The sequence below is a fragment of the Heloderma suspectum genome, chromosome 15 (genome assembly GCF_057233095.1).
Source record: "Heloderma suspectum isolate Gila_16-S chromosome 15, 16-S_ref, whole genome shotgun sequence".
NCBI classification, from domain to species: Eukaryota; Metazoa; Chordata; class Lepidosauria; order Squamata; family Helodermatidae; genus Heloderma; species Heloderma suspectum.
Window position 1 is genome coordinate 7369300 of NC_139472.1, and position 254940 is coordinate 7624239.

General features: G+C 48.0%; 5 protein-coding genes across 16 annotated transcripts; 4 read left to right on the plus strand and 1 right to left on the minus strand.

Annotated features, from left to right (window-relative positions):
- The first annotated feature begins 472 nt into the window (after nucleotides 1–472).
- Nucleotides 473–31397, plus strand: SLC25A33 (solute carrier family 25 member 33). Of its 3 annotated transcripts, XM_084821800.1 has the most exons (8): nucleotides 473–621; nucleotides 16807–16857; nucleotides 17469–17648; nucleotides 21143–21220; nucleotides 22736–22836; nucleotides 27367–27433; nucleotides 28143–28426; nucleotides 30893–31397. In XM_084821800.1, the coding sequence occupies exons 1-8, from the start codon at nucleotides 569–571 to the stop codon at nucleotides 31093–31095; spliced, it is 1017 nt and encodes a 338-aa protein (XP_084677926.1). In that variant the 5' UTR covers nucleotides 473–568; the 3' UTR covers nucleotides 31096–31397. The 3 variants fall into 3 exon arrangements, with proteins under 3 accessions (XP_084677926.1, XP_084677925.1, XP_084677927.1); XM_084821799.1 differs by lacking the exon at nucleotides 16807–16857 and having other exon boundaries at nucleotides 28143–28552; XM_084821801.1 differs by lacking the exon at nucleotides 16807–16857.
- Nucleotides 31398–34498: 3101 nt separating this feature from the next.
- TMEM201 (transmembrane protein 201) lies at nucleotides 34499–80429 on the plus strand. Of its 3 annotated transcripts, none has more exons than XR_014786034.1 (11): nucleotides 34499–34883; nucleotides 47242–47362; nucleotides 49402–49596; nucleotides 52696–52872; nucleotides 54227–54612; nucleotides 56365–56568; nucleotides 68689–68912; nucleotides 69845–69916; nucleotides 71700–71978; nucleotides 72983–73190; nucleotides 75139–80429. XR_014786034.1 is itself a non-coding variant. In XM_084822082.1 (11 exons), exons 1-11 carry the CDS (start codon nucleotides 34768–34770, stop codon nucleotides 75234–75236), a joined length of 2004 nt encoding a protein of 667 aa, XP_084678208.1. In that variant the 5' UTR covers nucleotides 34499–34767; the 3' UTR covers nucleotides 75237–80429. The 3 variants fall into 3 exon arrangements, 2 of the variants coding, with proteins under 2 accessions (XP_084678208.1, XP_084678209.1); XM_084822082.1 differs by having other exon boundaries at nucleotides 73059–73190; XM_084822083.1 differs by lacking the exon at nucleotides 71700–71978 and having other exon boundaries at nucleotides 34500–34883; nucleotides 73059–73190.
- A 2448-nt stretch (nucleotides 80430–82877) lies between these two features.
- Nucleotides 82878–84795, plus strand: LOC146335265 (uncharacterized). The gene has a single exon (XM_084822263.1). The coding sequence runs from the start codon at nucleotides 82958–82960 to the stop codon at nucleotides 83759–83761; it is 804 nt and encodes a 267-aa protein (XP_084678389.1). The 5' UTR covers nucleotides 82878–82957; the 3' UTR covers nucleotides 83762–84795.
- Nucleotides 84796–112119: 27324 nt separating this feature from the next.
- PIK3CD (phosphatidylinositol-4,5-bisphosphate 3-kinase catalytic subunit delta) lies at nucleotides 112120–156524 on the plus strand. 4 transcript variants are annotated; one of them, XM_084821773.1, is made up of 24 exons: nucleotides 112134–112272; nucleotides 118762–118822; nucleotides 119300–119463; nucleotides 122390–122618; nucleotides 124065–124297; nucleotides 125844–126023; nucleotides 127210–127359; nucleotides 128427–128516; nucleotides 130139–130360; nucleotides 133002–133098; nucleotides 135919–136049; nucleotides 138738–138797; nucleotides 140035–140202; nucleotides 142327–142448; nucleotides 143659–143802; nucleotides 145201–145300; nucleotides 145738–145916; nucleotides 147147–147256; nucleotides 148686–148764; nucleotides 150199–150366; nucleotides 150776–150899; nucleotides 151991–152136; nucleotides 153253–153385; nucleotides 155017–156524. In XM_084821773.1, the coding sequence occupies exons 3-24, from the start codon at nucleotides 119323–119325 to the stop codon at nucleotides 155149–155151; spliced, it is 3141 nt and encodes a 1046-aa protein (XP_084677899.1). In that variant the 5' UTR covers nucleotides 112134–112272; nucleotides 118762–118822; nucleotides 119300–119322; the 3' UTR covers nucleotides 155152–156524. The 4 variants fall into 4 exon arrangements, with proteins under 4 accessions (XP_084677902.1, XP_084677899.1, XP_084677901.1 ...); XM_084821775.1 differs by lacking the exon at nucleotides 112134–112272 and adding an exon at nucleotides 117010–117037; XM_084821774.1 differs by lacking the exon at nucleotides 112134–112272 and adding an exon at nucleotides 118551–118612.
- Nucleotides 156525–158677: 2153 nt separating this feature from the next.
- On the minus strand, nucleotides 158678–230045 carry CLSTN1 (calsyntenin 1). 5 transcript variants are annotated; one of them, XR_014786013.1, is made up of 18 exons: nucleotides 229621–230042; nucleotides 210831–210953; nucleotides 194462–194657; nucleotides 189225–189433; nucleotides 188696–188845; nucleotides 187590–187775; nucleotides 186094–186342; nucleotides 184149–184270; nucleotides 179941–180103; nucleotides 173315–173472; nucleotides 172012–172160; nucleotides 170735–170961; nucleotides 166542–166712; nucleotides 165724–165869; nucleotides 164862–165003; nucleotides 162550–162734; nucleotides 161206–161572; nucleotides 158678–159190 (listed from the first exon to the last, which is right to left on the minus strand). XR_014786013.1 is itself a non-coding variant. In XM_084821778.1 (18 exons), exons 1-18 carry the CDS (start codon nucleotides 229691–229693, stop codon nucleotides 161378–161380), a joined length of 2874 nt encoding a protein of 957 aa, XP_084677904.1. In that variant the 5' UTR covers nucleotides 229694–229977; the 3' UTR covers nucleotides 159888–161377. The 5 variants fall into 5 exon arrangements, 4 of the variants coding, with proteins under 4 accessions (XP_084677904.1, XP_084677906.1, XP_084677903.1 ...); XM_084821778.1 differs by lacking the exon at nucleotides 158678–159190 and adding an exon at nucleotides 196314–196343 and having other exon boundaries at nucleotides 159888–161572; nucleotides 229621–229977; XM_084821780.1 differs by lacking the exon at nucleotides 158678–159190 and having other exon boundaries at nucleotides 159888–161572; nucleotides 229621–230045.
- Between the last annotated feature and the right edge of the window lie 24895 nt (nucleotides 230046–254940).

Genomic DNA, 254940 nt, shown 5'->3' on the forward strand with positions numbered 1-254940 from the left:
CATGACTAACTTTAGCCCCAAGCAAAACGTGGCTAGGATCGTTGCCTTCCCCGCCTATTGCAAGAAGACCCATCATCCCCCCGCCCACCGCTCTCTCAGTGAGCCAATCCCCTTGCGAGCCCGCCCCCTCCAATACCCCATTCATAAAAACGCGCGCGCGCGCGCGCACACCCACACCCCCCCGGCACAAAGGGGAGGCCCCGCCCACTCCGGGAGAGGCCCCGCCCACTCCGGGAGAGGCCCCGCCCGCTCCTTCCCGCCGTCACAGCGGCGCCCGCCGCCCCCGCCACGCCCCCCGCCTATCGCGCCCTTCGGAAGGCCGCGACGTCAGCGTGCTGACGCGGGCCGCGCCCTCTCCCCGCCGGCCGGGCGGCCTCGTGGTTGGCCGCCTCCGCGCGTGGAGCCCGTTGCCGGCGTCGCGTGACCGCGAGGGCCGGGTCGGCGCAGGCGCAGCTCAGTCTGGCCAGTCTCCGCTCTTCTGGCGGCGGCGGCGGCTGCGGCTGCGGGTCCGTCGCCTGCGCTCGCCCGCTCCGAGGCAGCCGGCCGCCGGCGCGGGAGGGGCGCAGCCATGGCCGGCGCCGCGCAGGAGAAGAGCACGCTGCTCCACCTCTTCGCGGGCGGGTGAGTCTCCGCCGCCGCCCAGCGCCCCTCCGCCCGCCCCCCCTCGGCCCTGCCTCCGCCTCCCCCAGCGATGCTCTCCTTCCCGCGCCGCTCTCCGCCCCGCGTCCCCTCGCCCTCCTGTCGCCCTGCCCGAACGCTTCCTCTTCTCCTCATCGTGTCTCTCCCGCCGCCCCCTTCCCCCGCTGGCCGCCCCCTTCGTGTCCTCCCCCTCCATTCATCTTGCCTCTGCGCCTTTTTCTCCATTCATCTTTTCCCTCCCCCTTCCCTCCCCCTTCTTTCCGTCTGTCACTCCATTCATCCTTATTTATTTACATTTATATCCCATCTTTCCTCTAAAGAGCCCAAGGCGGCTTATAGGAGGAGGAGGCTGAAGGACCCACCTTAGGTGGAAGTTGAGCCGGGGGGGGGGGGGGGGAGGTAGAAGGGAAACAGTTCTTCCCAGGACGGGAGGGGAAAGAGACGCAGTATGGCTGCCTCATCGTTGCGTTGCAATATGTTGTTATTTATTTACGTTGTTACTTTTATATCCCACTTTGCTTTCCTTTTGCAAGGAGCCTCAAGCGCTTCTCCTCTTCATTTTATCCTCACAACAACCCTGTGGGGTAAGTGAGGCTGAGAGTCGGTGGCTGCCCCCGCCCCCCGTGAGCTTCATGGCTGACTGGGGAGTAGCACCCGGATCTCCCAAGTCCCAGTCCAATGCTCTAACCACTATGCCACTTTCCCCTTCTGTTATTCCATTCAGCCTTCCTCACTTCTCTGTTCCTCTCTTTTTCCCTTCCTCCTTTCATCTCCCATATGCTTTCTTTTCTCCTTCTTCCACCTACCCTCTCTTCTTGAGTCTTCTTTCCTCCTCCTCATCTCATACCCCTGTTTATTAATTGATTTCCCACATGCACACACTCTTTCCCTCATTTTTCCATTCTCATTTCCTCCCTTCTTCCATTCCACCTTTTTCAATCAGAGTTTGAAGGGATCTTAAAGAGTTCCCTGGCCCCAAGGCCGGCCCTGCCATAAGGCAGAGTGGAGGAGAGACCTGTGTGTGCCATGCAGCCTGCTCTATGCCCCCTAAGTTTGCCTGCTGCCTTCAAGTGCAATGGAGGATGTTACCCCACTGCCAGCATTGAAGACAGATTCAACTACAAGTCCAGTCAGCTTTTGTATATGGAATGGGAGGAGGCGCCATCTTGTTCTTCACCTCAAGCAACAAAATGTCTTGGGCCGGCCCTCCTTTGTCCAGCCCCTGCTTCCAACCTTAGTCCAACCTCCATCCGGGGCTATTTGTTGTAATAGCTAAGAGTACACCAGCCTTCCCCAACCTGGGGCCCTCCAGATATGTTGGACTTCAATTCCCATCAGCCCTAGGCAGCATAGCCAATGACCAGGAATGCTGGGAGTCACCATCCAAAATATATAGAGTAGAGTGCCGTTGATGGCCAGATGATGGAAACCGCTGTAGTCCCCTTTTTGGTTAGCCTCCGTCAAGTGTCCCACGAGGCTGGTAAGTGCTGGACTAGATAGGCTTTTCATTGAACCATGAATTTGGAAGGAGACTCTAGGTCATCTAGGCCAACCCTTTGCCAATTCAGGAAATCAACTGCTACAGCATCCTTGAACATCCGCCTCTGCTTAAAAACCTCTAACAAAAGAGAGCTTCGCTGCTTTCCTGGGCAGCCTGTCCCACCAGCGAACTGGCAACTTCTTCCTAACGTGTCCTCAAAATCCCTTTTCTTGTAATATAAATGGAATCTGTTGATTTGGGTCCTACCCTTTGGATCAAAAGAAAGCAACCTTTTCTCCATCTATGTCAGGGGTGGGCAAGTTGTGGCCATCCAGATGTTTAGGCCTATGACTCCTGTCATACCTCACCATTGGCTATGCTGGCTAGGGCTGATGGGAGTTGTAGGCCAAAACGTAAGGAGAACCCCAATTTGCCCACCCACCCCTGGAGGAAAGATGGGATATAAATGTAACAAATAAAAAATGAAAATATCCTCTTGCCTCTTAACTATCTCTTGTTCAGGATAAACATGCCCAGCTCTTTCCATCTTTCTGTATGAGACTTAGTCTTCATGCCCTTCAGCATCCTTTTAGCTCTTCTTTGGACACTTTCTCCTCCTCTCGCCATTCATCCATTTCTCTTATTCCCCGCTTCCCTTCCTTCCCCCCCTCCTCTTCTTCCCTCTTTTCTCTATTCCTCCTAGCCTTTCCTCCTTTTGTTCTCATTCATTTACTTCTCTTGTCCCTTTTCTTTCTCCTTTAAGAACGGCTGTGCTGGATCAGACCAAGGCCCATCTGGTCCAGCGCTCTGTTTACACAGTGGCCTATGGGAAACCCTCAAGCGGGACATGAGTGCAACAGCACCCTCCCACTCCTGTTCCCCAGTATACTGCCTCTGAAACTGCAGGTAGTATATTGCTCTCTTGACTAGCAGCCATTGATGGCCTTATCCTGCATGAAGTTGTCTAATCCCCTTTTAAAGCCATCCAAATTGGTGGCCATCACTACCATCTTCTGGTAGCGAATTTTATAGTTTAACTATGTGCTGTGTGAAGAAGTCCTTTTACCTGTCCTGAATCTCCCACCAGTAGCTTCAGGGGATGAACCCAGATTCTAGTATGATAAAGAGAGGGAGAAAAATGTCTCCCCACCCACTTTCTTTACACCATGCATCATTTTGTACACCTCTGTTATGTCTCCCCTCACTTGCCTTTCCTCTAAATTAAACACTCTTCCTTCATCCATTCACTCCCTTCTGCCTTCCCCCATTCACACATGTCCTTCTCTCCCTCCTTTCATCCTTCCCTCTTACTCCATTCAGCCGTCTACCCTTCTTTCTTTCAACCCTTCTCTTTTCTCCATTCCTTTTCTTCCCTTTCATTGGACATACTTCTCTCCTCCGTTTTACACTGCTCCCACGAATGCCAAATTGAACCTCCACGTATACTCACAGTATACCTCCGAATGTCAGATGCTGGGAACAAACGGAGGAAGCCCAGCTGTACTTGTGAGCACCCAGACACACGAGTTGGAAGCAAAATGCTGAAGGAGATGAACCGTAGATCCAGCCTGGAAGGTGGCCTGTATCCATTTCCAAGGGAGGTGCATGCACAGTTGCATGTGCGTTCTGTACACAACTCTTGACTGAGTTCTGGAATTTCCTGCCAATAAGAATATGCAGCATTTGTATTGTGCTTTAGAATGTCAAATGCATTTCACATGCTGATCTGGCATAGTGGTCAGATCAGAGGTAGGCAGCTGGGGTGCCCAGTTTGGACTCCAGCTCCCACAATCCCCGACCATTGGCCACGCTGGCTGGCGCTGATGGAAGCTGTAGTCCAAAACATCTGCCAGGGCACCTACCCCTGACTTAGAGAGTTGGATTAGGACCATGAAGCCCCATGTTCAAATCCCTACCTGGCCCGGAAGTGGCCATGCTGGTTGGAGATGATGGGAGTCGTAGTCTGACAACATCTGACAGGTCACACGTTCCCCATCCCTGTTTAGAATGCATGTGCGATTTTTTAAAGTCCTCCTAGGGCCACTTCCCAAAGCTGGTCAACAGCATCCTATCAGCTCTGTCCAGCGTGGCTAATGGGTAGGGATTATGGGAATTGTAGTCCCAAAACAACTGGAGAGCACCAGCTTGGGAAAGGCTGTCCTAGACCGTAAGTTTCTTATGCCTGCATTTATTGTCTGCTTGGTATAATATGAAAGTGAAACTAAAGGTTTTTATTGTGTTTTTAAACCACTGGTTCCGTTCACAGAGCTGATATACCCATCGAGGGATGTCAACTTCCCTTTTTGCATTTATAAATAGATGTTTGGGAATGCAAGAACAGTAAAACTGCGTCACAGGGTGCATTTCTCTCCCTCCAAGTCTCCGGGTCCTGTGTGTTGCTTTTTGCGATGAGCAAAATAGAGGAAACGTGTTTTCATTCTCCCTTTGCTGCCTCATCCCATCCCTGCAGATCGTCTTTGGCTTTTTGTCTCCCTCTGCTGCATACTTGTTATATTTTAGAACGGCTGCGTTCGCAACTGTTTCTTCCTGGCTCTGTGTCCCAGGCTGCCTTCTCTGCTCTGAGCCAGCGCTTGAGCACAGCGATGTTAAGGACACATCTTCCAAGTGTTGCATCATTACTGGCTCAAGCAGAGCAGGAAAGGAGGGGAAGCATGCTTTGTGTGTCGCCGAGCGAGGGTGGGTATGTTTGTGTACAGCATCTGGTGTGGGTGTGTTCTGCATCCTTGGTGACGTAGGGTCTCCGATCTAGGTCCCTTTAACTTGGGGCATGAGCTCAACTTAAAACAAAAAATAGAACGTGCTTCCAAGGACGCTTGCTTGCAGTCCCGTGTGTGTGTGTTTACTCAGAAGGAAGTCTCGTGCGGTGCTCACTGAGGCTTACTCCCTGGCAAGTTCTCATCGGCAGCACAGGAAGTGCCCATCTTTTTGTGTTACGTTTTTGCAGAGGACTGTGCTTTCCCAGTGGTTCCAAAAAAGTGAGCACCCTCTAGGCAGGAGAAGGTGGAAGGAACAGAAAAAAAATGGCAGACAGAATTGTAACCCTGCAAACTCTGTGGCCGGGTTCACACAGATCGGTAACCCATGGTTTGGGTTGTTGAATTCCAGCTTGTTGTGAACTGCAAACCCAGCCGCACTAACAAACCATGGTTTGTTAACCTCGAATGATCCAGAAAGAGAAGCCACGGTTTGTTGGGTTCTGAACTCTGGGTTGTTCACACCATGGTTTGTCATTACATGTGAATCCAGAACTGTGGGTTGTTCGGGGGCGGTTTTGCCAGGCTACAGAGGCAGTGGGCAAGAGCAGTCAAAAAACGCAGCTTCTCTATATACTGTTACTACAGCACCACAGAGGCATTTGGGATACAGGGAAGGAGTGAAGGAGGAAGGAAGCAGACACTCTAGGGACTGAGAAAGCTAACAGTGGTTTGTTCAGTTGTCTGTCAGACAAATCCTGGGTAGGGCAACAACCCATGGGTTAAATAAACCATGGTTTACCGTTTCGTGCAAACCAGGTCTCCGTGTTTAAAAAAAATGCAGTGTTTTTCTTCACCTGGATTGTGTCCAGTGACACTGACCATCTTATTTTATACAGCGTGAAATGTGCACACAGTGCTTTATGAAGTACGGGGGGAGAGGTCTCCCCCAAGGGCTTACAATGTGTAGATCAACCTGGGGGAAATGATAACGGAAAGGGAGGGGTGTAGCGAGCCAATAGGGGCAGAATATGAAATTATATCAGTTAATACCTATTTCAACTTGGTCACAGTGTGGTGCGTGGTGCCAAAAAGTGTTTGTAGTGCAGTCCTAAATGTTATTCCTTGCAGAGAAGTCCAGTTGAGTTCAGTGGACCTCAGACTACAGCTCTGATCAGCTCCAGCCAGTGTGGTTGGGAATGATGGGAGTTGTAGTCTGACATGTCTGGAGGCTGTCCTAGGGAATGTGCCTAAGACTGAGCTTTTAAAATGCAACATGTCATTCTCTGAAGGGTTTTCTTCTGGCGCCCTTCCGACACCCCCAGCTAGCTGCATAATTACAGATAGCTGGGTTTCTCTCTCCTGCCTGCTGCAATCCAGGATGAACAAACCTCATAGAATCATAGAATAGTAGGGTTGGAAGGGCCTACAAGGCCATCGAGTCCAACCCCCTGCTCATTGCAGGAATCGAAGTCAGAGCATCCCTGACAGATGGCTGTCCAGCCTCATCTTGAATGTCTCCAGTGTGGGAGAGCCCCCCACCTCCCTAAGTAATTGGTTCCATTGTCATATTGCTCTAACAGTCAGGACATTTTTCCTGATGTTCAGCCGGAATCTGGCTTCCTGTAACTTGAGCCCATGATTCCGTGTCCTGCACTCTGGGATGATCAAGAAGAGACCCTGGCCTTCCTCTCTGTGACAACCTTTCAAGGACTTGAAGAGCGCCCACCTATCTCCCCTCAGTCTTCTCTTCTCAAGGCTAAACATGCCCAGTTCTTTCAGTCTCTCTTCATAGGGCTTTGTTTCCAGTCCTCTGATCATCTTTGTTGCCCTCCTCTGAACCCTCTCCAGCTTGTCTGCATCCTTCTTAAAGTGTGGTGCCCAGAACTGGACACAGTACTCCAGATGAGGCCTAACCAGTGCTGAGTAGAGGGGAACTAGTAGTTCCTGCGATTTGGAAGCTCTGCTTCTATTAATGCAGCCCAAAAGAGCATTTGCCTTTTTTGCAGCCACATCACATTGTTGGCTCATCTTCAGCTTGTGATCGACAACAACTTCAAGATCCTTCTCGCTTGTAGTGTGGTTGAGCCACGTATCCCCCATCTTGTAATTGTGCATTTGGTTTCTTTTTCCTAGGTGCAGAACTTGGCATTTGTCCCTGTTAAATGTCATTCTGTTGTTTTCTGCCCAGCACTCCAGTCTATCCAGATCACTTTGAATTTTGTTTCTGTCTTCCAGGGTATTAGCTATCCCGCCCAATTTGGTGTCATCTGCAAATTTGATCAGCATTCCCTGCACCACCTCCTCCAAGTCATTAATAAAAATGTTGAAGAGCACAGGACCCAGGACACGTACCCCGCTCGTTACCTCTCCCCAGTTTGAGAAGGTCCCATTGAGAAGCACTCTTTGAGTCCGATTCTGTAGCCAACTGTGGATCCACTGGATCGTTGTTTCATCTAGCCCACTTTGAGCTAGTTTGCTCATCAGGATATCATGGTGCACTTTGTTGAAAGCTTTGCTGAAGTCGAGGTATATGATGTCTACAGCATTCCCATGGTCTACAAGGGAGGTTACTTGATTAAAAAACGAGATCAGATTCGTCAGGCAGGACTTGTTCTTGACAAATCCATGTTGGCTTCGAGTCATCACTGCACTGTTTCATCCCACCAAGTCTCAGTTATACCTATCAAGTCATAATTTCTCTCCTGTATTAAGAGTTCAAGTTCATTCTGTTTGTTTCCCATACTCTGGGCATTAGTATATAAACCTCAAAGACCATGTGCTTCACAGTCTGGCTTTCTTCCTACATGTATCTGAAGACTATTATTGGGTGCTATCAGAGCTGTTCTCTCCGTTGCAGTGCATGCGCCTACGTCCATTGTTACCCCCAACATTCCATCTCCCTTCCCCGTAGGATTCAGTTTAAAGCCCTCCTGATGAAGTTCCTTATTCGCTTCTGGGCCTCTAGTTGTTTTGTTAGGTAAGACAGTCCCTGTAAGAAAGAAATCCGCAGATCGCCCTTCCTCTTTGCCGCTGTCTTTAGACTGGATGTCGGCGTTGAAGTTCTTACCTGAGGAGGCTGCAGCTTTGAATGCGTCAGTCCCCAAACAAATGGCCACCCTGCTGCAAATCCACAGGCTCCTGCTGGCGTCCCTCACGGCCAGCCTTGGAAGGAGGAGTCTGGGGGCTGGCCCCCTACCCCCCCAATGAAAGGCTAACTGCTGACCAGGGATGTAGTGGTAGATGTTTAAATGTAAGTGTTCATCATGATGGCCCCTGGAGCCATCATGGCTCAAGAAGAATCCAAAAATGCAGGTAGCTGTGTTGACCTATATGTCTACATATATATATGTGCACATATACATATATATGTATATGTGTGTGTATATAGTCATACAAATACCCAGTTTATGAGGATCGTCTGACAGCTGGCTGGCAAAGGGCAGACTTTGGCTGGAGAGACGTGAGATTGCATGTGAAACAAAAAGAGAAGCACACAACATCAACATCTTCATCATTAATATTATTACTACATTTATATCCTGCCTTTTTCCCGCTTGCAGGGAGCCCGAGGCAGGAGGAGGATCAGGCTTACATGATCCTCCTCCTCCTCTCCATTTCATCCTCACAACAACCCTGTGAGGTAGGTGAGGCTGAGAGTCAGTGGCTGGCCCAAAGCCACCCAGGGAGCTTCATGGCTGAGTGGGGACTAGAGAACCCAGGTCTCCCAAGTCCCAGTCCGACGCTCTAACCACTGTGCCACACTGGCTTTCAAACACTGTAAGGCCACCAGCTCAAGAGGGGTTTTTTTCCCCCCCAGGGGAAAAAAGGGGAAAATTGGTGGAAGGTGGAAAAAGGTGGAAAAATCCTCCACGAAGGGGAGAATCCATTTCCCCACCATCTACTGTGTGGATTGCAGCTAAGCTCAGAGGGAACAGAAGTCAGAGCGGGGAGGTGGGTGATGTCATAGTCCCTTGCTAATGAGAAGCTCCGGGCGCTTCACCCGTGCGAGTCCTAGCTGCGCTACATCTCTGCTCCTGCCATGCAGCTTGGCTCACTAGCACAATTCGCCAGGAGTTTGGGGTGGGTTTTTTGGAAGCTGCTTTTCCAAAGTGGAAGTGCTCTGGTCTTGTGGCACACAGTCTTCTTTGTCATGGGGGCTGTGTGTGTGGGGGGGGGGCAAGGGGGAGGGAGGGATCATGCTACCTCAAAGTGATGGGACAAGGTTCATCTCCTTAAGGTCAGTTCTGTGGCTTGGCATATTCAACTTTATGTATTTCAGAGAAGTTGTATACTGCTTTCATTTAAAAAAAACCAAACCAAAAACCAATGCTGTTGGCAAGATCAAATCACAGTAAAACAATAAAAGAGTAGTAAAACAATAAAATAGCTTCTTAAAACAACCAGCTGTAGCTTGTAGGCAAATGCCCAAGCAAACAAATGTGTCTTAAGTTGTCGGCAGAAGCACTCCATGCTAGGAGCCTGCTGGACCTCAATGGGGAGATCATTCCACGTGGTGTGAGTTACCACAGAGAAGGCCCTGCTCCGCACCACGTCCCAACAAACAGCACTGGGCCACGGTATGGGAAGCAAGGCTTCCCCCTCAGAGTTTGGAGACTGGGGCGGTGTATATGGGGGATGTCAGTCTCACTTTGAAACTCTAGGCAGGGGTGTATTTCAGACTCCAGTTTCCATCTACCCATGCCAGCATGGATAGGGATTATGGGAGTTGTAGTCCAAAATATTTGGAGGGCACCAGATTGCCCATCCCAGAGCTCTATCATGAACCATCCAATGGTATTGTTGGTAATATTATTTGGCCTTATCCACCTTGATGGTCTCCTTTGCACACCCCTCCATCCTTGAAATAAAGATGAGCTGAACAAGACTTTTGGGTTGGAGCTGATTGTGCTATGCTTCGGTTTTTCTGTCTGTAAAGTGGATGCAGTATAATACAAGGCTCACATGAAGCTGAAGGAAATGAGGGTTGAAGTGCCAGTTGTCTATACCGAATGCTCTAGGTATTATAAACACATTTGAAGCTTTCTTCATTAAGCATTGGTTTAGGAAATGAAATCTCTGGCATGGCTTGGGTTGGGTACCAAATCCGCAGCCCACCCTGTCAAGCCAGATGGAGTTACACTCCTAGATCGATGGTATCCCATGCGTCTCCCCAAGAGACAAGTCATCGCTCACTGTTTTCAAATTAAACATACTGTAACACGCCACATGGGGCTGCCCTTGAAGACAGTTTGGATATGACTGCTGGGTATAGGGTAAAGGGTGGTTTCCCATACCCTGTGCACTTTTTCCCCATTCTGAAAGGTTGGAATGCTTCTCCTAAGGCTGAGTTACTGGCATTAAAAGCTTTAAGCGAACATATTTTGGCCACACCCCTTTTGCCGTTGTCCCCGCCTACAAGTGGAAACGGGGGGCCAGATTTGGCCCACGGGTTTGAGGTTGAACACCCCTGGCTGATATCAACACACCTTGCAACAGCGAATTCCATGAGCTGCTTATGTGATCTTCACCCAAAACAAATTGCTTTGTTCTTTCATTTTCGGCACCTAGTTTCACGGAGCTGATCAGGGTGCTTGAGATGCCTGTAATTTTTCTTTAGCTTGGACGTTTCTGGCAGCTGACAAGGCAGCATGAAAAAGGCAGAGGTTTTGCAACTTTAGCAGGCCAGAGGGAGAAAGAAACGAAGGTTAAATGCCAGGCCTCGCTTCGCACAGCTTAAACATTAATTGGCCCTGGTGGTCAGTGCTTTTGTTTTATTGTTTTATTTCTTGTTTTATGGAATGTATCAAAGGTATCCAGCATTTGAAGCGCCTGAGTCCAACACGCATCCCATCTTCTAGCAAAATTAAAGAAAAGAAACCCAGTAATTCTTTGCAGGCTGGGAGTTTTCATTAAGAACACCCCCTGTGCAGGATCAGGTCAAACATCTGTCTCGTCCAGTGTCTTCTTTCTGAAAGTGACCAAGCATATGCCTTTGCAAAGTCCACACGACAGCTAGTACCTTTTAATCATCTGTGAATTTATTTAATCCTCCCTTTTTTTGGTCCTTTTCCCACACCTTGAGGCTGTGAGCTCCATATTTGTCATGGTGAACATGTACTTTTCTTTTGTCTGTCTTGAGCCTATTAGGGGTGACCCTATTATGGTCAGGTTTTTTAGCTTATTTATGTGGGTCCCCATGATTGTACTGTTTTATCACAGCTGCGTGTGTATTTAACAACTTGCATAGTCCCCTATGGTGACTGGGAATTCTCTGCAGGCAAGTGAGGGGGCAGGTGGCTTGCTGTGTCCCTCCTCAGACAGCCTATTTGGCTTCTGTGCGATCTGTGCAGGTAGGGAAACCCCTTTTGTCATTAGCCTGGAAATTCAGAGGAAGAGTAGATAATTTCATCTCTCCGTCATTGGTCCGCTTGGTAGAAAACCAGGTGGGTTTTTATTACTGGCTTGCCAAGAGGCTAGAAGTTTGTGTTTCTATGCAGACTGTGGAAGGTACTAACCTTGTAATGGACTAGTAAAGTTGTCTGCATGCTAGTAACTTTTGCAGGCTTATTTACCTTGTTCTCCTGTCTGTCCCAGCCTTGCTCATGCCTGCCTGCTTAGAGATGTGAAAGCTTAAAAAATATCAGGTGGGAGACAAATTCAGGAGGGGGGGGATTTCCTCCTCCAATTTCTCAAAAACCCCTGGGAAAAAACTTCAGTTTTTCAGTTTTTCCATTCCTCCCCATTCCCTGCCCCCAGCCTTCAGATCCCTGTTCTTGCTGTAGCCAGTCTGCCATGCTGCCTTTTTCCTAAGCTAGTAAAAAGAACTTCATTGTGTGATGATGGGTGGAAGCCCTGGTTTGTGGATAAAACAGGAGCTGGTTGCAGTTTTAATCCATGCCCCGCCCAAGCACACTCTTTCACTACTGCCCCCCGGCCCTGCTTATCCTCTTTGATTCCTCGTGCCAAACACTGAGATCTTGGCTCTGTGGGAATGCTGCAAAATGTCTCTTCTGGGCACAGCATGTTACTCTGCAGTGGCTGTCCCGGGGGAATGCAGCAAAGGAACACAACCGGGGGCTGCCCCCAGGGGGTGTGCGGAAAAGCGGCCGAATCAAAAGCAATCCGCAGGACGGTTTCTGTTGCCAAGCTGGTTTGCGCCAGCTGTTCCAGGGCAGCTCGATAACTGCTTTGTTGAAATCCATGCGCACAGCTGCGAAGCCGTTAATGCTGACGGTGCGGCTATTAATGCTGCGGTGCACGTTTGCATGCATGCATAGCGGGAGGGGCTGCCTGCTCATTCTGGAAAGCTCTTTGTTTAAAGTGTCGCCTGCTCCAAGATCACATTTTGGTCGAGAGCGCCCTTAGGATGGCTCTTGGGTGAGCCGCTGTTCTCTCTGCACCCTTCCCTGAAATATGAGGGTAATACCGGCCTACCTTGCAGGGAGGGTTTTTAAGGGTGACTGAGATGAGGTCTGTGAAGCAGGGCTGCTGCCCAATTCAAGATATGTTAGTTGACCAATCAGGTTAGTTTCATTGATTGACTAAGGGTGTAATCCTGTGCATGTTTAGGCAGAAAAGTCCTGCAACTCTCAGCAGCCCTATGCCTGTTTAGGCAGAAAAAAGTCCTTTTCTGCCTTTTTCTTGCATCTTAAATCTGTGTAATCTTTCCACAGGACTAAAACCATAGTTTTGCAGCAAGATGGAAAGCAGTATACGTCTGGTAGATGTATATTGTTGTAGCATACGCCATCTTAGCGTATTAAAAATTTCTTTCTTTCATTCATTCATGTAAAGGTTGCCAATTGGAGATTCCATTTTGAGTTCATTTAAAAGGCTTTTAATCTCACCCTGGAGCGGGCCACTTGTAGCCTACAAGTCCCATCAGCCCTGCCCAGCATAGCCATTGGTGAGAGATCATGGGGGTTGTAAGCCAAAACAGCTGGAGGACTTCAGGTTTCCCACCCCTGATTAAACCAGTCGATCAACCTATGTTAAGGCTGCATCCCTCCTAAAACCAAGGGTGGGGAAACCTGTGACCTTCCAGGTGTTGCTGGACTCCCAACTCCCATCAGCCATATCCAGCATGGTCAATGATGCTGGGAGTTGCAGTCCAACTCTGGTGGGCCGCAGCCCTGCCTTGGATGGTCGCTGTGTGGACACTCCTAATATGTCTGGAGCATGGAACTTTTGAAGCTGACGAATGATTCATCTAATTTTTGGCCTAGTGCCATCTTCTCCAACTGGAACTTTCCCAAGTCTTGGGGCCAGGTCTCCTCAAGCCCCGTTAGGTCCTGGGAGAAGACCGGGATTGAACCCAGGGCCCTCTGCGTGCAAGGGACGTGATCTTCCATCCAGCTGCGGGACTGTCCCTTTAACGATGCTCGTACACGTACAAACCAGGGCGCGAGGGGCATGGGAGCAGTCTCGGAAGGGAAGGGTGAGAGGAGTTCAAGCACGGCAGAAGGGAAAACGGGCAGCAATCCGAGGCCGCTTGCCAAGCGTCAGAGAGAAACTGGAGCATTGGCAAAACGCTCACGGGGGTGTGTGAGGGGCATGTGAGTGCTCATGCCATCAAAACATTCATTGCACTTACAGCAGATACAGGAGCACAGGGTCCTCCTGGCACACTTGTGCCTTGTTTTTAGAAGGGAGGCTGTAGAGGGGCCACAGAGTTTGTTCACAAATGTGTATTTTTTGCCTGAAGTATCCCGTACGAGTGAGTCCTTAAAATCTGATTAGACGCTCCGGTTAATTGACAGCTTTGTATACTCTAAATAGGAGCAACCAGGGGACCTACCGTGGCAAAGGACGATCGCTGGCCTGCAGGCCAACAGCTCAAAGGGCTCCCACCCCCCCACCCCGACTCCTTCCTTCCCTCCCTCTTTGCTCAGCTTTTCCGTATAATTTTCACATGACCCCCAGTGGCCTCCTTTGGTGACACACTTAGCTGCTAAGAAGCTCTATAAAAAGCTGGCGGAGGAAGAGCTTAACCACAGAAGCGTCTCTGTGCCTTTTTTTGAATGTGTGTAACTGGGACAATGACGGAGCCCTGTGGGCTGGAGCCAGGTTTATGGACAGTGTGATTTGGGGGATGCTCCTGGCCTGCCCATGTGTCAGGGAAGTGGCCGTCATGCTAAACGGGGGACCTGTAGCCCGGTGGTGGAGCACGTGCTTGGGATGAAGAAGACCCTAGGTTCGATCCCGAGGTTAAGACTGGGAAAGACTCCTGCCTGAAACAGGTTCTCCTGCTTGGAGAACCACTGCCAGTCAGTGTTGACAATACTGGGCTAGATAGACCAGTGGTCTGAGTCAGTATAAGTCAGCTTCCTATGTTCCTGTATCTTAAGGCAGGGTAGGGAACCTCTGGCCGCAGGCCAAATGTGGCCTGCAAAGGCTCTCCATCCAACCTGTGAGGCCTCCCTGGATTTTTCCAGGGAGCAGGGCTTAGCCTCCAAGCACCACCACAATCCCCGCCGTTATCTCCAACCTGCGCAGGGGCAATCCCCGCCGTTATCTCCGACCTGCGCAGGGGCAATCCCCGCCGTTATCTCCGACCTGCGCAGGGGGAATCCCCGCCGTTATCTCCGACCTGCGCGGGGGGAATCCCCGCCGTTATTCCCGATTGTAGCAGGGAAATACAGGCAAGGGACTTGCCCGCGCATCACTTTCCCCATCTCCTCTCTGCTTCTGCTTGCTAGTTCCTTTTTGCATGGGAACATGTACATCAGGATTGAACGTGTTGGCCTCCCCTGCCCAGCCAACCTTGTACTTCCACCAGCCCCTGAATCGTTGTTTTGGCTCCCCCTGTCCCCTGAAAGACATGTCTTCCATCTTAGAGTATTGTAACACAGGGGTATTGAACCTCAGGCCGGGGGCCAAACCCAGCCTACAGAACTCCCTGTCTGGCCCACCAGGGTTCTGCAGAAGACAACGCCCTTTCACTGTGACCACCAGTCCTTCGGTGGTTTCCCGGCTTTTGCACTCTCTTTCCCCCCATTCTAAAAGATTGAAATGCCTCTCCTAAGGCAGTAGGAGCTTTAAGCGAAAATATGCTGATAGCTTTGGTATTTTGGCCCTGCCCTCTTTGCCTTTGGCCCCGCCCACAACCGAAATGCATCCTCTGAGCCTGAAATGTAACATGTCACCCGGTCCTGCCCATGTTCTCCTGGGCGGCCAAACAACCGGCTGCTTCAAGTTGCCATTTTGCAGAGTTTAGGTGCTGTGATTGTGCATCATAGAGATTCGTGGTCAAATGCGGAGAGAAATTTCACGCCCAAAGCATTTTTAAATCAGAGAGTCCCGGAACGAATCTGCTTGGTTGCAAAGGCCTCTTCCCCACACTGATCCCCTCTCGCTTCTGTGGACACGTGAACAACGCAGGATCTGTGTACTGCTGGCAAGGAGGCGGGGAGGGGGGGAGAAAAATGCATTCTGGTTGTTGTCTGCTGCCGCCGTATTTGCAGAGCTTAAAAGCCAAAGTCAAACTTCAGCTCAGTACACAGCGCAGATAACAGCTGGTCTCCAAAGGTCCCTCCGTGTCTGTCATTCTGCAGACCCTGCTCGGCCTCCCTTCCCATCAGCCATCGAGTCGACCGCCAAATGGACTAAAAATGGCCTGGAAGACGAAAGCCGCTTCTCTTAATAAACCTGTTCCTAACAAATTACGTCTTTCTCGCCCTCCTCTTGCTGGGAAAGCGTTTCTAAGCAGGAAGGGTGACAAATTAAAAGGTGACGCTTCCTTCTGGGAGCGGGGTTCCTGTTCTGGTCATGGCCCGTCCCCCCAACAAAAATCTTTTGAGGCACCGGTGGATAGATTAGCCCTGTGAGGGGAGACCTGTCGGCCGGTGGCTGAATAGGTCCACGGTCCAAAGGGTGCTTCCAAATTAGGCTTTTACTGTGCCATTGGCATGCCTTGTACACAGAATTTTATCAGGGGGTCCAGATGACGTTTGTTTATTGATTCATTTTAATTTTTTACCCCATCTTTCCGCCAAGAACACAGCACTCAAGGCTGGCACTCAACGGTAATAAGAACCAAAATGTTAAACTGAAAATGTGGTTAAAACAATCATGAAGCAAATGCATTTAAAACCCAGTACCCCCCTCCAACCGTTAAATCATAAAACCAGCACCCCACCCAACACACCAGGTTACGCACCGAAGGCCTGCTTGAATAAAAAGATGTTTGCCGGCCGGCGGAAGGGCAGCAGAGGGGGAGCCAACCTAGCCTCCCTCAGCAGGGAGTTCCACATTCTGGGAGCCACCACTGGGAAGGCCCTCTCTTACGTTGCCACCAAGCATGACTTATGGTGGCGGTACTGAGCGGAAGGCCTCCCTCAAAGTTCTTAAAACCCAAGCAGGCTCGTGTGGGAGAAGGCAGACTTTCAGGTAGCCTGGTCCCAAGCCATATAGATGTTGACTTCCATTTGTAACCCTCCAGAATTTTCCCACCACTACTTCGGTCTTTTTTCAAATCCAGCTGGACAGATTTAGTCCCCTGGGCGGGTGTAGAGGCCAGAATCAGCCTTCCAGGTGGGCTGGCAAGCCAAATTTGGTCCCCTGGGCAGGCGGGCTGATGGGCTAGCCAGCTGGATTTTGTCCCGTGGGTGGGCCAGCCAGCCAGCTGGCTTTGGCCTCCCAGACTTTAGGTTCAACACCCCTGATGTATACAGTACCGAGCTCAATGGACCAGTGCTCTAACTCTATGTAAGACAGCGGCCTATGCAGGATGCCCCAACTCCTGTGTCCGTAATCTCAACGAATCCTTGAGTGTAACTAACTATATCCTTCTGTTGCCTTTGTTTAAGGCTTTAAGGTTTTAAGGTTAGAAGCTACAGTGACTCCTTTTTTGTGTGTCAAGGCTGCGAGGAAGCCACTCTTGTTTGAAAAGCCTGAGAAAGAAAGGCTTCGTATGTGTTTATATGGCTTTGTAAACTTTCTGCCTTCAAGGGACCTTTTTTTTACCCCTAGAATCTGCTGCATCACCTTTGCATTACAGAGGATTCTGGAACACGTTGTAAGGTGCGTTCTCAGATTCTTCCAAACCCGCCTTTCTCAACACAGGGTCTCCAGGCGTCGTTGGGTTGCTCCTCCCATCATCTCCAACCAGCAGGGCCAGTGGTCAAGGATGATGGTCACCATCATGCTTTTCTCTTCCTCCTCCCCAATCCCTTTCCTTGTGTCTTGTGTCTTTTCGGAGTGTAAGCCGGGGGCAGGGCCTGTCTTAATTATTGATTCTTGTAAGCCGCTCTGGGAGCCTTTTGACCGAAGAGCGGGGTAAAAATATCTTACATAAATATATAACAGTCGACCACTGGGGGGGAACAGACTGTGGGACTAGATAGGGCTTTGGTCTGATCCAGCATGGCTCTCCTTATGTTCTTAGGTCCTTGGGCAGCCATCCAGATTATTACTTCCTGTGTTTTACCGTCAACCCCCTGGCGTTTGAGGTTGCTTCTGGGCCTCATTCTTTGGCTTCTGTTTATATGGCCTCATCCATTCATCACATAGATGGCGAGCCAACCTGGTATTCCAGAACTTTTAACTGGAGTGTCAAAACAGGTTTACCGTTAACAAATGGGGTGTTGACCTCCGTTTCCTTTTCCGACTTTTTTGCACATTGTTTTTCTCAGGTGTGGCGGGACGGTTGGTGCCATCTTCACGTGTCCGTTGGAAGTCATTAAGACGAGGCTCCAGTCTTCGAAATTGGCCTTCCGGGCCGTCTACTACCCTCAAGTCCAGCTGGGGACCATCAGTGGCGAAGGAATGGTCCGGCCGGCATCCGTCTCTCCGGGCCTCATTCGGATTCTTAAGTGAGTATGGCAGCTTGACTCTGGCTTCGATTGGTCGGCGGCTCCCATTCTGGTCTGTAATATTCCAGCTCTCCTGGGGTCACCAGTGTGTCCGCAAAGACCTTTCTTGGTGCCCACCAAGCTCGTTGCCCCTCCTGATCTTTGCTTTATTGAAATTCCATGTATTTATTTTTAAATGGGAGCCTGTCCTGTTGCAAAGTGAAGTGCTGCCTTCCAGCACCTTCTTTATTTGGCTTCCAAAGAGTGATTTTGTGTTTTGGAGCTTGGATCCCCCCTCTTGGAGTTTGGTACTCAGGCAAGTGATTTTTCTTTTAGTCTCATCAGCTTGCTTTCTGGGAAAGGAGTCTTTGGTGAGCTGTTTTATCTGCCCCATGGCAGCTAGTTTATGAGGATGTCCAAAGCACTTTCTCAAAATTCCAAAAAATTCCACTGACCCAAAAAGCTGGGGGACTCTATAAAACTGCCCAGGTTTTAAGATGGGGAAGAGATGTAGCTCAGTGGTAGAGCACCTGCTTTGCATTCAGATGGTCCCAGGTTCAATCCCCAGCATCTCCAGGAAGGATGCTAGGGAAAAAAAGGACTCCTGTCTAAAAACCCTGGAAAGATCCTGCCTATCAGTACAGACCAGGTCTAGGCAACCTGGCACCTCACAGATATTTTGGACCACTGCTCCCATAATCCCTTACCCATGCTGGCTGGGGCTGATGGGAGTTGAAGCCCAACCCTCTGGAAGGTACCAGGTTGCCTACCTGTGGACTGTAGAAAATACTGATGGGCAAATGGTCTGATAAGACAGTATTTTATCTCTCTGCTTGCTGTGTCTTTACCCTGAGCCATGAGTCAAGTGGACACAAGGGAGAAGACGAGGCCTTCTCAGTGGTGGTGCCGCAGCCTCCAGAGGAGGTTGTTTCTGGTTCCTTAGGCAGAAATGTTAGAAATACTTTTATTTGAACAGTTGTTTAATGTGTAATCCTGATGCTTTTAAGACACAACCCTATGCATATTTAGACAGGAAAAAAAGTCCTACGACTCCCAGCATTTCCCAGCCAGTCTGGAACCAACCTCATGGTTCTTCACTTGTAATATATTGTACAAGCTGTTGCACTCCTGTCCTGCTTGTGGGTCTCCCGTGGGCAGCTGGTTGGCCACTGTGTGAACAGAATGCTGGACTAGATGGACCCTGGGTCTGATCCAGCAGGGCTGTTCTTACGTTCGACTTATTATTATTAACATTTCTAAGGGTGCAATCCTATGTGCGTCTAGATAGGGGGGGGGGAAAGTCCTATAATTCCCAGCATGCCCCAGAAAGACATTCCCTGTATGGGTTAAAAAAGAGAGCTTGCAAAATATATAAAGCAAGACAAAGAGACTCAAACCCTGCTTGTAGGAATGAAACAGTGTAAATGATATTCTATTTAGTTGTAAACTAAAATGATTTAAGGTGCAATCCTATGCATGTTTAGATGCCCCAGCCAGAATGTCTTAACATGCATAGGATTGTACCCCTAATCTGTTTTTTTATATTGACTGCTCTTTTAGATTGTGGTGTTCAAAAATCTTTTATCGTTTAGTTTTTTCCTTTTTTTACTGATGCCTGCGCTTTTACCTGTTCTCTGTAAGCAGAAGAGCAGGGATATGAATGGAAATAAAAAGCATAATTCAAGGAAAGAAATGGTGGACAGTATAGAACAGTCACCTTTCTCTGCTTGCCTAATGTATGCACCGTTTTTAGATAGCTCCTGATGAGTGTTCAAAGTGTTTTACATTTCCTCGGAAATTCTTAATGATCCATATTACCCTCGTATCTTTAAGGCTTAAGACGGGTGAGGGCCTTCTCTGCTGTGGCACCCTGGTTGTGGAATGCCCTCCCCTTGGAGACCCGATGGATGCATACATTGGCCTCATTTTGGCGCCAAGTAAAAACATAGCTTTTTTTTTACCAAAGCATTTGAGGGCTAAATGCATTCCTTAAAGTAGCACACTGTTTTAACTGTTTTATTGTTTTAGATTATAATCGGTATTAGCTTGTTTAATGGTTTAATATGTTTTTAGCTGTTTAAATTATTTATTGTTTTATACTGCTTAAAGTGGTTTTATCTGTACACTGCCCTGAGATCTTAATGATATAGGGTGTGATATAAATGTTTTAAATAAATAAAATAGATAAACTTCAGACCCCGGGGCCAAATTCAGCCCTCAGAGGTTCCCCAGATTGCCACTCACCCTTACCAATAGTTCGTTGGCTTATTGGCTTTTTTGCCGTTCCCCCCGCCCTTCTTAAAGGTTGAATTGCCTCCCCTAAGTCTTCATTACTGGCTCTAAGAGCTTTAAGCTAAAATATGCTGGTATTTTCCCCCCCACACCCCTTTTTGGCCTTTGGTCCTGCCCACTGCTGGACCTTGAGACTTTCTCTGAAATTTAATGTGACCTTTGGGCTGAAAGGGCTTCCCCAACCCTGTCTTCAGGCGATTTAAGAAGCCAGGAGTGAGTTTGCGGTGAGTTTGTACCAGGGAGACTCGATCACTGCAAAGGCAGGCATCCTGCTCGAGTCTGTAGAAATCGTGAAAGGGTGGAATTGGCTACGTGGCCCTGTGGCACTGCTAGAATCTTAGAATCCTAGAATAGTAGGGCTGGAAGGGGCCTACAAGGCCATCGAGTCCAACCCCCTGCTCAATGCAGGAATCCAGGTCAGAGCATCCCTGACAGATGTCTGTCCAGCCTCGTCTTGAACGCCTCCAGCGTGGGAGAGCCCACCGCCTCCCTAGGTCATTGGTTCCATTGTCGTATTGCTCTAACAGTCGGGACGTTTTTCCTGATGTTCAGCCGGAATCTGGCTTCCTGCCACTGGAGCCCGTTATTCCGTGTCCTGCACTCTGGGATGATGGAGAAGAGATCCTGGCCTTCCTCTTTGTGACAACCTTTCAAGTACTTGAAGAGTACGTGGGGTCCCTGAGTTAAAGGGCAGCAGTGACTTGGCCCACTTGAACTGGCTCCTCCAAAAATGTAGTTGCCGACTGTGACCTTACTGTACGGGGGGGGGGGGGGGTTGCTAGTTTTTTTAGAAAGCCCCCTTCTCTGCGGCCAGCACAGAAATGCAGGATACTAGCTTCTTGCCAGGCTAGTAAAAACAACCAACCGACCTTTGGATATCAGAGGAGAGCTGAGGGTTGAGCTTCTCTTCCTCAGCCAGCCAGCTCACTCACCTGCATGGGATTCCTGATCGCCCATGCCGAGCAGGTAAGTTGTTAAATACAAGGCTGACCTAGTGACTATTTACAGTCTTTTTTAATTGCCCCTTAACTCGTGAATGCTCAAGACAGTTTACAATAAGACCATTTTTTAAAAAAGGCAAATATTGCAGAAAGCCCAAATGAGGTAGATGAAGTAAAGACATTGCAAGAACAGGAGAACCCTCTAAAAACCAGATGTCGAAAGGCCAACAGCAAGAGATCTATTGTTTAACCTTCTCTTTCTCCCCCTGCTTTTTCTTACAGATCCATTTTGGAAAAGGAGGGTCCAAGGTCGCTTTTTCGTGGGCTGGGGCCAAATCTGGTTGGAGTAGCACCATCGAGGTACAAATCTTGTGGGGCAGCAGCGAAGCCTATTTAATTTTTCAAAGCACTTAAGGTACTTGGCAGGCAGCCATTTAAAATTCCCACAGTGCCCTGGGGCAGCATGGCATCGGGACAATGTAAGGAAATGATTGCTCGCTGCTGCCACCCCCAGGTAAGGCTGTGGTCCGTGATCCAGGGTGGTGCGCCCTACTTGGGTTTAGTCCAGTGAAGGCTGATGGCTCCAAAGTCAATGGGGCAGTGATTCCACTCCGGGTTTCAATCAGAACTCTAAAGGAGCTTTAGGAACTCTAAAGAACCCTTTAGAGTTCTGACTGAAACCTGGAGTGGAATCACAGCCCCACTGACATCGGAGCCACCATCCTTCACTGGTTTGGGCAGCTGCCTGGTAGTATTAGATATTAAAACCACACCAATGAAAGATTTCCGTTGCTTGGTATAGATTTCTTTCCCTTCCCCATCTGTAGGGCTTTGGATGTGTTAGAATTTGGAACAGTACGTGGCAAACTGTGTGACTGCACAGCACAAAAAATCATGCTAAACCAGGGGTGTTTTGGCCTACAGTCTTAGCCCATATAGCGGGGAGTGTGTGTGATGGGAGTTGTAGACCAAAACATTTGGGGGCCCACCCCTGTGCTAAATCTTTGTGCATTTTGAGAGCATAGATCTAGAAAAATTGGGTTCATGCCTGTTCCCGGGGCTGTATGTTTTCCATTTTCACACTGGGTGGGAGTGGAAGTTGGTACTGGGCACGAAATTCCATATCCTGAGAATCTTGGCTTTTTTTGTTCCTTAAAAAAAATAAGGCGTCTAGACCTCAAGGTTGCCAAGATCGTCTTGAAAGTGTATCTGTAGTATTTGGCGACAATCTCAGCCGGGGGGAAGGTGCTGAACAAGATGGTCATTCATCAAAAAGGGGGATGTTCTAGCATCTTCCAATTGTTGCTCCAGAAATTCTGCACGATAGGGGCAATTTGCGCAACATTTATCTGTGTATGTGTCCTCGCCCCCGGCCCCAGCTTTCCTAGATGTGGCATTTTCCTCTTTCAGTGCAATGTGTACACCACCCCAAGAGTGCCTCGCTATCTCCTGATATTTTGGACAAGCTTGCAAAACTATGCAGCACTCCCCCCCACCGCAGTTGAACAACCCCAGAACACCTCTGGCTGTTTCTCAGCCTACCCCAACATCCTCTGCTTCCCCCCCGCCCAAAGCAGCCCCCCCTTGCAGAAAAGCCCCGTTGCATCCCATCAGCCTCCAGCAATGGGAAGAGTTTCCTTTATACAAGAGAAAAAATGAGCATTCAAATGTCTCTCTCCTTTTGGTGTTTCCCCTCTTTGTCCATTTGTATGAAACGGAGAAACGATGCAGAAGGCTTTCTGTGTGTTTTGATGCCCCCAGAGGTATGGGCTCATATCGCTTGGTTGGGAAGCCTGTTCCGTCAGCCTGAACTTGCCCTTCTCCCCTTCTAGTTCCGGAGTCTAACTCGGAGCTTTTCTCTTCTGTCTCACACAGGGCGGTCTACTTTGCATGCTACTCCAAAGCCAAGGAGCGCTTTAACAACGTGTTCGTCCCCAACAGCAACATTGTACACATCTGTTCAGCAGGCTCTGCAGGTGTGTAACCATCAGCGATCTGATTCGCCCCTCTCCGTAGGGGGGTGTGGAACCTCAGGCCTGCGGGCCAAATGAGGTGGGTTTAAAGATGGCCACGCCCCCTTTCCCTGGCCACACCCCAACCGCCCAGTGTTGGCTGGTTTCCTGGCCTTTGCGCAGTTTTCCCCCCATTCTGAAAGTGTGAAATTCCTCTCCTAAGGCTTAGAGGACGGACAGTAAGAGTTTTAAGCTAAAAGGAGCTGGTGTTTTGGGTATTTTGGCCCTGCCCTCTTTTTCCTTTGGACCCACCTGTCAGAGGAATGTCCACCATCCCTGGGAGAGTTTCTCCAAAATGGGATTCAGCCCTTCAGCTGAAAGGGGTTCAGCGTCCCTGTCTTAAGAGAAGGGTTGTTGCTCAGTGGTACACCATCTGAATGGTGATTAGTCCTGATGGCTCTGTGCTGCCTCCAGGATCAGAGGCAGGATGCCTATGGACACCAGTTGCTGGGGAACACGGGTGGGAGGGTGCTGTTGCAATCGTGTCCTGCTCATGGGTCTCCTGTGGGCAGCTGGTTGGCCCCTGGGTGAACAGAGTGCTGGACTAGATGGACCCTTGGTCTGATCCAGCAGGGCCCTTCTGATGTTCTTATGGAGATAAATGCTGTGCTGGTATTTTGGGCGCATTTGGCCCTGGGGCTGAAAGAGGTTCGGCCCCCCCTCCTTTAAGGGGCGGTCCGTAGCTCAGTGGTGGAACCAGCTGCAATACGTGCTGAAGGCTGCAGGTTCAATTCCTGGCAGTTAATAGGAACAGGTAGCAGGTGATGCAGAAGTGAATTGATGGGTGAAACCAAAGCAGCTGGGTTGTCGGCCCATGTTAATAGCTCGTTGCTGAGCTAGTTTTGTGGTGTGAAAAAAATTAAGGAGTTGGGTATAAGCCTTTGAGTCACACATGACTCTTCTCTGGGCTGTGCCTAGCTGTGCTTTGCCTGCAGGCCCAAAGCGAAAGCAGGTGGTTACGGCAGTTGGTTCAATCAGCCTACTGGCAGGTCATATAATTTCGGCTGCAAACTGGTTCTGTTTCCAGCATCTTAAAAAAAGAGACCCAAAAAGCAAAGGTAGTCAAGTTGTCCGCAAGTACAGTTCCAAAACCCATATGAGTGTAATACCTTGATCAAGCCAACCCCAAAATGTGCAAGTTTTCAAGATCCTCAGATCGCTTCATCAGACAATATGCTAGAAAAAGTAGAGGGTGGGTGGGGGGATTAGAATGTCTGGAGACCTCCCCCATTCTATCTTGAGCCTTTGAACTTGCAGACACCGCGACCGCGGTCATGCAAGAGACGTTTTCCTTCCCCTATCCTGCGCCCCCCCCCCCGCAGCACACACACCTGCTTTTTATTTATTTATTTACTTAACAACGTTTTTATACTGCTCCATGTCTAGAGAGATTCAGGAGTGGTGAACAGTAAAAGATAAAAGAATAAAACTCCATATTGAAAATTATTATTAAAAAAACAAAGCCAATAAAATCTGAGGCTGGTCAGTCAAGGAAGGCTTCCTGAAATACAGATGTTTTCAGGAGATGCCAGAAACAACACAGTGTTGGCACCTGCCTGACCTCCAGAGTCAGGGGGTTCCATGGAAAGGGGGCCACCACACTTAAGGCTTTTTTCCGGGTAGACTCCAATCAGGCCGTAGGTCCATGTGGAACTACCAGAAGAATGCCGTTTTATAACATCGTCCCTCATGAAGAGACCTGGAGATCTCGAAAGCTTGCACTTTTTTGAGGGGGTGACCTTTTGGTTGGCTCAATAAAGATATTACATTAAAAGATGCAGTTTTTTAAATGAGGCTTCGCTTTGCCTAATCAAAGGCATGTTTCCTTAGAAATATTTACGTGGCGTACAAGTGACTTAAAATAGCTGCCATTGGGGGTGGGGGGGGAACAACCAAAAGAATCTTGTGGCACCATTTAAAGACATAGGACTAAAACTGGATACTACCCTATGTAGACCCACTGAAATGAGTGGGGCTTAAGCTAGTCACAACTAACTTAAGTCCCATTCATTTCAATGGGTCTACTCTACAAAGGACTAACATTGGATACTGCCCTAACCAATTTATGATGGCATCAGCTTTCAAGAACTGGAACCCACAAAGCTTCCTGCCATAAGGAATTCCACAGTCTTTCAGACTCTTTGTTGTTTTTGTGGCAACAGACACACACGCCCCACGCACAAGGCTGCTCTCCCCCCAGCAGCATTTTGGGATTTTGGCACAGGATCAGAAGTGGTGTCCTTAGCCACGGAGCGACGGCTTTCTTGGCAGCTCTCTGGTTACACAACCTGCTATCCGGTTCAGGCCAGAGAGCTGCTTGTAATAAACAAGTGTTACACCAGCAGCTTATATAACTTGGCTGTGGGCGTCATCAGAAAGCTACTGGGCAAAGTGGGCATGGGGTTTGGGGGACGTTGGCCTGGGCCGGAGAATCAAGAAAACTTCACTGACATGCAAAGGCAGCTAACGAAACATGGGGAGCTTAAGCTGGATTGGAGGGGGCGTAGCATAATGGCAGAACACTTCCTTTGCATGCAAAAGCGCCTCGTTTTAATCTCCAACATCTCCAGGTAGAGCTGGAAAATCCTGGCGGGCCATTGCCAGTCGGTGTGATGCATTTCTTCAGTTTATGAGCCGCCCTATAGCCAAAGCTTTCAGGGCAACTTACATACTAAAAGTGAAAATATAACCAATGATGAAACCTCATAATAATTGTTAAAAAACACACACTAAAGAGTATTATTTTAAAAAGCAGCATGAACAATTCAGCATTTACGAGATAAATAACTGAGCAGCTAAACACATGAAGATAATTTGCGAATGCTTTGATGCTAGTTCTTCCTCTACTCAGAGCTGCTGCTATTCATTACTTAGGCAAACGTGCAATGTTTGAGCCCATTGAAGTTCTTCAAATTCTTCTTCGAAGCTCATTTTGCCTTGCTTTTTGCGTCATTCCCAAACGTTAGTATCTTTTTAGGTGTGCAGTTTTTCCTGATGGAATACGCATTTTTTAAAATGTGCATGTTTGGGAAATTGTAAGGAATTCCTGAGAATTGCGTTCCTGCTCGTGTTCAGAGTTGCAAATGGGACGTGTTCACATGGCTTGCAAACAAGAATGAAATTTTCAACAATGTAGAATTCCCTGGGAATTCCGTTCCGTTTAAGCCCGACAGGATTTTGCAGTGTTTCCATTCCGCTAAGGGGTGGAGGACTGGAGTGAGTGGAAAGCTGCTGTAACTACTCCCCCTCCACTTCATTCTTCCCTCCATCTCATCCTTTCAAATGGTGTATCTTACAGATTCAACACTGTTCTGTATATCTGATAGCTAGTATGTTCTCCGACTCAGACCTTCAAATCCCTTCGCGATCTGATGCCGGAGGGTGGGGGGCAGCTTTGCTTGGGAAGTGGAGGATGAAATTGACACCTTCTTTGACAAGTAGGGACATCCCTCCCCCCGCCCTGCCAAACATAGTGTGTGGCAAGGATGAACCTGACAAGGATATTCACACGTGGGAATATGTCTCTGCTGGGCTTCATGGGGAATTTGCGCAAGTGCGCAGTTGTGCAAGACTGATTTTAAATAAATAAATAAATGATGTCCCCATTTGCGCAAACTTAAAGGCTTGGAAAAAAGATCCCATTTGCACAAATTGCCACTTTCAAAAATCCAGAATCCGCATATTGGATCAACTCGCCACAGATCGAGTAATCGAAATGCACCAAGATTTCACTCTAGTGCGGAATTCCCATCCATCCCTATTCATCATTTCCTGCTGTCAGTGGATGACTCCACAGTGCCATCTAGAGACTTTCATGGGTGGTACGTGCATGTTTAGCCGCAGATGTTTTTAAGGGCAGCCTTCTGTAGGCTCCATCTGAAATGGATGGATCGAGTCTTGCAGAAAAGGAGAATGGGCTTTGAAAATGGAAGGATGCATGCTTGGATACAGGTGCGCGCGCGCATGCACTCGCTGACTCTATAGTGGCGGCGATGTTTAGTTGAACAACTGCTTAAACCAACACCAAAACCCAACTAACCATTCTATCCTTAACCAGTTGCAAACCACAAGGTTGAAGGGAAAATATATATGTCCAAGTTCATATATATATGTCCAGTTCAGCCTTTCCCAACTTTGGGTCTCCAGACATTGCAATTCCCATTGTTATCCAACCAGCGTGGCAATTGGTCAGGGATGATGGAGGGGACCCAGATGGACAGAAGTTGACTAGTTCAAGATGATCTGCCCTGTCTCAAAGTGGTTCTGCAGGGCCATAGGTTGAGGTTTTCCCATGACTTGCTGCCTCTTCTTTTTAACAGGAGAGGCCGGGGATTGAACCTGGGACCTTTGGCATGCAAAGCAGGGACTCTACCACTCAGCTCCAGTCCTCTCCCCTAGCTTCTGTTTCTGTTCTCACTTAACAATTCTTTGAGAGACTGACCAATTTCCTTTCCCCCCCTCTTCATTTCCTTCCCTCTCTTCTTTATTTTGCAGCTTTTATCACAAATTCACTGATGAATCCCATCTGGATGGTAAAAACCAGAATGCAGCTAGACAGGAGGTAAGAAAGGGGGCTGACCTGGTGAAACAGCAGCATGGTGAACTAAGACACTTCCACCCAGCTTATATTCAGGACTAGCGACATGGGCAATATTTCAGCCCCAGCAGTAATTTTGCTTCTATTTGGCCTGCTATGCCCCAGTAGTTACTTTTCTGGGAACACACCGTTAATAGTTAAAACATGCATGAGAGTGAGAGAGAACGGAAGAGAAATGTTGGGCTACAACTCCTGTCTCTGGCCATTGGCCATGCTGGCTGGGGATGATGGGGAGTTGTAGTATGGGAGGCTGTGCTGCAGTAACCCTTGCTACTTGAGTCCGGGGGGTCCTATTTGAACATTCCCCCAAATGAAGAATGTAGAAAATTAGTGAGTGGGGAAAGCTAGGTTAGAACATGCTGACTTTTAAAATTCTCGCAAATTATTTTAAAAATATGTGTGTATATACAGAGAAGCATTTAGACAAGTTTCACTCGTACTTCCGTCTTCCAGGTGGGTGTTAATTAGTGTCAAGTGGGCGTTGTTTGGATTTTCTGCCTGATGACCATAAAACATTTGAGCCAAATTGAACATTTTTGTGAACTGCCCGCATAAAAATAAAAAAAATATATATTCCTGTTTTGAGTGGGCTGGGGAAGAAAAGGCACTGGCCTTCTGAAGCTGTATTTTGCCTCTGATTGTCTCTTTCATCCCCGTTCCCCTCCTCCTCTAGAGTCAGAGGGTCGAAGCAAATGAACGCGCTGCAGTGTGCCCGGTACGTTTATCGGACGGAAGGCATCCGCGGCTTCTACCGAGGCCTCACGGCCTCCTACGCTGGCATCTCCGAGACCATTATCTGCTTTGCTATTTATGAGAGCCTGAAGAAGCACGTCAGCAATGTCCGGTTGGCCCCTTCTCCCGCTGGCGGGCCGGAGAGGAACTCCACCAACTTCTTCGGGCTGATGGTGGCTGCGGCCGTTTCCAAGGGCTGTGCGTCATGCATCGCTTACCCACATGGTATGTGGAGCCCTTTGCCAGCCTTCCATCCAGAGCCAGGTTTAGCTTCAGTGAACTTGCTGCATTGCATGCCCTTTAAGAGCATGCCCTGGGTCTGTTACTGGGTGACAGTGCTTTTTGCCAGAGGTATGTTGCAGAGTGGGGTATACTCTTGGGATGTTGAGTTGAGAATCTCTGCTCTTTTTTTTTTTTTTTTAAGTTTCTAGCTCAGGGTTGTTGACGTCTGGCAGCCTGAGGGATGAATCCCATTTTGGAGAAGTTCTCGGGGGCCACATTCCAGTGGTGGGTGAAGCCAAAGGCAAAAGGGACACGGCCAAAACACCAGAATATTTTAGCTTAAAGCTCTTACTGCCAGCAACTAACCTTTCAGAGAGGCATTTCAACTTTTGAGAGGCACGGGAGGAGAATATGCCAAAGCTGGGACTTGAAAAAGCATCCTAGTTTTGACCTATAAAGCCTTACACGGTTCGGGACCACAATACCTGATGGAGCACCTCTCCCGGCATGAACCTACTTGTACGCTACACTCATTGCCTAAGGGCCTCCTCCAGGTGCCTCCTCTGAGGGAGACTCAGAAAGTGGCAACAAGGGAGAGGGTCTTCTTGGTGGTGGCCCCCGGTTACGGAATGATCTCTCAGGCATTTAGCAGTATATGATAGGTTTTTAATCCGCTCATGGGATGTTGTTTGGATATGTGTATCTGCTGTGTTTATATATTTGTAGCTAAACTGTTATTAGGCATAATACTGTGTTTTTAAAACATCTTTGTAAACCACATAGAGTGTCTTGGCTATGGGGGGGGAGGTATAGAAATACAAGAAATGAAATGGGAAACCTCCAAAGGATTGACCATTGGGGCAAAGGGAGTGGGGCCATCTGGAAAGCCCAGAGGGCTGGATTTGGCCCACGGTCATGATGCTCAACACCCCTGGTTCATGCCCATGCTCTAGGTCTATTTCTGGGGGGCAATAGTTTTCACCAGAGCTTTGCAGGGGGAAACCTACAGTGTGGACTCTTGGGATGTTGATCTTGTTTTCCTCAGAATGTCTCTGCTCTTTTGTTTTTTTCAATCACATCTCTAGCCCGTATTGTGGTGGAGATAAGCTTGAAAAATTGAGTGGCTAACATTTTCTGCAATCACAGCAACAAGAGAGGTGATTGCATAGGTTTCCACTATTGGGGGGGAGGGCTGGAAGGAGGGAGGAACAAGAGTTTTATAACTTCTCCATGCCATAAATACCAAAACCAAAGTAAATTAGCAAAATAAGAACATATGTAAATACTGTGGATTTGCATTATTAACCCAAGACACAGAGTTCTGCTTTCCTTGGTTCAGAACTCGGATTACCTTAAGGTAGAATTGCGATGTGTGTCTTTTTAAAATTGCAGAGTCCACCCAACTCTGGCTAAGCATCTCCCATCAAAGGGAATGGCTCCTGAAAAGTGCAGCCCTGTCTCCCCTTACCACTGATTTGTTCGAACAAGGAAACTTTCAAGATGAAGTGTTTTTCAGAGTGCAGAAAAGCCCTTGTCAGTGCACCCAAGAGGAAAATGTGGCAGAGTGAATTGCCTCTCTCTGCATCAAAAAAGGAGAAAAAATAGGTGCAAAACAAGCCAGAACTTCTATTTATGTGTTTTTCATATGCTCAAGCAGCTGTGCCTGATTAATAAATGGGGTGCAGTGGATCTGGAAAACAAATTTCTGGGAAGGAAAAAATATAGATTGCTGTTACTTTTCCGGTAACTCACTTAAGTATTTACCTGGGAATCCATTGTCCCACTCATTTGGAAGGGTGTTAGGCTTTTTTTCATCCTTACCAGCTGATTTCCTGACTCCGAAGAGGTTTCCCCTCTCCCAAACTGATGTTGCAGAAGCTGCACTGTTGGCCGACATTCTAAGGCTGATGCCTTTGCCCTGAGCAGCAAAGACTATTGACAAAGCTGGTGTCTGTTCATGACATCAGAGCAGGTATTTGGGTGGCTGGAGGGAGCTGGAAAATTTCCACCAGTCTTTAGCTCTGGGGTCTCCAGTGTGATACCTAAAATTCCCTGGCCTTCTCGGTTTTTATTTTATTTCTTAAGGTGTTTTAAAATGAAAACTGGGAGGCTGGTGTGCTGCAAAGCAAAGTGCTGCCTTCCAGTGCCATCTTTATTTGGGTTCCAAAGAGCGCTGTTTTGGAGCTCAAATCCCACCTCTGCTTCAGACTTAGGTTCTTGGGCACGTGACTTTTCTTTTAGTCTCACCCATTTGCCTCCTGGGAAACGAGCAATTTGTGACCAGCCATGCCTACCATGGCAGCCATTTTCTGAACGGGCCAGCAAACCCCCATGGCAGCCATTTTGTGAGAGCAGCCACAACGCTCTCACAAAACACCAAATGTGCCCACCAACCCAGACAAGGTCGAGGGACCCCTGTATGCTTGGACACACTGACACTTTGTCTCTTTCTCTTCCTTCCTGCCACAGAGGTTATACGGACAAGATTACGGGAGGAAGGCACCAAATATAAGACGTTTGTTCAGACGGCGCGGCTGGTGTTCCGGGAGGAAGGATACCTTGCTTTCTACAGAGGACTCTTTGCCCAACTCATGAGACAGATCCCGAACACGGCCATCGTCTTGTCTACCTATGAGTTAATAGTGTACCTGTTAGAAGACCGAGTTAAGTAGCAGACCAAGACTTAAATTAAAAACACACACACACAGACAAACCTCCAAAGGCCAGTTTCTTCATGAAGAGCCATTTCAAACAGTTACACAGGACTGAAAAATGACGGATTGCTTGTTTTGACATGCGCTCCCCTTTTTTTAAGTGTCTCCCCCCTACCCTTTTTGTGTGTTCTTTCTTCTGGATTCATGCTTTCTGAAAGGTGTTAATGTTAATAGATGAAATAATTATTTCTTTTTTAACTTAAAGAGACAAGGCGCAGAAATTAAAACGACGATTAAATTAAATCGCACTATTTAACTTACATACCTATCTTGGGTCATCCATGAAGTCTGAATCAGCCTCCCATCAGTAGCCACAGATGTAGACAAAACACACTGGAGCGGTGGGTTAGGAACAGACTTGGGTAAGTTGGCTGAGGTCAGCCCCATGGTCAGCATCCCTTGCAGGAGGAGGAAGAAAGAAGATAGGAAAGTACAGGGAGGGGACAAGGAAAAGGCAGAACAACCTCCTACCTCGCTCAGGTACATGTTTAACCCTTCAAGCTTAGGTTAAGTGACTCATGGCCCAAGTCTCTCCAACAATCCATAATTCTCCCACTCTGCAGCCCATTTTATTGCTCCTGTGCTAGCTGGAGCAAAAACCTACAGTCAGGTGTACATTCATAAGACACTGACTGGGTGTGTGCTGGACCTAACCTATGGTATGGATTATTGAATTTGGGGGTGGTCGTGATGTGCGAATGCGGCCGTGCTAACAGACCATAGCTGTTAACTACAAATAACCCAGAAAAAGAACTCATGGTTTGTTGTTAGTTTGTGAACCCTGGGTTGTTTAAACTGTGGGTTGTTGTTACATGTGAACCCGGAACTGTGGGTTGCTCAGGGGTTGTTTCTCCAGGCTACAAAGGCAGTGAGCAAAAGTGGTCCCAAAAACCCAGCTACTCTACATGCCAGACCTACAGCGTTGCAAAGGGATACAGGGAGGGGTGGGTGAAGGAGAGAGAAAAACTGCTGTTGGTTCAGTCATCTACCAGACAAACCATAGGCAACAATCCATGGGTTCACCAAGGGTTAGCATTCTCACAGCATCATGGAATATTGGGGTTGGAAGGGGCCTACAAGGCCATCGAGTCCAACTCCCTGCTCAGTGCAGGAATCCAAGTCAGCATCTGTGCAAACCAGATTAGTATTTTGCAATCTTTGAAATAGTTGCTTACCAGGAGGGCTTTCATGGACTGTGGGATTGCATCACACAAGTATAGAAATGGGCACCTAGCATGACTTGGTACAGGGGGAGTCTCAGGTTGGCTTCATTTAAAAAACAAAATCAAATTCCTAGCCCTGACGACTCCTGCAGGCTTTAAAGTAAGTGGGAAACACCTCATGGGATGTTGGGAGTTTGGAATTTCTTTGTATGCCACACACAGGGCGTATATGGGTTTTCTTTACACAAGATACAGTGAGTGCCTGCTAGCTTAAATGGATTTTTTAAAGGGAGCTGGCAAAATTCATAGCGGAGAGGGGACTTTATATTCACTGTGATGTCTAAATCGGGTGGGGGCCCTCAGCTCTGCTACATCCCATCACCAGCCAGTTGCCTCTTCTGAGATGCCTGAGCATTGGGTCCTGCCCAAAACTGCCAAAGGCCAATTACAAACTTCATGGCTGTTTCATTGTACAAGCTGGAGTCTCCTGGGTGTGTTGGACTACAACTCCCAGTTTTCCTGACCACTGGAGATGCAGCCTGGAGCTGATGGGATTTGTAGTGCAGAACATATGTAGGGCACCAGGTTGGGGAAGTTTTTAAAACTTCAGACGAAGAAACAGCTTACCTCATGGTGGAAGAATTGGAGGGAGGGGAGTAGGTTCCTTTTTTTAATCTGTTCACACACAGTCACATCAAACCAAAGCGGATTGTCCTGTCTGCATCATTAAGGGTGGGATAGAAGAAGTCGCCCCACTCCCAGCAATGTCCCAGAACCTGGCCATTGCATCTGGTTATTACGCTCCATCACTATGTAACAGTACAGACGTTTTAGTACCCAGATTTGCTTGTTTTCCTCTCCTTTTTTTTTTCTTTTAAAAAAACCCATGGGGTTGGTTCCAGACTTTGTCATACTTGAGAGGAGACCCACTGAAATCATTGGGACTTGAATTACTCACAGCTAACTCAAGTCTCATTTTATTTAAGGTGCAATCCTATGCATGCTTAGGCAGGAAAAAAAGCCCTACAAATCCCAGCATGCCCCAGCCAGCTATGCTGGAGTCTGTAGGATTTTTTTCTGTCGAAAGATGCACAGGGTTGCGCCCTTTATTTATACCCTGCCTATCTACTCAAAATAGCCTCGTGTGGCGCAGAGTGGCAGAGTGGTAGGCGGCAGTATTGCGACCGAAACTCTCCCCACGACCCGAGTTCGATCCCAGAGGAAGCCGGGTCTCGGGTAGCCGGCTCAGGCTGACTCAGCCCTCCATCCTTCCGAGGTCGGTAAAATGAGGACCCAGCTTGCAGGGGCAAAGGTGGTCACGACTGGGGAAGGCACTGGCAAGCCACCCCGCTACAGTCTGCCAGGAAAACGCCAGCGCGAGCGGCCCCCCTCTAGGAGTCAGCAATGACTCGGTGCTTGCACAGGAGGAGCCTTTCCTTTCCTATCCACCCAAAAAATCTGCCAAGGCAGCTTACCCCGGCAATGAAAATGGACTAAAACAAAACTTCCATCAAAATACAACAAAAACAATTGCAGAATGATATAAATAATGCCTAGAGGAGACCGCTGGCTTCCCCCTAAGTATCACTGAAGTCTGGAACCAACCCCCGTGTCACTTCAGTCGCAAGATAAAAAATCCATTTTTAAGCTTCGTTCTCACGTTTCCACTCTGCCCAATAACTCACGTCCGCCGGGCACTTCGCAGCCAGTTAAAGCTAACATGGCATTTTAGGTATCATTTCTACGCTTGCTTTTTTATTGGCACACCACATGATCAACCACATTTCTAAGGGTGCGATCCTATGCATGTTCAGACGGGAGGTGGTGGTGAGGGGGGGGGAATCCTACACGTCCCACTGCGCGTCGCAGGGCGCTTTCCTCCTCTCCCACCCCCCGTCCGAACACGCATGGGGTCGAGTCCTAAAAAAGGGGGGGGAAGGGGGAGAATTCGACGCCCGGCGGCCCGGGCTCGAATCGCGCCCCCGCCCCGCGGGCAGGCTGATTCACACGGCCCGCCCGGCACGACGCTGGCCTTTCACGAGCGCCCCGCCGCCCCCGCAGCCCTGCCTATAAGTAGCCCGGGCGGCCGCCGCAGAGCGCAGGCGACGGCGGAGGAGCGGCGCGGTGCGGCGAAGCGAGCGCTCGTGGGGGGGCGCGCGGGAGCCCGGCCGCCTCGCGCGCGCGCGCGCGCCCGCCCGCCCGCCGGCCCGGGGGAGGAGAGCGCGCGCGGCGGCGCCGCCCGCGGGAGCGCGCCGCCATGCGCGGGCGCCGCGGGGCCGCTCGGGGGCGCCCTCCGCCCGCCCGCAGGCCGCGCTGAGCGCGGGGAGGCGGAGCGGCGCCGCGCCGCGAGCGGGAGGCCCGCGCCCGCGCCGCCCTTTCCCGCGCGGCGGCCCGAGCGTGCGGGGCGCGGCGCTGCGCAGGCCGACGCGGCGGGCCGGGCCGCGCGATCCGACGGGCCGGGGCGGCCATGGAGGGCGTCGGCGCCCCGCTGGCCGGGCCCCCCGCCGCCGGCCTGGCCGCGGGGCTGGGGGCGGCCGCGTGCGCCGCCGCCGGCGGGCTGCTGCTCTACAGGGTCGCCCGCAGGTGAGCCCCTCGCCCCGCGCGCCTTCCCCGGGGGGCGCCGCGCCGGCCAAGGCCCCGCGGGCCCCGGCCGCGCCGCCCGGGACGGCAGCCCCCGCCTGGAGGCGCCGGCGGGGCTGCCGCGCTCGCTTCTTCGGCTGCGGGGCAGGGCGCGGGGATCTTCGGGGCTGCGCGCGGTGCGTATGGGGCGGGGGGGGGCGGTAGCCAGCCAGGACTTAAAAGCAGGGAGCGGCAGCCGTGGTATGTATGTCCTGCCTCCCCACCGCCGCCGCCAATCCCCCTTCCCAGATCGGAGGGCCCCCCCAGCACCAGCCCCCTTCCCAGATCAGAGCCCCCCCCCCAATCCCCCTTCCCAGAGGTCCCCCCTCCACCACCAATCCCCCTTCCCAGAGCAGAGGTCCCCCCTCCACCACCAATCCCCCTTCCCAGAGCAGAGGTCCCCCCTCCACCACCAATCCCCCTTCCCAGAGCAGAGGTCCCCCCTCCACCACCAATCCCCCTTCCCAGAGCAGAGGTCCCCCCTCCACCACCAATCCCCCTTCCCAGAGCAGAGGTCCCCCCTCCACCACCAATCCCCCTTCCCAGAGCAGAGGTCCCCCCTCCACCACCAATCCCCCTTCCCAGATCAGAGGTCCCCCTCCACCACCAATCCCCCTTCCCAGATCAGAGGTGATTTTGTGATTGTGAGGTTACTTGTTCCTTTAAAAAGGACGAAAAGTCTTGCAGCAGTGGCAGGAAAAAAACCCGCTCTGTTCTGAGTCAGACCCAGCATGGTTGAGGCAAGCTGTCCTCAACCCGATTCCCTGTCGATGTGTAGGGCTACCGCCCCATCATCCCCCGTCAGTATGGGATGATGGACGTTACAGTCCCGCACATCTGGAGAACACTAAGGTGGGTAACATGGAGATGCTGAGAATTAAACCTGGGACCTTTGGCATGCAAAGAACATGCTCTACTGCTGAGCGGTGTGGCCCTTCCCCTAAAAGCAAAGGTAAGACTCCAGTCCTCATGGTTCTGAATAAAGTGCTGATTTAAGCTGCTATACTAGGTTGGACTACTGGTCCATTTAGTTCAGTGTTGTTGACACTGACTGGCTGCAGCTCTCCAGGGGTTTCTGGCAGGAGTTTTTCCAGCCCTACCTGGAGATGCCGGGGATCAAACCTGGGACCCCCTACAGGCAAAGCAAGTGCTCTGCCACTGAACTATGGCCCTTCCTCATATCAATAGCATTATTAGTACTTACATTAATATTATTTTTATTATTAATAATAATATGAGTACAATATGTAATTTATATTAAATTGTATTATATTTAATATATTAATATAATAGATTCTCTTCACAAAGTTTTTCCTGGCCAGATTATTTTTTTATATATATATTTTGTTGTTGTTGTTGTTGTTCAGTCATTCAGTCGTGTCCGACTCTTCATGACCCCGTGGACCATAGCACGCCAGGCCTTCCTGTCCTGCGCTCTCTCCCGGAGCGTGCTGAAGTTCATATTCACTGCATCGGTGATGCTATCTAGCCATCTCATCCTCTGCCGTCCCCTTCTCCTTGTGCCTTCAATCTTTCCCAGCATCAGGGTCTTTTCCAGAGAGTTTTCTCTTTGTATTAGGTGGCCAAAATATTTGAGCTTCAGCTTCAGTATCTGTCCTTCCAATGAGCACTCAGGGTTGATTTCCTTTAGGATGGACTGATTTGACCTCCTTGCAGTCCAGGGGACTCGTAAGAGTCTTCTCCAGCACCACAGTTCGAAAGCATCAATTCTTATATATATATATACACACACACACACACACACACATACACACACACACACACACACACACATATATATGAGATAGATAGACTAACAACAGAGTATTTTCAAAATATATTTAGTTGTAAACATTTCGGCTTCCGCCCTCATCAGTAGCTGTGATGTTAAGTAGATACCAAGAGTGGCAGTTTGGAATGCTGGGAGATGAAAATTTCTGAGGAGGAAAAAAAAGAGGCTTCAAGAGCAGATTGTAAATCTTCTAGCAGAGCAGTTTGGACTTTTTTTTCAACGAAACCAATTTAATGTTGAATTATACAGGGTCAATCCTCCATCACAGGCAGGTAGCTGGCATTTCTGCTGGCTGGTGAGGGGAAATGACGGGATAAAGCAGGCAGAAAAGCAACCCTCCCCAAAATAAACGGTGTATTTTTCCTTGCAGGCAAAGGATTAAGTCTGGCTGGTTCCATCGGATAGCATGTCTGTGGTGGAATGTAAAGAATGAGTTGGGGAGGGGGCAGTTTTCCTGCCTACAGCAGAGTTTTCTGTCTCCCCCACGGCTCACGACCTGCTGTTGGGTAACTAGAACCTCTGGGAGAGGGTTTGAAAATGCTCCCCGCCAATTTCGAGTTTGTGTATGTTTGGTGGGTGAGGCCTTGCACTCCCGACAGTGTCCCCCAAAGTTCTGACAGCTGAAACGCACACTTTTTTTCCTGAATTAAAACCAGAAGCATATTCTCTTCTTGCTTCTTGCATTTTCCTTTTTAGAATGTGTCAGGGTGAGCCTTACGAAGCCTGGAAGGCGCTCTCCCTGACCCCTGCGTTTCTCCATGATTTATCATTCTAGGCATGCAGAGATGTGACAGGCAGACTCCTCTGGGGGCAGTGGGGAGCAGCTAATTCTAACCCTGTGGGTTATTCCAATGCAGTCACCTCCGCTCATGCAGAGACCTAGAAGAATTCCCATTCTGGCAGAAGTCGACTATAAGGAAGGGAGTGTGTGTGGAACGGCGACTCATGCTGGGGGGCTGTCTCCTTTGTGAATGGTCTCATTATTTATTTGGCAGATTAGCTGTTCTTTCACAGTACACTTGGGAACCACAGTGCAGTCTGGGGAAGAATGCACTGCAAAGAGTAAATGGCACCTGTTTTCTGCCCCTCCTTGAGGCACTCAAAGGTAGTGCTGAAGGGTTATCCTCACAACAGCCTTTTGAGGTAGGGTAGGTGAAAGGCTGGCTTGTCCAAAGCTCCCCATTGAGTTTATGGCTTGAATGGGGATTTGAACAGGAGACTCCCCAGCACCCTTCCTACATACTACCCTGGCTCTGTGCCATATGATACATTCCCTTATTGGGGATGCATTTTGCCTTCCCTTTATCTCTCATCTTTGTTGTTATAGGACGTTCACTGACCTTCTGCAGGCGAGAGTTCGTTTTTGCTCCCTGCTTGTGTTTTGAAGTCAAGACATTGGGCACAAACTCTGTAGAGTGAAGACATTTGGGGTGGAACCGAACGTGGCTCCTAAATAGCACTCCGCCTTGAGTACCGTGTTCTTGGTAGAAAGGCAGGAAAAAATCAAATAAATAGAATTTGCATGTCCGGCTCAGGCCTTTGAGACGCTTCCTTTATTTTATGCTTAAATGTGTAGATGTTGCTTTTCCAATCCTTTTCCCGACAGAGAGGAGGAAAAAAGGAAAATGGCAGTAGTTTTTACCTTCTCTCATTGATTTTACACTCCCTTGTGTAAGGGCAGATGAAATGGGAAGATTTTCCAGCCTTTGTGGAAACGCAAACAATAAGGAACGATCTCTCCATTCCAGGTGGAGGTCTTTCCACGGTGTCAAGAGCTATGAGAGAGTTGTGCATTACCCAATGACATGTTGCCCCCATTGTCTCTCAGAGAGACAGTGCTGGGGTAGGCAGAGCTCATAGCGCTGATCCAGCAAAGCAGTTCTTAACTGATCCACTGATCTGTCTGATAATTCTGTCTGTCGCCCCACATTGGGGTTATTTTTGTTGGTTTGATGTAAGCCGAACAAACATCAAACCAACAAAAATAACCCCAAAGTGGGCTTTCCAGATGTTTGGGACTTCAACTCCCATCAGCCTGGCCAGTGGACATAAATGATGGGAGTTGTAGTCCCAAACATCTGGGAGGCCGATGTAAACAATATTGTTTATGCTGTCATTGTGTCTGTAAATTGAGGGGATCAAGGATTCTTTGGGCTTTCTAAAGCTGCTTTTCATAGCCCCAGATGCAATAGGGTCACGAACGTAGTGGTGTGGGGGAGATTAGAGCTTCTTAGTCTGAGAAAGGGAAGAGCAGAGGCAATCTCCCCCACCCCACCCTACCCTAATTTGTCTGAAGGGGAGACTTGATCCTTTCCCAGTCTTTTGACCTTAATTTAAGGCAGCAGGAGTGGCTGGGCTTGATTTGGGTTGAAATTCCCACTTGGATCTGGGTTGTCATCGGCTGTTTGGTGAGGTGGTAAATCTGTCTCTTGGGGCAACTTTCATGTACAACAGGGGTGTCAAACCTCAGGCCTGGGGGCCAAATGTGGCCCTCCAAGATTCTCAAGAGAGCCACGTCCCTTTCCCCCTGCCACCAGTCGTTTGGTGGTTTCCCAGCTTTTGCACCGTTTTTTCTCCCATTCTAAAAGGTTGAAGCGCCTCTTCCAAGGCTGAGTTACCGTCAGTAAGAGCTCTAAGCTAAAACATGCTGCCATTTTTGGCCCCAGCCCTTTTGGCCTTTGACCCCACCCACCACTGGAATGCCACTGTCCCCAGAGAGATTCTCTGAAATGGCATTCAGCCCCTGGGCTAAAAGAGGTTCTGCCGATGATGTACAATCCAGGAAGATTAGCGACATCTTGAGAAGAACTTCTCAAACAGTGGTCCACAAATAAATGGGGGCGGGCTGTGAGCTCCTTTCGGGTGGTCCGTGGAAACTTTGTCAAGAAAATCTGTTCTTGGCTCCTGGACTTGATTTATTTTTCTGGCAACCGAGATTTGAGGCCTTTTTGACCAGGGCCGGATTATCGAACAGGCTAGCAAGGCGTTGACTTAGGATCCATGCTGCTATTCTATGATTCTATTCCATGATTTTCATAATACAGTTTACTAGTTTCTCCCTTAAAACTAACAAGTTAAAGGAGTCCTTTCAGAAGCCTGTGATTTCCTTAATACTTCGTTCTGTAACAATTTAAGTTACTTACATGCTTGATTTATAGAACCAAAAACAAACATGTGGTCTGCTGAGACTGCCAGCATTTTTCACGTGGCCTATGAGGGGGGAAAGTTTGAGAGACACCGATCTAGTGAGTTCTGGGTTTTAAAAATGCAAGTGGAGTCGTCCTGGATCAGACCAAAAGTCGAGCTTCCGCATTTTATTCATTTATTTAAATGATGAAATAATTTCATCATTATTGAATATCACCCTGCATTTCCTGCATATAGTTCAAGGGGGATTATAAACGCAGTTAACATGCACTATAATAAGAACGACGATGTATGAAGGGAACAGGTAATAATTAAAGCCAGCGATAAAAGCGTTTAAAAGCAACTGCTGTTTAAAAAAAAAAAAAAGCCTCATAAAAATCAGCGTGAAAAAAACAGAAAAAAAGTAGAAAGATGACATATAATGATGGTAGGCAGCAATTAAAACAAAATCAGCAAAGGCTAAAGGTGTCTCTAGGAAGTTCTTAGTGCTTGCAGCAGAAAGCCAAGGAAGGAGGCAGGATGTGTCGACTTTGGTAGGTACATCTGGGTGGGTCAACAAAGAAGGCTGTTGTTGTTGTTTTTTGTCCCAACCCAACGTGGGTTTAGAACTGACGAGGGCTTCTGTATGTCATATTTCCTGCAGTGGCCAACCAAATTTATTATTTATTTTCAGTATTTTTACCTCGCTTCAGCCAAATTAGGCTCCCCTGAGCAATTTACAGAGATTTATAACAAGACAATCCTTGCCTCGTTATTAAAAGAAACGACACAAAAGGGAAAAGGATTGGGAGAGAGGAGGAAAAAAGCAAAATTGAAGCACCAGTTTTTAGTTTCAACGTTCTTATAGGTGTTCTTTCTGGCAAAACAAGCTCCCTGCAGGTTTTCCTTCTCTGGCTGTTGTACCGGGCTATGTTGGTCTCTCCCTTGCCGTGATGTTCTTTCTGGAAGGCAGCCTCCCAATGGCCCTTTGTTCTCTGTGGAATAGATAAGGCTGGAGTCTGCAGTCCCAGGAAACGGACTCTGGAAATTCTGTATGACCATCATGACTAGTAATCATTGATAAACCTATCCTCCATGCCTGCAGGTGAGGGCTTACCTGGTTGGATGCTCTTCAGTTCAGAAACGGCCCGTGCACTGAAACTAGCACATTGGGAAGAAGGCTAGCATAAACCCATCTCCTTGACATGCTAGCTTTCTGCATTCAGGGAATCGTGCATAGAAGCATTCAGCCATGTTAACACTCCCGCCTGCAGTCGAAAGTGGTGCGGTCCAGGTGCAAGTTCACCTAGTCACTTGCTATTCATGAGAATTAGGTTGATGCTGGGGTGCTCATGACTTCATGACCGATGGCAGAAAGATGTTCGCACAAGTGACGTAGTGGAAATCCTTATGGACTAGAAGCTTTGTGTTTCTTGGCAAGACTGGGCCAAGAGAACTAGTCTGTGTTAAGTGATCTTGAATTGGTACCAGGGCTGTAACAGTTAGCACTTTTTGAAAAATTGGTTAATCAATTTTAAAACATTTTAATGGATAGTACAGGTGCTGCTGTGGAATCTATTAGCAGTTGTTTAGAATCATAGAAGAGTAGGGTTGGGAGGGGCCTACAAGGCCATTGAGTCCAACCCCCTGCTCAGTGCAGGAATCCCAGGTCAGAGCATCCCTGACAGATGGCTGTCCAGCCTCGTTTTTAGTGAAGTTGATCTTATTTTTAATGCGTGATTAAAGGCAGCCCCTCCTGTACCTGACCGGGGGGTGGGGGGGTGTTTAAAAAATGATGCAAGTGCATGTGTTGTCCTACGGGGGGAAAAAACGTGCTATTTTTTCTTATATGTAAACTTACAAAGATTTAATTCATTGATTTATGATTTTCTTCAAGCTGGTGACAGTCTGAGTTTGTTCCCAGAATGTGTGTTTGCAGGAAAACAAAAACACTCTCCTGTTGGCTTCCTTCTATTGCCATCTTTAATGCCCCTGCTGAATGGGGTGAGGCGGGCGCTACTAAAGAGAGCGCCATTTCAGTGGTGGCACTTACTCCAGCTTTTGAGTTCCTTCAGTTTTCAAGATTGCATGAATGCTTGTTTAGATCTCTGCATTGCTGCCGATTTTTACTTTGGTTTTATTCTCTTCTAAACGTACTCTGTTTTACATTAAGTTTTATTATGTTGTTCTATTTCCTGGTTTTAAGTTACGTTTTGCGAACCACCCAGAGCACTCTGGTGAGTGGTTGGGTAGAAGTGTGATTAAATAGATAAAATAATGTTTTGGTTGGCATCTGTCCATTCATTCAAAGAAAATCGCTACGCAGGGTCTAAGCTAGCTGGCGACGTGAACCTGGGCGCTTGGCTGGCATGCCTACATATGGGAGTTCCAGACGTCCTTTTCACCCCCAGTTGGCATTAGCTGGTCCTGCCAACAGCTGTACTTCAAAAGAGCCCTTGTGATGAAACCATGTGGAAACGGGCAGCGAGGTGTTGGGGAGGGAGAGCAGAACTTGCATACTTGAGGCAGCAGCTGCGCTCAAGGCAGGATGGGATCTAAAGGCTGCTTTTGTCTTGGCCAAATCCAGGCATTGTAAAGATGGCGGAGTTGCACATGGAGAACCATCTGGTACCTGGCTTTGTCCATCAAGGGTTTTGTGTGGCATAGTTCCCCATGCATGTGCGCGCGCAAGGGGTCTTGTTGGCTTTTCTAATCTCCCAGCCTTTTCATAGGCAGATCATCAACAGATAAGAACCGAAGAAGAGCCCTGCTGGATCAGACCAAGGGTCCATCTAGTCCAGCATTCTGTTCACACAGCGGCCAACCAGCTGTCAACCAGGGACCCACAAGCAGAGCATGAGTGCAACAGCACCCTCCCACCCATGTTCCCCAGCAACTGGTGCACATAGGCTGACTGCCTCTGGTACTGGAGGTAGCACAGAGCCATCAAGACCAATAGCCTTTTCCTAGATAGAGCTTCCGCCATGCCGGTTAATTTGGGACGGCTTGCCCACACCTCACAAGTCGCCTGTTTTGCACCTTCCAGGGATTTATTATGATTTGTTATGAACATTTCTACACCGCCTTATTTGCTAAGAAGCCATGGAAGCAGTATGCGACAGTTTAAAACAAGAAAACATTAAAGCGTTTTTTAAAAGAAAACAAGAACATTACAAACAGTAAAATGTTAAAATGATGTTGGCTAAATTTAAAAGATGTGTCTTCACACCCTTCCTAAAAGGCAAGCGAGTGGAGACCAATCATCAAGGCTGGCATCAAGGGCAGGCCTGGTCGGGCACCTGCCGAGGGCCCGCGCCCCAGCAGGGGCCCACTGACAAGAGCCCACTGGACGTGCTCCTCCTCTTCATCATTGCAACATCCTTGTTCCCCTGCCTCTCGCTCTGCCCCAGACAACAGTGGTGGCGAGAAGGCGAAGCAGGAGATGCTGCGGCCTCCTTCCTCCCTGGCTCTCCGCCAGTCCGGCAAGCAAGTGGCAGCAATGATGGGAAAGACTCATGGAGGGACAGGGACCCATTGAGGGTGTCTTGGCCAAGGGCCCTAAAAATCCCTGGATCCGGCACTGCCAGTTCTAGTTCTTGGGGGCGAACATTCGACAGTTTGGGACACACAGTTTGGGAGCGACACATGAGAAAGCTCTTCCATGCGTGCCGACAAACGGCCCTCTGCTGTAATGGTGTTGCCAGCTCTTGACGCCCAGGCAGGTTCATACAAGAGAGGCAGTCCCTCGGATCGCCCCGTCCTAGCGGACTAGTAATGCATGTGCATGTTCTTAGAGGGTTCTCTTTTTTTTATTAGCCCCCTGGCCAAAAGGGTTAACACAGAAGCGGCTCAGCTGCTGCACAAGTGTTCATTCCGGAGCATGGTGGAGGGCCCTTCTCAGCTGAAGCCTTCTTTTCTTCGTTCTTGCGCCCCAGATAATGCTGCCTGGCATAACTTGAGACAACTGCTGGGCAGCATCTGTCCTCATCGCTGTGCATGAACTGTTTGCAGTGTTCCTCTTTGCTCTCACTTGGGACAGTTGCTCTTTCGTGTTCGGAAGATCTTGAAAATCCTCCCTAGATAAATGTCTCTGACTTCTCAGCCTCCTGGACCTCTGCATCTTTATTTTTATTTATTATTACATTTCTGTCCTCCCTTTTTTCCTCTTCTGAGGAACCCAAGGCAGCTTATTTGGTCCTCCTCCTCTCCATTTTATCCTGACAACAACCCAGTGAACCGCCCAGAGAGCTTCGGCTATTGGGCGGTATAGAAATGAAATAAAATAAAATAAAATAATTAAATAAACAACCCTGTGTGATAAGCGAGGCTGAGAGTCAGTCAGTGGCCTGCAGTCCCCCAGTGAGCTTCATGGCCGAGTGGGGACCTGAACCCAAATCTCCTGAGTCCCAGTCCAACACGCTGGTTCTTCCTCTTTTACTGCTTCCCATGTTGCTTTTTTGGCAGGGAGGGAAAGTCATTTTCCCTCTTGTCTGTGTTGAAGAAAGGGGAGAGGGTAGCATCTTGTGGTTGCCTGGCAATCGTGGGACTGTTCCCTCGAACTTGCCAACTTTTCAGGGAGCAGGCCCTCTAGTTGCTAAGTGACCAGAAGAGGCTTCTTTCCCCTCAGGCCTAGCCACCACACTAGCAGGCCACTCCATCGTAACCACTGCCTGCAGGCGTTCAGAGAGCACCTCCTGTGGTTGCTAGGTAACCACAAGATGCTTCCACTGCTCAGGGAGATGTGCTCCCTGGGTGCTTGAAGGAAGTGATTAGGAGGGAGTGGCCTGCTGTTGCTAGACAACCTCAAGATGCTCCCATCCTTCTCCCCATCTGGGCCTATCCGTTCAGGTGGTTTCTTTGTATAGCAATGGCTATGAGTAATGATGGCTATCCTCCAGTTCAGTGGCCATCTGCCCCTGGATTACTAGTTGCTGGTAAGCTGGGCTAGATAGGCCTTTGGTCTGAACTCACAGGGCTCTTCTCATATCCTTATGACTGCTTCTTGCAGATTTGCCACTCAGGAGGCTGGCCAAGTAGCTCTTCGCCCAGAACTAGGGATGTTGGAGAAATGTGCAAGGGATTCAGCTGGCTTTGGATTTCTATGACTCTGACCTCCAGATTCCACAGCGGACCTGCTTTTCCTGATAAACTTTGCTGGCTGAGGCATGCTGGGAATTGTAGGACTTTTTTCTGTCTAAATATGCATAGGATTGCACCCTTAGAAATTGCACCCTTAGAGATCACAGTTGTGTAATATCCTGCAACTGAAGAGACATGGGGTTGGTTCCAGACTGGCTGGGGCATGCTGGGAGTCGTAGGACTTCCTCCTGTCTGAACATGCATATGAATGTGCTCTTAGTCATGCCTAGAGGAGACCAATGGGACTTGAGTTAGCCGTGAGTAACTTGGCTCCCACTGATTTCAGTGGGTCTCTTCTCAAGTGTGCCTAGGTCTGGTTCCAATCTATGGTTTGTTCGTTTGTTTTAAAGGGGGAGGGATGAAGAGGGCAGAGGAAAACAAACAAATCCAGTTACCAAAACATCTGTACTGTCTTTTTATTTATTTATTTATTGCATTTCTATCCCGCCTTTTTTCCTCCTGCAAGGAACCCAAGGCGGGTTACATTATCCTCCTCCTCTCCGTTTTATCCTCACAACAACAACCCTGTGAGGTGGGTTGGGCTGAGAGTGTGTGACTGGCCCAAAGTCACCCAGTGAGCTTCCTTGGCCGAGTGGGGACTAGAACCCGGATCTCCCGGCTCCCAGTCCAACACTCTCGCCACTACACCACGCTGGCTCTCTGTTCCATCATGATGGTGGATAATGACCCATGGAACGGCTGCTGCAGGAGATGGTTCTGGGAAGGAAGGAAGGAGCCGAATGGTGTTTGGTTCTAACCAAGCTCATGATGGGGGCATCATTGGCTCGCTTTTCTAACCCAGAGATGTGCCTGTTTGCGTAACGGCTTTTTGCCTGGGGCAGGGGAAGGAAGACAGCCTTGACACACAGCACAGAATTAAACGATGGAATTCGCTACTATGAGACATGGCGATGGCCACCAATTTGGATGGCTTTAAATGGGGGTAAGCCTCCTCCTCCAGGAATTTGTCTGTCAGTGGTTACTGGTCCTGATGCCTCTATGCTACCTCCAGGATCAGAGGTAGTTTGCCTATGTGCACCAGTTGCTGGGGAACATGGGCAGGAGGGTGCTGTTGCACTCACGTCCTGCTTGTGGGTTTCCCACTGGGGCATCTGGTTGGCTGCTGTGGGAACCGAATGCTGGACTAGATGGACCCTTGGCCTGATCCAGCAGAGCTCTTCTCATGTTCTTATGACCTTAGTGTTCTTGACGTTTATTGAGTTAGGAGTAAAACCTGCATAGTGGAAAAAGCCCCTTGCAGCAGGCTACATAACTAGGAACTGAGCTGGTGGGCGGGGGGATCCCTTTGAGTGAATCAGGGTCCGGAGCATGGCAGTAATGGTGCCAGTTTGCAGCTCCTCCAGCATTCCACAGTTGCTGCTTTGGGTCCTCGGCAGGCCCTCCTTGAGGGGAAGTGGTGGCCACGCCGCACAAGATCCATAGGTCAGCAGTAGAGCATGATGCTTTGCATGTTCGGTCACCTCCAGTTACTTTGGCCTGCAGCCGTGGAGAGCTGCCACCGCTGGTTGAAGCAGCCAGTGTTACGTGGCGGCTTGCATGCATGAAATGGCTCTTGCCAATCAAAGGAGGTCTAAGCCAGGTAGGTGCACTGGTGCCCTTTGGCTGCTTTGGGCTACCATCATCCCTGACCATTGGCCCTGCTGGCTGAGGCTGGTGGGAGTTGTAGCCACAAAACATCAGGAGGGCACCAGTTTACCCACCCAAAAAGTTACAACCAGGGAGCAGAAATGAAGAAGAAAAGGGCAAGGAAGCAGAGAACACGGAGCATTTCTTCCCACCCTGTACTCCAGCAGCGTTGAAACTCTTTCAGCCCTGGGGCCAACGTCCATCTTGGAGAAGTTCTCGGGGGCCGCATACCAGCAGTGGGTGGGGCTGAAGTCAGAAGGGGTGAAGCCAAAAACACCAGTATATTGTATCTCCAAGCTCTGCCAGTAACTAAGTCTTTTAGAATGGAGGGGGAAACTGCAGAAAATCTGAGGAACGACCAAATCATCAGTGGTTGGAGAAAAGGGTATATGGCATGGGGGGGGCCACTGGGGAACCCCGATGAGGCCAGATTTGGCCCCTGTGCGCCCAAAACCTACCCCCATCTTCAAGATCACATCACTGTACCCATTTCTTTCTTAACCCATCAGGACCCATCCTTATGTGTAAATTTTGACACTGTACCTCTTTCTTTCTTTCTTTCTTTCTTTCTTTCTTTCTTTCTTTCCTCTCTCTCTCTCCCCCTTCCCCCTGCCTCAGGAAGAAACCCACGCACGTGACTGTGAACTGCTGGTTCTGCAACCAAGACACTGTAGTGCCGTACGGAAACCGCAACTGCTGGGATTGCCCCAACTGTGAGCAGTACAATGGCTTCCAAGAGGTATGTCTCGGGGCCGCTTCTCCCCTAATCCTCTAGGGAGACAGTTAAATTGTGCTGTTAACCACCCTGCCCTTTTCCCCCAAGGTGGGTCAGTGTCTGTTAATAGGCAACTAATTCACGTCTGTCTCCTCTTCCCTCCGCAGCCTTTTTCCTTCTGTGTTGTGCTTTTTTAGATTGTAAGCCTATGGGGTGGGGGCTATCTTGTTTTTATTAATCCCAATCCCACGTGAGCTGGCCTGGGAGACTTTATGGCTGAGGAACAGGATAAAAATGCTTTAAATTATTATTATTTTTAATGTGTGTGCTTTGAGTCCTAGATATCTAAATGTGAAAGTGCACTTCTGACAAGTGTTTGTTCTTAGTGATCCCGTTTTTCTTTAAAATGATCCAAAACGGATTACGTGGGCCCACAAGTGTCCTCTGTGGTTCTGGATCCTGACCTTTGGTGCCTCCTAGTGGGGTTTATGCGGTATTATAGGGCTACTCCAATACCTGTGAGCCAAGTTGGTTTCTTTCGTAATTGGTGGCCACTTTGTAAGAGACAAAAAGGGACAGGTGCTTGCAGTGCGCAGTTCGTGCAAGAGGGAAATGGCCCTCTTTGTCTTTGAACCCCATGCATAATGTGCATTTACACGTTGCGAGGCACTCAGCCCGTTGTTGTTGTTGTTGTTGTTATTCTATGCTGCCCCATAGCCAAAGCTCTCTGTGCAGTTTACAAAAGTTAAAACATTAAAATACAATATAGAAAGTTTAAAAAACCATTTACATAAAACATATGGACAATATATACAAATATATAACTACAACCAACTTTGAACTAAAAATGTTTTAAAAATCCAACAATAAAACACAGCTTAAATCAGCACTGCTTACAAACAGTGTACAAGAGTCAACGGAAGGAACAAGAGTCCTCAAAAGGGAAGGCCTGCCGGAATAACGGCGTCTTTAATGCCTGCTTACAAACCTTCAAAGCGGTTTCAACCGGGGGGTCATCCCACACCTGAGGGGCAGCAAAGGAGAAGGTCCCCTTCGTGTGGCTGCCAGTCTCACATTAGGCAGCTGCAGCAGAGAGCCCTCCATGGACGTTAGGTGGCGGACTGGGGCGTAGGGGAGAAGGCGCTCCCTAAGATACCTCGGACCTAGTCCATGTAAGGCTTTAAAGACACTTTATGTTTTGCTCGGAAACAAACTGGCAGCCAGTGTAGAGATTTTAAAACCGGTGTAATATGGTCTCCATGGGGTGTCCCAGAGACCAGCCTGGCTGCCGTGTTTTGTACCGGTTGAAGTTTCCGAACGAAATATACCGGCAGCCCCAAGGACAGTGCATTGCAGAAATCAAGCCTAGAGGTGACCAGCGTGTGCCCCGCCGTTGCCAGGTCCACATGGTCCAGGAACGGGCGTAGCTGGTGCGCCAGCCAAAGCTGATAACAAGCACTTCTCACCGTTGCTTCCCCCTGGGGTGCCGGGAGCAGGGTTGGGTCCAGAAGCGCCCCCAAGCTACGAACGGGCTCCTTCAGGGGAAGCGCAGCCCCATCCAGAACTGGTTGACATACCAGCATTCCTGACCACTGGCCCTGCTGGGAGTCGAAGTCAAAACACATCTGGAGGGCCAGCACAGGTCGCCCACTACTGATTTAGAGCAAGAGTGGTCAGCTGGAGAGCCAGTGTGGAGTCCTTTGCCCCTGCTTTTCAGCCTAAAGGTCTCCTGGAGCAGCTTACGCACGATCCATTTTTTTAAAACCAGCTTTTGCCCTAAAAGACACAACACCAGAGGAAAATAAGGAGGAGGAGGGAAGAGGAAAATGAGCAAACTCACACACCAGTTCTTGAAGTCAAAGAATCGCTCTCACGCTGAGCAGCTGGAAGAGGGGAAAAGGTTCAGGGAGAGGAGCTGGTTTCAGCAGCAGACAGAGCTGCCCTGTGTCCCATCTCTCTTTCACTCCACTCCCCTTGCGTGGGGCAGGGTGCTGCAGACTGGAGGGCAGTGCGTGGGACCTTTTTGAGTAACGGACAGCTTCCCTCTTTGATCCGCTTGGCAGAACGGGGATTACAACAAGCCCATCCCAGCTCAGTACATGGAACACCTCAACCACGTTGTCTCCGGGGCCAGTGCCTTCTACGACCCGAACAAGCCACAGCAGTGGGTCAGCAGCCAAGTCCTTCTCTGCAGGAAGTGCAACAACCACCAGACCGTGAAGATCAAGCAGCTGGCATCCTTCACGCCCAGGGAGGAGGTAGGATCCCCCTTTGAGTAAGGCGACCAAGAGCCCAAGCAGTGAGAACTGGGGCGGGGGACCTCTTTCGGGCTGCAGGTCAAATTCCGTTTCGGAGAAGTTCTCGGGGGCCGCATTCCAGTGGTGGGTGGGGCCAAAGGCAAAGTGGGGAGAAGTAAAAATAGCTGCCTTTTTAAGCTGAAAGCTCTTAATGCCAGAAGCGAAGCCCTTAGGAGAGGCATTTCAGCTTTTAGAATGGGGGAGCAAACTGCACAAAAGTTGGGAAATTTCCAAACAGTCGGGAAAGGTGGGCCCCGCCCCTTTTGCCTTGGGCGCCACCCACCACTGGAATGCGACCCCCGAGAGCTTCTCTGAAATGGAATCCGGTGAAAGAGGTTCAACACCCCTGTTTTAACAGGGGGTGCCCAGGTTTGAACCTGGAACCCTTCACCTGAAGCAGGTGCTTTACCGCTCAGCTACAAGCCATCTTCATTTTTTGGGTTCCCTCTACCACTCCGTCTCTGGAGGGCCCCCGTTTTCTTTATGCAGATTCCACTACAGCAAAGGGGTAAGCCAGTTGTGGCCCTCTGGATTTTTTTTTTGGCCTACAACTCCCATGAACAGAGGAAGCTGCCTTATACTGAGGCAGACCATTGGCCCATCTAGCCCAGTATTGTCAATGCTGACTGGCAGCAGCAGCTCTCCGGGGTTTCAGGCAGGATTCTTTCATAGCCCTACCTGGAGAAGCCGGAGATCAAACCTGGGACCTTCTGTCTGCCAACCATGTGCTCTATCACACTGAGCTATGGCTCCTCCCATAATCCCTCACCGTAGTTTATGCTGGCTCAGGCCTATGGGACTTGTAAGCCAAAACATCTGGAGGGCCGCAATTTGTCCACACCGGCTCAGAGGCATTTTAAACGGATGCCGCATAAGCAAGTGCAGTTGCGTGGCCTTGGACGTAACTTATGTGCGGTGCAGGTGAGCATGAGAGCAGCTTTTTCACTGGTGCTCTCAATCCAACGCACCCGTTTCTTTGCTTGCTAAGCGCCCTTTTTGATTACGAGATTCCTGTGCCAACCTCAACCTGTTTTCTAGCCTTATTTTGAGACGCTCCGCGGGCAACGTCCCCTTCTTTCCCCTGCAGTCCCTTTTGTCTGTGGTTTATTTATTGTTTTATCTAAGCACAATCGTATGTATGGATTGACAGACAGACAAGTCCTACACTTCCCCACAACATCCCTGAACCATTTCCCGCAGCGGCCATTCCATCTGGTTATTATGTGCCATCATTATAGAATGGTACAAATGCTTCAGTATCCAGATTTGCATGTTTTCCTCTCCCCTCTGTGTCCCTTTTTAGAAAACATGAGTTGGTTCCAGACTTAGCCATACTCGAGAGGAGACCCATTGAAATCAGTGCAACCTGAGTAACGGCTAGCTCAAGTTCCATTTTATTTTTATTTAAGATGCAATCCTATGCATGTTTAGACAGGAAAAAAAATCCTATAATTCCCAGCATGCCCTAGCCAGCCATGGTCTAAACATGCATAGAATTGCACCCTTAGAAATTTAAATAACGATGATAATTAATAATAAAGTCGTGTAATAGTTTGCAATTGAAGAGACATGGGTTTGGTTCCAGACTGGCTAGGGAATGCTGGGGGTTGTAGGACTTTTTCCTGTCAAACCATGCATAGGATGGCGCCCTTATTCATCTTCGAAGATTTATAAACCACTTCCCCTTCGAACAATCCTGAAGCGGTTTACAACAAATTACAAAGCACGACATTCAGACAGGTTTATTGGTTGCAGGAAAGCCAGGGTGAACGAGCGAGTTTTTAACAATTGTCAAAAGCCCGCAGTCGCCGCCGCCGCCTGTCATGTCGCAGAGGGGGGTTCATTCCGGGGAGAGGTTGCAGTGCTGAGGAGGCCCGTTGCTGTGTTGCCGCCGGACAAAACTCGGCAGGGCGCGGCACGGACGGCAGGGCCTCCCCTGAAGAGCTGAGTGGCCTAACAGGTCGAGATATCGGAGCTCCAAAGTTGTTCAGGGCTTTAGATGCCAATAATAAGGCCTTGAACCTCGCTGCAGAGCGCACTGGCAGCCGGCAGCTTCCAGCACAGGGCTAACCTGCGCCCGGCCTCTCTGCGGCATTCGCCATGAACCGCATCTCCCGAAGCCGCCTCGAGGCTCAGGCCTTTTTGTGTCTCTCTCTTCCTCTCCGGCTGGCAAACACCGCAGGCATCTCCCTGCTCGAAAAGGCTGCCCCAGTTATTTCAGGTGCCGTGGCAACCAGGCGGGGGGTGCGGGCCACCCTTATTCTGCCCCGTCTGTAACACAAGAAGCGTTTTGTCCAGGGGGCCTCCAGGGAAAGGGAGCCCGCACAGCCGGGCACACATGGCTCTCTTGACTGGGGGGGGGGGTGTTGGGGGGGGTGTTTCTCGGTCGAGTTTCCAGGGGAAGAATTACTGGGAAGGAAAGGGAACCGAAGGCAGGTAGTTCTTTGTCTGCACACACAGCTGAGTTTCTTTTGTTCCAGTTTTGTTTCAAGTATTTGTTGATTCGTTTGATTTATATCCCACTTTTCCTCACAGAGAGCCCAGCATGGCTGATAACCTTTATCAGGGGTGTTGAACTTCTTTCAGCTCAAGGGCCAAATTAAATTTCGGAGAAGCTCTCCGGGGCAGCATTCCAGTGGTGGGCAGGGCCAAAGATGCAAAAAAACCCAGCGTATTTTAGCTTAAAGCTCTTAGCTAAACCTTAGGAGTGGCATTTCAACCTTTTAGAAGGGGCGGGGGGGACTGCACAAAAGTCTGGAAACCACCAAACGAACTTTGGTGGTGGAAGGGGGTGGGGCCAGAGATTGGGGGCGTGGCCCCGTCGGAAACTCAGGAGGGCTGGATTGGGATCTCAGGAAGCTTAGTGACTGGCAGTAAGAGCTTTAAACTAAAATATATTGGTGGTTTTGGCCCCGCCCAGCATCCGAAAGCGTCTCCCGAGAGTTTATCCAAAATAAACCCTTGGGCTGAAAGAGGATCGACACCCCACCGCACCCCAGTACGGTAGGGGACTGAGCCTGGTGGCTAAGCAGCGGCTCTCCCGCTCCCTCTTCTGGCCAGGGCAAATACGACGAAGAGATTGAGGTGTACAAGCACCACCTGGAACAGACCTACAAGCTGTGCCGCCCGTGCCAAGCCGCGGTGGAATACTACATCAAGCACCAGAACCGCCAGCTCCGGGCTCTCCTGCTCCGTCACCACTTCAGCCACCGGAAGACGGACAGGACCTACATGCAGGTAGGGTCGGGGTGGTCCCTGTTCCAGCAGCCACCACTGCCTCCCGGGACAGGAAGTGACTGCCGTTGATTCCTCCCGGGACAGGAAATGACTGCCGTTAATTTGGGGCAGGGCATAATACTTGGCGGGAGGTGGGGAACGCTGCAGATAGTTATCCTGGAAAAGAGGGCGAAAGAATCTGGTGTATTTATTGATTTTTTTCCCCCTGCCCTTCCTCTAAAGCCCTTAATGATGCTTCTCCTTTTCATTCTCGGAACAACCCAGTGAGGTAGATTAGGTTTACAGACAATAACCGACCCAGTCGCCCATTGAGTTTTGTGGCCGAGTGGGGCGGATTTGAACCCAGCTGCCCCTGGTTCTAGTCCAGCTTTCCTCAGCCTCAGATAGGTTAGACTACAACTCCCATCACTCCCAGCCATTTGCCATGAAGTTAGTTATGCTCTAGCACTCTGGAGGAGTGGGGAAGGCTGCACTAGGTTAGTTATGCTCTAGCACCAAGTGGGGAAGGCTGCAGTAGGACTAGGGAGGCCTGGGTTCAAATCCCCACCCACCCACCAGTTGGCCACAAAGCTGCTGTAGTACAAAGCTTCTCCAGCCTGGTGCCCTCCAGATGTTTTGGATTTCCCGTCAGCCCTTGCCAGCATGGCCAATGGTCAGGAATGCTGGGAGTTGTATTGCAAAACATCTGGAGGGTACCAGGTTGGGAAAAGCTGTACCGTCTCTTGTCTTTTTGGATCTGTGTCCCGTGTTTTCAATTCCGAGCGTTCTTACTTTCACAGAGAGGCTTGCAAAGACACTAAAAGCCTAGGGGGGGGAAAGATTAAAATTAAAATTAGAAAAATCATTTGCGAAGGCAACATTTTAAAACTTCGAGTGCAAAGTAGTATGAATGCAGTAGCTCCTTGGGCCGTCCAGAAGCCTTCCTGGAGTGGAGTTTTTTTGCCTGTTCTCTCAGACATTCCCCAGAGAATGGCTGGGTTCACGCAACACAACAAGCCAGAGCAGGGGTTGTCGTTGAACTGTGGATCATGGGTTGTTGTGTTGTGTGAACCCAGCCACACTAACAAAGCATGGTTTGTTGACCACGAACAACCCACAGTCCACAACCCAACAACAAACCATGGGTTCTCTTCGTGGGCTGTTCATGGTTAACAACCCGTAGTTCGTTGGTATGGCTGGGTTCACACAACACAACAACCCACGATGCAACGACAACCCACGCTCAACCCCTCCTCCAGCTTGTCGTTTTGTGAACCAGCCGGATTCTGCCTGCAAAGGAGCTACGGACACTGCCCCCTCTGTCCTTGCAAGGGAGACACCCTGCTTGATGCGCTCCTGCCCTTCTCTTCCGCAGAGTTTCTATGCCGCAGCGTCGGCCTCCGCCACCACACCGATGCAAGTCATCGTGCTGCGCTTCTTCGCCTTCCTCAGCTGCGCCGTCCTTGTGGCAATGGCCTTGTACGGGTCGGGCAACCCGTTCTCCCCGGGTGCCACCACCCCTCCTGCTCCATCGAGCTCTGTGAAAAATGGGACCGGGGCACTGCCTCCGCCGGCGGCACCCCCCAGCAACGGCACCCTGCTGGACATCCTTGGCTGGCAGGAGGTGTTCCAGTTGTTGCCGGAGCAAGCCATGGAGATGCTGAGCACTGCCTGGTCCTACGGGAAGACCCACCAGACGGCGGTGGTGGTTCTCGGGCTTCTGACATGCTTCCTAGCCATGCTGCTGGCGGGACGGATCAGGTGCTTATGTCTTTGCACTTGTATACCGCCTTATTTTGTTTTATTTATTTATTCCGATGTTTATATACCACTTCATATCCAAAACAGATTTTGGAGCGGTGAACACAAAAGATACAGCAGTAAAAGAATAAAAAGGTTAAAACACCACCATTAAAATCATGCTTTTAAAAAAAGCAGAATGCCAATAAAAACATAAGTGGTGAATTAAGGAATGCCTCTTGGAACAGTGCTGTTTTCAAGAGGCGCCGGAAATAGCACAGTGTTGGTGCCTGCCTGGCCTCCAGGGGCAGGGAGTTCCAAAGAAAGGGGGCCACCACCCTGAAGGCTCTTCTCCTGGTGGACTCCAATCAGGCCATAGGTCCATGTGGAACCACCAAGAGCAAGCCCTCTGATGACCTCAGTGACCGGGCAGGTCGGTAAGGGAGAAGGCGCTCTCTCAGGTATCCCAGTCCCAAGTTGTTTAGGGCTTTGTACACTAGTACCAAAACCTTCAACCTGGCCCGGTAGCGAATAGGCAGCTACCAGGCCAGTAGTTGCCTCTTATCTGCTTAAGAAGCCATCAAGACAGTGTACAACAATTTCCAACCGTGACACCATAAATAAAACAGTACAAACAGGAATGTTTAAAATGGTAAGAATGTCAAAACATGTAGGGCGCGATCCCATGCGTGTTCAGACAGGAAAAACAAGTCCTACAACTAAGAACTGGGGCCTGAGCTTTTGCTTTTTTCCTCCTCCCTCCCAATCCCTTTTCCTTTTGTGTTGTGTCTTTTACATTGTAACGCTTGAGGGCAGGGATTGTCTTATTAATCTTTGTAAGCTGTTCTAGGAGCCTTTTTTGGCTGAAGAATGGAGTAGAGATGCTGTAAAGAAATATATATGGGGAACACTGGGAGTTGTAGGACTCATTTCCTATCAAAACATGCATAGCATTGTGCCCTAAGCGACACATTTTAAAAGGCTAAATTGAAAAGAGGCAGCTTCACAGCCTTTCTAAAGGCCAAGAGAGTGGAGCCTAGTCATTCTTGAGGGAGAGGGTTCCAAAGTTTGGGGGCCACACAGGAAAAGGCCCTTCTGCACATGCCCGAAAGCTGGGCCTCTGGGGGTAGTGGCACCTTCAAAAGGCCCCCTCCTGCAGATCTGAGTGCCTGTACAGGTTCGTACCAAGACCGGGGGGGGGCAGGGATGCTTGCTTGCTTGCTAACCTTTTAAACCAGGGATGTTGAACCTCTGCCAGCCAGGGGGGTGGGTTTCATTTCATAGAAGCTCTGGTGGGGGGGCACATGCCAGTGGTGGGCAGGGCCCAGATGGGGAAAGTGCAAGCATATTTTAGCAATCTCTTACTGCCTGTAGCTAAACTTAGGGGAGACACTTCAGGCTTTTAGAATGGAGGGGAAAGCTGTGCAAAAGCTGGGAAACGGCCAAACAATGGGGGGGAGCCAGGGGAGGGGTGTGTGTCCATCAACAGGCACCACACTGGAGACCCCAACGCTATAGATACCTCACAAAGGAATTGGAAATTACATCGTGTCCATATTTTCTCTTAATTTGTGGCATGTAGAAATCTGGGCCCAGTTGGGCTTCTATGAAAGGATGGTGGGGGGTCTTCTTTCTGTAGCGCAGGGGTCGGCAGCTGGCGGCCCTCAGGCCTGGCCTGCCTTCCCCATCAAACATTGTTTCTTACACGCGACACATCCAGCCGAGGCCAGCTCTCACACAAGTGTCACGCCCCACTCTTTCCCCCTCCCCCAGGCTCCGGCGGATCGACACCTTTGCCTCCGTCCTCTGGCTCGTGGTGATGGGCTTCCACCTGGCGGAGAACTACCTGCAGGCCGACCCTCCCAGCTGGCTGGACACTGCCAAGTTCGCCACCACCTCCCTCTGCTGCCTGGTGGGCTTTGCTGCGGCCGTGGCCACGCGGAAACCGACGGGCCAGCGGAGACCCCGGCCCCGAAGGTCAGAGCCTGAACACTGACTGTGGGGGGAGGACAAATGCCCTGGAACACAACCCACGCCTTCAGATTCACGGCCGTCGCTGGTGCTTCTCTTTCTTTCCCCACCACCACCTTTTTCCGTTTGTTTTGTTTCTCCCTCCCCCCCCCCCTTTTTCTATATCTTTAAGAAACTGTGAAGAATTTCCTTTCTCCTTCTGGGCTGCTGGCTGTAGCATACGCTGTGGATCCCTCTGTGGCTGCCTCAATTCTCCCTCATTCCCCATCCAACCCCAAACCGCATCTCTCCCCACTACCCCAAAATAGCTTTCTACGAACTGTTCTTTAACCCATTTCATCCGCCCCATTTTTGTTCCCCGCAGGCCAAGAGATTACTTTTGGGGGTCTCCTTCTCCTCGCTCTCTACTTCTGTGTGGCATATGTGTGTACATGTCTCACTAGCTAACCATCTGACAGGAATTACCTTAGGGTGCAGTCCTATGCATGTTTAGACGGAAAAAAGTCCTACAAGTCTGGCTGGGGAATGCTGGGAGTTGTGGTACTTTTTCTGTCTAAGCATACACAGGATTGCACCTGAACCACAACACCTCTTGTCAGCGCTAACCCCTGTGGTGGTGCAGATCCGAAGCCTCTTTGCAGGGCTTCCCTCAAAGAATCCCAAGTTGTGTGTATTTTATTTTATTTTTGCAAGCGCTCAGAATTTGGGGCCGGAGACCCTTAGTCGCTCAGTGGAACCACACTTCCCGGGGTTCCTTGGTCGGTTGAGAGCCGTAACCATTAAAACTGGATCGAGACTGGTATAAATGAATAGTGCAGTGCCCTGTGGGTTGCCGGGGGGGGGGGTTGAATTGGTGTGCAGTGGGTTTTTTGTTTATTTGGAGTGTCCACGTTTTTATACTGATGTGCATTTTTAGAGTCACACTTTATAACAACACTACAGAGCCATAGTGCAGTGGTGTTAGGAGAGGATGTAGCCGGGAGATGTTTTTTCCTACCAGTCTTTCTTGCTCTTAATTGCCTGTCCTCAATTAACAGCATGCTGCTGCCTGTCTTCCCTTTTAACATAACATCCGATAGCAGGGGTTGATGGGATACAAATGGTTTACTTAACCAATAACGCTTCATTTTGACCCAAGCTGCGCTGATGAAGCTGGGGCTATCTCGACACGTTGCAGCCATCTTTGTTACGTGTGCCCACTTTTGCCTTTCCCCCATTCCAAATCTTGGTAGTGGAATGAGAAACCCCAAGAAACACTTTGAATGTTCAGAAGACTCTTTGAGAAAAAATGTTCGGTGGGGCACAGGAGGGAGAGAAATCAGTGCCCAACCTGTGAGGTGTCTGGGTAGATCTCTCCAACTAACAGGAAGCCCCTCCTTCGCCTTTCCTGTCTGTCTTGGACGTATGTTTGCCTTATGAGCTAATTTGGTGTTTGATATTTGGTGTGTTTTTAAATAAATTATTATTAATATTATTTCTGTAGCACCCGTTTTAGTGCACAACCAATTTAAAATTAAACGATAAACCATAAAAACAAAAAATCATTAAGACAACAATCCTGTGCATGTTTAGACAGGAAAGAAGTCCTGCAGTGCCCCATACATGTTTGGCTTCACCAGTGTCCCCAGGCCTTTCTCTGGGGCTCCGTTAGAAATAATAGTCTTGGAAATGTGAACCTCGCAGAATCAGTGTGGGCTGATTCTAAAGGCGTTATTCAAGGTGCTGAATCCAATCCCCAAACTGGGTTCAGCACCTTGGATAGCTCTTTTAGAGTTCTGATTGAAACCCAGGGCAGATTCACAGCCCCACTGACATCGGAGCCACCAGCCTCCACCGCTCGTTATATAAAGCGGCATTACAGAACATGCCCAAAGTCGCGTCCACATGATGTGTCTTAGTCCATCAAACTGGGAGGCTTGGGTGCATGCAGAGGACGCACACGTCTTGTGAAGAGTTTCTGTGACCCATATGTCAGACTTTGTCCGGCATTTAAATACCCTTGCTTCTTTGGGCTGTTGGTCTGGCTCACGCAGGATGCCAACCTGTGGTTTGGGTTGTTGAATTTCGGGTTGTTGTGAGGTGTGAATGCAGCCATGCCGACAAACCCTGGTTTGTTAGCCAAAAACAACCCCGAAAGGGAACCCCTGATTTGTTGTTGGGTTGTAAACTCTGGGTGGTTTAAACCATGGCTTGTTGTTACATGTGAACCCAGAACTGCGGGTTGTTCAGGGGTTGTTTCGCCAGGCTACAGAGGCAGTGAACAAGTGTGAGCAAAAAATCCAGCTGCTCTACACACCAGTACTACAGCTGGAAGGGGATTTGTGAGAGGGAGGGAGCAGTTGAAGGGGGAGGGAAATAAACATCCCAGGGACTGGCTTGCTCATTTGTTCACTGGACAAACCCTGGGTAGGGCAACAAACCATGAGTTAAATAAACCATGAGTTAGCATTATGTGTGAACCAGGCCGTTGTCTTTCCTCTGCTGCGAGAAATGGAGGGCCCTGTCTTGTGTAGCATGGGAGCCAAGCAGTGCAATGTTTCTCCAGTAGTGTGAAGCCAAGGGAGGAAGTTTCGGCCTAGGATGCCCCTACACACCGCTGCCTCTGCCTCCCAGAACCCCAGGCAGCACTGAGGTAAGGGGAAAGAGTGGCAGCTTGCATTTCTCCAGTGTGGCCCAGGGCTTTTTGCATTGCGCCTGAGCCGCGTGGGAAAGAACCACACCGCCATGGCCTCCCATACCACGGGGGCGGGGGAGCATGGGAGGGGAAGGTGGCCGTTACATTGGCCGGTTTGCAGCATATTTAAAAGATGCAGAAAGAAGCTGATTTGGAGGGAGTCGTTCTCTTCTAGACCTTGATGCATTTTCGTCTTCTTTGCTGTTATGGAAGACATTGCTTGCTCCTTTTCTTCTTTTTTTATGTGTGTGTTTGCATTGCTATTACATTTTATCCTTGATTTAACACATTGACTTCTTCCATTTCCCTGCCTTTCTTATACACACCTTGCCAGCAATGTGTTTTTGATCCATTTCTTTTCGCATGTGTGTGTCCCAATGGACAAGAATTTATTGCTCGCCCCGTACCTCTAGGGTTTTTTAATGACACTTTAACTTTGATTTTTAATCACTTGTAAAAAAAAACAAAAAGGAACTTGCAATGAAATGAAGGCTGCAGATTTGATTTTAGTCTCATTAGTCAATGCACATGTATATAACGTAAGTGGGATTATTTATTCTCAGATACTACTACTTTCAACATGTATTTCACTGAAGCAGACAGCTCCATTTTTTTCAAAAGCTTTTTTGGAGGGGGAGTTATGAAAATGTGAAGGTGGGCAGGGGGAAAGGGGTGGTCGCACAACTAGTTATACTTGCTTGTGCATTCAATGTGCAGCAGGCAAACTGTAGCTTTATTCCCCCGACCCCAGGTGAGAAAACAATACACGTTTCTTGTGATCCCTCTGAAAACCTGACTTTGAAGGAACAGTGTCCAGTTCTGAGGCGTATGTGTGTGTGAATCAACCCTCTCCATCAAACTTAGAACTTGCCAGGCTCTGTAATGGACTTTGGACCTCTATGTGTGATTTCTCTTTCAGTAATTGCCTAGAAGGGGAAATTGTGGACGATGCAGCTGGTTCTGGCTGTTCCAATTTTATGGCTCCATGCAGGCATCATAATAAATCATCGTTTGTGAACTTGACCATGGTTTGCGAACTTGACCATGGTTCGTGCTTCCAAATATACAGGCAAAACAGTTTAGAGCTGCTTGTCTGCGTTGATTTTCTGTCCCCTTGGCGCTCTGCTTCATAAGTTCATGCGCTTTTTCTCTCTCGTCTCTGTGGCGTGGCAGCTTCTGAAGGCAGAGCAGTGGCTATAAAACTGAGACAAAAGTCCTTCATGGAGAACTTCTGGCTTGGAATAGCAGAAGTAAAAAGGGTCCCTGAAAGAGAGCAATTTGGGGGCAGGGGAGTGAACATTTTTTAAGGTGTCGAGGTGGGACAGATGCCAGCTGTTGGTGGTTTTCTCTCTTTCTGCCATGTGTAGCAGCAACAGCAATGATGGAGCTCATCTTGGCAGCCGCCATTTTCCCCCCAGAATGCTGTGGGGTAGGTGGCAGCAGTCAAGAAGAACTCTGTCCTTGCTGCCAGAGGCAGCAGCAGAAATTTAAAGCTTTTAAAATGAGAGAGAGAACCCATCGGTGACTCACCGCCAATGGTAAGTCCAGCCACCCACAATTCCTTACAAAAATGTGGCTTGCCCACCCCATATGGCCTCCTCAGATTGGCCAACTATGACGGAAGCTGCATTTTTGGAGGACTGTTTCACTCAGCCCTAAATGGCTGTAACCTATAGTTTGTCAACTCAAGACATCACACAAAACCAGGGTCATTTCAAACCATGATTTCAGATTCCGGTTTGCCAGCCATTCACAAACTGGTTTTTTGGTACAGACATTGCACTAAACCAAGAATGGGGAACCTCCAGCCCACAGGCCTAATCTGGCCCACAGAAGTCCCCCTCCTGGCCCACGGAGCCTTCATGGATTCCTTCTTCCCTGGAGAAATCCCCTCTGTTCTCTCCAGTCTGTGACTAAACCATAGTTAAGCTTCCTTGCCCAAGGTTTGGTGCAGCCTCCAACCTGAGCCTGTGGGGCTTTATCCCACAATCCTTTGCTCTGGTCAGCTGGCTGGGATGGGGAAGGGCATGCTAGCCACATACTCTATGATCAGGCAAATGCATTACCTTCTTGCTCTTGCAAACACTGCAAGGTAAGTCCAGCCTCCAGAGTAACCTCCACTGTGGGGATCCAGTTGTAGCTAAACTTCAGCTAAGATGCCTCCCACTGTTCCTTGGAGGCCCAACCTTTTAAATCACGAGTGTAGAGACCCCTTAAACAAAACCAACAGGATCACATGGATGGGTGTGGGGCAAACTGCATTGCACAGGAGATGCATGAATGCATCTCCGTCTGTCTTTAAATGTCTTTCCAATCATAGGGGTGGGTGGGGAGGGAGCTGATCTGGACAGGGACCATGGTGTAGGGGGCAGAAGATGCTCAACTGTCCCCCCCCCCCATTGCCAGTTCCCTAATCAAAATCACCCCCACCCAGTAGCAAAAACCAAGATGGTCCCATCAGCAAAACAACACAGCGGGGAAAGACTTAATTCCTGCTTCTCTTGTGCCACACAGCCCCTATCCAGATCAGGTCCCCTCACAGCTCTATTGGAAATAAATTTAAAGAGCCGGAGAAGTAGTCATGTGTCCATGTCATAACGTGTTGTTTGACCTTAAAACCTTTGTGTGTCTTTTGTTGCTGGATTTTTAAGACAGGACTGCTGCTGTGGGGGAACCGCGTGGATCAGGACCATCGTGCCGGGAGGTCCCATATTCCTGCCAGTTGCTGGGCAGGTCACAGACACCTGCAGCGCGATGGCCCCGATCAACACGGTCACCGTTCCTCTGTGTTACAGGTGTGTTGGGGATGACTTTCCGGGCGAGGGTAGCGGTGACTTTTCTGCAAGTCAGCCCGTAACGTGTGTTCTGGTGCTTAGCGGCAGCGGGGATAACTCGATAAGACCCACAAAGTTTCCAGACCTTGATCAGATGCTATGTGGAGGGAGTCTCCTTTTCTTCCCCCATCCCCTTTTTCCCAGTTTGGCCTGAATTCTCTTTACCCCTCCCGCAAAAGGGTTCTAAAATCTACTTTCCTGCTCGGTTTTGTGAACTGAGGTATCTTCCCCTTCAGTGCAAGCTTGATTCTCCCTCCAAGTTAAAATTTGTGAGTACTTAACAAATGCTTTCAGTGCTGTACACTGTCCCATATTCAAATTGATGTGTCTTTATTTATATTATTATTAATTATTATTATTAATTATTAATATTGTCCTCCATTATAAGCTTTTTAAAAAACAAAACAAAATCTCTCATACTTTATATAGCATAACTGTGCCTAATTGTCTAGTTAACACTCTCTCGTTATTGTAAACACTATTTTAGCTGCCAAGTTTTGAAAATAAAGGGCTCCTTAGCCGAACCTTTTTTTTGAAACGGTGTTTTTGACTCTCTGGCTTCCTTTTTGTGGTTTGTTCCATTGCTTACTTTCACTCTTCCAACCCCACCTCCCCCACCGGCATCTGTGCATAGCAAAGCCAAAGAGAAGCATGACTTAAAGAGAAGCATATTGAGCATCCATTTTGTAGCAAATAGATCTTGAGCCCCTCTTCCCCATGAGGGCTAGTAGCTTGTTCTAAAGTGTGAAACATCCTAAAGAAAAAATCCATGACCTAGGATCCTCCTCTGAGAGGCTGTGTGAAACCTCTTTTGTAGTTCTGGCAGGTGTTTCGCACAGCCTTGCAAATAAGCCCCCCACAAAACTTTTAGCTCGCCCTCCCCCAAATGTTGCTAGTCAGCTGCAGGTTAGCAGAGGAGGGACAGAGAGCTGCCTTTCTATGCTGGGTCCAGAAGACGGATTGAGCGTCCCGTCCTGTCCCTCCTCTGCCACCCACTCACTTGGCTGCATGGAATTCCATGTGCTCGCCTGCATCAAATTCCTGTTCGACTGCGGAGACCAGGAGAGCGCTTAAACGCAAAGCTAATTTAGAGGCTGGGAAAAGAATTATTTGATTTATCCATTGGGGTTTTCGCAGTATGTTTTAAATGCTGAGTTTTTAAAATGCTACTTAAAAGTGTATTTGCAATTTTCCTTGACAACTAATATAGATAAAGTCAGGGATGGGCACACTGTGGCCCTCCAGATGTTGGGCTGCAAGTCCCATCATCTCTGACCATCGCCATGCTTGCTGGGGCTGATGGGAGTTGTAGTCTGACAACATTTGGCGGACCGCAGGTTCCTTGCCCCTGCTCTACAGTTTAAAAAAAGAGCAAACGTGGTGTCCACGAACAACCTTTTTTTGCCACTGCAAAGCTGAGGGCCAGTCCAATGGGACAGGCGACCATAGTGATTGCAATATATTTAGAGGTGAGCCTGAGGTCTGTCCCAGCCCTGCTGTCCTGGGTCCTTTTAGCTGGGGATTGAACCTACGACTTTCTGGTTGCTTTGCCGTTGAGCGTTGGGTCTGTAAAAGCAGGCCCAGCTGAACATTACAAATCTGCCTTGTGTTGTCAGACAGTTAGTCTGCTTAACCGATTTTTGTCTATCCTGGCTGGCACCCCTGTTTCAGGGTCTCAGGCAGAGGTCTTTTTCCTTATCACTTGCAACCTGAGGTCTGTTTTTAGCTGGCAGTAGAATTTCGGATCTGTTCTGCCTGCAAAGCATGGGGGCTGTCCCTGAGCTGCGGTCTCTCACATCATGGCAAAATGCGCTTTGAGTATGTTTTGTCCTCCATCCTGCTCACCGACAGCCCCTCACGCGTCTCACACCGTGCTGCCTTTTCGGGGCCCATCTGCCCATATCTTAGCTGCTTTGACTGACATCTGGCTGGGGTATAGCTGATCCGCCGGCGATACTGAGATATCGAGGGCAGTCATTTTTGGCAGGATGGAAGACCGAAAGCATTCCTTGCAAAGGCTGTAAAGTCTGGATGGGACAAAGGGATGTGCCTGATTGATTGATTAATACTATTTGACGGTGTTTATGAATCTCACGTTAAAAGAAGTATCTAAGCAACGTGCAGAAATGCTGTATAAGATCATAACTAAATACATGTATGATTACTCATAGACAGAAGATGATACTACCTTCCTGGGAATGCTTGTTGATAAGTTTTCAGTGTAGGCGCCGCAAACCCCAGAAGGGTTGGTGCCTGTCTTAATTTGTAGTGGTAGGGAGTTCTAAAGAGTGAGCTCTATGACACTAAAACCCCTGTTCCCGAACCATTATGGACTGGACCTCAGAAATCTTGGGCACCACTGGGAGTTTATCTCCTGATGAGCACAGCATCCGGACAGGTCAGTAGGTGGGGCCAGGTGGTCCCTTAAGATTGGATCACGATCCATACAACTACTTCCTCCCTAGCCCGGTATTCACAGCTGGCTCCAGAGGTGGGGACCCATTCAAGTAGAGATGCCTTTTAATTCATAGCCCACCAAAAATTGGCTCTGCCCTGTTACTATTATTATTTTTTGCAATCCCACTTCAGAAAAGGCCGCGGCTTTGTTTTCCACATCTAGCAGCGACCCGAGCCTCAAGTCCGTCGGCACTGTGAGCGTCTGCGCTCCTCCGCTGTTAAGGGGAAGAAAAAATTACCTTGATTTTCGCCGTAAAGTTTTATCTTCCATGTGCAACTGCAAAAGACAGCTGGGGCCTCTTTCTGCATTCCGAGGCGGTACACCCCCCTCTGATGCTGTCAGCCAATAGCAAGGAGGCATGCAGATGAACCTGGGCCAACGGGCCTATCCGAGGTGCCAGAATCGGAAAGCAAAGCCCTCCGTCGGCGGCTGTGAGAGTCTCACAAGAAACGGCAGAGAGACGCTGCTCTTTCCCTTACATCTAGGCTTCTGGGCATTTTAGCATTGTGTCACCGTTACAGGAGACGGTGTTTCTCTCCCTTTAAAGGTCATAAATTCGGGCTGCCACCCGCATTGCATCCCAGGAGCCGATGTCAGAGGAGCACAGATAAGACGGACCAGTCCTAGGCAGGTTTACGTGGAAGCAAATCCTGCCACGTTCAATGGGTCTTACTCCCCAGAAAATCGCATATGATTGTAGCTTTAGTGCTTCATTAACTTACCCAGTATCTTTGCTTTATAGGCAGTGGTACATCCATTAAATGCTTTTCTTCCGCAAGGACATCCCTTGGCATTTTTTTTTTTAATTGCCTTTTACTTAATTGGAGAGAAATTACTAAGCTCCTTTTTGACACACAACAGCCCTATACATGGCTTTGTTTCTCAAGCCCTTCGGAGGAGATCCCTCGCCTGCTTTCCCGTTCCGCTGCAGCGTGTGCTTTTGTAATGGAGGAAACGAGGTAATCCCCAAATCTTTTGCAATCGGGGAACAAGCATAGAGCCTTCAACATCTACCCTGGACAGTCTAGCCAAGTATCTCTGTCTCCTGGAGGACCCAGAGGACTTCCAAGTCCTAGAACTTCTGCTCATTTCAATGCTGGTGCTTTCGGTGGATTTTAAGAAGTTTTAGCTGATGGCTCATTTTGCCTCACATTTAACTGCTGCGCTATATTTACCTTTGGCCAGGACGTCCATAATAGGTGCCCTTTTGAAATAATCCGAGAAGTGTGACAGAATTTACGGGCACAAGCTACAGATAATTTCTTTTTTTAGGCTGGACATTGTTTTAGGCCGGACATTGTTTTTAGGCCATGTTCCAAAACATTTTTGTTGTACTTTTCAATGTTATTGGATTGATTTTATTAGCTTAATGGACACCAGTGGAAAGGGAAGTTCTAGGGTTGAATCCAATTGTGGTGTTCCGTTGATGGAAGCAGTTCCGTCCACGGGACCAGGAAATGGGGGGGGGGGATTCCCTCAGCCTTCTGCACGCTCTCAAAGTCTCAGAGGGTTGGGAAACCCTCCAGAGCAGATTTTCTGGTGGCAAGGACTGCAGAAAGGACAGAGGGAGGGCCTCCTATCACGCTGGTGGATTTCTTCTAGTGTGACATTCGACGTCAGCCATAGCCATGAATGTAACCAAAATAGTTTCCAGTGTTCTACCTTTATTTTAAGCGTGCTCCTAATTTTTACCCTGTCTGTTTAGTTGTTCTTGCCCTTAAAGCTGCTGGCATTACTTCCCACAGGGTTCCTCAAGGGAAGCCTGAAATGACTTGCCTGTCTTTGCTGCGGTAACTAAATCTGGTTGGTTTGTTTTTAACATCAAACTGCCATGGAGGTCAAAAGGCGGATTTTGCAAACTGCCAGGGACATGCTGAGAAGGTAACTCCAGCAGTGCTTGTCTGAACACGGCGATTTTTGGCAGAAAGGCGAGATAAAATTTAATAGAATAATAGGCTCCGAATAGGGCTTTGGGGGCAGTCTCCAGTACTGTTGTTGCACCTCCACTGACCTGCTGACCCTGTTTCAGAAACGAGCTTTTCTGCTCTTTCCAGCTGCTGCTAGAACCGCTTACTTGGGTCCCCACTAGCGCACGGGGAGTGATTAGATACTGCCCTTAGCATTGCAGCGCCCGCTCTCTGGAACGCCCTCGTTTTTCTTACATCACTGAGAAATTCCTTTCATGGGCGCAGTCCATAAATAGCGTTAAATAAATAAGTACATTTGCCAACAGGCCTCCTCCCTTTGGCTTAATGCTGGGGGTTGTTGGGGGGCGGAGTTAAGATGAGGGGCAAGAATCAAAGATCTCAGGAGGCACTGCGGAGTAAGGGTGGAGGGATAGGACATGGGCGTGGTCTTATCTGGAGGATATTCCTGGCTTTAATTTGGCTGGATGGATATGATGCCCCAAGGCAAAAGGTAGGTGATGAAGGAGGAGTGTCAATATGTATGTCAAGTATTATTATTTTATTTATATCCCAGCTTTTTTCCTCTTGCACGGAACACAAGGTGGGTTACATGCAGCTCCTCTGTGTGTTATCCTCACAACAACCCTGTGAGGTAGGTTAGGCTGGGAGTCACCGGCTGGCCAACAGTCCCCGAGTGAGCTTTGTGGCCAAGTGGGGATGTGGACCGCATTCTCCCGAGTGCCAGTCCAACACTCTAACCGCTACCCCACACTGGCTGTCCTTTTGCAAGTTACATAGCATTCGTGCGCGCGCGTGTGCGTAGCAGGGGTGTTGAACCTCCTTCAGCCCGAGGTCTGGACTCCATTCTGGAGAAGCTCTCGGGGGCCGCATTCCAGGGGTGGGCAGGGCCTGTGGCAAAAATGCCAGCATATTTTCGCTTAACGCTCTTGCTTTCAGTAGTGAAGCCTTAGGAGAGGCATTGCAACCTTTTAGAAAGGGGGGGACCTGCTAGAAGCCTCCGTTTACTGCTGAATTTCAGCCAGCCTGCTGTAGCTCCCCCCTGTTCTCCATCCACTCTGCTTCAGCCAATTTGGATCGTTGCCTCAGCTGCTGTTGGTATTATGACCCCTCAAGGCCGGGGATGGTGTCATGAGGAAAACTAGAGAGGCAGTATGGGGTGAAGCCTTTCACAGATCCTGCCACTCTGTTTTCAAAAGTTCACAGCTGCCCTATGTATTGTGGCTATCAAAGAAAGGCAGGATATAAACATGCTTACATTTTTTCTAAAAACGTTTTTTTTTTAATAAAAGAAACCAACCAAAATACGCTGAGAACTAGGAGCTTGTCTTGGATGTGTGTTTACTCATTTAGCATGGAAATTCTTTGCTAGGGCATCCATAATAAATCCCATTTTGTATCAAGAGAAAATATGCGAAGTGACCCTTTCTTAAAAAAAATGCACGATTGCAAGTCTGAGGCTGCGGTCTTGTACCCGCTTACCTGAGAGTAACCCCCATTGAATTCAGTGGGACTTACTTCTGGGTAGACATAGCTCGCTGTGAGTCTTCCAAAGTACGATCTGGAAGCTTTTATAAACACTTCCAGTGGGCAGACAATGGGTTGTATCCATTGTTAGTCTAATTTTTAAGACCCATTCATTTCAATGAGTCTACTCTAAGCAGGACTAATATTGGATACAGCCCAATGCTGTTTTCTAGCTGTCATTTTCCTAATCCCCAGTTGGACCTAGATTGTATGGGGAATGGGGACATATGTGGCTATGAGCTCGACATGGAAATAGAGCATGCACAATACAACCTCCATTATCCAAATGTGGTTAAATACTCCTCCATTACTTGAAAAGTGTTTTGGTTGGGTGATTATTTCTTTAAAGACAAAAGTGGCAGAAGTCAGTGTTTTAGGGTCTCTCTCTTCTATCCCTTTACAAACCATTTACATTAATGTGATCTAGTGTAGCTAGACAGAGGAAATATGAACTAGAAAACTGCCTGTTAGAATTATCTAGGTGGCCTTGGCAAAGCACTTCATTGTCTCTGCCAAAAGTCCCCCCTTTTGTCAAATGGGGCTGATACTGTCCTACCACACAGGGTTGTTTGTAAGGATTCATGCGATGTCTCTGTGAACTAATTTCCACACTGACCTGCTCCTTGGAGGCGATTTTGGAGAGGCATGAACCTGCATCGGGGACTCCTGCCTCTGCTTGAATTCTTCTCTTGTGTGTCTCATTCACAGGTACCTCTCTGGGGACTCTGTCTCTGTGTTCCCCAATGGTGCAGAGATGGGTTTCCCTTCTCCTCCTCCTTCTCCATCTGTTTTCATCCCAACCCCTCCCAGCGTGCTCCAGTTGATGAACCAACAGTTCTTCCGCTCCCCACGTCGAACATCGTCCTCCTCTCTGCCTGGACGACTGAACCGGGCCCTCTCATTGGGCACAATTCCTTCTCTGGCCAGGACTGGTAAGGCATGAATGGTTTGCCGCACACATGCACTTCTGTTGCCTTCTCACGGTTCTAGTCCTTAGCGACTTTCACCTCGCTGAAGGTGGCAGAGCTGTTGCCTTCTCAAGGTTCTAGTCCTTAGCAGGTTTCACCTCACTGAAGGTGGCAGAGCTGTTGCCTTCTCAAGGTTCTAGTCCTTAGCGGGTTTTACCTCACTGAAGGTGGCAGAGCTGTTGCCTTGCAAGCTTCTAGTCCTTAGCGGGTTTCACCTTGCTAAAGATGGCAGAGCTGTTGCCTTCTCATGGTTCTAGTCCTTAGCAGGTTTCACCTTGCTGAAGATGACAGAGCTGTTGCCTTCTCAAGGTTCTAGTCCAGGGTTGTTGAACCTCTTTCGGCCCAAGGGTTGAAATCCATTTTGGAGAACCTCTTGGGGGGCACATTCCAGAGGCTGTGAGGGGCCAGCAGATGTGGGCATGGATGTCTGATGAACCCCGGAGGGACAGATCGGGTTTTGCACCCCTTTTCTAGTCCTTTGTGTGTTTGATCTCACTGGAGAAAAGCAGAGCGCAGTCTCCTTCCTCTCCAGAATGAACACACGTTATTTTGCTCTGATAGCACCTAAAAATACTGAGAGTGTACACCGTTACTGGTGTAAGCATGTGGGCTTAAGCATGTGGGCTGTGGGCCTGGTTCGGATCTCACCTGGGTGGTCTTAAGCAAGCCCTTCCTGTCTCACCCTCGCCAACTACTCCTTTTTCCCCCTTCTGGTCTGCAATAATGGGGAAATACTGGTCTGCCTTACTGAGCTGCACAAAAGCCAGGAAACCACCAAATGATCTGTAGTCCAGGGGGAGGGGGATTTGGCCACCCACCCGAGGCTCAACACCTGTAGCATTTTCCTATGGAGTCATTGTTGGAGCTACATCTAATTTTTATTTTTTATTTCCGAGATTCTGGCTACTTGTTCAGTGGGAGCCGGCCCCCATCCCAGACGTCTCATTCCAAGGAGTCACCTGCGTCGGGTGAGAGCAGAGCCACTGTTTGTGAGGACTCAAAATTGGCTGTGGGGATGGGGGTGTTGGGGGAGAGAGAGAAGGGACTCACGTCTGAACTCGCATCGCCAAGGAAAAGTTCTAACCTAACTTCCTCCTTGATCCGCTAGATTTCTAATGCAGGGACTGCTTGCTTGCCCCTATTTTTTATTGCATGCAAAAATGCAATTCGCACCCCCTACCTGCAGTCCAAAGTGGTACGATCCGGGGAAGACTGTACCATGTGACTTTGCCAAAAACGTGCAGTTCAGCTGTTCTTAAACAGCTGTTTCCCCCCCCAGGAACTACTGTTTCAATTATTTTATAATTCTATGTACATGTGTTTACTAGTGCTTACTGTCATGTCGTTGGTCTGTATTTATCATTTTGTTACCTGTTTTTTGTAATCTTACCTGCCTAGACCAGGAGTGAGCAGACTTCAAGCTTGTGGGATCTACTTTTTAAAAATATTTTAAAATAGGACCCCGCGATCCACCAACCAGAACCTGGTGCAAAAGACACACCCTGAGAATTAAAATATTCTGAGCCCAGGAACTTGGTTGAAGTACTAGAACTGAATTGACCTCACAGTCCTTCCACACACACAAATCCTTTCCCAATTACACTCCCTCCCCTAAGCTTTGTTCATTTCAACAGTAAAATTTAGGGCAGGGCATCATTTCAACTGTCAAACAATGTAGAGTTGGAAATCCGAGGGGGTTGGACTCAATGGTCTTATAGGCCCCTTCCAACCCTACTATGCTATGATTCTATGATCCTTGCTGATCTGCTGCAAATCACCCAGAGATCTACAGGTAACTCTGCCCACCCCTGCTTTAAAACACAGGTGTTCAGTTCAGTTCATTGTATTATGCGGTCACAGACCCATTAGAACAAACAAGCAGTGAATCGTAATCATTAAAAACATAACACCATAAAAACATGATCGTTAATTCATGACACAGCAAGCTAAAAATTAGTCATTGAGACATGCACATATTTCAAATATATGGGCATAAGTAAAGCAGAATGTGATACAAAAGATACAAACGTGGAATGCAAGTGACAATTAGGATGAAGAAATCATCTTATGGGACCTTCTGAGCAGAGAAGAGGAACTTAGCCATGAACTCTGTTGTTGACTTGTTTGTGCCACCAAGAAGTAACGCAATGGGTGAAAAACAATCCACGTTTCTCCTCCAAAAAACTGACCTCACGACAGGGGTCGGCAGTGTGGTGCTCACAGCCGCCAATGTACCCCCAGACACCTTTCTTGGCCCCCACAAAGGTACATCCTGATGTAGACATAACCTCAGTGGAATTTTGCTCTGAGAAATGCCAGCTACAGAAATTTTATTGATATTGTCAGCCACCCAGGGAACGTGGCTGCGGGTCAGCATATTAAGGAGGGGCTGTAGCTCAGGGGTAGAGCCCCTGCTTTGCATGCAGAAGTCCCAGGTTCAATCCCCGCTTCTCCAGGTAGGGCAAGGAAGGAATCCTACCTGAAACCCTGGAGAGCTGCTGCCAGCCAGTGTCGACAATACTGAGCTAGATGGACCCATGGCCCGGCTCGGTATAAGGCAGCTTTCTATGTTCGGTATACATGTGGTGGATAATAGCAATAGTGATAAGTGTTGATGATGAAACAAAACTGGGCTGGTGCTCCCCTTGGCAGGAGGAGGAGCAGCATAAAATGTCTTCACGAAAAATCCCCCTCCCTTGCAAGCACTCAGTTGCGTTCCCACCTCTTTTCTCCCCTGCCTCCGTTTTCCAGAATATTTCTCCCTCCTGTCTGGGAGCTGCGGCCCCTCACCCGTGCCATCGCCGGCGCCGTCTGTGGCCGGGTCAGTCGCCTCCAGCTCCGGGTCGCTGCGTTACCGCCGGCCTCTCATCAGTCCCGCGCGTCTCAATCTGAAAGGCCGACGGCTGACGCTCTTCCCGACGCAGAGTGAGGCCCAGCACGGTGAAGATTTTGCCCACTCGGAAAACACCGTTTTCGCCTCAGACCTGCCCGCCTTCCCAAAAAGAAACCTCAGCAACCCAGGGGCACCTGGTACGTACCTGTCGGGGGCTTGAACCAGTGACCCTGTGTGCTGGGATGTATCTTCCTCAGGTAGCGAAGACTGTGTGCGCTTGGACCTGACAGCTCCCTTCAAGCTCGGAAGGGTTAGGGTTGTGCAACCCCTGCGAGTGGCTGGCAGTAAGAAGCTTCTGGATTGGCAGGGGCTGATACAAATGTGAGGGAACCAGCCCTTCGACCTTTGTCTGGTCAGGAGAACACCGTCTTCGGTCTTTTGCAGTTTGGACTCTAGCTGAAGTCCTCAATTCCAACAACTAATTTGTAAAAAAAAAAAAAACAACAAAAAAACCCTCCCTGCGAGGTCTGGGTTCCGTTATAGCTTCCCACACAACCCTTTCTCTGTGATGGCTCCTGCTTGAGTGGAATTACGTGCTTTAGAGCAGGGGTGAACAGAAGGTAGATCTCCACATGTTTTGGACTTCAACGGCCAGCATGCCTGACCATTGGCCACGTTGGCAGGGGCATATGGGAACTGACATCCAAAATATCTGGAGAAGTACCGTCTGTCCATCCCTGCTGTAGAATGAGCCAACTCAAGCCCAATAGATACAAGTGAGACTTGGGATGGGGGGGATGTTCATTTAGAGCAGGGGTGTTGAACCTCTGACTCGTGGGCCAAATCCGGACCACCTAGGGTCCCAGTCCAGCCCTCCTGGGTACCCCAGATCGCCATGACCCCTGCCCCACATCACCAGGTAGTTCCCTCTTTTCCTCCATTTGGCAATTTCCTGGCCTCTGCGTGGATGGTTCTCTTCTCATTCTAAAAGGTTGAAGGCCCTCTCCTAAGGCTTAGTTGCTGGCAGTAAAGGGCTTTAAGCTAAAATATACTGGTATTTCTGGCCCCGCCCCTTTTACCTTCAGGCCCACCCACCACTGGAATGCAGCCCCGGAGAGCTTCTCTGACAGCATTTCGACACCCCTGATTTTAGAGTCAGGAATTTAGCGCTACGGCTGGAAAAGAATCTAATTTTTTTTAGGAAAGCGTAACAAAACGCACAGAGACTGGGAGAAGTGCCCGTCCAAACCCTTGTCTGTCCGCCTTCTGCCCTTAAGATATGCGATTCGTGGTCGAAGCGGGAAGCATCTGCAGCAACGCCTCCGTTGAGAAAGGGGACCGTTCGTCACACTCATCGAGCTGCGTGGTGGACACCACGACAAAAGGGGAGGAGCCGACCGGCTGGAGGGGTGAGTGACTGTGGGCGCACGTGCACAGCTTCGCCTACCTGCGGAGACTTTGCAGCATGAGCGTGCTCGCGAGCCCATTACGGGGAGCGGCTGGCTGTAGCTTGAAGGAAAGAGCCCTTGTCTTTTGCCTGCAGAGGGTCGCCGGGTTCTATCCTGGATCTGCAGGTTGCCAGTCAGAATCAACAGTACTGAGCTAAAGAATTTGACCTGAGAGTTGTGGGACTTTTTTTCAGTCTAAACATGCATAGGATTGCACCCTTAGGAACAAAGGACAGTTGATGGCCTGTTCCACCTCCCTCCCTCCCTCCCTCACACACACACACACACTTTCATGTAGGGATGTACGAAAGGCACTTACCTTTCACGGATTATGTTTATGGTTGGGGGGGAGGTGTTCCGTCCCTCCTCCCGGAATCCTCACCGGTGGGGGAGGCGCTCCGTTCCTCCCCCCCCCCCCCCCCGGAATCCTGGCCGGCCGGCTGTGCTCCACAGGGATTCTGCGGAGCCGGCTGCTGGCTACCAGGGACGCAAATGGCGGCGGCTGTAGTCAGCCGTGACAGGCTACGTATCATGGCTGACTTAAAAAAACCCAACAACAACGCGCGTCCTTATTTTGGCACGTCTTAGTCTACGTAAACATTTACGTAGACTAAGACGGCGAAAATAAGGGGAACGCAAATAGCGTAGCGGAGTGCTACGTTATTTGCGTTCCCCTTATTTTCGCCGTCTTAGTCTACATAAATGTTTACGTAGTCTAAGACGTGCCAAATTAAGTAACGCAAATGGCGGTGGCTGCGGCCGCCACCATTTGCGTACGCGCGTTGTTGTATTTTTAAAGTCAGACATGATAGGCTACGTAAACAATTACGTAGCCTATCACGTTTTTTTTTTTAAACCTAGCCGTGATAGGCTATGTAAATCTTTACATAGCCTATCATGTTTTGTTTTGTTTTTTAAACTGGAAATGGCGGCGGCGGCAGCTGGTCAGAAGACCGGCCGCTACCACGGAGCTGCCGCCGCTGCTGCCAGGAAGATCTGCCCAAGGTAAGTCTTGTGCGGGGGCGGGGGGGCAGGCTGTGGCGAAATATTCGTACATCCCTACTTTCATGCCATCCTGGCTGTTACAAAATCCTATCTGGAACCAAGAGAACCTTGCAACTTTGCTAACTCCAAAACCTCACCCCAGTGTTAAAAGGAAAGAGGCTAGGTTCTCAGATACAGTGTCGGGCTTGCAGACCAGAGAGATCTGGGTTCAGTCCCCATTTTTATTGTACCCCTTTATTTTTAGTTTTAATGTTTTGTTATCATAACATTTTATAATTTGTCTAACTTCATTATTGGCTCCCTTTGTTTGGAGATGATTATTTTTTGTTGGTACAACTGTGTATGTAGGATTAAAGGTTTAAGAAAGACGGTTACCAGTTTCTAAGAACGTTGCCTCTTTTGACATGCCGCTATTCTAGCACAGCCTTCCACAGCGTGGTGCCCTCCAGATGGGTTGGATTACAGTTCCCATCATCCCCAGCCAGTGTGGGCAGTGGCTGCCCTGCTAGATCAGACCAAAGATCCAACTTGTCGGGCCTCCTCCCAAAACTGATTTTCCCCTCCCCAGATGTGTTGGACAACACTCCCATGCTGGCTGTGGATGATGGGAGTTGTTGTCCAACACATCTGGTGGTCACCAGGTTGAGGAAGGCAGACGTTCAGTTCCAGGTCCTCACGTTTTAGAAATTGTAAGCCTGGGGTGCAAAACCTCGGGCTTGGGGACCAAATGCAGCCCTTTTGCCTTCAGCCTTGCCCACCACTGGAATGCGGCCCCTGAGAGCGTCTCTGAAACAGCATTTGGCCCTTGGGCTGAAAGCGGCTCTGAACCAGTGGTGGAATTGAATTTCTCATCTCTCCGCTGTTCTGTTTCCTCCTTTTTTTGCTGACCTGCCTCACCACACAGGCTGTTTCGGTCCCTCATCCCTCCGAGGTCTCCTTGCCGTGAGCCTGACGGTCAACGCCATCTTCACGTCGGCTTACCTCTACCAAAACCTGCGCTGAGCCACGTCGCCAGGGCGGTGGTGAATCCTTCCTCTTCCTTCTCGTCTTGGGCGCCACGCTCTTTCCTTTCAAAGACACCGAGAGGGAGATCCCAAGATGAGAAGGACTCCATGCCGTTGGGCAACAGGCCCGTGCTGGTTTCCTCCCACTATACCTGCTTGTCAGATGACTCCAACTGCTCTTTCCCACCCAGGACCCCAACTTCTCCCTCTTAACCTTGCTGCCATCTGTGAGCAGGACACTTTAAAAAATGGATCAATGAAGGGAGCTGGTGTGACGTTTTGTGAGGGACAAGAGGGGAAGTCCGGCCACACTGTCGGCCTTGGAAGCTTCTCCAGTTCCCTTGCACCTTTTTTCTGTTGTTGTACATAACTGGTTTGCGGGAGAGGTTTGATGGGGTCGTAGCGGAAGACCTGGGCCCTGGTTGGGTCCCGCCCTGGGCCGTGTTTCCTCACTTGCCGACGACAAACTCTTCTTGAATTCTTATCCGTGGGTTGAACTGGGACAATTATTTGACATTTCCCGATAATCGCGCACTGTTTGGCTTCCGGCCTTGCCAGTTAGCCCTGGTGAGACTTGTCCACTGCGTGTCTCTTGGGGGGGAAACCAAGAGAGATGTCGGCATCGACTTGGGTTGCTTTGTGGTGGCTGTTCTCTCACCCTGGACATCTTAACCGCTTGCCATCCCATTCATTTCCAGTGTCGAAGTAACCCCCATTGCAAGCCCCATTGCTGTAGGTCGGAACCTGTTTGCGATGTTCTGTTAATGAATTGTGTTTTGTTTTTTTTAAAATAACAATCCAGTATTGCAGCTCCATTTTGCCTTGCCAAGAGGCACCATTTCTACTGTAAACAAGGCATGATGTCACTGGGATACACGACAGCCGCCGCTTCTGCTCGATCCGGGCACTTTTCGGAGAACTTGTCTCTTCAACATGCTGTACTGGAAATGCTGCAACCAGGGCAGAGGAGGTGTCTGTGACTTCAGCGGCCAGAAACTAATTCCTGTATTGCTCCAGAGGCCTCATCACACCTGGAACATTTGCAGCAGGGAATCTCTTGGTGCAAAACTAAGACTTTGGTTTCTTTCCCTGCTTAAGTAGCCAAAAACTAAACTATAGGTCAGCGGAAGTAACCCTGCCTGTGTTTCAAAGCTCAAAAACCTGGTGCTTACTGAAAGGGGTCGACCCGTGTTTGGACTGTACCACTTCTGACTGTTAGGTGAACGGGCTTACCTGACTTGAACGCTTCTCCGTGCAGAAGATAATCCCTGCGTTCAGATAGATAGCAATTTGGGGAGAAGGTGAGACTAAAACGCTTCTTCCTGACTCTCTAGTTTTCTGTATGTGGAGATTTTTCTTTATCACGAAGGACCATTCAGTTGGTTAAGCTCTTCCACCTGCAGACTGAAATGGTGGAGTCCAGGTTGGCCACTTCCACCTGCTGTTCTCTGTGCTAAGGTCATGGGTGCTAGTTCCAAAGATTCCCCCCAAATTTCCTAAAACTGTAATTCTCGATATGGGCAGGTACCCAGTTCTACGTACTGTGTATTTCTCATCACTTGAGCATTGCTTGTGACCGCACGCTCTCTTACAGTTTTTGTAGTCATCTGACATCACCTGTTAACCTGGACAGAAACTTGACATTATCTCTCACAAGAGATTTCCTGTCTTTCTCTCTGTCTCAAGCTGTCCCCAAAGTTAAATTTCTGCTGGTGCTGAAAAATTAACTTAAAAAAACCCCACACAATCCATTCAAATATTTTGCAGTGTACATTTATAGAAACCATATCAGGCCCGGGATGTAAGGTCTGGCCTGGAATGAGCTGGTTACTGCGGGTGAAATTAGGCCTGTGATTAGACCTCACCTGGTGCTACCCTTTGTAAATCTTCCTCCTGCCTTACCAACAGTGACAGGAAAGTGGTGCAGCTTTCTGTGGATCAGGCCCAATTACTGCTCCCACAATTCCTAAACCAACGGTGTGGCAGGAGAGGGCAGGAAGCCAAGACAGTGGCCATCTTGAATGCATTTTCTATCCCTGCCATGTGCTCCCAATCTTCCGCACCAGAGCCATTTTGAGCCGCCATTTTGTTTGCCCAGGTAGATAGCTTGGCAATGCATTTCTAACATGTAATCACTGTCTCCTTCTCTGTGTATTGATAACCCATTTAGAGTTAAAAGACCCCAAGACCCTAGCCAGCCCCTCACTTCTATCCATTGTTCCCCACTAAGTATATGGCCTCAGTTTATAAGTCCTCCTTTGTTTTCACACCATAATGTTTCCCACTCCTCCAGACATACACTATTGACACCCTCAAAACATCTCTTGACACCTTCATATAAGCTTAATAACCACCTGCTAATGTATGTTTTGGGCTTGTGGGATACTTATGGCCTTCCAGAAGTTTTGGCCTACAACTCCCACCAGCCCTAGCCAACATAGCCAATGGTGATGGGAGCTGTAGGCCAAAACAACTGGAAAGTCCCAAGTTGCCCATTCCTGGCATAGACTAAAAACGGGTGATGTGTTTTGTTTTTGTTTGTTTTACACATGTTGAAAATGGTCTGAGAGACACTTTGCATCCTGTGGTGTGTCCATGCTGTTTGTTTGTTTTTTGTCCCACCATCACATCTGGGCAAACAGGTCCCGTAGGTTTTTGAAGCCATTCCAAAAACCTACCAAACCCTTTTAGCAGAGGCAAAAGCGGAACCAAGTGTGTACACCATGGTCAGCTTTCCCTCTTGCAAACCACCTTGGACTCTGCCGGCGGCGGGGGGGGGGGGGGACGGGACACACAACTGTTTAACATGCTTTATATAGAGGGAGATGAAAAACAGTCCTTTGGATATGGTGCTAGAACACAAGGAGCTCTTTTCACTCTGGTGCAAATTGTTCACTTAAATCACAGTGTACAGAGCATGAAATGGGGTAAAGGTGTCTTGAAAATGCCGTGCCCATGTCTTAATTTCTATCTGCATTAATGCAATTTCTGATGCCCTGCTTGTCTATTGCTAGTTTTTTCTCATTCTCTTAAAACACACACACACACACACATAGCGGTGTAGGAAAACTGTTTGATAATGCCAATTTTTAACATTATTTTCGGGAGGGGGCTCTCTCTTAAACAAAAGAAAGCTTCATTGTGTCTGCAGCGGAGGCTGATTTTTCTCACCACCTTCTTAAACTTGGATACAAGACACTCCTGAGTTTAAATGACCAGCGATTGTAAACAGAATAACCTGTCTTAAAATGGCCAAACTCCCATGGAAGCAAGTGGGATGGTGAATACTCCTTTGCCCGTCAGCCTTCTTTGTTTAAGAGGACATTTCAAACACATGTCGCTACTCTCAGTCTATGGCACTGTGTGTGTGTGGGGCGGGGGGGGCATTTAAACTCCCAACATTTTTCTGATGTGGTTACAGGCACATGGCAGTAGGATGAGTCCTGTTGTGCCGACCTTTCGTGAGCACCTGTCAGAGCCCCATGAGGACTAGAACCCTGCTGAATGTACAAGCAACTTCAGGGGTAACTCTTAATCAAATACACTGTGTCCTGTTCGGCTTGAATTTTAGGGTGGGTGGTGGGAGGGAAGGGAATCTATAAATTAGTTGGTTGAGGGGGGGAAATGGTTGAGTCTTGATTACTTTTCCTGTGGGAAAAGTTGTATACTTTGTAGGTATGACTGGGCTTTGGGGATGGGGAGAAACGGGGCAGGGGGGGCACAACCCTGTACAGTTCAGTTAACAATTTGTGGTTGGGAGCGGGGGAATTTGGGGGGAGTGTACAGATATCTTTCCCCCTCCCGCCCCGTTCTTCTGGGAGGTTTTTATGTTCTGTGTTTTGAGAGATTATTTTTCATTATAAAAATAAAAGAGAAGTTGAACCTTGGGTGCCTTATTCCATCATTTTATCTGGGAGAAGGAGTGGCAAAAATGCCATCAACCTTTACATCCAGTTTCAGACTAGACTCCCTCCTTCCAAACTGCTGAGCATTGGCATTACAATGGGTTTATCCCCTTTTTGTTCTCACAACAAACCTGCCAGGTAAGTTAGGGCTAAGAGCCGCCTGTGAGCTTTATAGCCAAGTGGGGGATTTGAACCCAGGTCTCCCTGGTCCCAGGCTAGAGTTGGATCCACTAACCTGCCAGGTTCAAGGTAAGCAAAAGCAGAGGTGGGAGAAGTTCAAAGAGCCAGCAGCCCCAGCTAGAAGTTGCTTCATAGAGTAAATGTAGATTCAAGATACTAAGAGACCTCTAATTTAAGCATTGAGGTGCTTAAACCTATGGGCTGTACCACTTGGAATAGTCAGGGTAGGGTCGCATGACTGAATGCATCCAAGTGGGGGAATTTTCTGCCTATGGAAAACTAGCCTGGCAGAACCCTTTCCCCTTCTGACAGGCTAGTTTTCTAAATGTGGGGAGATATATACACACACACACACGGGTGGGTGGATGGATATGTTCATCCAAGTGGGGGAATTCTCTGCCTGCAGAAAACTAGCATGTCAGAACCCTTTCCCCTTCTGAGGCTAGTTTTCTACATGCCAAGTCTCAGTTGGGGGCTTCAAACCTGTGTCTGGTATTTTTGGCCACACCCCTTTTGCCTTTGGCCCTGCCCACCACTGGAATGTGCCCCCCCCAAGCTTCTCCCAAATGGAATGTGGCCCTCAGGATGAAAGGTTCTGCACTCCTGTGCTACTGACTGCAGCTCGGGGCTCACTGGACTAGGTCTAGGGATTTAAAAAGGGAGGAGCGTTCAGTCATGTGACTCCTACCTCCAACGCCACCACCTGTAGGCCAAAGTGGTACAGTCCATGAGGGTTTCAGCCCGAACCAAAGGTCTTTGACGTAGTCCTCCTCTGTAGTGTTATAGAAAAATGTTCTTCTCTTATACCCCATTAAAGAGAAGAAAATTGTAGCTAATGGTGTTTCTTCCACAGTAGCTTGGCGTTACTTGGCATCCACCAGGCTGACATATGTCACAGAATCGAGATGCAACCTCTGTTTGCACTCGTGTACAAGTTCTTCTGCTTCCTGGGTGGTCCAGCTCCATGTGGGAAACCCACAAGCAGGACAGGAGTGCAACAGCACCACCCCACCCATGTTCCCCAGCAACTGGTGTACACAGTCTCACTGCCTCTGGTACTGGAGGTAGCATGTAGCCATCAGGACTAGTTGCCATTGATAGCCTTCTCCAGGAATTTGTCCAACTGCTTTTAAAGCCACCCAAGTTGGTGGCCATCACTACATCCTGGGATTGCGAATTCCACAGTTTAACTCTGCGATGTGTGAAGAAGTCCTTCCTTTTATCTGTCCTGAATCTCCCACCAATCGGCTTCGTGGGGTGACCCCGCTGGGTTCTAGTATTTTGAGAGCGGGAGAAAAATGTCTCCCTATCCACTTTCTCCACATCAGGCATCATTTTGGTGCAACCTGTTCACTGTCTTCCGCAAGGTGTGCTGGGCGACTTGATTGCCCAAGCTCTCTTGATTGCATTTGGCAGGTAAGCTTACGTTCCTTGCGTTCGACTCCTGCATTGCGTAGACTTTTTTTTTAATGATTGGATGAGTGCAAAAGAGATCCCTGAGGACTTGGAACTTGGGAAGCGGCCTTATATCAGGTATTACTTTTCTTTGTGACTGTTGTATGCTGGTTGGATTATGATTGTAATGAAAAAGTGGGGTATAATTAACTGTTAACCGATAAAGAAGCGAGTAGGCAGATCTGCTGGATTCTCTGCAACAGCTGACTTCTCAAAAATCCAGTTCTGTAGCGATCCACTAAACAGAAAACTGTTCAGTGCTCCTTACCCCACATTCTTAGGAGGAGCAAGCAGCATCCCCCCCCCCCCGGGAATATTCTAATCACCCATTTCCTAGCACCCTTTGGAAGTGGCCAAATAGGGCCAAAAGCTTGAAAAGAAGCTTTTGATTTTTCCAGCCCTCACCTACCTGCTCCCCACTAGGAGAGCTGGAGTACAACTCCCGTCATGAATTATGGGAGTTTTAGTCCAACACCTGGAGGGTGCCAGACTGCAGAAGGCTGATTATTCTGTGCTTTCAGTTTTTCAGTACTAAAGTTTTGCGTACGAGCACTCCAGATTCTGGCACTCTGCATATGCTCTGGTGCCCTCTGGCTTGCTCTTTTGCTTGCTTTCTTATACTTGCTTTCTTAACCTGAGTTTTCAAGACTAGTACAAAATAGAGGAGGGGAAGCGCTTTGCAGGTCCCCTAGGACCCTCTTGGTTGTGATTTCCTGTTCTTTTTAATCCTCCAAACAGCTGATGCTAAGAGAATGTGCAAAGTAGGAACCAAGAGGCCCTGAGAGCATGGGCAGAGTGCCTTTCCTTCTCTACTTAGTCAAAGTAACTTAAGTAGTATTAAAGCAGGGGTGAGGGCTGTGTGGCCTTCCAAATATTTTTGGATGTCAAGTCCCATCATCCCTCACCACTGACTGTGCTAACCAGGGCTGATGGGAGTTGCACTCCACCAACATCCTGAAGGGCCCATGTTCCTCTTTCTTGTATTAGAGGAAGGGCTGGGACTCTGCATATGTTCCAGGGTTCTTTTGCCTCCCCTTTTTGCATGTTTGATCAATGCCAGGTATGTGGAAACCAGGGGAAAGAAGAGGAAGGGGGAAAGGCGCTCTCTGAACATGCTCTGGGCAACCTCTCTTGGCTGTTATTAATTTGGCAAGCTTCCTAGCCCTGCAGCAGAGGCAGGTGCAGGGGTCAAATTAAGGCCTATTTATTTTATTTAAAATATTTCTTGGCTGTCTTTCAGGGCAGGAGCCCTCCCAAGGCGACGTACAACAGCCTACAAGGGGTGGGGAGGGGCGTTACGCGCCTCCTGAGGATTGTTTTGACTAACGGCCGTACTTGGGTGCTTTAAGATCGTTACATATTTTAGTGACCTGCCTGTGAACCTCGAGCCCGTTGGAGAGGTCAGCGAGGCGGTGGGAGGGCGTAAATAGGGCAGGCGGAAAGCGCTCGCCAGGGCGCACGTGGCCGCGGTTCCCGTTTGGCGAAGCGGAGCCGGAAAGATTTCCTGCGGAGCCGACAACTCTGGAAGCCAAAAGGGGAAGGGAAGGGAAGGGAAGGGAAGGGAAGGGGGGATCCTCCAGGATCTGATGAGAGACTGCGAAGAAGTGGGAACCTCGGCAAGGATCCTTCTAAATCGCACGATGGCGATCTGTCTTTGAAGCGTCAAACGTGTAGTCTTCTCTCCATCCTGGAGGAGTTCTATGTGGGGGAGGGTTTTTTACCCAGTGTCTTGGATCTTCGTGGATTTCATTTCCTCGCAGCGTTGGCCCTTCCTCGTTTTTGGCCCTTCCTCGCTACTGGAGAACAAACATTTTGCAACCCTGCTTTGTGCGCTCCCTCCCCGCGGACTGGAGAGCGCAAAAACGGGGGAAGGGAGAATTACGCACGGCGAGCCGAGCGCGCGAGCGCTTTGAAGAGGTAAGAAACGGGTGATGGTCAATGTTAATCCTGCTTAGAGGAGACCCATTGAAATGAGCGGGGCCTAACGAGCCCCATTCATTTCAGTGGGTCTACACTACAGAGGAACATAAGTGGATCCGCCAGTAGTGGACACAAATCCACAGAGCGCACGGAGGAGCTAACATGGTGCGGTGGGGACGCTCACAGGCTGGCGCTCGTGGACCACCGAGAACAGGTTCGGGGCCCGCGGGAGTGGCGGGAGGAGCGAGGTCTGCCGTTGATGAAGGGCACGATCCACCGATCCTTCCTTTTAGGGAGAAGCGGGGAGCAAAGCATGGAGGGACCAGCGAGCGCGGGAGACGTCGCGGCGGCCAAGGAGCGCGCAGAGGGAGACGGCGCCCCGGCGCTGCTCCAGAAGCCGCCTTATTCCTACGTCGCCCTGATCGCCATGGCCATCCAGGACAGCCCCGAGCAGCGCTTGCCCTTGGGCGCCATTTACCGGTACATCTCTCAGCGCTTCCCGTACTACCGGCCGAGCCAGAAGGGGTGGCAGAACAGTATCCGCCACAACCTGAGCCTCAACGAATGCTTCGTCAAGGTGCCCCGCGGCGGAGCCGAGCGGAAGGGCAACTTCTGGGCGCTGGATCCGGCCTTCCAGGACATGTTCGAGCGGGGCAACTACCGCCGTCGCAGGCGCGTCCGGAGACCCCCTCGGGACCTCCCCTGTGCGGCCCAGCTCCCCACGCCTCCCCCGCCGGCCTCGGCTTGCTTCGCCTACCCGGAGCCCCCGACGGGCCCTTGTTTCTTGCCCTGCCGCCACCAGAGCGCTCCCGCCGCCTACCTGTTCGCTGCGTCGGCTGTGGGGCAGCCCCCGCCCTACCCGATGGGCCCCAGCCCTCCAGCGATGGGCCCCCTCGGCGGCTATGGACCCTACCCCAGATTCTTGCTGCCCGGCGGGGCGGCCCACCAACAACTGGGTCCCGTTTCCGCGGGATCCGTCGCCCCTTTCCAGTCGCCCCCAGACGTGCCGCTTCTGCACTGCTGGAACTGGCAGGATAGAACCTATTCCTGCATGGACCTTTGATGCTCGCTTCAAAAAAAAAGCGGGAGAGAACCCATCAGGACCAACCTCGAATGGACAAACTTGGTTGCTGTGCCTCAAGGTTCCAGTCCTGTGTGAGAAAACATCCGCTGTCTCTAATTCTCCGTGTTTGGGGGTGGGGAAGTCCTATCTGAGCTTGGCCTTCAGACCCTCAAGTACAGAATTTGAAAGCCTTGGGTCAGATTCCCAAATTCGACTTTTCCTGAGATCAGAGTCGCCAACTTGTTTAGATCAACCCTGTTCCTGTGCCCTCTAAATCACAGCTTGGTCTGCAGGTGACCTAGCTTATGCCTAGGCAACTGGAAAACTTGGCAGCTGGCTTCTGCTGATGAAGTTGCTGTTAAAGGCAGAGGAACAGGCCAAGTCACCTCTTTTCTGGTCAGTTGGCAACTGTTTGTTTTAAGTCTGCAAAGGTATATGAAGAAGATGCACTGTTTTCATTTACAAGAAAGTCAAGGAGAGAGATCTCAAGAACTTTGACATTACACCTCCCCCACAACAGTAGTAGCCATTTTTGCTTTGCTTTTTGAGTGGGGTAGGAGGTGTTATGGGGGTAGTCCAGAACAGTGTCGCCAACTTTTCAACCACCCATTGCTGCCTCTAGTAGTGCCCTAATCGTCAGGAATTTAACCAGTGATTGAATCCACTCTCTGAATAGCTTGACCTGCCAAGTTCCTGAACATTGGGCAGAAGTGTGGGGACTGGTTGAAAAGCTGACAACCCTAATCCAGAGAAGGCTGAAATCACCCACATTACAGTGGCCATTAAAAAACAAACACAGGAAGACAAGCAACAGGTGCAGTTTCCCCATGGAGCAAATGCAATTAGAAGTTGCAGTTATGAGCTTTGTCTGTTGAACTTCAGCCTATTGTGTTGCTGCTAGAAGCATGGGGGTGGGGAACAAAAAAGAGAGGTGGCAACCAGGGGCCCTGATCCCAAGTATATATGCTTGGAAGTAAGGTCCATTTAGCAGTGGGAGTTACTTCCTCAGTAAATGGGGCATAGGATTGCCTAGCTCGGGTGGGCAGGAAGGAGCTCTCCAGATGTTTTGGACCAACTCCCAGAAGCCCCTGCCAGCATGGCCAATGGTCAGGAATGGTGGGAGCTGAAGGCCAAAATATGCGGAGACCTACTTTCTGCCCACCCCTGGTTTAGACCAGCCTCCCCCAAACTGGTGCCTTCCAGATGTGTTGGACTACAACCCCCATCATTCCCAGCCAGCATGGCCATTGGGAGTTGTGGTCCAACACTTCCGGAGGGCACCGGGTTGGGGGATGTGCTCCAAGGGAAAATCTGGGTTAGACCTCGGTGCAGGGAAGGCTGGTGGCCCCGCTTCCAGGCAGAACTCTAAACGAGCTAGCCAAGGTTGGTTCTGCCTGGAGCCCGGAGCGGAGTCGCTGCCCACTGACACCGCAGCCCCCAGCCGCCGCTGCCTTCATGCGCGCCACTGCAATCCATGAGAATCGTTTTCAGGTGGAACATGTGGAGACCTCCAGCTCCGAAACGGATGAGGGGGGGAGGCCCCCCCCCCGCCCGCCCCAGGTCTCTGCTCTCTCTGTTTTCTAACGGGGCTGTGAGGCGACTTTTTCGATGCGCGGCTGGTGCTGAAGAGGCAGCTTGCCGGGCAGGCGTTCAAGATTGTCTTTTAAGAAGGCTGGAGGAGCGAACTTCCATGACAGAATAACAAGCTTGTGGCCTACGTCTTTGAGTACCTGCTCAGTGACATCTCGGTGGCTCCCTTGTATGTCCACAAAGTCCGTTCACCAGTTTTTCTTTTTTTAAAAAAAAATTGAGATTTTGGAGGGCCTAAAATGGGATATTTTCCCCTTTGGAAAATAATTACTTCTTAGAAAGTTTAAAATCTTTCTATTATGGGCTGACTGTTGAACATTTCCTGTTAGAAGGCTTTTTTCACTGGTGTCTTGTCTTTTGGCCTGGGGGATTATTCAAGTGTTACTGAAAGTTTCTTTACCCCCCAGTTTTGGCTCGGTAAAATGAAAGTGTTTGTTATCTGTTGGTTTCACCTGGTGACGTTTATGGCATATTGTTGCCTTTGAGTTTTTTGCCTGTTGCAATGTGGAAAGTCAAGCATAGAGGCTGGAGAACTGATGTTTCAAGTTTGGACATGTCTGAGAATCCCAGGGAGTGTAGGACAATTGTTTTGAAACTGGGGTTGCCAACTTCTGACACTGGCCCCTGCTCCTCTGCCTTTAACGAAAGTGTAGTTCTCAGGCTTTAATGAGTTATTGTTAATGCCTGCTTTGCATTGCTTGCTGATTCTTACAGCTCAGGCTGCTAAAAGCGTGGGAGTAGGGTGCGGAGCAATCTTTTCCTCATAAGTTGGCAGCCCTGTTTTGAAAAGGAGTGTAGTTGAGGTATTCATTTAAAAACTAAAATATGGAGGTTGCCTTTTACATTTCTGTAGTTTGCACTTGAAGGTTGTAGCAGAACCTGGCTCTTGATGACTTCTAAATTACTTCTCGCACATTTACAGAAGCTTTACAATGAGATTGTTGAACTTGAAAGGAGACAAGAGTTAGATCTAGAAAATGATCCAATTATTTGTTTCAGGCGCAGGAGCTATGAAGCCCACATATGGAGTGTGAGGTTGCCAACTGATGGGGGAAACAGGCTGATGTGCTCCTGTGCCTTTAAGAGAATTTAAATTTAAGATACATTTAATTTCTGCTCTGCAGAAATCAATTGTGGAAGCTTATAACAAAATGGAGATAAACAACACTGCATACTAATCTCTGCGCACCAAATTGCTGTTAAATGCACAGGAGCACAGGCTGATAAAAAGTTGGCAACCCCCAAGAACCACTTCTCCTTTCATTCATTGAAAGGAATCAATTTGTGCACATCTGCTGCTTTATGCATGCATTGCTTTCCCCGCCACTGGCATGAATGGAGATCTCGGCATACGCAGAACATCCCTATTCAGGTCTGAACATGAACAGACCTCTGGACCAGGTGACTAACTTGCAAATAAGTCCTACTGAGATCATGAGACCTACTTCCAATTAGCATTTTTAGGACTGGGGTGTGCAGAAGCCTTTGGGGATAACCGTGGTCTTCATTTTTATTTTAAAATATATTGGGAAAATAATGTTTTAAATTTCATTTATAGTGCAGATGTGTTGTTTTTAATGCACCCCAGATGTGTTCTGTATGGGTGTTCTCTGCAGCTCCGTTGTGGAAGGTTGGAAATGGGGGTGAAATCTCAACAGGTTGTTTTATTTCACCCTTTGTGTTTAAAAATTTATTTCAAATGCAACAATGGTGTGCGTGTGTGTGTACACACACCCCATACATACACTAATGAAAAAAAAACCAGAGATCATTTTGGTGGGAAAAATGAAGTATTTGCAGCATGAAATGTGTGGATGCATCTTCTATTGCGTTGTTTAAGCTTGCTGGTTGATAACACCGAAATTGTTACTTCGTCTTTTTTATGGTTACTGGAAAATAAATGTATTTTGTGCCATGTAATGTCCTGTTAATGTAACACTCGCCATCAAAGGAGAGAAAGAGATTTTCCTGCCTGTCTTCTAAAGCTAGAATTTGGGGAATCATCCTATTAAATTGATAGTGACTTGGCAAATTTTCCTAGGGCTTCCTCTTCACTCAGAAAGTTTCCCTTGTTCATGTGGGTGGAGGGAATCATACATCTGCCCACACAGCCCCAAAGAAAGCCCTTTGGAGATTTTGTCTATGCACACCCGTTGCTGGGGAACATGGGTGGGAGGCTGCTGTTGCACTCTTGTCCTGCTTGTGGGTCTCCCGTGGGCAGCTGGTTGGCCCCTGGGTGAACAGAGTGCTGGACTTCATGGCCCCTTGGTTTGATCCAGCAGGGCTCTTCTAACGTTCTAATGTTCCCTGCGGTTTGTACTTGTGGAACAAGATGTGGTGATGGAGACAGGACTGATGGCTTTGAAAGAGGACTCGAAACGTGATGAAGGAGATTTGTCCAAGGTTTGGAGCTGTGCTTGTTCAATGGCGCCTCTGTGACCAGCAGCACTGCCCCTCTAGAGCAGGGGAGCAGAACCTCTTTCAGCCCGAGGGCCAAATCGAAATTCAGAGAAGCTCTCGGGGGCTGCATTCCAGTGGTGGGCGGGGCCAAAGGCAAAAAGGGGTGGGGCCAAAAGCAGCCGCATGTTGTAGGTTACTGCTCTTGCTGCCAGGATCAAAGCCCTCGGAGAGGCATTTTAGAATGCAGAAAAAAATTCAAAAGTCGGGAAACCACCGAAGGATCAGGGGGAAAGGGAGTGGGGCCAGGGGAGGAGGCGTGGCCATCTGGAGAACCCTGGAGGGCTGGTTTTGGCCCCTGGGCCTGAATTTTCCCATCTCTGCTGCAGTGCCAGGAGAAAAGCTTGGGGCAGCTGCCTCCATGAGACCCCTGTGTGTTTCCCAGAAGGGGCCTGGCTGGGTGGGTGAACAAAACCAGATGGTGAACTAAACGGAGCCTTGGTCAACCTGCGGTCTGATCCGGCAAGGAGATTGCATCCTCCGTGGCGCAGCCCTTTTCCCATTTACTCAGAAGAATACCTATATCAGCCTCCCCTGATCTGGCACTGTCCAGATGTGTGGGACTACAACGCCCATCATCCACAACCAGTGCTGGCTGGGGGTGATGGTATTTGCAGCCCAACATGACTGGAGAGTGTCAGGTTGGGGAAGGTTGGTCTAGATCCACTTACCCGGGAGTAAGTCCCATTGAACTCAGTAGGTCAGACTTCTGAGTGTTATTTTACACGTTCTTCAGCCACAAAGGCTCTCAGAGCGGCTGACAAGCGGTCAGTTAAAGGAGGTGGCCCTCTTGCTTGCCTGCAGGCTTGCAATCCTCACAGACACCACACACAAGGAAAGAGGGATGAGGAGGGCAGAGGTGGGGGAAGGAAGCCGTCCCACAGCAGGGATGGTGGAACGTGCTGGAATGGCTGCTGGTGGTGACAGTGGAGAGGGGTGGAGCCTTCCTGAGGGGGGTCTCTCTTGGGAACTGGCACTAAGCGGGGGAGAATTTACACTGAATTCTCGATTGACGTTTGTTACTTCTTGAGTAACGTTTTTAGGCATCTGATGCATTCCTCATTTTACTCTCAGAGGCCACTAGGTGGCACCATAGGACTAATTTTAACGTGCTACAACACATTTAAGGGCCCTGGTGGCAAAACATAACACTTGCAATTAAAGAATTCGGAGCCGGGGATTCGGTTTGAGTGCCAGAACGGAACAGAGCTCACTGTCCTTCTGCACATGCATCCACGCCTGGGTGCCCCAAGTCTGCTTCCTTTCAGCAGCATAATTCAGCGGGGAGGGGGAGTCATTTTGTTGCTGCTTTTCTTATACCATCCGGAGGCAGAAAGCCAGGCCGAGCGACTGCAAATCACAAGGAGATCAGCCAGTAAGTCCAGGTCTAAGCGCTGCCCATCCCGGCCTTTAAACAGCTGGGGACAGGTTCTTTGAAGGCCCCACGGCACTTGTATGGACCTGCCCAGGCCCTTACAATCAGTTGCAGACACTTCACTCCGTCTCACTGTTCAAGTCAATCCAGTTGGCAGGCACAGGTGATGTGGGGCCTTTTGGGTGGCGGGCACATCTTTCATTCATTCATTCATTCATTCCATATCTAGACTGCCCAGCTGCCGAAGTTCTCTGGGTGGTTCACAACAATGAAAACCGTAAAATATAATACAATAAAATGCAACATTAAAGTTTAAAACGACAGTATCAAACATTAAAAAAAACACACCAAATAGAGCCTAGCAGTTGTGCAAAGATTTAAAATACAGGAACAGATTTAAAACGACAGAAATGGAAAGACTAAAAGGCCTGGGAAAATAAAAAGGTCTTCACCTGGAACCAGAAAGAGTACAATGTAGGCGCCAGGCAAGTTGTCTGGGAAGCTCATTCCATAACTGGGGTGCCCCAGCAGAAAAGGCCCTCTTTTTAGTAGCCACCCACCTTAACAGGAGCTCCCTTTCATGGGATGTACACTTGGCCCCCTTTCTAGCTGTTCCTGCATGGCTCTTATATGTGTGTGCGTGTTCCCTGCTGCTAGTTAGCTGTACTGGTGACCTCTTGGACTTCGGCGCTACCTTTTCCAGCCTGCAATATGCCCTTGAGCTGAGCTTCTATGCTTGTGGTTTTGAGGAACCTCCAAGCGTTTTGGAGAGATTTAACCTTCTTGACTCTCTCTTTCAACTTCCTTTTTACCTGTTCCTCACTTTAGAGAACTTCCCTCTTTTGAAGTCCAATGTGGCTGTGTCAGACTTCCTTGGCAAGTTCCCGCTTAAATGAGAACTTAAATGGGATGGCGCTCCAGTTACAGTTGGTTCAACAACACTCACATCTTGCACGAGATCCTGGGTTGGCACCACTTAGGATTAAATCCTGTGTTGCCTCCCCTCTGGTGGGTTCCGTGACCAACTGTTCTAAGGCACAGTCATTCAGGGCATTGAGAAATTTAACCTCTTTGCTGTAACTGGAACATGCATTTACCCAGTCAATGTGCGGGGAGCTGAAGCCACCCATCAGTGCCAAGTCCAGGTTTTGGAGGCCCTTGGGCAAGACACCCTCCGTGGGCCCCCTCCCTCAGTGTGCCTACCTTCTCACCACCGCCCTTGTCACCAGCTGCTCTCGCTCCTCCTCCTCTTCCTCATCACTGCTCCCACTCGCTTGCTTGACAGGCAGAGAGCCAGGGAGCAGGCAGGCCGCGGCATCTCCTGCTCCTCCTCACCACCACCACCGTCTGGGCCAAAGCGAGAGGCAGGTGAGCAAGCTGGTTGCAAAGGGGAAGAGGAGAAGCGAGTCCAGGGGGCTCTTGTCAGTGGGCCCCTCCTGGGTGTGGGCCCTGGGCAGGTGCCTGACCAGGCCTACCCTTGGCGCCAGCCCTGTCACCCATTGCTACAATGCTTCCTCATTGGGATGCCTCCCTGATTTCATTCTCAAGATCACCTTGGGCATTCTGGTTCAGGGGGTGATAGCAATCAGTCAAAGGGCTGGATGCGCCTGATCTCGCCTGATCTCAGAAGCTAAGCAGGGCCAGCCCTGGTTAGCGCTTGGATGGGAGACTGCCTGGGAATCCGGCTTCCTGCATTGAGCAGGGGGTTGGACTCGATGGTCTTGTAGGCCCCTTCCCACCCTATGATTCCATGATCTCCCCAGTACTAAATTACCTTTGGAGCCTGGTAATTTCCACCCACAGCGCTTCTGTGGAGGAGGAGTCTGCCCCTTTTAAGGTATTTGGTGTGCTTCACATAATGCCCTCTTTGACGTACAGAGTGACACCACTTCCAGGATCTCCTCCCTGCCCTTCATATAGAGTTTATATCCAGAGATGGCCGTATCCCACTGGTAAACCGCCCAGAGAGCTTCGGCTATTGGGCGGTATAGAAATGAAGTAAATAAATAAATACTCTCCTTTCCACCAGGTTTTCCATTATGCCCACTAGATTTCTCCCTTAAAGCCAAGCACTGCAACTCTCCCATCTTGGCATCGGTGGCTTCTCGCCTTCACATAGAAACACCCCTACGTTTATCGATCCTCTGGATAAATTGGTGCTAGTCCACATGCTACTGCTTTCCAGAGCCTTTCTTCCTCACAGCAGTTTGCGGGGACGTCGTCATCCTCCAGGGCCTCTCCCATGCTTCGCAACCATTGTCGCTTTTTTTTTTTCCTAGCGAGGAACGTGCGGTCTTATTTCGAAACCCTGGAATGAGAGTCTTGTGTAATCGTGCAATTCTGCTGTACCACAGCGCCATGTAGTGGTTGTATAATGAAACATATAGAAAGACAGAGAAAGAAACGTCCCGGAAAAAGCACGCATAAAGGATCTGAATCTTGCAAAGAGTCCAGTAACAGAAGTGTTGGTAAAGGTGCGGGATAAAAGCCTCATGTAGAAATGCCCCCAGAGATGCTGCCTTCACCATTTGGGTGGAGCAGTTTTCTGTGAGGATTGAGGATTTAGCAGGGCTACGGGGAGAGCTTGTCATGTTCTCACAGGTGGAGAGTCAGAAGGGCTGGTTTGCTCCTACCCCTTGATTTATCCGCACTGGATAACTAGAAGCTGGATATGTGACCTCAGCTTGGGACCTCGATATTTGAGTGAGCACCTCTTCCTATATACACCTGCCCAAGAACTGAGATCTGTTGGAGGGGCCCTGCTCTGCATCCAACCACTGCGAGACATACACTATGGTGGGATGTGGGAGAGGGCCTTCTCTGCTGTGGCACCCCAGCTGTGAAATGCCCTCCCCTTGGAGGCCCAACTGGCTTGTAAGTTGGTCTCATTTCGGCACCAAGTAAAAACATGGCTTTTAACCAAAGCCTCTGCGGGCTAAAGGCGTTCCCTAAAGTAGCACACTCTTTTAACTGTTTTGTTGTTTTAGATTTTAATTTGTAATAGCTTGTTTAACGGTTTAATATATTTTTAGCTGTTTAAATTATTTATTGTTTTATACTGTTTACATTGATTTTATCTGTACGCCACCCTGAGATCGTAATGATATAGGGTTGGATAGAAATGTTTTAAATAAATAAAATATGTGAATTAACCGACCCTAGGCGATGGCTTATATTTGAGTTCTTGATCAGTGATAGCTTCTTCCTCAACGCAGGGCGCCATTCTTGCTGTAATCCAGAGATGCAGAACCTAAGACCAGTGGGCCAAATCCAGCCCTCCATGGTTCCCCAGGTGGCCATGCCTCGTCCCCCTGGCTCTACCCCCTATCATCCAACCACCAATCATTTGGTGGTTTCCCAGCCTTTGTACAATTTTTTCCCCCATTCTAAAAGGTAGAACTGCCTGTCTGAAGTCTACGTTACTGGCAGTAAAAGCTTTGAGCTACAATATGCTGGCATTTTTGCCCTGCCCCTTTTTCCTTTAGCCCCGCCTACCCCTGGAATGCAGCCCCCGAGAGCTTCTTTGAAATGGAATGTGGCCCTTGGGCTGAAAGAGGTTCCCCACCCCTGTGCAATGTGCGAATCAGCTCAAAGGGCCAACTTTGCAAATGCCTTTACATCACACTTTCCCCTCTTGAACCCGCCTACAATATGAGAGACCGGGGGCAGCCACCTCACTCCAGCCAAGATAAAATGCAACATAATCCAATTCTGTGTTCTTTTCCGCAGTCCAGACCACAGAGCAAAATTTAATGTGACACACCTGTACAAAGAAGTTATCCCCCAAGCCAGCAACAGTTATCAAAAGATGGCACGTGCCAGTGGAAACGTAATGGAGAGCCCCGCAGGATTAGACCAAAGGTTCATCTAGCCTATCAACTCCTTTCTTTTTAGTAGGCATCCAGATGCTCCGGATTGCCAACTGGGGATCCCATCTGTACGCCATCACCCCTCTAAACGCCGAGAAAGTGCTAGGCAAAATTGCCCCCTCTATATGACAGCTAAAGTGATGAGAACCCCACGCATCTGCTCTCTCCTCATTCCCCGTCTGATTTCACCCTTGAGGACTAGAGACCTTTTTTTCTTTCACATTTAAAAATGGCTGAGATTCTCAGGCTTCATGCAGCGTGATCTCAGGGGACCTCGAGGCATGAGGCCCCAGCCATGAAGGCCCTTTATCAGTTGCACCTACACTCAGAACAAAACTGAGTTTGTGCGGGTGGCGGAAAGTCATTTCCTTTCCGCTGGGTTTCTCCTCTCATTGGGGTTTCTCTGGCCAACAGTTTCCCAGCACTGCTGGTGAGTTTTCTCTCCCTGCGAGAGGCTTGTGGTAATATTGGGGGAGAGGGGGAAATGCTATTTCTCTCTCCTTTGTCTAACTTCCTTTTGGTTTTAGGGTTTTGTGTTTTTTTTTAATGCAACAGCTCTTGAAGTCAACAACCAGCCCACGAGTGAAGAAGAGGAGATAAGGTGGTTGCCTCTTTCCTCCTGCCCTCCTGTAGTTGCAAAGTTGCAAAGGAGAACTAAAGAACCTTCAGCAGATGTGCAGGAGAATTTGCACCTCTGGAAATTCCCCCTTCTGCCAAACAACAGAAGCCCATGTCCTCTTTTGCACTAGGGTAGCCACCAGGGCTTTTTATTTTCCTTGTTGGTTTTTAATTTCCCTCTTGGCATGTGTTAACAGCCTTGGGGCAGGCGGAAATTCACCTGATAGAGCTCCATAAGGAAAGCTGCACCTGTTGGATTGTTGTCCTTCCCATTGAACAACCAATGCGCCAAATGTCTCATTTCATTTATAATTTTAATAATTATGTATTAATTTCAAATACCAAATACAGAGATATTCGACTGACTAAATACGAAATAATTAATTCAGAAAGCGATAGAGCCGTTGCCGTTTTCAAAGAAAAGTTAGAGTGTGAAGTACAGTCATTTCTGTTACATGCCCAGTTTGCTGATTTATCCATTCCATTGATTTCCAGAGACTTCAGTTGCCATTCTCTAGCTGCAGGGGTTTGAATATTTTTCATTTTTATTTGTTAGTTGGTTTGTTTATTTGATGTGTTTTTATCCTGCTTGTCAGACAGTTATCGTCTCCCAAAGTGGTTCGCATCAGTACAATATCTAGCCAGTACAATTCTTGCGTGCTGTTAATAAGTTAATAAGGTTAATAAAAAGTTATTAACCTTTATGGTCATTTCTAAAAAGTCCAGCAAATAGTTTAATAGTACAGACCAAAGGTGGGGAAACTACAGCCCGGGGACCAAATCCGGCCTCCAGAGCTCCCCAAATAGCCACACCCTCTGCCTCCGGCCCCACCTCCTTCCCCCCAACTACCAATCATTTGAAGGTTTCCCAGCTTTTGTGTTTTTCCCCGCTTTAAACGTTTGAAATGTCTCTCTGAAGGCTTAGTTACTGGCAGTGACAGCTTTAAGGAAAAACATGCTGGTGTTTTAGCTCCACCCCTTTTGCCTTTGGCCCCACCCCTTGAATTTGGCCCCACCCATCACTGGAATGTCCCCCTCCCCCAGAGTTTCTCTGGAATTGAATGGAACCTTTTGCTGAAAGAGGTTCAACTGCCCTGGCCTGTGCACCAGCAGTCCCCCACCGGGCACCCTCCGGATGTGTTGGACTACAACACCCACTTTCCCCAGCCAGCAGGGTCGTCGGGCCTGCTTGCTGTGGATGATGGGAGGTGCCATCTGACACATCTGGAGGCTGGTGTGTGGGCAACGCTGAGCCAGATAGCCATGCTGGTTGTGGATAACGGGAGTTGCACACATCTGCGTTGCTCCGGATGGGAGGAGGCTGTTCTGTGCCGAATTGCAGCAGGGTTTGAGGCAGGGGTCTTTCTTAGCCCTGCCGGGAGATATCAGGCTCCCTTCCTCTACATCCCCTTGAACTCTTGTTGCAGGGAGGAAAGACAGGATGGAAATGCAATTAAGAAGAAGAAGAATGAGTCTGCTGAAGGAAAAATCAGCGGAGAGTCTTGTGACATCTTTAAGTCAGCCAGCTTCATTGCGTTCAGTGGCGCCGACACGGGAGCCTCCGTACATAATTTCTAAACCCCAAGCTCATATGCGAGAAGGCGGCCCGCCACATACCTCGCTCCAGAACTGTTGGCCTTTCAAGGTCACAGCCAGTGCTTTGGATTGGGCCCAGAAACTTAGACAAGCATGCAAAGATCTCTCCTGCCACTCCCAGCCTCAAAATAACAGCAGTAAAAAAGGTTATGATACCTTTAGGGCAAAGGCTGTGTTATTGCTTCATCTGCAAAAGGCCTGCGAATTTTCTTTGGCCTTCGCCGCATCCGAATCACATGGATAACAGCTGAACCTGGGTGAATTTAACTCTTTGCAAACTGACCATTCCAGCCCTTAGGGAAGGGTGCTTTGGTTCTGCTGACCGTCCTGCGATAACCTCAAGAGAACGGCAGACCGTTGCCGGCCTCCCTATTGGAGGTTCTGATTAATGAACCGACCGCGTGCACGGTGCGCTTTACAGACCACACCAGGATAGCTTCCTGCCCCAAGGAGCCTACAGTCTTTAAATTCAGCACGGAGGAAGTGACAGGAATTGGAAGCAGGCAAAGATGTGATTGTTTCCGTGAGGTCAGCCTTCCCCAACCTGGTCCACCCTCCAGCCATGTTGGAATACAGCTCCCACTGTTCCCAGCAGACTGGCTGGGGATTATGGGAGTTGTAGTCCTGCACACTTGGGAGGTGGTCAGGTCGAGGAAGGCTGAGTTGTACATTCGTAAGCTTAGTTGAGTTAGAACAGGAAGGCAAGGTTCCAGCTTGCGGGATCTACCTGTGTTGATTTTTTTACTATCCCACCCGTCCAAAGATCCGCTGACTAGAGCCAGGTGCAAGGGAGTTGAGTATGGGCAGAATGGGATATGTAATTGTAAATTGAGGGGCAAAGCTGTGCCATGAGCCATACGCTGGGATAATCTGTGCACGGAAGCACAAATTTACGTCTCCATAACCATAGATCGGTCAATCCTAAAGGAAATCAACCCTGACTGCTCATTGGAAGGACAGGTGCTGAAGTTCAAGTATTTTGGCCACCTAATGTGAAGAGAAAACTCCCTGGAAAAGACTCTGATGCTGGGAAAGACTGAAGGCAAAAGGAGAAGGGGACGGCAGAGGATGAGATGGCTAGATAGCATCACCGATGCAATGAATATGAACTTGAGCACACTCCGGGAGAGAGCGGAGGACAGGAAGGCCTGGCGTGCTGTGGTCCACGGGGTCACGAAGAGTCAGACACGACTGAACAACTGAACAACAACAACAACCATAGATCGGGGGTTCTAACATACAATTACACAACTGGACAACAAAGGCTGGGTCTACACCCACACCTTTTAAATTAAGCAGCTAGGGAAGCACTTCTGAACGTTGCGTGAAATGCCAGGGACCATGCAGAGAACTCCCCTAATGAGTAAAGGTGAATCTGCCAACAAACCCAACACATGCCCGCTTCAGAGCAACTGGCTAGCGGAAATGCACTGAACGTTCGAACACGGCCAAGGCGGGCGACGAAAGCGCACAGGTAGGACGCACAACTGCAAATACTCCGCAATTAAAGCGGGGAAAAGGCGCGCCACTGGAATGCGCCCCCGCCCAGAGTTTCTCTGAAATGGGATTCAGCCCTTGGGCCTCCCCTGGGCTAAGGGACGTGAGCTCAGCTCACTCTGCTTTTTAGCTGACGGTAGCAGATCCGGACATGGTTTAGCTGCAATGCCTTGACAGTTCTTTGGGGCTTCTGGTAACTTGCGAAGAAAGTGTGTACATGTTGCTTTCTCCATTCCTAGATGAGCCCAAAATGTTAACTAACCAGTGTGGTGTAGTGGTGAGAATGTTGGACTGGGAGCTGGGAGAACCGGGTTCTAATCCCCACTCTGCCATGGAAGCTCACTGGATGACTTTGGGCCAGTCATTAACTCTCAGCCCAACCTACCTCACAGGGTTGTTGATGTGAGGATGAAATGGAGAGTTTCAGGGAAATCAGTTGGACTTGCTTCTGAATAAACATGCAGGGGATCAGGCTATTTTTATTGGTTTTGGTGCCGCCTTTTCCTCTTAACTATTCTGTTGACTATTTCTGTTTTATACTGTTGGTGTAAACCACGCCAATATTTTTTTTAATTCAGCATTTAATAGAAGTTAGTAATAGAAACCTAGATGCATCTTTTTAACTTGGGATTTTAACCTCGCTGTTATGGTTTTTAATGTGGTTTTTAAAGTTTTATTATGCTTCTATTTGATTATGGTTTTTCTGTTTTGAACGTTTGCAAACCGCCTTGGGGTGGTATCGAAATCCAATAAATAGAAATAAATAATAAGTTAATGTTTTCTTAAAATAAATAACTATATTATATTTTTATCTATTTGTGGCACTTACATTTATTGTTTTGCTTGTAGCATTTTTGTCCCGCCCTTTAGCCAAAAAAAGTCACCCAAGGCGGCATACAAAATTAAGAAATAAATCAGTCCTTGCCCACCAGCTTACAATCTAAAAGACATGGCTCAAAAGCAAAGTGGATTGCGAGAGATGACTTACATGTTGTTTACCTTCAGACCAGCTCACATAAAAATAACAGAATAAAAAATAATAAACATCAAAATAGATAATAGCAATGATATAAAATCATAGTAAAGCATCTAAAGCATCTAAACGTTCTAAAGCAATCAACATGAGGACTATTTGATTAACTAATGATTAACTAATTATTAATTTTGATAAACTAATGCAATACAAGATAGTAGATTGAACTACACCTTAAAATAATGAATGCTTGTAGCCGTACCTGAAACCTGACGTTGCAGTCCTAAACACACTTACCTAGGAGAAAACCCAATAGGACTTACTTCTGAGTAGACCTTCATAGGCTCGCACTGCACAGAGGCTTTCTGAATTATAGCTTGGTTGTAGACAAACCCCGCTGGAATCTGTGTGGCTTTATCACAATATGAAAAAAGATGTTTTGAACAAGTAAAGTTAAAGGGGCCAAGAATGTAAAATGAGTCACTTAGAGCAATCCATTTGGAAGAAGCACCCTGAAGTTCTTTGTGAAGATAAAATGTGCTAGATTGCAGCAAAAAGCCCCAAGCTATGTATACTGCAGAGTAAAAAATTCCTCTTCTAAAGAAAGATTTTTTTCTAATGTGTCAACAAGTTAGTCAGTCTTAATATAAGTTAAAAAAAAACATCAGAGCAAAACTCCCAAGGTAGGGGTGCTATAATTCTCCCTAGAGGTTGTTCTAAGGGTTCGAAATCTTTCCCTTGCCATTCACTGAAAATTGTACTCTGGTAATGGAACGTCGTTCCTGCATGTCCAGTTGTTCAAACTCTGTGCAGAATTTTAAACTTCAAAAAAATGTTTAAATTCAGTCATGATTGCAGTTTTCCAAACAGGGCAACGTTCTTTTGTTGTGTTTCCCTTGGATTAAAATGGGATGCAGGCTGCACCCTTACACTAAAAAATGAAGAAGAAAATGCATTTTCTCAATCAGTTCCCAGGACAAGAAGCAGAACTAGTCCTTACAACAGCAGGATGATATAGTTAATATCACCTCCCACATCCCGTCTTCTGCGTCTGTCCAGTCCATCAGGGTTACCTGTTGTTCTTTTTCCAGCGGGCAGTGTGCCATGAACAATTAGTATAAGAAAAAGCTCTTATGGACTAGAAACTTGGCTAAGCGCTGCATGATGAGCTGTGGTGATGTTTCTGAGATTTCCTCACATCTTTTGGTTATTGTTGACAGAGGCACAGGAATCTCAGAAGTATCATCATTGATGCTTCTAAAAATCCTTCCTCCATCCTTCTCTCTTGGGATGAAGTTCCAGTGCACATCTTGACAAGGAAGAGGATCTATGCCTCTTCGCTCCAATGGGTACAGAGTGGGAGATATATCCAATGCAGCAGCGTAAGAATGTGTCAAATAATTCTGCTCTGTCAGCACACCAGGGAATCACTGTAGTTATTTCAAACAAAGAGTACATTTTTCTGGGCAGCCCAAATGATTCCCAGTCAGGGATATCAGATCTTATTATTTCTTCTCATAGGAGTATAGAAGCTCCTGTGACTGAACATATTTACCAAAAGCATTGCCAATAAGTCAACCCAGGTTACAAGTCCATAAGACCACGGTCTTATATTAATAATTTCTGGCATGTTGCCATCTGGAAAGAGGGTAAAGATCCAACTCCTTCCTTGATGTACTGAATCTTCCCTAGTTTGTTGTTGTTCAGTCGTTCAGTCGTGTCCGACTCTTCGTGACCCCATGGACCATAGCACGCCAGGCCTTCCTGTCCTGCGCTCTCTCCCGGAGCATGCTCAAGTTCATATTCACTGCATCGGTGATGCTATCTAGCCATCTCATCCTCTGCCGTCCCCTCCTCCTTTTGCCTTCAGTCTTTCCCAGCATCAGGGTCTTTTCCAGAGAGTTTTCTCTTCGCATTAGGTGGCCAAAATATTTCAGCTTCAGCTTCAGTCTCTGTCCTTCCAATGAGCAGTCAGGGTTGATTTCCTTTAGGATGGACTGATTTGACCTCCTTGCAGTCCAGGGCACTCGTAAGAGTCTTCTCCAGCACCACAGTTCGAAAGCATCAGTTCTTTGGTGCTCAGCCTTCCTTATCGTCCAGCTCTCACAGCCATACATTACTACTGGGAAAACCATAGCTTTGATTAGATGGACCTTTGTCGGCAAGGTGATGTCTCTGCTTCTTACTATGCTGTCTAGGTTGGCCATAGCTTTCCTCCCAAGGAGCAAGCACCTTTTAATTTCATGGCTACAGTCACTGTCTGCGGTGATCTTGGAGCCCAAGAAAGTAAAATCTGTCACTGCTTCCATTTCTTCCCCTTCTATATGCCAGGAAGTGATGGGGCCAGATGCCATGATCTTCGTTTTTTTAACGTTGAGTTTCAAACCAGCTTTTGCACTCTCCTCTTTCACCCTCAACAAGAGGCTCTTTAGATCCTCTTCGCTTTCTGCCATTAGGGTGATATCATCTGCATATCTGAGGTTGTTGATAATTCTCCCAGCAATCTTAATTCCAACCTGTGATTCATCCAACCCGGCGTTTCTCATGATGTACTCTGCATATAAGTTAAATAAGCAGGGTGACAATATGCAGCCTTGTCGTACTCCTTCCCCAATTTTGAACCACTCGGTTGTTCCATGTCTGGTTTTTACTGTTGCTTCTTGACCCTCGTACAGGTTTCTCTGGAGACAGGTAAGGTGGTCTCGTACTCCCATCTCTTTAAGAATTTGCCACAGTTTGTTGTGATCCACACAATCAAAGGCTTTAGCGTAGTCAATGAAGCAGAAATAGATGTTTTTCTGGAATTCTCTTGCTTTCTCCATGATCCAGCGAATGTTGGTGATTTGATCTCTAGTTCCTCTGCCTCTTTGAAACCCAGCTTGTACTTCCGGTAGTTCTCGGTCCGCATACTGCTGAAACCTAGCTTGTAGGATTTTGAGCATAACCTTGCTGGCATGTGAAATGAGCACAATAGTGTGGTAGTTTGAGCACTCTTTGGCGTTGCCCTTCTTTGGAATTGGAATGTAAACTGACCTTTTCCAGTCTTGCGGCCATTGTTGAGTGTTCCAAATTTGTTGGCATATTGAATGCTGCACTTTAACAGCATCATCTTTTAGGATTTTAAATAGCTCAGCTGGAATACTGTCATCTCCGCTAGCTTTCTTGTTAGTAATGCTTCCTAAGGCCCACTTGACTTCACTCTCGAGGATGTCCGGCTCAAGTTCAGTGACCGCACTATCGTGGCTATCAGGGACATTCACATCTTCCCTGTATAGTTCTTCTGTGTATTCTTGCCACCTCTTCTTAATCTCATCTGCTTCTGTTAGGTCCCTGCCTTCTTTGTCCTTGATCATGCCCGTCTTTGCACAAAACGTTCCCTTGAGATCTCCAATTTTCTTGAAGAGATCTCTAGACTTTCCCATTCTGTTGTTTTCCTCGATTTCTTTGCATTGTTCATTTAAGAAGGCCTTCTTGTCTCTTCTTGCTATTCTCTGGAACTCTGCATTCAGTTGGATATATCTTCCCCTTTCTCCTTTGCTTTTCGCTTCCCTTCTTTCCTCAGCTACTTGTAAAGCCTCATCAGACAGCCACTTTGCTTTCTTGCATTTCTTTTTCTTTGGGATGGATTTCGTTGCTGCCTCCTGAACAATGTTACGGACCTCCGTCCATAGTTCCTCAGGCACTCTGTCTATCAGGTCTAATCCCTTAAATCTATTCCTCACCTCCACTGTATATTCATAAGGGATATGATTTAGGTCATACCTGCATGGTTTAGTGGCTTTCCCTACGTTCTTCAATTTCAGCCGAAATTTTGCAACAAGAAGCTCATGATCTGAGCCACAGTCAGCTCCAGGTCTTGTTTTGACTGACTGTATAGAGCTTCTCCATCTTTGGCTGCAAAGGACATAATCAATCTGATTTCGATATTGACCATCTGGTGATGTCCATGTGTAGAGTCGTCTCTCGTGCTGTTGGAAAAGAGTGTTTGCTATGATCAGCATGTTCTCTTGGCGAAACTCTATTAGCTTTTGTCCTGCTTCATTTGGTACACCAAGGCCATGCCTGCCTGTTATCCCGGTGATTTCTTGACTTCCTACTTTGGCATTCCAATCCCCTATGATGAAGAGGACATCTTTTTTTGGTGTTAGTTCTAGAAGGTGTTGTAGGTCTTCATAGAACCGATCAGCCTCAGCTTCTTCGGCATCAGTGGTTGGGGCATAGACTCGGAGCCAATTCTTAACTCATCACAGGTAAGTAGGGTAAAACAAAGCTGGAGAACATCCACAATGATCCAATGGAATAAAGAGATGACATCTCAGGATGCTGAAAAAATATATGTGGCTTTATTCCAAGAAGCAGCCCTACCCATTTCAGTCCTACGCGTCTTCTTCGGGGGTTAGTCACAGTGATTAGTCTTTTTCAGAGATTTCTGCAGGCATTTATTAAAAGAAACTAACCCCTGAAGAAGCCCATACTCATGGCTGAAACGCACAGGGCTACTTCTTGGAATAAAACCATATGTATGTGGAGAGCTAGTGTGATATAATGGTTAGACTGGGACTCGGGCGATCCGGGTTCAAGTCCCTACTGGGCCATGAAGCTCACTGGGTGTCTTTGGGCCAGCCACTGACTTTCAGCCTAACCCATCTCACAGGGTTGTTGTGAGGATAAAACGGAGAGGAGGGGGAGGACCGTGCAAGCTGGCTGACTTCCTTGCGAGAGGAAAAAAGGCAGGATATAAATGTAGTAATAACTAAAATAAATACAAATAAATACTTATTTTTTTCAACGTCCTGAGCCTTCATCTCTTTGTTCCCCTTGATCTGGTGAGTAGCCACGTATAACAAGCTTTGGACCCAGATCTGACTTTAACCCCTGGTTTGGTGGGCTGCTGTGTGTGTGCCTGGGGTACACTGCGTTGTGCTTTGTTTACTGTTTGAATGGATGTTATAGATTTTATTGTCTCAGCTGGTTTGCGGCAAAAGCCTTAGGAGTGGGGTGTAAAATGTAAGAAGCAGGAAGATCCAGTCAGTGCTGGCTCCAGGTTTTGCAGGGCCCTTGGCCAAGACACCCTCCGTGGGCCCCCTCCCTCCATGGGTCTCCCTTCTCACGGCCTTTGACACCAGCTTTGATTGCTCCTCCTCCTCTTCCTCCTCCTTGCTCCCACTCGCTTGCTGGACAGGCAGACGGCCAGGGAGCAAGGAGGCCTCAGGCCAGAGCGAGAGGCAGGGGAACAAGCAGGTTGCAACGGGGAAGAGGAGGAGCGACTCCAGGGGGCTCTTGCCAGTGGGCCCCTGCTGGGGTGTGGGCCCTTGGCAGGTGCCCAACCATGCCTACCCTTGATGCCGCCCCTGGATCCAGTCCTGCCCTGCAACCTTCCCCCTCTCACAAGCATCTCTGTGCACCTGAATGGTTCTGCAGTTGTTGTTTTTTCGGCAGACCCCAAACGACGCAGCTGGTGCAGAAAAACAGCTGCCCAGCTGTCTCAGACGCCGCCGTCTCCAAAGACTGCGTCAGGTTTCCTGTTTGTCTTGCAGCTGCAATTCAGAGGTGGGCTTTCAGCACATTTACATTGTCGCTCATGCCCATTAGGGATTTGAAACGGCTCCGAAAATGGAGGTTCATTTTTGGACGTTGCCTAATTGGCTGTGATGGTTGCATTCTGATCCGCACTCTTCCCTCACCAGAGCCAGCCAGAGCCGTTCGTCCAGCTGCACCCTGAGAGCAGCGGAATCCAGCAGCTTCTTGCAAAAGATGTCAAATATACGAAATCCCTGAACGTGTGCGGTTTGTAGAAACGGAGCTCTTTGGCATTGTTTTGGACTCATTTATTCCACCACGGCTCCTCTTTGGCATAATTTCATTTTGGGTTTTCTAGCCGTGGGGATGAGAAATGCATTCATCTATCCAGTCTCTGTGAGGGTAATTTCTTGATTTGTTTGTACCCTGCCTTTCTACCAAAAATGGCACTCAAGGCAGCTTACAATCACTAATAAAACTTGATAAAAACAATAATAATAAGCAACTACATTAAAACAATGAGAAATATGACAATAACTACATAAATACAGGATCCAGCTGAAGTCATCCATCAGGGCCGTCTCCAGATTTTTGCGGGCCCTTGGGGAAGACACCCTCAGTGGGCACACTCCCTTGGTAAGTAACAGAATCCTAGAATCCTAAAATAGTAAGGTTGAAAGGGGCCTATAAGACCATCGAGCCCAACCCCTGCTCAGTGCAGGAATCCAAGTCAAAGCATCCCTGACAGATGGCTGTCCAGCCTCGCCGTGAACGCCTCCAGTGTGGGAGAGCCCACCGCCTCCCTAGGCAATTGGTTCCATTGTCGTATTGCTCTAACAGTCAGGATGTTTTTCCTGATGTTCAGCCGGAATCTGGCTTCCTGTCACTTGAGCCCATTATTCCGTGTCCTGCACTCTGGGATGATAGAGAAGAGATCCTGGCCTTTCTCTCTGTGACAAGCTTTCAAGGACTTGAAGAGCGCTATCCTATCTCCCCTCAGTCTTCTCTTCTCAAGGCTAAACATGCCCAGTTCTTTCAGTCTCTCCTCATAGGGCTTTGTTTCCAGTCCCCTGGTCATCTTTGTTGCCCTCCGAGGGCAACGAAAAAATCTACTTCCTCATTGTCATTGTCACCAGCTGCTCGCGCTGGTGACGATTTGGGATAAGGTGGCAGAGAAGGGGGAAGCGGCTGAATGTTGTTCAAAGGCAAAAGTTGCATTGGGCATGCCTGGCTCAAATAGTTTTAAAAACCTCAAACTGATCCGAGGTTTTCCAAAGGTGAGGTCCTGGAAAGTGTTGTAGGTGGGAAATGTCGACTTCTTGGTTGCAATGGAAAAAGAGAGATTTATTTTCAGTTTAAAGCAAAATGTATGGCACAGCAGTGGCGGCGGTGTTCCCCAACCCTGCCTATGGGATCCCAAAGTGGTTTGCACCAGCATTAATCCCAAATACAACGGATCAGTTTAATACACACACACGCACACAATTTGCGGCTTGTCTTCGTCCGTTTAGATCAGGCGTGGGCAACACATGACCTGCAGGCCACGTGTGGTCTCTCATGCAGCCCCCAGAGCCCCTGTGTTGCTGCAATTGCAGCAGCAGTGGCAAAAAGCCCAGAAAGGCATTGGCGGTTTGCCACTGAATATCAATGACAAACTGCCACAAGCTGCATTTGTCACTTCCAACCTCTGGAGCAATTTGCCCTCAAAATTTGGTGGCGAAGCACCAGTTTTCTCCCTGTTTTTTGGCTGCCACCCCATCGGCAAAATTCAGTGGCATGGTGGCGGCAGCAGGAGGGGAAGTGGCCCCCGGAATGCTCCCAAAGTTGTCTGCCCCTTGTTTAGATCCTGGTGTTTAAGGTACAGAACGTTTTGGGGCCAGCTGAGAGTATAAGTGTTTGAAGGATTATTAATTCAGTATTTTTGTATCCTGCCCTTCTGCCAAATCTGGAACAGAGGGTGGCTAACAACCCAAAACGATAAAATAACCCAAATAAAAATCATTTTATCATTTTGGATAACAATCCAAGATGATAAGACGACCGTAAAAAGTCAGGATCACAACACTCACATTAAAAACACACACACCCTAAAACAGCGGTGCTAAATCTCTGTAGGGCCACAGCTAATGCCCTATACCTCCAAATCCAATTGCCTGAAAGCACAAAAAAACCTTTGGTCTTTGTTTAAACAGAAAGATGTCCTTGCTTAAATGTCTTGTATCGTTTGAAGTGCTGCAGTGACCTTGATATGGGCTTCACATTTCCCTTGAGTTTCTTGGCCGTTGTTTTAAAAGTGACTACAGCCTTTGCAAGTTTGGGCCCATGTGAGTGTTCCTGTAAGATTAGACTGCCATTTATGACAGCTTGTTTATTATTTGGTTATAGAAAAGGGCCCAGATCTTACTTTGGCCATCCTGTGGTAATTAGCCAGTGTGTCATTACACCGTAAAAATGTGGGGTGGGAAGTACTGACTCCCCCCACCCTGCAAACTGCTAATGTGCAGGTCAGGAGCACAGAACCTTAGACTGGGGACCAAATCCGGCCACCACCAATCATTTGGTATTTTTCCATTGTTTTCCCCATTCTTAAAGGTTGAAATGCCTCTCTTAAATTAAAATATATAGTGTTGGGTTGTTTTGTTCCAAACTCCATATTCGGGTTATACCTTCCTTGTTAGGCTGACAAAGGTCACCAACAATGTGCAAGCTTCCAAGACCTCCAGGTCTCTTCACTGGGCAAGACAGTACAAAAAGCAGGAGAGAGGAGGGGGGAAAAGGGCTGAGTGTTGAAGTCACCTGTGGTTGGGGTCTTAAGATGAAAAATGGGAGGAGGCTGAAGGCATTCAAATTAGTTTCTCCCAGGTGATTTGCCGGGTTTCAGATCATACCTGGGTCTTCCCTTAGGACTGTGGGGATAAACAAACAATTATTGATCCTGTTTTTGAAAATATAAAATCCAGCTGTTACTCGGAACTGTCTCTGTCCTTTGGTGAAACAGACAGGTTCCATGGTAGGTGGAAAACAGAAGTAGAGAGAAACTAGAAGTGTTTTTATTATCAGGGTTGGAGATAATTTTAGAAGGTATACTAAGAAAAAGTCAACAGAAGGCAACATGGGTAGCTTTAGCTAGGAACATGTAGCCATATAACTGATAGGGTACCCTCATGAAATATAAGCTTCTAAATATTTCGGGTTTTTTGTATTCACCTTTTTACTGTTGTTAGATTAATAGTGACCCCTTGATCCAAGAAAATAATAACCTGTTCTGGATCCAACCTATCATCACCGGCTAATCAAAGTGCTTGTCCAGGCTCCAAAGCTACCACGAGCAGCTGAAAAGTTGGCAACCCGCCATTTAATAATAAGATACACAGTGGCTCCTGACATGCAAAAATAATGAATCAAAACATTACTGCAAAGAAGCAGAACAGAAAGCTGTCTGCCAGTAAACAGTGAGTTTCAGAAATATCCACACATCTATAGTGAGGGCTGGAGTTTTTAAAAACCACAGAGAAACTTCTGTTTGTCGTGCTATATATATCAAAATTATATCGCAAGTATTCTGATTCTTTTATTTCTTCATTTAAAGGGATACCTGGCTTTTCCACAAAAATATGTCTCAGATGCATTTTTGTCCCTAAATTCAAATTAGGGAATTTTACCCTAAATTCAAACAAAACAGAATATGGAGAGAAATGAAGCAGGTCAAAGACACAATATTTATTTATTCATTCATTCCATTTCTATACCGCCCAATAGCTGGAGCTCTCTGGGTGGTTCAGAAATATCAAAACTATCCAGTGAACAATATAAAAATGGGTCAGTGTGATGTAGTGGTGAGGATGTTGGACGGGGATTCAGGAGACCCAGGTTCTAGTCCCCGCTTGGCCATGAAGCTCACTGGGTGACTTTGGGTCCGTCTCAGCCTAGCCTACCTCACAGGGCTATTCTGAGGATAAAATGGAGAGGAGCATGTAAACCACCTTGGGTTCCTTGCAAGAGGGAAAAAAGGGGGGATATAAATATAATAAGAAAAATAGTGATACGAATGGCACATATATTTCTAAATAAAATAAAACCACAATGGAAACAATAAAACAGTAAGGAGGTAATGGCTGCGAAGTGTTCTGAATGCTGGGAAGAAGCATTGTATTAATTGCTAAAGTTAGGTGCTAACTTTGGCAGCGTATAATGAGTTTTTAATGAGATCCTGGATTGTCTTTGGCTGATTGTTTAAAAAGCATTTCAGATATATGTTGTCTGTGTGTGTGCTATCTGTTTATATGTTTTTATGTAAATGGTTTTTGTACTTTTTGTAACGTATTTTAATGGTTTTTAATTTTTGTGAACCATCCAGACAGCTTTGGCTATGGGTGGTATAGAAATATAATAAATGGGGGGGGGGAGAATAAAATAAATATCATGGTAATATTTACCATTCAGCATCTGCTTAATACAGTGGCATTGGTCCTTGGGTCTGAGGCCATATCCAGCTTACCTGGGATCCTCATTTGGCTTGCTGGGGGTTCCCCAGATGGACACCCCCTTCCCCATGTCACCAGGTGATTCTGGCTTCCCCACCCCAACTATTAATGGTTTGCTGGTTTCATGGCTTTTTCATGGCTTCCCCATTCTGAAAAGTTGAAATGCCTTTCCTAAGGCCTAGTTACTGGCACCAAGGTTAAATTAAAAATATGCTGGTCTTTTCTTTTTTTGCCCTGTCCCCTTTTGTGTTCAGCTCCACCCGCCACTGGAATGTGGCCCCAGAGAGCTTTTCGGGAATTGAATTTGGCCCCCGTGGTGAGAGAGGCTCAGCACTGAATGGACATGTATGCAGGGACTTGTTAAATATTGTAGTTTTGGAAGAATGTAGGGCTGTGCGTTTTATTGGTTTAACTGCTAGATTAATCAGCTGAAGTTTTAGCTGATTGACTGGTGCAGGCAAGAGCCTAAGGTAGTCTGGTTCATTTTTTTAAAGGCTATTGTGGTTCAGGCATGTTACTGTAAGCCAGACGGAAACAGAAAGTGCTGGAGATGGTCTTTCTTGCTAACCATGAGCCTCCTGCATTTATTCAACACTGTTTCACACTTCCTTCAGTCCTATCTTCTAATGGTGATCTTATTCTCTGAGTGCCAATCGTTTTGTGTAGCCAAAATGACACCATCTATGCACAAGAGGGAGATAACTGTAGGTTCTGGAAAACCTAAGGTTGCAGGTCCCGCTTATATCTCTAAAAGACCACTATTGTTGACATGTTGGTTATCAACTGCAATCGTATTTGAACTAAATGCACTGCTATGGGAATGTTTAAGGGCTCAGTAGCATAGAAACTTTAAAAATATATAATGGATTAAATTAGTAGCTTATACAGATAAAAGGCAGTAGCAGTTTAATGTACTTTAAAAAAATATTGATGGTCCTGAGAGAAATGCAATAATAGACTACTGCAACACATTCTACACACAGGGGTGGCCCTTCAAGGTTATTCAAAAGATATGAAAATGCAGCATCTGGAGCAGTGGTGCAGCCAGGCAATTTTGGACTCTGGACTTAATGGTCTTATAGGTTCTGCTTTACTTTAGTTGTGTATTACTTTAGTTGTGAAGCTCGCAACTAACATTTCTCCCTTGCTGCTTTATAACTGGTTGTAGGTTCCTGATATATTAGAGCAAAAAACCGAATAACTGTTTACCAAACCTGATAAAAAAAACCTCTGAGCATGTACAGTTAGTTTTGCATTTAAACTCACTGAAATCATAGCACTATTATTGTTATAGTTATTATTATTGTTAATAATAATAATTTGATTTGTATACCACCCAACTGGCATATGCCGTCAGGTTGGTTTACAATCATAAGACCAAACAACAACAACAAAATAACCAAAAACAAACCAGTATCAACATAATACAATTGTTGTTGTTGTTCAGTCGTTCAGTCGTGTCCGACTCTTCGTGACCCCATGGACCACAGCACGCCAGGCCTTCCTGTCCTGCGCTCTCTCCCGGAGCGTGCTCAAGTTCATATTCATTGCATCCGTGATGCTATCTAGCCATCTCATCCTCTGCCGTCCCCTTCTCCTTTTGCCTTCAGTCTTTCCCAGCATCACGGTCTTTTCCAGAGAGTTTTCTCTTCGCATTAGGTGGCCAAAATATTGGAGCTTCAGCTTCATTATCTGTCCTTCCAATGAGCACTCAGGGTTGATTTCCTTTAGGATGGACTGATTTGACCTCCTTGCAGTCCAGGGGACTCGTAAGAGTCTTCTCCAGCACCACAGTTCGAAAGCATCAATTCTTCGGCGCTCAGCCTTCCTTATAGTCCAGCTCTCACAGCCATACATTACTACTGGGAAAACCATAGCTTTGATTAGACGGACCTTTGTCGGCAAGGTGATGTCTCTGCTTCTTACTATGCTGTCTAGGTGTGCCATAGCTTTCCTCCCAAGGAGCAAGCGTAAGTGATGGGGCCAGATGCCATGATCTTCGTTTTTTTAACGTTGAGTTTCAAACCAGCTTTTGCACTCTCCTCTTTCACCCTCAACAAGAGGCTCTTTAGATCCCCTTCGCTTTCTGCCATTAGGGTGGTATCGTCTGTGTATCTGAGGTTGTTGATAATTCTCCCGGCAATCTTGATTCCGACCTGTGATTCATCCAACCCGGCGTTTCTCATGATGTACTCTGCATATAAGTTAAATAAGCAGGGTGACAATATGCAGCCTTGTCGTACTCCTTCCCCAATTTTGAACCAATCGGTTGTTCCATGTCTGGTTCTTACTGTTGCTTCTTGACCCTCGTACAGGTTTCTCAGGAGACAGGTAAGGTGGTCTGGTACTCCCATCTCTTTAAGAATTTGCCAGTTTGTTGTGATCCACACAATACAATATTAAACATTAAAAACATTAAGAATATATTCAAAAGATTGAGGTGGCAGCAGTAAAAATTTGTAAAGCAACCGCTTAAAAGTTAAATGCTTGTTTATAGAGGACTTTATCATGACTAGAGAAATAAAACGGAAGCTTTTTTCTGCTGCTCAGATGCTTATTTACTTTGAAATAAGCACCATTTCTTTGAAGAAAAGTATAATGTAGTTTAAAAGTTAAAACAATAAACTGAGCATCTGTAATCAGGTGTGCAGAGCCAGTGTGGTGCAGTGGTTAGAGTGCTGGACTGGGAGCCGGGAGATCCGGGTTCTAGTCCCCCCTCAGCCATGGAAGCTCACTGGGTGACTTTGGGCCAGTCGCTGACTCTCAGGCTAACCTACCTCGCAGGGTTGTTGTGAGGATAAAATGGAGAGGAGGAGGACCGTCTACACTGCAAGAGGAAAAAAGGTGGGATATAAATGTAATAATAAATACATGTGCACATAAATGTTTTTGAAAGTAAGAGGAGGAGGATGCTAAGCAGCACCCGCCCCAGCAGGCTCAGGTGCTAACTCTGGGTCTGTTTGCTGCTGCCCCCAATACCTTCTGCTCTCTGGGGACTCATTTGTAGGGACTGGCCTGGTCTGCAGGGACCACGGGTTCCATCCCTACTGATCCAGAGAGTGTTTTCTGACATTAACCGCAGGGGACACGTTGCGCAAATGTTGTAATGCGAGGACTGGGATATCTGAAGGAGAGTTCCCGTCTGAACACTGGAGTGGCCGTGTGTCCTGTTTCAGAGAGGACAGCCCTCTGTGGGAAGGTGCCCCTCATACAAAAGTCTGCTTGGTCCAAGTCTGGTTTAAAGATGAAAAAACCCTACGAAAGCAGAACAGGCAGGGGCCTTCACGTCACCCATCCACACCTGGACAGCGACTGAGCAGGGAGGCATGCAAATCACCAGGCCAAAATATTCCCCACTGTGGTGAGATGTATTGTATTTCTGCTTAAATTATATTTATTTATTGCATTTATATCCCGCCTTTTTTCCTCTTGCAAGGAACCCAAGGTGGCTTACCTTCTCCTCCTCCTCCTCTCCATTTTATCCTCACAACAACAACCCTGTGAGGTGGGTTGGGCTGAGAGTCTGTGACTGGCCCAAAGTCACCCAGTGAGCTTCCATGGCCGAGTGGGGACTAGAATCCGGATCTCCCAGCTCCCAGTCCAACACTCTCGCCACTACACCACGCTGGCTCTCATTTATATGATATAATTATATAGAATTATAGTCACAACTTCCAAATTTGCTTCTGTACCTACCATTTAGCCTATCTATCTATCTATCTATCTATCTATCTATCTAATATCCTGTCTTTTTCCTTCTTGCAAGTAACCCAAGGTGACATACACACCTGGAGGCCTTGCCCAGATTGGGGCAAGGCTGCCCCAAAACAAAATAAGCAAAACACTTTAAAAAAACCCCCACAGAAATAGAACCCGCATGGCTGTGGACGATGGGTGTTGCAGTCCAACGCCTCTGCACAGCCCCAAGTTGAGACAAGGCTGCCCCCAAAACAACACATAAGCAAGGGCGCTTTATATACACACAGAAATAGAACCCGCATGGCTGTGGACGATGGGTGTTGCAGTCCAACGCCTCTGCATAGCCCCAAGTTGAGACGAGGCTGCCCCCAAAACAACACATAAGCAAGGACGCTTTATATACACACGGACATAGAACCCGCATGGCTGTGGACGATGGGTGTTGCAGTCCAACGCCTCTGCAGAGCCCCAAGTTGAGACAAGGCTGCCCCCAAAACAACACATAAGCAAGGACGCTATACATATGGGGGGGGGGACAGAAACGGAACCCTTAGAAACGCACACGCGGGGGCGCGTGCACGGGGGCCCGCGGGCGGCTGCGAGGGCTTCTCCGCAAGCGCCCCGCGCCGCCGCGGGAATTTGCAGACGCTCCCTCCCGCCGCCGGCTCGCCTTCCCCCGCGGGGTGGTGCCGCCGCCTTCGCAGGCCGGCCCTCGGCGGCGGCGGCTCCGCGCTCCTTCCCCTCCACGCCCCGGCCGGGTCTCGCAGCGGGGCGCCGGGGAGAGGCGGCCGGGCTGTTTCCCGGGCCGGGGGAGCCATGGATGCTGTCCTCAGGTCAGTGGCGGGGCACTGGGGAGGCGAGGGGCGAGGGTCGCTTGCATCTCCTCCGGGACCGGGATTGATCGGGATTCTCGTTTCTTCGCCGCCGCCTCGCTTAGATTACCAGCCATCCCTGCTTAGAGAGACATGATGCTCCCCCCCCCTCACGCACACACGCTCCCCCTTTTTTATTGGGGTGCGGGGAGGGATCCCCCAATTTCAGCCGTTGGAACTTTTCTTTAGGGGGTGCGGGGAGAGGACCCCCCTCCCCATTTCAGCCTGTGGAACTGCTGTTTCGTGCGGGGGGGGATGTGTTCAGGAGTCTGCGCGAGCATGCTGATGGCTAACGGCCAGGCACCCCGAGCCGAGCGCGCCTCTGAGCGTGTTCAGAGCGCTCCTGGGGAGCACAGGCAGCTGCCTGGAACGGGATCAGACGGGGAGGGCTCTCCCCACCTGGTGCCCTCCAGGTGGTTTGGACGACAGCTCCCAGCATTCTTAGCCATTCGCCATGCTGGCTGGGAATTATGGGAGTTGCAGTCCAAGAGGGCGCCCAGGTTGGTGTAGGCAATGCTGAGCTTGATGGGCCAATGGACTAACTCTGTGTAAGGCAGCTTTTCCTGGGCTGCTCAAAGCAGCCCTTTCTTCAGAGCCATGAGGACTAGCGCCTTACTTTCTTTTTAGGTGCCTCTTGGCATCTTTTGGGTAAGTAGACAACCAGATTCTCTTGGGGCGGGGGGTGCCCATTTTACAACTTTGGCAGGGAGTGGGGGAGTATTATCTCCATCTTATGGGAAAGAATAGGGGTGCCGTTACCTATGGGGAGCATGCTGGACTTTTGGGGGGAGTAGTGCACCCAACCGCTGAAGAGTCATGGCTTTGCAATCTGGCCACCTGTTTGCTGTTTTCTCCTCTAGCTTTTCAAGGCATGCAGTGTCTTGCATCCAGTGTTTCTCTGCATTCGGAGAATCTCAGCGTTTATTTCATTTGTAAAAAGGACATGCACTTCTAAGATTCTAGTCCTCATTACTACAGAGTAATAATTTTAAGAAACACACGGGCAGCATTTAGTTAATGGAAAGGGTTCTTTTCTCTCCCCCTGCCCCTGAATTATGCATCAATGTATACAGGTATACATATTTCTTGCCCTCCTCCAAGCCTTGCTATCACTTGCTAGAGAAAGACATCCACTTCCTGTTGTCTGCCACTTAATGAATATATCTCTGGCAAAGGCTGTACATTGCAAAAGCAGCATGGCTTTTTCCCCATGTGCTCTAGAGAGTGTCCCCCACCCCCACCCCTTCTAAGTGGCTTTTGCAGGTTTGCTTCTGATCGTGAGTGCCTTGCAAGTGATATTATAATATTAAGCTCTTAATACAGAGCTTTTGTATTTGCTGCCCTTTATCCGACAGCATAATGATTTACTCTTTTAGCTAGTGGAGCGATATCCCTGTCTTCACGATTTGGAACTGGACAGGGCTGGCTTTGCTCTTGGAGCATAGCAGCCCCCACTGTTTTGGGTTCAGCGGACATGTGGAATTTTGAGGGCGTGTCGTGGGGGCTCTCACAACATGGCTGCCATGGCAGGGGCGGGGCTTGCCCATTCACAAAATGGCTACCATGGTGAGCATGGCCAGTCACAACAACACTAGTAGGCCAGCTGGTGAGGCTAAAAGAAAAAATGACTTGTGCAAGAAGCTAAGTAAGAGTCACAGGTTGGGGGGGGGGCGCGGGGGCTGAGCACCAAAACACAAAACGACTCTTTGAAAGCCAAATAAAGATGGCACTGGAGGGCAGCACTTTGCTTTGCAGGGGGACGGCTTCCCAGTTAAAACAAATATTTTTGTAATTTAACAAAGGCTTAAGAAATAAAATTGAATCAGGAGGGGCAAGGAACCTGGCAGGCAACAAGAGAGATGTCCATGGGCAATTTGGTGTGATCCCCATTCCCCCCCCCCCGAGCTCTGTGCACAAGCACTAGAGTGGTTGTGCGCACCATCTCTGGAGATGAATTAAACAAGGGCGGGGGAGGGGGAGATGCAGGAAAACAATATAGAGTTCCAAGGTGTCCCAGGTGGCCTTGCGGAGTCACAGCATCAGCATCACCCACATTGGCCTATAGCTCCACATATCGCAACGTCTAGGGTACCTGTGTGTTGCTTCCCGGGCTGAGTATCCCCCTTTCCCAGCATCTGTAGTTAGTGATTTTGAGTATCCCCCTTTCCCAGCGTCTGTAGTTAGTGATTTTGAGTGTCCCCCTTTCCCAGCATCTGTAGTTAGTGATTTTAGTGCTGGGAAACAGAGTCAGTGTGCTTCTCGGACCAACGGACCCATGTTGCCAGGATGGATTATTGATGGGGTGTGAACTCTGGGAAAAGAACAGAAGGCGGTTGCCTCTTTTGTATTTGAAGTTAAAAGTCCTCCTTGTAACTCTGTGTCAGCTTTTCCCAGCCCTTGAGATGCGTTGGACTACATTATGTATTTATTTAGTACGTTTCTATACCACCTGATGGCCAAAGCTCCCTGGGCAGTTCATGACAGCCAACAGGGTTGATGGGAGTTGTAGTCCCACACTAGAGGTTGGGGAGAAGGATTCATCACAAGTGCTACTGTCCACAGGAACACCTCTGGTGTTTTGTTTTTCTTTCATTACCAAAATCCATTGCAACGCTACACTCCAAAGTGGGACTGTTTTTTTAAAAAAAATATTTCTGAAATTTTGTCTTATTTTATATTTATATTTGCATTCCTCGGGTGTTCTTATAAAGAAACGAGAAGTTGGGTTGTATGCTTTTATTGAATTTTATCAGTTGTTTACCCCACTTTGGGATCATATTTTCTCATGAAAAGGAAAGGTTCCTCTTGTGCAAGCACCGAGTCATTACTGACCCCTAGAGGGACGCTGTTTTTCCTTGGTGTTTTCCTGGCAAACTGTTCTCATGAAAACTGGGTCATAAATGTCACAGATAGATAGATAGATAGATAGATCCTTTAAAAATAAATGCTATTATGCAATAGTGTTACTCAACCAATGGGTTGAATCCAGACTAAGTTAGGGGGCAATCCTATGCATGTTTCAACAGAAAAAAGGCCTACAACTCCCAGCATGCTGGGAGTTGTAGGCCTTTTTTCTGTTGAAACTTGCATAGGATTGTGACTTTAATTGCATTCATTTATTTATTATTAATATTTCTATCCCACCTTATCTGCTAAAATGCCATCTGGGTGGCGTGCAGCAATCGAAAATGATCAAACCCTGCAATAATAAAAGAAACCCCAAGAACATTAAAAACGGTAAAAGCATTATGAACATCACAATTTAAAAGGCTAAATGGAAAAGATCTGTCTTTGCACCCTTTCGAAAGGCCAATCCTGATTCCTGAGGAAGCGCATTGCTGACTCTCAGCCTAACCTACCTCGCAGGGTTGTTGTGAGGATAAAACGGAGAAGAGGAGGATAATGTAAGCCGCCTTGGGTTCCTTGCAAGAGTGGAAAAGGTGGGAAATAAATATAAATAATAATAAGAAGAATAAATCAGTTTCAATGGCAACTAAGAACAAAAAAAGTTTGTCTTGAGCTAACCCTTAAAAAAATCAAGCTTCTAGCCTTTAAGCCAGGGGTGGGCCACTTGTGGCCCTCCAGATGTTTTGCCCTACCTCTCCCATCATGCCAGCCTGCATAGCCAATGCTGAAGGGATGCTGAGAGGTGTAGGTGCCCAAACATCTGGGAGCCTGGAAGTTGCCCACCCCTGCCTCAAAGCCTGTACAGGTGAGGTTTTAAAGTGTGTGGGCAATAGCTGACTTCTACGCACGGCACATCGTTTGAGTTGTGGGATTCGCTTCCTCAGGCTGTGGGGGCAATTTAAGACAGCTTGAAAAGGGGGCATAGAGGATAAGGTGGTCCAGGGCTACAGGCCATCGTGGCTTATATATTGCCTCCAGCAGGAGTGCAGAACCTCTTTCAGACTGAGGGCCGCATTCCGTTTCAGAGAAGCACTCGGGGGCCACATTCCAGTGGTGAGCGTGGCCAAAGGCAAAAGGGGGCAGTGTCAAGATACCAGCCTATTGTAGCTTAAAGCACTTCTTGCCAGTAGAACTGAGGAACTGAGGGGAAAACTGCTCAAAAGCCAGGAAAGCCCCAAACAATCGGTGGTTGGTGGAAAGGGGGTGGGGCTGGATGCCGCCCCCAGACCTGAAGTTCTGCATTCCTGACCTCCAGGATCAGAGGCAGTATGCCTAGGTAGACTATTTTATTTATTATACCATTTGTATGCCGCCTTTTTTCCTCTTGCAAGGAACCCAAGGTGGCTTACATGATCCTCCTCCTCTCCGCTTTATCCCCACAACTACCCTGTGAGGTAGGTGAGGCTAAGAGTCAGTGGCTGGCCCAAAGTCACCTTGTGAGCTCCATGAGGACTAGAGCCTGGATCTCCCGAGTCCCAGTCCAACACGCTAATCACTGCACCACGTGGGTTCTCAGTTGCTGGGGAACATGAGTGGGAGGGTGCTGTTGGGCTCATTTCCTGCTTGTGGGCTTCCCGGAGGCATTTGGTGGCCACTGTGGGATATAGGGCCCTTGGGTAGCTGGATGTCTGCCGGTCTGATCCAGCACTGCTGTTCTTATATTCGGAAGTACCTGCTGAAATCCTAGAAGTCAGGCTGGTGTTGGAAAAAGTGAGCCAAAGTTCCTGTCATCAGGAGGTGGAGCAGTCATTTAAATTCCACATTCATGTGGCGTGTTTTCTGACAACCCAGAAAACGCACACCTCTCTAGACCTCCCAGGTGGGTAAATGTCAGTGGTTTCCTTGCTTCCCTGCCCCTCTTACTTGCAATAAGGGCTTTAAGGTAAAAGATGCTGGTATGTTTTATATTTTTGGCTATGCCCCTTTTGCCCTGCCCACCAAGGGCAATGTGGCCCCCGAGAGATTCTGTGCAATTGAATTTGGCTCTCGGGCTGAAAGAGGTTCCCCACCCCTGCTATATATGCTGTATCAGCCTTCCCCAACCTGGTGATCGTCAGATCCTTTGGACTACAACTCCCAGCATTCCTGGCCATTGGCTGTGGTGGCTAGGGATGAAGGGGGTTGAAGTCCAAAACATCTGGAGGGGACCAGGTTGGGGAAGGCTGCCTTGTATTTTATTGAGCATTCAATAAATACCTTAAACATCCTATATAGGTTATCCTACCCTACGAGAGAGAGGGAGAGAGAGAGAGATTCTGGACTAGATGGGTCAGTGGTTAGGCTACGTCTATGGCAGATGCTTTAAGAAACTGTAACCATTTCAGGTGATGCAAGCTGGTAAAGCATTGCTATTTTCTCCTCCCTTAGCAAAAAAATTAAAAAATGGAATTTTATTTCAAATGCAGCTAGAATCAAAGGGGGGATCAGATGTCCCCCTGTGTAGCAGCTCTGGCTCAAGGAAGGAAGAGTTCTCAATCGCTATGGCATGCCAAACTTGTCCCCCAGAGAAAAGCACCCATCTGCGTGTGTTTTCTATGGCCAGCTGGGCGGGTGCTGTGTGGCAGCCTCTTCGCTCGAGGACCTCCACCGTGTGTACCCCCCCCGGACCCCCGCCTCCCTACACTTCCTTTTCTTTCCTTCCTAGGAACTCAGGCATGTGGTTTTGCGGTGATCGCATCTGGAGCTGTAGCGATACTGCACAGGATTGACAGATAATAATTTTAAAAAAGAATAAAAGAATAAAACCCAGAAAAACAACACTAGCTCACTTTTCTAGGAATTGTTGCCCCTGCTTAGTAATGGATGAGGAAATGTCGCACGCTCCGAGGTGCTGCTGGAAGATAAAAGTTGCAGAGGCTGATGGACAGCACCCTCGAACGGCTCTTTTTCCCCCGTTCCCGAACGTTTCTGGCACCCAGCCCTTTGACAGGTGCATTGTGGGTAGAAAACCAGACACGTATTATTATTTATTAAGTATTTTTATGCCGTTCCTCGGGCGAAAAAGGCTGCCAGAGCAGCTGACAGTCACCAAAACAAGACAGTCCCTGCCTACAGGCTTACAAGACATGGCACACAAGGAAAACAGGATGGGGAGGGAAGAGGAAAAAAAATAAGTCAATTTTTGCCAGGGCTGGTGGAATGGCCCTGCTTCGCCTCCCATCTCCTGGGAGTGGGAGTTGGGAGCAGTTCAACTGCTGTCATCTGTTGAATTCCTGCCTCTCTTTAAGGCATGCCAGAGTGCTTTTGGGTGAAGAGGGGTGGAAGAGGGCCAACCTGGTTGAGACTTGACACCTGTTATTTTTTCAAATTAACCAGTGGAAATTTGCAAGCAGGACCAGGCTGCTGGTGGTTGAATCCTTCTCTCCATCCCACTGCCATCGTTATCAAAATGGAGGTTGGCGTTTTTCTTCTGGGGAGTGTTGCATGGGGAGGTGGACGTTTGCTAGGCCATCACCAATGGTCACCTCCTCCTTCTGGGCCCAGAAAGAATTAATTTTTATTTTATTTCATTTCTTACATTTATATCCTGCCTTTTCCTCCAAGGAGCCCAAGGCGATGTACATGAACCTCCTCCTCTCCATTTTATCCTCACTACAACCCTGAGGTAGGTGAGGCCGAGAGTCAGTGACTGGCCCAAAGCCACCCAGTGAGCTTCATGGCTGAGTGGGGATTTGAACCCAGTCTCCCCAGTCCTTCTCCAGTACTCTAACCACTACCCCACGCATGGCGGTTGTCTGACAAACGCCACAACCCCGGTGATGTTTTTAGCTCATTGGTTTTATAAATGTGTGTTGCAATCCTCAGGCTGAGAGTCTGGTCTCGTAAGCGTCTCAGTTTTAATATTTTTTCTAAGCTTCTACCTTTCCTCAGATTACAGAAAAGAGACTAAAGGCACAATCCTATGCATGTTTAGACAGAAAAAAGCCGTACAAGTCATGGCTGGCTGGGGAATGCTGGGAGTTGTAGGGATTTTTCTGTCTAAACATGCATAGGATTGCTCCCCAAATGTACTCTCACGCACCTCTCTAGACCTCCCAGGTGAGTAAAAGTCAGTTTCCTGTCTGCTTTTCTTTGCTTGCAGGTTGTAGCTGAGAAGCGAGCAGGATGCCCCCGGGTATTTATTGCCCAGTCGAATTTTGGTCCAAAGAAGCAAACCAGAGCATTCAGGTGGACTTCCTCTTACCCACGGGCATCTACTTGACCCTTTCCGTTTCCTGCAATGCCACCCTGGGCGCCATCAAACAGGTACTCTGCGCTTTCCCCAAACTCAGCGGCTGGGGCGAAGTGCGCATTGGTTTCTGTTCGCCAGAGGCCACGAGAAGTCTGTTGCTTCTCAGCCAGGACTGCACAAATATTTCAAGAGTGCCAGGAGCCGGGATTTTAATACTTCTAGGAATCCGCATAGATTTTTTTCTTGTTTAGGTTGTAGCCATTGTGAAGAACAAACGGTGTCTTTCCCGCTTCCTAAGGGCGGGCCGCAAACGTGGAGGTTTGCCTAGATCGGGAATGGGGAACGTTTTTCGGCCCAAGAGCTGCACCGATTCTGGGCAGACGTGTCGGGATGGTCACATGACCACAGTGGGTGGGGCCACATCCCAAGGCGGGCAGGCATGGGGGCTTTAAAAATTAATGTTAATGTAACAGGGGCCTGTGCCCCACTGCTGGCACACCCCTGCGCTGCCCTCCCGCATGCCAATCAGGCGGTTAAAAAGCCTCCATTGATCCCAGTGAAGTTTGTTCGAGACTTTGTGAAGGCCTAACTGCAGTGGGGGAGGGGCAATGTTTTGAGGGGGGGTTGAGAGAGTGTTGGGGAGGGGGGAACTTAGCCTTCTTCCCCCCAGCATCCATCCCCTCCAAAAAATGTCCCCTCTCCACACACTGCTATTACACTTGGGGAAAAAAGTATCTGTTGGCCCCTAAGAGTTTTTTTTTTAAAAGCCAGATTGCAGCAGGGGAGGGGCATTTTTCAAGGGGGGGGTCTCAGTGTTGGGGAGGGGACAGTTAGCCCTTCCCTCACCAGTACCCCCCCCAAAAAAAACCCTCCTTGCTGCAATCAGGCCTTTAAAAAGCCTCCATTAGCAGCAGTGGAGGCTTTTTATATATAAAAAAAAGTATTAATGCAGAGTGGGCGGGGAAATTGGGAAACTGTCTTAGGTCTGATCAAGGCAGGGACGCTGGTGGGCTGGACGGGGACTTCCCGCTGGCCGGACGTTCCGGATCCCTCCGCTAGATTCGCCATCTTTGCTCTTAACAAAAGGCCTCTATGTACAGCAGCTGAAACCTGGTCCAGACTAGCAAGAGGCACTGAGGGTTTGGCAAGCCAGATGGGTTGCACATCCCCTTTTCAAGATCAGGGGTTAAATCCAGATTTAAGTCACAGTCCTATGCTTGTTGAGACAGAAAAAAGTCCTACCACTCCCAGCATGCCCCTAGTAGGACATTTGTAGGTAGGACGTTTTTCCTATCTAAATTGGATAGCAGTGGTAGGACGTTTTTCCTGTCTAAACGTGGATAGGATTGCACTCCCAGTCACACTTAGAGCGGTCCCATTGAAATCAATGGGACGTAAGTAAGTCCCCAGTAACTTAAGTCCCCTCGATTTCCATGGGTCTCCTTTAATGACCAAGTTTGGATCCAACTCCAGGGTCACAGCTTGGTGAGTGTGTTTCAGTCCTGCCTTGCTGATGTTTAGCAAGTTCAGTTTCTGTTTTGAAAAATTATTTATATCCCGTTTTTCTGTGGAAAAACGATCGCAGCGGCTTGCCATGGGTGCTTTATTTTTTTAAAGGACATCAAACAAATTGAAAACGATACATCCGTTGCAGCAATAATAATAATGCAAAAACAGGAAGCACCGAAGATGCGCGCACACTGCAACATCGGCACCCCAGCCTTCCCTCTGTGCGACATCCCAAGGTTCAATCCTCAGCATCTCCAGTTGAAAGGGTCAGGTTGCAGGTTATGGGAAAGACTTCTGGCGGGGACACTTCCGCCCCCCTGGAGATCTACTGCCAATCAGAGCAGCAAGTACTGACCTATGTAGGCCAGTCACAGCTTCCAGTGTGGTTGATTGTCATACTCAAACGACACACACGTGCGCACACAGACACATGCCTTGGTGGAGTGGTCACCTTCGAGGTGCGGCTGTTCATCATGACAATCCCCATAGCCACTCCCCCAAGGAGAGCCCAAAAATGCAGGCAGCGGTGTCAGTCCACATCAACAAACCAGTTCTAGCAGTTTTCCTCTCCACCAGGAGCAGGACATCTGTAAAACTGATGGATCTTGCTTGCAGAAGCGTAAAAGCTTTCTGGTTAGAAGTGTAGAAGCGTTGAGCTGTAGAAGCTGGTGGGCCCAACTGTTCTGAGATCATGTTCTGTTCTGCGATCACTGTTCTGTGCTATGAGGGTCTGTAGTTCAGCATCAGAGCACATGCTTTGCATATAGAAGGTCCCAGGTTTAATCCCTGTCAGTTTCCTATGTTCCTATTTCAAGCAACCCTTTGTTCAGAATGCTGAGGACTGGAAACATAATCTATTTGAGGGAGTGGGAAAGGACCGTAGCTCAGTGGTAGAACACCTGTTTTGCATATAGAAAATCCCAGGTTCAATCCCCAGCAGTTTCCTATGTTCGTATTTCAAGCAACCCTTTATTTAGAATCATGAGAACTGGAAACTTTATTTATTGGGAGGTGAGCATGCGGAAGGACCAAAGCTCAGTAGCAGAGCACCTGTTTTGTGTGCAGAAGATCCCAAGTTTAATCCCTGGCAGCTTCCTGTATTCCTGTTTCAAACACCCTTTTGTTTGAAATCATGAGGACTGGAAACTTATTTTTGTTTGGTGTGGGGGAAGGACCATAGCTCATTGATAGAGCACCTGCTTTGCATACAGAAGATCCCAGGTTCAATCCCTGACGCCTTCCTACTTTCGGATTTCAAGCAGCCTTTAGTTTGAAATCATGAGGACGGGAAACTTACTTTTGTTTGGTGAGGAGGAAGGACCGTAAGAGCCCCTGCTTTGCACACAGAAGGGCCCAGGTTCAGGTAGCAAGTGATGGGGAAGATTCATCTCTTCCTGCAATCGCTGCTAGTCAGAACAGAAGGTTCCAGATGACAAAGACAAACCGCCTGACCTGGTTCACAAGGTGGCCTCCCTTCTCCCGATGTTTCAGGTGGTCTGGCACCATGCCCAGTACGAGCCCCTCTTCCAAATGCTCAGTGACCCGGAGTCCTACGTCTTCACTTGCATCAACCAGGCGGCCGAACAGCAAGAGCTGGAGGATGAGCAGCGCCGCCTCTGCGATATCCAGCCCTTCCTGCCGGTCCTGCGGCTCGTGGCCCGTGAAGGCGACCGGGCGAAGAAGCTGATCAACTCCCAGATCAGCCTCCTTATCGGCAAAGGTGAGGCTGCGTCATGGCGAGAGCTGGAGCGAGGGGCCAAATCCGCCCTCCCCGAGACGGCCGCCCCTTCCCCATGACCTCTGATCGTGTGGTTGCTCCCGGCTCTTGGGCAGTCCCCCTGCCCCTTCTGAAAGGTGGAAATGCCTCTCCTAAGGGCTTAGTTACTGGCCATAAGAACGCCAATCTGAAATACGTGGGTCTTTTGGGTCCTGCCCCTTTGATCTTCGGCCCTGCCCACCACTGGAATGCGGCCCCCGAGAGCTGCTCTGAAACGGTTCCACACCTCTGGGCAAGAGGCAAAACGGTGTTTGATTAAAACGAAGGGAGCAGGCCAGCTACCCGTGTTTCTGTATTGGGTACATGAGGAAGCGCAAACACAGAGCATGTGCTCATCTGGACCGTGGTTCCGGGTCAGTTGCGCCACGGATGCGCACGTTGCACAGCGGTTGCTGGCTGCAAAGCTTTACCGGGCGACTGCTGTTTGTCGACCTAGGCCGAACCTACCTCGCAGGGCTGTTCTGAGCATAAAAGTAGGGAAGCAGGCACCGTCGTGCTTGTTTTGGAGAAAAGGTGGAAGGACGGTGTAGTGATAAAACAATAATGAGAATTTATGCTAGGGGTGGGGGAGACTCGCACTCGCACCCCGTGCTTTTTTCAAGGGTTTTAATGCAGCATGTGTCGGCAGAGCGCTGTGCGCCCAATGCAAGCAAGCATTTTAGTGTGAGGATTTCATTACGCTTGCATTAAGGGGCAGTTGTTCATCCGAAATTTAGGGGAGGGGAAGTCAATCAACATGGCAAAAATCCCCTCTTAACTGCATAAGGAATATTTTGAGTTCAGATCAGTTGGCATTAACCACTCAGGTTTTCGTTCTTTAATTGTAGCTTAGGGGGGTTTCAGTTGAAAGAAAAAAGTGCCCGAGAAAGGCATTGGGGGGTCTTTGAGACCCCATAGAATTTAGGCTTTGGGTTATTCCAAATCTGAGATAACATCCTGGTATATTTAAAGCTCTGCATTCTGAACAATCATCCTTAGTGTGATTTCGTACTTCTGAAGTCTTTATCAAATATTAGATGTTAAATAAACCTATATATATGTATGTGAGTGTGTGTTTTGAGATGTCTTTGACACAGTGTGTCTTATGAGCATAGGATGGTGAAAGAGAGATCTTTGTCAGGTTTAACAATTACCTCTATTGACACCTAGAATTCCCATTCAAATCCCCTCGGGTTTATGACTCTTGGGCAGGCATGCCCCATGCATATTCAAGCTTTTCCTCAGCACCTACATGAGGACTAGGAACTTAACATTGTAAATTAGTAAAAAGATGCCCTTCTTCTTTTTTTGAGTGGTGTTGCTACCCAATTCTGCATCCTGGATGGGCATTTCACCCCAGCACAAAGCATACGGTACAATTTTAGACATGTGTGGCTCTCTCCTGTTCAGGTTTGCACGAGTTTGACTCCCTGAACGACCCGGAAGTGAACGACTTCCGTGCCAAGATGCACCAGTTCTGCGAGGAGAGAGCAAACAGGCGATGGCAGCTGAGCTGGAAGGCCTGGATGGAGTATAGCTTCCCGGTGCAACTCGAACCCTTGGCTGATGGCCTGGGAAGAAGCAGCCCCCTTCAAGTGCCCAACAAGAGCATTTTCGTCAACGTCAAATTCGAATCCGGAGGGGTAAATCCCAGAGTCTTTTGTATCCCAGCAACTTAAAATAACAGTATTCACTTAATTTATATATATAGTTATACAACCTCTCAGGTCCATCTGGGGCCACAATCTGGCCACGCCCCATTCCCCGACCTCCGATGAGTTGTTGATTTCCGGGCTTTTGCTGTTTTTTCCCCATTCGACAAAGCTGAAATGCCTGTCCTAAGGCTTAATTCGTGGCAGTAAGAGCTCTAAGCTAAAATAGGCTGCTATTTTGGGCTCCACCCCTTTTGCCTATGGCCATGCCCCCCCGGAACACCCCCCCTCCAGCTTCTGCAAAATGGAATTCAGGCCTTGTGCTGAAAGAAGTTCTTCACCCCGTTATAGCGCTGTCAGTGTGCATAGTTGCGCCTTACTGAATACAAGAGGATAGGTCACTGCCCCGAGGGTCTTACAATCTACAGTTTTGTTTTTATTCCTTTACTTAAAATACGAAGTGTACAAAACATTGCCTGGTGTGGAGAAAGCGGACAGGGATGCATTTTTCTCCCTCTCTCATAATACTAGAACTCAGTGGGGTCATCCCATGAAGCTGAATGTTGGGGGATTCAGGACAGACAAAAGGAAGGGCTTCTTCACACCACGCAGAGTTAAACTGTGGAATTCGCTACCCCAGGACATCGTGATGGCCACCAGTTTGGATGGCTTTAAAAGGGGGTTGGACAAATTCACAGAGGAGAAGGCTGTCGATGGCTACTAGGCCTGATGGCTCTGTGCCACCTCCAGTATCAGAGGCAGTATGCCTGTGTGCACCAGTTGCTGGGGAACATGGGCGGGAGGGTGCTGTTGCGCTCATGCCCTGCTCGTGGGTTCCTAGTCGACAGCTGGTTGGCCACTGTGTGAACAGAATGCTGGGCTAGATAAGCGTTCAGTCTGACCCAGCACAGCTCGTATGTTCTTAGCTTCCCGTGACATGCAAACCCAGACTGAATCAAGCAAATCCCATCTTGTTTGTGTGAACGTAGCTCCGTTTGCACATCACAGGAAATGATATTCAAGTGCCGAGTCCTGTTTGGCTGGCTCACTTGCTCACAGGGAGCAGCAAAGCTGGGTGCTCGTGTCCTGGCTTTCTGGCTTTGTGCAGGCTTCCCCAGCCTTGTGCCTTCAAGATGTTTTGGACTGCAATTCCCATCAGCCCCAGACAGTGTGGCCAGTGGTCAGGCATGCTGGGCATCGTGGTTCAAAACGTCTGGAATGTGCGAAGGCAGGCTGAAGTGTGATGTCTGAACAAGGTCAATGAAATAATGATAATGGGGAAAGAGGAAGGGAACGGAAGGGGAAAGAAGAGAAGAAAGGAATGGGGAAAGAAGGAAAGCAGTGGAAGGAAGAAGAGAAAGGAAAGGGGAAAAGAGAATGGAAATGGGAAAAGAGAAAGGAAAGGGGGAAAAGAAGAAAGGAAAGGGGAAAGAGAAAAGAAAGACAGGGAGAAAGGAAAGATTCCCTCCTGAGTCATGCTTTGCCAAACAAAATGGGCCCCAAATGAAATACTGTGTTCTTCCCCTTGGGCCTGCAGGAAAGTTTCACCTTCCAGATCTCTCCCAAGGATTTCCCTGCCACACTCATGAGCTACGCCATCAAGAAACAAGCCACCATTTTCCGCCACCAGCGAGTGAACAGCCCGGAGGATTACACGCTGCAGATTAACGGGAAATATGAATACCTCTATGGGAATCATCCCCTGTACCAGTTCCAGGTGCGCACGCCCCTCTCTGGGTTCTCTTGGTGCTGGGGCACTGTGGGCGGGCTGCTGGCTCTCCGGAGGGGCCGCCCTCGCCGTGCTGCAAGGCCCAGGCCTGCCACTTGAACAGAGAGCTGTTTTCTACTTGTGGCATCCACAGAGCTCTTTGTCTGTCTAGCTCAGTGCTGTCTACCAGCAGCTCTGGAGCAGAGAAAGGTATCCCACCGTTACCTGTTACCTGTCCCTTTAACTGGCGATGGCAGAGATCGAACCTGGGACCCCCCCCTCCCGTGTGCAGAGGGGGGTCTCTTCCCCTGAGCTCCGTGCATTATCTGTTGGGAGAAAGCATTCCAGGGTGGTAAAGGGTGGGGGGGAATCACTCTGCACATGTTCAGAACCAGTTCTGTCTATTGCTGTTTTGTGGATCCGCTCGCGTTCGGCGCAGGTTCATGGGCTGTTGCTTTGTTCACATGGAGCGTTGCTCCCTGGGTGAGAGAGGAGTAGCACAGGATCAGGACCTGAAATCGGGGGTGTGTGTGTGGATGACCCCTCCCCCCAGCCTTCTGCAGGCCACATTGGCCCTCTGGTTGGAAGTTCCCCATCCCTGGAGTTGAAGCTGCTCTTTCTAGAAGTCATCTGGGAGTCTGTATGGTCACAGATGCACTGTTCATCTGGACGTTCACGTCACTGCGTTATTTTTTAACAGCAAGGCCGACCTCTATTTATTTATCTTTGGCACCATTCCTCCGCTGTTTTCTGCTTCCTTCCCAGCAGCTTACTACAGTCAATACAACTGCATATGTAAGTGGACTTCTAGTCCTTATGATCTCAAGGAGAACCACTCGGCTCATGCCACCCAGCAACCAGAGTGTTAAGGTGTAGCTGGCGTCGGGAAGGAAACAGCAGAGGGACTTCCTGTGTTCTGGAAGCCATGCCCAAACCCCCTTCTGTTTTCTCAGTCGTTTCTTGGAAACAACCCACATGTTTTTTTCTCATGGGGGCTAGGAACTTGATCTAAAAAAAGAAACACCCAGGTTCTCAGAATTCTGATGCACTCGCTAGAACTCTTCTTTGAGATCATAATCTGAACTCCCTGCCCTGACTTCACCACCTTTCCCAATGGCCTTGCCTTTTCCCTTAAACTCATTTCGCTTTGGAAATTTTGTTACATCCATTAATTCTGTTTGGTCCATTCCCACAGTACATCCGGGACTGCCTACACCGTGGCCTCCTGCCCCACCTCACCATGGTGCACTCCTCCTCCATCCTGGCTTTGTGGGAAGAACAGACCAATGGGATTGCTCCCCCACCTAAAGGGGGCACCAAACCTCCTCCAGTCCCCAAGAAAAAGGTAAGGCAGGTTCCCACTGCTGCCCTACATCATCTCATCCCAAATAAACAAGGAAGGGCACATCCAGACGCTGTGTTTTTCCCCATCTCTGAAACTGAACATGTGAAGCTTCTAGTCCACATGATGTTTGGGCTTGTCCCTGCCCCTTTTCTGGAAATGATATTGTACTTGCACAGTTTCTAAGTTGCTAGCATGCCAGTATGGTTGGGAAGACTATAGTTTTGAATGGCAGCTAAGAAATCTATGTAATAATGATCATAATTAACATAACAATGCAGGTAGCATTGCGTATTCTGGATTGTCGCTGTTGGCACCAGCTCGTCTCCCCTTTGAAACTAGAAAAGTCCAATGCAGCCTGGGGGCTGGGATGGAGAATGATGGAACTTAAAACGTGGCTAGCAGGGGGTGGGGACCTGAGTTCAAATCCCGGCCTAGCCATCAATCTCAGTGGCTGAATTTGGTCAAGTCCCTTTCTCTCTCTCTCAATGTAACCTGCCCCCCAGGGTTGATGTTGGGATAACTTGTTGTAATTTGACTGAAGGGTGGGGTAGCAAACATAATAAACGCGTTTGCGTGGATGTAATGACGTGATTTAAATAAAATCCCTGTACTTGGCGTACATCTCTGTCATGTGCGTTGAGCTTCTTTCAGCCCAGGGGCCAAATCCCATTTCAGAGAAGCTCTCAGGGGCCGCATTCCAGTGGTGGGCGGAGCCAAATGCAAAAGGGGAGGGGCCAAATGCAAAAGAGGTGGGGCCAAAAAACAAACACACCACCGTATTTTAGCTTAAAGTTCTTGCTGCCCAGTAACTACGCCATTTCAACGTTGTAGAATTGGGGGGGGGGACTGCGCAAAATCTGGGAACCACTAGACGATTGGTGGTCGGGTGGGAGAGGGGGTGGGACCAGAGAAAGGGGCGTGCCCATCTGGGGAACTGTGGCGGGCCGGATTTGGCCCGCGGTCCTGGGGTTCCATGTCAGCCTTTAGCTTGGGAGATAAATGAGCCGCTTTTGTGCACAACTGCTAATCTTGAGCTGTGGCCTTTCCTTTCCCCGCCCTCGCGTTAGCCGACCTCCGTATCTCTGTGGTCGCTTGAGCAGCCGTACTACATCGACTTGGTGCAAGCCAGCAAGGTGAACGCGGATGAACGGATGAAGGTACTGCGTTGTTTGGCCGCCTCTCCCTTTGCTTTCGCTGTCTCGGCTAGACGCTCTGCGGCTTCTTTCCTTTTCCTGCGTCGGGGTTGTTTACTGCTTGCATTTAAATAACGTGGAGATCAAAGCCAGAAGTCAAGTGACGGTTCCTTCCCCTACCAGCCCACACGAAACCTTTTCATTCAGCCCTGGGCTGGACGCAGGAAACGTCTCGCCACAGGAAGAGGCGGGCGTGATGTTGATCGGCAGTATGCAGAAAACAAGTTCTTAGAAACTTCAGGCCCCATGTGTCTGGCCACATTTTTTGAATGCTTTCCTGCATTCATTTTTTCTTTTCAAACCCCAAACTTTGCACCTTCCTGCCGCCTTGGGTTCCTTAAGGAGGAAAAAAGGTGGGCTATAAATGTAATAAATAAAATAAAATAAATAAATGTAGAAAACTGGCACTGAAACGAGCAGATGGCACTAGAACTTTGCTCCGTCAAGGGCTCCTTTTCTGCCTGAGAGCTGGTGTGGTGTAGTGGTTTGAGTGTTGGACCAGGGAGACCCGGGTTCTAGTCCCACTTGGCCATGAAAGGTCACTGGGTGACTTTGGGTCAGGCACTGACTCTCAGCCTCACCTACCTCACACAGCTGTTGTGAGGGTAAATGGAGTAAAATGCACCATCTTGAGCTCCTTGGAGGAAAAGGCACAGAAACGTAACAAATAAATAAATAAAGTCCAGTTAAAGTTCAAATAAATAAAATTAAGTTCAGGCTTTCAGTCTGATGTGGTACAGTCCTCTCTGCCATCTCAGGGTTCTGTCCTCTTCTCCTGCTACAGGTGTAGAGCAGGCCTATGTATAAAGGATGTAAGAAGGGCAGTGCTAGATCAGGGCAAGGGTGGATCTTAACCCAGTCTCCTGTTTTTGGCAGTGGCTAGCTAGATGCCTCTGAGAAGTCCATAAGCAAGGCATGTGTGTATGAACTTTTTATCATTTTACCTTTTCTGTTCACTGCTCTGGAATCTGTTTTAGATGTGGAGTGGTATACAAATGTTGAAAATAAATAAATGAAGCCATTATGCTCAGGCCCTCTTTTGTCTAGCCCCCTGCCCCCAAATGGTAAAACATCAAATGCTATTTGTTTCCTTTGCTGGATTTACATGCATCATAAGTAGCGATACCGGAGAAATCTGCAGTGGAATTTTATGAATCTGGCCTGCGAGTTCTGCAGTGGGCTGGCTTTTCCCGAGCCACATGGATTCCGTGGACCTCTGGTCCAGTTTTTTGACTTTCTGGAATTTTATGCAAATTTAGTTGTAGAAAAATATGTAAAATTAAAAGACGCTGGCTGAAGATGTGCATTTTCCCCATAGGCTAAAGGATGAAAATGCACATTTTGGGGGGATTTGTGCATTTTCACAGGTGTGAATTTGAGCAAATTTGGGGAATTGGGGGAAAAAAATCTGATTCTGTCAACGAGCGGACGATGGAAGGAAAGGCAGCTGACAATCTGTGAAACCCAGATGGAATTTCATAAAATGCGTACACCCCCAATGAAAAGCCTCCATCTCTCTTTCAAAATGCATGAGGCTGTGAGGCTGCAGGACTTGCCTACCATTGACCTGTCTCCCTTTTTTTCAGCTGGTGGTCCAGGCGGGCCTGTACCACGGCCATGAGATGCTCTGCAAAATGGTGTCCAGCTCGGAAGTGGGCGTTTGCTCGGAACCTGTGTGGGGCCAGAGGCTGGAATTTGAGATCAGTGTCTGCGACCTTCCTCGCATGGCCCGTCTCTGCTTAGCCCTCTACTCTGTGGTTGAGAAAGCCAAGAAGGCCCGGTCCACCAAGAAGAAGTCCAAGAAAGCTGTAAGTCTCCTGCACTGACATAAGCAGTGGAATGGGGTGGTGCAGTCCTGTGGGAATAGAACGGGATATACCACCAGACTGCAGAGTGGTGGTTGGAGAGTACCATTTTGGAAAGTTTGCCCCCATTAAAAAACCAAAACCAAACCTCACTGCAAGCAGAAATCTAAAATAGCAGGGAGAGGACTAAACTGTAACTTATTTCTTTGATGTGCTAGCTTTATTCTTTATTATTATTAAATTCCGTCTTATCAGAACTTGTTTCTTTTTAAAAATGTTTTAATTGTTTTAACATGGTGTTTTATTCTTTTATCTTTGCTGTTCGCAGCTCTGAAATTTTTTGATGTGGAGCGGTATATAAATATTATAAATAAATAAATCTTGCAGGATTTAAAAACAAACAACAACATGGAGGAACCTTCAAATATTGTAGTCTTTGACAGCACCCAAGGCAAAGAGACCTGTGGCATCTGGAGGGCTGATGACTGGCCGAAACCAAAGCCTACTATTTCACATGCGTGGCTTAAACTCCCATAAAACATACCCTTTGTATCTGACGGACGATCGTCAGAAGTTCCAGCTAGAGTTAATTAGTCTTCCAGGTGTCACAGGTCTCTTTGTCACCTCGACAAAACTGCAGAAACCTAGCAAAATGTTTGATGTTTGAACTGGCTGCAGTAATCTTGCCTGGAAAATTCTCCCCGTCCCAGAAGCTCAGGGAGGGGCCGCCAAAGCATACGCTACCAAGAAAAAAGAAACGGAGCGAAGCATTGCGCTTACAGGAGCTGGGCAGACTGATAGCCTTTTGGCGGCGTTTTCTGTCCCCTGCCTGCTGTGTCATGCAGCAGTAATTCTCTCCGCTTCCTGTGAAGATGCTGAGTCATCTGCTTCTTGGACCTTCTCCACCAAATACCTCATAGTTTTGTGCTCGCTCGGCAGCCAAGTCCCTTGACCTGTTTTTTTGGTGTAGGTCATTTCTGATAACTTTCCAAAGAGGCTGAAACGTTGGAAGAGAGGTGGAACGATCCAATAATTTTATTATTATTTTCTTTGACGTATGTCGGAAACAAACATTGCAAAAGAAAAAATGTTTGTAGTCGGGTTGATCTCTCGGCCCTGTTTACACTGCAAACTGTTTTATACCAGTTTAACCAGTTTAACGGTCACCTCCGAGGGGTAGCCTAGCGGCTAAGGGACTGAGCTATAAATTGGGAAGAATATTCCTGCAGTCTGTAGCGCACCAGAAACAAAGCGACATTAAAAAAAGAACCAGAGGGTAGCTGTGATAGTCGTCTGCAGCAAAAACGACCACGAATCATGTGGCACTTTAAAGGCTTACTCATTTATTCCGGCAGAAGCTTTTGTGGATGCGAATTTTTTTGTTAAAAAAAGAAGTAATGAAAAACTCAAGACCGATTAACATTCTGAAAGGTTCAGGGTTAAAGGAATAAGCAGCACAGGCTGCAGTCATGTGCACGCTCATCCCATCTTCTGTGTCTGGGTGCTGTGACTTGCAGTCGACGTCTTACTTGTTCAACGGACAGATACTACATCGGGTACAATGGAATGTTGGGAAAGCGGATGACTAAGGCTGCAGTGCTTTCTGCATTGGGATTCAGTGTAAGCAAGTGTAAAGTGATGCACGTTGAGGCGGAAAATCCCAACTTCAAGCATAATTGATGGGATCTGAGCCAGCAGTGACTGACCAAAAAAGAGATCTTGGGGTTGTGGTGGGCAGCTCGATGAAGATGTCCAGCCAGAGTGTGGCCGCTGTAAAGAAGGCAACCTCCATGTTAGGCATACTTAGGAAGGGAATTGAGAATAAAACTGCCAATATCATACCGCCCTTATATAAACCTATGGTGTGACCACACTTCGAATACTGTGTACAGTTCTGGTCACCGCACATAAAAAAGGATATTGTAGAGCTGGAATTGTTTAGCTTGGAGAAAAGGAGAGTGAGGGGAGACATGACAGAGGTGTATAAAATGAAGCCTGGTGTGGAGAAAGTGGATAGGGAGACATTTCCTCCCTCTCTCGTAATACTAGAACCTGGGGGCGGGGGGGTCAGGGCATCCCATGAAGCTGCTTGGTGGGAGTTCCAGGACAGATTAAAGGAAGTTCTTCTCCACACAGCGCATAGTCAAACTATGGAATGGCTCTAAAAGAGCCATGGCTCTAAAAGAGCCATGATGGCTCTAAAAGAGGACTGGAAAAATTGATGGAGGATAAAGCTATCAATATGCAATGAATATGGACTTGAGCACGCTCCAGGAGAGAGCGCAGGACAGGAAGGCCTGGTGTGCTACGGTCCATGGGGTCACGAAGAGTCGGACACGACTGAACAACAACAAAGCTATCAATGGCTGCTAGACCTGATGGCTATGTGCTGCCTCCAGTATCAGAGGCCGTACGCCTATGTACACCACTTGCTGCAGAACATGGGCGGGAGGATGCTGTTGCACTCCTGTCCTGCCTGTGGGTTTCCCGTGGGCAGGTGGCTGGCCACCGTGTGAACAGAATGCTGGGCGAGATGGACCCTTGGCCTGATCCTGCAAGGCTCTTCTAGTGTTCTTATGATCGGCTGTAAAGGATGTCATGTCTGTTACATGGATCTCATCTTTATTGCCTCCCTGTATGACAGGACTGCCCAATTGCCTGGGTGAACATCATGCTGTTTGACTACCGAGACCAGCTGAAAAATGGGGAATGTTGCCTTCCGATGTGGTCGTCGTTTCCAGGTGGGGTAAAAATTCCCTCTTGCCTTTTGCCACCGGGGAAATTATTTATTTATTTATTTCATTTCTATACCGCCCAATAGCTGAAGCTCTCTGGGCGGTTCACAAAAATTAAAACCAAACAGCACACAATAAAACAATTTAAAATATATAGAACGTTAAAACCACAATATAACAATACAACCACAATAAAACCTAGCAGCAGTGCAGGAGTTTAAAATATAGATTTAAAACAGCAAAGCTAAAAGTTTAGAAAGCTAAAATGCTAAAATGCCTGGGAAAATAAAAAGGTCTTACCTGGTGCCGAAAGGAATACAATGTAGGTGCCAGGCGAACCTCACTAGGGAGCTCATTCCACAGCTGGGGTGCCACAGCAGAAAAAGCCCTCCTCCGAGTAGCCACCTGCCTCACTTCCTTTGGCAGGGGCTCACGGAGAAGGGCCACTGAGGATGATCTTCAGGTCCGGGCAGGCACATATGGGAGGAGGCGATCCTTCAGATAACCTGGCCCCAAGCCGTTAAGGGCTTTAAATGTTAATACCAGCACTTTGAATCGGGCCCGGAAATGGACTGGCAGCCAGTGCAGCTGAAAAAGTACTGGTGTAATATGAGCTCGCAGGCCAGTCCCTGTTAACAATCTTGCTGCCCTATTTTGGACCAGCTGAAGTTTCCGGACCGTTTTCAAAGGCAGCCCCACGTATAACGCATTGCAGTAATCCAGACGAGAAGTTATCAGAGCATGGATAACTGTAGCTAGGCTATCTCTGTCCAGATAAGGGCATAGTTGGTATACCAGCCTAAGCTGATAAAAAGTGCTCCATGCCACTGAGTTCACCTGTGCCTCAAATGACAGTTCTGGGTCCAAGAGCACCGCCAAACTACAAACGTGATCCTTTAGGGGGAGTGCAACCCCTCCAGAACAGGTTGAATATCACCTAGCCGGGCAGACGAACCACCCACTAACAGTACCTCCGTCTTGTCTGGATTGAGTTTCAGTTTATTGGCCCTCATCCAGTCCATTACCGTGCCCAGGCACTGATTCAGAACAGCCACTGCCTCACTTGGGTTTGATGAGAAAGAGCGGTAGAGCTGGGTGTCATCCGCATATTGTTGGCACCTCAGCCCACACCTCCAGATAACCTCTCCCAGCAGTTTCATGTAGATGTTAAACAGCATAGGGGATAAAATAGAGCCCTGTGGGGCCCCATGGCACAACTGCCATGGCACAGAGCAATAATCCCCCAGCACCACCTTCTGGAGTCGGCCATCCAAGTAGGAGCGGAACCACTGCAGTGCAGTGCCTCCAACTCCCAACCCAGACAACCTATCCAGAAGGATACCATTGTTGATGGTATCGAAAGCCACTGAGAGGTCCAGGAGAATCAACAGGGTCGCACTCCCCCTGTCCCTCTCCCGGCAGAGGTCATCCCACAGGGCGACCAAGGCAGTTTCCGTTCCAAAACCAGGCCTGAAGCCCGATTGAAATGGATCTAGATAACCCGTTTCATTCAAGAGTGCCTGGAGCTGTCCTACAACCACCCGCTCAAGCACCTTGCCCAGGAAGGGGATGTTGGCCACTGGCCTATAATTGTTAACATCCTCTGGGTCCAGGTTAGGCTTTTTCAGGGGTGGTCTAATTACCCCCTCTTTTAAAGCAGCAGGCACCACTCCCTCTCTCAAGGAGGAATTTACAACCTCCTGGACCCAGCCGGACATCCCCTCCTTGTTTGATTTAATAAGCCATGAAGGGCAAAGGTCAAGCACACAAGTGGTCGATCGGACTTGGCCAAGCACCTTGTCCACATCCTCAGGCCTCAATAACTGAAACTCATCCAATAAAACTGGACCAGACGGTGCTCTGAACGCCTCTACCAATGGAATTGCATTAATCATGGTGTCCAATTCATGACGAATCTGAGCGACTTTATCTTCAAAGTGCCTTGCAAACTTATCACAGCATGCCACCGAGGGTTCCACCGTCTCTCTCCCTGGCCCAGAATGTAACAGGCCGCGAACCACTCGGAAAATCTCCGCTGGATGACACTGAGAAAGGAGGGGGCACCAAATTTCCTGGGAGTTCCCAACGAAAATCCTGCTTCTGTTTGAGTTTTGTTTTTAAGAAAGAACGCATTTATCACGGGGTGGGGAGAATCGCTTTCAGCCCAAGAGCCAAAATTGCTTTTGACCGAATTTTAATCCAGAAGCCGCTGAAAGTGCAGCCATGGTTTCACTGGAAAGGCGATGAAAAACGTTTTCAGGTTGTAGGAAATTCAGAGATTCTACAGCAGGGATAGAGAACCTCTGGGCTGAGGGGCAAATCTGGCCCATGGAAGTTGCCCCTCTGGCCCGTGGAGACTCCTCGAGTTCCTCGAGAAAGCAGGGCTCCCTTCTTGGAGGAACGTGTGGTGTGATCAATGATCTGTGAGATAACAGCAGCAATTTCCTATGGGCTGCTGTCCCTCCCAGTTGTCATGCCAAGAAAACCTAGGATAAATTCCTGGAGAAGGCTAGCAATGGATACTAGTCCTGATGGCTATATGTTTTCAGTACCAGAGGCAGTATACTGGGGAACAGGAGAAGGGGGTGCTGTTGCACTCCTGTCCTGCTTGTGAGTTTCCCATGGGCAGCTGGTTGGCCACTGTGTGAACAGAATGCTGGGCTAGATGGACCCTTGGTCTGATCCCGCAGGGCTCTTCTGATGTTCTTAGGATGAATAGATACTTGATGTCTTTCTCTCTCTTGTTGTATGTATATATTCTATAACAATGCAGTTGTGTCCACTAGATGGTGCCAGCCTCATGCCTCTCCCCACTTTGCTTTCCAGATGAGAAAGGAGAGCTATTGAACCCGATGGGTACAGTCCAGACCAACCCCAATATGGAAAGTGCTGCAGCCTTAGTCATCCGCTTCCCGGACATTTCGTCACACCCGGTGTACTATCCGTCCTTTGAACAGGTAAGGAGCACTTTCTGGGCTGCAGGAGAAAGTGGAGGGGTCGTAGCTCAGCGGGAGAGTCCCTGCTTTGCATGCATAAAGTCCCAGGTTCAATCCCCGGTGTCTCCAGGTTGGAGTAGCAAAACTCTTGCCTGAAATTCTGGACAGCCGCTGCTGCCAGTCAGTGTTGACAATACTGCGCTAGATGGACCAAGATTCTGACTCCCATGCTTTGCACGTGGAAAGTCCCAGGTTCGATCCCCAGGTAGGACTAGGAAAACTCTTGCCTGAAATCCCAGAGAGCCGCTGCTGCCAGTCAGTGTTGACAATACTGGGCAAGATAGGTAAAGGTTCTTACTCAGTATAAGGCAATTTCTGATGTTCCCCTAGGGGATTTGAGACCCCCGAATAAAATTCTGTGTTTCCTTCACAAACACACACACACACCTCAGTGTTTTGTGGGAGTGTGTTTGAAACAGCTGATTGTGTGAGCGAGAAATGCATGTATGTATTTCTTTAAAGCATTCACACCCCACCCTTCAGCCAAAAAGCCTCTCTGAGCAGCTTACGCAGATAAGAAATAAGTCAGTCCTGTCCCACAGGCATACAGTCTAAAAGATGTGACACAAAAGGAAAGGGGATTGGGAGGGAGGAGGAAAAAAAGCAAATTCAGGCACTTAATTTTTAGTTGCACCCTAAACACAGTTGTAGGGCTGAAATGTGTGTTTCGTGATTCTGGTCAGAGTTAGGAATTTGTTTATTAATTATTGCGTTTCTATACTGCCCGATCGCCGAAGCTATTTGGGCGCTTCGCAAAACGAAACTTCGTAAAACCGTAAAATACGATCACATATTAAAACATAATATAAAAACAATGGCTTGTCTCCAATGTTAGTCCTACTGAGAGTAGACCCATTGAAATGAATGGGACGTAAGTCAGATTAACATTGGATGCAACTCCTTAAGTTTAAAACAGAATAAAACTAAAGTAAACAAGCTGGCTTGTTTAACACTGTGGTCAAATGCTTGACTGGTTTGGGAGCGGGGCGGGGGGGCATTGAAGTGCAACACGGTAATCACTTGCTTCACCTTCCTAACCCGGCTGGAACCCATGTTGGTTTTACGAAATGTAATTCAAAATCTAATTCACAAAGAAAGTGCTTTCCTTTCACAATGCGGTTTTTGCAGGCACTTCTTAAACACTGGAATGCTTCTATCTTTTCTATTTAAAATATTTCAAGGCCACCTTTCAGAGCAGGAGCCTGCCCCGGTCAGCTCACAACGATACAATCCCATATAATAAAAACCAATACAGCAATAAAATAGCAGAAATAGCAGCAAGAACCACCAGCAATAAAACAACTGACTTGGACATTTTTCCCCCCTTAGAACTGCAGCCTGGTTTCTTTCTGGCCATAAAATTTAAGGCGCGAGATGAGGCAAAAATGGAAAAACATAGGTTTCAAAAGAATTTCTCTAGACTCGGATTCCATTTTCTTCAGCTGGCACCATTCCAGAGCACTCGAATTATCAACTTGGGAACATGTATTAGGTCACTTACAAAGGCCTTTTTTGTTTTGCTTTGTTATTTGTGTAATGTATGTATTGTTCTTTATATTGTTATATCTTTTTTGTGTTCCCAGAACTGCTTTGATATTGCTTGTTGTTAAAAAAAAGGGTAGTACTTTGTTTCTGGAACAAAACAAAATAAAAACCCAGTTTAAAAACAAAACAAAACCATAAATAACACTCTCCCAAGAACGTATAAACGTAGGGAACGAAAGGTCCCAGGTTCAATCTCCAGCATCTCTTGGTGGGGCAGGAAAAACGTCTGCCTAAACTCCTGGAGAACTGTCACTGCCAGCCAGTGTTGACAGCACTGGGCTAGATGGACCAAGGATTTGACTGTCTAGAAGGCAGCTTCCGATGTTCCTATGTCTATTTCTAGATTGTAAGTTCCTTCAGGCAGAGACCTGTTGCCTTATGCCTTGTAAAGCAACGTGTACATCAGGGGTGTTGAACCCTAGGCCTACGGGCCAAAACTGCCCCTCCAGGGTTCTCCAGATGGCCACGCCCCTTCGCCTGGCCACGCCCTCTCTCCTCTGACCACCAATTGTTTGGTGGTTTCTCGGCTTTTGTACAGTTTCTCCCCCATTCTAAAAGGTTGAAATGCCTCTCCAAGGGCTCACTTACTGTCAGGAAGAGATTGATCTATCTATCTATCTATCTATCTATCTATCTATCTATCTATCTATCTATCTATCACATTTATATCCCGCCTTTTTTTTCCACCATAAGGAACCCTAGGCAGTGTACATAGGCCTCCTCCTCCTCCAGTTTATCCTCACAACAACAACCCTGTGAGGTGGGTTGGGCTGAGAGTCTGTGACTGGCCCAAAGTCACCCAGTGAGCATCCATGGCTGAGTGGGGACGAGAACCTGGGTCTCCCGCCTCCCAGTCCAACACTCTCGCCACTACACCACCCTGGCTCGCAGCTACAACAGGCGTATCTTTTTGATGTATTGACCCCGCCCCTTTTGCCTTTTGCCCCGCCCACCACTGAAATGCGGTCCCCGAAAGCATCTCCAAAATGGGACTTGGCCCTGGAATTCAGCCTGCATATATGGATGGCACTGTACATGTTCTAGAAAAAGGTAACAATGTTCAAACGCCTTCTTACGTGTCCCGCTGTTCTTTTTGCATTTCAGATCCTGGAGCAGGGAAGGAATGGGCTGTGTCCCGGCTACATGGTAGAGAATCCAGAGGAGGTGAGTGTGGAGGAGACCATGCAACTCTTTGGGGGTCACTTGTATCCTTTCTACCTATGGGTTGGATCCCAAATTTTCCAAAGCCGGAAGGCACCCTTCAGCCTGTAGAAGGCTCTGCTCATGGAAGGTGCTTCCGTCTGATCTTAGGGGATCCCCCCGTCTCCACGATAGCCTAACCCCATTCAGCAGTGCCCCCCACCCTTCTGTGTAGCATTTTTGGGGAGGGTGTGAGGGGGCAGAGAAGTCCACTTCTGCCAACCCAGGCCTGACTATGGATCCAACTCAATATCCATAGCCCTGTGCAGGCTTTCAGAGCCGGTGTGGTGCAATGGCGAGAGTGCTGGACTGGGAGCCGGGAGACCCAGTTCAAGTCTCCACTTGGCCATGAAGCTCATTGGCTGACTTTGGAGTCAGTCACTGACTCTCAGCCTGCCCTACCTCACAGGGCTGTTGTGAAGATTAAAAAAAAAAAGGAGATGAGGATCACGTAAGCCACCTTGGGTTCCTTGCAAGAGGAAAAAAGGCAGGATATAAATGTAATAATAACTTTTTAAAAAGTAACTGTGTTTGGTTGGGAACATGGGGGTTACACATGACCACCCTGCCCCCAATATCCCCCTGTGTGCCATTCATTTCTGCCTCCTCCTTTCTGTGCTGAGCGGGAAGGTGTGAAATGGAGGCTTCCGGTCTGCTTCTGGCTTCGCCTCCCTTGCCTTTTTTTCCAAAACTATACAACTGGCGATCCGGGTAAGGGACTTTTCCCCAGCCCCCTAATTGTTTTGGTTGCCCCTTTTCCTGTGTCTTTTTCACTTCTACCGCACCCTTTTTAATGTGGAGGCAGCCCGAAAAATGGTTGTGCCTGAGGTAAAAATGGCCTCAAAGGTTGCCTCCATCCACTGAAGTCAAGATGCATGGTATCCAAAACCAGCCACGTTATTTTGTCTCACAAGAGGCAGAAAAACCCTCAGTCACCTTCCCCTGTCCCTGACAGGAAAAATACCATCGTAATAATAAAATAAATAATAATTTGCTGTCCTTCCATGATACCCAGACTTTGCCTCCCAAGGCCACCGCCTCACTCTGCCTTATGGCAGGGACGGCCCTGGCAGAAACCATAGATAGAACATTGCTAGACTACCCCTCCTGACCACATTCTCTGAACAGGCACCCGGCTTGTGTGATCCATTTCCTTCTCTTGGTGTGTTTTCCCCCTGTTGTGTACAAAACCGCGGTGTAGAAGCAACAGCTGAGGGAGATCTTGGAACGCAGGTCTCACACGGAGCTGTACGAACACGAGAAGGACCTTGTGTGGAAGATGAGGTATCAGATCCGGGACCAGTACCCAGGAGCTTTGGCCAAGCTGCTGCTGGTGACCAAGTGGAACAAACATGAAGACGTCGCTCAGGTGAGGGAGTCTTTCTTGGCTGAGATCCAGGCAGCAAACTGGTTGGCATTGCCTTCAGGCCAGTGCATCATAAGGTCTAGAAACTTGACTTGAAACCAAAACATTCTGCATTCTGCAGACGTGTGGGATTGCGGAATATACACTGGCATGCTTGCTATATGCAGGAAGACTGTATATGTATTGTGGTGCAATAGAGCTAATGCTTCTTTTAAACGGATGTTTTAGCCATGTCCAGTAGTTGCTTCTTTTGGGGAGGAGCTTCTTACACAGATAAATTTTGTCCTGGGACAGTCTTTAATATTAATGGATGGACACGCTCTTTTAAATTACTTGCCTGCTTCATGGGAATTAACACACGGTCAGCGTAAATGGATTCTCTGCACCTTTTTGACAGCTAAAAGACTGGTGCTACGACTCTGGAAGGATGAGCGCTCACCTCCTGTAATGCAGTGGATCGAGGACCTTAGAGCACTTTCAATATTTGAACAGGTGGCACGCAGACACCACCTTCAAATGGATACTTATTTGGATATTTGGCCTACTTCTGTTGAAACCCATGTATTATTGCTAGAAAGTTGTATGCGTTTCATATGTATTTATTGCTATGGATATATACAAATCCATGTACGTATATTAAAAAAAAGGGGGGATAAATTTTTTTTAAAGTTTTGCAGGTGCCCATGGGCGCCACATTGGGGACCCCTTCACAGGTGCCATTGGAAGGTCTTCCAGGCCTGAAATGGTTTGGGCCCAAGGTTCCTGAAGGACCGTCTCCTACCAGCCTGCCCGCACTGTGAGGTCATCAGCAAAGGCCCTTTCCACTTGCCCACCACCAAGGGCAGTTAGTTCGGCTAGTACAAGGCAGAGGGCCTTCTTAGTGGTGGCTTCCATCATAACTGGCTTCCATCGAGAGTTCATCAGACCCCTTCTTTGCAGGTTTTCAGGAAAGCTCTGAAGGCCCTCTGGTTTTCGCTGGCCTTCGTATATAATGTGTGGGCTTTTATTGGTGCAATCTGTTTTAAAGCATTTATACTGAATATATATATTCTTTTTTCTGTTGTATTGATTTGGCATCATTTTGCATGGTTTTTCTCTTGCACACTGTCTTGGGAGGGTCATAAAGGCAGCCAAAAAAATTCCTGGGAATAAAATAAATATACAAAATAAATCGATGCTGTTAGCCGAGGTAGCTAAATAGATCCTCCACCTTCAGACACAGTATACCTTTCAAGTTCAGTTGCTGGGGCGGCTGGGGCATTACTGCTGCCTACTTTTCCTGGGGCTTCCCAGAGGTATCTGGTTGTTCACTGTGAAAAACAGGATGCTAGACAAGATGACGTTTTGGTCCAGTCCAGCATGGCAGTTATTTATTTATTACATTTCTAATCTGCCCAATAACTGATGTTCTTTGGGCAGATTACAACCGGTAAATGACAAAAAGGCCATAGATAAAACAGTTAAAATATAAAATACGATATCAACATTTAAAAGAATAAAATACAGTACAACATAAAACAACACAATCAGCACAGGGATCGATAAAAACAGTCCTAAACAATCTAGAATGAGCTCTCTAAAATGCCTGGGAGAAAAGAAAGGTCTTTGCCTGGTGCTGAAAAGATAACAACATCGGCGCCAGGCAAAGCCCTTTGGGGAGTTTATTCTATACATGGGGTGCCACCACGGAGAAGGCTCTGTCTCTTGTAGCCATCTGCCTAGCTTCCTTTGGCGGGGGCACCCAGAGGAGAGCCTGTGAAGATTTATTTATTATTATATTTATATCCCGCCTTTTTTCCTCTTGCAAGGAACCCAAGGCGGCCTGTGTAATCCTCCTACTCTTCATTTTATCCTCACAACAACCCTGTGGGGTAGGTTAGGCTGAGAGTCCATGACTGGCCCCAAATCATGACCAAGTAGGGATTAGAACCCGGATCTCCCAAGTCCCAGCCCAGCATTTGAACCACAACACCGCACTGGTTCTCAGGGTCCAAGCAGTACATGTGGGAGGAGACGTTCCTTTAGATATTCTGGTCCCAAGCCATTTAGGAATACACGTCTGATGTAAAAGGGGATTAGACCCATCCAGAGGTCCAATCCAGACCCTTTCTTGTCCCCTCCTCACAGATGATCCACTTGCTGCAGTTGTGGCCAGAGCTGCCGGTTCTCAGTGCCCTGGAGCTGCTGGATTTCAACTTTCCCGACCGCTATGTGGGCTCCTTTACGGTCAATTCACTGAAGAAGCTGACGTGAGTAAAACGCAAGGGGGAGCTGCGTGGGCGTGCTCAATTTTAAAAAATAAAATACAAAATTGGATAGGTCAGGGTGAGGGGGACGGGACTTTGAACTCCACCCTCAGCTCTGTGGAGAAAGGATAGGATTGAAAAAGAAAATACCTAATAAACATTTAAAAATGTTTATTAATTTTTTTTATCTGTTTCCCTTTTTTTAACTAAGGCATTAAGTTTTGTTGGTGTGTGGCTGGATGATGTCTCTTTTTTTGGGTGGGGATGTGGAATAAAGGGGGGTTAGTTCAGTTGCCCCCAGCCTGGCACCCTCTGGGTGTGTTGGACTACAAGGCCTATCATCCCCAGCAGTGTAAGGTCAATTCAGACATCATGCCAAACCACAGCTGCAGATGAAAGACAGGCCCCTGTTTGTAGCGGAACTGTAAACCAGGGTTTGCGGTCTGTCTGGTAGGGTTCCACAACTGTTTTGGACCCGTGGGCATATTTGGGAATTTGAGAAACTGCTGTGAGTGCCACCACAAAATGGCTCCCGTGGAGGATGTGGCTAGTCACATAATGGCTGCCATGGGGGCCTGCTAATGAAAAGTGAGCTAAAGAGATTGTGGGGTTGCGGGGGAGAGATAGTGAGGCTAGAGGCTGGAAGGGAGAGAAAGAGCAAGGTAAAGAGGTGGGGGAGGAAGAGAAAGAGCAAGGCGAGAGGCTGGGAGAGGGGAAACAGCAAGGCAAAGTGGTAGAGGGGAGAGAAAGAGCAAGGCGAGAGGCTGGGGGGGGAGAATCAGCGAGCTAAACAGAAATAATGGAGCTAGAGGCTGGGAGAGAGGGAAACAGCAAGGCAAAGTGGTACAGGGGAGAGAAAGAGCAAGGGAGAGGCTAGAAAGGGAGAGAAAGAGGCATCTACCAAGGTTATCCTTAAAGCAATTTCTTTTAGCGGTCAGGGAGGGGAGAGCTTTGTGGGCGCCATTGGAGGTCTTGGCGGGTGTCATGGCTCCCACGGGCGCCTCATTGGGGATCCGTGCCGTATGGCTTGTACGATAGCTACAGCCTGATGTGTTTGACGACAACTCCCAGCATCTCCAGCTGGGAGTTGCAGTCCGACGTGCCCGGAAAGTGCCAGGTTGGGCAAGTCTGCCAGCGCTGTTGGCTGAAATAGTCCTGGGCCGCTAACGGATACCTCTGGAGGCAAACAACGCCCTCGCCTGTTCTTCTCCAGAGACGCTGATTTGTTCCAGTACCTTCTGCAGCTGGTGCAAGTGCTCAAGTACGAGTCGTATTTAGACTGCGAGCTGACGAAGTTCCTGTTGGGCCGAGCGCTCTCCAATCGCAAAATCGGGCACTTCCTTTTCTGGCACCTCAGGTAAGGGAGACCGCCGGCGGGTGAAAGGAAACTTGGGGTCGTATCCAATGTTAGCCCTACATAGAGTAGACCCATTGGGACTTCACTTAGTCATGACTAACAAGTCTCATTCATTTCAATGGGTCTACTCTACGTAGGACTAACGTTGGATAGTGCCTTTAAAGTTCTCGCTACAGGTTATTTTTTCACAAAAACAGCACCAAGTGTTCTTTGGTTCCTCCTGGGGAACCTTGGGAAAATGGTAGCTCTGCGAAGGGGTGAAGGCAACAGCCCTCAAACTTCTCAGCAAGTGGGATCCCGAGATAGTAGTAGTAGTAGTAGTATTCATATTCCGCTTCTCATTGAACAAATCCCGATTATTATTTAGCCTATAATAGCCATTGACAGGATGATCCTTCTCTGTCAGGGCCGGCGCAAGACATTTTGCTGCCTGAGGCGAAGAACAAGATGGTGGCCTCTCCCATTCCAGGTCCAAAAGCCGACTGGCCTGTCAGATTTATTTAATCATGTATTTATTTAGTACATTGCTAATCTACCCAGTAACTCGTCTTCCCTGGGCAGATGGCAACCGGCTAAAAACCAAAATGCCATTTTCAAACACAGTTGAAAATACAAAATGGAATGCAATTAATGAAAAGAATAAAATACAGTATAATGCAAAACAATAAACAGCGCAGGAATCGATAAAACGGCCATAATGATCTAGAGCTGGGTCTCTGAAATGCCTGGGAGAAAAGAAGGGTCTTTGCCTCGCTCGAAAAGATAATGCAGGTGCCAGGAGAACCTCTTTGGGGAGTTTATCCCATCAGGTGACTCTGTCTTCAACACTGGTTAGGGGGCTTCACCCTCCATTGCACGTGAAGGCAGCAGGCTAACTTAGGGGTGTGGAGCAGGCTGTAGGGTCCATGGCTCTCTCCTCCAGCATCTCGCTGCCGCCTCCCAGCATCTGCTGCCCGAGGGGTCTGCTTTGCTCTGCCTCATGGCAGGGCCAGCCCTGTCCTCTGCAAATCTGTGTGATCCTGTTTGAAAGCCATCCAAGGGCCTAATCAGGCGCAGCACTGAACACGTCACTTCCTCCAGCATCTTTGAATGTAATTTTATTGTTAATAACGAGCGGAGTGGCGGGATGGGTTTTCATGGAACCACATTGCACGGGGAGACGGGGGGGGGGGTGTTAATCCTTTCCTTCCCTGCCACAGTCTTGATAACATATTGCCCTCTACACCTGCTATGGACCATTTCTAGAAAAATCCAACAGGAAGTGACATGTTTTAACTTCTATAAGCCACATCCAGTGGCAGTGAATTCTATAAAATAAGGACATGTTTAGCGCTCCTCATACTAGCTGCACTCTTCCTTTCTCTCCTTCCTTCCTTCCCCTCCCCGCCTCCCCCTTAGATCAGAAATGCACGTCCCCTCTGTCGCATTAAGGTTTGGCCTGATCCTGGAGGCCTATTGCCGAGGGAGCATCCATCATATGAAAGCCCTGATGAAGCAGGTAAGGATGGGACGCTGGCACCAAAACCTGGCATAGTCAGGCAGTTGGCAGTGCCCCAGTAAGTCCCACATCTTAAAATCTTTCTCTTGTCTGGCCTGATGTTCCTACTTGTGCTTATCTGAGGGAACACAGCTGAGCACAAGTAGGGATCCGACCCTATCTGCCAGTGTGGTGTAGTGGTTAGAGCGCTGGGCTGGGACTCAGGAGATCCGGGTTCTAGTCCCCACTCGGCCATGAAGCTCACTGGGGGACTTTGGGCCAGCCACTGACTTTCCGCCTCACTCACCTTGCAGGGTTGTTGTGAGGATAAAATGGAGAGCCGGAGGATCATGAAAGGAACACCTTGGGTTCCTTGCAGGAGGGAAAAAAGCAGGATATAAATGCAATAAAATAATAACAACAACAACAACACTTTTTCCTTCTGCCTCCGGATTCAGAGTGAAGCCCTCAACAAGATGAAGGCCTTGAACGACATAATCAAAGCCAGTGCGCAAAAGAACACGAAGCCCCAAACCAAGGAGTTCATGCACACCTGTATCCGACAAGAGACCTACCTTGAGGCGCTCTCCAACCTCCAGTCTCCCTTGAACCCCAGCATAATTCTGGCAAAAGTCAGGTGAGGACTGAGGGAACCGCCTTGGAGACTCCAGAGGAGTTTCCAGTTGCCCAGCGTGGGCCAGAGGGGATCCAGAGCGGCGTGAACTCGGGAAGCAGCCATAGCTCAGTGGTAGAGCGTGCGCTTTGCATGTAGAAGGTTGCAGGTTCAGTACCCGGCATCTCCAGTTAAAACAGGGGTGCTGAACCTCTTTCCGCCTGAGGGCTGGATTCCATTTCTGAGAAGCTCTCAGGGGCTGCATTCCAGCGGTGGGTGGGACCGGAGGCAAAAGAGGCGGGCCCCAAAATATTAGCATGTTTCTGCTTGAATCTCTTCAAGAGCTTTCAGTGCCTTAGGACAGGCATTTCAGTTTTTCAGAATGGGGCGAACTGCTCCAAAGATGGGAAACAATCAAATGATTGGCAGTTGGAGGATAGTGGGTGAGGCTAGGAAAAGAGGGAACCCATACTGGGACCCCAGGCGGATCGGAACAATGCCTGCTTTTCCCTGGAGAGCCACTGCTGGTCAGCAGAGACCATAGAGCACTATTTGGAAGTGCAATTGATTTGCGCCCCTAGTTACGTCCAAGCGGCAGCAGGTCTTTTTGATTTCATTTATTACATGTTTATTCTGCCCAGTAGCCAATGGTCTCTGGGCAATTTACAAAGATTAAAAACCTTTAAAAACTCAGTATTAATATAAAAACAGTTTAGCTACGAACAGACAGACAGCTGACGCACATACACGCGCATATCCAACCAATGACCTGATTAAAAAAGTATCATAGGCTGCCAAAGTAGAGGAAGGTCTTAACCTGGCATGGAAAAGCAAACTGCTGGTGCCAGGCGGGCCTCATCAGGGAGAGCATTCCATAATTGGGAGCCACCACTGAGAAGGCCTTCTCCCTTCTTGCCTCCTTCCGAGCCTCCCTTGGAGGAGGGCCTAAGATGCATAGTGTAGCGTACAGGTAGGCTTATGTTGGGAGAGGTGCTCCATCAGGTATTGTGGTCCCAATCCATGTAAAGCTTTATAGGTCAAAACCAGCACCTTGAATCGGGCTCGGAGACATACAGGCAGCCAGTGCAAGCGGGCCAGGATCGGTGTTATATGTTCGGACCTTCTCGTCCCTGTTATCAATCTGGCTGCTGCATTTTGCACGAGCTGCAGCATCTGAGCCCTTCTTCAGGGGCGCTTTCTGCAGCTGGGTTGAGGTTGAGTTTGTTTGCCTTTTGGGAATGTGTGCATTTCTAGTGTCGACCACTGCACTTTCATGGATTCGAAGATGAAACCGCTGTGGATTGTGTTTAGCAACGAAGACACGGGCGGCGGCAGCGTGGGAGTCATCTTCAAAAACGGAGACGGTAAGATGGCGCGCTCTGGCTTCCTGCCGGGTACGGCGTCAGCACCCCCTCTTGCTGTTGGTGCCTCTTACTTCTAAGGAGGTGCTTCTTCCAGTATTACTGGTCATGATCCGATCTCATCCAGAGTACTGTGTCCAGTTCTGGTTTCACTGTTGTTCCTTAACATGATTTTTGCAAGCTGCCCTGGAAACATTTTGTTTTGTTCTTGTTTTGGCATCGAAACATATCAATTCAGGAAAGAAAAAAAGAAAAGCAAGCACGCAGAAGCAATCTCTGCTCCCAAGGGGCCCTAAGCCTTAGGCTGCAATGCTGTATGCACTTACCCGGGAGTCAGCCCCATTGAACTTAATGGGCTTTAGTTCTGAGTAGACACGTATAGATTTGGAACAGTACGTTACAGTATTTACATTGCAGGTGTGTTGTGCATTAGGTTGGTAATCTTTAGCACAGCGTTGTCCAGCCTGGAACTCTCCAGATGTGGTGGGACTACAACTCCCACACTCCTCAGCCAGTATTGGCCCTGCTGGCTGAGGATTATGGGGGTTGTAGTCCAAGACATCTGGAGTGTGCCCGGTAGGACAAGGCTGCTTTAGGGCAAGTCTGTAAGGTAATAGTATTGTTCAGCCTTATTGCAGGCTGAAAGATCATTGGCTAGCCTGACCCTAAAGGAGTTTTTGGCAGGGGCAAACTTTAGACGGGGATGGGGGGTCTTCCTGGCTCACAGCTCAAGTCTTTTAGCTGCCCACTACATGGCACCAGGTTTTCTGCTGTGATCTTCAGAACCAGTAAGGGAGAGCTTTTGATATGTGTTCTAGGGATAGGTGAACATGCAATGTTCGAGTTCGTTGAAGTCTTCCTCAAAGCTCGGTTTGTCTTGTTTGTGTTCCCGAACGCGAGCATCTTTTTTCGATTAGGAAAAGTGCACATTTTTCTATCGGGGAAAAAATATGCGTTTTTTAAAGTGCAGGCTGTTTTCCAATAGAAAAATATGCATTTTTAAAAACACGCACTTTTCCCGACCAGAAACCCTGCATTTTTCATGCATAGGCCAAAGCGTGAAAATCCGCATTTTGGGAGGATATGCGCAAGTGTGCATTTTTGAATGTGAACACAAGTTTGGGAAATTGTGAAAATGTCCTGAAAATTGCATTCCTGCTACGTTTGCGTTCGAGGTTGCAAATGGGACATGTTCGCGTGATTTGCGAACAGGAACGAAATTCTCATACGTCCCTAAGCTGACACAGTGGAGCGGAGCACCCTGATCTGCGTGGTCTGTGTGTCCCCTTGTGGCCTGCTGAAGAACAGCCAAGGGCAAACGGCCTCATCTCCATCTTCTGATGAGACTGAGAAAGCGGAGTTGCGGGGAGAGGAGAAACAACGGGGTCAGTAAATGCACGGCAAAAGAAACCCGCCCTTCTCTGTTCCGTAGATCTTCGGCAGGATATGTTGACGCTGCAAATGATCCAGCTGATGGATATCTTGTGGAAGAAAGAGGGCCTGGACTTAAGGTGAGCTTATCCTGTTGTCACAGGGGTCGGCAACTAACGGCCGGGATGCTGAATATAACCCACCCACCCCGAGAAACTGCCTGGCCTTCTCCAGCTGTCAACCCAGAGGCAAAGGAGGGTAAATGGAGGATAAAAAGGGCCCTTCACTGCCTAGTCCCAGCTGCTTTTTTCAGAGGATGTCTCAGATCAGGGACAAGGGAAGGCCGTTTTCTCCTCCTCTCATAATATTAGAAGTGAAACTGGAAGCAGCGGTGTTAGCCCCCGGTTTTGGAGGGCCCCTGGGCAAGACAGCCCCAGCGAGCTCTCCCTCCGTGAGTTGGCCTTCTCACTGCTGTTGTCGCAAGCAGAGGCATGGTAGAGCCAGGGTGCCCAGGGGCGCAGCCCAAGACGTTTGAGGAGCACCCCACACGCGTCCCTGCCCCTCTGAGCTTCGCTGCAGGCCTCACGGTGGCTGGGCGGGGGAGCGGGTTTTCTAGCAACAAGATGTAGGTGCGAGCTCTCCCTGTCGTAATGCAAAGTACTTTGGGGTCGCTGGGTCTTGAACAGGCAGTTCAGATCCCTTAGCTTTACAAAGGACCTGCCCCGGGTAGAGATGAGAACTGCTAGAACTGGTTTGTTGAGGTAGGTCAGCACTGCCGCCTGTCATTTTTGGCCTCTCCTGAGGGCCGTAGCTGCGGGGACTGGCCCCCAAAGGGCCTGCGCTTCAGGACTTACTACTGCAGTACCGGGCACCAGCTGCTCTTGCTCATCCTTTTTCGCATCCTTGCTACCCCTTGCTGGCTGGACAGGCAGAGAGCCAGGGAGCAGGCAGGCTGCGGCCCTCCTCCTCCTCACCACTACCGTTGTCTGGCGGGTGAACAAGCCAGTTGCAGTGGGGAAGAGGAGGAGCGACTCCCGGGGGCCCTTGGCGGTGGGCCCCGGCTCGGCAGGCGGCCATCTTTCTCATTTCGCCTGGCTCGCAAAGGTTTCTAATATACAACTGCAGGTTTTCAATTCTGCCCCTTTTGATTTTACGGCTTTTGTTTTAGCTTTAGTTATTTGATGGTGTTTTTTGTTGTGTTCTCTTATGTCAACTGCCTTAGGGGCCCTTTGTTAGGGCTGAACAGCCGTATAAACATGCTTTTATCTATAATAACAAAAAACATGCCTGTCCCTCTGTCTGTCCGTGCCATAGCGTCAAGACTGACATTTAGACACCTGAAACTTGGCACGCATACTAAGGCCAGCTGAGGGGTGTGCACTGCAGGGTTGTTTTAAAAACCCATTCATTCATTTTAATTAATTTAAATGCGTCCATGTGGTTGAAACCTGCAATCACACCTTCTGCCACCATGGCCAGACGTCCCTTTCCTGTGCCCAGCTTTGCTGTTGAGTTTGAAGCGAGGGAGATTAGATGGGACCTAACCTCACCACCCCTCTCTTTTGTCTCCAAAGGATGACCCCTTATGGCTGCCTTTCCACAGGAGACAAGACGGGGCTGATCGAAGTGGTCCTGGACTCAGACACGATCGCCAACATCCAGCTCAACAAGAGCAATATGGCGGCCACCGCTGCCTTCAACAAAGATGCCCTGTTGAACTGGTTGAAATCCAAGAACCCTGGGTAGGTTTGCGGGTGTGTCGATAAGTTTAAATATGTTGGTATTTCACTCATTTAAGCCTTGCCCTTTTTGCCTTTGGCCCTGCCCACCACTGGTATGCGGCCCCTGAGAGCTTCTCTGAAATGGAATTCGGCCCTCCGGCTGAAAGAGGTTCTGCACCCCTGTGCTACATCACAGGAAGGGGAAACAGACGGCCCACTTGGAGGCAGTTAAGTTTGCTGAGGACTGGAAGAGCCATGTTCTTTTTGAGTAGGAGGTTGGTCTTGACCCTCACGCCGTCCCCCACTGTGGTAAAGCCTCCACAGGGTGACTTTGGCCACGTCGGTTTCAATGTGGTGAGGATTTGTTTTGCTACCCTGCCAGGGAGAGCTCTTCGTTTTGCTTCATTGGTGTCTCTCTCCTCTCGCGTAGTGATGCACTGGAGCGCGCCATAGAGGAGTTCACGCTTTCCTGTGCTGGATACTGTGTAGCCACCTACGTCCTGGGCATTGGTGACCGCCACAGTGACAACATCATGATCCGAGAAAATGGCCAGGTACGGTGGGGCTGTGGGTAGATTTGCATAATGTATCCATATTGCGGAATTCAGTATTTCCTGGTACAGAATTTACTGACTTTTAAAACAGGAATAGCACAAACAGCCCGGCTTGTGGGTAGACCGTCAAGGAGGTCTGGGTGGCATCCCTGGTTACTTCCAGCCCCTCCCTTTGATCCTTACAACCTTGTAAGGTGGGTTAGGCTGATAACGATTCACCCATGGTCATTCCGGTGAACTGCAGGCAAAGTGGGGATTTGAATCCAGGACTTTCCCATTTTAGGCCCAACACTCTAACTCAACCTGGTGCCCTCCAGATGTTTTAGACTTCAATTCCTATCAGCCCCAGCTGGCATAGCCAGTGGTCAAGAATGCTGGGGGTTGTCATCCAAAGCATCTGGAGGCCACCAGGTTGAGGAAGTCTGCTCTAACCACTATACCACACTGTCTCTTTAACTTTACTCTATGCCTGGAAACAAATGGGAAGTATAAAACTGGAAGGGGCCAGCTGCGTGGTTTTAGCGCTCCACCCACTCTTGGCCAGCCCAATGATCAGAAATCGAATACAAGAGATGGGATTGGACCCAGGATCTGCCTTCCAGAAGCTCTTGTTGCAGAAGGTTCCTTTGCCCGATTTTGGGCGGTCTCGCCTCCCCGACACACAGAAACACACCACAGCTGACCCCATTCAGCCAGGCAGCCCTGCTCAACCTGGTGCCCCCCAGATGTTGAACTACAACTTCCAGCATGTCCCAGAATGCTGGGAGTTGGAGTCCAACACATCTGGAGGGCACCAGGTTGAGAAAGGGCCTCTGTGTAGCGTTTTCAGGGGGCTGGAAGAGCTGTTGTGAGAGGGAGGGGTGGGGAGGCCTATCAGTGCAGTTGATCCAGTGTCAGTTTAGATCCAACCCATGAAATGGTAAGGAAAAGAACGCAGAATAAGTTATGCAGAAATGTGCAGATTTGCATAATGTATCCAGGTTGCAGAATTTAGTATTTCTTGGTGCAGAATTTACTGACTCAAAAGTTCTGCTGGACTTGCAAGGAGAAGCCTTACCTCTTCCTCCCCTCCCGCCCCCATGTTTTTCCAGCTGTTTCACATTGATTTTGGCCACTTCCTGGGAAACTTCAAGACCAAGTTTGGGATCAACCGCGAACGGGTCCCTTTCATCTTGACGTATGACTTCGTTCATGTGATCCAGCAAGGGAAAACAAACAACAGCGAGAAGTTTGAAAGGTTTATTTATTCAGTTTTTACACCCTGCCCTTTTTCCGTCTGGCAAGGAACCCAAGGTAACTTACACGGTCCTCCTTCTCTTCTCCATTTCATCCTCACAACAACCCTGTGAGGTAGGACAGGCGGAGTCAGTGATTGGCCCAAAGTCACCCAGCGACTTCATAGCCAAGTGGGGACTAGAACCTGGGCCTCCAAAGTCCCAATCCAAAACTCTAACCATTACCCCACACCGGCTGTATTCATTCTTTCATTTATTTGATTTGTACCCCACCTTTCTACCAACAAAATGGCGCTCAAGAAGGACATTTGAAAGGCTTAGTCTGAAAGGTGTTTTTTTGGCAAGTTCACGGAGGAGGTTTGGTCTGTTAGCGGCTACTAGTCATGATGGCTGTATGGAACTTTCAGGGCCGGTGGCAGTGTACCTGGCAAAATACTTTTGGGGCACGGGGGACTGGAATAGCAGGATAAAGCCCTTGCTCTCATGTCCCGTTTTATGGGCTTTCTAGAAACTAGATTTGGGCCAGATCAGCCGCCTTCAACCTATTGCCCTCCAGGTGTTTTGGGATCGCAATGGCCATGCCAGCTGGGGACGATGGGAGTTGCAGTAGACCCTCTGATCTAGAGGACACAAGCTTGGGGAAGGTGTCGACTAGATGGACCTTTGTTCTGAGCCACCAGGGCTCCTCTTGTGACCTTAAAACCTTGAATTGTCTAGGTCTAGGGGTTCAGAACCTCTTAGCCCGAGTTCTGTTTCAGAGAAGCTCTCGGGGGCTGCATTGCAGTGGCAGGCAGGGATAAAAATGGCAGCATATCTTTGCTTAAAGCTTTTACTGCCAGGAACTAAGCCCTTAAGAGAGGCATTTCAGCCTTTTTGAATGAGGGTGAAATTGCACGAAAGCCGGGAAACTCCCAAACGATTGGCGATGGAGGAGGAACGGCTGTGAGCCTTGCTCTAGGCCCTGCTCTGGTGCTCCTAGTTTCAACCGGACGCGGAAAGTGGGACAGCCTTCATGAACTGGACTCGACGTGAAAGCTGCCGCCAGAATCCCAACGCTGCTGATTTCCCAAGGATCCTAACTAACCATGGCGCTTCAATTGTGCCTCCTTTCCTCTCAGGTTCAGAGGGTACTGTGAAATGGCCTACATGATCCTCCGGTGTCATGGCCTCCTCTTCCTGCACCTCTTTGCGCTGATGAAGGCCGCCGGACTGCCGGAGCTGAGCTGCTCCAAAGACATCCAGTATCTCAAGGTGAGAGAGGCGATGGTGGGGGAAAGGCCGGGCTTGGCTTTGGAACAGGGGTGTGATGGTGACTTCCGGCCTGCGGGCACGCGTTGCGACCGTCCCTGAGGAGAGTCCCAGAAACGCAGCTAGCCGTGTGGATCTTTATTTATTTATTGCATTTCGATACTGCCCAATAGCCGAAGCTCTGTTTGTGTGTCCAGACATACACACGCTCCCCCGCCCGAACAGCAGCAGGACACGGAGCATCAAACCTATTTTATTAGGATTGGCTGAGAGCGATCGCATAGCGAGCTGGCAACAACCAAAGTAGTTTTAGCATGTTGGACTTTGGCTGGAAAGACCTGAGATTGCATGAGAAAGGGAAACAGAGGGAGGCACAGGCCGCGTTAGAACTTTCAGAGGGGGAAAAGAAGCCCGCGTGGCTTCTTTCCCTGCCCCGGGCATCCTGGTCGCTCGACCACGATTTCCCTAATTACCCACGATGCGGCGCAGGTTAGCATGTCGCCCGAACCTGGCGAGGCACGCAGTGAGGGTGGCTTCTGAACTACCCGACAACCTCCACAACAGGCCATAGGTTGTGGAGGATTTAGAAGCTGTTGCTGGGTTCAGATGACATGCTAGCTGCACAACGTCATGGTTAATTAGGGAAATCAGCACGCGTGGGGCGGGGAAAAGAAGCCAGGGTAGCTTCTCCCTTGTGATCGAACTGAGTCCCCATGTCCCCAAACAGCACAGACGCACCAGCTCGTTTCCAAGGTTTCTTTTCCCCACACCAGGGAGAAAACACTTGATCCTGAAGTCAACAAACCAGTTCTAGAGGTTTTCATCTCCACCTGGAGCAGGTCCTTTGTAAAGCTCATGGTCGATTGCCTGTTTAAGGCGAACCCAAACCAAAATACTTTGAACCATGACAGGGAGAGCAACAATGTATCGCCGCTGGGGAAATCCGCTTCCCCACCAGTGACTGCAAGGGCTGCAGCTAAGCTCTGAGGAAACAGGGAGGTCCGAGGGGGGTGGGAGAGGGTTTAACGCCCCCCTTTCACATGTTCTGGGACTGAATTCGATGAGGCCACCTTGAAAAGCACACAAATGCGCACACACGCACTGGAGCAGGCAGTTTGTAGCCCTCAAGCTATTTTGGCCTACAACTCCCACGATCCCTCACTGTTGGCTATACTGGCTAGGGCTGCTGGGAACTGCAGGCCAAAACATCTGGAGGCCTTGAAAGGAGAGAAGCGTCTCGGTCTGCTGGAACAAAGATTTTATTTGTGAAGAGCCCAATGCTTTTCGTCCTCTTTTTAGTTTAAGGCCTTCTTCAGGGGGTTGTAAAAACGTCTGCAGAAATTCTTACAACGGAATATCTCCTGCTGTAATTCACGGACGGGAGAGATTTTCTCGTAAGAATTTCTGCAGACGTTTTAAGAGCTCGAAACGAGGTGGGCTTTTCATGAATGAAATCTTTATTCCAGCATCCTCAGATGCTTCTCTCCCTTGGGGGTCTACTTTGGATGCTTACCCACTATCACGCCACCGAGACATCAGGAGGGCCACAAGTTGCCCACCCGGTATTATATACATACACACACACAGCCTTTCCCCCACCCGGTCACTTAGCGCTCTTCTCCTCTTTCCTTCAGGACTCGCTGGCATTAGGCAAGACGGACGAGGAGGCGCGGAAGCAGTTCCAACTCAAGTTCAATGAGGCCTTGCGGGAGAGCTGGAAAACCAAAGTGAACTGGCTGGCCCATAACGTGTCCAAAGACAACCGGTAGTAGGACCCCTGGTGCCTCTCGCCCTCCTCCCCCTGCTCCTGAAGTTGGAACAGCTTTCGCTCGTCCTTGGCTGTTTGTGTGAGGCAGGTTGGACTCTTTTTAAAACAACAACTTTACACTGCCAGAAAGCAACTAGAAGCGCACAACCTCCGATCGCAGCCGCTGAGAATTCTTCCACAGACCTTCTGATGGTTCTTCTTATAAGCTGGGAGCTCGTGTGAGGCTGGGCTTTCCCCTCCCTCCCTCCGAGCGCTCCTGGGGCAGTCAGCACAATCCTGCAGGCGCGTGGTCCGAAGGATGACTTTGAAAAAGTGTGTATGTGAGTAGCGTGTATTTTATACTGCTGAAGCAAATGTGCTATACTTTACTCGTTCACTGGCTGAACAGAGATATCTGTTGTGTTTAAAAGACCTCCTGTAACTAGGAAGAGCTGGGCTTTTCCATGGGCAAGAAAAGGGGGGGTCTGTTATGTTATGGTACCTTTTGCTGTTACTTGTCTTTTAATGCAGCCCCGATTCTAGCATAAGCCAAAGTGCTGTGACATTAAACCGCTCCTGCTAGAACTCCTTCATACATCAGTGGCGGACAAGTGCTTATAGTTCACTGGGTTGTCCCTTTGCCATGGAGGCCTAGAGCAAAGCTTTCTTTCCCAACTCGGTGCTCATTACATGCCGGGACTACAGTTGCCATCATCCACTGCCTGGGGGGTGATGGGAGTTCTTAGTACAACGCATCTGGAGGGTGCTAGGTTGGGGAAGCCAGATACCACATTGGAATCTGGAGACTGCAACCCTTTCTTTAAAAATAGCCCCTTTTGAGTTTTTAAAAATCACCATGGAAGTAAATCCAGTAGTTTGTATACTGTGCATTCAGCACCAGAATTCTCCAGAAGCTGGTTCTTGCCTATATAGGAGGCGAGTTTGAATTTTCTAGGTCAGGTTGTCCACGTGGTGCCGAGAGGTTTCTCTTTAGGTCTGACGAGTCAAACTGCCCAGAAAGGAAACTGGTTAACTGTGTTCATTTCCTGAGCCAGGAGATTTCTGTTTGTACACTTTGTCATGAGAAGGGCTTGCAAAGTAGCATCCTTGAACAGCAGATCAAGATCCTGACTGCCTCTTTGCAACACTGTATTGATGAAGATCAAAACAATCACTCTTGGGATATTGTACAGTCAGTATAATTTCTTTAAAAAAAAATCTTTAACAGAAAAGTAACTAGATAAAGGTACTACAAGCTGATTCTGTACTGTTTTGTTGCCATGTGGAGTTTAAGTCACAGAATTACATTTACGGAAGCAAGGGGGTGGGGGAGTTTACGTGCAATTTCAGGTGCTTGTTACAGATGAAAAATAGAGGTTTTTTTGTTAAAGCTGCATACGAGTCTTGTTTTAAATAGCAAAACATGCTGGTTATGGTCAAGACTCTACTGGCTGAGCTATTCTGCGGTAGGTCTGTGGCCAATGATCCACTATAAGATTTTGCACAAAGTAAGGGCGCAATCCTATGCATGTTAAACAGAAAAAAGTCCTATAGTTCCCAGCATTCCCCAGCCAGCATAGGTATTGTAGGACTTTTTTCTGTCTAAACATGCATAGGATTGCGCCCTAAGTCTGTGTGGCGGTTTGTCTGGGCCAGTTCCTGCGTACGCGCACACACTCTCTCTCTCATTCTTACAGACACAGACTTGCACAAGACACACATAACACACAGTGTGTGTGTCTTGCGCATCTTGTGTGTGTGGCCATCTGTTGTGGCACAACAGCAAAGCAACAAGGAGCTCTGGATCCACCATGGATGCTGTCAGGCTCAAGGTAAAATGTATAAGGAAGACAGAAAGACTAACAACAGGATATTAAAAATATATTTTAAGCTAAAATACAAAAATATAGCTTAACACATATTTTTAACACTCTGCTGTTAGTCTTTCTATCTTTCTTATGTTCTAAGAGCCAGTGTGGTTTAGTGGCTAAAGCGTTGGACTGGGACACGGGAGATCTTGGGCCAGTCACAGACTCTCAGCTTAACCTACCTCACAGGGTTGTTGTTGTGAGGATAAAATGTAGAGGAGGAGGATCATGTATGCTGCCTTGGGTTCCTTAAGGAGCAAAAAAAGGCAGGACATAAATGTAATAAATAAAACAAATATACACGCTTGTGCACGTGAGTGAGAGCGCAAACAAGCTTTATAGCTCTAAACCACACCCAATACTGCTGGCAATGGCTTCTTTTTGCAAAAACAGAGAGAGAGGAGAGCAGATCACTTATTTGTTGTTACCTCGTCTACTTTGGTCCTAAGGGTAAATTCACATGAACAGCTGCTGCAAACTGCCTTGCTGGTGTCCGTGTTTAGGGGTGGTGGTGGTGAAGGCATGTTCTACATGAATAAGGGCTAACCGGGCCCTCAGCAAGAACCAGCCTTCCCTGGGAACAGACACCTGAGCAAAGTGGACAGAGCGAGGCAAGTTTTACAATTCCACATGGGTGAGCACATTTATTCTACCGCTGCCTGGATGGCTGCTCCGGGGGCGGAGGAAGAGAAGAGGCCGGCTTTCTTCAGACTAAATCCCGCTGCTAGACTGGGTTTTCCAGACGAAAAGATTTATCTTGGGCTGAATTGTTTTTGGTTTTTAAGGCTTCTTGGCTCAGCAGCCAAGTCCCCCCCCCCACCTCTCATTGTTCTAGGGATTTGTTTATGCAGGGGTGGGGGGTTCAACACTTACAGTGGGAAAGGGAGATGAATATATGGTAGACAAATGAAGGCTGCAATCCTATGCACACTTACCTGGCAGAAAATCCCATTAAACCCAGTAAACGCCCAAGTAAATGCACAGGGTAAATGCACAGTAAATGCACAGGGTCATGGCAACTGCTCTAGCTTCTTGCCTAAAGAAAGCGGATTGAATTCTGCCAATCTATACGGTTTATTCTATCAGTAGGAGCCGACGCTTTCACCTTTAACAAGGCAAAAATAACACCGCAAAACAGCAACACTTATCCAGAGGATAACAGAGCCCTAGACTCTGACTTCCAAATTGGGGTACCAGACTCTGCATCGAGGTGCTGAGCCTCTTTCAGTCCAAGGGCTGAATTCAGTTTCGAAGGAAAACTTGGGGGCCATGGTCTGGGGTGGGCGGGGCCAGGCAAAAGAGGCAGGGTCCAAAATGCCAGCATATTGTAGCCTAAAGTTCTTGCTGACAGCAAGTTAAGACTTAGAAGAGGAATTTCTACACTTTAGAATTTGGCAGGGAGGCGGGGAGACACACAGTCAAAACCTGGGAAACCACCAAATGATGGGTGGGAAGGGGGTCAGGCCATGTGGTGAACACCGGAAAGCCAAAGAGATTCAACACCCCTGTGCTACACTTTGATGGGGCACCATCATGCTGTTTCTTTAAAAAGCTTATTCAGCTACATAATTCATTTACACACTGATATGCTGCCTTTTAGAATAACACTGAATTCTGTTGATGTGCAAGAAGTTTTATCCCAGGCTCTTACAAAGAGGATAAGATAGCAAGATCTTTTTTAGAACCAGAAATTTATTGTAGCTCAGACTTTCCAAACTTGACCTATTTACCAATATACACATCTGAAATGTTAGACCCATGATGGCTACAAACTGCATCAGAAAAAGTTTACAACCTTTCAGCATTATCATTTAAGAGAGAAAGAGAGAGAGAGAAAGAGACATGATCAGGTTTACAGTCTCTAAAATACAGCTGCTACAGTGACGGTATAATGGAAAAGGGAGTTAGAATTTTCTACACAGTGACACTGAAACACAGGACAACTTGGACATAAGTTAAAAGTCTTCCCAGGTTTTACTTAAAACTACCAGTTATGTTACCACGTAGCAGTAGTCAAAACCAGCTTCCCTTGCCTGTTTTAGAAATCTAAATTTTTACAGCTATAAAAAGGGGGGGGGGAATAAGCTGATTTATGTGGGTTAAAACTCCCTTGCTGTCAGATCCACCCCATTGGTAAAAAGGCACTCCAGAGACCAGCTGTCCTTAAAGTAAATCCTGTTGCTAGGCTGTTTGCTTGGGGGGGGGGGGAGAGAGAGAGAACCCCGCTTTGCACTTGGGAAAGGAATGCGTGGCTCCGGAATGGTTCAGAAGGAGCTTGCAGGAGGGTGCCTTATACCAAATCAGACTTTGGTCCATTAAACTCCGTATGGTTTACCCTGACTGGCAGCAGTGTAGGGTTTCAGATGGGTCTTCCCCAACCATGCCTCTGACCTGAGACCTTTGGCATGCAAACCATACTCTATCACTGAGCCATGGACGGACCCTACCCAGCCCTTAGTTCCATTTTCTGACCTTCTCTCCGCCTGCCTGTATCCTGGTTCTCCCCCACCCCCAAAGAAAAGAAAAGTAATAGTCCAGCAGTCAATGCGTTTCCCCTTTGTGCTTTTGGATCTCAGCCTCAAAAGCCTGTTCCGGTGGAGAGCAGTCGGGAAGCGCCTTGCAACGTTGGCCAAAAACGTGGCACACCCGAGTCAGCAAAGCAGCGGGGCAAGCAGTCGTTTAGCCCCCGCCTCCCCCACCCCAAGGAATAATCAACTGTAAGAAAAACCAAAATGACACACTCAAGGCTCCCTTAGGAAAAAGTCAAAACCACCCCGCTAGCGAAAAGCCCAGCACCTCTGCCACGGGGGTCATCACTCACTTTTTGCAGCTTTCATAAAATTCCCTCGGCCCCTTCAAGCCTTGGGCGGGTTTTTTTTCGATGCGCCCCGCCCACCTGTGTCTCAGAACGTTATTAAGTGTTGCCAGGAATAGTTCATGTCGCCATTTAGAACAGAGGAAGGAATCACGCACATTCAGTGTAAACAACGGCATCCCCCCCCTCAAAATAAAAGCTTAAGAGACCCATGTCCCAAGTTACTGTACAAGGAGATACAGGGAATGAATTGGAGTGCTTTAAAAAACAGGAATGATACCACCCACCCTCCTTCACAGAATGCACTGTCAAGTTCACCTGTCTTAGATCAGCCGGTGAGTCTAAACTCGAGCCTCGTCCTGCATCATTGCCGTTAAAATCAACCAAGCCACCCGCCTGACGAGTTGTGCGAAACCAGAAAGCACCGAGCCCCTCCATTTGTGCAAGACACTTTAAGTGCGATCTTTTGCATCTTTAGACAGAAAAACATCCTACAGCTCCCAGCATTCCCCAGCCAGCATGGCTGGCTGGGGAATGCTGGGAGTTGTAGGACTTTTTCTGTCTAAACATGTATAGATTGCGCCCTTTTACATTTTAAATCATGTGCCCCAGCCATCCTTCCCCTCGCACGGAAATGCAAAAGGACTCGAACTCCGAGGGACAGGGGCCGTCGGCCCAGAGATGCTTTAATGAGGAAGCATTTCTCTACACTAATTAAACTTGCCCCATGCTTCTGCAGCAGGAATTTTGAAGGGGAAAAAAACCCTTAGCACTACGTCATGCTGCATGATTTGTTTTTAAAACCTTAGCATGGGTTGTTCCCTCCCTCCCAAGCCCCTTCCCGTTTTCACTACCACAAGTGATGTAATTACATAATTCCAATATATTTACAAAATATTAAAAAGTCTGTTAATCTTCTACATATTAACCTCATTCTGCCACTTTACACATGCACTAGTGTTTGGGAGGAGAAAAAAAACAGTATTTTATAAAGATTCACAGGGGATGAAATGAGCCACAAGCCCTCCTCGCCCCCTGCCCAAGCCCCCCAAATAATAAAAAAAAGTTAACCCTTTGTCACTTGAATGATCTTGGCATTATTTTTTCCCAGGAAAGCACGAGAAGAGGAATGAAGTCGAAAGCATAGCACCGGGCCAAAAATAAAATTATAAACAAAAACAACCCAACCGTCTAGCGTGTGTGCGATGGCTGTCATGTCCCTTAAGTGAGATGACACCAAGAGAAAGCACAAGGCAGTTCCTTGCAAAGTGAAAAATAAAAATAATCATCGTCATCCAGTCACTGTGGGATATGTGAGGGAGAAGAGGTGCTAGCTACATTTCTAGAGGCCAGGGTTTTTTAGGGGACAAGCCAGAAAAAGAGAGACCGACACATAAGGATGGGGGGGGGGGCGGTCAGGTGGTGTTGGTTGGCTCTACGGGCCCAAGCGATTTGCTCACGCCATGGATCCTTGGGAGCGGTGGAGTGGTTTGCAGTGGAGTCTTCTAGAACAGAAGAACAAACAAACAGAAAATGAAGAGAGACGACAGCGGGAAGACCTGGAATCAATAGGTGAGGGTGGAGTCATCCCATTCTAGCTGCTGCTGTCTGTTAACGTTCTGTCGGTCCTCCTCCTGTTCTCCCTCCTCCTCCTCGCTGCTTTCTGACTCGGCACTCGTGATGTCGTCTTCCTCCTCTCCGTCCTCGCTCTCCTCCTCCTCCTCTTCCTCCTCCTCGCTGCTGTGCTGGTCTTCATATGTCTGTCGAAACAGATGCCAAGTTACCATTCACTTCCCAGTTCTCTCGGACCTCCGCCCTTCCTTGAAAGGAACATGGGGGCAACGTGCCTTGAAGGAGGCTGGCAGTGTGTAGCCCATGGGGAGAGGGAGCTGAGCCTCTGGAGTCTGGTCAGCCTAAGTGGCCCCCTGCCCTCCTCTTGGCCTTGTTATAAACAGGCATTTCAGAGCAGTGAGTGGACAGAGACACTGACAGACAGGGACAGAGTGGGACTTTCTCGGAAAAGCTTTTGGAAACTCCAACAGGTACAGAACTCGGCTGTCAAATGGAGTCCTCCATTCTGAACATTATCAATCACCAAGACTGACTGGTTTCCGCTGGGTTCCAATTCGCTTCCCCGTGCAACTTGCTTCCGTGGTGTTGGCTTATAAAGCCTTCAAGACAGGATGGGGAAGACCTCCTCCTCCTATGCCATGCAAACTTCCTCGTAAGTGGAGATCTACGTTTGAAGCTTTCCCCTGGATGCCCCTACCTCTGGAAGCAAAACGGGCGGCTTCTAGGCATGGAGCCTTTTCTGTGGTGGCATCTCAACTGCAGGTTGCATCCTCCCCAGCAGGAGTTGCAAGGTGCCTACACTCTTTTTACATATTTAGCGTGATAACTGAATGATTTATTGCCACATGTCATTGGCGAGAAAAAAGTCGATTTGCCCAACTGCTAACTGCATAGCTGATACTTTTTCTTTCTTTTTTTTTTTAGCATTTTATATGTTTAAATTTAAGTGTTTTTAATTAAAACATACAGTGTCACCAGAGGCAGCAGAGAAAGAGCAACAGCAAAGAGGTATGGGGTAGGAGACAATCACCAGGCATGATGCAAACAGCAGGTCACCTACTGAAGGACATGACCTGAGGAAGTCCCACCCTGTCCACTGGACTTTGGCCTTGTCACCGTAAGCAGAAGAAAACACACAACACCCTAAGAGCCATGCAAGCCTTACCTCCATGGGGTTAACAGTAATGGTCAAAGCCGAGTCATCCCAATCCATCTCGTTCTCCTTCCCAGAATCCTGGTCCCGCATCGTCCTCTGGTGGGCCGCTCTGATCCGGAACACGCCCAGAATGATCATGAACACCAGGAAGCTGACACAGACCACAATCACCACGGTGGCGGTACTCGGAACCACTAGGAGGGGGGGTTGAAAAGAACAGACACACACAAGATGGCGCAATCAGCTGTGCCCCGAGGAGGAAGTGCCCCCTAGACCTGCTCCTCCTCTTCCTCAACACTGCAGCCTGCTGGTTCCCCCGCCTCTCGCTCTGCCCCAGACAACGGTGGCGGAGAGGAGGAGGAGCAGGAGATGCTGCGGCCCCCTTGCTCCCGGGCTCTCTGCCTGTCCAGCAAGCGAGTGGCAGCCATGAGGAGGAAGAGGAGGAGGAGCGAGAGCAGCTGGTGACAAGGGCAGTGAGAAGGCAGGGAGGGAGGGAGGGAGGGGGTGCAAGGAGGGTGTCCCCTCAAAACCTGGAGCCGGCGCATCTTCCAAACGCTCCCTCATCGGGATGGCGGGGAGTTCAGAGCAATTCTTCTGGGACCGGCCAGTCCTTTTTGAAGCACTGGACACTTTGCCACCACGTTACCAATATATTAAGCTGACTGGGTATTACAGGGGGGCGCAATAACAAGCACACTGGTTTAAGAACATGAGCAGATCCCTGCTGGATCAGACCAAGGGTCCCTCTAGTCCAGCATCCTGTTCACACAGGGGCCAACCAGCTGCCTGCAGGAAACCCACTTGTAGGACATGAGTGCAACAGTACCCTCCTGCCCATGTGCCCCAGCAACTGCGTACAGAGGCATACTGCCTCTGATCCTGGAGGCGATAGAGAACCTTCTGACTAGTAATCACTGATAGCCTTATCCCACTTAAATGTGCGTAATGCAATTTTAAAGTCACCCAAGTTGGTGGCCATCACTCCATCCTGTGGTATGAAGTCCCATAGTTTAACTGTGCGCTGTGTGAAGAGATCTTCCACCGTTCAGCTTCTTGGGATGCCCCCGTTGGGTTCTAGGATGATGGGAGAGGGAAAAATACTCTTCCCTCCTCACTTTCTCCACACCAGGCATCGTTCTGTTTCCCCTCGCTCGCCTTTTCCCTACGCTAAACAGTTGCCACCTTTCCTCACGGGGAGCTGCTCCAGCACAGCCGCAGTGCCGTCAGCTCCTCAAAATTTCCCAAGTACTCCCAGAGCAAAAGCGGCTCCAAACCACTTCGCTCCAAAACACCTGCCAACACTGGCCTAGAAGGCTGGCAGGGGCCTCTGCCAGGCACTTGGGACACAGACAAAAGAGTTAACTTCAGGGGTGGGCAACGTGCAGGCCAGAACATCTGGAGGGCAACTCCCATCAGCCCAGCCAGCACAGCCCACAGTGAGGCATGCTGGGAGCTGCAGGCCAAAACATCTGGAGGGCCAGACGTTGCCCAACCCTGAGTTACTTAAGCAACCCACTGCCCATGTAGCAATCCAGAAGTGCTGGACTACAACTCCCATAAATGGATTATGGGAGCCGAGGTCCAACAGATTGGGATAGCCCCAGTTTGGGGAAGACTCCCATAGGGTTCAAGCTTCCATTGCTCTCATCCCCCAATGGATTTCACCAAGCTCCCTCCAGTAGGATTCAGACTCGGCCCAAAGGGGGGAAAAGGGCGAGGCTCCATCTTATGACAGGGTCACTAGCCGGCAGCGGTCAAAAGGCCACTGCCGTCCTGTTGCTGGCGGCGAATGGTCATTCCAGGCAGCCTTCTACTTGTGAAGAATCTCACCCGCCTCTTCCCACTCTCCCTCTTCCAGGAACTGCAGCACAACTCATGCTCCGACACTAGAAAAGGGAGGCAGTGGAGAAAGCTTGGCATGCTGGCACCAAGGGTTTCCCCAATTCCACGGCAAATCCCGCTGGAGTGGCAACCCACTTCCTCCCCAGATTTGGGAATCACTTAAAAGGGGGGGGGGGAGAGAGAGAGAAATAACTCTTTCCTCGAGCCTGTGGAGAAATGGGACGCGTTTCTTTTAGAATAGCCACGTTTTAGAAATCAAGCACGCCGTTTGTGCCTCATGGAGGGCTTGAACTTCACATCCCCCAAGACGATGCAATTAGCTTAATGCCTCGGCCTCCTCTGGGAAGGGAGCCAGAGACATGCCGATGCTCAGCAGCAGAGAAAGCCTCTCCAGAGGATCTGAATGGGTTCAGGGGAGGGGGAGCAAGGAGAGGGAAGGGAGAAATCTAGCGAGGCTCAAGGAAGGGACGCATCCTTACCTGAAAACCCAGGGTGAGGGTTAGCGAGATTGTGGCCAGAGAGGTCGACAAAGGAGTGGTGGACGGGCTGGACAAACTGAGGCTGCTGGGCAGCAATGTGGTTGGCGTGGTCCATGGGGTTGGCTGTGTGGATCACGTTCACCTGGCAAGCAGAAAGTTGGGTGGGGGAGAGAGAGAAGAGGCAAAATTAAAAACCCTGTCCTTGGCGTTACCAAATTTATGAACAAGCTGCCACAATTCTCCGATATGCCACCCAATCCAACCTTTAATAACGAGTGGGTTCAGACAACACAATATCCCACACTCAAGGGTTGAGGGTGAGTTGTTTTTGAACCGTGGATTGTAAGAGAACCCATAGTTTGTTGTTGGGTTATGAACTGCGGGTTGCTCATAGCTAGCAAACCATGCTTCGTTAGTGCGGCTGAATTTGGACAACATGGTAACTGCTGTTTCAACAACAGCCTACCCTCAACCCTTGAGTGTGGGTTATCGTGTTGTCTGAACCCTGCAAGGAAGGGTCCGTTTTATTTCTGAACGGTGCTTAGTAACTTTAGATGCTTTATCAATAATCCTCAAGGCTGTGACATTTAGGTGATCAATGGGTTTGATCAACCCATACTTCCCATATCTGGTGCCCTCCAAATGTTGAGGACATCAATTCCCAATGGCCCCAGGCAGAATGGCCAATGGACAGAAATGCTCGGAGTTGTAGTCCAAAATATGTAGAGGACAGGCAATACTGGGCCAAATGGTTGGTCTCTATACCAGGCGACTTGAATGTGTTCACTCTCTGGCAGCCCAAACACCCGTTAATGGACCCAATACCTTGAAGCGCCCCAGATCACGCAACCCCCTCGCATACCTCCACTTTAAACTCGTTGCTGACGTAACGGCCGTTGAGCTCTGAACAGATCAGTTTGAACTTTCGGTCAAAGAGAGAGATGGCGTGCCGATGGCGATAGTGTATCAAGTGCAAAACCTCCTCGTAGCTGGCCATGGTATCGACCCCTGGAGGGAGAGGAACACAGATGCTAGTCAGGGCACTTCTGGGCAGCTACGGTATGCAGAAAGACAGACAAAAGAAAGCAGACACATATGTTTATCTTAACACCTTTGTGGTTTCAACAGGAGCTTGAGCATTCTAAATCGATCTTTGTGAGCCCCAATTTATGAAGTCTGGATGAAGTCAAGTGCAACTTAGGGCACAACCGTATGCATGTTTAGACAGAAAAAAGTCCTGCAACTCCCAGCAGGCTGGGGAATGCTGGGAGTTGTAGGCCTTTCTTTCCTTCTAAACATGCATAAGATTGCGCCCTCAGTTGTTTTATCTGGTCTTGGCATGGCTGGCTGGGGAATGCTGGGAGTTGTAGGACTTTCTTCTGTCTAAATATGCCTAGGGTTGCGCCCTCAAAGGTTATTTTTGAAAAGCGATCCCCTCTTGCTGAATGTTCACGTTGCATCCTTAGCTTTTGAGACTGAAGGAGAAATGTGACTCGCAAGAAGCGAGATGCGGTCGTCTGCGCGAGTGTCTGACCCAGGGCTGGTCTTTGCAGTTTTGAAAATATAGGCCTCTCTGGCAAAACTCTACTCTGCAAGTTCTGAAGTCTCCCCGGGATGGCACTTGATCGCATCTACAGTTCAGTTCAGACACATAAGACCTGGGGGGAGCAAGTGCAGTACCAGTAACGATCATTCCAAGGTTGGAATTGCTCATCTCCATCCCTTTCTGCTGCAGCCGAACCATATCAACCTCCAAGCTCTCTTGTTCCTGGTTGAGCTCGTCCCCCACCACGGTGACCTCACAGGTATCCAGATTGTGCATGATCTCCTCAGACACCAAGGATTCTTGGACTGCAAAAAGGGAGGAGAGGGGGAAAATCCAGATCAGAAGGGCAGGGAATGAGGAGATGCAAAGAAAGAACCCACGTGGCTTCTAAGCTTTTGCCAGACACGTCCCACCTGTTCAGTAGATTGCTTCCTTGAGCGCTAGAACCTTTAGATGATACAACTGCCTCCAACATTTCCATTTGATGTTTCCCCACACTGTCTACTTCCCGCCTCCCAGCTGAGCAGAGCAGAGGGAGCTGCTCCAGCTGGTCTAGGGACTACAGAAGCAAGCAAGCTCCCAGAGAGCGAGTGATCACAGCAAGCAAGCAGGGAGAGCAAACAGGAATAGGCCAGGGGAGTTCAGCAGGGGAGGTCAAGGGGGAGGCCCTTAACATTAAAAAAAAAATTAAAAAAATTCCCCCCCATTTTTAAACAAAATATTTGTCTTGTAACACACACTTCCATACCAGTGGGACTCTGTTTTTACCTCCAGTGAGTAGAGGACCAGGCACAGACTACTCTAGAACAATCAGAAAGCTAGACACAAAAAGGGGAAAGAGACTATGGAAGGACAAGACTCTCTAGTGTTGGTGACCTGCAAGGTTTGTTTTCTTGCCTGAGAACAACATGGCTTACACCTGCAACAGGTGCAAGTTGATCACGCTGCTGGAAGAAAAAGAGGACTGGAGCAGCGACTGTCGACCCTCCGGGGAATAAGAGAACAGGAAGAGTTCTTGGACAGAATGGGGGAACTACAGCAGCAAAGGGAAGACCAGAAGCTTGAAGAGCAACAGCAAGATGAGGCAGTGGGAAATGCTGAGGTGAGGAAAAATGCAGTACAGCATACTCCTTGGAAAAGGGTGACAGTTAGGAGAAGAAGAACTAGACGCCACTCTGCACTAGTGGAAGCAGTGGAGCTATGGAACCGTTTCCAGGTACTTGAGGATGAGACTGGAGGACAGTCTGCAGAGGAAGAATCACAGGGGAACCTACATGAGAGTGAGCAAGAGGCTGAAGGTCACTCAAGCAGAGGTGATGAAACCCAGGCCTACAACAAGAAGAAGAGAAGAGCGGTAGTAGTGGGAGACTCCTTGCTGCGTGGGATCGAGACCCAAGTATGTCGCGAAGACCCGTGGACTCGCCAGGTATGTTGTCTCCCAGGAGGACGGATTAGAGACGTGACTGAAGGGTTGCCTGCACTCATAAAGCCCACTGACAGGTATCCCTTTCTTCTCATCCATGTGGGAACAAATGATACCGCCAAGTGGAGCTACAAAGAAATCACGTCAGCCTTTGAAGTTTTGGGAAAGACACTCAAGAACTTTGGGGCCCAGAAAGTTTTCTCATCCATCCTTCCAGTAGTTAGAAGAGATAGAAGGGGAACGAAAAATACTCCGGGTGAATGACTGGCTACGAAGGTGGTGCTGACAAGAAAGATTTGGATTCTGGGACCACGGGCTATACTTCCTGGAAGATGGGCTGTTGCACCTCACAAGGGCTGGGAAGAATGTGTTTGGCCACAGCATGAAGAACTTCATCAGGAGGGCTTTAAACTGAATCCTAGGGGGAAGGGAGATGTAAATTTGGGGGTAACAATGGACCAAGGCTCATGCACCACAATGGAGAGAACAGCTCTAATAGCGCCCAATAATAGTCTTCACAAACATGTAGGAAGAAAGCCAGACTATGAAGCAATGGTCTTCGATGTCTATATACTAATGCCCAGAGTATGGGAAACAAACAGAACGAACTTGAACTCTTAATACAGGAGGGAAATTATGACTTGATAGGTATAACTGAGACTTGGTGGGATGACTCTCATGACTGGAATACCGCAATTGAAGGATATAACTTGTTCAAAAAGAACAGGAGGAAAAGACAGAGGAAAGAAATGGTGGTTCAGCTATTAAACAAGGATGGCAAAATAACAACAGATGACAAAGAAAAGGCAGAAGTGCTCAATTCCTACTTTGGCTCAGTCTTCTCCAGAAAGAGGGTCTATGACCCCCCTGGCAAAGGCGAAGTACAGGCTGAAGGGGCAGGATTGTAGCTTGAGATCGATAGGCATATGGGCAAGGAACACCTAATTACTTTGAATGAGTTCAAATCTCCAGGGCCAGATGAACTGCATCCTAGAGTCATAAAGGAACTGGCAGAAGAACTCAGAACCACTGTCTATTCTCTTTGAGAAATCATAGCGGACGGGTGAAGTGCCAGATGACTGGAGGAGGGCTAATGTTGTCCCTATCTTCAAAAAGGGTAAAAAGCAGGAACCTGGGAACTACAGACCAGTCAGTCTGACATCAATCCCTGGGAGAATTCTGGAGCAGATCATAAAGCAATCTATCTGGAAGCACCTCAAAAACAATGCAGTGATGACTCGAAGCCAACATGGATTTGTCAAGAACAAATCCTGCCAGACGAATCTGATCTCGTTTTTTGATCAAGTAACCTCCCTTGTGGACTATGGGAATGCTGTAGACATCGTATACCTCGACTTCAGCAAAGCTTTCGACAAAGTGCCCCACGGTATCCTGATGAGCAAATTAGCTCAAAGTGGGCTAGATGAAACAACGATCCGGTGGATCCACAGTTGGCTACAGAATTGGACTCAAAGAGTGCTTATCCATGGGACCTTCTCAAACTAGGGAGAGGTAATGAGCGGGGTACTGCAGGGCTCAGCCCTGGGCCCAGTGCTCTTCAACATTTTTATTAACGACTTGGAGGAGGAGGTGCAGGGAATGCTGATCAAATTTGCAGATGACACAAAATTGGGCAGGATAGCTAATACCCTGGAAGACAGAAACAAAATTCAAAGTGATCTTGATAGACTGGAGCGATGGGCAGAAAACAACAGAATGAAATTTAATAGGGATAAATGCCAAGTTCTGCACCTAGGAAAAAGAAACCAAATGCACAATTACAAGATGGGGGATACATGGCTCAACATCACTATAAGCGAGAAGGATCTTGGAATTGTTGTCGATCACAAGCTGAATATGAGCCAACAATGTGGTGTGGCTGCAAAAAAGGCAAATGCTCCTTTGGGCTGCATTAATAGAAGCATAGCTTCCAAATCCCGGGAAGTACTAGTTCCCCTCTACTCGGCACTGGTTAGGCCTCATCCGGAGTACTGTGTCCAGTTCTAGGCACCACACTTTAAGAAGGATGCAGACAAGCTGGAGAGGGTTCAGAGGAGGGCAACAAAGATGTTCAGGGGACTGGAAACAAAGCCCTATGAGGAGAGAGAGACTGAAAGAACTGGGCATGTTTAGCCTTGAGAAGAGAAGACTGGGAGGAGATAGGATAGCACTCTTCAAGGACTTGAAAGGCTGTCACAGAGAGGAAGGCCAGCATCTCTTCTCGATCATCCCAGAATGCAGGACATGGAATAATGCCAGATTCCGGCTGAACATCAGGAAAAACTTCCTGACGGTTAGAGCAATACGACAATGGAACCAATGACCTAGGGAGGTGGTGGGCTGTCCCACACTGGAGATATTCAAGACGAGGCTGGACAGCCATTTGTCAGGGATGCTCTGACTTGGATTCCTGCATTGAGCAGGGGGTTGGACTCGATGGTCTTGCTTCCAACCCTACTGTTCTATGATTCTATGATCTCAAATTTGGCCATCCCATCCCAAATTCTGGGTTTGTGTGGTAAGCCCTCTAGGCATAAGAACGTAAGAGCCACGCTGGATCAGACCGAGGGTCCATCTAGTCCAGCATTCTGTTCACATAGTGGCCAACCAGCTGTACACGGGAAACCCACAAGCAGGACTAGGAGAGGGAAAAAAATGTCTCCCTGTGCATTTTCTCCACACCAGACATCATTTTGTAGACCACTACCATGTTTTCCTTTACTTGCATCTTTTCCAAGCTAAGCAGTCCCAGATGTTGTAACCTTTCCTCATCTGGAGTTGCTCCAGCCCCTTGATCGTTTCAGTTCGCCCCTTTTCTGGCAGGGGCGGCGTCACTCGCTGCAGCTATTCCCCTATTGGCACGCAATGCTTATTAGCTGCCTAACCCAGGTTCACAGGCTTTACCTGTGGGATCCTCATCTCCATCCCCCTCTGGCTCAACCTCCCGCGTGATGGTGCTGATGATGCGAAGTTCGGGGAAGAGGGAAACCCCCTCGGGGCTCTCGAACTCTGACGCCGAGCGGGCGAAGTGGTTGATGCCACTCAGGCTGATCTTGGGCTCTTCGGGCTGCAAGACCATGATGTAGCCGTCAATGAAGGGGATGGCAATGCAGGCTTCATCGTTGGAACATCTGCCAGAGAAAAGTGACAGGTGTCAGCTGCCAGCAAAGACAGAGAGGCGCATGTCCCAGGAAGACAAATACGCAGCACACACAGACCAAACTTTGTCGTAATGCACGGTGAGGAATCTCAGCCCTGGGGGCCAAATCCAGCCTTCCAGGGTTCCCCAGAAAGCTCCACTCCCTTCCCCTGGCCCCACCCCGTTCCTCCCAACCACCAATTGTTTGGTGGTTTCATGCCTTTGGGGCACTTTCCTCCCCTTCTGAAAGACTGAAATGCCTCTGCTAAGGCCTAGTTCCTGGCTGTGAGAACTTTAAGCAAAAATATGCTGGCATTTTGTGTATGTTTGCCCCGCCCCTTTTGCCTTCAGCCCCGCCCCCACCAGACTGCGGCCCCCGAGAGCGTCGCCGAAATGCAATTCAGCCCTTGGGCTAAAAGAGGTTCCCCACCCCTGTCACGAGGGATGACTGTTTTAAACCCGGTCAGCATCACCCAAGCGGACGTGGGCTCGGCCTCTGCTGCGTGGGCACGCTCTCAGGGCTCTCCTCGATCAGCCCCCTTAACCACACCCGTCCATGCGCCAAGCTCAAGCAAGGACAGATCCTCAATTCTGGGGCTCCTTTCATCCCTGGCGCATGTTTCAACCGATGTGCAGAAGCACCTTCAGATTGCTTTGTGTGATCCTTTGGCAAGGTGTTGCATTTGCACCTACTCACTGCACACTCTCAATGAGTCTCTCGCCCACTAGTGTGAAAGAGCCACTGGTCTGTGGTGGCAGGGCAGAAGGTGGTCCTTCAAGTCACCCGGGCCCGAAGCACCGCAGGCTCTAAATGGCGAACACCAGCCATTTGAATCGGAGTCAGAAACGCTCCCGCACAAGATCTGTGCTACACAAGATCTTTGAAGTGGAGATGCCAGGGATGGAACCTGCTTGCCAAGCATGCGGGTCCACCCTCAGGGACCCTACATCCCCACAGGAATGAGCCCTCCATCCAAAGAGCCTTCTGGGCTCCCCGCAGAATCTTTATGGAAGCCGTTTGCCGCCAGCCAACAGGACTCACTTGATGGTGCTTGTGACTTTGATCCTCCGGATGCCAGGCGTGGGGAACTGGCGCGAGTTGACGTAGGCGACGTGCTGCATGGCTTTGTCAAACCTGTCGATGTCGTCTCCTTCCAAGCTCAAGGCCGACTGGCTGGGGTTCATGTGGATCTGAAAGCGCGTCAAGAGAAGCTGTGAGATGGCAGCAAGAAAGGCTCGGGGAGCAGGGCGAGAGATCAGGGCTGGGAACTCTGCAGGCGTAATCAGCTCTGTGCCCTAAGCTCCTCAGTGCAGAGATAAGGAGCCTTCTCTAGTTAAGGCGAAAAAGGTAATTTATTAACACAGGCTTCATGAAGTAATTGCCAAACTGCCTTTAATAAGCCAGCAACACACATTGTAGCATATTTTACTTTCCAGGAAAAACCCTAAGAACTTTGCAGGTCACTAAGACCATGGTAATTCTATTTATTTATTTGTTTGTTTGTTTGTTAGTTACATTTATATCCCACCTTTCCTCCAAGGAGCCCAATGCAGGGTATGTGATTTTATCCTCACAACAGCCCTGCGAGGTCGGTTAGGTTGAGAGTCAGTGACTGGCCCAAAGTCCCCCAGTGTGCTTCACGGCCAAGTGGGGACTGGAGCCTGGGTCTCCCGAGTCCCAGCCTGACACTCTAACTGCTGCGCCACACTGGCTTTTCATTCATTCTTTCATTTATTTGATTTGTACCCTGCCTTTCTACCAGCAAAATAGTGCTCAAGATGAACGTTTGAAAAGTGATGCATTCGGCTCTAACCACTACACCACGCTATCTCTTACTGACTGGGAATCTTGGGTGGAATCCAATGGGACGCTTATGCCTCTGCCGAGTCTCTTGAGCCCTGCAGGTTCTGTTATGCAAGCGGGACCCACTGCTAGTGCAAGAGGGATTTAGCGCTTCCCTGAAACAAGTGGAGATGCTCGTCAGCCTGCCCTGTTCCCAAAATGAGCATTTTCACTCTTTCCCTTCGTTATTGTGCCCTTCGTTAATAATGTCAGCTGTCTATAAATCACTGTGGGGAGGTTGACGGGAGAAGGTAGAGATGTGTTTGCAGCTGGGTAAGGATTTTATTTCTCCACCTCTCCTTTATGAAAATTGTACGGTAGTCAAAAGTTACAGCAACTAAGAAGACAGTCAAATCTTAAAGGAGGCCGGGTGGTATGGGGGGAGCGACTTCGTTCCCCCTTTCATTAAAGTGACAGAAGAGGCACAGAAGGCAGCTCTAATCAATCTTTGCTTCCTAGTGGATTCAGAGACCCGTGCCATTCCGTCACAGGACAAACTTACCTTCAGGCCTTTGCCGACACCATCTGCTGTCTGTAAATCCAGCCCCTCTTTGCAGGTGTAGAGGCAGTCAATCACTTTCTTGTTCTCCAGTTTGCCAGAGCGGATCATTAAGCCAGCAAGGCTGCCTCGGAAGAATTGGGCCATGCGGAGTTCGCCACCTTTATGAAGCAAGGGAAGGCGGACATCTTGAGCATCATCAAGCGGTGTGTGTGCATAGTTTTGAATCTGTGGTTTGCTTGTTTTCACAAGAAACAACGGTGCTTGATTTTGCTCTTAAACTGGCATGCAGGTTAGTTAGTTCTCATTCTTGAGTTAACCTTGCAATTATGATCAAGCACAAGGGTGGGGGGGAGAACTTAAATAAGCTCACTCATGCAATATGGCTATTGAGAGATGGAAGGGGGGGGATGGAATGACCCAGCTCAATCCTGAAGCCAAGGCTGCACTTTGCCATCACAAAAATGACTTTCACCCTTAGAAGGGTGCCCTATAAAGTCTGAGATGTCAAAGCTACCTTCACAAGTGCCATACTGAAAATGTATCTCCCACTAGATAAAGTGCAGAAAAGATAAAGTACAGAACAACAATTGTCCAAGCTAGACAAGTCTGAAATTCAAACCCTACAAGAATTGTACTAAAAAAAAAAGAGGGAGTGAGAAACCTAACGTAGCAAAGTGACTAAGACCGAGGTGGACTTTACTTCATCTAGACCGGCCGTCCCCAACCCGGCTCCCTCCAAATGTTGGACTGCAGCTCCCATTATCCCCAGCCAGTATGATCGTGGCCCTGCTGGCTGGAGATGATAGGAGTTGCAATCCAACAACATCTGGAGGGTGTCGGGATGGGGAAGGCTCTTCCATGCCAATATTTGTCTTCTAATATGACGTCCTTCTGTGGCACACTTTTGAATAACCTAAGAAAAGAAAAGCACCCTTTTATCCCTTCCAGAACTATTGGTTTCATATGCTTCTATATGTGCGCGCATGTGTGTATGCAGATTTAATCTATGAAGACATTAATCTACCAAGATTTCTTTCACTGCATGACAGCTGCCATAGAATTCCTAAGTATTATTACTGTGATTTAACAGTTCTTTGAGCTAGTTTTTAACCTCACTGTTCAAGGTGTGAATTATCAGAAGGTACTTTTCTACCCCGTGCTGCACTTTATACAAGGTGCCATTTAAAATTAAATGAAAGCCTCTGTTTGATTGTCTCACACTGAGATGTTAAATCCACCGAGCCATTACTACAAAACTAGAAGTAGCAGCAGTTAAGTCAGGAGAGCGTTCAGCCGGATGTGGAACAGACCTTTGGCCGTATCAGCTAACACAGCCTTCCCCCAACCTCGTGCCCTCCAGATGTGTTGCACTACAAGTCCCAGCATCCCCCAGTCTTCCATCCAGGCAGCCTAAAGGGCCAGGCCTGCTTAGCTTCAGCAGTTGTGCTGCATCATGGGATAGTTCTCTTAAGCCGGGGCTTGGGTTCTAAGGAGTTGCTTCAAGTTGACCTAGAAGCAGTCAGATTTTCCAGACCTATCAGCCATATCCTCAGCTGGTGTAGTGGCTAAGAAACTGAGCTGCAAATCAGGAAGTTCCCCGATTTGAATCTCGTCTCTCTGTGGCCTTAGGCATGCCACTCACTCGGTGCCTCACTCTTTCAATCTGCAATACTGGGGGGTAATAGTGATGTGACTTATCTTAACAGCAACCTTCCACAGCCTGCCGTTCTCCAGATGTGTCGGACTACAACTCCCATCATCCCAGCCCACAGGCCACCTGAGCTGGGGGATGCTGGGACTTGTCGTCCAACACACCTGGAGGGTGCCAGGTTGGGAAAGGCGGAGTTAACAAGTTATCCCCAACACTTCCTCCCCACATCACCTCTTCATCACTTCAACAGGAAGTTGATCCAAGTAAGTGGTTCCTCCAGCTGGCCATTTGGCTTTGAGGAAGTGAGCCCTTGACCAGTGAGCATTGCTGCAACATGTCCCACCCACCTCCGCTGCAACCAAGGAAGTAATGGATCTTTCTGCAATAAACACCCAATCCTTCAATGCAGCCGCAACTGCTTTCTACACTCAAATAGGAATGTACATTTGGGTGTTATATTCAAGGGGGCGGTGGGTAAAAAGAAAGAGGTGAACATACAAGAAATAAAGGGGGAAAGAAAAGAAGCGAAATGGAATAAAACCAGTCCCGCAACGCGATTATGCAGTTTCAATGGCCATAACACAACGCTGGCATGTCATGCTATGTGTGAGATGAAGCAATGTCTCGGCTTAGAAGTGGAAGAATTAAAAAAAAACCATTGGAAAAAAAACCACCAGCAACCTGCAGGAGTCTCGGTCGCTTTTTCTGTGTCATTCTCATTTCCTGTATATTCTGCAGAGAAGCAAGAAGAAGAAGAAAAGAATAGGGACAAGAAGAGAGGAAGGAACCAAGTGGTTAGGACCTGGTACATTTTATCTGTCGCAGTACTCATGCCTTGGTGGAGGTGCTCGGTTTACCAGACGCCTGGGGTTCTCCACATTCAGTAGGAAATTGAGACCTCCCCACTCCAAATGGGAGACGGCTGGGTTTCAGAACAAGAGCACATGATTTTCCTAAGTTCTCTACTTGCCAGCAAGCCCTTGTTTTCCTTCTCGGGTCATCGACTGAGAGAGCCCTGCACCTCTGCCATGGAATCGCTAGCATGTTGCAGAAGTATACACCCGAGGGCATATTTCTGGAGAACACGGAGCTGGATTCTGACGTGCAGAGCAAGGCGGGAATGATATGGAAGAGCCCCAAGAGGATGGAACGGAATGGGGCACTTCCTATGGGGGGCAGGTTCGTGAGGGTTTTTTTGCTCCCTTCAGTGAAAAACTCCCCGCAAGAAGAAAGCAAGAGCAGCAGGGAGAGGTCTATGCCAGGGTCCCCAATCTTTTTGGGTCGGTGGGCACATCTGCGACTTTTAGCGTGTCATGGGCACTCTCAGAAAATGGCTGCCATGCGGGGGGGGGGGTCACAAAGCAGGCATTTCCCATGAAGCATAACCGGAGAGACTAAAACAAAAGTCACTTGCCCAAGAACTTACTTACAAGGCAGAGGTGGGGGTCTAAGCTTCAAAACCCAAAACCACTCTTTGGAACCAAAATAAAGATGGTGCTGGAGGGCAGCCCTTTGCTTTGCAGTATGCCATGAGAACATAAGAAGAGCCCTGCTGGATCAGACCAAGGGTCCATCTAGTCTAGCATTCTGTTCACAAAATGGCCAACCAGCTGTTGACCAGGAACCCACAAGCTGGGCATGAGCGCAACAGCACCCTCCTGCCCATGTTCCCCAGCAACTGGTGTACACACAGGCCCACTGCCTCTGTTACTGGAGGCAGCACAGAGCCATCACTACTAGTAGCCATTGATAGCCTTCTCCTCCAGGAATTTGTCCAACCCCCTTTTAAAGCCATCCAAACTGATGGCCATCACCACTTCCTGTGGTGGCGAATTCCATAGCTTAACTCTGCGCTGTGTGAAGAAGCCCTTCCTTTTAGCTGTCCTGAATCCTGCTGAGACAGGATTCCTGTTTGGATGGAATTTTCCTGGGGAAGCATCCAAGTGTCTGTTTCCCACTTGCACCACAAGGTGACAGAGCCCAGCCGACCACTCCCCTGGGCCTCCGTTCATTGGGTCACTGGCCCGGCCTGTTCAGCCTCGCTGCTTGAGCTGGGGGCCCAACCCAGGACACCCCCCGTACCTTCCCCGTGGCAAGGTTAAGAGCACTACAGGAGAACCAGCGGCCACCTCACTGGAGGAATCCCAGGGAAGGACCACCAGGATGCGCCAACAGCCCACGCCCAAGTATACATTGCAGTGCTGGCAATTCCACCAAGTTAAACAGGGAAGAGCCACAGGGGACCAATTCCACACACGCAACTTGCAGAGTGCGCTCCGCTCCGAGCATACGCCTGCACCGACGTAATCAGCCACCAGCGCTTAAGGCCGCGTATACGCTGGAGGGAGTCATCACTCTAATGCCGGGGGGCGGGGAGCATGGTCCTCCAGATGTTGATGAACAATGACTCCCATCATCTCTCACTATTGGCCAGGCTGGCTGAGGCTGATGGGAACTAGATCCGTCTGGAGGGTGACAGGTTCCCCAGAACTGTTCTAATACACTGCAGTGGTTAATTCCCCGTTTTAACAGGTCGCATTAGAGACCAGGCTATCTGTAGAGGTGCCTCCTCCTTTACGCTCCCCCTAATCCATGAAGAATGGTAGAAGAGGGCCTACTTGCTTGCTCATGGGAGGTACAGACAAGAGAGCTGGGCAGCAGGGTCTTCTCTGCAATGGCGCCCCCTTTATAAAGCGCCTTTTCCGGGGAGGTGTGCCTGGCCTATTCTCTTGAAAGATGTTGAAACTAGGCAAGACCTTCCTTTATCTAGGAAGGGGTTTGCACTGCTGGAGCAGAGGTTTGTTTGTTTTTAATGTGGCTCTTGAGCACCCACTGACATATAATGGCTGGAGTTACCTTAAACAGAATCTGCACCATCTTCTCTGACTAGCAGGAGCTCCAAGGACTGAGCTCTCTTTTTCCAAGCCCTGCTGCCAAGATCCCTTTTGAACTGGAGATACTGGGGTGGAAGCTAGAAGCTCCTGCATGCAAAGGATGCACTCCATCCACTTGCTTCCTTCCCTCCTCCTCCTAATATCTGTTGATGCTGTGTTCTTTAGAGTGGGAGGGTTCGCGCATAAAACTAAAACATCGTTTAGCATGATGTGCAGAAGCAGAAAGGAGGCCAAGCAAAACTGCTGGCTCCCGTGCTCTCCTTTCCCTTCTCCTCCTCCCACACAGCTGGGGAGGAGGAATAAACCAAGGGTTCAGTTTCACTTTAGCAGATTCCAGGCCTCGTTACATGAGAAGCAGGAATTATAGTTCAAAACAAGCTCTTGTTAAACAAGCTACTAAACAATCTTAGGTTTGTAGCTGGCTTGTTTAGCAATGGACTAAGAGCTGATTTTAAACCACAATTCCTGGTCCATATTTAGCAAGCCAGGAACCTGCTAAAGCAGGGGTGCTGAATCCCTTTCAGCGTGAGAGCTGAATTCTATTTTGGAGACGCTCTCAGGGGCTGCACTCCAGTCAGGGGCGGGGCCAAAGGCAAAAGGGGTGGGGCCAAAGTATCTAAAATACCAGCATACGCTTCTTTAAAGCTCTTATTGCCCAGTAACTAAGCTTTAGGAGAGGAATTTCAACTATTTAGAATGGAGAAACAACTACATAAAAGCCAGGAAACCAGTAAACAATTGGTGGCTGGGGGAAAGGGGGTGGAGCCAGGGAAAGGGGTCATCTGGGGAACTCTGGAGGGCTAGATTTGGACCCCAGGAGGACCAGACTTGGTTTGACACCTTCATGCTAAAGTGAAATTGAGCCCTCATTTACTCCTCCCCAGCCATGCAGGAGGATAGCGTGATGCTTCGCTCGGCTCCCTTCCACTCATCCTACGTGCGAACGGAGCCACTGCTTTAAGTTCAAATGGTATTTTAATGTTTATAATATTCTGTGACCTGCTGGCAGAGCTTTGCAGGATATAAATAGACATAAAAGTATGGAGACACACTGAGAAGAAAGCTACCTTCCCACCCACCCCCTTTTAACCTAGGTAGCAGGTAATTCTGAATAAGCAATAGACCTTAAAAAGGTGTGTTGAAACTTGGAAATGGAAACAAGTCACGCACACTGCAGAGTATGTTAGCGATCTATGTTCCCTTCCTGCCCTCTCAGATGTATCCCAAGACCAATTTTCCTCAGGATGCTGACAAAAAAAAGCTTCAGCGGCCTTGGAGGCTGTGACTCAGCGTTATGCAGCCTCCAGGGAATGGCTGTTGAAACTTGCTTTGCATGTTAAACCCCTTCTGCTGCTGCTACTGCATTTCTTTTTATAGCCATTAGCAGCAAAATCCTCCAAAACACAGAAAATGCTGGATGAATGAATTACTCTAGCAAAACCCTTAAAAACAAATACACACTTACACAAAATGTGTTCAGAGAGGCGGACACAAAAACCACAGGAGCTTTAGCCTTCTTAGGGCGCAATCCTATGCATGTTTAGAGGGAAAAAAGTCCTGCATTTCCCAGCATGCCCCAGCCAGCCATGATGGAGCATGCTGGGAATTATAGAACATTTTTCTGTCTAAACATGCATAGGATTGTGCTGTTATAAATTCTGGCTTCTAACTCAGTGCAAGAGAGCATGTTCTTCTTCCCGGGATGGGATTTAAGCTCTTCCTTCATCAGCGTTCTCAACACTGCAACAAAAGTTTATTTCTGAAGGCAATTCAGCCAACAGACTGTGAGAATGCCAGCCTACTGGCCTTCCCAAACATTCTAATATCATTAGGAAAGAGGGGAGGCCGCTCAATTTGCTCCTGGGCATCTCGTCTTCAAACACCATTTGTATTTTCAGCCTCCATCTGTTCTCTTGCACAGCCTCACTGAAGAGAGGGTGAGATACACGCACACGGCCAGGTAATCATGTCCATAAGCTTGACTAGAATGAAAGAGTTACGGACAAATAGAACGCACTTGACAATTTCAAAAATGTTCTTCCATTGTCAACATGCCAAAACCGGCCCTGGAAGTGTGTTACCTTGCCAACAGGCGCCAACCACCAGCTGAGATTCAATTTTGGAAGGGTGAAGGGGATAGTCCTCAGTCACTGGGAAAGGATCGACGGAAAGCCCATCGACGTAGAGTGTCACCGTGGGAAATTCCACGTTGAGGACGTAGTGATGCCACTCCTTGTCGCACACCTGGAAAGGTACAGAGTGTTTAACATGGCGGGAAGGGGTTAAAGCTCACCTGCGCGTCACACTGAGCAGCTCCTTTTCAGGTCCAGTTCTTTATGGTAATGCAGCCAAAGCTTAACTTAGTCCCTGAAACTCTTAGCCAGAGAGAGCTGCAGAGTACGAGCATCACTGCATCGCTGTCATCCTTATGGTGGGGAAAGGCCGTAGCTCAGCGGGAGAGCCCCTGCTTTGTGTGCTGGAAGCCCCAGGTTCAGTTCCCAGCATCTCCAGGCACGGCTGCGGAAGACCTTCGCCAGAAACCCCTGGGGTGCCGTTGCTCATCGGTCTACAGCAGCCTTCCCCAACCTGGTGTCCTCCATGTTGGGACTGGACTTCCCAGAGACGAGGCCCAATTCACAGTAAAGCCTTTTATTGCCATAATTCCAGTAAATAGATTTATGCCTTTACAGCCCCAACAGAGATCCACAGATAAGTTGACAACGTAAGACTTTGACCAGGTTCAGGTCATGAGCACCAGAACAAAACCCCAAGCAGCCCTGGATCCAGCTGGCAGAATAAACCCCAATAAGCTCACAGAGTCCAAGAGAAAATGGGGAAACTTTGCAGGTTCTGCAAGCGTTGCTTCTTGAGAAGTCTCCTGCTAAAGGCTCTGGCTTCAATACAGGGGAGTGGCTGCTAAAGATCAGTATCGGACTTTCAGTCCTGGCTAGGAAACCTGCCTCTTAGGCGATGGGTGCGTCTCATGGGACACCTCTGCTGTGCCCTGTTTAACTGACAGTGCAGTAAAAGAGACAGCCCTGAAACACCGTCTCCTGCCGAGACTTCCTTCCGCTGCCTTGTCCCCTGGTTGAGAAGCAGGGGCCTCCATCAAGGTCAGGCCTCGCAGCTGAGTAGGCTGTATCAGCATCCTGCATCTCCTCCCTCCCGGCTGGCAAGCCAGTGGGAGGCCTGGTAGAACGGAGTACTCCTGGCTTCCCATGGCTGGGCCCTATTGTACAGCGTCCACTTCTGACTCAGAATCGGTGTCGGAGGCTACAGCTCCACTTGAACCAGGGCAAGGCCTCACACTCCAGATGTCCTGGACTACTACACCCATCACCCTCGACCACTGGCCACCCTGGCTGGGGATGATGGGAACTGAGGTCCAAAAGATGTGGGGGGCACCAGTTTGGAGAAGGCTGGTCTAAACTGATCTAGGGTCTAAATATGATATAAGGTACACACACACCCCTGCCCCGTGCTCCCAAATGTAAGAGAGCAGACTGCTCTGCAAAATTAACAAACAAGAGTGCTTTATACAGAGCCAGATCATCAAGTCCATCTAGCCCGGTATTGCGTACCTTGGCAGCAATTCTCCAAATTCTCAGGCAATTTATTTACTTATTGCATTTTTTAAATACCACCTTTCTGGAACCAATCAATTCAGTAAAACAAGGGTTGGTCCAATGCAGATAAACAAGGGTCTTTCCCCCTGCCAGAGGAATCCTCCGAGGAGCTAGAGTTCTCAGAGACAGAGGACGCCATGGAACCACCCGTACCAGGAGACCTGGGAGAGTCTGGGCCCTTGGGCAAGAGGACCACAGGTTCATCCCTGCAGGAAGGCGCAAATTCTGCTTTGGAGTCAAGAGGCTGAACGACCACCCAGTCTCGGAGAGTGCCGTCGCCTGAAGAGGCAAATCAATCGGGCTCCTGTAAGAAGAGGCACCCATCTCCAAAGAAGGACTCCTCACAAGCAGGGAAATCCTTGGGAGCAAGGTTGGAATGTACTACAGCTGAACCTTGGATGGGGTTCAGATGGCTCTGGTAATGCAACCCTGCATGCTTAGTGTAGCCTTTGCTGGAAACAACGCTGTTGCTGCAGCTCCTGCATCTTGTACCATGACTCGTGTCTGGACCTCAGTGTCATCGACCTTTGGACTTCTTCCAGACACTGCCTTTTGGAACTCCAATTATACTTGACTGATATCCCGTGCATTTGACCTTGGCTCCATCTCTTTCTCCCTCGAAAATCTGTATTTCCCTGGTAAACTGTGCTTGACTTTTGGCTTGCTTTGACTTCTCAATTGCAATTAGCTTTGTGTTTGCATAACAAAGAGATGAATTTAGTTGAAGCAGGACATCACCTGCTACCCAAGGGCCTTTCAACTAGAGATGCCAGGAACTGAACCACAGACCTACTGCACATGGGCTACTATTGGGTGATTGGCCCATCCAGACTAGCTCCATCTTTACTGACCCTGGCTCAGCAGTGTATCAGGCAGGGGTCTTTCCCAGCACACCTACCCAAGATCCTTTTAACTGGAAATGTTAGGAATGGAAGCTGCAGCCTTCTGCACGTGTGTGCTATGACTCTTAGGAGGCAGGACACAATTGCTTTTCCCATTTTCCAAATCAGGGAAGCAAGGCTGAGGAATAGCAATTTGCTCAAAGCTTTTCTGCGTGAACATGGCCAGGCAGCAGAAGCAGGGGGAGAGGGGGGAATGAATATGCTAATCGTGAGAAATGAATAGAAATGGGCACATTTCCAGTTGCAAAAGGATGTTCTCCCTGGTAAATGAGGAAGAGGTAATTTTCACACCTTTGGAACTCACTCCCCCAGGGAGATATGTATGGCTTCATCACTGCTGGCTTTTAAAAAGCTCTGAAGATACATTTATTCCGGTTTCAATTTGGTACTTAAAAAAAATTTAACTGCTGCTGTGCGATTTTTAATTGTAGTGCTATTTCCGTGTGTTTTATAATCTTGGAAAGCCTCCTCCTGAGGGCAGTACATCCTGAAAAGCAGGTTAAAATCTATAAAATAAATATTATCTTTCTAGGGCATGCCAGAAAAAACATCTGGATGCTTTGCAAACATTACGGACTTGAGAGAGTCGAGATGCACATGTCCTTGGAAGCTTGTGGGTCCAGAGAATCATAGAGTTGGAAGGGTCTCAGAGATCATCTAGTCCAACCCACTGCTAAGTGGAGGCTCTGCCCTACAGGGTGCAGCTACAGCATCCTTGACAGAGGCCCATCCAGCCTCCACTTAAATACCTCCAGTGGAGGAGAACCCACCGCCTCCGGAGGCAGTCTGCTCTGTTGCTGTACAGCTGTTACTGTTAGGAAGCTTCTCCTAATGTTAAGTCGAAATCTGCTTCCTTGCAATTTCCACCCGCTGTCTGTAGTCCTGGCCTCTGGAGCAACAGAGAACAAGTCTGTTCCATCTTCGGCATGGCAGCTTTTCAGATAGTTGAATATCGCCATCATGTCTCCCCTTAATCTTCTCTTCTTCATGCTCACCTAAAAGCTCACCTAAATTCCTGACAATAGGTACAATTTAACGCAGGAATATGCACAACAACAGAGCATAGCCTTGAACTTGGGTGGCAACTAAGAACAGTGGTACAGGCGCTACTAACCTCAAGACTGGATTACGGCTATGTGCTCTATGTGGGGCTGCCCTTAAGGCTGCTTCGGAAGCTGCAGCTCGTGCAGAACGCAGCAGCTCGGCTGTTGCCAGGAGCTGCCCCTTTCCAGCATGCAGCTCCTTTGCTGAGGGAGCTGCACTGGCTGCCTGTTCTCTACCAGGCCAAGCTTAAGGTTTTGGTACTAGTGTATAACGCCCTAAACAACTTGGGACCGGGATACCTGAGAGAGCGCCTTCTCTCTTACAACTGCCTGGTCACTGAGGACATCAGAGGGCATGTTCCTGGTGGTTCGGCATGGACCTATGGCCTGATTGGGGTCCACCCAGAGAAGAGCCTTCAGTGTGCTGGCCCCCTTTCTATGGAACTCCCTGCCTCTGGAGGTCAGGCAGGTGCCAACACTGTGTTTCTGGCGCCTCCTGAAAACATCTTTATTTCAGAAGCCTTCCTTGACTGACCAGCCACGGTTTTTATTGGTATTCTGTTTTTTAAAACTAATGATTTGTAAGATGGAGTTTTATTCCTTTATCGTTTATTGTTCACTGCTCCAGAATCTGTTAGATGTGGAGCGGTATATAAGTGCTGTAAATAAATAAATAAAATAAATAAGAACATTGGGATAAGCCTCCTTTTACACCAACCTGGTTCAGTTTCCAGTGGAATTCTGCTGGTCCGTAACTCTGTCCCTCGGAGGGATCTTGGCGGAAGAGGAGCACAAGCCGACAGCTGTGCACATAAAGGGAGCAATGGTGCCGGTTCATATCTGCACAAGAAAGTTCAGATGCATTACCACCCTATTTTCAGCACAGCTGTGAGCTAGCTACTATTTGGATCATGTTAGACTTTTACAGGTCAACCTTGTTACAGCAGCCTTCTTCCCTCCAAATGTTTAGGACTACAGCCCCCATCATCCCTGACCATGGCTAGGGCTGATGGGGACTGTAGTTCAAAATATTTGGAGGGACCCAGCTTGGGGAAGGACAGTGTCACAAGGAAGCTCCCCTTCCTTAACAAAAGAAAAGCGCAGGAGGAAGAGGAAAATGAAGTCCGTTTTTCTGAGAGAGAAATGCCTCCCATTAGAGCAGTCTGACAGAAACTGTTCCTTGACAACCCAAGACTGGTATGGCAGAGCTTCATAAAAATTTCCCCTTGCCACATAATTGCTCATCCAAATTTTACACAGGGGCACAGTAAGAGGAAAGAGGCCAGCACTGAAGCAAAAAGAATAAATAAATCAAGGGCAGTTTCCTAGCTTGCTAGTCCCATGGCAGCCTGCAAGATGAACTTTTTCAGACAAACACCCTCCTGTTCCATGTGGAACCAGCACGTGGCCTTACAACTGCCACATACCAAGAAATTAGAACTAGCATTTAGGAAAAGGTCCAAATCATAATGGACTCCGCAGCCAGTGTTTGTTCAACTAGCTGCAAAAATCCCCAGCTTGTTCCAACAAGCATCAGCTACGGGGACCAGGGTGCGCTGAAAGCCTGCAGACAAGGTTTTAACACCCAGAAGTCAACACACACTGTGGGAAAGAACCATTCACACGAGTCCATCCTGAAGCTACTACCACCAAGATAGACAAATCCGCCATGTAAATCTGGTCTCAGACATTACGTTCTGTGGCAAGACCTTCTGTAAAACCACATCCAAGAAAGCATGGTTTGAATAATGGTTCACTTTCGGTTTAAAAGCTCCCTTTTCCAACTCAATTACTTTTCAGGATCCCAGTTGCACTCTCTTTTTAATGAAGGGACACATCTTTAAATTGGCCTTAAGCCAATTCTCAAAAGGAAAGCACATGATTTTCTGTTTGAAGCAAGCAATCTTTCCTACTAAGGCATTTTTCAAAAAGATCCAGCTTCTTACTGATGTTGCTTGATCTCTCCCTTACTAAATTAAGCTAGAACTCATCAACAGTAGAAAGAGATCCTTCTGCTGAGCTTTGGGAAACAAGAGTTTTCCCCGCTCAAAATGGCTGTTTCAGCCTCCAACTGATGAGACATAGAATACATCTGCTCCGTTGAGGTACAAATCATGAAACCTGAGTTATTGCGTTTTCTTTGTATTAATACCATCTTCCAAATTACTGTTTGTAGTGTTCAAAGACTGGTGTTATTCACAGAGAAAGCTATTCATGGGCTGGGGAGGCGGGGAGAGAAGGAGGGAAATATGTTCTCCCGGAAAAATCAATCAAGTCTTTTGTGCACTCAGTTCTTCTTACGCATATACCAAGGAATTATATTGCAACACCTGCTACAGGGAACTCAGAAGCAGAAACGCCCACACTTCCAACTGCCACTAAATGTGATGTATTAGATCTTTTCCCCAAAAGCACATCAGAACAGACTGCACAGCATCAGACTCATTGCCATGTTTCAATGGAAAATCAACAACGAAGGCCGTGATTTTTATTCTAATGCAGTCAAAACCAGTGTTTGTGGATTCTCACGCCCACATCCCACTGCACTGAGAATATCTGCAAACATTCCATGACATCACAGTAGTTCAACCAATGGCCGGGTACATGTTTCATCATAAAAGCAGATAACAGCCCTTGCTTAGCCTGAGTTTCTTTTCCCCAACCTGTCTTGTCTGAGTTGCAGAGGATAGTCTCCTTCTCCTTGGACCCAGGCCCATGCCTCATCCACACCGAAATGACAAATGGCTCTTTCATGTTGATGGTGACAACATTGTCCGGAACCTTCACTGCCTGAGTGCCGTTGAACTCAAAGACCTGGTCGCTGTCATGGCCATTGTCTGTAGGAAGGCCTATTGTCCAGTTGGCAGTGTTGCTTGGTGGCGGAAGAAGCTCAGCAGTGCCGGAGGAAGCACCTGCAATTAAATCATTAAGAACAATGTATCAGCAAATCCCCTACAGAGGAAAAAAAACATGATTACTTGGCTGTGTGTCTGTGTAGTTGTTACAAATGCTAGCCTTTCAGCATTAGCAGTGAGAATCCAGCACCAGCGTTGCTGTCTACTTCTTGTATTGTTGCTTTTAATTGTGTTTTGTAATTTGTTTACGTTGTAATTTGTTTTAAGTAAGATTTTCTTTCTCAATCCATCTTTTATTACTGTTAGCTGCCGTGAGCACCGTTTTTGACCGGAAAGGCAAGATGCAAATGTAATAAATGAAATAAATGAAAGGGAGAGCAATCCTATGCCACCTAGACAGAGCCTGGGGGGGCTATAGGATACTTCAGATTTTTGGATCTGAGGATGGAGCCAGCGCTCCGACCTTGGAACCAGGAACCCAAGCTCTCAGCCCCCTCCCCCTCGCAGCCAGTACAGAGAGAACCACACCAACTCACTCTCTGAGCTCGCGAAAGCAACGTCGGAGAGGAGGGAAAGGGGGCGTGCCAGTGGGCATGCAGGGGAGGGGACTGGGGAGGCCAGTGTATCACATACCCCCAGGCCTCCCAAGCCTCCTTCCTCCCACTCCACCGAGCCCCAGCTAGATGGGCAAAAAAGGCTGTCTAGCCAAAATGTAGAGCGGGAGAAGCATGGAGGGGAAGATTGCCTCCGCCGCTCCTCCCTCTCTTCATTGGATGGCTGCAAGCTTCCAAGTTCGGAGGCTCAGCTATCCCCATAAGATTGCACCATGAATCGTGAGCTGGACGGTTACTGGAGCAGAGCTGCACAACACTGCAACTGTAGCCTCCCCCATCATTTTACCCACCAGCAAATATCCAGCTTCCAGCAGCCTTTCCCCAACTTGGTGCCCTCCAGATGTGTTGGTCTTCAACTCCCACCAGCCCCAGCCAGCATGGCCAATGGTCAGGAATCCTGGGAGTTGTAGTCCAACACATCTGGAGGGTGCCAGCTTGGGGAAGGCCGAGTTGAGCTGGAGGAGAGCTAGAGTCAGCAGAGCTCCATGTCCTTCCTGAGGAGTTATTGTAAGAAACGTGGTTTGTGTGTCAATGCTTTATAACCACACGGTGAGAAAACTCTTTTTGCGTTTCTCCCTCGTCTCATTCTTTTTGCCTGGCCGGGAAAGAGAAGTCAGGATTCAAAATGGAGGAAAAGCACTGAGACACAAGGTGCGATTTTTAACACAGACCAGCCCGGCGAGATCTTACCACAAAGCCTGTGCAGGGATTTCTCAGAGTAAGTATCTCGGTCGCATCCTTTCCCAATGTGGTTGGTCTCCAGCTCCACGGTGGCCTGTACAAAAGTGATGGGCTCGTCACAGGTCTCCAAATGGATGTTGGGGAAGAGAGCGAGCGCGCCGGTCCCGGGTTCGTACTCCATTCTTTTGCTCCAACCTGAGATGGTAAAGGCAAAAAAAGAAGTTAAGGTCAGGTAGGGGATTCATGGTGCCTGAAAAAAGCAGAGGTGGGGAACTTCTTTCAGCTGGAGGGACAAATGGATTTTGGAGAAGCTCCTGGGGGCCGCATTCCAATGGTGGGCAGGGCCAAAGGCAAAAGTGGTGGGACCGAAAATATCGAGAACAGCAGCATATTGTAGCTTAAAGCTCTCACTGCCAGTCACGAAGCCTTCGGAGAGGCATTTCAACCTTTTAGAAAGGGGGGAAAACTGCACAAAAGCCGGAAAACAAGCAAAGGATCATCTCCTCCCATACATTCCTGCCCAGACCTTAAGATCATCTTTAGCAGCCCTTCTCCAGGAGCCCCTACCAAAGGAAGATGTGAGTGGCTACCAAGAAGAGGGCCTTTTCTGCTGTGGCACCCCAGTTGTGGAATGAGCTCCCCAGAGAGGCTCGCCTGGTGCCTACTTTGTGCTCTTTCTGGCGCCAGGTGAAGACCTTTTCATTTTCCCAGGCATTTTTAGTTGTGTTGTTTTAAATCTGTTATTGTACTTCAAATCTCTGCATTGCTACTAGATTTTATTTCGGTTTTATTTTTATACTGTGGTTTTAAACTGTTAAATTTTACATTGTATTTTATGCTGTTTTTGTGGTTTTAATTGTTGTGGACCGCCCAGAGAGCTTCGGCTATTGAGAGGTAGAGAAATGTAATAAACAAACAAACAAACAAACAAACAACAATTGGTAGCTGAGAGAAAGGGAACGTAGGGCCAGGGGAAGGGGGCATGGCCTTCCGGGAATCCTGGCAGGCCGGATTTGGCCCCCGGGGCCTCAGGTTCCACATCCTTTGCTGAAAACCATTTTGCTGCAGCATAATGAATGGCAGGGGATGAGGGGATGGGGGGGCACCGCACTAACCTTGCCAGCCTGGCTTGCACGTCGGCTTAATACTGATCTTCACAAGCACGTCCTCAGCAGCTCTCTTCTTCCCGCAGTCGTAGGCCGTCACCGTGAGCTTATACTGATGCTCCTTGCCATAGTTCAGTTTCTCCGTGTTCTTTATGTAACCTGAGAGCAGCAGGAAAACCAGTTTTAAAAACTCTGCATTTGAGCTGGGGGAGGAGGGTGGAATCTGGCACTGCTGAATTTTAGAAATGGCTGGAAAGCAAATGAGAAGGTAGGAGATCCATTTCCTCTTTTATAACTGTTTCTCAGTTTGGGCTTTTATTAGCTCTCCTTTTTCTAATTTTTATTAGCTATATATTGATAAATTAATGGTTGTACTAATGCTTTGTACGTATTCATGATCACTACGTCCTTTAATTCTCTTAGGGCACAATCCTGTGTGCCCAGATTTAAATGCATTTGCAGAACAGGGCTAATCGGGCACTGTCCCAAGCACCGAAGGGGGGCCAGCAGTCACTCCCCCATCGGCGCTCCTCCTTACCGTCTTTGTCAATAGCGAAGGGGATGTCTGGAGTCACTATTTCGTAGCTGCAGATCTGGCTGAACTGGGGAGAACAGTCGGCATCCACCGCTTCCACTTTCAGGATGTTGTCGTACCTCTTCCCTTCAATCACGGCGGCCTTGTAAGACTTCTCTTTGAACACCGGCGCGTACTCATTGACGTCGTTCACCTGGATGTGCACCGTTGCTCTGCAGATGGAGAACAGCCGGTTGTGAACGTTCGCCTGAGCCAAACACGCAGCAAGCCCTTCGAGAGATTTGGCGGCCGGCGGCCGACTCAGGATTTACAGGATACTATGAACATTCCCAACATGTCAGATCCTCCTCCCCCCACCACACTGCTCCCCAGCAAATTCTCCCTACCACCCCTGAGAGGCTGCCACTATCCAGGGCTGAGAGACATCGACACATGTGGTATGAGAGCCCCTGATGGAGGCAAGACTTCAACCTACCCCAACTTTGGCCTTTATTTTCCAGGGCACTGGAATGGCTAGGAGGATCAAGCAGGCCAGCCTTCTCCAGCCAGGTCGGACGGCAACTCCCATAATTGCCAGCCAGCATACTGGCTGGGAATTATGGGAGCTGCGGTCCGACACAGCTGGAGGGCACCTGACTGGAGAAGGCTGAACCAAGGAAACTGACAGGAAGATGCAGTCTGGGTACTCCGGATGCACAGTCTTGCGTGTCATGCCCCCGCTGGAGCAATCCTCCTCTGAGGAGGAGCTACAGCTCCCAGGGACAGCCCAAATCCAGGAGCCGCCCATGGCAGGAGACTTGGGGGAGCCTGGGCCCTCAGGGCAGAGGGCCACGGTTCGGTCCCCACAGGAGGAGGGGGCTTTGCCCCTGAGGCAGAGGCTGAGCGACCACCTCACCCCGAGAGTGCTGTTGCCTCAAGAGGCAGGCCGGCAGGGCTCCTTTAAGGAGAAGTGCTCGAACAGACAGAAGGACTCCTCAAGAGGAAGGGCCTCCTCACGAGCAAGGCCTATATGAACGGCAACAGAGGCCTGGGTGGGGCTTAGAAAGCTGTGGCAATATAACCCTGCAGTATCAGTCTAGCCATTGCTGGAAACAAGGTTTTCTATTCGCTTGTAGTCGCCTGTTTTCCTGACCTTGCCTTGTGGTTGAACCTCTGTGCTACTGGCCTTGGACTCCGGCTTGACTCTGCTACTTGGACTGTGTATTGTATCCGACTGTTTGTCTGTGCTTTGACCTTGGCTGCTCGCCAGACCTCTCTTTTGGAATTCTTCCTCTTGCCTGGTAGAACTGTGCCTTTAACCACTGCCTGCTTACTGACTTGCTTTTGGATTGCCCCACTTTTGGATTGCCCCACTTTTGGATTGCCCCTTAGTTTAACCTAACGCTGAGCCTGATCCAACCATAGCAGGACACTGTGTTTTCTCCTCAGTTACCCTGGTGGCTCGTTCCCACTGCAAGGCAAAGGAATGTCGGAAGCTGCCTCATACCGAGTCAGACCCTTGGTCCATCTAGCCCAGTATTATTGACACTGACTGGCAGCAGTGGCTCTCCAGGGTTTCAGGCAGGAATTTTTCCAGCCCTACCTGGAGATGCTGGGGATTGAACCTGGGGACATCTGCAAGCAAAGCAAATGCCCTACCACTGACCCACAGCCACTCCCTAAGCACTGTGGAGCTTTCAACTTCAACCAATGATGAGTGATGCTGTTGGGCAGCAAGCAACGGAGCCGTTTCCAGATGTGGCAACGGTGCAAAGCAAGAGAGAGTGCCTCAGATCTCCCCATCCAGATCTGAATTCACGTTAGATAGAGATGCAGAAGGCGCAGAAAGTACGGCACTTGAACTTACTGCTCCTGTTATGCCTGCAACGCCTAAAGCCGCTTTACGGATGCTATGGTGACAATGTCAGATATTCAGTTTTCCTACTATAAATGGCATCTTATTAAGTAATGAATTATAGGAGCTAAATAAAGGTAAGGCATTGGGCTTAGTCAGCAAGATTAGATGGATTGTATTACAACCCAAGATTTATTGAGCTGAAGGCCAAGTTGTCTCAGTTCTTGAAGGCAGGGATTTAAAAAGGGCCAGAGAAGGGGGGGGGGATGACAATTTGTCATCATAATGACAATTCACCACCATAAAGCCACCTACAGTGCTTTATATTTAGTAGAAAAACCTATAAAGAAATCCGAGAGTGTCAATCCTTCCCTCTTGTATTTTTCTAATGACCTTCCAAATATATGTCCTTTATCAGTAAGCAAAAACAAAGGCCAATGGAGGATCATGTATCAGAAAAACAAACCCTATCTGGAAAGAAAACGCCTTTGTTCTTCAGGAGCTTCGATTTAATTTACACGCCAGTTTTGTTTGTGGCAACAGCCCCTTTTAGCTAGCTAAACTGTCTGTCTGTATGCTGCTGGGACAGGTTTAAGGGTTCGGTCCAGCTCAAGACCAGGATACTTAAGAGACTGCCTCATCCCCTACCGGCCTGCTCGGTTGCTGTGCTTGTAAGAAAATACTCTCCTGGTAGTGCCCAAGGTTTCGGTGGTCTGGTCCATCATGGTTCAGAGTAGGGCCTTTAATATAGTAACTCCCATTCTCTGGAACTCCCCACCACTACATATTAGACAGGTGCCAACTGAAAACATATTTTTTCCAACAGACATTCCTGGAAAGGTAATCTTACCCACTCTACATCACTGAGAAATGCCTTTCATATGAGCGATTCATAAATATAAATAAATAAATAAATAAATAAATAAATAAAACAAATAGCTAGCTAGCACACAAAAGGATCCATTACATATTTCAGATTTCTTGAACCCGGAGTCTGTTTTCCATCAACAGGCAACATTTACGTTAGCTTTTCTGGTACATGGAAGAGGACATGGATCGTAGAAAGCTCTTTGCCTTGTGTCAAGAGGGGAAAGGTCTCATGTGCCATAGTGGAAAATGGACCCCCAAGGCACAAGGTAGACAAGGGGGCAGTTTTCCCTATGAATCTAAAATATCAGTGTCCTCTTGTGTGTGCCAGAGAAGAATGTCAATGCCTGCAGTGCATCATGGCTGGATGTACCTACCACCAGCACCACTTGGTCCAAGCTGTACAGTTAATGAAACCTTAAGAGCAGGGCCAAAACGTACACCTCAGGCAGGGGCATATGGATGAAGGAATTAATGAGCTCCAACAATGCAACACAAGGCCAGCTTTGGCCATAAATCCTTGACTTGTTGGTGGCCTCCACTCCTCGAGCTCTGTTCACCTACCAGATGCTGTGCAGATTTCAACCCTCGCTCCAGAGCTGGTTTTGACACTTGCCTTCAAGAAGCATTTTAAAAATCATTACAGTGCTGGGTGTACCCATTATCATTTCTTCTCCCCAGCTAAGGCAGCAGACTTCCACAACACTGTGGTTTTCATCTGGGGAGGGTGACAGCCGCCCTCCCATCCACATAGCTTTGCAACAACAGCACTCCTTTCCAGAGATCGCTCGAGCTCCCCTCCTTCAGAGGCTTGTTAAAGCGCTTTCACCAGCGGTTTTTATTACCTGCCCAACTGCTTCATGGATTAGGAAGTCCGCTTACTGTCTCTGAACTAGCAACAACGGATGATACATCGCTTGAGTTCCTATCTTTCCCTCGTCTTAGAACATGGGTGGGCACTTTGGGCGGTCCATGGGCCATTTTCATCCGCCCGCCCCCTCCCTCAGGCTGCACTCCTGCTGCTGCTTCCGCCAGCACCCCGTGAAATTCTGCAAGGTGCTGGCATAACCCCCCCCCCCACACACACTAGTTTGCTGTACATTTTCAGCAGCCAACCACTACAGAATGCTACAATGGCCAAGTCTCAAGCTAAATTTGGCTGCTGCAGCATTTATGGCAGCAGTTTATTGCTGGCAAACAGGCGATTGCTTTGCCACTGGTGTGAATCTGGACACCACGGTGGGGGGCGCATGCAGGCCATATGTTGCCCAACCATCTTAGAAGTTTACCATTCCTACAGACAGACTGGAAACACGATGGCTTTCTTGCCCAGCTGGCTTCCTTTTATGGGTAAGCATGTCAGGAGAAGGGGTTTTGCGACACCCCAGTTAGAGGAAGTGTAACTGAATGATTGTACGAGTTCCAGCCGAGTAAAACCAAGCAATCCATTAAATCTGCACACGTTTATGTATAGGGAACATGCTGCAGCCCAAGGAAACAGGGCACAGCATTTTTTGATTACACACATGGGTGCCATCTTTGAGGAGGCATTCTACTTCCTCTCACACAGAAGGGGGAATGCCTCTTCTGTTTGCCTTATGCACTGCATTTTTTTTTAATCTGCTGCCAGATTAACTGGGGGCACCTTTTTGGTTGATCATAACGTTTACCAGATTAATTGGCACAGCAGGCCTACCTTATAGCCACTGTGTCATCAGAACTGGTTGGTCACAGGCCGGATACAGCCTGTGAGATGGTCCGAGCTTGTGACTACAATTCCCCCTGGACTAGCCAACTGCACCACAGAAGAGTAACTTGGCGATGTGATTTGCCTTTCAGAGATTCTCCTCTGAACCACAGATGAAACTCAGCTTGGAAACAGATGGGTTTAGGAGTCTGCTATAGAAAAGCAGAGCATTTATGAGTTAATTTCTGTCTCTAAATTAGACAATCACAACTTCTTTATCAAGCTAGAGCAGCCTTCTCCAACCTAATGGGCTCCAGGTGTCTTGGACTGCAACTCCCATAGTCCCCTAGCCAGCATAGCTGGCAGGGGGATTATGGGAGTTGTAGTGCAACACATCTGGAAGGCACCAGGTTGGGTACAGCTGTGCTAGAATATAGCAGCTGTGCTTTGGGTTAGATTTTGTCCAGCACTGACCACTACCTTTTCCCTACACACTGCCTTCTGTGCCCTGTCCCCTTACTTACTGCATCCCTGTGTCTGCACACACTGAGCTGCAGTGGCGTAACTAGCCCATCACTTGGCAGGCATGGACAGAGTTGTGCTGTCCACCTTTCTCCAACGGAAAGCTAATGTAACAGCACCTCTCTGTACCATAAGGCAAAGTGCTTTTAAAAGCAGAGAGTCCATATGGCACTGGTGGTACTGAGGGGATGTCTGTCATCACCACCTGGTTCTCATTCATCCATCCAAGAACAAAAACAACAACAACAACAAGTAGAAACCACATCCCATCAGGAAAAAAATCACACTTAAATCACAACTTCCCCTTCCTCCCACCCACGTGGCACTTACTTGTGGGATTTCTTCATATTTGCTCCATCTGGTCCCTTCCCACAGTCGTAGGCCTGGATGGTGAAAGTGTAGTCCTTCTGCAGTTCACAGTCAAGCTTCTCTTTGGATCGTATCATCCCCTCACCGGTGGATTTATCCACCACCACCGCTTCAAAGGGGACATTTTGTCCGTGAATTTTAAATCCGCAAATCTCACCTACGAGATTCAAAGCAACTCCAGTTAGCATTTTCAGGTCAACAAGGCCAGATACACGCATGTGTCAGTGTGTGCGTGTTGGTTTTAAACAAGTATCACTCAACGATTTTGCAGCCAAGGGTTTGTGAGGGTCTGTGGACAAAGCAAGAGGCACTGTGCTTTAAGATGGGTGAATTCTGGGAACTTTATTTTTAAAAAGAAAAAGAAAAAGCATACATTTTGCTTTTCAAGCAACTTGGTTTACTTTGCATCCATTCATGCAGGAATACAAAAAGAGAGAAAGACAAAGAGAGATGTAGACAGGCATTTCACAGGAGTACTTGAGAAACTCTAGGGCACAACAGTAAGAGGTCTTAGGAGAGCATACAGCCAAGGCCACAGGGAGTGTCTTCTATGCCAAGCTACCAGGAAATAGCTGGGCAGCTTGTTGAGTTTTTTGACCAGAGCAGAAGGTTAAAAATGTGAAGTTACAAAGTTGGGGGAGAGAAAAAAAAAAAAGATGGAAAGAAAGCTTCAAGGTATATCGAAGATTCAGCACTATAATTCACAAAAATTCTGTCAATTGGTCAAAAGGATAAAGTCTTCCTGTGCAATGTACCTGGCTTTACAAAAAAAAGAGTCAAGGAATCAAAATGAGCTACTGAATGAGGAAGGTAGAAATACCAACTTTTCAGGCATCCATTTCAACAGCTACCTACTAAATTGGGACTATGTGTTAAGCCAAAATCTCCCTCTACTGGGGTTCAATTTGTTGCGTTTCATCATCTGGACAGCACTACAACCTAAGATCCCTGGAAAGGAACAACAGAGGCCTAGCACAAGCACACATTATTTCTAGTATCCTAACCAGTGTTATGAGATTTGGCATGCATGCTCACATGCTCCTTCCTTCTGCTTCCCTCTTACATGCCGATTCCCACCCCTCATCCTTTTTTTAGTGCTAATCATGGCACAGGGTTAGATTACCAATGCGACGGGTTTCAAACCAGAGTTTGCAAACCCACTTCAAAACCCCACACCATTACGAAACTAATCATGGTTAAAAGACACAGTGGTAGAGAGGTAACCCTGCACCAGACTTAGGTCTGAAAGGGAAGGGAGAATAGAACTCATAAGCAAGGGAGGGTGCCAGAGTGAACAGGACAATGGAATGCTCCATAATTCAGAATGTTACATGTGTACCGACCGTAATACTGCAACTTAATTGTATCCGAGGTGATCCACAGTCTAGGCTGCGAATTACTAGCATACAATTCAGAGCTTCAAGGTGTACTTGTTCTGGGGCAAACTGACTTGTTACCAAAATATGACTAATGCGCCCTCTGAAAAGCAAACTATTGAGAGAATGCTACGGAAATCCTTTAAAAAAGAGGGGGGGGGGCGGAAGCTACATAGCCTAAATATTAACACTCCACAGTTCAAATGGATGTCTGATTTACAGATATTTCTAGCCAAGGGTTGGTTACGTAACATTTTTCTATCAATGTATTTTAAGAAAGGGGGTGGGAAGGATAGGAGGAAAAAACTGAGGGGGGGGGGATAAAATGGGGTCAAAAAGCATGACAGGATCTTCTGTTTAAGTGCTGATTCCCCATTTCATAACCAAAAGTTAGTGGGTTAATATTCATAAAAGGGATAGAAAGAACCCTTTATCACCTTCTTTGGTGACTGTCACCTCAAAACTCTCTAAAGGGAGAAAAGATAAACCCAAGTCAGTAATACAGGAAAGACTGAAAAAGGAGCAAATAAGGAAAAGGTCAAAGATGTAGACATTACACAGAAAACCTTTGAACTTTTTTTTTCTTTTGAAAATCAAAAGCCAGTGGTCAGATGCTATGAATGCAATAGAACTACATCTTCAACTTATTTCCCCACCCCACCTCCATTTTCAAATTCAGAAACATGTTATGTTTACACACACTTTCAACTTATCATAGGGTAGATAAAAGGCTAAATCCCAGTTCTGCTGATTGAATATAATTCTCCAGTTACACCTCTTTCCCTTCTTCCGTTATATATTTGTCCCGAACTATGGTTTTAAAAAGATCTGGGTTGAAATCCTACGCCCACCTGTTTTGAAATGAACTCAGTGAGGTTTGTTTCCAAGTTAGACATGCACAGAATCACAGTGATATATAGTGAAATGTAATCAATATTGATGAAATGGCATTCAATGATGAAGCTTCCCCATAACCACCAAACTGTGCCTATTGTGTTATTATTGTGTTGCACTTGTCGTGGTGAAGCCTCCAACACTGACTGGCTGAGCACAGAATGCTCAGCTGTTCGGGGAACTAAACAGTTTGCAGTCCAATTTCTGTGAGGGATGGGGAAGCTGTCAGTTGCCACAACTGGGATGCTCACCAATTCATCTTTGTCACCGGAGGCACGGACTGCCTCCATGGCACAGAGCACCTTCTACCAGCTTAGATGCTACCTGGACAGAGACAGCCTGGCCCCAGTGATCCATGCTCTGGTAACCTCCCAATTAGACTACCGGAACACATTGTACCTTTGGCTGCCTTTGAAGACAGTTTGGAAAATGCACCTAGTCCACAATACAGCTGTGAGGCTGTTAACTGTGCTTTACCAACTGCGGCATTTGTCCACTCCGATCGGCAGTTGGGTTCCCAGGGTCTCTGATAGGGGTCAGTCTCATCATTTGCTTACATGAGCCTTTTTAACAGGAGATACCAAGGATCTAACTGGGACCTCCGGCATGCAAAACTGGTGCTCAATCACTGAGCTATGGCGTTAGGGCGCAGCTTACTGGTTGACAGGGCTGGCTTCCAAGTGTGTGGCTCCCAAGACCTGAAGCAGGCATCTCCTCTGCCCACCTTGGCAAAAGACATGCTCCTTCCTTAGCACAAGCATGCTGCTCCTTCGCTTCTGCAGTCCTTAAGGCAGTCCTTCCTTGTCTCCTGAGCTCTGAGAGGTTCCAGGGAGATGGCTTAGGGCTCAGCAGGCTGGAGGAGGGGGATAATCTAGCTGACCTTACAGGGTGCTGACTGAGCAGGGGATGGAGACGAGCACTCTAATCCAGGAGTGAAGAAGCTCAGGCCCATTGGCCAAATCTGGCCATCCTGGGGGCCAAATCTGGCCCTCTCGGTTCTCCAGATAGCCATGCCCCTTTTCCCCCAACCACCAATCATTGGGTGGTTTCCCAGCGGTTGTGGAGTTTTTCCCCAGTTCTAAAAGGTGGAAATGCCTCTCTGGAGACTGACTTACTGGGAGTAAGAGCTTTAACCTAAAATATGCTGGTAGTTTTGGCCCTGCCTAACCCTTGCCCACCCCTAGAATGCAGCCCCTGAAAGCTTCTCCAAAATGGAATTCAGCCCTCAGGGCTAAAAGAAGTTCTGCACCCCTGGTCTCATCAGACACACCAGAGTGCTGCTTCTTGCTCCTTGTCCTGGCTACAGGAGACCAAGCCACAAAATGTGGAACAGACCTGACAATAAGTGTTGGAAAGATATGGCTGCCATGCCTGCAAACGTACCAGGGGCTCAGCAGGACGCAAGGCCAGCCGCCAATCCTTTGCGGCATGTTGGCCCGCTGCATCTTGGCTCAGCTGGGTGTCAGGCTGCATGACTGCCAAGAGGGTTGTGGGAGAATGAATGCTTCCTACGCACTCTTCACAACTCCCCCAACCCATTAACTGTAGCCTTCTCTCCTTTTGCTCCCAGAACATGATGCTCAAGGAGTAATAAATACAAGTGGGATGCAGCGGCAACTATGGCCGCCTTTCCAGGTGGCCTGCCTTTGCTTTACCAATTAAAAGGCTGTATTAATACCAAGCCCATCACTCTCTAAAGACGTTATACATATAGGTTATTGAAATGTTGAGCAAGTACCAACTTACATTTACTCTACAGGGTAATATTTGGAGGGGGGGAGAGAGAGACATGTTTAATGGCTGCATTTTAATCAACAGTGGCTCTCCTGTTACAAAGAAGCCATCTCTCATAAGACTCTTTCTCAGGAGTATTTAAGGGTATTTATAACTAGATGCTTATTTTAAATACAGGCCAAGTTCAAAATCTCAGTCACTCTGTGTGTAAGCGAGGCATGTATTTTAATGCACAGCCACAAGTGAAAGCTTTCTGAAAGATGCTCACTAGCCTCACCACACAACTTGTATTGTAAACCCAATCCAAAAGGAAGCATGTCGCTTTGGAACTATGGCACACAGCATGCGCAGTGATTAATCAACATGGAGAACCTTGTGAAGCGGGAAAACACCACTTCTAAATGAAACCTAGAGGCTTGCATGAGATGCAGCAACCATCTTCGATGCCCCCATTAGAAACTCAGTGAACAAACGGCACAGTCCTATGCATGTTTAGACAGAAGTCCCACAAGGCCCAGCTTTCCCCAGTCAGCATGGAGTTGCTGTTATTGTAGGACTTGTTTCTGTCTAACCCTTATTCACTTTTCCAACTAACAAACAACTTGAAAGGAAACTCACAAAAATAGGAATGCCAAGTTAAAAAAAATCTAACCCCAAATCAGTACAGAATTACATGACTAAAAAAAATTAACACACACACAAGCGAAGTTTAAAAAAAGAAAAAGAAAAGAAAAGAAAGCAACATCAACAAGTTTGTGTCTAAGAAGGGAACTCCAAAGGGTGAACAACCATAATCTATTCTGTATCCTTTACACTGGCTGCCTGTTAGTTTCCAGGCCCAATTCAAGGTGCTGGTATGGCCTTTTAAAGCCATAAGTAGTGTGGGACCACATTCTCTAAAGGACTGGCTACATCTATATGAGCCTGCCCAAACATTAAGATCAGTGTTGGAGGCCCAACTCACTGGCCCACTGGCAAGAGCCATTAAGTTGGCGAATTCTAGGGCAGGGCTTTCTCGGTGGTAGCCCCATGCCTTTGCAACTCCATGCCCGGGGAGATATGTACAGCCTCAGCACTGCTGGCTTTTAAAACAAACTGAAGACACTTTTATCCCAGTCTGCATTTGGTGCTTAAAAATCATGAGCTGCTGCTACTGCTGTGTGTGCGTGCATGTGTGTATTTATTTGTTACATTTCTAATCTGCCCAATAACTAATGTTCTCTGGGTGGAATACAAATAGTTAAAAACTAAAATGCCATAGAACAGTTAAAAATACAAAATGCAATACAAATATTTAAAAGAATAAAATGTAACATAACGCAAAACAATAAACAGCACAGGAATCAATAAAACAGCCACAATAACCTAGGATTTGTAATCTGTATGTTCATGTTTTGCAATATTGTAAGCTGCTGTGTGAGGTCAGTGCACTCTGAAAGGCAGGCTAAAAATTCTATCTATCTATCTATCTATCTATCTATCTATCTATCTATCTTGCCCAATAGCTGAAGTATAAAACCAAAATAAAAACCAAAACAAAACCTAGCAGCAGTGCAAAGATTTAAAATACAGTAACAGATCTAAAGCAACAGAAACGGAAAAACTACAATGCCTGGGAAAATAAAAAAGGCGCCAAAAAGCAAACAATGCCAGGCAAGCCTCTCTAGGAAGCTCATTCCACAACTGGGATGCCACAACAGAAAAGGCCCTCTTCTTAGTAGCTGCCCATCTAACTTCCTTTGGCAGGGGCTCCCAGAGAAGGAACACAGAAATCTATCTTAGGGTCCAGGCAGGTACATATGGGAGGAGACTATCCTTCAGGTAGCCTGGCCCCAAGCCATTTAGGGCTTTGAATGTTAATACCAGCAATTTGAATTGAGTCCAGAAATGGACTGGCAGCCAGTGTAGATGGAAAAGTACTGGCATAATATGATCACATTGGCCATACCTCCGTTAACAATCTCGCTACCCTATTTAAAATCTTTATTTATTTATTTAAAACAAACAAACATACAGAAGAGGCCCTACCCAAGGGGTCCCCAACCTTTTTGGGTGATTGGGAATTTTGAGAGTGTTATGAGCGCTCTCACAAAATGGCTGCCACGGTGGGTATGGCTGCTCATAAAACACTCCTTTCCCAGAAGGCAAATTGGTGGGGCTAAAAGAAAAGCAACCTGTCAAAGAACCTAAGTACAAAGCAGAGCTGGGGGCTGAGGTCCTTACACAAAACCGTTCTGTGGAACCCAAATTAAGATGGCGCTGGAGGGCAGCACTTCACTCTGCAGTATGCCAGCCTTCCAGTTGTAAAAAAACACACATTCATTTTTAAACAAATCTTAAATAATAATTAGGAAGGCACCAAGAGAGGTGCCCACAGGTACACTGGTGCCCAGAGGCTCCACAATGGAGACCGTAGCCCTACCCACGTTCCAAGCCATTTCACTTCCAAGAAGGAGGGAATATGGAGCCAGGCCTCCCCTCCTATCCAACAGGGTAGAGAGGAATGCAAGCGGTCTAGACAGTGGGTGGAACGTCCGTCCTTTCAATGAAGCCCTGTCCACTTTTTGCAGAGGTTGGCCCACAACAACCAGGTCAGACACCCAAACGGCGCTACTGATGTGCTGGGAAGGGAACCCACGTGTATGTCTGGGAGGGGAAGGCACCACTGGCTGCACACGCATCAGCCAGATACGAAAAAACTCAGGAAAACACCAGGCTGCAGATAGTTCTGGCCCAGAAGCCATCTCAACAAGAGCTGCCGGCTTTTCATGACTGCACAGCCCACGTTCTTGTAACTCCAGCCCTCCGAGTCAAACATTCCCATGGAAGGATTAAGATCTAAGTGAGGTAGGTGGGTAAAGAGGGCATCATGGCAGAAAGCCCAATAAAGAAACGGGAGGGGGGAGAAAGAGAGAGACAGGAAAGAAGTGTGTTAATGTGACTGTTGTGTCTGGGTTTGCCTTAAAACAAAAGAGAGAGACGCCTCTCGGCTCTTGGCCACTTGAACTGGACTCTATTCGGTCAATGCCACCCTTTGCTGCAAGGCAATTCAAGCGTTGCTTTTCTCGGCATCCCGCTGTCATAATTAATCTGCCCAATAACACTCCTTGCGCCTCCAAATGCATCTGCAAGGGTATGGGACCATCACTCAAGATGTATTGCAGCACAATCCCCACCCGATGTTTCTCTGAAAACAAAAAGAAAATCTACACCCATGTGTACATTTCATACAGATAAGATCTTAGAAAGAATAAGTGCCTGCCAAAAGAAAGGCAGGAGGAAGCATCCCTTCCATTACAGCAGGCTTCCCCAACCTGGTGCCCTCCAGATGTGTTGGACTACAACTCCCAGCACCTGCCCAACATAGCTGGCTGGGGGTTGCTGGGAGCTGTAGTTCAACGAATCTGGAGTATGCCAGGTTGGGAGAGGCAGCATTACAGCAAGAGAGCTTCGGCATTTGTTAGGGACTACACAACTATGCCTTGAAATGCCAAGCCATCGTGTGCCCACTGGAGGGTTTTTCAAGGTGTTAGGGACATCCCTCGCTCAAGTGAACATTTTATCCCCACTGCAATTAATTTATGGAATGCAATACGTGGAGATGCAGCAATGATCCACTAGCTTATATGGCTTTAATTACATGGATTTACAAAACCCATGAAGGAGAAAGAGGCATATCAATAGCTCTTAGCTAAAATTACAGATGTTATGAGAAATTAGTTTCAGTTCCTGTTTGATCAGGATTTACACAATTTGCACCTTCCAGATCGAACACAGACTTGGACACCATCTGCCGTCGAAGTCCGTACATTTCCGAGCTTTCGATGTCATTTGTGGACCCAGAAAAAAGTGTTCAACAGCATGCGCACATTTGAAAAATGTGCATTAAAAATGCACACTTTTGAAAAATGCACACAAATATGGTTTAATCAATGGGAGAATAATGTGTACACTTAAAAAATGCATGCAACTGATGCGTACATTTGGGGAAATATGTATGAAAAGACGCACGGATTTTTGTGCAAAAAGAAAAAAAGCAAAGCTCGCGATCTGATACGGACTTGAGTTACAACGTGCCCCACGATGGAATTCGGAGAACTTCAGTGAGCTCAAGTTTTGCTGATGTGCACACCTCTATCTAAAAGAAAGAACTTGCAGTTCAGAGGGAGGATACCCTCTCAATATCCCACGCTGGGGATAAACAGGGAAAGGCCATTAGCTTTACGCCAGGAGTGGGGAATGCTGGTGGACCGCAATTCCTATCAGCCCTAGGCCAGCACCACTGGCGAGGGCTGATAGGAGTTGCAATCCAAGAACATCTGGAGGGCCACACATTCCCCCATCTGTGCTTTAGGCCCTGCTTGCGGGCTTCCCAGGAAAATCTGGCTGTCTGTTGTTAGAAGCAGAACACTGGACTAGATATAGCCCTGGATCTAATCTGGCAGGGTCCTTTTTATGGAGCAGAGGAAGGAACACATGAGGACGCCACTCACCATCTTACCCTGTAGAGTACTGGTGGGGAATCTCAGGCCCTTGGGCCAAATCCGGCCCTCTGGGGTCCTGTTTTCCTGGCCAGACCCCCTTTCCTCTAACCATCCATAATTTGGTAGTTTCCAGGTTTTCCACATTTTCCCCCAGTCTAAAAGGTTGCAGCTCCTAGTTGATGGCAGTACGAGCCTGGCGCTACAATATCCTGGTATTTTTGGCCACAGATCTGTTGCCCACTACTGCAATGCAGCTCCCCAAGAGTTTCCCCAAAACTGAACCTGGCCCTCAGGCTGAAAGCAGTTCCCCACTCCTGCTGCAGAGAAACTTAGGGGCCAAGTAACAACATTCAGTCAATGGATTTTCCTTCCCTTCAGATCACCAGTGGGAGGCAGGCAGGCCATTATCCCAGGGTCAGATTGGATGGCAACCCCGAGGACAACGTCACTGTTGCCTATAGCACGCAGCTTGGCTTACTCTCTTGTGCTGAGTTTTCCAGAGAGCCACCTGGTCTGCAGGCACCTTGAAACCAAGCGTCTTGCTTGTTTTGCTTCTCTATGGGCACCAAGCTTTGACCTGCTTTTACACCACTTAATCCGTCAGGGGCTGGTGCGTGGCTTGTCCCGCCTTAGGACAGGGATGGGATTCAGTGACCCCAGGCTTCTAAGTTCTACACCATCAGCAGTGCATCTTGTGAGTCCCTGTAGATGGAAAACACAGCTCTTTCCCGCCTTTGTTCCCACACTGGCAACAAGCATGATATCATGGTAGGCCAGAATGGTTCTTCACTGACAAGCACAGGTCGAGATCCCCCTCCCAAATCCACACGCAAGTGTCGTGCTACTCCAAAGACCCGCTTTGGGGCCACGTTTCCTAAACTGCCCCCACTCCCCCAATGCTGCACGGCAAGCCAACATCTGAAACCGAGGGGAGATCTCAAAAGCAGCTGGCAATATGGTACAGAGGCCATTTTAAATGCCATTCACATTTAAAATATCAAACCCCACTGGGCCGATTTGAGTCCTTTGACCAACCGAGGGAAGCTCTTTGGAACTGGTCCTTAGTTCTGCTGAAGCCAGCCTTGGTGTCCACAAGTTACTAACCCACAGCAATTTCCTGCTACTACTAACCTTCCTATCAATGAGTACGTCTATCACTTCCATATTTTTCTTGCCTTTCTTCCAGTGTGCTCAGGGTGGTGCATAAATCATTTTCCCAGGAGCCTGCACCAATATATTGTTCCCAATGTATTTTGTGATGTGCATCTTTATCAAGGGAAATTCTTCCCTTGCTTAAAGAACGTCCCCAAGAACTACTCAGGACTGCTTCACTTCTGCTCATCCAATATACTGATGCAGCTGTTGGGGCGGAGGGGCTTTTACAGCTGTTTTTTTAAATCATCCCTGTTGTTGTTCCCCAGAAGTCCCCCATCCAGGCAATGACCAGATCTGAATCTGCTTAGCTTCAGAAGGCTGCTGCATCATGTGCCTTCAGACCCTAGGATAATGGCACTTCCAATTTGGGATCTTGCTCAGGCTCAGAGAAACTGGGATCGGAACCCTCAGTCATTTGCTGCAATAAATTTGCTAGGCACTTCAAGGAGAAAGTCGCTCGTATTCGCTCAGAACTTGACGCCACAGTTATTGCAGAGTCTGGGGAGTTGTCCAGTGCTCCGTCTGGTTGTGTTTCCTGGGATCCGTTTCAGTTATTGCAGCCTGACGATGTGGACAAGACGCTTGAATCAGTCCGGCCCAGTCAAGCCCACCACAGGTAAGCTTGACCCTTGCCCATCTTGGCTTACACGATCTAGCAGGGGTGGATTGGCTGGGTGGGTCCAGGGAGTGGTGAATGCTTCGCTCTGTCAGGGGGTGGTTCCTGCTGCCTTGAAAGAGGCGGTAGTGCACCCTCTCCTGAAGGGGCCCTCGCTGGACCCAGAGGTGTGTGAGAACTATCGCCCCATTGCCAATATCCCCTTTTGGGGCAAGGCGCTTGAGCGTGTGGTGGCTGGGCAGCTTCAGACGTTCCTGGAGGAAACTGATTATCTGGACCCATTTCAGTCTGGTTTCAGGCCAGGCACGTTTCAGACACTGGAACGGCCATAGTTGCTCTGACTGACAACCTACTCTGGGTGAAAGACAGGGGGAGCGTTACCCTGTGGATCTTCCTGGATTTCTCAGTGGCTTTTGACACCATTGATCATGGTGTCTTACTGGATTGGCTCTGCAGGATGGGAGCTGGGGGCACCGTGCTACAGTGGTTCCACTCCTACCTGCAGGGCTGATTCCAGAGAGTGGTATGGGGGGGATTCCTGTTCTACCCCATGGCTATTAAACTGTGGGGTGCTGCAGGGTTCTATTGTCTCCCCCATGCCGTTCAACATCTATATGAAGCTGTTGGGAGAGGTCATTAGTTTTGGGGTGGGGCATCACCAGTACACGGATGACATTTCTCCTTCTCTATTTCTCCTTGTCATCGGAGTCGGCTGAGGCAGTGAAGGTGTTGGACCAGGGTCTGGAAGCTATAATGGGCTGGACGAGGGCCAATAAACTGAAGCTAAATCCTGACAAGATGGAAGCTCTGTGGATTGGTGGTTCCCGAGTCTGGGAATTGGGTGAGCGACCTGTCCTGGACAGGATTGCACTCCCGCTGGGTGCGTAGCTTGGGAGTAGTCCTAGATCCATCCCTGTCACTGGAGCCCCAGGTGGACTCTGTGGCCTGGAGTACTTGGGGCCAGCTTCGGCTGATACGCCAGCTACGGCCCTTCTATGGACAGGGATAACCTAGCCACAGTAGTACACAGGCTGGTAACTTCCCGATTAGACTACTGCAATGCACTTTACGTGGGGCTGGCTTGAAGACGACTCGGAAGTTACAGCTAGTGCAAAATGCAGCAGCTAGACTGCTGACCGGAACACCTCATAAAAACCATATAACACCAGTTTTAAAGGAATTGCACTGGCTGCCAATACGCTTCCAGTTGGAATTCAAGATTTTGGTGTTGACATTTAAAGCCCTAAGCGGCTTGGGACCTCGATATTTGAGGGAGCTCCTCTCCCTATATATGCCTGCCCAAGAACTGAGATCTGTTGGAGGGGCCCTCCTCTGTGTCCCACCAGTGCAAGACATACACTATGGTGGGACGTGGGAGAGAACTTTCTCTGCTGTGCCACCCCGGTTGTGGAATGTCCTCCCCTTGGAGGCCCGATTGGTGCAGACATTGGTCTCGTTTCAGCACCAAGTAAAAACATGGCTTTTTACCAAAGCCTTTGAGGGCTAAATGCATTCCCTAGCACATTGTTTTAACTGTTTTATTGCTTTAGATTTTAACTGGTATTAGTTTAATAGTTTAATATGTTTTAGATATGTAAATTATTTATTGTTTTAAACTGCTTAAATTGATTTTATCTGTACGCCACCCTGCAATCTTCATGATATAGGGATAGAAATGTTTTCAAGAAATAAATTTGACAATAGCGGATCGTGAGGCAATTCTTGCTGGCAGTTTGCCTGGTCACCTGCAGTGGTGAACAAACCTGGTTTAAGCTCAGCCTTGATGCAACAGGTACAATGGACCCGACATTATTGGCTTGAAACCAAGAATGATGTCCAAATGGACTGCCAAACTGTTTTCACAATAGCTGATCCTGTACTTTGATGCAACAGCTTGTGAAGATTTGAAGTAGAAGACCTGGAGGATTTGAAGGAGAAATCCTTCTTTGAATTGCTAGCATCAGCCATCTCATTCCAGCCCTGTTCCATAGCGATGGAGGGGGGGGGGGGGAGAGCACTTGGCCTGACAAATTCCAAGCATGTCACATTCTTTAATTGGGCTTTGAAGTGTGTGTCAGACTTGCTTGGCCACTCACTGTTCTACTGAAAGGGCAGGAATTTCACGCAAACAAACATTTCTGAGTGCCATGCGAAAGAAGTGCATTAAAAAAAAAAATTCACAGAAAGGAGAGCTTTGTTGCTGCTCTGCATATTCTAACTGAATGCAGTGGGCACAGTTTAAGATGTGCTCCATATTTCCAGGCCACAACTAATGGATATGAAACATTTCCGCTAGAGAGGCATAGTCAAAATGTCTTTTTTTTAACGCCAACAAAAAAATAATAATGCAGCAATCCTGGGTACTGCTTTTTACATACAGTCCAGAAAATGCTGGCTCAAGGCTGGAACAGATGATGCTTCTCCACTCCACAGATGATATTCTCTGATGAAAGCAGCCGTCCCTTTTGACAAAACTGCCGGTAGGCAAGGGTATTCCTCGCAGATGTGTCTCAAGTGGTGTGGCCACAAGCAGTGTGCCCACAGCATGTCTCTTCCACCCAATGCTTAAGTTCTGCACCTCCACGGTGTTCCTCCAGTCATAGGAAGTTGCATTATACCAGATCAGACTATCAGCTCTTCTAGTCCCATTACCAAGGTCTCTCTGGGGTCTCTGGGTTTTCCATTCCCTGCTACTTGATCCTTTTAATGGAGATGCTGTTGGACCCGGAAGCTGCTGCAAGCAAAGCAGAGGGAAGCCATGCTCCCCTATAAGGAAGCAGTGTTCAAACTTCTTACCTGTCTTTCAACTGCTATTTATCTTCTAAGTGAGGGACCCTGGACACAGTGTTTGAATATTGCTGTCTCACGCTACCCTTAGGGGTCTCAGAGAGGCAGAAGAGGGCATGATACCCATGGGTGGGTGTTACACCTGTCCCGGGCATGGCTCTGAGGCAGACTGAAAAGGCTGCCTCGTCTTCAAATGAGGATCTTGGCCTTTGGGTGTTCTTCCTGAGCTCCAAACCCCATCTGTATATGGACAGAGACAAATAACAGCTGGAAAACCTAACTTGCAGCCACAGAGCTGCTAATTTACACTTCTGTTTGGCCTTTATACTGGGCAGACTCCCGCAACGCTCTTGCTTGAGTCATGTCAAATGTTCTCTCTTCTAAAGGAAGGCCAACATTATACTGATTTACAAATTAGCCAGCAAACCTACTTACAGGGATTTGTCCAATTCTATCTGTTAATTGGATCTGACAAGGCCAACGCCCCTCTCTGATCACTGACTCAAGCAGGGCCCATTCCGTTCCCGCTTTGCCTATCAATTGAACTCCCATCCAGCTGAGTACTCCATTACGCATTCACCAGCTATAGCCTGGATGGCAGCACAGTTCTGTGCTCTAAACAAACAAGAAAAGTGCCGCAAGTAGACGTGGGCATCAGCAATCACTCATTGGAACACAAGCTACTCTTGGGGGGGGTGGGGGGAGGCTGACAGAAGGTCTGAATTTAAAGGGATAAGCCACAAGGCCTAGAGATGCTGCCAGAGGGATTTTCATATCCTGCATGCAAGCACTTTTCTTAAAATGGAGACTTGAAGTGTGCAGAATGGCCAACTTTGGCTTCAATAACGCAGGACAACTGGAAAAATCCCCTGACAAAATGCATTTAAACCTTGCTATAATATAAGCAATGCTGCTCACACACTACATTACTGCTGCAGTTTAACTCCAAAAGGGGGGGGGGGTTGCATTCTCATCTTGAAACAGTAAAAGCATGGCCAAATTCCATGGCACCATATGAGCTTAATGCAGCAGGTACAGGAATTTCTGAATGCTGAAGATTTCACGGCTGCAATTACTTCAGGCATCATTATTTAGAAAGCCAAGAGAAACATGCTGCCTAAAACAGGGGTCTACTTTACTCTGAACATTCACTTGCAACACAGCCATCTTTTTTTAGTGCACCAGAAGCCACAACAAGGTACAGGAAAACACTTGCCATTTCTAAGAGAATTAAACACACATGAAGCTTCCTCATACCAAGACCACCAATTCTTAATGAAAAGGGGGGGGGGGGGCAGACTTTAGGTTTATAGGATCTATTCTGCTGTTGTTAATAGAGCCCTGATTCATCATCTGGAGCTCGATGCAAAAGACATACACTAAGAATTAAAGAATTCTAAGACTAGGCATTTGTTTCCTACACATTTGGCTGGGGAAGCCAGCCATTTCCCACACATTTCCCACACATTTGGCTGGGGAAGGCTGTTCTAAGTCATGACCTTCTAGACCTTTCAGCTCACTGGTAGTAGCCATCCACTTTCAGCGTTCGTTGTTTTAACTGCAACAGACTAATGCCGAGTTCAGATCCTAGCTTGGTGAGAAACTGTGCCAAGTTCAGACACAGCAAAAGAAAGCCAGTTAAATCTTCCTGTGGCTCATGCATGTTAGAAATCACAGTCTATTGTTTCCGCTTAACCAGACACTATAGTGTTCTTTGGTACAGATTATATTACGCCATAAGCTTTCAAGTAGAGCCAGAGACCTGGTTCACACGTAACGCCAATTTATAGGTTGTTTAACCCATGGGTTGGTGGGGATGTGAGCACAGGAGTGAGTGTGCTACCTCCTGCCTGCTCATCACTTCCGCTTTCAATCAGCTTTCAACAACAAGCCAGAAATGCCCTGTTCCTGGGTTGATTGATGTAATGTCCAAACCTAGAACTCTGGTTTGCTGTAGGGCTAAATAACCCAGAGTTTAACCCAACAACAAACCATGGATGATTTTGGAGTTAAACTCTTGAGTTGTTTAACCCTGAACAACCCAGAGTGCTGGGTTCGGACGTTCCTGGGTTATTAATGAAAGCTGATTCAAAATGAAAGTGGGAGTCAGTGCACTCCTTCCCTCGCTCCTGGTTTAAACAACCCATGGGTTGGTGTTACATACGAACTGGGCCTTACTCTTTTTAGCATGTGGATTCTAGTGCACACAACCATATGCCATAATAAATCTTCCAGCCTTCAAAGTGCCACAGGAATGCTTTCACTACACACAGAACCTCTTCTGATTTAAGTTTCACACCCGTCCCAAAACACGGCACCGGAATCTGTACATGCTACAAATGAGCAGAGTTGCAGCTACTTCTCAAACCATCCATTTCAATTAATGTAATCCTGATTCCATTCTATCTAGTGCTCCAGTGGCCTTATGCAGTGCTGCACAGCCTTGCCATCTCAAATCCAGCTTCTTATGAAAGATAACGCCCAAATTCTTTTCACAAGTGCTACTGCTTAACCAGGCTGCTGTACTTCGCACATGTGCACTGGGGCTTCTCCATTACTGGGCAATAATCTGAATTTCTCCATGTCAAACACCGCTCAGCAATCTAATCATTTGGGAAGTCTGGCTTGTCCTAAAGCAGGGGTGTCGAACCTCTTTCAGCCCGAGGGCTGAATTCTATTTTGGAGAAGCTCTCGGGTGCTGCATTCCAGCGGTGGGTGGGCCCTAAGGCAAAAAGGGGGCAGGCCCTAAAAGATACCAACCTATTTTAGCTTAAAGCTCTTACTGCGGTTAACCATGAGTTAGAAGAGGCATTTCGACCTTTTAGAATGGGGGTAAAACTGCATAAAATCCAGGAAATCACTGAACAATCACTGGTTGGGAGAAAGGGCCATGGCCCTCTGAGGAAGCCTGGAACGCTGGACTGGGACTCAAGGCGTGCTGGATTTGGCTCACGGGCCTGAGGTTCAACACCCTGCCTAAAATATTCAAGGCACAGACCAGTGTTATGCTAATTAAATCTGAGGTATTCCCCACTCTTTCTTGGAAAAGCACCAGTGAAGATGCTTGGCTACAAAGATGCCCCCTTTGTAGTCCCCACATAAAACCCCTTTCCAATTTGGTGTGGATCTATTGAGATGGCACAGTTTGATTAATACCCAATCCCCCCCCCCCAACCCCACAATCAAGTGCACATAACCACCTTACAGGAGTTCTATCTATCCCACATTTCCCAGGCTGTCCAAAACAGGACCATTAGCAAACAAAGACCAACAAACCCCCATACCTGCAAAACGGAGAGGTGCATCTTTATCCAGTGCTATTAATGGGGGGTCCAACAGTACCGTGTTGTCATTTTCTGTAACTATGCCATGGTAAGTGGTTTCGATCCATGGTTTGTGCTTGTTAACTATAAAAGAAAGGGAGGGGAGAAAGCCAGATTAAGAATAGCAGGCTCCAATCTTTTTCTCAATATGTATTTATATAAAAGAACGATTTTTAGGATGTGATCCTTCCATTTGAGGAGGCCAAGCTCTCCTGGAGGCCTCAATCCAGCAGAACTCGTACACCGAATGCTACTTCAACATGAATAATCTTCCGAGTTTTGACTACACCGTCTTTTTCCCCAGCATACAAAAATGAATTTTATTGCACACACCACTATGCTGGCAGTGTGAAACTAACGAATCAAAAAGTTCCTCAACTTGTAAGCAGATGAAGGCTCAGAACTAAGGGGAAGTGGACACAGCTTTCAGAAAGGAACTTGATGGTTCAATCCTACGCAATTGTACTAGGATGCACAGCCCACTCAGTTTAATGGGATGTCTTCCCAAGTATGTAGACGGGGGGAAGAATCCAACTAAAGCCCTACTTAGAGCAGACTCATTGAAATGAATGGGACTTCAGTTAGTCATGACTAACTGATGTCCCATTCATTTCATTGGGTCAATTCTAAGTAGGACTTTAGTTGGATTCTACCCATAGGATTGCAGCCTTAAAAGCAGTGTTCAGCTCCCTGAACCAAACACATGACCATATACAACCAGCCACAACGTTCCAGTACAGCATGGATTGATTTAAATCAATGATTTGAATCAACAAGAAAAAGGGTCGGTTACTGATTTCCCATTAAAGCTTTCATATATTTCCTGAACAATGGTGCGCATCTGACCATTAAGGGTGCAATCCTATGCATGTTTAGACAGAAAAAAGTCCTATGAACTCCCAGCATACCCCAGCCAGCATGGCTGGCTAGGGCATGCTGGGAATTGTAGGACTTTTTCTGTCTAAACATACATAGGATTGCATCTTAAACCATGTCAATCTACAACTAAATAAAGAATTATTTACACTGTCTCATTCCTACAAGCAGGCTTTGAGTCTCTCTGTCTTGCTGTGTATATTTTGCATGCTTTCCTTTTTTACCTATAGAGGGAATGTCTTTCTTATGATCAGCATGCAAGATAGTTAAGGTTAACTACGCAATCCTATACATGTCTACTCACAAATAAGTGTCCTTGAGTTCAACGGGGCTTGCTCCCAGAAACATGGCTACAAGACTGCAGCCTAAGTATGGGAGTACAAACTGGACAATTTTGCCTTTTCTTTTTCTGTCCAGCGTTGCTCCTTTCTGCTCTGTCTTGGTCTTACCATCACAAAAACCAAGTAGTAAATAGAGATGAAAGGCCCATGATGGATTGGTCCAAGCAAGGTTTGATAGTTACTGGACAGATATCAGGTGAAAATGAAATGTCTATGTTTGGTAGGGAGAGTGTAAATATTCATACATGGGAAATGATCAGACTGGTTCTTCATTTCCATTGAAAAGCCTCTTTTACTCAATGTACCTGGTAGAGACACTGATTCAGTTTAGAGATTAATTGTACAGGGAACATGCTTATATCCAGATTCATTTTAACTGAGTTACTATTTAAGAGAAATTAATATTTACATTTTTAATGGAATTAAGATCAGTTTTAATTTTTTTAATGCGATTAAAAAGAAATCATTGATTTTTATCCACCCTGCTATATTGACCTGGTCCATGTAACACGACAAGCCAGAGTACAGCTTGAGTATGGGTTGAGTGTGGGTTGTCACTGAAACCTGGGTTGTTGTTGAATCGTGGGTAGTTGTGTTGTATGAACCCAGCTGTGCCAACAAACCATGGCTTGTTAACCATGAACAAACCACAGTTCACAACCCATCAATCCATGATTGATCTTCATGGTTTGTTTGTGGTTAACAAACCATGGCTTGTTAGCATGTCTAGGTTCACAACAACAACCCTTACTGTGGTTCTCATGTTGTGTGAAACCAGTTACTAGGCTAGTTTGCACAATCACTGGAGCCCACCGTGGCTTATTTACACTTGTTTAACCCTCAAACAACCCCTGCCGCCCAGGTTTGGATGACATGACAAGCCATAGCTGGGGCTTAAATGGTCAATTTGCCACCCATGGGCACAGCAGCCCATTGTGGCTGCAAGAAGCCATGCTGGGCTGCAGTGATCAGGCAAACCAGGTCATTGTCTTTCTGTCTTAACTCCTCTGCCTTGCTTGGCCAGCTCCACTACCACATAATCACAAATTTAAGCTGCAATGTGTGCAAATTGCTATTTATGGGGTGGGGGGAGGAAAATCCACCAAATGGCCCAAGCCAAAGTCCAGGGGGCCAAGCTGCTGAAAGTTTAACAAACTCCACCCCATGGACAGATTCTTCCAACATCCCTAATGGGAATGCAGCCTTGAAGACCTAAGTAAAAATGCTGTTTCCACTTCCACCCACAGCGGGCAACAGCAGCTGAACACTCAAGAAGAGTCAAATCTTTCACGTACGAGACAATTCATATTCTTTATGCCATTAACACACAAATGTATTGATGACAGGTGAGGTGCACCTCCCCCCCTCATAACGAATTATCTAGCTGACGTTACCTACAGGAGAACACTAGAACAATTCTCTATTATGTAGAAATACTTATCTTAGCCCTACCAGTTTGATTAATAACTCATCTTTTTAGGGAGCTTAATATGATTAAGTGCTTTTCAGGACAGATAATGAATTAAAAAGAACCAGATTTTTTTTTGTTATTGAAATTGGATTAATAAGTTTAAGCTTCCAATGTTTTCAACAGAAAGCCTGTTAAAATGAAATCTAGATATTAATACAGGGTAGGTTAAGTATAACATTCCAGCGTTTAAATAAGTATACAGAATTTTGGACTTTAGCCAACTGTAGCTTCCTATGTAAGGATCTATCAAGGGAAAACTTCACTTTTGGAGGGCGGAGTTATTTAGTTGGGCTCAGGGTGGGAAATAACCATTGCCCAATATAAGAGGAACCCTTACTTCTGAATGGGTAACAGATTCCAATTCCAGAAGATGACAAAGCTAAGGTGTAACAGAGCCATAATGAAATTTCGCAAAGATTCTAAAATAGAATAGAAATCAGGAATTGATTGCTTGTTTCAATTTCAAATATTTTCAAGTTTAGGTTCGAAATCCAACTTTGAGCAATACATTTAAGAAGAATTACGGTGGAAAGCGCCCAATGGAGTCCTTCCCCTTTTCTGTTGACCTTTGGCCTATCCACGGGTGCACCAAACCAGGGGTGGGCAACTTGGGGCCTATGTTTTGGCCTACAACTCCCATAGCCAACGGCGAGGAGGCATGGCATTGTAGGCCTAAACATCTGGAGGGCCAGAAGTTGCCAACTGTGAGGCCTTGCCCCAGCTCGCAGGGAGCTATAGCCTCCAACTCTGATTCTGAGTCAGAAGGGGACCCTGCAGAATCAGGCCCAGCTGTAGGAAGCCAGAAGCCTGAGAACTTCATTCTACCAAGCCTCCCACTGGCTTGCGAGCCAGGAAGGGGGAGATGCAGGATGCTAATACGGCCTACACAGCTGGGAAACCTGACCTTAACAGAGGCCCTTGCTTCTTGACTATGGAAGCCTTCCATGGGAACATGGCAGCAGCAGGTCGTCTCTGCAGGAGAGGGTGTTTCAAGGGTGTCTCCTTTACTGCGTCATCAGTTTAAGAGGGTGGAGCAGAGATGCAGCAATCGCCTAAGAGGCAAGCTTCCCTGCCAAGATCGAATGTTGAATGTCTTTAGCGGCCACTCCCCTGTATTTAAGCCAGAGCCTTTAGCAGGAGTCTTTGCGAGAAACAATGCTTGGATAACCTGCAAAGCTTCCCCACTTTCTCTTGGACTCTCTGAACTTACTGGGGTTTATTTTGCCAGCTGGATCCAGGGCTGCTTGGGGTTTTGTTCTGGTGCTCATGATCTGAACCTGGTTTAATTCTTACGTTCTGAACTGTTATCTGTGGATCTCTATTGGGGCTGTAAAGGCATAAACCTATTTATTGGAATTACGGCAATAAATGGTTTTACTGTGAATTGGTCTTCGTCTTTGGGAAGTCAGGTCCCAACACCCAGCCCTTCAGAGAGCAGAAGGCCCAAGTTCAAATAACTTGCAAGTCAACACACCAAGGAGGAGAGAGATGGCTGAAGCAAGCAAGGAAGGAAGCATGCAGGGGCAATGCCCCCTATGCTGCAACAGCCAGGCCAATGCAGCACATACATGCACCAAGGACCAGCTAGGGATGGGGAGGAAGGGTCGGAAGAGCACTAGGCCTTATGACAAGCTCTGTCATGCCCCGACTGGAGGAATCCTCCTCAGAGGAGGAGCTAGAGCTTCCAGAGAGCAAGAGAACGCCAGAACAGCCCAGGCAATAAGACAAGCCTGGACCCTTGGGGGAGATGGCCGCAGGGCCATCCCTGCAAGAGCAGAGGACTGTGCCTTTGATGCAGAGGCAGAGCAACCCCCTGGCCCCCAGAAATGATTGCCTCAAGAGGCAGGCCAGAAGGGATCCTCTGAGAAGGAGTGCTCGATTACAAAGGAGGACTCCTCAAGAGGAAACTACTCTGCATGAGTAGGACTCTTTCCAGAACGACAGCTGAGCCCTGGGTGGCACTCAGGAGGCTCTGGTTATATAAGCCTTCTGTTTCAGCTTACCTAATGCTGGAAACTATGGCGTTGCTGCAGCTCCTGGATCTTGTACCTTGTCCTGTGTTTGGACATCTGTATTATCAACTTTTGGACTACTGCCTGACACTGCCTTTTTGGACCTTTGATTATACTTGATTGATACCCCGTGCGTTTGACCTTGGCTACATCTCTGACTTCTCTCAGGGAAATCCATGTTTGCCTGATATTTGCCTAGCTTAGAGTCTTACCCAGCCAAAGCAGGACAACCTCTCCCTCTGCTCAGAGGTGTGTCTGCATGGGAAAGTCCTTAATTCTTGAAGGTGGAGCAAGGTAATCAAGTTTCCAAGTTACCTTGTTTTTATCTCTTACTCCAGCCCCAATTACCCAGTATCTGTAACTGGGGTACACTGAAAGAAAAATCAGATTAGGGGAACGTGGGCAGTATCCAGCACTGGCAGTCTGCTAGCGTCAATCATGTAGCTCTAGGGGGAATGAGTGCTAGTGCAAGGGGAAGCTGGTGCTTGATAGAGCAAACCTGGAAACTAGCTCCAACTAGTACTTCCCGGTGTGCTTTGCTGACATGTCCCATTCTGGAAGCACTAGTTTCCAGGGTTGCACGATCAAGCCCTCACTTCCCATTGTGCTTACGGCCGCTCCACTAGCTCACAGGCAGCACTGGGTACTGACCTGTCCGTTTGATTTTTTGCAAGCAAATTCAGCAAACCTGCTTGAGAATTTTCCTGTTTCTATTCCCAACCTTTCAACAGATAGGAAAGGTTGCTGAAATGTCTAACAAGAACCCAGAAATAGCGCAGGCTCTGCCTGAAAAGACACTAACCAAGTCACTTAAGTCACTGTTAATCTTCTGTCACATAAGTAAGGATAAGTTCTGTTAGTTTTCTTGAAATACAGTATTCTGCACTACCTTCCAGAGACCCTGCTTGAATCAGTTGCAAATCCCATGATAAGATGCAACAGCATTACATCCTAGCACACATATAATCCAACCATGGAAGAGAATGTTCCTTGACACACAAGTGGCTAAAGCCTAAAACTGACGTTCATTTGGAGATGACAATTTTGAAAGTAGTTTCAAAACCTGACCGATGAAAAGCCTGTCTTTACTCTTAAATAAGTATTTAGAAGGGAAACACACACACACACACACACACACGTATTAAAAACAACTTCTGTACTGCAAGACAATGACCAGACCAAGCAAGAGTATATTTCATTTTAATAATTATTTATCACCTTTCTTTTAAAGACACCCCAGCCTTTCAGCTGGGGTGAATAAAGATCGCCTGGGATAAGTAAGAAACACCACCAGGTGATTAGGAAAGAAAGGTTTTGTTTACTGGTTATTCTTTCCCTTTCTGACTAGCAGTGTGCCACAAACAGCTAACACTGGTGCAACCACACAAGTATTTAACAGTGAGCACACTAGAAGAAACTAGCGATTAGAAGCAATGGCACAGATAAGTGTTCCATCTAAAACCAAAGAAGCCTTCACACAAAGCTTAATTTCTCAACAAAACAAGGTGTGGGGAGGGACACAGAAAGACCTCTCCTATGGATTTCAAGGTTTAGGGGCAGCTCATGCAAGAGGAGATCCTTTTGCAGATAGGCTGGACCCAGGATATTATTTTGGACCAAGGTATTCAAAATATACTGAACAAGTTCTCAAGTTACACACTGCTCCACCCCGGGCTGGATACCCAAGAAGTAAGTGTGTGTGTGTGTGTGTGTGTGTGATAGGGGGGGGTAGGGGGATAGTTCTCTACTAAGCTGTGTATTCCAAACAGTGCTGGAAATACTGTGCCTGCATGTGTCACTATTTTCTAAATGAGCACACTTCTAATGTACTGCTTTGATGTAGGGGCCTCTAACTTGAACCTTTATCAAGTGGTCTGCCAATCAAGACATGATAGCTACACTGAAAATAGCGTCCTCGAATGAAAAGACTTTTGGAGTTGCTCAGCAGTGACTCACAGATTGGGTAGGGCATCTCAGCTGTTGCCAGTTCAACACTGAGTGCCAGTTCCTGCTTTCTAGGTCTAGATTATAAAAGACAGACCATAAAACCAGTTGAGTAGCCATACCAAGGAAGGCGTCGTAGACTTTAAGCAATTTATGAGGTTTCCGGTGGTGGCACCTATCGAAAACCAAACCACAAACAACTTTCTTATCTTGACTATTTGAATGTCTGAGGATTTCGTTTCCTTCACACCTCAACTTTCTTCAACTTTCTTTCAGACGTGCCCTGAGATGTAGCTAACTGACCAGTTTGCATTGTCTACAAAATGCTGGCCGCCCCATAAAGCTGACAGGAGGTGGAGTTCAGGAAGGTTTGTCCATGCAAAGATGGGGAGATATCGGTATATTGGGGTTAACTAAATAAGGCAATGCTTCTACCTGACTGGTGAAATTGGATGAGATGCTTAGAAGGGTACTGCAGCAAAAGGAAACAGTGATGGATATACCTGCTGTGTGTGTGTGTGTGTGTGTGTGTGTGTGAGCTTCTCTAGATGCCCCTGCCAAATGAAAACATTTGTATTTCGACAAGCTTTGAATGCGTGATTTCTGCTGCTATTTGAAATGGATTTTTACCTCGATGACTGTTTTTAGACCAGGAGTGGGCAACTTGTGGCCTTCCAGGTGTTTATGGCCTACAACTCCCATCAGCCTTAGCCAGCATAGCCAATTGGTGAGGGGGCACAGGAGTTGTAGGCCAAAACGTCTAAAGGGACACGCGTTGCCCATCTCTGTTTTAGGCTATCAGGAGGGGCCGTGGCTCAGTGTCAGAGCCCCCGCCTTGCACACAGATTCGATCCCCGGCATCTCCAGGTAGGGCTGGAAAAACTCCTGCCTGAAACCCTGGAGAGCCGCTGCTGCCAGTCAGTGTCGACAAGACTGGGCTAGATGGACCACAGCTTCCTATGTTCCTACTGTTGTTTAAAATCTGTACTGATCTGAGTTTGAGATTTAAAAAAAACACCTATACCATATTTTCTTTTTGAGGTAAGCCAGTCTGGGTACTCTACAAACAGAAGAGCCAAGTAACAAATAATGAGAGGATGGAGAAGCTGTAAGACAGCCTTCCCCAACCTGGTGCCCTCCAGATGTTTTGGACTACAACCCCCCTAGCATTCCTGACCATTAGCCATGCTGGCTGGGCCACTGGGAGTTGTAGTCCAAAATATCTGGAAGGTGCCAGCTTGGGGAAAGGCTGCTACAGGACTAGAAAGTGGCTTTTAAACCGGGGTGGGGAATCTGTAGCCTTCCAAATGCCTTTTGTCTAAAACTCCCAGCATCCCTGACTACTGGCCATGCTGTCTGGGGCTGATAAGAGTTGCATTCCAACAATATCTGGAAGACCACAGTCTCGATGGGGCAGAAAATCCCAGCTTCAAGTATAAGCTGATGGGATCTGAACTAGTGATGGCCGATCAAGAAAGAGATCTTGGGGTTGTGGTGGACAGCTTGATTAAAATGTCAGCCCAGTAGGCAGCTGCTGGTTAGGCACAATTAGGAAAGGAACTGAAAATGAAACTGCCAAGATCATATTGCCCTTATACAAATCTATGGTGTGACCACACTTGGAATACTATTTAGAATTCTGGTCACCACACCTAAAAACAGATATTGTAGAGCTGGACAAAGTGCAGTGGAGGGCAACCAAAATGATCCAGAGGCTGGAGCATCTCCCCTATGAGGGAAGGTTACAACAGCTGGGATTGTTTAGCATGGGGAAACGAGGAGCGAGGGGAGACATGATAAGAGGTGTACTAAATGATGCATGGTGTGGAGAAAGTGAATAGGGAGACATTTTTCTCCCTCTCATAATACTAGAGCCCAATGGGGTCATTCCATGAAGTTGATTGGTGGGAGATTCAGGACAGATAAAAGTACTTTTTCACACAGCACATAGTTAAACTATGGAATTTGCTTCCACAAGACATAGCGATGGCTCTAACAGAGGATTGGACAAATACATGGAGGATATAGCTATTGATGGCTACTAGCCCTGACGGCTATATGCTACCTTCAGTATCAGAGACAGTATGCCTATGTGCACCAGTTGCTGGGGAACATGGGCAGGAGGGTGCTGTTGCACTCATGTCCTGCTTGGGGATTTCCCATGGGCAGCTAGTTGGCCACTGCGTGAACACAATGCTGGACTAGATGGACCCTTGCCCTGATCCAGCAGGGCTCTTCTGATGTTCCCAGCCCAGTTTCAAACAGACAGACACACACAAAGCTAGGATTTGCAGCAGCTGCCAGAGCCATCCCCATCCTTCGCTAGCCAGACAACATGCAAGCATCTTTGAGTGAGCATTTTCAGAACTGGCTCAAACTCTGGAAAACATCCGACGGAAGCAAGTTCAGTCGCCATAGAGCAGTGCCCAAAGGTCAGCAGTATCACGTGCTTTTGTGATGTGCTGCAAGGACAGATCTTTACTCGCCCTTGCACAGTCTTAAATCAAGAGAGGACACTGCTTTTTTGTGGTATGGAGCACCTAGGCTTCACCACTTTAAAGATGAACCGTTTCAATTCATTGTGTGTGGCACCGATTTTTTTCCTGCCCTGCTGCAATCTTCTCAGACACAAAGCAGGTTAGAGTAACCAACTACAGTAGCCAGCACAGGTTTCCTCACAGAAGGGATAATAAATACATTCTTAATATGATGCGCCAGCTGAAATACTGCAGCTTTTGTTACTAAAATAGGGCTGGGAGATTAAAGCAAGAAAAAAAGTCTCATGCCCTGCAGATATGTTCCGTAATTAAGATTTAATGACATCTTTGGAGGTGCGGGTGGGGAAAGAGATCACATCATCCAAAATGTTCTTAGCACATTGAAAAGGGCATGAGGCATTACTTTAAAAAAATAAAGTTAATGCAGCTCCACTGGAGAGGTAAACCCTTATCGATTAGGTTGGATACTGGATGGTTTCCAAGGGTCAAGTGGATCAGAACTCTGGTTTTTACTGGCAACTGAGGTATGTTATTTCATTCCTGGCTGTTGATGCGTCAATATGCAAGAGATAATTCTGCAACTGAAGATGCCCTTCTCAGGCTTTTAGATGCCTTCCGACACCAGGAACTGGATCTGTCAAAATGCCACCTCAAAGCCTTCGTCCTCCAGCAAGGCCCCCTTTGAGGATCAACCATTCTTGGATCCCGCCCCCCCAGTTAACTCTTTGCTTCACAGATCAAAGGAAGGCCTGCTTCTATGAGTTGAGCCAGCCCACCCCTCAAATACATCTGCAGCTCCATCCGTCCCCCTCCCTCTGGAGCAAATTGCCTGACAACTAAACATTATTTAATTTACATTTGCATCCCCCTCTCCCCTAAGGAGCTCAGAGAGGCATACAGGGCTCTTCTTCCCCCTCCCATTTTGTTCTCACAACCAGCCAGTGAGGTGTGACACGCCCAAGGTCACCTAGTGAGCTTCACTGCTTGGGGATTTGAACCTGGGTCTCTCCCCAGTCCCTCAGCCACTGCCCCAAACTGGATGATCAGCTACCAGAAGAGGCTGCTCTCCATACCCCTATGGATCCCTATTCTAACTCTTGAGATGGCTTTTAATTGGAAGCTGCTTTGGCTGAAAAGTGGGCTATATACCCCATCCTCACTGTCTTATTACAGCTTGCCTTCCAATCTTGCTTTCTCCCTTAACTTACAACTTATCCTTTATTTTAGATGCAGTTTTAGCCAGAGCACCTAATGCAAGCAGGGCCACTTGATCCTGCCCTCCCAGCTTAAAATGGCTCCAAGCCTTCTTAAAGCTGCCAGTACCTGCCAGTACAACGTTGCCCCAGCTTTATGGGTGCAAGGATGTACATTCAGTCGCTGACTGCATGCACACTGAATAAGGCCACTGCCCAGGGAGCAATCCTAACACGATTCCCATCAGCCTCCAAACTTGGAGGCTGATGGGGATCCTATATGGAGCGAGGAGGAGCACGGAGGTGATCTCCACACTTCTCCCACTCTGCATTTGTGCTAGACGAGCGCTTTTACCTGTCTAGCTGGGGCTCTGCAGAGCAGGAGGGAAGGCAGTTGGGGTGGCTGGAGGATTCTTTGTAAGCCAGCCTCCCCAATCCCCTCCTCGCCCAAACAACCAGGCCTCTTTCCCTCCTCTCCAAGGTTTCCTTTGAGACCTTGGAGAGGCAGCTGGCGCGGTTCTCTCCAAATCGGCTGGGAGGGGAGCTCAGACTCCTGGGTCCAAGGTCAGAGCACCGTCTCTGACCTCGGATCCAGGAATCCGAACTATCCTATGGCCCCCCAGACTCTGTGTAGGGGCCACAGGCTTGCTCTCTAAAAGACTTCTCCTTCTGCTACAACACTTGGGTCTAAGAATAAGGACATGAGTAGCTACACTCACACTACAAAAGGATAGCAGTATCTACATATATTATTTTATCCCATTTCTATACCGCCCATTAGCCAAAGCTCTCTGGGCAGTTCACAATACAAAACTTAAAACCGTAAAATACAATAACATAGTAAAACATAATAGAAAAACCTTACGTTAAAAACAGAATCAAACCAAAATAAAAACCTAGATAAAAGCCAGCAATAGTGCAAAGATCTATAAATACATTAACACATTTTTTAAAACTGAAAGACTAAAATGCCAGGGAAAATAAAAAGGGCTTTACCTTGTGCTGAGACCACAGCAGAGGTGCCAGGTGAACCTCTCTGCAGAAGGGAATTTTGCAACTCGGATGCCACCACTGAAAAGGCCCTCTCCTTAGTAGCAACCCACCTCACCTCATTTAGAGGGGGAACCTAGACAAGGTCCTCGGAAAATGATCTTAGGGTCTGGGCAAGTATATATGAAATATACACCCAGCCAAATATACATACATACAGACACACATACATATACTGCGCAAGTATATCCATCACTATTTTCTTTTGTTGCAATACCCTTCTAAGCATCTCATCCAATTTCACCAGTCAGGTAGAAGCATTGCCTTATCTCGTTAATCCCAATATACCCAAACCTCCCCATCTTTGCATGGACAAACCTTCCTGAACTCCACCTCCTGTCAGCTTTATGGGACGGCCAGCATTTTGTAGACAGTGCAAACTGGTCAGTTAGCTACATCTCAGGGCACGTTTAAAAGAAAGTTGAAGAAAGTTGAGATGTGAAGGAAACAAAATCCTCAGACATGCAGGGTAGTCATGATAAGAAAGTTGTTTGTGGTTTGGTTTTCGATAGGTGTCACCACCGGAAACCTCATAAACTGCTTAAAGTCTACGACACCTTCCTTGGTATGGCTACTCAACTGGTTTTATGGCCCCAATCTTTTATAGTCTAGACCTAGAAAGTACGAAATGGCACTCCGTGTTGAACTGGCAACAGCTCAAACACCCTACCCAATCTGTAAATCACTGCTGATCAACTTCAGCGTCATCTTTCATTTATCACTTATAATTCAACATACCACCCTCTTTTTTAAAGTTTAGTACTGCTAGTGAAAAAGCCATTCTCCCCCCAGGTGTTTATCAACAAACCTCCAACAAATGCACTTCAAATAGTATATCTAATTGCCTTCCCAAATGCAGAATGTTTAAAGAGAAACCTGAACAATTAAGCTAAGACCTAGTTAAATGAAGCTCATCACAAAAACATGGAAGCTGCCCAGGACCTATTCACCTGTAGCAAGTAAGAATCCCCACCAGATAAGCAGGCACTGACGCTTTACAAATGTTCATTTCTTCTTCTTCTTACATCACAAGAGACTACCACAGGCATATGCGAGCAAAACTTTCATCTGCGCAAGTCTCTATAAAAAGGTTTTATTGTAAGCTTCATGAGGGTAGAGTTGTGCAACAGCTTTCCAATAAATTATCTCTGTTCTGTGTGGATTAAGAGAGATACTCCAGATGTCCCCCTTTAAAGTGTGTTTTAAAGAAAGTTTCCCAGGCCAAAACAAAAGCATTCTCCTGCAGCGTTCCCGCTGTGCTAAAAATTGAAGGAGCAGAAACAAAAGAAGCGAACCTGAGAAGAACTGCTTTTATCTCCACAAAGAAACTAGCACTGTGCATTTAAAAGCATACAAGTCCTGCCGGTAATTTAGATCCAGCAGTCAAGGTTTCACAACCTTCTTCAGCAATGCACCAAACTGAGAGAGTACTGCTGAGCCCCCAAAATGGAAGCTCTTGGGAAGGCGTGGTGTATAGTGTAAAACAAAAACCCAGACCTGTAGGATTGAAAGCCATAAACTATTCACTAGTTCTATCTAGCTAATTCCTAGGATTTAAACACATAATGCACCTCCAACGTTCCAGTCTTAAATCAGCAATTCTCCACAGCATTCCTGAACAGAGCAACAAATACACCAATGACGCAAAGGCCTGAGTAGCTACAGGAACATGAAGGTGCCTCTTTGGCTTTAAATAAGCTGAGCAAACCTCCAAACCCCCACATCTAAAGTATTAGGGCTGCCTCAGGCACCAATTCAGCACGTCATCGGACCTGAGAATCTGTACATGGACAGCATTAATCCAAACTCTGCTAAATAGTGGACCGGAAATGGTTGAGACAGAAAATCCGACACAGCCGTGGATCTCTTTGTTGTGGTAGTGCTGTTTCAGCACTTCCGGGTTAGCAATAAATACCACAACTGCCAAATGGACATAGCCCTCAGTAAAAACCAGGGTAGAAAATTCTGCAACTTTGTCATCAGCTATAGGAAAAAATATATTTACATTTTAATAGTGAACTAAAAGAACTTGTTTGCTACCAAAACACTTAGCATATGAATCAATTCTTCAGATATTACACCAAATAAAGCAGGGGAGGGGGAAATCAGATGAATGACAATGTATCATCTCAGGGTATGTGCCTGCAGAAGAGCTATGTGTCAAGCAACAAAATCAATACAAGTTCCTAGGTTCACTTGCCCACATATATCTATGCTAGTCAACTGTGGCACAATGACCACCTGAAGAAACTCTTTTTATTAAAGGCTTCCTTGTCTGGTCCCCTGGAAGCAATCCTTGCTCACCAAAGACAACCAAGCCTAGACTGGTTTCCCCCTCAACAAATCCCTCAACTTGATTTGGTTTCCACAATCAAGCCACTTAAAGAATTGTGGAAAGGATGGATTTTTCTATTTTAAATGCATACTTGTGTCCAACGATTCTTAGTCATCACATTATTGTAAGGATGGAACAAGGGAGCAGCCTATATTTCAGTCTTACAAATTAATCCACAAAGGTTACTAGTCCACAAGAAATCCTTATTAGCCTGCCTTCTACAAATACTTATATTATGGCATAATAAACATGGGATAAGAGCGGTGGTGCTGGGGGTAATCAACTTACAAAAGCTGAAATTTACTTGGTTTCCAGTAGGAAACTGTCACTTGTCTCCCAAATAACTAGTCACTAGTTATTCCCAAGGACAGGAAGGCCTGGCGTGCTATGGTCCATGGGGTCACGAAGAGTCGGACACGACTGAACGACTGAACAACAACAAGAAGTTATTCCCAATTAACTAGTCTGTTAATTGGGAATAGCCAGGCTAGTAAATAGCCACTGGCTATTGATTATTTCCAATTAACAGAACATGAGTGATCATATACATATGGCATCAGAGTATTCTTCTGGCATTAAAGAGCAAAGATCATTTCTAATTTATCTCAGCACTTTTTGTCCTCCGACTGGCACACCTTAACGTAACTACTTTTCTGGAATGTGTCTTCATCTTTGTTACATCCATAACTTTTAATGGAGGACATCGTTCTAATGCACCTTTGCAAAAGATAAAGACATAATGATACATGTATGAGAGTCACAGGCAGAAGCAGTACCCTTGGAATAAGTTTTGGCTGGGGAAATAGACAGCGGACACAACCGTGCTGCATCTACTCAGATATGGGGAACATGAAATTTAAGATAAGGAAGAGTCTTGTGGCATCTTAAAGAACAACTATTATGTCATAAAGCTGTCGTGGGCTACCATCTATTTCAGCCCTCTCCAACCTGGCACCTTCCCAATATTTTGGACTACAACTCCCAGCATTCCTGACCACTGGCCATGCTGGCTGGGGCTGATGGCAGTCGATGTCCCAAACATCTGGAAGACACCAGGTTGGGGAAGGCTGGTCTATTTCATCACATGGAAAGCTTATGCCAGTGTAAATTTGTCAGACTCGTTAAGTGTTCTTGCTGCAACAAACAAACATGGAAATTGTTACCATGAAATTTAGGAATATTTTCCATTAGGGTGAAAGTTAAACATTTCTGCAGATGATGGAAAAGTAAAACTACACCCTAATATGAATACCCTAATGTCACCTGTGCCACCTCAAAAATCAATCAGTTTTAAGTTAACAAATCCCTTTTAAACAGCACACTAGCAGAGCAATTAAGCTATTTTACAAGGCTGTTGTTTTCCGAGGGGGGGCAGGGGAGTTCCACATTTGTTGAAAGAAACATTTGCAACCCTGGATGCAATCTGCAATGCATACTCTTCTCATCTCAAGGCTGAGCAATCTCCAAAAACGTTCAGAGTTTCAAAAGGTGAAATGGCTAAAAAGGTGCTTTAAGACCACCAGAAAACATTCTCGGTGAAACTGTCAGGGTTAAGGTTCCCAGGGACTCAATGAAGTGTCCAATTTCCTGTGTCTATTCACAGCTGACGATCAAAAAGCAATTCCATCAGCTAAAATACCATCACTGTTAGGGAGCTGAGGGGAGGGAATCATACTCTCAACACACTCACACACACACAGAGCTCTCAAGCACTTGAAGACAGGCAGTATTTATACCATGCAATAGAAGATGGACTATTAGTCTCATCGCATGTTTAACATTTCCTCTGGACTAGTCACTCTCTCATCATCAAAGAGACAACAGAAATAGGAGCCTAGTGAGAATTTGAAATAATTGGGGTGGGGGGAGGAAGGATTTACGTAACAAAAACAAGGAGAGAGAGAATGCCATTATGCATTGCTGCTGCTGCAGACTCCCTCCGCCCCAGACACAAAAAAGCAGCCCCATTATACCCCACAAATTCCATTCCTCCCTGCTAACCCAGATTATGAGCCAAAGCTGGGCAGTGCCCAGCCAGCCTTCCACTCCCAGAGGAAAAAAACACACACTCAATCGTAGGCATCAGCTGGCCTGGCCAAGAAGAGCTCAATCAGGTCTCCGTGCCCAGCAACATGGCCAGGTAGCGCAGGGGAATTTTCTCCTTGTCGATGAAAAAGACCGGAGTGGGCTGTACCAAATCAAAACACACACGAAGAGGACGGAGAGGGGAGTGGAGAGTTCAATACAAGTGCCATGTAAACATCATATTCGGTTCCCTGCAGCATCACTTGCTCAGGGACGGGGACTGCATCCAAAAGCCTCGCCCCGCCATCCTACTTGGGGTCACCTTCTAGAAAGGACACCCATGCGTTGTCCATCCACTCCACACAGCACCACCTCTATATACTTGAACGGGTAAGAAACACCACCCTCCCCAAGGACACGGCTACCTCCCAGATTACACCCTGATCCAGACACAAGAAGGCAACTGAAGGGGGGGGGGAGTGATTATGGTGAGTTAAATCCCTATAGGGGGAAAGGAGCTTAATGTTTAGGCACCCAGGGAGGGACACAAGGCACATGGCATGCGGAGAATGAAAGAGGCATCCCTGGAGGAGCATAGAAAAGACAGATTTAAGCCCAGACATGGATTAGATGGGGTAGCTGTGATTACATTTAAAACCCCGCAAAGTGAGGATGGTTAACCCGGCTTTCCCGAGGGGGGACATGCAGGAAGGGCTGTATTCTAGCAAGGGCCACGAGAAAGGGGATTCATTCCCTCAAGAGCCAGAGGATATGGCGAGGGATTTTCTGAGGCACCCAACTTCTCAGGGAAAAAGGTGCCCTTGTATGAAGGGTTCCAACAGCTCCAGAACCAGTTATATGGGGAGGAACAATCCCCATGACAGGACACATGGAGAATGCCAGCTCTGTGTCTCTCAGAGACTGTTTATTGTCTAAGGGAACACAGTTTCCTGACAGGAGAGTGGGAAACATTGGAAGGGGGGAGAAGAGAGGGCTGTGAAGACCCCCTCACACCGTGGGGCAGGGGAACAGTTTTTCGAGCATACGGACAGAGGGTCTGTGGCTGGCAGGTTGGTCCTCGACAAGGAAAAGGGAGAGACAGAGGAGAGCAAAGGGGTTAGCTGCTGGGGGGGGCGGTGTCCCCTTGAAATACTGAGGTGAGAGAAAAAGCCAATTTGGAGAGGAGTATGAACCTCTTGCAGCGCTTTGGAGGCCGGGGACAGCTTTTAAGCAGAGCCTGAAAAGGCCTATACTGATCAGGAGTGTTAATTTGGAGGCAAAATTGGAGGAGAGAAAAAACAAGCACCCAACCGCAGAAGAAGAGGGGTAGAAAAGTTCTGGGAACAGCTCCTCTGGCCCATAGGGAGGACAGAAGTCTGTGCCCTGAGATATATGCAGAGATGTCCATAAAGGGGGCAGGGGGAAAAATAGTGTTGGGGGGTAAGCAGGCGTGCTAGTGTCCACTGGGAGAGAGAGAAAAAAGAGAAACGGATGAATATCGGAAAAGGAATCCTACACCTCGCATAGGCAGCTACTGCTCATGGAATGGTGTCTGCTGCACGCTTCATAATACAACAAAAGAAGAAACCCAAGTGACTGAAAAAAAGAGAAGGTGTTCTGCTTAGAGAGAAGAGGGAGAGACTGTGGTGTTGTTATGGTGTGGGAAAGATGGAGTGAAGTAGTGAAGGAATTACATCCCCCTCCCCATACAAGCTTAGCAGTGAATAGGGGAAGTGGCAAGAAAAATTACCCTTGAACACAATATTGAGTATACGATTAAATAGCAATACAATATTCTCAATATCCTTCGTGTATAACACAATAAGGGATATATGTACTATATTCCTGCCAAACTACTATAGGATGACACTGTTATTTAGCCACACAGTATCACAACGTCCTTATTCAATAAACATATCATCTGTGATGCATTATGCTGCCATATTTCAAGGATAAAAATACTGCATTATAAAATATTAAACACCAATATTGCTGATATACTATGGTATTAATATATATCATAACATCACATTACCAAAACAGCGATGCAAGATTAACATATTTATACTGCAATATATGTATTATTGATATGACGAACTGTAATATACTGAGGCTGTATTACATTAACAAGCAATGCAGCAGCCTTATAATATAAGGGATGCAATACTAATGAGATATTATGCTATTTATTGTATGTATGTGCACATTACACACATACAGAGTATATTCCATTCAGTGATACATCATACAGTATAAATATGTATAACTACATTTATTTATTATTACAATGCAATTACACATAGTGATATATCACAACATACTCACTGCATGTATAGCGTGATATACTGCAAGCAGTAATACTTCATCTATTTATAGTGTGATATATTGTACACAGTAATACAATATATGTTATGTTTATAATAACGTAAATGCATACGTGTGTGCATATGTATAAATATGCAATCCCATACATGCCAACTCAGAAAGCAGTCCCACTGAGGTCAGCTGGACTTCGTCTCAGATAAGCGGTTATACCATCGCAGCCTAAAACATACCTATAAGTACGCGCATGGACACACATCTGAAATCATACTATAACAGTGATAAATAGCATAATTAAATGCAACACTGTAGTATTATGCCTCATCATAGCGTAAATTCTAATAAACAAACGTATTGCAAATCACATTGCAAACCCTACTGCAAATCCTAGTACATCTTCATGCTGCAAAGCATACCGCAAATCCCAATAAATCCCCATACTGCAAAGCACGTCGCAAATTCCAGTTAATCACCATATCGCAAATCATCACATCGCAAACCCGGATGAAGGATGCGAAATCAAATCACCCCACGCGCGACGGCAAAGATGGTGCCCCGGCGACCGGGCGGCGGGTGCGTCAAGGACATACGCGGCGCGCCCCAGGCGCCCCGTCCGTCCACCCACCCCGAGGGGGCAAGTGCCCCCCCGGGCGACCCCCGCTCCCTCCCCGCGCCCAGGCTCACCTCGGGCCGCGCGGACCCCCGCGCAGAGCAGCGCGGCCAGGAGGCAGGAGGGGGCCAGCGGCGGGAGCGGCATCTCTGCGAGCCGGGCAGGCGCTGCTTCCGCCTCGCCCCCGGCCCACCCCCGGAAACGGGCGGGGGCGCTGGCACCCCCCTCCCGCCCGGGCGGCGCGGAGAGCGGCGGCGCTTAACGGCGATGGGCTGCGGTGGGGCGCGCGGGCGAGGGGGCGGGGCGGGGCTGGGCTGGGGGGGGCGGGGAGGAGAAGTCGCCGCCCGGCGCTGCGCTGCGCTGCGCTGCGCTGCGCTCCGCCCTGCCCTGCCCTGCCCTGCAGCGCCCAGCCCGCCGCGTCTCCTGCGCCCCGGCGCGGCACCCTCGGCTGGCCGCGAACTAAGATGGCGGCTGGGCCGCTCGCCGCTCCTCCCGCACCGGTTGCCGGGCGAGGGGGGGAGCGAGGAGCGAGGGAGCGACCAACTGGGAGACGGGAGAGGGGCGCCGAGTGCGGGACGAGGCCACCTCGCGCGGGCGGGCGGGGGCGCGCCGCGTGGCCCTCGGGCGTCGTTGGCGGCTATCGTACTATTTTATTGTATCATTAGCAGTTATCGTATATATTTCACATTATTACATTATGAGCAGTTAATGTATTTTATTGTATCATTAGCAGTTATTTTTATATTATATTTTATATTATTACATTATTAGTAGTTATTTTATATTATATTTTATATTATTATATTATTAGCGGTTATTTTTATATTATATTTTTATATTATTACATTATTAGTAGTTATTTTATATTATATTTTATATTATTATATTATTAGCGGTTATTTTTATATTATATTTTTATATTATTACATTATTAGCAGTTAATGTATTTTATATATTAGCAGTTATTTTTATATTATATTTTTATATTATTACATTATTAGTAGTTATTTTATATTATATTTTATATTATTATATTATTAGCGGTTATTTTTATATTATATTTTTATATTATTACATTATTAGCAGTTAATGTATTTTATATTTTTATATTATTACATTATTAGCAGTTAATTTATTTTATATATTATTAGTTATTTTTATATTATTACATTATTAGCAGTTAATTTATTTTATATATTATTAGCAGTTATATTACATTATATTATTAGCAGTTATTTTTATATTACATTATTAGCAGTTATTTTTGTATTATATTTTTATATTATTAGATTATTAGCAGTTATTTTATATTTATTATATTATATTATATTATTAGCAGTTATTTTTATATCATTACATTATTAGCAGTTATTTCATATTATATTATATTATTAGCAGTCATTTTATATTATTATAGTATATTATTATTATTATTAGTTAATATTATTATAGTATATTATATTGTTATTATGATATATTATTTTTTTATTAAATTTATCCCCTGCCTTCTTTCCTTCTCCAAGGAACCCAGGCAGCTTACATGGTCCCCCTCTCCATTTTTATCCTCACAGCAACCCTGTGAGGTAGGACAGGCTGAGAGTCAATGACTGGCCTAAAGTCACTGAGTGCACTTCATGGCTGAGTAATAATAATGCAGCCAATCATGAGGATGATGATAATAATAATAATTAATTATTATTGTTCATTATTATTAATTTATTATTACATTTATATCCCCCCTTTTTTCCTCTTCCAAAGAACCCAAGGTGGCATACCTGGTCCTCCTTCTCCCCATTTTATCCTCACAACAATCCTGTGAGGTAGGACAAGCTGAGAGTCAGTGACCTGGCTGGCATGACACGGACGGTCATTGTGGGTCAAATAATCGTGGGTTTTGCAACCCGCTGGGGTTAAATAACCCATGATGACCTGTCTGCATGTGCCCACAGATTTGAAGATGCAACCCCCATTGGGGCGATTGGGGATTGGGCTGTGCCGTGTGAACCCAGCTAGCATGGGTTATTCAAGGGTTAAACAACCCTCACATAACCCTAGAACTAATCAAGGACTGTGCAAGGCTTTCCCCAGCCACCCACCATTTGGTGGCTTCCAGCTTTTGTGCAGTTTTTCTCCCCATTCAGAAAGGCTGAAATGACTCTCCGAAGGCTTAGTGGCTGGCAGGAAGAGCTTTAAGCTGAAATATGCTGGTATTTTGTTTTATTTTTTAAAATTTTGGCCTCGCCCCTGTTGCTTGCCACCAGAATTCAGCCCGCAGAAGCTTCCTCGAAATGGAATTTGCCCCTTGGGCTGAAAGTGCTTCTGCACGCACCCCTCATCTATAATGTACAGAGAGAAGGAACAAATGTTCTAGTGCTGCTGTTTTTACAAAGTGAGGCTAAAATGTGAGAGAGAGAGAAGTGGGTAGGTGGTAGATACGGGATGGCATTCATACAAATTCATAATGCAAATGAACGCAAGATCCAATCCATTAATGCAAGATCCAGTCAGAGGGGATGTAACACAATTAGAGGCCAATGGTGATTTATTGACAAAGCAAGGCAAACGGCATATAAACAGCTCAAGTGGCACAATTACTTTCAGTAGTCAGACCAACAAAGAGTCTTGCGCCGCACATTAGACACTTAACACGTTTATGATGGCATAAGCTTTCACAGATCAGAGTTTCTGTAGCAACCGGTGGAAGAACATTTCCCTCTCCCAGAATGCTCCACTCCTTACCGAAATGTCGCCATTCTTCAACAGTGGAATTTCAAAGGGAGACTCCAGCGTGAGACTGTTGAATTAGAACGAAGTTTGACTGTATTGGTTTGGGCATGAATTGAGACAAGTTTACTTATATTAGCAATACAAGAATGGTTGTGTTATCACCCGTTGCTTCTATTGTGGTCACTGCTTAGTTCTGCAAACATTTTAGGCTTTAATTAAATGGACACAGATTATACTTTTTGCATTTCATTGCCATTTCATCGCATTGTTTGCATTTTTCTTCCCTACCGCCAGGTATGTATGCACGTGCACACACACACACACACACACACACACCACCCATATACACACCCTTGTCAACTGGGGATAACACTCCATGTATCTGATGATCTGGATTGTAGTGTTGAGAATCTAGTTGATGAAAGTGCATGCCATGATAAATGTGTAAGCCAGTGCTGCAATCCTAACTACACTTACTAGGGAGTAAGCTGCATTGAGTTCAGTGGAACTTACTTCTGAGTAAACATGCTTGAGATTGCACAGTTAGTCTCTAAGGGTGCAATCCTATGCATGTTTAGACAGAAAAAAGTCCTACAACTCCCAGCATGCCCCGGCCAGTATACATGCTGGGAGTTGTAGGACTTTTTTCTGTCTAAACATTCATAGGATTGCGCCCTAAGGCACCCTTCCCCAACCTGACGCCCTCCTGATATTTTGGACTGTAACTCCCAGCATTCCTGACCATTAACTCTGCTGACTAGGGATGATGGGAGCTGAAATCCACAACATCTGGGGGGTACCAGGTATGAGAAGGCTGCTCTAAAGTGCCTCAGTATTTTGCTGTTTTTGCTGCAATAAGCTATCATGGCTACTCCCCTCCAGAAGTGTCTATAGTAAGCCAGCTCCAATCTCCATTAAGTTCATGTTCCACAGTGCCAAATTTTGCAAATGAATTTTAACACGGTGACTTTGTGCTAGAGTCTCCTTTTGATACATTTTGCTGTTGGAGGTATGGTGAATGTAAGGTCTAGATTATGTCCTGGAAGACTGAAATACTCCCTCAGTGGAGATGCTAGGAATGCAACCCGGAGAAAATAGAAATTCAACCTGGGATTTTCCATGCAAACCATGTTCTCTGCCACTGAGCTGTGGCCATTTACTCTTAAGTTCTGCTGTTCTAAGGGGCTTACTCCCAAGTAAGCATCCACAGCATTGCAATCTTAATTTCTCATGCTTGTATCCCAGCCTTCCTCCAAGAGATGTCAGGGTATTGTGCATGGATGTTCTATTTTATCACAACCCTGTGAGGTAGGTTAGGCTGAGGAATAGATGACTGGTCCAAAGTCACTCAGTGACCTTCATAGATGAATAGGGGGTTCTTATCAGTGGGGCTCCAGGTGGTGGGCCGTCAGCAGGAGCCAGGCCACGTCAATCCTTAATGCCAGCCCTGTTTTCCAGGCCTCTGGTATTATTATTATTAATAACAATAATAATAATAATTTTTGCAAATCTCTGCATTTTCCGAGCAAGTCTGCGGTCACCTCCAAGCGACTCCTTTTCTTTGAAATAATCCTTACGTATCCTTCTGCGTTGCCTTTGAGCAGGCCATGTTCAAAAAGCAAAGGAAAGCAATCCCCCCCACCCCTTCCTTTGCAGACTGTCTGAAAGGAGGTGTGAAAGAGGGAGACGCCGGTGCTCCATCCATTTTGTGTGCCCTCGGCCAACCCACGTGATTTTTTTTTTCATTGATCGAAAACAGGGATCGTGGGGGAGGTGAGAGGAGACAGAATAATACATACTGATTGATGCACCCTCCGTTGTCTATTTTGGGCATTAAACTGCACACAGCAGGCACAAGAGTGAGGGGGGGTTGAAAGATACAGCTCCTTGAAAATAACAATTGCGTTCCAAAAAAATAACGGCTGGACAGCTGACTTGGTTAAGGTGCTGGCTGGGGCACGCTGGGAGCTGTAGGCCCTTTTTTCTGTCTAAACATGCACAAGACTGCGCCCTGAATGTCCCTATGCATTGCACTGTGCTTCCAGTTACAGCACAAACCCTTCTGAACAGAGCAAACCCACACATGACAGACATGAAAACCAAAGTGTGGCAAGGGGGAAACAAAACAGGTTTGGGAGGGTTCCTGGGCAAGATGAGCCCCCTCCCTCTGTGAGTCAACCTTCTCACCACCATTGTCACCAGCTGCTTTTGCTCCTCATCCGCTTCTTCATCATTGGTTCCACTTGTTGGCCTGACAGGCAGAGAGCCAGGGAACAAGCAGGCCGCGGCATCTCCTGCTTCTTCTCATCACCGCGTCGGTGGTGAGAAGGAGCGAGAGGCAGGGGAACAAGGACGTTGCAATGGGGAAGAGGAGGAGCAAGTCCTGGGGGTGCTTTCCAGTGGTGCCCTACTGGGGAGCGGGCCCTTGGCAGGTGCCCAACCATGCCTACCCTTGACACCACTGTCTAGCACGCCAATAGCAGTTGTTAACTGGATCCTCCACAAATCATGAAAGCTATCGAAGGTAGAGCCCATTGCTGCCAGTGAATAACCAGATTGAGAGCCACCCACACCCACTTCAGGAAGGGCTGATGAATTTCTGCCAGTCAAAAGGGATTTAGGTCATCATTTATTGTCCTCGCAGAGATCCCAACTGGCCACAGTAAGGATGCTTTGAAGCCTGCCTTCAGGGCCGGCACCAAGTGTCGGCATGGTTGGGTACCTGCCAAGGGCCCACATCCCAGCAGGGCCCCACTGACAAGAGCCCCCTGGACTTTCTCCCCTTCACCATTGCAACTTGCTTGTTTATGCGCCTGTCAAGCCAAAAAGTAGCGGCAAGGATGAGAAAGAGAGGTTCGCCTAGTGCCTAGGTTGTGCTCCTTTCAGCACCAGGTGAAGACCTTTTTATTTTCCCAACATTTAGCATTCTTGTCTTTTAGCTCTGCTGTTTTAAAACTGTATTTTAAATATCTGCATTGCTGCTAGGCTTTATTCTGGTTGTGTTTTTACATTGTAGTTTTAAGCTTTTATATTTTATATTGTTTTATGTTGTACTTTGTGGTTTTAATTTTTGTGAACCACCCAGAGAGCTTCAGCTATTGGGCAGTATAGAAATATAATACATAAATAAGTAAATAAATAGGATGAGGTGAAAATGGGCATGAGAAGGCAGGCCCACTGAGGGAGGGGCCCATGGAGGGTGAAGCTGGAGCCAGCACTGTCTGCCTTTTTCATAAATCCTGTTCTTGCATGTTCTTTCCTTACTTTATTCTGTAATTGGTTGTTATGCTATTCTACATTATTGGTGTGTGTTTCTTAATCCTGATGACGTCAGTTGCTTTGAGCAGCTACTGAATTTTTAAATTATGAAATATATATTGTGCCTGGATGCAGCTTCAGCTGAAAGACTGCCGCCACCTCCCTCTACCAACTGTCGCTGCTGAGGATGGGGAAGAGAAAACTGCAGCCCTTCCACTGTGTCGAGATCCAACTCCATAGTCTGCTAAACTTTGCAACAAAAAAAGTCTGCCTGAATATGCTGCTGCTGTTTTTTTCCTCCTCCCTCCCAATCCCCTTTCCTTTTGTGCCTTGTGTTTTAGACTGTAAGCCTGTGGGCAGGAACTGCCTTATTTCTTATCTTTGAAAGCCTTTCCGAAAGCCTTTTGGGGCTGAACGCTGGGATAAAAAAAATACTTGTTGCTGTTGTTCAGTCGTTAAGTCATGTCTTCGTGACACCATGGACCATAGCACGCCAGGCCTTCCCGTCCTCCACTCTCTCCCGGAGTGTGCTCAAGTTCATATTCACTGCATCGGTGATGCTATCTAGCCATCTCATCCTCTGCCGTCCCTTTCTCCTTTTGCCTTCAATCTTTCCCAGCATCAGGGTCTTTTCCAGTGAGTTTTCTCTTTGCATTAGGTGGCCAAAATATTTGAGCTTCAGCTTCATTATCTGTCCTTCCAATGAGCACTCAGGGTTGATTTCCTTTAGGATGGACTGATTTGACCTCCTTGCAGTCCAGGGCACTCGTAAGAGTCTTCTCCAGCACCACAGTTCGAAAGCATCAATTCTTTGGCGTGCAGCCTTCCTTATAGTCCAGCTCTCACAGCCATACATTACTACTGGGAAAACCATAGCTTTAATTATACAGACCTTTGTCGGCAAGGTGATGTCTCTGCTTCTTACTACGCTGTCTAGGTGTGCCATAGCTTTCCTCCCAAGGAGCAAGCGTCTTTTAATTTCATGGCTATAGTCACCGTCTGCGGTGATCTTGGAGCCCAAGAAAGTAAAATCTGTCACTGCTTCCATTTCTTCCCCTTCCATATGCCAGGAAGTGATGGGGCCAGATGCCATGATCTTGGTTTTTTTAATGTTGAGTTTCAAACCAGGTTTTGCACTCTCCACTTTCACCCTCAACAAGAGGCTCTTTAGATCCTCTTCACTTTCTGCCATTAGGGTGGTATCGTCTGCATATCGGAGGTTGTTGATCATTCTCCCGGCAATCTTAATTCCGACCTGTGATTCATCCAACCTGGCATTTCTCATGATGTACTCTGCATATAAGTTAAATAAGCAGGGTGACAATATACAGCCTTGTTGTACTCCTTTCCCAATTTTGAACCAATCGGTTGTTCCATGTCCGGTTCTTACTATTGCTTCTTGACCCTCGTACAGGTTTCTCAGGAGACAGGTAAGGTGGTCTGGTACTCCCATCACTTTAAGAATTTGCCACAGTTTGTTGTGATCCACACAATCAAAGCCTTAGCGTAGTCAATGAAGCAGAAATAGACGTTTTTCTGGAATTCTCTTGCTTTCTCCATGATGCAGCGAATGTTGGCGATTTGATCTCTAGTTCCTCTGCCTCTTCAAAACCCAGCTTGTACTTCCGGTAGTTCTCGGTCCGCATACTGCTGAAGCCTAGCTTGTAGGATTTTGAGCATCACCTTGCTGGCATGTGAAATGAGCACAACTGTGAAGTGGTTTGAGCAGTCTTTGGCATTGCCCTTCTTTGGAATTGGAATGTAAACTGACCTTTTCCAGTCTTGTGGCCACTGTTGAGTGTTCCACATTTGTTGGCATATTGAGTGCAGCACTTTAACAGCATAATCTTTTAGGATTTTAAATAGCTCAGCTGGAATACTGTCATCTCCGCTAGCTTTGTTGTTAGTAATGCTTCCTAAGGCCCACTTGACTTCACTCTCTAGGATGTCCGGCTCAAGTTCTGTGACCGCACTATCATGGCTATCAGGGACATTCAGATCTTTCCTGTATAGTTCTTCTGTGTATTCTTGCCACCTCTTCTTAATCTCATCTGCTTCTGTTAGGTCCCTGCCTTCTTTGTCCTTTATCATGCCCGTCTTTGCACAAAACGTTCCCTTGAGATCTCCAATTTTCTTGAAAAGATCTCTAGTCTTTCCCAGTCTATTGTTTTCCCTGATTTCTTTGCATTGTTCATTTAAGAAGGCCTTCTTGTCTCTCCTTGCTATTCTCTGGAAATCTGCATTCAGTTGGATATATCTTCCCCTTTCTCCCTTGCTTTTCGTTTCCCTTCTTTCCTCAGCTACCTGTAAAGCCTCATCAGACAGCCACTTGGCTTTCTTGCATTTCTTTTTCTTTGGGATGGATTTCGTTGCTGCCTCCTGAACAATGTTACGGACCTCCGTCCATAGTTCCTCAGGCACTCTGTCTATCAGGTGTAATCCCTGAAATCTATTCCTCACCTCCACTGTATATTCATCAGGGATATGATTTAGGTCATACCTGAATGGTTTAGAGGTTTTCCCTATGTTCTTCAATTTAAGCTGAAATTTTGCAATAAGAAGCTCATGATCTGAGCCACAGTCAGCTCCAGGTCTTGTTTTGACTGACTGTATGGAGCTTCTCCATCTTTGGCTGCAAAGGACATAATCAATCTGATTTCGATATTGACCATCTGGTGATGTCCATGTGTAGAGTTGCCTCTTGTGCTGTTGGAAAAGCGTGTTTGCTATGATCAGCATGTTTTCTTGGCAAAACTCTATTAGCCTTTGTCCTGCTTCACTTTGTACACCAAGGCCATGCTTGCCTGTTATCCCAGTGATTTCTTGACTTCCTCCTTTAGCATTCCAATTCCCTATGATGAAAAGGACATCTTTTTTTGGTGTTAGTTCTAGAAGGTGTTGTAGGTCTATAAATAACTAAATCTTGCAGCTGTGAATCTTCTACACTAACTCCGGATTGTGTGAAGGAGTACACCCTTATTCGTCTGGCCCGACTTGATGGCTGTTCAGCTTCAGTGGACAGAAGCAGCAGCAAGCATGGAACAAATTCCTTTGTTGCAGGTAGATAACCAGTTTTGATTAAGACTGAGGGCTGGACTCTTATTAGTGGGACCCATCCTGCGTTTCACACTCTGCCACCAGCTTGCTCATAAATAATTAAGGTGTCTACAACTTGTTCATTAGCAAATGAGTTCTTTGTCTCCCTGTCTTCTCTAATGAGGAGTGAAAGCGATGGGTGGCGGGGAAGATCGATTAGACTTGGTAACTGTGGACAGACTTCCACCTTTCCATTTTTCGGGGGGATGCTGCAAACCCGTTGAGCTGATGTGGGTTCAGTTTTGCAAAATGATTCGCCATCCTTTTCCATGTACAACTCGATGAGCCATGTCCCTCCTTCTGTGAAATGAAAAAATAAAAATGCAGAATACGCTTCAGAGCCTCTGGGATGTTATTGTTTCCAGCTTGAGTTTTATTTTTAAATTTGTCACATGGTCTTTCTTCGCACTAGGGAATGGCAGATGGCCCCTAGGCAGGCTTTAAAACAAAAAATTAAAAATCAATATAACAGATAACTTCGTGTAGCTGTCCTTTCAATGTCTCTCCCCCTCAAGCAAAAGGGACTGTTTTGACAAAGCAAAAGTGAAAGGACGTCACCGTGGCCCTCCATTCCATGTAGTAGTCAGGGTGGAATAAGGAGGAGGAGCCAGGAAAGAGAATGTCATTTGTATCTATTGATTTACAGCAGAGGTGGGGAACATTGGGCCCTGCTGGATCAGGGGCATGGCAGAGTCGGGGCTTGCAGGGACCCAGTCCCGGCACTGTTTTATTAGCAGGGACACTGATGTCATCTGCCACCCCCCACAGATTTTCCAGTTCCTTCTGAGCTTAGCTGCAGTGACTCCTCACAGCACCTGGGGGAAAGAATTATTTCCCCCCCAACAGTATATGGTTCTCTGTTGTTATGCAAAGTATTTTGGGGTCGTTTGGCCTTGAATAAGTACATAAGAAGAACCGTGCTGGATCTCATGGGAGAAAAAACTGAGCACTGTAATTTGTGGTGGTTACCAGTCATTTGGTTAGTGTTGGGGGCATTGCCCAAGGCCCCCGAATCTATTTCTCAGGGGCCCATATCTATTCCCCAGAGCCCTGAGTCTCCATTGATGGCCATGGAAGATTTCTTTCTTAGCTTAATTGCCATGCCGGGGTTATTTTCAAGCAGGGTTGTAGCTGGGGAGGGAAGGGTTAACATGCTGGAACACCCTACTCCCACCCCCCGAAATCCTCCCCCAAACGCAGTTAAACTTAGGAAGAAAAAAAATTATTCTAAGCTTAATTGCATGAGGTGGGGGGATTTACTTCCAGGAAAGGGAGAGAGAGATAGGAGAAGGGACAGTGAAAGATTTCAGTGTAATTGTAACTGAAGAGGAACACCTGATTTGGAATGATCTGGGGGGAGGTGAAAATTGATCTGGGGGAGTATTGTAGCATACACTAATTTGTGACTGAAGATGGTGTTTTATACTGAAACATCTCACTTTTGAAAATCTATTTATATACACACACACAGGATCACAGCATTGTGAATCAACGTGTTGCATTACCTGTAGTTACCTCCAAGAAACCACTTATTTCAGGAGCACAGTTACTAACAAAACGTATTACATTACACAGATGTTAACATACACTGTTACTAATGTGGTTTATTTAAATAAATATTTAAAAAAGGATGTCGTATGCCATATGTAGGGAAAACTACAATGGACCTTAGGACAAGATTCCGTAACCACAAATCTGTGATTCTTACTAAAAAAAACTGGAGCAGCCTGTTGCAAGACATTTCCACTCTCCTGTACATAGTCTCTCGGATTTACAGTTGCTTCCAATAGAGCAAACAAAAGATACTGGCATGCTTGATAAAAAGGAAAATTTCTGGTTGTATAGACTCAGAACCCTTAGTCCAAATGGGCTTAACCTGGAGGACAATTTGTAAGACACCAATCAAACCTCTGTTTCTTCTTCCAAGGAACTTTAATCTCCAGGCATTCTAAACTGCCACTCCTAGAATCATAGGGTTAGAAGGGGCCCGCAAGACTATCAAGTCCAACCCCGTGCTCAATGCAGGAAGCCTGATTCTCAGGCGGTCTCCCATCCAAGTACTAACCAGGGCTGACCCTGCTTAGCTTCTGAGATCAGGCACATCCAGCCCTTTGCGCAGCTACTGATGAGGGCAGAAGCTGAGATGTTTAGCAATAGATATATATACATACATACATACACACACGCACACACAACTTTAAATTTTTAAATCTGCAAGTTTATAAACTGGATGCGGTACTGGTGGTCATTTTGTTGTGTTTTGGAGCACTTTATTGTGGACATTGCATCACTTGCATATTGGTGGATGCGAACTTGGAAGAATGTATTTTATTTTAAGGGAGTTGGATGAGAAATTAATTGGCTTAGCCTCCAGAAAAAATATAAATAAATCCTACATTTGTAACAACAACAACAAAATGCACATTTAATACAGGTCGGTGCACCATCCTCTGTCCACAATTTTAGAACGGCTTTGGAATATTTTTCTGGGAGGTGGAAGAACACATAGAACCAGGGAACTGACAGATCCTTGTATGGTATTGTTCATGCACAAAATGGACAAAGGGGAAAGCCCTCTTTGCAATATCTTTGGATGATCTGTGTTCTTTCCAATCTCTGCTTCCCCCCCCCCATGTGTTACTTGGACTGGGGGGGGGTGTCTTATGTCAAAGAGGATTAGTCCTGCGTCCTTGTCCCCCCCACCACACACACACACATTTGAAACTTTCCATCTCCCTCTTTGATCTTCTCTGCAGACTGGTTTGGGGGGATGCAAATCATGGCCTCAGCAATTGGCAAGGCGAAAAATGGTTTCCCTTGGCATTTTGGAGACAGTGTTTGGGGAATTCTCAAGAAGCCATTGAAGTGCAGGCTTATCAGAAGAGAAAGAAAGAAAGAAATCAGAGAAAGATTCAGTAAGACAGGGACTACAAAGGACAGAAAAACAACCACCATTCATTAGTGTGTGTGTGTGTGCGTGTGAGACTAGAACTGCAGCAACCAATTCTGCTTTAATCTTTATTTCTGATTTTCAAGCCTTCTTTAATCTTTATTTCTGATTTTCAAGCCTACTTTTCCAGTCTACAATGCAGTCTGCAGAGTGCTAAAAGAGTAGAGAACAGAATGTGGTGGCCGATAGAGAAAGGGGCGTCTTGAGATCCTAAGGTCTTATCCACAAAACATCAGAAGGAAGCTTCTAGTCCTCATGGGTATAGCTAAAAACCTGAATACAAGTGGGAGGCACATCTAGTAAATCTGTGTACAGACAGAATGTGGCCACTGATAAAGAAAGGGACATCTAGGAAAGTAGGAAGCTGTCTTATACTGATTAAGACCCTTGGTCCATAGAGCCCAGTATTGTCAACACTGACTGGCAGCAGCTGTCCTGGGTTTCAGGAGATTTTCCAGCCCTACCTGGAGATGCCAGGGATTGAACCTGGACCTTCTGCTTGCAAAGTAGGTGCTCTACCACTGAGCCATGGCCCCTCCTCAAAATCCTAAGGCAGCCATTCCCAACGGGGAGCCTTCTAGATGGTTTGGACTTCAACTCCCAGCAGCCCCAGCCAGCCTGGCTGATGGTAAGGGATGATAGGAGTTGTAGTCCAAAACATCAGGAGGTTGGGGGAGGCTGTCCTAAGGCTCATTTACAACCTACTAAAATCATGTGCCTGGTCCTCATGTGGCCAGGCTCCAGCTGGTGGACCTCAGGATTCTAGTAAAAAAAGAGGTGAAAGAAATGTGAATCCTGCAAATCTGGCATCTGCCCACCTCTGCCCTAAATCTAGTCTTGGACCAAAACATGTTTGCTACCTGAGACAGAACCATAAATGGTATACACAGACACACACATCCGCCACATAGAGTAACCAAAGTGGGCCAAATTCTTTTGACAGCTGAGACAGAAAATCCCACAAGCGTCTCACCCAGGGAGTAAAAACACAGTGATAATACATTAAGGATGCAATGCTATGGGTTGCACTCCTGGTGATCAGAAGCCCCCAAACTAAGAGGCTTATGATCATCCTATAAAGGGCGGGAGGAGCAGTGGAGGCAATCTTGGCCACCCCATCCTCCCTCCCTGCATTTTTCACTAGACGGGCCTTTCTGCCGGTCTAGCAACAGTATTTCAGAGGGGCTGGGAAGATGGCCGGGAAAGGCTCAGGATCTCTCATCACCTGGCCTCTCCAGTCTCCTCTGCTCCCCACCCACCAAAACGCCCCCTTTCCTCCTGCACTGAGGTTGACTGCCCACCCTCAGAGGCCAGCCGGTGCAGTTCATTCCACACTGGTTGCAAGGGGATGGAGGCGGGGCGCGGATCTCCTATTCCCTCCTCCAAGGTCAGAACACTGTCTGAATCTGAAGCATCCTGTGGCCCCTCAGATGCTGTCTAGGGGCCACAGGATTGCCCCACCATAACTAACGATCTGCTGTCTTTCCAATGACACCCCAAACCAGCAGCCTTAGGCAGCCAACTCACTCTGCCTAATGGTAGGGCCAGCCCTGCCTGACCCTTCTACAACAACATTCACCCTCCAGATGTGTGTTGGATTACAACTCTGCTGGCTGGGGATTATGGGAGTTGTAGTCTAGCACATCTGTGGAGCCCCAGGTTGAAGCAAGTTGCTCTGCAACGCACCAAGGTCCTCTACCAGACACGCAAGCATCCTGCAAGTCAACATGGAACGAGTTGAGTCAAGCCTGAAATTCTGGAAAAGAACAGCTGAGGCATAGTGAAGGACACTTCTCCCCAAAGGGCGGGGGAAATCCAACCAGAGTTACTGTCACTTTAAGAATGGAATTAGTCCCTTTCCCCAGCTGGTTTCTAGAAGAACATCCCACCAGCTTAACTTAAATAAACCATGGAAAATGCATAAGCGGGAGCCATATGGCGTCTATATTAATAGTCCGTCTCTTCCGAGTCCTGGCGTTTCACCTGAGAGACTGGAATGCCGGGAGCATGGCTGATTGACCCGCATTCTTCATTGCCGCTGCACCCTGCTGCTGCTCTAAGGTAGGGGGTGCAGACACCCTGGCATCCTCACGCTTGAACATTGGAAAGAGAACAAATGATTTATTAATTTACAGCATTTTGTACCCTGCTGTTCAGTCCAAAGAGGCTCCCAGAACCATTTAGAAAGATTAAGAATAAGACAGTCCCTGCCCTCAGGCTTCCAATCGAAAAGACACGACACAAAAGGAAAAGGGATTGGGAGGGAGGAGGAAAAACGAAAAGCAAAAAAAGCAAAACACAGGCTTTGAACTGTAAACTGCTTACTGCAGTATTGGAGTGTAAGAATTCTTGCCCACACCCCTCATCCTCAAGCAATGACAAGTTCTGGGGCACTGCTACTCAGGTTGAGCTTCCTGTAAATCAGGGGTGCGGAAGCTCTGTACACCAAATCCGGCCTGCCCGGGTTCCAAATCTGGCCCGCCTGGATTCCTCCCCCCCCGTCTTTTCCCCACCTGCTGTGGCTTCCAGGCTTTTGCACTGCCCCCCCCCCCCAAAGGCTGAAATGCTTCTCCTTAGGCTTAGTTACTGTCAGGAAGAGCTGTAAAATAAAATACGCTGGGATAGTTTGGTACCTCCGCTTTCGCCTTTGGCCCTGCCCACCTCTCGAATGCGGCCCCCGAGAGCTTCTCTGAAGCTGGATTCGGCCTTCAGGCTGAAAGAGGTTCGGCACCCCTGATGTGCATGCAACCCGCTGGAAACATAACGGCGGTGCAGTGGGGTGGCAATGTTTGCTCTCTTTATAAATAGTGCTGGCTCCATGTTTTGGAAGGCCCTGCTTTGGGAGGGCCTGCTTAAGGATGTGATTCTATGTAGCACTATATAAATATTACAAATAAATAATGGGCACCCTCCATAGGCCCCTCCTTCAGTGAGCCAACCTTCTGACCGCCACTGTCACCAGCTGCTCTCGCTGCTCCTCCTCTTCCTCAGCATTGCCACCACTCGCTTGCTGGACAGGCAGAGAGCCGGGGAGCAAGGAGGCCGCAGCGTCTCCTGCTCCTCCTCATCACCACCACCGTTGTCTGGGCCAGAGCGGGAGACAGGGAAACAAGCAACTTGTAATGGGGAAGAGGAGTGAGTCCAGGGGGCTCTGGTCAGTGGGTCCCTGCTGGGGTGTGGATCCTCAGCAGGTGCTCAACCATTCCAGCCCTTGGCAACGGCCCTGCTTACAAGCACATAAGCAGGAGATCCACTAGCCCACATCAAGCCTGCAAGGAGAGGCCCTGGGCTACCAGGCTGCCTTTGGCCAACTCACAGCTGTCTCTCCCTACTTCAGGCTCTGGACCAAGTCAGATGTGACCCCATTCATGCCCTTTGCAACTGCATGAACATTCTGGCCGTTGATGTTGATCAGATGTGTGGGGCCCAATCTGGTACAATGGGGGAGGGCTTGAACTCTTCACCCCCTGCTGGGGTGGTCCTGATCCAGATTGGCCACCATGCCAGCTTTTTGCATTGGGGAGCTGGCTTCCATTGGCACCAGTGGGGGGGATTATTTCCTCCCAGTTTGATAGCTAGCAGAATCAGGATGAGAGACTGGAATGATCTCCCCACTGAGGCCCACCTGGCACCAACCCTGTCATCGTTTTGGCACCAGGTTAAGACTGTCCTCTATTCCCAGGCATTTAATGGCATATGATGGGGTATTTATTTTAGTATTTTACTGAAATTGTTTTTAGCTGTTGATATTGTTTTTAAATTTTGTATATTTAAATTTTCACACTGTATTTTATCTTGTGAATTGTTGTGAACTGGCCAGAGGGCTTCAGCTATTGGGCAGTATAGAAATGAAATAAATCATCTCATCATCATGACTAATAGCTGGTGATTGCCTGACCCTCTGCAAATGCGTCTAATCCCTTTTAAAGCAGCGCATATTGCTGGCCACCACTCCATCTTGTGGTGTCGAATTCCATATTTTAACTATGTGCTGTGTGAAGAGGTCCTTCCTTTTACCTGTCCTGAATTTCCCACCATTCAGCTTCATAGGATGACCCCCATCGGGTTCTAGTATGATGAGGGAGAAAAATGTCTCCCTATCCATTTTCTCTACACTACACATCATTATATACACCTTTATCATGTCCCCGCTTACTTGCCTTTTTTCTAAGCTTTTTTCTAAGCTCAAACATCATGAATTTTCCTCGTCAGGGAGCTGCTGCAGTCCCTTGATCACTTGCCTTTTTCGACACCTTTTCCTGCTCTACAATATAGTTTTTGGGGTGTGGTGGCCAGAACTATACACAGCAAGCGCAGCCACGCCATCCATTTGTATGAAGGCAGTTTATGGTATCAGTAGTTTTATTTTCCATTCCTTTCCTAATGATCCCCGAAGTGTCTCATGGGCATCCTGGACCTCAACAGCAAAACATGTAGAGAGGTAGTAGGGTTCACGGGACAGAATTACCTGCGCAGCAGAAGCCAGTCAAGATCAGGGTATCATACAGAGATGCCCCAAGCCTCTCCCTCTTTGGGATGGCAAGTAATCTCCTCCTCCTGCATCTGGCACTGTGGAATGATCTAACTGAACCCAATGCAGAGTCAGGACAGATCTAACACACACACCCCAGAGGTGGACTAGAAGGGAGCAAAGCAGGAGCAGTGACTTGTGCAGAGATACAATGAGCAACCTCCTCTCTGTACCTTTGAGATAATGGGAAACATTGCTGATTTATTAGCAATTGAGCTTAGGTCCAACTCAAAGTGTGGGAACGCCAGACCCTAGTCTTTCTACCATTGCTCATGGATGCAGCCTAGGCTGGACCCGTTTCTCAAAACCGCTGTGACATCCCATCCTGACCACAAGCAGGAGCTCATGGGTAGGGACATCTGTCATCGGGAAATCCAGTTCTTTTTGGGCTCAGTGGAGTTCTGTGATGTGTATAACTCGCATTCCATCTGCAAGCTGAGCTCTGGGCTGTTCCCCGAACTCCGGGAATTTTTTGTGCATGTGTTTTTCCTTTGGAAGTTTCTGCAGTGTATGCAAATGATGGCCAAAGTTGTGGAAACTACGAGCGCATATGCATAAATCACAGGCAAATTTGTGTAAATCATGCCCAAATTTGCACAAATCAGGCAAATTCAGCTGTAATTTGTGCAAATTCGGCCATAATTTGTGTAAATTGCAGAACTTAAAGAAAAAAATCCCAACAAAAAAAATGCACACAATTCCTGGAAAGTCCACGAACTGGCCCGACTCACTGCAGAATGAGTCGGGCGCTGCAGTGGGAACTGAAATGAAGTCCAGAGTGCCGAGCCACAGATTTCTCCGACATCACCACTCAGGAAGCAGGATTAATTCTTGAAGGTGACTCAGTCAGGGAGGGTGCTGTTACTCTCCTGTCCTGCCTGTGGGTTTCCTGTCAACAGCTGGTCAGCCACTGTCTGAACAGAATGCTGGACTAGATGGACCCTTGCTTGGTCTGATCCAGCAGGGCTCTTCTGATGTTCAAGTAGAGAGTCCGGCTGGGTTACAGGACCCTGGAGAGCTCCAAGCAGACAGCTTTACTCCAACCAGGCTTGGCACTCAGCCGAGGCCTTTTATCCCTTTGGGGCAAGGGTGAGAAACCCATCAGCCCCCAGAGGGCGCACTGTTCCCTGGCTCATGGCCCAGGGCCCGCATGACGCCAGGGGCAGGCGCTCCATCCTTATGCCCCATCCTTTGATGTCACAGGGGAGTTTCTCAATTGCTCCATGCCTTTCTCTGCATGGGAAGAAAAAAGCCAGCCCTTCTCCGCAGGAGAGAAAGGTGGCCTCGCTCTACCTCCGGGAGAGGAAGCAAGCATGGTTCTCTCTGAGCAGCAGTGGTGCTGCTGAACCTCGGCTCACAGGGAAGCGTGCTCAATAACCCGGCAGCCCTCCAATGCACTTGCGGCTGTGGGTGGGTTTCCGCAGGCCAGCCCCGTCTCCCATAAGGCAGGGTGAGGCGGCCGCCTTGGCAGCTGATTTTGGGTGTCATGAAAGGGCAGCAAATCGTTACTTACTTTGTGATTGTATTTTTTTACTGTCAGGGATGGGGAGAGGTGTTTGTGAGGTTTTCCGCCTCATGCGCGCCAAAATAATCTGGCTGCCTTGGGGTAGTATGTTCCTCCACTTAAGTGTGTGGAGGCGACCTTTGAGGTGGGCGGGGCTGCCATTTTTGCCTCAGGCAGGAAAATTTATCGGGCTGGTCCTGAGTTTTCCTTCTGTGATTTGGTAAGGCCCACTTGGGCAAACATTTCAGGGGGTGCTGCTTTTATTTCATTCATTATTATTACATTTATATCCCACTCCCCCCCCCCTTGCAAGGAACCCAAGGCAGCTTACATGGCCCTCCTCGTCCTCTCCATTTCATCCTCACAACAACCCCGAAAAGTAGGTTAGGGTGAGAGTCAGCGACTGGCCCAAAGTCACCCAGTGAGCTTCACGGCCAACTAGGGACTAGTCCCAGTCCAGCACTCTAACCACTATACCACACAACCACTACACCACTGTTGAATGGAGATCCCTCTCACTCTCTCTCTCCCTGAGCTCTCTGAAGCACTCAGAGGGACCAGCTACCCCTATAGCTCTGCCTGGAGACAAGATCTGCTCATTTGTGGGCGTTAATTTATTCCATGTTGCTAATTTGAAAAGGAGCATAAACACAAGTGCTCCACCGTATAGCCTACAAGTGAGGGTGCAGTTTAAACCCAATTATGCTCTATTATTAGCATATGTGCCCTTTATTCCTATGGCATATTAATTGCATGCCTCGCTAAGCTGCTTATTAGCACAATTATAGCCTTCCCCCACCTCTTCCATACTCCAGCCTCATCAACCATCATGCCTCACCTTTTTTTTTTTTTTTACATTCAGTCAGAATGATGCTCTGTAGTTAGAGCATTATTTTTAAGGAATAATGGGCATTTTCTGCAAAGTTTCTTGCAGATAAAAAATTAAGAAACGTTTATCCTGATTTTTTAAACTTTTTTTTTTTTTTAAAGAACACTCATAAGGCTTGAGTGGATCTGGCAGACTTTCCCCCAGCAAGAGAAATTCTACGCTAGTCTCGAAAGTAAGCCCTGAGTTATCTTGCAGAACTGTTGTGACCATCATGCATTTATTAATTTAGCACAGAGGTGCAGAAACTCAGGCCCAAGGATGAATTCTGGCCCTTTGGGGTTCCCCACCCCTTCCTCTGGTTCCACCCCCATTCCTCTGATTACCCAGCTTTTGTGCAGTTTTTCCCCATTCTAGAAGTCGAAATATCTCCCCAAGGGCTTAGTTACTGGCAATAATTGATTTAAGCTTAAATAAGCTGGCAGTTTTGGCCCCGTCCCTTGCTTTTGGCCCCGCCCACCACTGCAATGCAGCCCGAGAGCTTCTCCAAAATGGAATTCAGCCCTTGAGCTGAAAGAGATTCTGCACCTGTTTTAGTGCCACGTGTGTTGGTGGCACTTTACATAGAACAGCTTTGACTGGTCCCTGCCCTGAGAGGCTTACAATCTTGGCTACTGGTCTTGATGGCTATGTGATACCTCCAGTACCAAGGGCAGTGAGCCTGTGTACACCAGTTGCTGGGGAACATGGATGGGAGGGTGCTGCTGCGCTCATGCCCTGCTTGTGGGTTCCTGGTTGACAGCTGGTTGGCCCCTGTGTGAACAGAATGCTGGACTAGGTGGACCCTGGGTCTGATCCAGCAGGGCTCTTATGTTCTTAATCTTAGGTAACCTTCCCTAACCTTGTGCCCTCCCAATGTTTTGGACTACAACTCTCACAGCCAGCATGGCCAATGGACAGGGATGATGGATGTTATAGTCCAAAACAACGGGAGGGTACTGGGTCTCTTACCTGTGGATGATTAGGATATCCTGAGTTAGATGGACACATATTTGGCTAAACCGACACTTTCTCTGACCTGGTAGAAAGACAGCTTCCGATGTAACCATTTTGGTTTACTGATGGCATTGCTATTTCCTGCGAGGGGACAGAAAATCCACAAAGATATATCTTGGAGAAGGAGAGAAATGAAGGCCCAGCAGGTGAACAAAATACCAGGCGGGAAGGAGGGGGGGAAATTGCATTCCCTTTTCTAGAAAAACACCATCTGGGTTGACTTTTCCTGCCTCCTTTTAAATAACTGGCTGTCTGCCTGTGCAGTATGGGAGAACAGCACAGCAAAAGAAAGTTCTCTCTCTCACACACACATACATATACACACGCGCGCGCACGCACTTGTAATTTCAGTCCCTGTGGCTGAAGTACCAATGCAACTACTGCCCTTAAAAACACAGGAAAGCAGAGTGAATTCTACAGGTCAGTTTGAAGGGTAGGGCGCCACCAGGACTGGGAAGGGACCAACCTGTGCCAAGAATGGGATTCACTGGTCTCTCATTCATGCCGGAGCATCAATTTTGAAGGCTTCTGCTGGAGCTGGGCAAACTGCCCAAACAGCAATCTGTACATAGCCAAAATGGCACCACCCACGCACAACGGAGGTAGCAGCAGGCTGGAGGGAACCCCAAGGTTTCCAGTAGCACAAAAAGTATTGAGGGGGGACTGCCCCCCTCCAAACAGCTCAGTGTGGACAGATCATGCTTACTGGGCAGAGAACACTGACGGGTTGGGGTAGGGAGAGGAACGGAATGTAATACTGCGGAATAGGGCATGGCTGGCGGGACTCCATGCCAAACAGGAGCACTCTACACGGCAACGTTTTGTGAGTCCTGCAAGACTTAGACCGTACTTTTCTGGCTCATTCCAGCTGGTATGGGAGGGCAGGGCCCCAAATGTCTGACTGCAGCTACAAGGCATGCTGCCCTGTGATTATTTTTTGCTGTTTGGATTTATTTCTCCTTTGTTTGAGAGTCACAGAATTATTGGATTGCTTAATCCTAGTGCATATTTATTAATGTGAGATGTTTTTACATGCACAATTATAACCTTATGATTTGTAACTTATTATTTGGAAATGTTATATTCTGTTGTGCAAACTTTTGATGTTATCATAAGGCACATTGAGGTGGATTTTTCCATGGAAAAGCAGCTGCTGCAGGTCCCACTAGAAAATATTAGTCACAAGGACAAATGGAACCTGCGCAGTCAGATGCAGGGTACTGCTGGCTAAGGATGAACAGGAGAAAGCCATCACCTTTGGGTCCTGCTTATGGACTTCTGGGTGGCTACTGCTGGAAACAGGAGCACAGAAGGCATCAGCTCAAGTGCTGGAGCCCCGCTAGCGCTGTGAGGTTCTGTTCATTCATATGTGAGGGATGTGCTCCGCCCAAGCCACAATTTACACCTTTTCAGGTTCAGTATCCGATACCTGCTTCAGCATCCTGCACCTGCTTCATCCAAGCGCTCTGTTTCTCCATGTACATGGAGCCCAAAAGAAAAAGGATACGGTGATGCTGCCACCCCTGCCATGAGCAGGCCAACTGGAAAGAAAACATTGGATGCTGTAGATTCCGGGCAGTGGCGCTACATTCCAACCCACTGAGCATGACTTTCATGCAGGCAGCCGTCTGCTCCTGAAGTGCTGTCGCCCCAGGGACGTGTTACCCACCAGACAACAGGGAAGATGCTTATGAAAGATGACATAACCGTTGCTGGAAGTCCCGCTTAGCCAAGCTGGTATCCAGCAGCAAAGGTTGCCTCTAGAAAGAGCTGGTCTCCCTCTCCCTGCAACAGCCAACCGTTAAAGGGCATAAAAACAGAAAGCAGTCAGCAGGGGCAAGCATAGCTGGCTCCGATGGAAGCCTGGGCCCAGCTGATGCCGGGGTCATTGCCGATCACAGTTCCTATGGAGAACTTCAATTTGTTAACAGGAGGAAGGAAGCTGTGCTCTGGGAACATGAATCCAATTGTACATCAGGGTGGTGATGGTGGTGGTGTTCCAAGCCACCTATTTCGTGGATGTTAGTTTGGCGATATTCAGCTCCCACCTTCCCCCCCTGACGGAATTCAAAGCACACATCCAAAGCAGTCTCCTATCCAGGCATTGATCAAAACCCAAACCTGTTTAGCTTCAGCAATGCTGCTGCCTTATGTGCCTTACGATAATAGTCCTGTTCCCACCACTTAATATTGGACTTAATATAATTGAATTTTAAGGTACTTTTAAAAATCCCATTCACCATCCCTTGCTAGGCTAGTTTGTCAGGATAGACATTTCAAACGAGCCTGTCCTGCTGCCCACCAGAAATTTTGGGCTTCACCTCCCATAAGCCTCAGTCAGCAAAGGCAGTGGTAAGGGATTATGGGAGTGGTAGCCCAAAACATCCAGAGGGCACTTGGTTACCTATCCATGATCTAGAGGTCACAAGGTTGGGGGAAGCTGTTTGAAATTGTATTTATTATGTGCTTTCAGTTGAGGCTTTTATGGCGGCAGCACTCTACCACATACATGGAATTTTACCAGGGGTAGTGGTGTCCAGATGGCAGCGTCTTCCAAGAATAATCCAGGTTTTCCCACCTCTTCTTCCATCTTTTTTCCCCTCAATGCAGAAAATCCATTAAGGAAAAGAAGAAATGGTGAGAGTTTGTAGCACCAGGGGCCCACCGTCTTGATGGAGCCATTTTGTCAAGATGACCTTGCTGTTCCAGTTTATTAGTGGATTGAGGGAGAAACACCCCTGCCCCCATCTTAACAGTTCAACATGGACGGACGGATCATGCTTACTGGGCACAGAATGCTGACTAATGATTGGTGTGGGGAGAGGAACGGAATGGAGTATTGTGGAAAAGGGCAAGGCTGCCAGGACTCCATGCCAAACAGGAGCACTCCATAGTATTCTGAGTCCTGCAAGAACTGTCCCCTGCTTCTCTGGCTCATTCCATCTGGTATGGGAGGACAGGGCCCTGAATGAATGACTGCAGATACAAAGCTTGCTGCCTCTTGTCAAGGGACAAGGCTGAAGTTGGTGCCTAATGCCCAGTTCCTTATTTTGAAACTTATTTGGGGTGCAAACAAATTTCTTGCTCTTCAGCAGCCTTTCCCAACCTGGCACCCTCCAGCTGTGTTGGAAGACAACTCCCAGCAACCCCCAACTGGAAATGGGGAACCAGGTTCAGTCTCGATCTGAAAGACCACTCGCCCACTACAATTCCTCTTCCCCTACCAGCTCCAGCTCCAGTTCTTGTTTGCTTTATAAAAGGGTGGGGGAAGATTCAGCTTTCTTTTCAGGTGAGTGAAGGTTAAAGCAAGGCCAAACACAACTGGATGGCAGGGAGGGGAGGCAAACTGGGAGGGTTCCACTAGATCCCCACCTGGTAAAAGAGCAGCTTAAATGTGGCTCAGAACCAGCACTTGCTTCAATCTCTTTCAGATGGGCACTACCGCTGGTGAAGTTTACAATGCTATCCAGTTTAATTAGGATCTTTCCCCCAAGCTCAAAGTGGCTTATAGAAAGGCAGCAGCACAGATTTTTTAAAGACTCTCCAAACTTCCTAGCATTTCAAACAGCTGTTTAGAATTTTAATGTTTCATGTTAAAGACCAGGCAAAGCAGGGCTGCAGGGAGAGATCTCCTTCGACACAACCTAATTATGTCCTGCAGAGGATGGAAAAGATGCATCCCCACAGCACTGAGGGATGCTCTAAGCTGGGGTCAGGGCTTAAATAGAAGGAGCTGGGCCTGGAGGAGTTCTTCTTCTGGTCTCCATGAGGTGGGTCAACGGCCATGGGCAGTCTCTCCTTGGGTCACCTGGACTGTTTCATGAAATTGTTCCTTAAGTTGGAACATCCATTTTTGTTCCCTGCTTATGGTACTATAGGAGTATACGTTTTATTTCAGCCTTCTCCAACCTGGTGCCCTCCAGACCTGTTAAACTGCAACTCCCTCCATTCCTGGTGAGCATGGCCAATGGGAACAACGGGAGTGGCAGTCTAACACACCTAGAGGACACCAGGCTGGGGAAAGCTGTTTTAGTTGAGTCTGTTTCTTACATGTATATCCTTCTTTGACCCCAAGGAGCCCAAAGCCAGTGTCCATGGTTTGTTCTGCCACCATTTTGTATCATTGCCCATGTATGTTCAGCAAAAGCCATACCACTGAATGGCACTGGACACATTTCTCTCTGCCTCTCCGCCCTTGCTGGGGTTCTTGTACAAAACAAAAGGAGGACACACAAGAAAAACACATAGCACGCAAGAAGTTAATGATAACTTCTTCAGATAACTTCAGATAATGATGCCCCTATGCGGCTAACAAAATAAAATTACATTACATTGTATTGTTCACAACGTTATTTTTTTATGTGTTTGGCTGCAACCCATTGCTGGGTAAAGGGTAGAAGGACCAAAGACAAAGGAGTTAAGACGGGAAGGGACATAGTGAGCTTCAGCTCCGGTTATCTATTTCATCATGTGCAAGGCCATTTTCTCAGCACCTTCAATTAGGTAGCCACCGATTAACACTGAAAGTAGATTACAGTGCAGAGTCAGCAGCAAAACAGGCTCCCACTTCATGCCAAGATGAACGGCTCCCCATGCAGCCTCTCCTCCCGCCGGGCATCAATTCTATCAAGAGGCCACCTCTGATTGTAAAGTAGCCTTGCCTCTCGCTGTATAATCAGATCCCACCGCTGGACTCTCAATTCCCTCCTCTTTTTGCAGCAATTGCCTACATACCGACCCGATGCTAGACATCTGACTCAAGAAAAATGATGTGATTGTGTAGTGCTGGAACCAAGACTATTTCAGCCAGCTGCAGGGAAGCAGAGGGGGCACATTTAGTGAGTTGGGGGAATGCTGAACAGTCTGAGGCCTGCTTCACACATGCACACAATCACCTCTTGATGATTTGCCCCTGCAGCTAAGGGCACTGCAAATATAAACACCAGAGGAAGAGCTTTTCAAGCACAGAATGGTTTTCCCTGGAGTCTGCTCAGTCCAGCAATGGCTCATCATGGAATAGGTGCAATTTGCAGATCCTGAGACCTGGATATTGTACCATCCCCAAAAAACCCCTCACGGCACGCATCAATCCTGTTGATTTTTATGTCAACCTCCGAACCTCATCTAAAGTTCTGGCTAGACTTTTTAAAATCCCTAAAATGACTTGAGTCAGGATATTTAAAAAAAAATCTTGTGGGGGGAGGGTGATCTTGAATAAGAGAGCTTGTGCTTGGGGGCTCAGACTGCACCTCTGCCTTGTTTTCACGTTCTTAGACAAATTACTTTTCTTTCAGTCTCACCAGTTCGCCTTTCTGTGAAATGGTTGTATTTGTGACTGGTTGTGCTCACCATGGAAGCCATTTTGTGACAGCACCCATGACACTATCAAAATTCCAGATGTGCCCTGCTGGAGACCCCTGCTTTACATGCGTGTTTAGTTTACTTT

Excerpts from the sequence above, each read along its gene's own strand:
- CLSTN1 (XM_084821777.1), bottom strand. The coding sequence starts at position 229,693 with ATGCCGCTCCCGCCGCTGGCCCCCTCCTGCCTCCTGGCCGCGCTGCTC. Across the intron at positions 186,343-187,589 it reads ATCCCTGCACAGGCTTTGTG|GTGCTTCCTCCGGCACTGCT; the intron begins GTAAGATCTCGC and ends ATTTAATTGCAG. Across the intron at positions 165,870-166,541 it reads CCTTGGAATGATCGTTACTG|GGGTCGATACCATGGCCAGC; the intron begins GTACTGCACTTG and ends CTCTCCCTCCAG.
- SLC25A33 (XM_084821799.1), top strand. The coding sequence starts at position 569 with ATGGCCGGCGCCGCGCAGGAGAAGAGCACGCTGCTCCACCTCTTCGCG. Across the intron at positions 21,221-22,735 it reads GTTGGAGTAGCACCATCGAG|GGCGGTCTACTTTGCATGCT; the intron begins GTACAAATCTTG and ends TGTCTCACACAG. Across the intron at positions 27,434-28,142 it reads AGAATGCAGCTAGACAGGAG|AGTCAGAGGGTCGAAGCAAA; the intron begins GTAAGAAAGGGG and ends CTCCTCCTCTAG.
- LOC146335265 (XM_084822263.1), top strand. The coding sequence starts at position 82,958 with ATGAAGGGCACGATCCACCGATCCTTCCTTTTAGGGAGAAGCGGGGAG.
- TMEM201 (XM_084822082.1), top strand. The coding sequence starts at position 34,768 with ATGGAGGGCGTCGGCGCCCCGCTGGCCGGGCCCCCCGCCGCCGGCCTG. Across the intron at positions 68,913-69,844 it reads TCCTTCTCTGGCCAGGACTG|ATTCTGGCTACTTGTTCAGT; the intron begins GTAAGGCATGAA and ends TTTATTTCCGAG. Across the intron at positions 71,979-73,058 it reads CAGCAACCCAGGGGCACCTG|ATATGCGATTCGTGGTCGAA; the intron begins GTACGTACCTGT and ends TCTGCCCTTAAG.
- PIK3CD (XM_084821776.1), top strand. The coding sequence starts at position 119,323 with ATGCCCCCGGGTATTTATTGCCCAGTCGAATTTTGGTCCAAAGAAGCA. Across the intron at positions 142,449-143,658 it reads AATTCACTGAAGAAGCTGAC|AGACGCTGATTTGTTCCAGT; the intron begins GTGAGTAAAACG and ends GTTCTTCTCCAG. Across the intron at positions 145,301-145,737 it reads TGAAAGCCCTGATGAAGCAG|AGTGAAGCCCTCAACAAGAT; the intron begins GTAAGGATGGGA and ends CTCCGGATTCAG.